Genomic DNA, 288,358 nt, shown 5'->3' on the forward strand with positions numbered 1-288,358 from the left:
TTCAGAATATTTTATTGTTTCTAAACTGACTGTTGTTCGAGTTTGTAGAGGTGAAGGGAAAGCTATTGTTAGCTAAGTCTAGGAGAGGACAAGAAGGAAGAAGGGTTGAAGGCATTCTTCTTATCCCGAAGGACCGCAAGTCAATCCTTGAAGCACAAGAGGTTTGTTGCAAAAGGTTGCTTGAATAAGCTCTTTGTTAATCTTGTTTGAATTTCTTTTGTTCATTCTGATAATGACAACTTCTACAAGTGAGTCCTCAAATTCTTCTTTCTTCATAAGAGTCTTTGATAAAGACAAGAAGCAAGACTTCTTCACCATGATGGATATGGTGAGAGAAATTTATGAGGATGGAAGGAAGAGCATCATACTTAGAGAGAAGTTGGATTCCATGAAGGAAGAGAAGAAGTTGCTTTCTGAAAAATTGCAGGAAATGGAGAGGAAACTTCATATTGAAAATATGGACCTGAAAAGGATGCATGAGTTCGAGACAAAGCTCCTTGTTGCCAAAGAAGCCTTAGTCAAGTATCAGCTTGAAGAAGAGGTAAACAATTCCTGTTTGTCTTCAAATTATTCTAAGAATATTTATGTTGGTTCTTTTGAAAAACATACCAGAGGCATAGGGTCCAAGTTAATGTCCAAGATGGGCTATGAAGGAAAAGGCTTGGGCAAACATACACAGGGTATTGTTGAGCCAATAATAGTTGAGGAAAGGCCTAAGTATTTGGGTATTGGCTATAGACAGTGTTATGGAGAAAGTTCCAAAGATGCCATGAAGACAATTGAAACAAGTCCAAGAAGGAGTTTCATCTTGAGTCTTCTACCTCAAGAGTGTGAAGGTTGTATTCTTGGGGAATGAAATAGTGTGAAGCATACTATGCAGAAATAAGGTGTATATCAGCATGCACTTGAACCAGAGAGTTGTGCAAACTCTGAAGCCATTGAAGAGGTTGATGGTGTTCCAAAGGGATCTACTTCTTCATTCAATTCACCTCCTCATGAAGATGATAAAGGCGAAAGAGAAAGGTATAAATCTAGTTCTAATCATATTCCTTTTGATTATGTAAAGCATGATAAATTTCCATACAAGTATGGGAAGAGGATTGCATGTTCCTTTTGTGGTTTGGTTAACCATAATGTTTCTAGCTGTTGGAAGAGGATGGCTACATGAAGGAAACTTTGGAAGGAAAGGAAGCAAGAAGCCAAAGGTCCACTGGACAAGGAAAATCATGCTGTCAAGAGGATGCACATGTGTTGCACTTACTGCCATAAGAAAGGACATATTGCTGAAAATTGTTGGATTCTGAATCCAACAATGCTTCCATGAAACTTGAAGAAGGTGGAAAGAGAAAATGGCAGGAATGGAAAGAAATATTCCATGAATGATGTGTTTCAAGATGATTCACATGTTGTTGTTGATGTGCAGACAAAGGAAGGACCTTTGAAATTGATTGGTAAGAAATGGTTAGAATTCTTATCCAATTAAGATTGCATATCTATTGATATAATGCATCTATTTGCATTTCTTTGTTAATGGAATGCAAGTTGCAGATTTTTACCAAGAAGGTGAATGAAAAAAGTTGAGTAGGAGACTCACTTTATTGCTGCAACATTATGTTCATTTTAGCTTTGAAAGTACAATGTACTTAAGCAAAAGTTGAAGGATGAAATGCATGCATGAAAATGATGTGCATGAACATAGGGATGCTAATGATTCCCTTGTATTTAAACATGTATGTGTGATTAACTTGAAGGGTTGATTACTTTATGGTAAACATGCATGTAATGTTAATGTTGACTTGGAAAAATTTGAATTGGTCTCCAAGATGGAGATAATGATGAAGTATTTCATCTTTGAAAAAGAATCCTAAAGTTCTTTTTCTACATGCTTGACTTGAAGGGTCAATTGTTTTAAAGGCATGTTTTGTTGGCTTTTTATCTAGTCAATCATTTGTATGTAGATGTAAAGACATGGAGGTGTTCATAAGATGTGAAATCTGTTTCTTTTGTTGAAGCAGGAGCTTAGGCCATCCAGTTGTTCTCTGTAATCCTGTTGTTGTTAACAGTTGTTGTTGACAGTACGTCAAACAGGTAAAAATGAAAATTTTGTGAAGAAAATGTAACTTCACATTGGTTTGAGCCACCTTGGATCAATGATCAAGGCAGAGAAATTCAAACTACCTTCTGTGACCTTCTCTGAGGAGTTCTGCAGGAAGTCAAGGAAGAAGACAATTCTTCCCAGGAGGACAAGCACATCTAGGAAGGATTTGGTTCAAAGGCACTATGCAAGGCAAGTGTATGGAGGCTAAAAGAAGAGGGTGAGGTACTCTCATTTAGTGTTTAGATCAATATATTAGTCTTTTGGATTCCAAAAGCTTTTTAGTGGGAAGGCGTGATCCAAAATGGATCTAACATAGACTTCTAAGTCTATGAATTTTCCTCACAGAGGAAAATGAAAGTCAAAGGGTGCTCTTGGAAATAGTCTCATTGCATAGATCTCTTCATTCTGAATCTAACGCAATTTGAATGGGTGAAAATGGACTTCGGATGAAGAATTTATTGTAAAAAGAAATTTGCCCAATGTCCTTAGAAAAGGAGGCAATTTCTCATTAAATGGGACTTAAGGGAAATACATGTTCCTTAGAGAAAATCGCATCGGAAAGGATCAAAGGGAGGACTTAAACGAAGGCGGAAGGACTCCCCGATAGCGATCTCTGATATATCGCATCGGAGGAAGGCCTTCGTGCGACATCGGAACCCTGGGTAAGCTGAATTGCGATGTGCCGATATTGCGATGCGCGATAAAGCGATCGACGATGGAGCGATATGGAAGTGGACCCGAAATATTATATTCCACAGCCTAAACCCTTATCGGATCCGTAAGATGTATCGGATCAGAGCTTTGAAGGGATGAAGGCTTGGCAGGAGGACATTGCGATATGCGATATGCGATGCGCCGATAGCGCGATCGGCGATTGGATCGCAACAATGCAAAGGGCCATTGACATATGCAATGTGCGATTGCGATTAGCGATCAAGGCACAGACCTGATGAGTTTATGAATGCGATTTCATATAATTTGAAATCCGGGTTATGCAGATTTCTTTGTATTTCGGTGTATTTGGGTTTTTCGACCTCCTGCCTGTGCGATTGCGATTTGCGATGACAGGACGGACCCGACGGGTTTATAAATGCGATTTTATAAATTTTGAAATCCGGATTTTTGGATTTTCAATGTATTTTCACATTATCTTTGTGTATTGGAATTTTGTTCTGTTTTCGGGAATTTGTCCGAAGAAAGGCTGCCTGTTTCTTTTCATTGTGAAACGGTCCCTATTCCCACAGCATTTGGTTCCACGTTGTAATGGGGCATTTCTGTAACAATGATGTGTTATGTAATACAGAGAGCCACAGAGATAGCGAGCCAGATGGCCAGTCGCAGAGCCACAGAGCCACAGGGCCAAAGGGCCAGTCGAAGAAATGCAGAGGCAGAGGAATGATTGCACACAGAGAAATGGACAGGAAGTCACAGAGCCGAAAGGATGCCTCACAGATCCCAGAGAGAAAAATTGACAGGGGGAGTTTTGGAGTTTCTTGTAGTTCGAGCAAAACCAGAGAGCTCAATCGACGGAGAGTCACTTGGAGGGCGATTGAACCCAGAAGCTCATGAGAGCCAGAGCTAAGAGCCAGAGCTAAGAGCCAGAGCCAAGATCTAGAACCGAGAGCAGAAGCAGAGGCTGCTAGAGGTTGGAGGCAGTTGTAGAGAATAGAGCCAAAATTCATTCTCAAGGTTCCAATAGTCGAGGTGACTATAGGGGACCACTGAATCCATTGGGATGGAGTTCAAAAAATCCTAAAGAATTTTAAGAGCCATGGAGCGATAATGATGTTTCAGAACAGGAAAGAGATCAAATGATCAAGCTATCGCTGATGTCCAAAGTGTGCTGAAGACAAAAGAAGGAATTCTAGAGACAGTAAAAGAATTCTGAGGGAGTTGGTGAAAGCTAGAGCTCAAGATAGCTCAGAGTGCCGGTTGAAGGAGTCTAGTCCAGAGAAGCCTAGATCTGTTTGTAGAGTAAGGACAGCCAGGGGTAAGATGGTATTCTAAGCCCATAGGTATAGTTGTAAAGCTATGGAGTTAAGTGTGGAACTTGTAAAAGAAGCATTACCATAATCCCAAAGAGCCTATTCGAGTTGATTAGTGCTCAAGGAGACATAGCCCAAGATATCAGGGTGAACTCCATATTACATTGTTGTCTTTTTTGTTTGCTTATTTGTTGCATTATTTACTGTTGCATGTATTTAAATATCAACATAAGAAAAGAACACAAAGCACATAAACAGTCTAAAAACAAACATAAGCATACACCTCTTTCAAGCACTTTTAATTCCGCAATTGTCAATTATAACCATAGATCTGGGAATATATAAGCTTTGGAGTGGGAGAGGTTCTTGTAAGCATGACAAGAAGCCTTTAGTTCCCCATTTTAGATCATGCTGGAACCAATTTTCCGCACCCAGAGATTAGTGTAATGTCATTTTATGCTCTAACTCTACCTTCGTGTAGATCGATAAGCCCTACAGGGCTTATCGATATACTTCTCTTAATCGACCTCTAAACCTTCGCGAAGGTCTATCTTTCATGGACCCTAAACAAGTGAATCATCCCCTTACGTGCCTCTGTGATTGTTCCTACTTCAGTGTTTACCCATATTGGCTTAAGTCTATGATAAATTCAACATGCATTAAGATATTCTTCGCGTAAATAGATATTATTACTTGTGTTCATATAACAATGTAAATCATGTAGAATCATGCATCAATACAATATTAAATCATACACCCATTATTCATCATAACATAATTACATTCATTCATAACAGAAGTAGAATAGATAAAACACAGATATTTCCAGAATAATCTCTTTATTGATGCTTCAGTTCTTCTTACAGAAACGATACTACCCTGTGCACTCAGCTGCAGACTCTACTCTAGGCCTCTATGCACTCAGCTGCAGAGCCTCCCTTCTACTCTAAGACTCTTCGTTCTTTACTTCTACTGACCCATTACATTTGTCTTCATCCAAAACTACTTAGTTGCCTTAGACTCTCTAAGACTCTCCTTGTTATACAATCCCATTGTCCATAGACCATGGGTAGATCTACTAAAGCTGACACAATTTACATAAACGAAGGGTAAAACCCTTTATGACACTTTACCATCTATGCGCTCCACAACCACAACTTGTAGAGACTTTACACTTTACATACAAAAACTTGGGCTTTATGCCCCCAAAACTGGGGCTCTTGCCCCCAAATTGACCCTAGGGGACCTTGTCCCAATAGTAGAACCTCAACTTGACTTCTATGCCCCTCAATGCCATTTTGGATCAGCTTTCCATGCCTTTCTCCCCTTTATATAACATCTTTTAGGCCTTGGACAAAAGCTAGAAAGAGATTAGAGACCCCTTGGAAAGCCTCTTCTCATCACTGCAAGTTGAGTTCTATTTTGATGGTGAATGCCTTCTTGCCTTTTGTTGTCTTCTTCTTCTCTTTTGTGGCCTAGATGATTACCTAATGGGCTTTGGATTTCTTTATTTTGATTAGGTCTCTCTTAAGCACTTCCATTTTGGTTTTTAGCACAATATGTTCATTTATTCCCTCTTGTAGCAACATTTTGCCTTCTTGTAGTAGTCATTCCTTCTCTTTTGGGGTCTTCTAACTATATGGGAGTGATGAGAAATGATGTAGAGGGTTTGGAGGATGATGCTAGGGCTCAAAGGGAGTAGTGTAGGTTTGTGAAAATTGAGAGGATGTGCTCTGTGTGTTTTTTTCAAGAAATGTTTAGGGTGAGATAGAGTGTAGGGTTTGTTCTTGAAAAATGTTAATTTTTTCATATAAAATGGGATGGATGGATGATGGATAGATAGTGGGTATGAAGTGGATGGAGGGCTTGGGGTACTCTGGTGACTTGGCCTTTGCAAAAATTTCCTCTTTTAACTGTTGTCCCCAATCCTCAAAATAATCACCCCTCCTAATTTGGATTTTCCACATTGCATGAGTGGGAGAGTTAATTGTAATTAACTAGTTGAGGGTGGTTGAGACCATTGACCCATCCTTAACTTTATAAAACCTCACCTCTCATGTATTAACAAAAAATTTCTAACTATAATATGCTCAAGAGAAAAGGTCAAGAATATTGCATAGCTGTACCTACCTGATGGTTGTTGGAGAGGCATTCATGATGCTGCCAATTTGATGATCAATCCATGCTTCCCTAGAGGTTCTAATTTTCTTTGCTTGCTTCTGCATAGGTCTCCATAGCTTGTTGATTATTTTACTAATAAGGTTGTTGTGTGCAATTTTCTTTTTAATGTTAAATTTTTTACTCATGGATTGGATGGATTACTTCCTAAGGAGGGTGTGCCCCTTTTTAATATTCAGAAATGGCTTCATGCTGCTCAAGGTGGCTAGATCTTCTGCTATGTGAGTGAAAAAATAATTGATGTTGAGTTCTGTTGTAACTGTGCAGGCTGCTTACAGGAGGAATCCTCTTCCTGTAGTAGTCATTTAATTCCTCTTTGAGACCTCATTGATGCGTGTGGTATTGATGGAAAGTAATAATAGGTATAAGGACAAGGTTAAAATCATCAAGAGGCGGTGTAGGTGGTGGAAAAGTTGATGACAAAGTTTTTTCTGATTTTCTTCATGTAAGGGAGAGTGGAATTTGAAGATGGATTTTGGTTATATGGAGTGGATGAGTGATGAAAGTGGTGTTGGGGGACCTATATCAACCTTACCTAAATAATACATTACCTTTTGACCCCTTTCTCCAATCAGATTTCCTTATGTAGCTTCTTCTCAGCCATCTTGTAGTACTATAGGATCTTCCTATAGTAATTCAGGACAACCTCCTGTAGTAGACTTGTTTTTTCCATATCTCCCAAACAATAGAATGGATTAACCTGAATTTTTCTAAGCATGTTTCCATCATTCTTATGCACCTCCCCATAAACAACCTTGGCCAATGGTTGCACGAATCTCGAGAAAAATAAAAAATGGTTGTAGGTGATGGAGGTCGATTTGTTGAAAACTGTGCACTGGAATTTGCTAACATTGCTTGGGCATGTTACCATCATCCATATGTATCTCCCTATGAAATAGATTTTCAAATGGATGCACGAATATCGAGAAAATTTAAAAATGGTTGTAGGTGATGGAGGTCAATTTCTCGAAAAGTGTGCACTAGAATTCACTGAAATTGCTTGGCCATGTTACTATCATCCATATGCATCTCCCCCTGAAACAACTTGGAAAACGAATGCATGGTTTTCAAGATATGATAGAAATAATTTTTTGCTTTATGTATTTTTGTTTCTTGTAGTAACTACAGGATATTCTTGTAGCATTTTAGGACAACACAGAACATTAGTGGTAAAGGCTTGGGAATGATGAGTGGATGGTGGAAATAGATGAGGGTGATGGATTGTCACGGCCTTGGTCTTTCTGGAGCATTGGAGCAAAGGAGGAGAAATTCCAAGTTTGACTAGGCTTTTGATCAACTTTTCTTTTGGTGGCTAGCTTGTTTTGTTTGCTTGCAGAGGTTGGAGAACATCTGCATTCATGAGAGAGAGATACATGGAGCAAAGATTTTTATTTTTTTCTTCTTTTTTTTCTTCTAGGCCTACTAGCTGCCTCAATGAGGTTTTCAACTAGTAGGTCTTCCTAGGTGCCTCAAAGGAGGTTTTCACCTAGGATATTTTCTTTTTCTCCTTTTTTCCCAGCCCATTGACTCCCTCATGGAGTTTTTTCAATCAATGAGCCAATATTAGGTGCCTCAAAGGAGGTTTTCACCTGAGATTTTATTTTTTCTCTTATTTTTCATTTTTATTTCTTTTCCTATCCTACTCTACTTGAAAAAACAAAATCATTTTCAAGTGTAGGAATACTTCCAATGGAGCCACTTGCATAACTAAATGACAGATAAAATCATGTGTAGGCTCGAAACGTATTCTTTGATATGTACCTGAATGTAAGAGATCAAATTCTTTGACTTTGATGATATCAAGCACAGTTGAAGAAGAGAGTATTGTTGCAACTTAGTGATTGCCTGGAACCATATTTCAATATAGTTTTGATGCCCCTAGTCCACTTGCTAATTTCGATCATCTTTGATGTCTTCTTCTTCCATGAAATTCAGATCTTCTTCTTTTTGCTGATTATTCTCTTGAACACATAGAGGATATGATGGTAAACATGAGGGCACTTTCCCAATCTATGATTCTGATGTCTTCTCTTCATCAAGCACAACCCATGATTCTTTGGTCTTCTCATTTGAATATTATTTTTCTGCATGTTGTCCTTCAATGATATCAAGAGAATCTATTTTTTGTGATACTCTTCATGAGATAATATGAATACCATTTAGATCAAGGGGAGATGTTTGGAAGTGTTGTACCTCAGCATTGTAAGTGGACTGAGCTACTTCTTTGTGTGGGTTCAGAAATGGTGGTACAGGTAGTTGAGTGGGAGTGGATATTTGAGATGGATGTGGTTGGGGTTGTGGTTGTGGTGGAGGTGAATGGTAGGGATAAAATGGACTTGGGTATGGAAGATATTGAGCATATTGTGGATGGCTCCGATAAGTTCCTTGCCAAACTTGTTGCCAAGATTGGTTTTGGGGTTGAGATGGCCAATGTTGCCAAGAAAAGGGTATGTTCCAATTACTTTGAGATGGATGTACATAAGCTTGAAATTTTGAATTAGGCTCTTGAATCATATAAGGTTGAATAGGCTTCCATGGTCCTCTTGGAGCTACATAACATAGTTGCATTGGAAATTTACTTGCTTCATTGTCCTCTTGGTAAAATTCCTTCAACCTTGGTAATGAGGGGCAATATTTAATAGCATGTGATTCTACATGGACAAAACAAATCAGCAGCTTCTTTTTCCTCATCTTACATTCTTAACATTTCTACTTGTTTGGTTAGATTGCTAAGCATTTATGTTTTAAAGTCATCAAACAAATTTCCAAGTTTAACTTGACTTACTGGTCTTGATGTTGATTTACTTACTCTTGTGCTTCCTCTTGATATGTGTTTGAATGTTTCACAAATTTCTTCAAATGATAATTTGTATACATCACCTCTACTCATGAGATCAAGGAGATCAATCCACTCATCCCTAATTGTTCCAAGTAAGAGGGTTTTTAGTGTGCCAGATCTTAAATGATGTAATTTTTCCCTCTTAACATTATACATGAACCTCTCTATTAGATCCTCAAGGCTCTCATATTCTTTTTTATTCATTCTAAATATTTCTTCTTTAATATCATGATCTTTATATTTTTCTATAAATATATCTTTTTCATATGATTTTGTGATCTTATTTAATTAGTCCCTAAACTCATGAACCATTTAAGAGCTCTATCCTTCAATGTTGCCGAAAATAATCTCAAATTTTGAGTGTTTACTAAGTAACCATAAGATCTACAAACAATTTCAAATTCAAAGAGAAAGGTTTCCAAATCATCTGACCTTAGACCATGAAATTTTGGAATAAAATACATAGGGATGTTTATCATGTGCACACTAACATCAGTATCTTGAATAGGAAATCCGAGAGAATCTTCCTCATTGTCATCATCTCCATCCATTTCTTCTTCCTTCTCTACCATCTCTTCTTCTTCTAGTGATGTGGCTCTTACTACACCACGTGATCAAATGGGGGGGGGGGGGTTGGTGTTGGAGAAGTTTTTTTTTTTTTTTTGGAATAAGAATGCTAATGCAATGCAATTTTTTGTTTTTGAAATGAAATATGTCTAATGCAAATTTTTTGTTTATGTAGACAGTAAAAAAAGTTAATCAACTAGGGAAGAAAACAATGCATACTTTGACACCTCCATAGCAACGACGCCAAAAAGTGATGAGCCTCACTATTGCAACAATAATGTTGCAACTCCCAAGACTACCAACTTTAATTATCAACCTGGGGATTGTACAAACTTAAGAGGTATCAACACTATCTGTGCAGCATAAAATGCATCCTTCCTTTGTTGTCATGATGTAATGGAGTGCATGTAATGAAATCAAATCCTAAACTAATTGTAGAAAATGAAATCATCGAAATGGAAAACTTAACCTATTGCAATAAAGAAAATACAAGGAAAGAAACATATTCTAATTTCATCAAGTAAAGACCATGAACTACATGTCAACCATTACATTTCAAATATTTTAGATCCATTAACAGAGTTCATTGGATGTGGAAATCAAGAAAATCATCATTGTATCATCCAATTCATAAATTTGTCCATTAACCCAAATCGTTGAGATGTTTTGCATGGGTAAAAAGGCAAGTCCTAAGTGGTGTTTATTATTCCTCAACCATTTATTTAGAGCCTATAGGTCATGATTCAACCCTAAGGGACCAAAACCAAGCTTCTTTAGTGAATCTGGGCAAATATATACATGTTGGAAGGTTGTTATAGGAGATCCTGTAGCTACAACAAGATGTTACAGATTTTCTACAAGAAGTTATAATTCACCGAATGACCAAGAAAATCAAATCCAAATTGGATGGGACAAATTGTTTTATTGAAAAGGATGTGTTATGTCTCCATTCCAAGTGGAATAACTCAAAAAGGCCTCTGTTAATCCATGCTAAAAAATAACAAAAAATTACTAGTCTAAAATATAGAAATTCGAGAACTATTGAGCTAGTAAATCTATCAAATGCCTAACCTAATCAAGTGTAAATGAAATGAGGTAAATTTTGTTATTAACTAGAATTTTTTTTTGATCTAATGCAAGTGGGATGAACTCGATTGGAGCTCATTAGAATGCTTTAAAAAATAGTATAAATTTATTGTTATTTCCCATAAGGGACTTCTAGAAAAATCTAGATTTGGGAATAAGAAAACTAATCCAAGTATATCAATGATTATTATCACCTTCCAAAGTTGTTCTAATGATGAAGTGATGCTTGTGATCCTGAAAAATAACTTACTTAAATAATTTTACCCAATCCTACAAAAAGAATTCATTAATACTAAATGCAGAAATAGAAAAAGACAAGAACAAGAGATGCATGTGAATAAGAAGTGAAAAGAAGAAAAGTAAAGGATACAAAAGGGCTCTAAGGCTTCTGGGTTGGCCAAGCCCAAGAAAAATCAGAGTCCTATGAAGGAGACCAAGATTTAGAAGCTGAACGTGGCACCAATCTTCATTATTTCCATCAATACAATTCCATCCTGCAAGAAATGATAGTGGAGCTACAAAAATATGAGTTCTCTCCACAAGAAGACTAAGAAAAATAAACCCCTAGTTGTAAATTCGACTTGGTACTTATACAAAATGATTAGGAAGCATTCCCCATTAAAAGAAGAAGATTTACCCACTAAAATCCCTCAAATAGTGGATCTGGTTCCCAATACTAGGAATCTGCATTAAATGACAGGGAACACATTCCTAGATTTTCTCAATCATTGGAGCGCCATAATCTATGCAATAATTTCATAATATATTCTTGATTTATTATTTTAAATTGATCCTCCTGTAGTAGGGAGCAAGTCCCTAAATTATCTCCTCCTCCAAATCTTCATAATCTGCCCAATATTCTAACATTATTCTACAAAAATAAATAATATTAGGCACAAATATGAAATTATTCATAAACCTTCATAATGAACTTATTAAAGTTAAAAATACATTATTTAATGCAAAAATAGAGGTTTAATGTGCTTAAGGATGGTGAGATGGGCCTTAATTTATGTCTAATTTGGATGCCCATCATCTGCCATGACATTAAACATGAGAATGGCCACCTGACTGTTTCTCCATACTGAGAATCAATTCTCAGTTTGACTGAACACTTCAACCAAGCACTGTCTTTTATGTGGAAAAATCTCCCATCACTAAGGCTCCCCATTCTTATTCATGGTTTCACATAGCTTGGTTGAACTTTGGCATGGATTCTCTGTGAACTGTTATCCTTGTTACCTTGTCTCAGTGCTTTCTGCAGATCCACCTGACTCCATAAACCAAATTCATTGATCTACATTTGTTCTTCAGATTCTGACCCATTCATCCATTTAACTCACTAAGGCGTGCATCATAGCACAAATATGGCTTGTCTCACCTCAAAGCAAACCCAACACTCTTTTCTGTAGATCATGTTCCTTGCTGCCTTGACCCAATGATATTTGACAATTGTTATTACTCCTTCTACCGACTCCTCTGCATGACTTTGTTCCTTGTGTCAACTCATCCATCTACCATACACCTTTGTACTTTCATATCAGAGCCATAAAATATCATAACTCATACAAGATGGATGTTATGATATCACTAAGTTCTCATACCCTTATCCCCTTGGCACTTAGCTCCTTTGGCATTTGCTTTCTCATAGGACCGAGACCAGTGAATATCGGATTAGAGCTATATTTGAGCCCCTCTATATCATAACTTCAACAAGAAATATGTTACAATATTACTCAATCTCGATATCCTTAGCTCCCTTTGTTCAGCCCTTAGTCCCTTTAAGCTCCATATGACCATGTGTTGGGTAATATCAGAGCCCCCTTTATCATAAATTCTCAACCATCATTTGCACAAGAGTCATAATGTTCTTATCCTCCGATATTCTAACCTTTGATATGTTGACGTCACTTCCACACTTGACGACTCTTGGGAGATGACACGTGTCATGCTGATTTGTCCCATTGGGCCACTGAAAATGCTAAAACAGGATGCCATGTGTCCACCATACTATCACGTCATGCTGACGCCACTAGCCACTTTAGTTTCTTGGTCCCACTTACATGCCACCATGTGTCCTATGGGAGGAGAGAGAAATAGTCTTGATTAGTCTTGGTTTTGCATCAATTCCTTTGTTAACTTGCTCGTCATTCCTCAACGCTTTTAGAAATATCGGTCCTATTGGATGACGTAACTTCTTAAAATACCATTGTTAAGAAGTTAAGATATTCTGATATCCCAGACCTCCAATTCCAATGTCCTTCATCCTCTGATATCCCAATATGTCATGCTCTAATGCTCCGATATTCTAGTCTCTAGGGTTCCAATATTGGGTCTCGAGGTGATCTGACCTATGATATAGCATGCTCTGATATGCTGACATCCAATATAGCCTACTCTGATGTGCTGAGCTCCGATACAGCCTTCTCCGATGTGCTGACCTCCGATATTTCAATCTTCTTAGGACTTCAAGTCCCTGAACTTCGAAATACCATAACTTTATATCTGAGATGCCATTTTTATACTTCCACACACTATTGGAAAGATCTTTCAGAGAAATTTCCAACCAAGAGGGTCTGATGTAGACTTTGATCCCATATACTACCTCTAAAATGGATGCAAAATCTTTGCCACTATTTTCTCCTTGACTCTTCTTCTTGTGCCTGGAATCCTCAACTCCCAACCACCATAATCATCATTTTATGGCTTCTCCAGTAATACTGCTACTATGATGATTCTCTATAGAGCACTGCAACAGTGGGGGATTCCTCCTGGGCCATCACTTTACTCATTATCTTATGGCTTTTCCAATAATCCTTCTACTGTGATGTTTTTCTACAGAGAACTGCAACAACCATGGGATTCCTCTTAGGTTATCACTACCAACATTTGTTGTGACAAGCATCCATGCTAGTCTGGTTGACATCAATGCCAACACTCCTGCAAATAGTTAGATAATTCCAACTTCCCAACACATCTCCCAGCATGATTTTTGACATCAATTCCAATATTTTCAACACATCTTTATTAAGTCACTAGCCATCTAGACAATGCCAACTGTCCAACAATACATATATGCACAATTGCTCAACCAACAAATCAAAGGATATGATGCCTACATTAGAAATGTTGTAAAAACACTGAGAGGGGGGGTGAATTACTATTTACAAATCAATAACCTTTTCATAGAAGGGAACTCGTTTGTGCATGCAACTGTTCTTAAGGAAATCAACGTATATCCAGTGAACTTATGATTCAGTTAATTCATCATATGTTGATCTTTAATCAATGCATCAATACTTCATTAAACATTAAACAGTGACCATGTGCAGTAATAACAGAATAAACCATCACACATAAGTAACACACATGAACACCAAGATTTAAGGTGGAAACCCAATGTGGGTGAAAACAACCTGTTGTTGTCGTCTCTGTCTTCTTTAAATAATAAGGAAATCTGTTTACAATATTGTACTGGTGCATACTCATACCAGTACGTAGGCACCCACCTGCAGAAGGCTACAACCTTCTCTCTTTCTCCAGCTTCTTCTGGAAGAGAGCTACAACCCCCTAATTCTTGTAATAGCCAATATATTTACTAGTACGTAGGCTCTGACCTATAGAAGGCTACAACCTTCACTCGTTCTCTAGCTGCTACTGGAAGGGAGCTCCAACCCCCTGATCAAATCACCAGCCACTACTGGTAGGAAGCTTTGACTTACTCACTGAATGCTCCAACCCTCAGTATCCTCCAGGGACCACATTTCATAAATTTTCAGACTGGATGCTCCTAGTACAAAACAATACACCTGAAGGTCTCGTTTCATCAAATTTTCATATTGGACCCATTAGTAACATTGAAGCTCACAATCAATACAACCATCAAATACATCTGCATCAACCAATCATTGAAACCCAATCAATCTCTGATATAACTGAAACAATCAATCGATGAAACCTCTGAACCTCTAACACAAATGAATCAAACAATCACTGAACCTCTAACACAACTGAATCAACCATTCATTCAAACTTAATCAAATTCAACCAATCAAATAGAACAGACAGATCACTGTAACCAGTACACTGATCTAAACCCAAAACACTGCATCAACAACCAAAACTAACTATAACATCAAAAGGCATGTGTCAGAATGTATACACTCCTTTAATGAGGCAAACCTACGTGTATATGCTACTTCCTTTTGCCCAACCTGCGTATACTTCTAAAAATACTGAATCATAAAAGCTCTGAACCACAAACTATACCAACCAGTGACATTCTAAAGATCTACTGTCATATTACAGAGTTCTAAATAGATAGCAATGAGGATCACCCTTCTTTCTCAATCAATTCTTCAATGAGACACAAACTCTTTATGCATTCAGTTTTACATACAGATCTAAGAAGACTTCATTGATAGACAACAGTAAAACAACAACACTGATCTGATAGATTAGTCATCCTTGAACATCAAGCTTTTCTTTTGCATACGCTACTTGGAAGAGCTGAACCAGTGTGTATACGCACCTTTACCAAAGAGAACCAGTGTATAGATCTGCAAATACTTACTTATAACTTCGCTGCAATTCCCAACTTCAGACATACCCAAATCATCACATATAAAGGATAAAACATGTGTTAGCAATCAGATCTAGCCCATCCATTATCAGATCACATAATGATAAGTCATTATGATCCTGATCCATCACTAGATCTCATCCATCATCAAATGCTCAAGTGCATATTTAGTCTAGATCAAGCAAAGCATCAGAAACCCATAACATGCATAGTTTCCTTTGATCTAACACTTCATAAGATATTCATTACTTGTGCACTTAGCCCTTTGATCTTCTCCTCCTTATATACTTAGATCCTTTTTCAATAACTCGGACCAAAACCACTTAGGACCAATACCTTGGACCAAATACCTAGGGTCAATACCTTGGACCAAATACCTTGGACCAAAATACCTTGGACCAAAACCTAGATTTTCCAACATGTACGCGCTCTTCCTCCTATGGGAGTGCGTATACTCTCTTTTTGTTTTGTGGACCAGCGTGTATACGTTGTTTTGAATAAGTGGATCTGCGTATACTTCTTAAACTACTTTACATCAACCTTTTCCTTTACCTTCTTTATTCTGATCAGTAGACCTTAGTTCCATCTTCCTGTTCTTCTATACCAGTGCCATGTTACCTTTCAATAGACCTGTTACACTGTAATTTTCCATATTACTTCTAAAATGATTCCTTTGAACTACCTTGCATTTTTTCACATCTGTAAACACAACTTCCATGCATTCTATCACATCTGATATCTCTCCTGTAGATTCACCTAGTTATGTAGATTCATCTAGTTACCATATACAAGTGAGTTGTTCTACTGAAAGTGGTTTGCCATCAAGTACAACACATGCATCATAATGCCAACAAGAAATAAGGGAATCTAGAGGCTAACACCTACACCCTCAAAAGTAGTACCAAGATTCACCTCCTTCTCAAGAAGTCCAGAATCCACTGCCAAAGTCAAACCTGCATGCAATATCTAGCACCACAATCCTGTGCCACTTTCCCTCTCAACAAACTATTACCGGCTCATTGTTCCAGGGCACACTTCCAATGTGCTTCTAATTCCATCTAGTAATGCTAATAACCAAAACAAATTCATCCCCCAACCTTCCCTTCTCTTCTATACATCCCCTCGGGAAATCTGGTCACCCCCTTCTATACAGACACATACCTTCCAAGTTTCACGGGCATCCCCTTCTCTAATACACAGTCCCTCAGGCGACCCCTCCCTTGGAAAGGTTTCCACACAACGGAAGGTCCAAAAACCAAGGCATATCCCAGTCTTACAACCATCATACCAGTCATATCATGCTCATGGAAATCAATGAACACTATTGGGTACCAGTGTCCCACAATTGCCTGGATCCCTAAGTTTTTTACCATCATACTGCTACCTATTCCAATTCCTTTCGCTAATGCTGATAATGCTTGTAGTCAGTTTCAACCAACCAACTCGAGCATTTTCCATGCTTTCCTATACCAAGCACATAATTTCCATTAAATTCAAATCATACCTCATTGGTGGCCCATTAATAAGGCACACTTGCAATTTTTTTTTACTTCCTGTCACAACAAGTCAAACTTGTAGTTTGATCAAAGCATCATGTAGAAACATATCACAACTGGTTAGCTCAAAACGAAACCATCATAATCAAAATTATAGATCACATGTCACCATCATAAATCATAGTCATAAATCACATGCAACCATCATAATTTAGATCCATAGATCATATACATAATAAAACTAAAATAAAATATTGATATTTATCCTTCAATTGGTCCTTTTCTTCTTCCTGTATGATTGTCCTTTTTGTACACACACTAAATCAATTGCCAAACCCGGAAAGCACCCAGTACCTTATCTTCTCTTCAATCATTCACATGTACATACAATGTAGATCACACACATACACCTACACATGACATACAACACCACACAATACATCCACCTACACCCAATGTACAACAAAACTAATACACCTAAACCCAGTGGAAAACACAACACATACACCTATACCTAGTGTACAACACAACACATACATCTAAACATGGCGTAAAACATTACACAATACATACACCTATACCTGGTGTACGACACTACACATATACGTATACAAAGTACAACACAATGAATACACATGTCATGATAAAACAACTGCATAATATACATAACACGATACCACATGTGCACAACACAACATGTATGATGGGTACACAATGTCACATGTACACAACACCACATGTACAACATGTACACAACACCACATGCACACACCACGACATGTACAATCATGCACACAAAACCATATGTACATAGCACCACAAGTACAACATGCATACAACACCATATGTACATAGAACAACATATACAACATGTACATAGCACAATATGTACACAAAACCACATATCCAATGTGCGCATAAAACCATATGTACACAACACCACATATCCAATATGTGCACAACACCATATGTACACAGCACCGCATATCCAACATGTGCACAACAACATATGTATACAACACCGCCTGTCCAACATATACATAGCACCTTATATTCACAGTATCACATATGCAACATGTATACAACATCAACACTGCACATCCAGATACCACACTATATTTACCAAGAAATCCTTCTTCTAGTGTCTTTCCACTATCCATGCTTGTCCCAGCATGTTGCAGATCACACCACTTTTATTCCGCTGATGTATCCCTCAGCATTACCTACCATGGCATAAACATAGACAGAGTATAATCACATAATATAAATTCATATCCACTTGATACTTACCTCATAGATCTATTAGGGCTACTCCTCCACTTGACTCCTCATAAAACATGAACCTCTTCATGTCATTCACCTGCATAAGAAATCATTCCTCCACAAGCATGATCCTTGACGACCCTGTCAAACAATGACATACATACATACATATATACACATAATTATCATAAAACAATCTCGATCCCTAACGACCTTGTCAGACAACAACATACATACATACATATATACATATATAGACATCAACATAAAGAAATGATGATCCCTAACGACCTTGTTAGATAACGACATATGTACATACATATATACATATAGTCATCAACATAAGCATGTCACAACATAATTACTAGATATTGTAAGATCAGGGTTAAGAGAACTCCCTTTATAAATGTAATGCATGCACAACATCAAGAATGTTGAGTCAAATTATAGCCTTATAATTTGATTAACATAAATCATCAACCTAGGTAGGTAAGCTTGTGAGATGCATGCAAAGTATATGTAGGCTTAACACTGTAAGTGCTGATTAATCTAACTAGCCAATCACAGAAAACCAATGACTCTTTCTTGCATCAATCACTTAGCAGCAAAGGCTATAGAGTGCGTCAAACTTCCCTCTACAGCTCTTAAGATTGTTGATGATGATTAGGAAAAGATATAGAAATCAACTTACACCAAATTCAGAAATTCAATCAACATTAGAAATCAAATCTTCATTAACTGAATTCCATACATGAAAATAAAACTAGTTCATTTAATCCAGTGCTGCCGATATGTTAGAAAGAGTGCATTAGCTATAAAAATAAACTATTGTTACCTAACAGAAATAAAATGCATAAATACTAAACTACGGGAGTTGTGAGCAAAGGGAGCCCTCCCTTACTCACAACCCCTTCAAATTAGAAGAGCTTGCTCACTGAAATGGAAAGAACATATATCTTTGTATTAACCTGAAAAAGATACAGTTGAGTACAATCTGATACACAGTCTGAGCTAAAAACCAACCCAACAATATAACAACCCCCTATCATAAAAACTAGGACATAATTTATACATTTACAAAGCCCACATATGGCTCGAAATAAAGGAGACTACTAATATAAGCTATTAGCTAACATAACTGTTACAAAATATCGATTTTAGCCATAGTGGGTCTAATCCATGACTGAAAGCATGGATTAGACAAAATTTGTTACATGGCTGTAGCTTTCCCCCAAACAGCCAATGAGAGAAGGCTTCTGAATATGGGCGGTGTTGTTGGCAGATCTGAAATGGCCAATAGGATAGAAACCATATGTGATATATTCCCCACAAAACCCATCTTTCCGTTTGACTTAGATATTTGTGGAACATGGCTAACCGCCAATGTTGCTACAGGAAATCGGGCAGTTACAGGAAATCTGCGACTGCAGGAAATCCGGAGTGTTTGTAGGAAATAGAATCGCACAGCTGTTTGCAGGAATTATGGGCCTATTTTTGAATCAAAACAAATATGCACAAGAACTCAAGATTAGTTGGCATGGTAATCAAATAAAGAATAGCTAGCTAAGGAATACTCAAAGTTAAGGTAAAAGACACTTTTTAGTGTTAATTTGCATACCTTCAGCCTGTGACACCCTTTTGGAAAAAACATAAGTATTATAATTGAAATAGGCATAGTAGGGGTTAAACATAGTTCAAAATGAGAGACGTAAAGTATGGAAAAAGGTGTAAATATCGAGAAAAACCAAGCCCCAACATCTCCCCCACACCTAGCTCCTTGCATGCCCCTTATGCAAGAAAAACTGTTGCATCTTCCCCAAAAAGAAAAAGGAAATCATTCCTTATCCTGAGTTGCAGCTACTGTAGCCAACTGATCTGCTACCTCTGCCAACTGGTCCAACTGGTTACCACTGGATTCTGTAGGAATTTGACCCTTGTATAGTTCATTCTTCTTTTTCAGATGGTTGATCCTAGCTTGCTTATTTTTCATAATTCAGGCTGCTTTCTAGACCCAATCTTCATGCTTTTTTTGTATACGCAGGTTGTTCTCCTTTAGTGTCTTGCTTTCCTTTCTTAAGGATCTCTCGGAAATGGTGAGCTCGGTGATTATTTCTTCCAATTCCTACAAAGACTGTCTCGTCTGAGGGGTTACTTCCCCTTCCTAATGTCCTTGGAGAGATTGAGGGGACCCAAGGTCCTCCTCTGGTTGTTGTTCCCCTTCTGTGTTATTCCCACTTCCATGCAGCAGGGAGTCCTAAAAGGGCATCGCTTCTTCACTGATAAACTCAGCTGACTCGATCTTCTCTTTACCTTTGGGTGGGTCATGGTGTTTATTCTTCTTCTAATCTGGTGTCTCGGGAAATACTTCTTCATCCACAGTATTTTTTATAGCCAGCTGAACAGCCTGGCTTCTGGTAAATCTTTTTGCAGAGGTGGAAGTGCCATTCTTCTACTTAGGTTGTTTACCCACAGCCTCCCTTGTCATTTTTCCTAGCAAGATTCAGTTGTTAATTTTCCTTTATTCACATAAACTTTTCGCCTGACCCACAAATAAAAGCAAGAAGCTCACTGACATGCTTATCGCCCATTGTCATTATTATTTTCCATTGTCATCTTCCATTTTCATTTTTCCTTTCCTATCCTTTTCCATTTCGCAAATAAACCCTGCTTCAATGCAAATTATTGAGTCAATAGTCCTTTGAGTCTAAAATCCTTGCAAAAATGATAGGATATTCCGGCACATAGGAAATAGTTAAGTATAACTTGGTCTAGTATAGAGTTAGGTAAAGTGTGTTTCTTTACTATGTACATTTTGTAACTTACAATCCGACGGTCACGATATGTAGTGATCCGACGTTTCATTCTCTCCTCGGTATTACTGACACTTGATCTGTGGCTTAACACCTGATTGGTCCATGATCTCTATTTAAAGAGCATGGAGAGTCATTTGTAGGTTAACCGTCCATGAGAGAAGCTTATGTAAATTTTCATTCTTTTATTAATAAATTGCCTAAAGTGGCTGCGTTGGCTCAGGCCGTGGACTGTTTCCCTCTTTGAGGGTTTTAACCACGTCAAAAGTACTGGTGTATTGATCTATGATCTGCTTGTGAGCGGTGTCCTTTGGTGTTCTGTCTGAGGAACTTACCCTGTAAATTCCTACATGGTATCAGAGCTATTTGAGGGCCACGTCCGTTGGTGATCCAAATCTGAAGCCGGTAGAACTACATCCGACTTTCGTTTCCTAGATCTACTATTTATGACTACTTTCGGGCCGAGAGGACTGCTCTATTGTGTTGGGAGCATCTGTTTCAGTGAGGAACCCCTTTCGTTTCATGCGAAAAGGTTTCCGGTAGCCCTAGCTACGTCATTTTTAAGTTCTGGAGGCATACAGTGTTTATTTGCAGTTTACAGTTATTTTCTCTCTGTTTATTTCGGTTTCGGTTTATTTAGCCTTTTTTATTATCGGATCTATACCTTTCATTTCTACGTATGCTCTTTTCCCCGTGACTCTATGCGATCTGGGCAAATCAGAAACATAAAGGAAGGATTTTTCTCATGCATATGCTCTTTTCCGCTGCGCCTTACTGTGATCTCGGAAAATCAGAAACATTGAGGAAAATATTTAGTTTCCGGCTAAAGCTAACTTCGAGCTATAAGGTTAATTTTTTTTTTTGTATGTCTGTATTGGGTTTTGTGTTTTTTCTTTTGTAGGGAAAAAGAGCTTTCTCAAAGCAAGCACGCAACCCAAAGCTTCAACCCCCCCTCTCTCTCTCAAACTTTTTGTATAGCTCACTTGGTCCAAAGCTAATTTATGAGAGTAGAGGTCTTGAGTTCAAGTCTCCTCTTTGTGGGGGCGGATTTTTCATTTCCGCACATTCCCGCACTTCGTCGGCATCTTCATCAAATTGTTTTCAAAAAGCCATAACTTCTTTATCCAGAAGCCGTTTTCAAAACCGTTTTTTTTGAAACAGCCTAACTTTTCGAGATATTTCCATTGGAACACTTAGTTTCAGCATCTATAGATTCAGTTTCTGTTAAAATGGAAAGTCCATGCCAAGTTATTCTTGACAGCACCAACTACTTCCAATGGTGGTCCTACATTGTGGATTTACTTAGAAGTAAAGGTCTCTACAGAATAGCCTAAGGTCAAGAAACCAAACCGAAAGATGAAGATAAGGCAGCTAAATGGGAAAATAGGCAAGATCAAGCATGTGGGTTGATAGGGATGTCTATTTCTCCAGATCTTAGATTCCATATTGCAGAACTTGATACTCCTGATGAAGCATTGAAACAGATTACTAAAGTTTTTGGAATAAAAAATGAACTTAGAGCCCATCAACTTGAAAATGAGTTGCTTACAATGGACCCCAATAATTTTTCTTGCATTGAAGCTTTTTTGTCCAAGTTCAAGACCCTTAGACTTCTCTTGGAAGGTGTTAAGGTTAAGAAAGAAAATAGTAACCTTATCTATTCCATTCTTACTAAGTTGGAACCAGCCTACTCTGTGTTTGTTTCCACCTTCCATTCTAGAAGAGAAGCCTTCATTTCTCAAGGACAAGACTACAAGTCCCCTTCCTTTGATTCTTTTTGTGATTCTTTAATAAGAGAACAAGAAAAGCTCTTACACCTTGGTCTTCTTAATCTTGGAAACTCTTCTAAGAAAGCGTTAGCCGTCCAGCAGCAACCAAATCCAAAGAATCCTAAGAAGTTGTATCCTAAAAGGAATGGTCCTAAACCAAACAAGGGTCCTAAGCAATTTCAGCCTCAAAATGAAAAATCATTTCAACAAAATGATAAGACAAATAAAAACAAAGGGAAGAAGACTGATAGACATTGCAACTTTTGTAATCGAGATGGGCCATGGCCACTTAGAATCCAAATGCTTTAAGAAGATGGAAGCCTTGGAAGCAACAATGAAGAAGCATAACATCCATTTGGAGCACTCTTCAACTTCAACTTCATATTCAGGAATGGCACTTTCTGCATGTGGTTGTCAAGCATCTCGGTCTGGCTATGCACTAAATGTATCTTCTTCTTCTCATTCTCATGAGTGGCTCATTGATTCTGGAGCTTCTTATCACATGGCCAAAAAAAAAGCCATGTTTTCTTCTTTAAATGATTATAACACCAAAAATATATATGTTGGTGATGATAGATCTCTTAGTGTTGTAGGGACTGGAACTGTTCATCTAGACAATGGTCAGTTTAATGATGTATTATGTGTTCCAACCTTATCCTGCAACCTTCTATCTGTATATCAGATAACTCATTCAGGTGAAGGTAAAATCGTTGAATTTTCAGCTCACGATGTTGTAATTAAGGACCTAAGAGATCCTAGACAGATTTTAGCTACTAGCATTGCTGATGATTCTACAAGGTTGTATAAGTTTCACAACTTTGGGTCATCAAATCTTCCCTCAGTATCTTTTGCTCATAATGATGAAGTGAGCAAACTTTGGCATGAGCGATTTGGTCACTTAAACTATCGCTCTCTTCAGAATCTATGTAAAGAAAATATGGTGACAGGTCTTCCAATGGTATCTTGCAGAGATGGTGTTTGCTCCAGATGTGTACTCGGAAAACATCATCGGGACATTTTTGAAAAACGTGCCTCTTGGCACACCTCAGCCCCTTTATAGCTCGTGCATAGTGATTTATGTGGTCCACTTCCAGTTGTTTCATTCTCTGGCTACAAGTATTTCTTAACTTTCATTGATGATTTCTCCAGACGCACTTGGGTATACTTCTTAAAACTCAAGAGTGAAGTATTTAACATGTTCTTGGCCTTTAAGGCCTTTGTTGAAAAACAATCTGGACATCAAATTCTTAAGCTAAGATCTGATAATGGCAGAGAATATGTTAACAACAAATTCATCAACTTTTGCACTGAGAATGGAATTCAAATGCAACATACTGTTCCATATACTCCACAACAAAATGGTGTAGCTGAAAGGAAGAATCGCACCTTAAAGGAAATGGCTAATTGTATGCTTCAATCTAAAGGACTCAGTCTTAATTATTGGGCAGAAGAAATTAACTGTGGAAATTACATAATAAATCGCACTCCTACTAAGGTTTTAAAGAATATCACTCCAGAAGAAGCATGGAGCTCAATTAAACCAGATGTAAGTCACTTTCGTGTTTTTGGAAGTGAAGCATGGGCCCATATTCCAGATGAGAAACATAAAGCTTTAGAACCTAAGAGTGAAAAATGTATTTTTGTTGGATATTCTAAAGATGTCAAAGGATATAGACTTATTCCACTTAAGTCCAAGAATGTTATCATTAGAAGAGATGTAAAGTTTGGTGAAAATATGTCGGCCTACGAGCCTAGTTCGGCGGATGTGCCACCTCTTCCTATCTCTTCTACTTTTGAAAATATTTCTTCTTCAGATGATGAAAGCGAGGATGACAATCCTCCCCCACCTTCTCAGGATCCTCCTTCGGCTCCTCAGCTTCCAAAATGGGTCCATGCTACTCCGGATGCAGCAGGTGATCTTGCCGGTGATCCTACAGATCAACGACGTACACGTTCTCAGTTTGATAGAGCCTTTTCTTTACTGGCTCAAGCTTCAGTGAATTATGATCCTGACACCTTTGCAGAAGCTTCAGGCCATCCAGATTAGGAAGCAGCTATGAATGAAGAATATCATTCATTATTGGCAAATGATACATGGGATCTTGTTCCTCTACCAAAGGGATGAAAACTTGTTAGATGCAAATGGGTTTACAGAACCAAGTATGGACCAGATGGGAAAGTTGATAAACATAAAGCTCGTCTTGTTGCTAAGGGTTTTTCACAAGTTGAAGGCATTGACTATACTGAAACCTTCTCCCCTGTTGCCAAAATGAACTCTATCCTCCTTGTTCTTTCCCTTGCTACCTCTTTCAAATGGGAAGTCCATGAGATGGATGTTAAATCCGCCTTCTTGCATGGGGACTTGCATGAAGAAATCTATATGGAGCAACCTATTGGCTTTATACAAACAGACTCCAGCCTTGTGTGTCAGCTTAAGAAATCCCTTTATGGTCTCAAGCAAGCTCCTCGAGCTTGGTATGCCAAAATGGATAACTTTCTTTTAGAATCTGGCTTTTCTAGGTGTCATTCTGACAATATTGTCTACACTAAGAAAGTGGGAAAGTCTCTTATCATTCTCATTCTTTATGTTGATGATCTTATCCTCACTGATAGTGATCCCAACCTTATCAACCATGTGAAGTCCAGCCTTAAAAAGAAGTTTGAAATGACAGACTTAGGACACTTACATTATTTTCTTGGTCTTCAAGTCTTGCAATCCAAAGAAGGTATTTCCCTTTCCCAGTCCAAGTATGCCTTTGATATTCTACGCCATTTTCACATGGAAGACTGTAAGCCAGCCCCTTCTCCCTTTCAGTCTGGAGTCAAACTTTCAGTCACTTGTACTTCTCCTGAATTTGATGCTACCTTATACCGTCAACTTGTAGGAAGACTTTTGTATCTAACCCATACTCGTCCTGACCTTTCCTTTGCTATTGGCCTTGTTGCTCGGTTTATGCAAAACCCACGTGAAAGTCATTGGAAAGCACCTAAAAGAATACTTCGTTATGTTCAAGGTACAGTTCAGTTTGGGATTCATTACAGTGTCGAAGCATCTCCTCTATTGGTTGGTTTCACTGATTCCGATTGGGCTGGTGACCCTGATGATCAGAAGTCTACTACAGGTTATGTGTTCACTCTTGGTTCAGGACCTGTTACATGGGATTGCAAGAAACAAGGTGCCATTTCTCTTTATTCAGTAGAAGCAGAGTATCGTGGTGCCGTAGAAGCTAGTAAGGAAGCCTTGTGGCTTCGTCAGATCCTGTCAGAGTTTGGCTTTCAGCAGCAACATCCGACTACACTTTGGTGTGATAATCAAAGTGCCATTCAACTATGCAAAGATCCAGTCCAACACCAGCGCAGCAAACACATTGAACTGCACATGCACTTCATCAGAAAGCTCATTCACGACCATGTTCTTTCAATTTGCAATATTGTTCAACAGATGATCAAGTTGTAGACATCTTTACAAAGCCTCTCACAGAGGCGAAGTTCACTAAACTTCGATTTATGGTTGGAGTTAAGGAAGTTGTCACTAAGGGGGGATAGGCTCTAGTGCCTCCTTCCTTCTCCTATTGTGTCATATTTGTAAATCCTTCAATCCTATCCAAAGTTGTTCTTAAGGGGGGATGTTAGGATATTCCGACACATAGGAAATAGTTAAGTATAACTTGGTCTAGTATAGAGTTAGGTAAAGTGTGTTTCTTTACTATGTACATTTTGTAACTTACAATCCGACGGTCACGATATGTAGTGATCTGATGGTTCATTCTCTCCTCGGTATTACCGACACTTGATCCGTGGCTTAACACCCGATTGGTCTATGATCTCTATTTAAAGAGCATGGAGGGTCATTTGTAGGTTAACCGTCCATGAGAGAAGCTTATGTAAATTTTCATTCTTTTATTAATAAATTTCCTGAAGTGGCCGCATTGGCTCAGGCCATGGACTGTTTCCCTCTTTGAGGGTTTTAACCACGTCAAAAGTACTGGTGTATTGATCTGTGATCTGCTTGTGATCGGTGTCCTTTGGTGTTCTTTCTGAGGAACTTACCCTGTAAATTCCTACAAAAAACACATTGAGGCTTGCATGCCTTAATGGCAAGTCCTCATGCTAAAGAATAATGGAAATACATCAATGTCCCTTGTTCATCGGATCTTCTAGGTACTCGACAACAACCAAATTATTCATACTTAGTAAGATGTGTTTGGGCATCTTGACTCTCATTGTCATCAATGGTGAGAGTTCTCGTGTTGAATAGTGGCATCCATTAATGGCCACTGAGTCAATGATTTCCTGCTATGATCGACATCAAAACATCTATTAACATAGCAGGAATTGTGCCAATGAGTTTTGAAGACATGAAGACTGTCATTTTCAGCATTTTGGAGCAAATGTAGAAGATATGCAGCTACAAAACTAGACGGTAACTGCAGAATCAGACAGTAGTTGCAGAACTAGATAGCAGCTGCAGAATCAGATGGTAGCTACAGAATCAGATGACAACTGCAGATTCAAATAACAGCTGCGGAATCAAATGGCAGCAGCATAATCAACACTATTCTGCAACAGATTCAACAAGTTTTAATAAAAGCAAATAAAAAGTCATCTTGACTCTTTTCTCCATGACTTGTCCAACGACTTGAAGAAGATTAGGATCAGAATTTTGCAGCCACCACACATGTAGCTCATCCATTTCTAAAGGGTAAGTTAAGGTATGTCATTTTCTGACATTTTATCATAAAATTCCTTGAAAAGCTAGAATGATAATTTTTGGAAAAAAACATTTCTCTTCCTCATCTCATAAAATTGTTAATATCATCAGTTGGGGGGGGGGATACATTCATATTCATATTTTTCAATATTCATATCACATTCAAAAGCCCACATACTTTCAAAAGATATTAACTATTACATTATTGTTATGAGCATACATAGGCTTGTCAAAAATACTAAAAAGATAATTGGATACAAACCAATCATGGTTGTCACACAAGAACCAACTATGATGCAATCCAATAAAGATATACTTTGCAACAATAATCAAATTATTATTATGCAAAGATCAAAGATAAAAATTGAATGCAACAACAAAATATGGTTGTAACACAAGAACCAACCATGTTGAAATTCAACTAAAAGATTTTGCAGAAGTATGAAGTTATCAAATAATATCATGCAAAGTTAAGCTAAAGCTCAATGATAAAAAATAATTAATGTAATAGATTGCATGAGGACATGCAGTAGCTTCACTTGGGGGGTATGTTGGGCCTTGAAATTGTCATTCACTTCCATTACATTTTCACTTATATTTCCATATTGTCACCTTCACTCCACCTCTATTTCATTACATTTACCTCCATTTCATTACATTTACCTTACCATTATCTTTATTGGGTCACATTTATGTTTTTCCAAGCTTTATTAATTCTTACCATTTTCAAGTGAATTTATGGTTAAAAATTAGAAAATAATGTGCATATGCTTATACCTAACAAGTGGGATGAGACTATGGACATGTCTAGGTCAGAAGGAAGCTTATAAAAGACCCTTATGTGGCCTCCCAAAACCAAATTCGAATTTGAGTGGAGAAGATCATGGGATCATGAGGATATGTGTTTTATCATTTCCTATTTGTATTGAAACTCTAAGAAGACATATGTCTTATCATTTCCTATTTTGATTGTAACTCTATAGATATAGGGAGAGATTCATGGACTCTCATTAATGAGATAACTTCTCATCTTTTTGTATGAATAGGGGAATTTTTCTCCTATCATTTTGGATGTGAAAGGCTAGGAAAATGCTCTTGTTTTGAATATAGAATTTGGATTTGGCACCATGCTCATGAGTGATGTTCACTTTGATTTGGTTATGCTTGCATTTGGAGCTTCTCAACTTTCCATCCCTCATGCTTTTGGATTGGCCACCTATAATGTGTGAGATTTATTGTTTTTCATAGATTAAGATTTATTGTTTTCATAGATTAAGAATTATTTCTTTCATATATTTTTCTGTGTGATAGGTTAAGAGTGATTCTTTTTATTTTCTTTCATATTTATAAATTAAGAGTGATTGTTTTTGCTTTCATTTCATATCATGTGATTTTGATTATTAATTTCATAGGGTCTTGATTTGATAATGCTCACATGATCCCTTAGAGTAGATTTCATTTCATGCAATTTCATTTCTGAAAGCATGGTAGATTAAGATGTCAATTCCTACAAGTGTGGTAGATTAACACTTCAATTCCTGCAAGTGTGGTAGATTAAGATTTCAATTCCTACAAGTGTGATAGATCGAGATTTCAATTTCTACAAGTGTGGTAGATCAAGATTTCAATTCCTGCAAGTGTGATAAATTAAGATTTTGTAGTTAGATTGTTTTAAATTGGAAGTTAATTTCTAGCATATATAGTGCACGCATGCTTCGCAAGTTTTACGAAACCCCTGGGTTGACAATTAAATGATAGGTAATTAATTTGCCTCAACATTTTGGCGCCGTTGTCGGAGAAGTGTGCATAGGAACTAGCTTTCAGTTTAGAGTGTATTTTATTTGTTTTTGTTTTTACTAACCATTTATGGAAAAAGGGTCTAGAATGCAGCCCAAAGATTACATTGAGGAATGGTAACAAAAAGCGGTTATGCCACAATATTCATCAATTCTTCAACAGATCCTTTCAGAAAATTGAAAGGTCAAGTCGATTTTGCATATCCTTACAAACAATCAAGTACATTTTTCAAGTCTGGATATGAGCATTTCAAAAATTCTAATCCAGAAATGGCTTCATTGGAAGCATGAATATACTTATATATATATATATATATATATTAGATAGATAGGAAAAATAAAAAGAAAATGATTGATAAAATCTTGACTATGCTAACAAAATAAAAATAAAAATAACTCAAGTATGCTCTCCTTCTGCACTTCGTGTGACCTGGAGGATCAGAAAAAAGAAATTGTTTTGTTAGTATATCATAAAATAATTTAGCTATAGAATGCAATTCTGCAACTAATTTCTGTTTTCATGATTTGATTTAATTCAATTTGATTTTTCAATAAACTTTAAAATTATATATATATATATATATATATATATATATATATATATATATATATATATATATATATATATATATATATATATATATATTAAAAAAAAATCCAAATGAATTTTCTTTATTAATAAATTGTTTTGTTTAAATGAAATATATATGTATATATTTTCAATTTAAAAAAAAATGTAACATATGTAATTATTAAAACAAAACATTTAGAAAAAATAAAAAGTAAAACAAATAAAACAAAAACAACCAAACGTAAACAACAACCATGCAGTTCTTCAAATCCTTCAATACCATTTGCATGTATGGTGACTGCAAATCTGCTGATAGACTCCAATTTAATTTGCGCCTAAAAAATGTTGTAGCAGCGTTAAACACCAAGAGTTCTGGGAAAGGCGGTCAATTGGGGGTTATGATTTGAAAGTCAAAACCTCTGAAGAATGCTGCAAGACTTGCAAATCCATGTGCAAAAATGATGATCCTTACCTCTGTAATGCATGAGTTTTCTGCGGGGATACAAAAATGATGCGGTTAGATTCCTTGGGCATATCTTTGGATCGGTAACTTCGTGATTAAGACTCACTGGTTCAATTTTTTTTCAAAAGCGTTGTCCCATCTTTTATCTCATTCCAGATTTCAAGTCCCCTAGAATTGTCCATAGGACGATTGATATAGTTAGATCTTCCATTTTCCTTTGCTGGAAGACATTCATGCAGCCACAAGCCCAACCATCAAAACTTGCAAAAAAAAAAAAAAAATCAAACCTCAACAATCGATTTTTGTTGCCGGAGCATCATAAAAAACGTAACTGTTTTGATACACAATTTTGAAATGCATTTTCTAAGAAAATCTAGTGGAATTATAAAAATCCAAGACATGGGTTTTTTCGAGAACAAGGTGAATTAGGTAACCCACAAATGGTTTTCCAAATTTTACAACTGTTTGAGCGAATTTTATGGTTCTTCGAAGCGTTAATTTCCAGATTACATGAGATTAATGCATAGTTGCGGCCATGATCCAATTTCTCTGATATTCAAGAGAAATATCTGCCCAAATCTGATTTCCCTGGCTAAATTCTAGCTTGAGACATTTGGAGAAAACACTTTGAGTTTGGTACGACAACAAAACGGCCTGAATAACGACGTTGGTATCTGTAAATTATGTTTGATAAAGCAGAGGCTGCATCAACTATCATGTCTTCCACAGACCTGACAAGAACAGAGCGTCTTCCTTTTCCCTTTTTTTTTATTGATTTCGGCCTCTTGCTTCTCACCTTCTCAAAAGCCTATTGATCACTCAACTCAGACAGGCAGACACCATAGACTCACAGGTCATCACGTGCACAAAAATCATTGCTGTAATTCTGGGTTGCAGGTTGAATATACAATTTGAATGAGCAATTTGTTCATTTATTTTGTATTGTGCTAATCATAGCTACTTTTACGCACTTGGTTTCTAAAATTTTGTGTTTGGTTCATCATATGTCACCCTAAATCTGACTTTATCATTGCAAAATCCGATTATATATTTTTCTTCTACTATTCCTAGAAAGAAGAGCTACTTTACCTCGTATATAAACATCATTGGACCATTTCTTTTCACATATAAACAGCCAATAGATGCACATATGATCTCTACATTTCTGCATGGCGTTTGATCCATGTTGCCTCAAATACCTCTTGATCAGCTCCCATTCAGATCAGATAGTTATGGTGCCACATAGTTACGAGTTTTTTCTAAAAGGTGCGAGTGGAGACAAGTTAAAGAAACTTAAATTTGTTGTTCAACATGTTATTTTTGCAGCACAGATGACGATTCAATAATGGCTTGCAGAATAATTGAAAAATTATTTAAATGATTTCTGAACATTTGGCATTAATATTGTTGTTGTGTGTTTTTTTTTATGAAGTTTTAACTTGCAAAACACAGTGAATCTTTGTGATGCCAATTATTTTACTAAGCATAGTGCACGAAGTCATCCGAAAATAGGGAGTTAATTTATTTTTCATGGTTATTTTTTAAAAATGGATTGTTATTGATATCATGAATTGAACTAAATATGACACTTTTGATTTTCCTTAGTCTGTTTCATTTGACATTTGGTGTAACAATCAGAAAGGAACTGATCATTTCTTTTTTAACACACTTATGTTCTTTATGTCAAGTTTTTTGCAGGTTTGGGATGATTGAGTGATCATTGAAAAAAAACTAATTGTGTGCACAATTGGTCTTCAAAGGACCGATTCCATGAGAAACATAAGAACAAGTCCATCTCCATATCCATCAAAACAATTACCTTTCCTCCCTTTTGAATTATAAATCCAACCAAGCAATTCAAAGCAATCCACAGTCATTTTTCCCTGTAAGAGTTAGTTGTTCATTTTCTTGTACTCACATACACTTTCCGCCTGACCCACAAATAAAAGCAAGAAGCTCACTGACATTCTTATTGCCCATTGTCATTATTATTTTCCATTGTCATCTTCCATTTTCATTTTTCCTTTCCTATCCTTTTTCATTTCACAAATAAACCCTACTTCAATGCAAATTATTGAGTCCATAGTCCTTTGAGTCTAAAATCCTTGCAAAAACACCTTGAGGCTTGCATGCCTTAATGGCAAGTCCTCATGCCGACAAACAATGGGAATACATCAATGTCCCTTGTTCATCAGATCTTCTAGGTACTCGACAACAACAAAATTATTTGTACTTAGCAAGATGTGTTTGGGCATCTTGACTCTCATTGTCATCAATGGTGAGAGTTCTCGTGTTGACTAGTGGCATCCATTAATGGCCACTAAGTCAACAATTTCCTGCTATGTTTGACATCAGAACATCTATTCACATAGCGGGGAATTGTGCCAATGAGTTTTGAAGACATGAAGGCTATCATTTTCAGCATTTTGTAGGAAATGTAGAAGATATGCAGCTACAAAACTAGATGGCAGCTACAGAATCAGACAGCAACTGCAGAAATAGATAGCAACTATGGAATCAGACAGCAACTACAAAATCAGATGACAGCTGCAGAATCAAATAACAGCTGTGGAATCAAATGGAAGTAGCAGAATCAGCACTATTCCGTAGCAGATTCAGTAAGTTTTAATAAAAGCAAATAAAAAGTCATCTTGACTCTTCTCTCCATGACTTGTCCAGCCACTTGAAGAATATTATGATTAGAATTTTGTAGTCACCACACATGCAGCTCATCTATTTCTAAAGGGTAATTTAAGGTATGTCATTTTCTAACTTTTTACCATAAAATTCCTTGAAAAGCTAGAACAGTAATTTTTGGAAAAAAACATTTCTCTTCCTCATCTCATAAAATTGCTAATATCATTAGTTGAGGGGGGATACATTCATATTCATATTTTTCCATATTCATATCACGTTCAAAAGCCCACATACTTTCAAAAGGTATTAACTATTACATTATTGTTATGATCATACAATGGCTTGTCAAAAGTACTAAAACGATAATTGGATACAAACACAATCATGGTTGTCACACAAGAACCAACTATGATGCAATCCAATAAAGATATACTTTGCAACAATAATCAAATTATCATTATGCAAAGTTCAAAGATAAAAAATGAATGCAACGACAAAATATGGTTGTAACACAAGAATTAACCATGTTGCAATTCAACTAAAAGGTTTTGCAGGAGTATGAAGTTATCAAATGATATCATGCAATGTTAAGCCAAAGCTCAAGGATAAAAAATAATTAATGTAATAGATTTCATGAGGACATGTAATAGCTTTAGTTGGGGGGTATGTTGGGCCTTGGGATTGTCATTCACTTCCATTACATTTTTACTTATATTTCCATATTGTCACATTCACTTCACTTCTATTCATTACATTTACCTTCATTTCATTACATTTACTTCACCATTATATTTATTGGGTCACAATTACGTTTTTCCAAACATTATTAATTCTTAGCATTTTTAAGTGAATTTATGGTTAAAAATTAGAAAATGATGTGCATATTTTTATACCTAACAAGTGGGATGAGATTGTTGACATGTGTAGGCCAAAAGGAAACTTCTAAAAGACCCTTATGTGGCCTCCCAAAACAAAATTCGAATTTGAGTGGAGAAGATCATGGGATCATGAGGATATGTGTCTTATCATTTCCTATTTGTATTGAAACTCTAAGAAGACATGTGCCTTATAATTTCTTATTTTGATTGTAACTCTATAGATATAGGGAGAGATTCATGGACTCTCATTAATGAGATATCTTCTCATATTTTTATATAAATAGGGGAAGTTTTCTCCTATTATTTTGGATGTGAAAATTTAGGGAAATGCTCTTGTTTTGAATATATAATTTGGATTTGGCACCATGCTCATGAGTGATGTTCACTTTGATTTGGTTATGCTTGCATTTGGAGCTTCTCTACTTTCCATCCCTCATGCTTTTGGATTTTCCACCTATAATGTGTGAGATTTATTGCTTTTCATAGATTAAGATTTATTGTTTTCATAGATTAAGATTTGTCGCTTTCATAGATTAAGATTTATTTCTTTCATATCTTTTCCTGTGTGAGAGGTTAAGAGTGATTATTTTTATTTGCTTTCATATCTAGAAATTAAGAGTGATTGTTTTTGCTTTCATTTCATATCATGTGGTTTTGATTATTCATTTCATAGGATCCTGATTTGATAGTGCACACATGATCCCTTAGAGTAGATTTCATTTCATGAAATTTTGTTAAACACACATGGACAGCAAAGACAATGTGAAAGATAAATCAGGAGAGTACAATTTTATTAACAATAGATTTATATTTATAGTATATTATGTGACTCTTGGGTTTCAGATCCCAAGGTCTCTTGGACTGCTTTTGTCCATTCGACTTCCACACTAACCCATTAGGATTAGGTGTCCAACATTCCCCCCCTTAATCCGAAGGGTTATGTATGAGTCCAAGAAGAGAGCTGTAATACAAAATGTGCAAAAAATGCATGGCAACACTAGGTTGAATGTGCTCTATGAAATGTTGGTATAAAGAGCAGTGGTTTAAGGATGACCACCAACACTGGAACGCTTAGTGCAGTTCCCGGAACTCTTCCAAAACTGGCAAGAAACTGAAGTTTTCTGCTAGAGGAAGTGATCCTATTGTTTTAAAGAGGGAAACCTTCAACCATAAAAGGGAGGTCTCACCCCGCATAAAAGGTAAAACTTCAACCTGAAAAGGGAAGTCTCAACCTGTGATGGTTTAAGGATGACCAACAACTCTGGAATGCTTAATGCAATTCCTGGAACTCTTCCAAAACTGGCAAGAAGCTGGTGTCTTCTGCTAGAGGAAGTGTTCTCAATCTGTTCACGGGCATCTTTGTCTCTGGCTACAACTCTAAAACTGGTGTGGCAGGTTGTGGCTCAGGCTCGCTTGATGTGACTTTGAAGCTTGTAGATGACCATCATTTCCCCCACTGTCAGATACAAGGTGAGAAGATGGAGAAAACTCAACTGCAAGACTGTTCAATACTTTGGAACAAGTTCTGACATGTGTTTGGAATATCTTCTTGGCTGTTGATGCCCATTGCCAAGAAGCGATCCATCCAAGATGAATCTTTGTTCTTGCAGGACGTTTGTTTTTGAAGCATCTATTTGAAGAATGGCTGGTTTTATGACAGTGCTTACATGGATGAAGATCAAAACAGTGATCTTTCAGATGGCCAACTCGGTCACAGTGTTGGCATTTCACGATCTGTTGTTGTTGTTGTTGTTGTTGCGGTGGAAGAGGGGCAGAATCTGGAACAGCTGGAGCTCGACTGTCATAAGGAGCAGGTGAACTGTCATGAATAAATCCAGCACTCTGAAACTGAATGGGCTTGGCATAGTCTGGAATATGAAAGGACAAGTCCTTGTCATATCCAAGACCAGTTTTGTGCTTGTTGTGGACAAGCTGTTCCCAAGGTCTGATGATGGGCTTGGGAAGTGCAGACTGAGTTTCTGCATCTGCATATACAACTGCTGCTTTATTTGAATGAACTGTACCATTATTAACATGCTGCTGATGGGTGGTTGTCTCAATGTTCTGAACAAAAACAGGTTCAGAATGGTGTCTATTTTGATGTAGCTCTTCTTGCTGTAGCTGTGATTCAAGCTGCAAAAAATCGATCTTTTCCTGTGCATTTTGTAAACATGTCTGAATTTCTGAGAGAGATCTTTTGCTGATTTGGAATGTTTCATGATTAGAGGAATATATCAGAGTTTTTAAGAACTCTAATATTTCAGTAATTCGAGGCATATTCTTCATTATCAAAATTACACCCCTTTAAAACACTGATTACAACTATGACCCAATGAGTAAAAATGACGCCCACTCACAGTACAAAGACACAGAAAAATGTGCAGCAAATGAATCAAGGAACAGAAACTATAATGAGTTTTAAATACAGTTCCACAACTGGGGCAGCAGCAACTGCAACATTTGCAACTGAGAAGAGAAGCCGGCTGCCTCAAGCTGGATCTTCAGAGAGTCTTCTTGCCCAATTAAGAGATATACAAAAGAGGCTCCTTGAGTTTATTAGAAAGAGGGTATCACTTCTAGAAAAAGCACTGAATGCTGAATACCATAAGGAGTCAATAATTGCAGAGCAGAAGGAATTTGAGTCTATCAATGAAGAACCTGAGCAAGAGGCTAGAGATGTACATCAACCACTGGCAGAAATTGGTAGCACTGCTTTTTCTGCTCTATCAGCTTGATTCCAGATCCAGAAGAGGTGTCAACACATGCTTTTGATAATGATTTATCTGAATGCCCAGTGTATATTCGTCTGTCACCAATATTGATGAATGGAAATGGAGGCTTAGCTGTCTAACACAACTAGACAAATCCCAGCGTGTTGAATATTCCAAATATAAAAAAACATCACTTGTAATGTAGAAACCAAACCGATATAGGGCACATATAATTCTCTGCTGGAATAATCTATGCTGTTTTATAAGTCCAGCATTCAAATACAGCGCACAATACACCACATGAATTCTTAAATAATGCCAAATTGCTGCAACTTTAAAGAATATAAACAGTCCCCATGACTGATCAAATAAAGATACAAGCAATGTTTTCTAAATGGCCAACAATGAATATTTACTGCATCAAAATTAGCTTTATCAAAAGCATCACTCTTTCAAGTCTTCTAGTATGGATCTTATTTCAGGTTCGTAACATCTACAAGTGTCGTTAACTGATGCCAATAATAGATGATGTCAAAGCCCATATGATCAAGATCCAAAGTTTCAGATATGTTGCTTTATTTCTGCAATGGTGTGTTGACAAATTGAGATGTGCCGCAGAGGGTAGACAATACGAATGCCTCAAGTATATGCTGGACTAAATTCTTGGATTGCACAAATCATTTAAGGTTGGCTCTCTTTTCTAGGCCGCAATTACACAAGATCTCCGCCTTATATCAATCCGGAAATAGACTAATGATCTACCCTTACATATATAGTGATAATGCCCTTCATGTAGGTTCTTTCTTATACCTTAAAAATTCGCAGAAATAAAGACCGTGAGGATGTAAGACAAACTTTGGTTCTTTGATGCTTGAGCCCAGACTTTAGGCCCCAAAAAGTTTCAACGTGGATTCTGTCACTGAGGTATGATGACACAAGCCTAAAACAGGTTCGAATTATTCACACGACCGCAGAGATTAAAGGGCTGCAAGACTCGGTGATATATGCTTAGAGGGGCCGCAAGCAATTTCAAATAGATGCTCCACAGAGATAATAAATGAAAATCAAGCAAAGAATGAATATCCTAAAGGTCTCTTACCATCGAACTGTGATATCTTCATTGCATTCCCAATAGAACTTCTTAAACACTCTTAACTCATCACAGTCTTAGGAGGCCGATTGTAAGCTTTCGAACGCACGATGCTGTGATATTTTTATATAATGCATGGCTTCCCACGTGGTGTCGACTTCATCTGGAGACGTTTCTGTTGCTGCACGAAGTCCTCGTTTTAATGGTGATGTTTCATGGAATTAGAGGCAATGACTAAAGGCATTGCTCACCGGAGCCATGAATTAGTAGGAGACTTGGGCAATGGCGGTGGCAGCATGCTCACAACGAGAGGACCGCCATTTTCTTCAGCAACAACATTATAATCACGGTGAGAGCCTTTTTCAATCGTTACAGAATCCAAATTCTCTGAAATCTCCGGCCAAGTAGAGCTGCTTCTCGAGTACCAATTGTCCTCTCGATTCTTCTGGAACAAGAGTGAACCAAAACCCCAGGTATAAGACTGAGAAAACGCGCGCAACAAGGCTCGACTTTTAAAACTCTAGGACTCTATTTACAGATAAAATAGTGAGCGTATTGTTGGTCTCTGATATAGCCAACAGGGGTCGGCCTTCCCCGAGATCCAAAACAATTTTACAACACAAAATTCCCAGCAGTTCGTATGCTTTCTTTTAGGGAAAATGGTAGCCTGTGGATGCCCAAAGCGGCCAGAACATAGGCTAAGAGGACTTGTTCTCAGGAACCTCTCTGCAAATCGAAGGAAGTCCAGGAGGGCTCTGCCCGAACAGAGGAGAGGCTGCGAGAGGAGCCACGCTACCCATACTGCATACGGCAACCCCTAACCACTACAAAACACCTTCATCAAATGCGATACAAGAAAACCATTTAAGGGATATATGGTTCGCTTGAGCTGCATGCGGACTTGAAAACTGTATCCACAATTCGGCAGGAGACCATGTCAGGGCAGCGCAGCGTTACATGCAGTTGATTATAAAAACCAGTCAGAGAAGAGCAGAGGGTGCAGTCTAGACAGAAGGCAGAGGTAGCGCTGGAAAAGGCAGCGCGTTATGGTCAGAGGTGAGCAGCGACTGTGGAGGGTCAGGTCGAATAGCTCTGAGCAGGTAAGGGGCGTTACAAACGCTCAATGCACCAGGATTATATAGCAGGCCCACCAAATTCAATCATTAATGCAAGAGTAACGACTTTCACAAACTCAACAATGCACAGTTAGGAATTTAAATTGTCAAGACAGCGCTTTTCAAAACGTTTATAAACAGTAAAGAGCGCAGTCATAATTTAAAGGACAGAGGGCGCAAGTAACACAGAAGAGAGAGAGCGCAGGTATGATTTCAAGGGTCAGACAGAGAGGCTTAAAATAGCCAGAGTCAGCAGATTTCTGGCAAACAATGAATTAATGGAGCTTTATAGGTAATGGGCAGAACTGGAAGGTCTTCACAAATGACATATACATAGAGACCACAAAACAAGTGGCTCAAATATGAGCAGGGCCAGAATTCGCTTGCTCTGATACCATGTTAAACACACATGGACAGCAAAGACAATGTGAAAGATAAATCAGGAGAGTACAATTTTATTAACAAGAGATTTATATTTATAGTACATTATATGACTCTTGGGTTTCAGATCCCAAGGTCTCTTGGACTGCTTTTGTCCATTCGACTTCCACACTAACCCATTAGGATTAGGTGTCCAACAAATTTCATTTCTGAAAGTGTGGTAGATCAAAATTTCAATTCCTGCAAGTGTGGTAGATTAACACTTCAATTCCTGCAAGTGTGGTAGATTAAGATTTCAATTCCTGCAAGTGTGATAGATCAAGATTTCAATTTTTGCAAATGTGGTAGATCAAAATTTCAATTCTTGCAAGTGTGATAGATTAATATTTCGTTGTTAGATTGATCTAAATTGGAAGTTAATTTATAGCATATATAGTGCACGCATGCTTCGCAATTTTTACGAAACCCCCAGGTTGACAATTAAATGATAGGTAATTAATTTGCCTCAACAGACATCTTCATCAGTGACATCCTCAAGTAATAGGGAAAATTTAACGGCTTGTCCTGAAAATGGGCAAGCACTCGAATATGAAACAAGAATGCAAGCCCAAAGCGACCTTCACACGTTACGTATTTCTGCAGGAAAAACAATAAGTTCCGGTAGTTACTCTTCAATAAATCTTGTGAAATTCCCTTACTCCAATCAGGGTCCAAATGCTCTTTACGGAGGAAGGATGCGCACAAGCCCTTGTTGAAACGTTGGTTCTTGAACTAGCATTCTCCCAACTGTGAAATCCCGCATGCTCGCACTACCAAACCCTCGGTCAACCTGAATTGAACATCCCCAACTTGAGCTTATCGTCGTTCAGGTTCAGGGTGAAAGATTTTGTCACTTCCAAGTTGTGGCCACTGAATCACTGGAAAAATGGAAGCCACCTGCTTTTTCCAATCTCGCCTTACTGCGAGGGTCGGCCTCCAGCAACTTAGGCCCTTGTGGCTCAAAGCAGATGGGGGCACATAATTTTGACATGGTGAAATACTAGAAGATGGGGTGTATGCACTTCTTTGGAAATATCGGCTTAAGCTTTGTAACGGACTCACACGACAAGGGAGGGATTATTATAGAAAGTTATCACAAAGCACGAGATTTTCGAAAGACAGGTCCTGATCATGATTGTCATCATGATCCGAATTGTAGGAAGATATGGGGAGTATGTTTACTGGTCCTGTCAGAATCATGGCGATCGGGCGAGGAGGTGGAGTCATAATGCACTGGATTACGGCCGCATTTTTCCACAAGGGTGACCATAGCTGAAAAATCATACAAATATATTAAAAATTAAAGCGTTAATTACCCTTTACCTCAAGTGTCCCATCACTGGTTGTACTTTACCTTTCTACCTTCCAACAGTCTAGTACTTGGGATGACGCGTGCATGTCCTTGAGATGATAACCCACCTAATAGTTAAATTAGATATATGATTTCATAATTCATGGCCTCGACTAGTAATTAAAATATGTCAATACTTTTTAAATAATTTTAAATTAATGCTCTATCTATGCTTTTTGTTTTTCAGAAAACCAGGGTGTCGCGGCAGGAAATGGAACTGGGACTATTGAGCTTTCTATAGGAAATGGAACTGTGACTACTAAGTCTTCTAGAAAATCGAACCATGACTTTCGAAACTTCTGCAAGAAATCAGACCATGACTTGCGGAACTTCTGTAGGAAATCGAACCATGACTTGCGAAGCTTCTGCAGGAAATCAAACCATCAATCAACACTTCTCCCTCATTTGTGTACAACTCACTGCACATGAATAAAGGTGTTGATGTCGAATGTGCAATGAGCTCATTGGATTACCAACCATTGAGGTCAGTTGTTAACCAATGCGAGGCCCATCACCTTTAATGAGAGCAAGGACCAAGGTACCCTGATGCATCCTATCAAGTGTGAATTAATGTGCTGATGTTGAACCCCCCTGTAGGATCTAGCAGCCAAGGAGCCATAGTGATTCCCCATTGTTTCTGGCGAGATAATCGATCATTAGGGCATATAAGCTTCAAGGAATCATAAGACTTTGATCTTGCACCCAGATAACTTGTTGATGTCGATGGACCAAGATTGTTGGAAGGAGAGCCTTGAGAAATCCCATATCAATCCAACACAAGCAATCCAGTTTTAACTAAAAATAAAATTTATTGAGAGAACCTACTGACCTATAATTTTAGTGAGCCCAGGGTAGTCCATGCTCACTAGATTTCATTTTTAGAGAGTCTAAAATACTTGGAAAAGAAGACTCCAAGGGGGGTCTTTTCCCGTAATTAGTCCATTGGGCCCAGAAAAAGGAATAAACCCATACCCAATAGACATTCCTCTCATGTTTTACCAAGCACAAGGAGGAACAGAGTGAGATCATTGTGTCAGCAGGAAATCAGGAAGAGATAGTGGAAAGAATGATCCCTTCTCTCACCATCTCCAACTCTCTTTTCTTCACAATTTCTTCCACAAATTCCTCCTTAGATTCAGGTTTTTGATATAACTTGAGTCTGTTCCCATTCACCAAGAAGGTAACATTCCCATCATCAATGGTTTTAACCCGAACAGATCCATTATCAAACACTTTCTTAATTTCATAGGGGCCCAGGCAATGTGTGTTAAATTTTCCTTTAAAATTTTTGAATTTTGAATCATAAAACAATGCCCAGTCTCCCTCTTTGAACTTATTATTTTTAATGTATCTGTCGTGCCATTTAGCCCATTGTTGTTGAATCAAGTCAGTATGATGAAAAGCTTCTTGCCTAATTTCATACAACTCATTGAGCTGCAGGATTCTTTGTTGTTGAAATTCATCAAGACCTATACCCAAATCTGTTGCCATTTTGAAAGTTTTGATATGAAATTCAATTTGCAATAAAACTTTCTTTCCATACACCAATTCATACGGACAAAAGCTAGTGGTATTTCTCCATGTAATCTTGTAGGCCCACAATGCTTCAAGAAGTTGGTCAGACCAATCCTTCTTATGTAATTGCACTGTCTTGGTAAGGATTGTCTCCAACACCTTATTTGTTGATTCCACCTACCCATTAGCCTGTGGATGATAAGGGGTGGACTTCCGGTGAGTAATATGATATTTCTGCACAATTCCCTGCATAAGATTTGGTACAAACTGAGTACCTTGATCAGTGACTATTTTCCTGGGTACCCCAAATCTTACAAAAATATTATAAAAAATAAATAAATAAAATAAAATAAATAAATCTACCACTATTTTCTCTGTTTCTCTAGGTAGTGCTCTTGCCTCCACCCACTTCGTAACATAATCAGTACAAACTAAAATATACTTCTTAACTTTGGACATAAGGTTGATGGGACCTACAAAATCAAGATCCCACCTCTCAAAAGGTTATATAAGCACTTGTGGCTGCAAAGGAATCTTTTCTGATTGTACAGGCCACCCCATTCTCTGGCAGCTATCACACTTCCGGACATATTCCCTTGCATATTTGAAAATACTTGGCCAATAGTAACCTGAGAAAAGGATCTTGTAAGCTGTCCGCTTGTCTGCAAAATGTCCTCCACACGATTCATGGTGACAGGCTCTCAAAATGTCATAGATCTTGTCTTCTTGGACACACCTACAGATAATCAAATCAGGTCTAGTGAAAAAAATATCTCCCCTAATCCAATAGTAATCAACACTTTTTCTAATAATTCTCTTTTTCTGATTAGATGAAAAATAAGGAGGAAACTTTCCTGTAGCAAGGTAATTGGCCATGTCTGCAAACCACAGTGTTTTAATAGAAATAGCAAAGAAATTTTCATCAGGAAAGCTATCATTAACAAGAACGTCCTCACCTGCATGGTTGAGTCTAGATAAGAAATCAACTACCTGGTTTTCCTTTCCAGTCCTATCCAATACCATGATGTGAAATTCCTGCAACAACAAAAGCCACCTAGTAATCCTACCATTAGTAATTGGTTTACTCATGAGATATCCAATGGCAGAGTGATCAGTGTGTACAAAAACTTCATAGCCTGAGATGTAATGTCTAAACTTATTAATAGAATAAATCACAAGAAGGAATTCTTTTTCAGTTACCGTGTAATTCAGTTTTGCAGGAGTTAAGTTTTTACTAACATAATAAATAGCATGGGTTACAGGATCCTCCTTTTGTCCCAATACTGCTCCTATGGATGAATCAGAGGCATCAGTGGAAATATGAAAAGGAAATTTCCAATCTAGGCCTCTCAAGACCGGTGCTGAAGAAATTTTTTCCTTGAGTGTATCAAATGCAGCTTGACACTCACCATCCCAATGAAGTCAGCTTCTTTAGCCAATAATTTAAATAATGGAGAGGCTACCTTTGTAAAATTTTCAAAAAACCTTCTATAGTAGCCTGCATGTCCAAGGAAACTTCAGACTCCCTTCTGATTGGTTGGTGGGGGTAGCTTTGCAATGACTTCAATCTTCGCAGGATCAACTTTAATTCCTGCAATAGAAGCATGATGACCCAAAACAATACCTTCATTCATAATCATAAAACATTTTTCATTACTTAATGAGAGGTTAATTTCTCTACATATCTACAAAACTTTCTCAAGATTATGTAAATCTTCTTCAAAAGTATCACCCATGACTGTAAAGTCATCGATATAAAGATGTACGCAATCATGCAAAATATCAAAGAAAATACAAGGACCGCCCATTGGAATGTGGCTGGTGCGTTGCATAGAACAAATGGTAACCCTATATGCATAGGTGCCCTAGGGACATGTGAATGTAGTATTTTCCTAGTCTTCCAAAGCTATCCTAATTTGATTGTACCTGGCTAAACCCATCTAGGAAGGAAAAATACTTTTTTCCTGCTAAAGTGTCCAACACTTGGTCTATAAAAGGCAAGGGAAAGTGATCTTTCAATGTAGCCTTGTTTAGTTCCCTGTAATCCACACACACTCACCATTTACCATTCTTTTTGGGGACAATAACCAACAAAGATACCCACTAGCTATCCAAGATAGGATAGATGAACCCTACATTTAACAATTTCTGCAATTCATCTTTCATAATTTCCCTTAAAGCGGGGTTCATCCTCCTTTGTGGCTTTCTCATGGGCCTAGCTTTCTCTTCTATATAAATATGATGAATACATGTGTCTACTTGAATGCCTCTCATATCTATATATTCCCAAGAAAAAGTATCTGAAAAGTTTTTCAATGCTTGAATTAACTACTTTTCTTATTCATGGGTTAAGGAAAAATTAATATTCAAAGGTTTTTCAAGAAAAATTTCAACCACCTTACTCCCCCATTCAGTCATGGAATATGCAAGAAATGCAAATAATAAGGCTGAATGTAGTTCGGTTGCTATACTATACTCATGAAAATCCTGCATATTAGTAATGAAATCTAAATTATCACTAGACTACCCTTCTTCTTGCTGCAAAAAATCAGGATTAGAAATACAACAATTTATCAAATTTTCTTCTGAATTTTCTTTAAGGCTCATGGCTTGGGCGATTGTCAAAACTAGTCGAGCACATTTTGAATCATACTCTTCTTCCTCAACCCAATGTGTATTTTCTAATCTTAAGAGAGGTTGAGCGGGGGGATACAAATTAATGTGCTTTATTTCAGTCCCATGAGTGATGGTCATATTTTTGGACCTACACCCTATATAACCATCTTCTGTGGCTAACCATGGTCTCCCCAAGATTAAAGGATGGCCTCCTAAGTTAGTTTTGGGTTGAAGAACATAAAAATCTGTAGGGTACTTCCAGGAATCTAATGAGATGACAGTGTCTTCTAATACCCCCTCTGGCTTTACCTTAGACTTGTCTGCTAATTCTAACATGGTAGGAGTAGGCAATAAGTCAAAGGTTCTTATTCTTGATAAGGCCTCCATAGTCATCACATTAATGGCTGCACCCAAATCAATTAAAGTATTTTTTATAGGCTATCCATTGATAAAGGTGGTAACCATAGGGATTCGAGGGTCTGCATATTTTTCAGTAACAAATCTAGTAGACATTAAACTTGCAAGCTTTCCACCTACTTAAATTGTAGAGAGTTCTCTATTTTGTCTTCCAGGTCTCTTGGTACATAGCTCCCTTACTATTTTAGCATAGATTGGGATATCTTTAATTTCTTGCAGCAATGGGATCTTAATGCGTACATTTCTCAATTCAGACACAAAATCAAACTCAGGTTGTTTTAGTCTCATTTCCAACCTATCTGGAAAAGGAGACTGGATTGTATGGGATGAGGAAGGTTCTTGTGGCCTTGAAGTAGGTTGTTCTACTGGTTCAGGTGCGGTTTCAACTTCAGGCATTTCTAGAGTATCTTCCTCTACAATCTCTTCAATTCTTCTGGGCTGATTCACCACTTTTCCTGACCTCAGCTAGATTTCTTGCAGCGATACAGGAACAAAAATTTCCCGTAGCGACTGTGGTTCAATACAGTAGGTAGGAAAAGTGGGATAGGTGACCAATCCAATGTTGTGAGTAGATTGGGTGGTTTTATTATTGGGGTTAGACATTGGCTGGGCAGGAATTTGTGTAGGACAAGGTTGATTTGGTGGGGCAGGCAATTGAAGCTGCTGCTGTGGAGGTTGAATCATTTTTTTTTGTGTGGGCTGCGAAGGATAAAATTTTTGAGAAGGAAAATTTTGAGTGGTAGGGTAAGAAAAGTTCCCCTGCCAAGGCTGTTGTGGAGGCCAAGTCTTCCAGGGCATTGGAATATTCCACATCTAATTTTGATTATAAGGAACTTGAAAATGCGATTGAGCCATCCTTACAGCACGTGGTTGCCATGGTCTTTGAGGTTCCATTGCATAAAGTGCATTGACAACTCCTTGATCTGCTAGATATGCTGCTTTGATTTCAGGAAGTGAAGGGCATTGATCAGTGGAGTGCTCTACTTCACAGATTCAGCATATCTCTATGTTATCTACAGGACATTCCCTCAAGGCATGCTTCTTCCTGCATTTCAAACAGAACATGGCCAGGGCTTTTTCCAGTTCCTCTTGTTTTTCTTGTTTCTTCTTAACCTACAAAACATCCAATTGAGAAGATAATGTGCTAAGAATATCAGTCTTAAAATTTTCAAATAAATTACCCATTTCATCTCTGGTTACTCCAACTCCAGCAACTAACTTGACAAGCTTGGAAGTAGTATCTCTTGCTCCTCCTCCAACTTTAGAATTTCCTCTTGAATATTGATGACATATCTCACATACTTCATCATAGCCCAACTTTGATATGTCACCTCCTCCCATCAGATTCAAAATCTCTAGAGATTCTGGTCTGATTTCTCTGAGAAAAATTGTTCTTTAGTATCCTTGCTCAGTTGATTCATTTTGGATCTCTGCAGATTATACTGAAATCTCTCCACCAAGTCCTCAAGACTCTCCCCTTCCTTCTGAGTCATGCCAAAAATTTATTCTCTGAGGTCCCTAGTCTTGCAATAATCTTGATACTTTCTTAAGAAAACCTTTTTCATTTCCTCCCAAGTTGTAATGGAGTTTGAAGCCAACACCATAAACCACCTAAGAGTTGCATCATTCAATGTTGTAGGAAACAAATTCAGCTTCTCAGTATTGGAAGAATATTCATAGATCCTACATAACACATCGAACTTGAATAGAAAGGCATTAGAATCTTCACTGGGAACCCCACGAAAGTTAGGCAAGGGTGAAGGAGGAATATTCTTCATTTGAGTAGCTCCACCAACCTCCCTGATAGGGAATTCAAATGTCACTAGTTCTCCTTCCTTCTTATCGTGTCCATCTGTGTTACTAGTCCCCTCTTCATGATCCATTCTGGACCAAAAGGAAGTGGGGCCTTTATAAACTACAGATTCTGCAGAATCAATGGTTTGGAATTCTGGTTCTTGAACATGATTGCCAAGGAATTCCTTTTCAAGATGACCACTAAGAAAAGATGTTGTTTTCCTTGTGATAGGAGATTCAAAGTGGGCAGCAACAGAAGATTTTCTTGCAGAAGCTACTACTGTAGAAGCAGGAATATGTTCTGGGCTCTTTTCAAGACCACAGATCTCCTGATCGGACTCTTGTTCTCTTGTTGCCTTATATCTTGCAGACTTATTTTTCCTTGCCAATGTATTAGTAAATGAAGTAGTGCTCACACCACCACAAAATAAATTTGCAGATGTTGGACCCAATCATCTACTATGAAAACAAATTGAAAAAAAACTACCACCCACAAAATCAAGCCACGACCTTCGCGAATTTCTGACCTCCTCCGGTGAGTGGGATTTTCCCTTTGTCTTAGCACTTTGACTCCCCCAGCCTTGAGAAATTCCAAACAATGCCTGTAATACAAAAACACTTTAGTATTATCACTTTAGCACCTCCTCGGCAATGGCGCCAAAATGTTGAGTCAATCTATAGCCTTATAATTTGATTAACATAAATCATCAACCCAGGCAGGTAAGCTTGTGAGATGCATGCAAAGTATATGCAGGCTTAACACTGTAAGTGTTGATTAATCTAACTAGCCAATCACACATAACCAATGACTATTTCCTACATCAATCACTTAGCAACAAAGGCTATAGAGTGGATCAAACTTCCCTCTACAGCTCTTAAGATTGTTGATGATGATTAGGAAAAGATATAGAAATAAACTTACAACAAATTCAAAAATTCAATCAACATTAGAAATCAAATCTTCATTAACTGAATTCCACACATCAACAAAAAACTAGTTCATTTAACCTAGTGCTGCTGATATATCAGAAAGAGTGCATTAGCTGTAAAAATAAACTATTTTTACATAACATAAATAAATTGCATAAATACTAAACTATGGCAGTTGTGAGCAAAGGGGGCCCTCCCTTACTCACAACCCCTTCGAATTAGAAGAGCTTGCTCATTGAAATGGATAGAACATATATCCTTGTATTAATCTAAAAAAGATACATTCGAGTACAATCTGATACGCAGTCTGTGCTGAAAACCAACCCAGCAATCTAACAACCCCCTATCATAAAAACTAGGACAGAATTTATACATTTACAAAGCCCACATATAGCTCGAAATAAAGGAGACTACTAATCTAAGCCATCAGCTAACAAAACTATTACAAAATATCGATTTTAGCCATACTGGGTCTAATCCATGACTAAAAGCATGGATAAGACGAAATTCGTTACATGGATGTAGCTTTCCCCTAAACGGCCAACGAGAGAAGGCTTCTGAATCTAAGCAATGTTGTTGGCAGATCTGAAACGACCAATAGGATAGAAACCATATGTGATATATTCCACACAAAACCCATGTTCCCATTTGACTTAGATATTTGTGGAACATGGCTAACCGTCGATGTTACTGTAGTAAATCCAGGTGATTACAGGAAATCCGTGACTACAGGAAATCTAGAGTGTTTGCAGGAAATAGAATTGTACAGTTGTCTGCAGGAATAATGGGCCTGTTTTCGAATCAAAACAAATATGCACAAGAACTCGAGATTAGTTGGCATGTTAATTGAATAAAGAACAACTAACTAAGAATACTCAAATTTAACATAAAAGATGCCTTTTGGTGTTAATTTTCATACCTTCAGCCTACGGCACCCTTCTAGCAAAAACATAAGTATCAAACTGAAATATGCATAGTAGGGGTTAAAGATAGTTCAAAATGGGAGAGGTAAAGTATGGAAAAAGGTGTCAAAATCGGGAAAAACCAAGCCCCAACAGAGAACAACAACTCCCATCATGGTCAAGGCATCTGATGCCTCAAATCCATTTACTTTACCTTTCTTATTACCTTTCTCATGACTATCCTGCCACTGTCCATTCATCCCAACAGACCCAACTAGTCCAACTGGTTGTCATATTCTTACCTTCAGTTACCCTTTACTCATGCATCGATCCTCATTCGAGTCTCATATTACCTGATGGGTTTTATTCATCTCCTCCCGAGCTCCATTAAATTTCCTCTTTCCCCAACCAATTACCAAGACCCTCAATGTTGAAAAATGCAGCAAAAAATTTCAATTTGATTTTTCCTTGATTAAATTGAGAAAAAATAAATTTCCACATCAACAAACAAATTGGAGGAGTTAACTGAGGTGACATGGCTCTTGTCACTTAGTTATCTCAGTTAATTCGAGTTAGTAGCATGAAGTTCAGTTGTGTGCAGTGATTCCTAAATTTTAGGAGACTAGGTTGAGTTAATTTTAGTTGTAGCAATTTAATTCAGTTAAATTGAGTTATGGTCAATTAAACTAGTTCTATCTATTGGAGGAACTAGTGGAAGGTCAAGTTGTGGAAGTGTGACTTCAGCCACATTCAGTAATCATCCAAGTAACTGATCAATCAACCTAAATTATCTCATGCATGCAGAGAATTTGAGTTACCCATTTGAGATGGAGATTCCAAGGTAGTGTACTATTAGTTTTTTACTATTCCAATGTGTATAGTTGGTGCATGAAGTCAAAGGAAGAACCTAAAGGAATTACACAATCCAATTGAGGGAATTTCCTAATTAATAGGGGCCTAATTCCTCAAGGAACAACACAAGGAAATAGGAGCTTGGAGGGCTTAAAAATTGGCTAATTTTTTTCCAGAGTCAGTCAGTCAGGTAGAGGGAGAGACTATACACTTGTAGGTTGTGCTCAAGCTTGAGAAGCCTATGTATTTCATCTCTATTCTTTTATTAATGTGATACAGATAGGAAGGGGTTTTGAGCAGTTGCTTTCCCCTAGATAAATCTTTGTGCATGTGTGAAAATTCTTCTTGCATGTTTATGATTTGTGTTCTTGATCGTGAATTGAATTTTTCATAATAGTAGAGTAGATTTGAGTCTTGTGTTTTAGTAAATTTTGAGAAGTTTCAGATCTACAACCTAATTTCTACATGGTATCAGAGCTAGATTCGCAATAGAAACTAGTCATTGAAGTCCTCATGTACATTGATCATTCAAGAACTAATGAGTTGTTAGGACGCAACATTATGGAGCTCTAATTCAGGGCAGATCTAGAAGAACCTATATGGAGACTTCTTAATGGAGTTAGAAGGCTACTAGTGGGAAGATCAGTGGGCCAAATTTTAGTGACCCAAAAAGGATTTGTGATCATTGATATTGGTAGATTGAGGAGACACGACATTTCTCACAGGGAGATCAAAACTTAGAGGGAGTCTAGTTTCAGAGGGAGAAGCCCTATGGAAGCTAGTACTTGAGGATTTGGGGAGATCAAACTCATTATTGCAATGGTTGTAGAAGTAGTGCGAAAGTAGTAGAAGAGAAGTAGCAACAACAGTATGAGTAGATAATATTTCTCCATGCATGCAACTATACCTCCAAGAGTGAGGTGGGGTGATGTAGATCCTTAGTCCCAGATTTGTAGAAATTTGGGTAGGGTCCATTGAGGCATTCTCCTCATGGATCATTACCTTTCTACGGGGGCCCACAATATACAGTAGCAGGAGGATTATTTTCAGTCAGATAATGAGAAGTACATAGGTGTGTTGATAGTAGAGCATGAGGCTCAGTATCAGAGTCAGCAACATCATAGTTTTCCTAGTACATAGTTGCAGACACATCTGATTCAGTTTTTTTTTATGCTTATCAGTTGCAGATGTTGCAGTAGCAACAACAAAAATGAGAGGTGTTTCATACAGTACATTCCATAGATGAAGGATTGGGGTAGTTGATAATCCCTTTCTTGCTGAGAGGGAGTGTTGAAAAATGTAGCAAGAAATTCCACATCAACAGACAACTTGGAGGAGTTAACTGAGGTGACATGGCTCTTGTCACTCGATTAGCTCAGTTAATTTGAGTTAGCAGAATGAATTTGAGGTGTGTGCAGTGATTCCTAAATTTTAGGAGCCTAGGTTGAGTTAATTTCAGTTGTAGTAATTTAATTCAGTTAAATTGAGTTATGGTCAATTAAACTAGTTCTAACTATTGGAGGAACTAGTGAAAGGTCAAGTTATTGAAGTGTGACTTCAACCACACTTAGTGATCATCTAGATAACTCATCAATCAGCCTAAATTAGCTCATGCGTGTAGAGAATTCGAGTTACCCAGTTGAGATGGAGATTCCAAGGCAATGTACTATCAGTTGTAGACTATTCCAATCTGTACAAGTGGTGCATGCAGTGAGAGGAAAACCCTAAAGGAATTGTGCAATCCAATTGAGGGAATTTCTTAATTAACAGGGTCCTAATTCCTTAAGGAATGGTGCAAGGAAATAAAAGTTGGGAAGGCTTGAAAATTGGATAAGTGTTTTCCAGAGTCAGTCAGTCAGGCAAAGGGATAGACTATACACTTGTAGGTTGTGCTCCAGCTTAAGCAACATATGTATTTCATCTCTATTCTCTGATTAATGCAATATAGATAGGAAGGGGTTTTGAGTAGTTGCTTTCACCTAGATACATCTCTGTGCATGTGTGAAAATTCTTCTTGCATGTTTATGATTTGTGTTCTTGATCGTGAATTGAAATTCGCGGAATAGTAGAGTAGATTTGAGTCTTGTGTTTTAGTAAATTTCATGAACAGTTTTAGATCTATGCATTAATTTCCACACTCAAAGTACAAAAAGGCAAGAAAAAAAGCAAGCAAGAATAAAAACCATGAACACCAATAACTATACGACAACACAAACAAAGTGGCATGGCCATGCACCAGACATAAAAAAAACTACAAATCAAGCACAAACAAATCACAAATGACTGAAAGCACAAAACTAGCAACAAACACCATGACTCAACCCAATGGGTTCCCAATTCTTCCAAGGGAAAGCTCAACTCAATCCTTCTTCAAGATTTCATGACAATCTCTTTTTCCATGCAATCCCCTGCATCATACTTCAATAAACAAACAATTGTGAGTGCATAAATAAACATAACAATATACAAGTTACCTTTCCTTCTTTTCCCAAGTGCATTGCCTTGTAACTGAAGAATTACACATATCATCTCTCAAGGGACTCCAATTCCCTTGATGAATCCAATTATAACTAGAAACTAGCTAATATACTTGTCAAATACATTTTCAGGAATATAGAATATATCCACATAATGTCAGATGAAATCAAGGTTAATAAGACTTCCTGTATTCATGTAAAGCACTCATTCATTTGGAATTGTAGTTTCCAAATAGCCAAATGAATTCTCATCCAATTCCTTTCTTTTAATTTTTACCTAGTTACAATCGAGTCTTGTTATGTTCAATCACATCACCCAACTATTGGTTATATAAACAAATCAACTATTACCTTGTCATGCTAATACCAAGCATATTGCCCTGCAATTGTGCACAAAAGTCAGTCACATGTTCCAAAGATCAAGACATAATGTATATTAATTTGAAACCAACCTTTACTAAGACTAACAATCATGACATAATCAACAATCAACTCACAATGATCAATCATAATACTACAAATACTACTTACTTGCACTCAAGTACATATCAGTTTTCTCAACACATATCATGTTAGTACAACCATCTTAAAACAATGCCATTCTTTATGCAATCTTATAGACACATAATCATATCATGTAATTAATCAAATATTCAAATAATATGTAATCATACCATGTTACATAAACCAAATAAATGATGTAATCAAACTCATACCTCAATGTAACTCAGGGGAGGTTATCACATATGCACAAGTCAGTCCAGATTTGTACAAAACAATATCACAAACACAAATATTCCTAACCTATACCCGATGTACAACACCACACATATACGTAGAAAAAGTACAACACAACGAATACTCATTTCATGATACAATTACTACATAATACACATAACACAGTACCACATGTGCACAACACAATGCGTATGTTGTGTACACAATACCACATGTACATAGCATCACCTACACAATGTGTACACAACACCACCTACACAAAATGTAAACAACACCACATGTACACAACACCACCTATACAAGGTGTACACAACACCACATGCACAACATGTACACAACACAACATGCACGATATATACACAACACCACCTGTACATAGCACCACATGTACACAACACCACATACACACAAAAACACATGTACAATCATGCACACAACACCATATCTACATAACACCACATGTACAACATGCACACAACAGCATATGTACATAGCACCACATATACATGTACATAGCACCATCTGTACACAACACCACATATCCAACATGTGCACAACACCATATGTACACAACACTGCATATCCAACATGCCTACAACACCATATGTACAAAGCACCACATATCCAACATGCGTACAACACCATATGTACACAACATTGAATATCCAACATATTCATAGCACCTTATGTTCACAGCATCGCATATGCAACATGTACACAACACCAGTGTTGCACATCCAGAGACCATAATGTCTTTACCAAGAAACCATGCTTCTAGTGTCTTTCCACTATCCATGCTTGTCCCATCATGTCGCAGATCACACTACTTCTATTCCGTTGATGTATCCCTCAGCATTACCTACCATAGCATAAACATAGACATAGCATAATCACATAATATCAATTCATATCCACATGATATTGAACTCATAGATCTGTTAGGGCTACTCCTCCACTTGATTCATCATAAACCATGAACCTCTTCATGTCATTCACTTGCATAATAAATCATTCCTCAACAAGCATGATCCTTGATGACCATGTCAGAAAATGACATACATACATACATATATACACATAAACATTATCATAAAACAATATTGATCCTTGATGACCCTGTCAGACAATGACATACATACATACATATATACATATATATGCATCAATATAATCATGATCACAACATAATTACCAGATATCATAAGATCAAGGTTAAGAGAACTCCCTTTATCCATGCACAACATCTAGAAAAGCAATTCCCAACATGGCCAAGGCATCTAATGCCTCAAATCCATTTACTTTACCTTTCATATTGCCTTTCTCATGACTATCCTGCCACCGTCCATTCATACCAATGGACCCAACCAGCCCAACAAGTTGTCATATTTTTACCTTCATCTTCCCTTTACTCATGCACCAACCTTCATCTGAGTCTCATATTACTTGATGGGTTTCATTCATCTCCTCCCGAGCTCCATTAACGCTCCTCTTTCCCCAACCAATTCTCAAGACCCAGAAATCACAAAAAGGTAATAACAAAAGAAAACAAGAAGAAAACTCCATGAAAACAAATAACAATACAACACCACAACCAAAGTGGCATGACCATGCACCAAACATAAAAAAAAATAAAAATAAAAAAAATTGAAAATCAAGCGTAAACAAGTCACAAAATACTGAAAGCACAAAACTAGCAATAAACACCATGACTCAACCCCATTGGTTCCTAATTCTTCCAAGGGAAAGCTCAACCCTACCCTCCTTCAAGATTTCATGGAAATCTCTTTTTCCATGCAATCCCCTACACTTATTACCATAAACACATAACTATCAGTGCATAAATAAGCATAACAATATACCAATTACCTTACCTTGTTGTGCCAAGCATGTTTCCTTGTAACTAAACACGTACATATATCATCTCTCAACAGAATCCAATTCCCTTGACAAATCTAGCTATAACTAGAAGCTAGCTAATATACCTATCAAATACTTGTTCAGGAATATAGAATATATCTGCATAATGTCAAACAAAATCAAGGTTAAGAAGACTTCCTCTATTCATGTAAAACACTCATTCGTTTGGAATTGCGGTTTCCAAACATAGCCAAATGAATTCTTACCAAAATCCTTTATTTTAACTTTTACATAGCTTCAATTGAGTCTTATTATGTGTTATCACATCACCTAACTATTAGTTATATAAACAAATCAACTATTACCTTGTCATGTTAATAACAAGCATGTTTCCCTGCAACTGTTCACACATGTTAATCACATGTTCCAAAGATCAAGACATCATGTCTATTAATTTTGAATCAACCTTTACTAGGACTAACAATCATGACATAATCAACAATCAACTCACATCCATCAATCATAATACTAGAACTAGCACCTACTTTCACTCAAGTACATATCAGTTATCTCTACACATATCATGTTAGTACAACCATCTTAAAACAAGACCATTCTTTACGCAATATTATAGACATGTACTCATATAATGAAATTATTCAAACATTCAAACAATATGTAAGCATACCATATTAGATAAACCAAATAGATGACATAATCAAACTCATACCTCAATGTCTCTCAGGGGAGGCTATCACATATGCACAAGTCAGTCCAAATTATTACGGCACAATATCACAAATATATCGACTCATACCTGAATATCATAACCATAACCATCTGCACAGGCCAATGCATATTAGAATGATACATATAACATCAAGACCTTAGCTTCAATGACCATAATCATCATGCATATGACCGCAATGCATATAAAAACAAGTTACTATCATTCATGATTATCTGACGCACATGCATATGACCTTGTTGATTAACTAGACTTTATCATGTATGTAACCACAAAAATAATAGAATGACAGGAATGTACATCACCATAATGCATATAACAAACATTAACCAACATACTTGCATGCTAAACATACAATATGTATATGATGATTTTATCTTACCTCGAGGTCTAGTGATGCAACCTCGCTCTAATAATATGCTCCTCCTGCTCTATCTCAGCCAACATATTAGCATCATGAATACACAAACTGCAACATTTACTATCACAATGCATGTATAACAATCACATAGATAACTAACATGCATGCATGAAAAACACATTCAGCCCATCCAGTCCAAGTGTTGAACCTGGGAGCTCTGATACCACTCTGTAACACCCACCTCCCAAATATACCCACTTTCACTAGCTTGCCGGGGTAAACATGAGAGGAGGAGATACTATGATATGAATCAAACTCCTAAGTACAATTAAGGAAGTGGAATCGACAAACCGAAACCTTACTGACCTTCCTCGGGAGATACAGGATCCACAGGAGCTAAACCACCCCTCTAGGTGCCCAAAATCTCACTTAACTTTCTTTTTCACTGACCTGAACTCCCAGTTGCATGCACAAGCCTACATCCATGTGAATTTATGCCTCATGTATCATGCATAAGCCTACAAGGGAGTGATTGCATAATTATTTTCCTAGTTATGTTCCTGCAATCGCAGAATCTGAGCCACCTTTTCAGGGCTAGTCTCTAGATCACTGCTTAGAACTTGATGAAACTTTCCAAAACAATAAATGACATAAATACAAATATTCTAACACAAAACTCGATCAAGGACTTGACCTCACCAAGCCTAACCATGACAAAAATTTCTTCAAACATATGTCATACATGTAATCTACAGGTCATGAATGCACATCTGAACATAGGGGTCTGAAACTTATCTGAGATTCAATAAGAAGGTCTAATGCTCTCTCATAATAGCTGAAATAACATTTTTTAGTCCATGCATTCATCAACCATTCATATATTCATAAAAAATGTCAAGATCCATAGACAATATACATCATATAATCAATATATAACCAACATATAAATCATCAATAACCAACATATAAACCATGGAAACTCAGCCATAATATCACCATCATAATCAATACATATGTTCATAGATCACAATAGAAAATTCCTATTATTAACATATGAAAATGCCAACCAAGTCAGGGACTTCCATGTACCACCTGACCATAGATTGGGTGGAACCAAATCTTTCTTTTAGCCAGTCACCCCCATGCCATATTGGAAGCATGAATGTGGGATCTCATGGAGTAACCAAAATAAAACCAAACCAGGGGTTCCATAGGCCAAACCACCTCAAACCTCAACTAGTGACTCCACCTCACAGTCGGACATCACTAACCATCACTAGATTGGTATCTACCCAAGTTTTCCAAGGATCTAGAGCATTTGTTCCAACCCAGCTCGAGGACTAGTAACTCAACCCATAAATTTCAAAGGGCTCCAGAGCGTTTTTCAAACCAAGGCTCTAGGACTAGTAACTAAACCCACCAAGGGATCTAGAGCATTTGTGCAACCAAGGCTTCCAGGACTAGTAACTCAACCCAAGCTGTTCTAAGGCTTCCAGAGCATTTGTCCAACCAAGGCTCCAGGAACTAATAACTCAATCCACATCCATAAGGAACATGATCCCCAATTAGAAAACAAATGGGAAAACTCACAACACCATGGCTATCTAGGAAATTGCAAGGCTAGGAAAAACCACTTTCAATCTAGGCAATCCTCCATGCCAATGACAACTCATAACCAAGAAACCCAATGCATGTACCATGCATGCCAAAACTAGCAAGGAAACCATACATGCAACTCAATATCTGCAAATCAATCCAACTGTAGCCATTGATCCACCTTTTCTCTTGCACTTTCCTACTTTCCTTTGCTTTCCTTCTCCAATCCAAGTGAATACTAGAGTGCTCCAAGCATGCTCCAAGAATACTCTAAGTGTGCAAGAGTATGAGAGAGAGAATAAAAAGAGAGAGCTCCACCATAGAGATGAAAAAATCCATGAACTGGTCCTCATAAGACTTTTATTATTGAGGCCTCTATTTTCTTCATTTTCCTTCAATTTCCTTCTCATGCAAATTTGTGACCTTTCACCTTCCTTTTCTCATATTTTCCTTTATTTTCATAAATAAATGCCAATTAATTCCTCTTCACCTTTGCCAATGACTTTTCCAATTTCCTTAGCCATAATAAACTAAAATTAACACCCACTAGGATGTTTTTTTCCCAACATTCATCTTGGAATACGTGTCCCATGACCTTGGTCTTATTTTTTTTACATGAAAATTCAACCAGGGGTTGTTACATTTATCATATGAAGATGATGGAATAGGGAAACAAGCATATCAGAAAGCTTATTTTCATCATATTTAATGGCAACTCAGAATCTTGTTATCAATCAGCCAACAATTATTATTATTCTTTAGGATTATGGGGTGGCTGAGATATGTGTTGGTGGCTCCATGTCTTCAACACAAAGTTGTCATCCTTATCAACATCGGTTTCTAGAATTGAAACTTTTTGGATCTGGAAGACTAGACCTTGAGAAAAAAGGATCAATACATGAGTTAATGTATATACTAGTTCAAGCACTTTCATGGATTGTATTTGGGGCAATAGTCTGACATGAGAAGAAGTTCAAAGCTACAACACATCCAAAGTTTCTATGACTGTGATAGATCATTTTTTTTTTCCAATATTTGTAATCACTAGGTTCATACTTACAACACCTTATCGGTATAGTGTTCTTTATTTCGATGGAATTTTTGCATTGATAATGCTCCCTACAAATGGATCTCTTTCGACATCAATCCTCAAAGGGGCTACAAACATCACCATTGTTGAAGAAATATAAGAAAAAATGTATAAACCTTTTTTGGATGACAGTAGTCCAAGTTTTGGTACTAAGAATAATCCCTCATGTTACATCATCTATTCTGTTAAGAAATATATGGTCATGGTTGAATCCTGTATTGAAAGAAACATTTTGCAATTGACATAGTGGAACTACACCTCCAAGCCTTGTTGAATTTGAGCATAAGCAATGAGCATGGAAGGTCAATTTTACGGATTAAGGAGAATTGGGTGACCTTTCTTCGACCTCCTTTGTTTTTCTAACAAGAAGGTTTTGGAATGATGGCACTAATCAGAAGTAGTGCATATAAGAATAAGTAAAACATTTTATTTATAGTTTCTCTCCTTTTTTTGTAAAATTGAAAGAGAGACTACTAAAGGTCTGAATTAGCTTTTTGTTGATTTGACATATTAAGGGTGCCTGCAATGAAATATTTTCTATGCATCTGATATGAGTATTGTGCATAAAATTTCCTGAAACCACTAGTGTTGAATACATTTACTGTTGGCGATAGAGGAGTTTGTTTCTCCCATGAGGCTTGCACATTTGGAAAATTGTTTACATGCTACATTGTTATTTTGTAAATGATTATAAGTAATAAAATGGAGATGTTATTGTTTGGTGTGTGTTATATTCTTTCCACAACTAGTCGCATGCGTGAGAGGGTCACAGGGGGGACATAGCCCCCCATGTTCGTTGCGTCAGGCGCAATAGGGGGGGAACAACCCCCATGTCGGGGGGTTTCAGGGAGGTGGTAGCCCCCCTACACGTGGTCCGGGGCAGCACCCCAGGAATTTCTTTTTAGACCCTATATTAGGTGGGCGGACCTACCTATGGTTTTGTGCATGGGTTTTTCACATGGTTTTGGGCATGATGGTTTTCTGCCCATGGTATTTTGTAGATATGGTTAAGGGAGATACGTTATGTTCTAATCCAGGGTTAATGGATTGGGGTTTACGAATGCCTCGGCATATATATATATATATATATATATATATATATATATATATATATATATATATATATATATATATATATATATATATATATATATATATATATATATATATATATATATATATATATATATATATTTATCATAACATTGAAAGAAACATAATGAAAAATCAATCTGGTAGTCCTGGTTTTTGGATCCAGGGAAAAATCTTTGTGTATTTTTTTTATATTCTCGTCATTGTTTATTTTTTTTTCTAGAATTCGTCTGCAGGTAATTTTTGTATAGGGTTAAAACCTACAGTTATGATCCTAATTTCAAACATGAAGACAAGTTTTTGTTCACATGTTATAGAAAAGGGATCCAGATATATTCATTAGCACTATGTGTGAATTTTATTGGCACAAATCGAAGGGTGTGTCACATTCTGTATTCATGTGGATGAAGGCTTCTCAGAATAATTCACAATAAGGGATTTTCAATTCATCTTGATCTTTACAACAATGAGCGTTGGTATATCGATTGGATTACTAGCGAGGTGCCACAAGGTTTGGGGTTGATTAGCGGATTCCACTTGTGTTCACCAGTGATGAGATATTATGTCCCCACAATTTGTCCTGTTAATGTGGATGCTATCAATGGCTTCATTCAACTATAAAATCTAAGAATATGGAGTGCCTTTGCCCAAATGAGGTGAGAATTGTTTTGCATCTAGTTTCGATTTTGAAATTGTATAAACATATGATCATATGTTATTGCATAAGCACCTGTAAAGAGATACTTTGTGCATATTGAACATATCATTTAATATGATTAGAAGTAGCAACACTACACCTAGATTTTTCAAATTTCTTTACCGTGCAAACTATAATTATGACTGATAAAAGATTTTAAGTGTGTGCCTTCCTTACTTGTGGCAATTTAAAAAAAAATCATGTAAGGCTGAGATTTTTGGAAGGACAAATGCATGAAGAGGGCATGTCTGCTTTCTATATTTTGTTTCCTTGCATCAGAGCTGAGTTGGGAAAAGCACCCTACCAAGGTGAGTAATGTGGAGGGGCATAGGTTATTTGCTATAAATACCATCATTTGTGTGAAAGATGACTTGTGTTATTTTAGAGCCTTTCCCATTAGAGAAAGAGTTGCTATAAGATAGATACAAATTGATGGTATATATATTCATTATTTTACATTTCCACTATAATTATAGTGAATGAATCACACATGGTTCCATACATCATTTTGTTGAAGATAATTGTAGAGATGAAGCATCAACCCTACATCAACAATTCTAATAATATTGCTCCAGGGATGATTGCATATGGAAGAAGCAGCAGATGTAACAATGTTCAGGTCTTATTGCCTGATAAAAAGTGGAATTGGATGAACTTTGTTTGACCACAACTAAAAACTTCACTTTCAACATTTTGGTACCTGTACAAGTACTAAAATTTTGTAGGTTACAAAATTATGCTAATTTGAATCCAACAATATCAATAATTGTTTCATTTGATAGTTTTGGAGGTCCAATGAGTGCAATCTTGTTGTGTATCAGTAAATAAAATTGAAATGAGGCTCTTTGCTCCCCAAGATGTGTAAATCCAAGGAAATTCATGCTTTTTCTATTCCACAGAAAGTAAAAAAAATCTTATGTTCATTGTAGGAAAGTAAATTGCGAAAAACATTTCCAACTATTTGAGAAATGTCAAGAGCACATATTTACCTATGCACAAATTTAATAAACAACAATGTTGCAGGACTATAGGATGAAGCATGAAAATGTGACTAGGGCTGGCACAAGTGTTGTTTCTGTTTAGGAAATTTTTGATTGGTTTGTTAGCATTGGTTGCCAAATGTTGCAAGGTTTGAAGGAAGATTTCTTTTTGCATGAGGACATGCATATGTCTTGGTGTGAGGGTGATGTAGGGATCTATAAACACACCACCTTACCCTTGGGGATGTGTTAAGTATGCTAACCCAACTTCCCAGGTACAGTTAGAGAAGTGGTGTTTTTTTATTTTCTATTTTTTTACTTTCTTCGGAGTTTCTAGAACTCAATTTTGATGACATTGTTGTACTCATCTTGATGAGACCTTTTGAGTGATATAAATTTTTCCAAACTTGGGCTTTAATATTCCAAATTATTATCTTTTAAATTTTAATGAATTTAAAAGTGTTCCCTCTCTTTTTTAGCCATGTGGCACCCATGTGGTTCCCACATGACATCTACTCTACCACGTGATGGCTAGGTTTTATGGGTCTAGTGGCACTTAGCCATGTGGAGTACCTTGATTCCCTGCAAAGGCATTACCCATCCCCCATATATATATATATATATATATATATATATATATTGATGGACCTCTACCATCTAATGGTTCGTTTTGGTTCAACTGATCCAACAATTAGCGAGACCTCCTCCTCCCTTCACTGACGTCACAAGGGAAAGGCCCTACTACATTGTCGATTGTCAATTTCCCATGATTCATTCGATGGCTAGGATTAAAGCGGGGGTTCCCTCATTGACATCATAGGGTGAAGGCCCCATCGTCTTGTCGACTATTGATCTTTTCCACCTCAATCAATGACAAATATTTAATCAGGGCTCTCGCCCCCCTTTGCCTACATCACAGGGGGGAGTTCCCGCTATCATCATGACCATTTATTGTGCAACAGATCCCCACCATCCATTGTGAGACCAACTTCCACCCTTAGTTATAATCTCTAGTTATATTTTTCATCGGCCTAGCCCAAAGGGTAACTCGCATAAAATCTTGTAATTTAACATTGTGGGTATACCACTACCTAGATAGTGATTTCAAGGGAAACTATAATTATACATCATATTTTCCTTCCTGGACTTATAAATAATGAATGAGACTTTAAGTTCCAATTCCTTATATGACACAACAATAGGACAAAGATTTTCCCATTCATTTTCACTAAGGCCAATTGGACATTTTTTTTTCCAAGCTCATAATAGCTCAAAGGTCTATAGGCCTCTTAGATTAATAATACTTGGCAATAATCAAGGCCATTTTAGCTCAGATATCGATCGGTCCCTTGGAATAAATATAAATATATAATAATCTCATGGAAGTAAACAAGATACCTTGAAAAAGCCCAAAATTCCTACATAAAATCTATGTTCCAAAAGTAGGCAAGAAATCTCATCCTATATATGATTCATAGGTATAAACCAACACATTGAAGCATTAAATCAATATCATTACAGGCCTGTAGCCAACACAGTGAATCCGCTTTAAACATTTAATACAAGGAATGGAAGTATCAGTTATCTTATAGTCTAAAGGGTTTGGCAACTGATATCATGAATATCACTCTCCACCTAACCATAGACAACTGCAACCAAGTCTTACTCGCAGCTGTCACCCCTGAGACAGATTCCAGTACCTGAGGTGGAGTGCTTTTGGAATGGAAAATAAATAGTGTCTTTAGTTGAAACATGATTTCACAAGGTCGCAATAGCTTCATCCACCAGCTACACAAGTTCCACCCAGTCTTCTAGACTTACAAATAGGACTAACATCCATTCCAGGATACCATACAACAAAGAATTCTCAGCTCACTTTCAAGAGAAGAGAATCCACACTAAATGAAGCTTTTTAGTGGATAAGCTACTTATAGGTGGAATAAATCACCCCTCAAATTGGTTCATTAGTGAGGCAAACACCAGAGCTTCACCCCCCAAGGCTACTCTTGGTGGTTCATCAACCTCACAAGCACCTAAGTGATTCTTCCTAATACAATAGGTTCTTCAATCCCAAACTTCTGGTGGGTTCTTCAAACCTCAGACAAGCCTTCACTCTCTACAATATTTCACCCAACAAGCCTCTCTCGGAGGATTCCTCAGCTAGTGTTCTTTTTCCAGAATTTGATTCTTATGTTGTTTTATGACACCTCCTACCCCTAGAAAAAATTTCAAAGTGATCCATTTTTTTTCTCTTCCACTGCACATATATTTGATAAGGAATCCATTGAATAATCAGAGTGTGTTCCTCTCCTTGTCAACTATTTTTTGTTCCCCCTAACATACCAACCATTTGTATTTTTCCAAGTCTCCACAGACTCAATTGTTGGACAACGCAACCCATTATTGTCTTTAAATTTGTTGTCCTTTTCTTGTTTATGGTTGGATCTGAAGGAAACATGGGTCTGTCCTTGTCTCTTTAGTTAAATTTAATTCACAATCAACTCATTTAATATTCTTAGCCAACCCATGGCTGATGTATTTAATTTTTCTAATTCCTCTAGCAATCTCCCTCCCCAAGCAACTGGAATCTATGTCCCTTCTCTTAGTCTTTGGAAAATTACAATTATTTACAGTAATGAGAAGTTCAAACATGGGTTATTAAATCCCCCCCCCCTGGTGGAACATCGTCCTTTATTTTCTATAACCATAATCAAATATAGCTTATATGGAGCTTTATACACCTAGATTTGTACACCATTTACAAGGTATTTACAATTTTCTTTACTCAAAAAATAAGGATATGTTATTGTCATTTGTTTATCCATTTACCACGTGGCTTCTTCTGGCCCAAAGTGTTTCCACTACACTTTGACTAACTCAATTGCTTGATTCCAGAGCATGAGCTTCCTCCACTCTAGGATGCATAGAGGTTCTGGTTGGAACTCTCCCTCTGGTTCCACCTGTAACAAAATCCAATAAATAACATGATTAGTGTCTTATGCATATATTTTAAGCAATGAAACAAGGAAAACATCATGGAATTTTACTGATGGAGGTAAGGCCAATCTATAGGCCACCAACCCTATTCTTTCAAGTATCTCAAAAGGCCCACAAAAATGTGGTGTCAACTTGGCACATGACCCGATCTTCAAGCAGCGGGGCTTCACTCAATGAACCTTTGACATAGCACGTGCATTCATGACCTACCAAACAATACCCTTAATTTGACTACATATTGAAAAATACCTCTAAAAATAACTTTATTTAACCCCCTACCAATACGAACCCAATACACATTCCCAATTTAAAAAACCTCTACATTCACTAGATATTGTAGGTATCCATCTTTTCATTAACATTTTTTATACCCCTTTATATTTTTTCAATAACTTTGAGCTCCATGTTTTATACACAACATATAAATACCCTTTACCCCCTATTATATGCTCAATATATTATGTCATTTTTTCCTCAATATATATCCCCCAATATGAATGCATGTGGTATGGTATTTCTCCCCCAATGAATCCCCCATGAGTTGAAGAGGTTGAATCCACTTTCTTAGTGGTTTATTATCTATCTTTTTATAGCAAGCACCATAGGGGTTTGTATTCCACTATCCAGGTGGTTTATCATCTCTCCAACAAGAACCACAAAGACTCAGACTGCCTTGTCCTAGTGGTTTATTAACTATATAACAAGCACCACCGTGATTCGATCATCTACTAAGCCTCCCACCAACTACGTAGACATATAAACACATTCCATTAGCCTCAAACAAAACATCATAGGGAATAACACCCAAAATCATAAAGCACAAGACTCAAAAACAAACTCCAACATTGCTCATTATTATTTTTTTTAGCTCGAGTAGCTCCTTGCACTCTATTTCCAGTAACTAGTAATCTCTCCATGTTCCCAAGAGAGATAAATGAAACAATGAGAAAGTAAAATAGAGAGCACACGATCCCTCTCATTGTGCACTCTTTCCTTTAGCAACATTCTTTTTCTTTGTTGCTTTCTCATCTGCATTAACTGTTTCTCTCCTCATCTCATCTTCCTCCCTTCATCCACTTCTGCCTCTTGGATTTTCACTCTATATTTTTCCTGAGGCTATGTTCCCTATTCTCAATCCTCAAGGGGGACTAGGATGGGCACGACCTTATGCCCACACTGCCCAATCCCATCTCATTACAACCTATCAATGAAGTTGGTTGATTTTAGTGCAACTGACCTCAAACATTAACTTGGTTGTTGTTGGATTTTCATGACAAGAAACAAGATTCCCCCCTAAAACAATAGATTTGTGGTATTTGTATCTTACATACCACACACACACATAGTATTCATGGTATCTTACACACACTTACATTTAAAATAGATATTTTTCACTAGAAAACCAAATCAAGAAAACAAAAAAAAATAGTATATTATATATTTACTACATTACAATATTATATATATATATATATATATATATATATATATATATATATATATATATATATATATATATATATATATATATATATATATATATATATATATATATATAGATATAGATATAGATATCATAGCATATTTAAACCCCCAATCCATTAACCTTGGATCAAACTACTATCATAGTTTCTTAACTAGAATTACATTTCCATAGACTATAAAATTGTGTGCCATAAAACTACCAAAGGAAAAAACCATACCTAGAGAAACCACTTAGTAAAAACATCTCATTGAAATCCTATAAATAAACCATAAATTTTCCAAAGTCCAAAATCATACCAAGAAAAACCACTTGATAAAAACCTCTCGATGAAATCTTATCGATAAAAAGATATCGATGATTTCCACTTTACAGGCACCTTTAGGGCCCTACACAAGGCCCTTTGGGCCTCTATATAGGGGATATTTCCCATTGGAAAGGGGGGCTCTATCCCCCCACTATGTATGGTGTAATATATTGCATGTGGGGCTAGTCATGGAAGGAATATAACACATACCCAACACATTCAACCTAGATTGTTTAGATAAGAATGAAAACCATGTTAGCAAGGAAGATGCTCACCCACCCACTTATGGGAACTTAATATAAGATAGAGAAATCCTTGGAAAATTTGAGGATGATTGTTAGGATGATCCAATGATTATGAGATCATTGGTTGAAGGTGATGAAAGAACTAGTGTATATGCGCCTTATTTAAGCAATAGGTATGGAATATTTTTGTTAACACATGTGACTTACAAGACTTTGGAACAATTATTGGAGCTGTTGAGGGTAGTCACTATGGTGTCCGCCTACCACCCTCTTCTTGGCTATAGAATTTAACATGATCTATTTCCTAGGATTTTTAATTTGAGCCTATTTGCAAAAAGAAAAGGGTCCAAGTTGAATGAAGAAGTTGGAGTGTTGGGTCGCAGGAGATGACTTGACAATTTATAGGTAAAGATGTCAACTTTGTTGTGGTCTAGTAGAGTTGTATAGACAAATTGAAGTAAAAAATTATGCAATCATCCTAGGCATGAATAAGTCCATTCCTATGGCTTGGGTATACACGATAGAATGGTTCAAGAGTACTAATGCATAGTAGGTATAAATGGTGAAACACATGGACATTTGTTTTTATATTTTGATGAAGGTTGGATTATAGCAGCAATTGAAGGTTGCAATAATGTTGGATTTAGATTTTAGCAGCAATAGAAGATAGTAGTAGCAACACATACATCCAAGAGGCATTGTTGGTAGAATTTGGGAAAATGAACTTTATTCAAGGGAAGAATTGGATGGGAATTGCATAACAGTTCTAACATTGATATTTTGGAGAAAATGAAGAACTCAATTGTAGATGAATGCATGGGTCTTGGTAGTAAACTTAGTAGACTTGGAGGATTGAAATTTCTTGATGATGTTGCCAAGGATGGAAATGAGTATCAGTGGGGGAGGATGTAAGGTCCTAACCTTGAATGGATTCTATGATACATGATCACTTTCATGGTCACTAAATAGAATTGATGGACATGATGGAAGGTTAATGGCTAAAGAGTCATTTTTTGTGTCATTACATGATGGTAAGGCATACCATGGACATGTCAAGCACCCTTATTCAAATTGAACACACCACAAACTTTCTTAGAAACTTGCACTAGTTGTATGCACCAAGAGAAGCTTAGAATATAACTTGGAAAGGAAATGTAAAGTAGGGTTATAACATATGACCCCATTAGATTTGAAAGTAGGATGCATGATAGGAGAGATTGGAATAGTGAACTTGATTGTATTTTATGGAATTAGGTGCTTATGCCACATGCAAACCTAAGGAGTTAGGTAGTCCATACTTAGGGGTCCTAATGGATTATAGAAGTGCCTTAGAGCACAAGCATTTTGAAAATTACAATTGTGGGATTCACTCATTAGGGACACATCCTTCAAATTCACTTGATGGGCACACTCTTTCCTCACAAACTTTGATGCATTTACTTTGGGTACATTCCACTTTGGGCACAACACCATTAGATGTTGGGTGGTCAATAAACAAGTCATAAAGGGGGCAAGGATTCATAGGGAATAGTGGAAGTTGGAAATGTGGGCAAATGGATTCACATAGGCTTGGAGGGGCTTGCTAGCACAAGACTAGTCTTGTATAAATATTGTACATATCAAATCTACCAAGGCATCAATCAATCATTCATTGCTATTCACCAAGTATGTAAAGGAGATTTATGGTTTATGTTAAGTTTAGGGTTAGCACAATAGGGTTAATTGCACTTACTAAGTGAGAGGAAGAAGAAGATAGGACTTGTAGGAGCTAGCTCTATGGTTGCTTCAAGGGTTGGATATGAAAGTCTATTAGGTATTAGGTAAAAGATAATATTACCTTAGACTCATTGCACATCTGTAATAGAGTTGTAGGTAGGAGGCTACAACTCGCTTGTTATATATTTGTAACATTATTCATATAATAAATCTATGAAATTCACCTTCTATGTCACCTATACATGTGTGTTGACCTTTCATATGTTGGATCTTACTATTTATTACTTTGTTTACATTGGTTAAGTATTGTAATTTAGGTAAGGGTTAAAGTATTTTTGGAAAGTTTTAAAGGCCACAAATGGCCATGTGCCTATTTTTGAATGAACTTGGTTGAGAATTAGTTGTATTTTGTAGAGAGTAACTTAAGATGAAGCTATGAGTTGAGCTAAAATGAGGAGGCATAGTCTAGTTCTAGTAGGTATTGGTTAGTCGAGCCCCTGAAGTGAAGGCAAGGGTGTGCTACATGACCTCATGTGCCAAAATAGACTTGGGAGCAATTCGTGTTTGCAAAGAAAAAAATACACAATCTATAGGTCTATGACATAGAGTTTTGATGTAATATGCATAGATTGGTGATGGCCCCGTGGCTAAGGAATTGTAGTACCACATAACCTAAGGTTCCTAAAGTGAAAAAAATTGGGCATGACTAGAGGTCTATGACACCTCTCCTTTGTTCATTTTGGCTTGTTCTAGAAGCACGCAACTCTTACTCTCATCATTGCTATAATTTTTTTACCTATTGAATATTGATATGTAGAAAAAGCAACCTCACCTACATGGATGGTGTGTAAAATTCAAGGATAATAAATTCCACTATATTCACTATAGAAGACTACGTTTTTCAACTCCATCTCACCCATTTTGCGAGTGAATTAAATACCTTTGGAAATTGACATATCAGAAATGTTTTAATCACGATTTCCAAAAGTGTCATGCCATGGTTGTACACATCTACTTTTGCATATATTATTTCTCCAATTATGAAAAACTATACCTACATTCACTAATAATCAAATAAATAAATACTAGGTTAAGTTGTTTAGATGCACTTGGAAAAACATATAATCATTTATAGTTATCAATTTTAGATTAATATGGAGAGATATAACCATTGGAACTGCTCAAGGTGGTGGATGGTGTAGCTATTCTAGTTATTTGTGAATCAATAGCCTTGCAATTACAATATCGCACACATGGTATCCATGTATTTATTAATGAGAACATTGGTGGGAGACCACTATGAACAACCTACCCCACCATTATGTCATTGTGCAAGTAGGAAATACTTGAGCTATGCTAGTAGCAATTTGTACTTTGCTTCCTATGTAAATTAACAAACTTGGTCAAAATAACAAAAATGGTTTTCAAGTCTACCATTGGGCATAAAATAGAGCAATAGAATTTTTGTTTTGGAATCAAAGAATGACCAAATTTCACTAGGTTATAATGTTGAAACTACCCAAAATCTTTTGTTCCTTCACAAAACTATGCAAACATCTATTATAAACCAATTAAAAGATTTTTATTGCAATCACTTTACCAAAAATTATTCCTTTCTTGTAAACTTTATCAATGTGAATTTACACATGATGGCAACTTTAATGTGCATGTTCTTATTCTATCCTAACAACATTCTAGTAGCATCTAGGCAAATTATGAAACCAAAAACCAATGAGCATCACCTTTCTACCAGACATCTTAGACCTTTGTAGTAGTTGGATTACTTTAAAGACTTCAGATAGTATTCATTAAATGCATCATTGCCACATGGTAGGTACCATTATTGAAATTTATTTTGAACAAAGAAACAAATAAAGAATATTATGAATTCTCAATAATTCAAATTCAAATGGAAGGAAAAGTTAATGAATGGATCAACCATGACAATTATCAATAAACTATTATTGGTCAATAACCCTTCTTGATTATACTTGGAATAATGGATGGCCCAGATGACCATAAGCATATGGATGGGTATAAAACTTTATGAAAAAAAATCAAAAAGTACAACTAAGGCATCTTGCCATTTTCAAGAAAGGATGCTAAACCATGACTTTACTCCTCCTAGTAAAGCACAAGTAACATTCCCTATGAAAACAATAATTTTATCATGACTAACGTCCTCTCTCATACTTTGCTTTTCACTTTATTACAAAAAAGTATGAAATAATGTAATATATTCTATTGTAATTAGACTTTATTAATCTCGAAGCGAGAAATTTTAGGACACTCGGTAGTTGGCTTGAACTTATCAAAGACTCTAGGAATGGCTCGTACATTTTATATTCAATTTAATTGACCCCACTTTTTTTCTTTTAATATTATATTCCCTACTTTAAAGTTAACATGGTGAAGGGACTTTTATAAAGGGAAATTAGTCCCATTTTTTCCAATTTGGACTGGACTGAGCAAACGCCTATGAAATGCAATATCTAAGATTTTATGTCCACTTCGAAAGATTTTAATTTCGTCGGTGTAAATATTTTTATTTTTATTTTACTTTATTTTCGAGAAAAAAAAAGTATATTCGTTATCTTATTAAAAAATTAAAATATACATAAAATACACTTGATAGATCCACAACTTGCATTTTATCAAGTGTATTTTATGTATATTTTAATTTTTAAGACTAACTTAATAACACTTTATCTGTAGTCGTTATTAATTTGACAAAGGATGCAGTTGTTAGGACCTTGCCAACCAGGCTTTTATCCATAGTTATAGATCAAAATTTTGTTTGCCAACATTAACCACATGAATATCTATATCTTCAAAGGGCATTTCCATTTCCAAACCAATGACCACCACTAATTGTTCTCACTTATCAAAATCCCAAGAGAAAGAGCTCTGTAACCTAACTTTGCTATGAGAGAAATGATAGCTTTGTTCCATGACCATACCAATTAATGCAATGTAAATATTAATTAATTATATATATATATATATATATATATATAATTAATTAATTAACTACATTTCTTCATATTATATTTTATTTTTATCCTTGTATCAATTTACTAATCTAAATTTCATTCTTCTCTAAAAGACTTCTCTTGATATTTATGATTCATGAATCCAAATTCAACTCTAACATTAGTTATGATCCAAGTAAAACCCAACTCATTATTCCCTTATTGTTGGATCCCAAAACTACCACATCAAATTTCCTAGAAACCATGTGATTAAATCTCTCTTCACCTATCTTGGTTATTTATAATAGAACCCTCAATGTTGCTCCTATAGATGTTTGTTTTAGTCTCAAGGTTCTTAAAGCCGTCTTGCCTCATGCTAGAGACCACAACACCTCACCAACACTTGTGGCCTCCTTCAATCCCATTGACTTTGCACATAACCATTCTTAGGCCTTATGTTTAAAACAAGTAGTTGTCCAATTTAATGAATCAACAACCTCCTATAATATGAATCATATACCAAGCCCCCCTCACATGCAAACTCCCTCACCTACTTTTAAAATTTTCTCCCTTAGAGTCTAACCCTTTCAACCTTAGTGCTTGTCTAATATAGAAGAATCACGAGTGTGGTTATAGGTAAGACAAATAGAACCCAAGATGATGACTAATGATGATGTAGGAGGAATAAAATATATAGTTCTTTAAAAACTTGTGATGGAGGAAAAATTGATGAACTATGTATGAGAAAAGGTTTCCTAGAGAACCAGTGGATATCATGGTGGGAAACCCATATATTCCAGTGGATGGTAATATTTTTATATGTACTTCAACAATATTTGTATTTGAAACTACAAGATGAAGAATATTGAGGACAAAGAAGGAAGAAGACCAAATATTACAAAAGACAAAAGATGTGAGAAAATACGAAGATGAAGGAACACGTTCCAAGGACCAATAAGAAAGAAAGGGGGAGTGTGAGAAATAATTCCTATCTATAATTATTAATGAATACTCATACTTTTAATGTTTAATGAATAAATCATATGGTTTATAATGAGGTAGACTCATTATAGAAAAATATGTATGAGTGGAAGATGAGGACAAGGAAGATATTAGGGATGAAGATCAGTTGAGAGATTCATGGAAATATTTTAGGAGATAGTTATGGTGATGTTTGAACAAATTTTCCAACTATGATATATTTGTTATTTTCATCTATGATTATATAAAGTGATTGTTTATACAATAGTGCAACACACGGGATAAAATAATTAATTAAAAAGTCCCCTACTAGGGATTATGAGCATATGCTTTGAATGCCCCTTGTTTCATGGATTTGTATTTATTTTATTTTGGATTTGATGCATCATTGTCCAAAATATTTATTCTTATGATCTAAGTAACTCATTCACACAAAATTTATAATCTCAACACCATTTAAATTTAGTGTTTTCCAACTCTTGTGATGTTTTAAATATTATACCAATTGAAATGCTACCTTTTGTACCCTCCTAAACTTCTCTCTTTCAAATCGACCCTTTTGTCCTTTATTTCTTCAATCATTACTAATTTATCTACCTTTGAGTTAGATACCCAAATGATTCATTTTCTAAATTATTAATTTATCTACCTTAGGATTAGACATCCAAATGATTCATTTTATCAAGGAAAGCTTTATTTATGTAATTTCCCCTCATCATATTCCTCCTACTGAAGAAATTTTTTTCTTGATTGAATTGAACACCTCTAAAATTCTCGTTCACAAAGTTGAAGAAATAAAAAAAGATTGCATCCAAATTCTTCATGATGTTAAAATTCCTTCTCCAAACCTCACTAATAATGGATTTCAATCCACTCAATTCTTGAATGATAACCTTGACATTGTCATCCATAAATACAATAAATGGATTATATTTATAATCAAGAATTCTAAATATGAAACTAAACTCCTTGACATTTTATCCATTTCTTCACATATACAAATATTTGAAGGAATCCTCTTAACCAAATTTATAACTCAATGACTAAATCCACTAATTTCTCCTCCATAGATCCTATCATAAAAAATCATCTCCTCCCTCACAACCCTCAAATTCATAGGATTTATGGACAACTAGAAATCCATAAAATAGATATCCCTCTTTGACCCATTGGTAATGCCATTAATGCCCCTACCCATGCCATTCTAAAGTATTTATATAAAAAGAATTCAACCATTGATAGGCCAAACCCCTTAATCTATAAAATATTCTTATGACTATCAAAAAATTCAAAGACTTTAACCTTGACCACCAAGACCTCTTGATAAATTTTGATATTCTCTCCTTTTCACCAATATCCCTATCCCTAGACCTCTTGACATCATTTTGAAACCTGTTGAATCTAATACCATAAAACTTATTACTATTTACCTTACCTCTACCTTATTTATATTTGAAGAAAAAATATTTGAACAGATAGAAGGCATTGTAATGGAATCCCCATTATCCTTTGTAGTGGCCAACATCTTCATGGAACACTTTGAAGCTTTAGACTTTAATAGATATCCTCTCAAGCCTAAGTATTGTTTCAGGTTTTGGATGACACCTTCATCATCTACCCCATCTCCATTCCACTCTAAACTTACTTCAAGTCCCTGTCAACAACATATTGCCTCATATCCAATATATGATGGAAATTGAATAAGACAATTATTTGGCCCGTTTAGATGTTCTAGTATCACATCCACATAACGATTCCATATCCCATCAACTTTTCTGAAAAAATACTAACATTGATAAATACATCTATGATGAATCCTCCTTACCATTCTAAAAAAATCATTATCATCAAGACTTTGATAACTAAAGCTAGTCAAATTTCTAACCCCCATCACGAAAGAATGTATATACTTCACTAAATCCCTTCAATCAAAGGGCTACTCTCTTTCCCAAATTATCCAATCCTTCTAATATATCCTTCATCCTAAAACCAAGAACACCCAATCCATGTTTCCTACCCTAGGTGAAATTTTCATCACTTCCATTCATGGAGTCATTGTCGAGTTATTCGAAATCATAGTTGGAAACAACTTTAAAACCTTCTTTCAACCTCATAAGACCCTCACAAACAACTATTGTGAAGTTTCAATGATTAGTATAACCATTTTTCTATTGCAAGGAGTGTATCAAATTCTCCAATCCTATGGTAAACCTTACATTAGTCAAATTATTCATTGCATTTACACTTGTCTCAAATAACATATCACTAACACCTTTCATAACCACATATACAAGTCTATCATTGTCAAGCACCCTCATAAATATAAGCACTTGATTTTCTTCGACCAAACTAAAATTTTAGCATCTACCACCCATTACTCAAATTTCACCATTAGAGAAGCCCTAACAATTAATAAAAACCCTAATAACTTTAATTGAGAAGATAGCTATGAACTAGCCAATATTGGACACCCATAATCCACCAAATTCATCAATAGGTTTTCTTTGTATCCTGTCATTTATCTTCACTCATTTTTTAAATTTTTATATGTGTTTGAATCTTTCTTATTTTTGCATATAAACCTTCTCTATTTTAAGCCCCGCCCCACATATCTGTTTGTGGGAAAATTCCCTAAGGCTAGGGTTGACATTCTCAACAGAGAAAAACATAAAATTCAAAAAACAAACTTAAACAAGAATGCATACAACTTGAATTGACAAAGTAGGTACGATGTACCCATAGGTCCTATGTTTTATGATGTTCCCACAGGGTCCAAACCATAACTTCTCCTACTGAAGTTGCAGACCTGCAAGATGAATGAGAAAACAGACACAAGTCATAATATTCAAAGCATATATGCATATAATCAAATTATTCTATAAAAACATCCACTATACATTCATATTCATAGGAAATAAACAATGCAAATAGGAACAAAATATGAATCTCTTTATTGAAATAGAAGCAACAAGAGGTAGTTAAGATACAACTTAATCTAAACTATTAGTACTGATAGAATGTTCCTCTAGATCTCTCCTACATGGGCCAACGAGAACCTCTTCTCCAATAGTGGCAATGAGATGTGAGATAAAGGAGTTGAAAGCCATTGCAAGGAAATTAGGGTTTCCTTGAGATAAGGGAGTGTAGAGAGCATAAGATAATGCATTCCTGGTCTAGGGGGAATTTGGCAAAGGAAAGATGTCAACCATTAGGATCCTTATGAGGCCAAACCCATAAGGTGTATGTATACCAACAAAAAAATAGTTGAATAGCTTATTCCATGAGCTCCTGTAGGTGGGTTTCTGGTCTAACCCATAAATCCTGCCTAAAATATAGCTAAATTATATATATTTTTCAAGTTTAAAAATATGTACAAAGGAATCTTACAAAGGAACCGCATACATATGCATTTTTACATGGGCAGAGTCAAGAGTATTTTATGAAAAATTATTTTTTGAGATAAAGACAAGTCTACAAGGGAAAAGGGATCTTCCCATGCCAATCATGAGCATATGATGGAAAGGAGTGGAAAAGGATGCCATAATATATGCCCCCTAATATATGAGGTCAAGAAGGGGTATGATGGCTGAAATACATAATATATAAAGGAGGGGTCGTCAAAATAACCCAAGTGGATATCACTAGATTCAAGCACCATCAATACCTATAGAAGGAGTCAGAAAGAAAACTCATATTTGAGGCAAGCATATCCATGTTCAATGGAAGAAAAGAATGGCCACAAGTTACGTAAAATTTGGATCCATGATTAATTATATAGAAGTATGATATTGATCATGAAAATACATAGTGGATTAGTATATCATAGCCATGAACAAGACACACAGGAGCTATGTCTCAATAACATATAGCAGGATATATGTACAAATTATGATGTAGAACTGATCCCCCTCTGAAGTACCAAAGAAATATATAAAGTAGTGCTAATGTGAAAAACTTGGGTGCCAACATATAAGATGTTTCTAATAATGAGTGCAACGTATAGGACTGGATTTCACTAGCAGAAAGCTAGAGGAATTGTCAAGTGATAATGAATGCTAACACATCCTGAGGTCTTCATTAATTATCGATGGTACATTTCTACACTATGGAAATAGACAAATTGAAGTCCACCATGTGAGAAATTATTTGATTACTGGTCATTGATGCATACCATTAACAAATGTGAGACAACCCACCGATAATGATAATGGGAATCAAGGTATTTAGTACAGTCTAATAAGTGTGAATAAATGAATTGAAGTCGAACACTTGAAAGAATGTATCAAGTAGGGGACATTGATGTATTCCCACTATCAATACCAAGAGAATCTACCACTAATGACCTCAAAATCCAAGGTACTAGAAAATAACTCTAGACCTTGAGTTGGAGTCAATGGGTAAAGATCCACTAGAAGGAAGAAATTAGGGCATCCCATATCAACCAGCACAAGTGTAACCCACAAGGCAATAATTTGGAAGAACTCAAATGAATAAGAATGAAGAAACCATCACCAAGTATGTCTCTTTCATGCACCAAATGGAATAATGCATGGAAGAAACCCTTTGTTGGGAACGGGATCCCCCAAGGATAGTTTTGGGGCTAAAAACCCATGTTTTGGATCATTTTTGTAATAAAATTGTAAAGTCTCCACATTTTGTGGTCGCGAAGCACAAAGGTGTCATGAGTCATAAAGGGTTGTCCACCCTTATTTTGTAAAGTGTAAAGTTGGTTGTAAAGATCCACCCATGGTCCGCAGACCATGGGATTCATAGAAAGGAGCTAATTAAGTAAGCTCTAGGTAGTCAGAAGTCTTAAGCGAAGTATGGAGTGAAGAGTCTTGGTAGCGAAGTCTAAGTGTTTCGGGTCTTAGCGTAGGTAGAGGCAATGTAGCTGAGTGCGCAGAAGCCTAGGGTAGAAGTCTGCAGCTGAGTGCGCAAACCCCTTCAGCTTTGTGCGCAGGGTGGATAGAGTCTATATCAAACCAAAGATATCAATAAAGAGAAGTATTCTACAAATTCTATGTATTTATTTCCTATTAATGCATCTGGTTATATTGCGTTTTGGGTTTAATCTACAATGTTTATGTGATGCGCGAATATGTGTGATTACATTGGTTAATTGAATGCAAGTAAGAATATCAGTTTACGTAGCGCTAATTTTGATTGTTTAATAAGATAAGTAAAACACATAAGATAACTTGGGAACCTATACAATACATTGCCATAGCAGCGTCAAAGTACCTGGATCGTAGGTTGAGGCTGCGCGAAGGTCAATCGTACTCCTTCGTGGAGGTACTGAAGGATGGAATAAAGGGCTAGACTGATAGAGCCCTAAAGCTAGTGACCTACGTGAAAGTAGGAAAAGAGGGTATAAACCGACATCACGACCATCTCAGGGTGTGGAAATGTGGTTCAAGCATCCCCCCATACTGCCTCGGGTGAGACTTCTGTCTGCACTCCGCGGGCTGATGCCAAAAAGGCCAGTAGTGTAGGGATTTGTTTGGCTAACTAACGCTAAACCTGGGTCAAGCTCCACACAGCCAACAAATGGTTCCATTGCCAGGATCAGAATCTGCATAAGAGATGTGTGATGTCATATCACTGGAATCCAACTAAGAAAGAGGTTGAAGACTAGTTGGATAGGAAGATCCACGAATTTGCGGCGTAGGAGAACAAAAATCCATGGCTGACAAAGGAACAATGGCTGGACAGGTACTTGTATACAGAAATCCATGAGATATTTTTATGTTCCTTTCCGGTTGAGCTATATGAGTGGATCACAAAGCTAGCGGATAGCCAAGGAAGGTGGAGACTTGATGGTCCTATTGTCTGACCTATGAGGATAAGATCGCTCATGCTGTCGATCATTGGCTCGATCGCATCATAGGAGGATTTGTGACTGAATTCGTGGTTGATACCTCAGTTAGTTACAACGAGGCGGAGTGATGCTTTTTCAAAGGTCCATGAGGTAAGTACTTGAAGTCCTTGAATACCTGGATTAAGATGTTATTGTGCGAAAAACGGGTTATGCAGCTACCTTGATGTTTGGAGCTACACGAAGTGGAAAGACTTACAAAAATAAAGGAAGAAAGGGTCCTGAATATAGTCCACTGATTTCACCTCCACTGGGTGATGAAGAGGGAGTAGCGCAAGCTTCTCCGCGAAGTGCAGTCCAGTTAATAAAACAGGGATTCCTGTGACTGCCACCTCTGCCTACACCACCTCCAACTTCACCACCGTCACCTGCGACTTCACCCATACCACCACCACCTCCACCGCAGTTCAACATGGCAAATTCAATGAAGCTACCTTTGTTTAAAGGCTTAGGAAATGAGGACCTAGACCAGTTTTGGTTCATTGTGAAAGCTGTGTGGGAAGCTCAAGGCGTCACAGATGACCACATGAAGAAGGCAACATTGGTTAGTGCTTTGCAGGATCACGCGCTAACCTGGTACATCAAGTACTCTAATGATAACCCAAATGTTGGAATGGTAGACATCCAAACTGCGCTGAACAAAGAGTTCAGTAGGCCTAAATCTGAGGCATAGATGATTGTGGGGTTCAAGGAAATCATGATGAAACTAGGCGAGACACCTTGGGAATTGGATCAGAGGTTGAAGTGTAAAATCTGTGAAGCTAATATGAACTTAACAGATGGAAAGCACTGCGAGTGGTTCGTGGCTTCACTCTTGCCACACCTAAGGGTTTCACTATCACAACAGAAGATTACAACTCAGGTAGAGGCCTTGGAGATTTCAATGAGACTGCATGAAACATCGATGCAAGATCTGAATCTGGGGGTTCAGTAGATCCATGCGCAATTGCAAAATCTTTGCCTTGAAATGCAAAGTTTGAAGCAAGAAAGAATAGTTCGACTGGAGGTGTGCGAAGAGATATGGTGCCTGAAATGTAAGGGTCAGGGGCACGACAAAGACCATTAATTGGTCTTTGCAAACTATATTACAGGAGGAGGATCAATGCCTTTAAGGCCAGAGGCCCAAGCAGGACCGAGCGCGGGGCCTGTGTTGTGGTGTGCTATATGTCAGGTAGCAGGAAAACATACGACAGATAACTTTCATTTACTGCAGAAGTTTGTACAAACATCGCAGCAACTATTCTACAACTTCTGCAGGTTGGTAGGGCATGATGAGCGCAACTGCAGAAGTTATGAATTGATGATGGACAGAACTCCCTCCTATAGGTTTTAGGAAGAAACGCGGCCCCCTGACCAGAGCACTGGGATGGTGCTAACAGGCTTTCAGGGGTGTGGACGAGGCTGAGGCAAAGGAGGACCTGACAGAGGTTGGGGACAGCTAATCTGCTACAACTATGGAGGACTAGGACACTATGCCCATGAATGCACTAACCCAACATGACCGTCGTGAAAATATTGTACTCAGTTTGATCATGAGATAGAAGACTGTCCTACACTAATAGCAAGGATACGCGACAAAGGGGCACTACCACCTCAGCCAAATCAAAACCTGCAGATGATGAGGTATGAGCCTCATGAGGAGGATCCGAATGTGAATATAGTGCTCTGAAGTGGAATTGCAATGGGTGATGATAAGGGGAAACAACCCGAAGATAGTGCATGGGTTCGCAAAGCTTCGACGAAGGAGGCTGAATTTGATTTGGAGCACGCACATGAAACGTTCATGGAAGCAAAGAAGAGCTTTGTTGAGGCCTCTACCTTGGGGAGCAAGGATAAGCCTGATCAAGAAATGGACCCTTCTATGCTTATGACCTTTCTAGAGACCTACATGAAGTTGGTGCGCAATAGCAAGGCTGTGAAGGGGTTACAGGAACTTATAAATAGATGCACTAGAAACACTCCAGGTGAACCGTGTGTTAGTGTTGGTATCTTCATCCCTCCGTCAGTGATCAAATTCTCTTGTTGCATTTCATGTTAGGTGTCTCGCTCGGTCAGCTGAATTCCATTAGGATCATGGATCACCTGATGGTAGTGGCTTATTGTACATTTTCCCTCATGTCCTTTACCTGCTGGCCCATTTTCATTCATCTAGATTGTCTGCAGTCAATTTTTGTCTTTAAATCGGTAAAAGTCATTTTTAGGGTTTTCAGTCCCATTAGGTCTAGGGTTTCGTCAATAAGGTCTTCAAAATGTTTAGTAACGGTCAGCAGGCACATGAGGAAGTCAAATAAAGTTCCAGTAACAATAAATTCCATAATGACATGCTCAGAGATGGATTTTTCCTCAAAACCCTGTTTTGAGGAAAAACAGAATTTTTTTATGTTTTTATGTATAAAGTTGATGTAATTTCAGTTTTTTCATATGTAATAGCTTCAGTGGCAACCCTGGTCACCTTGTCAAGCTTCAACATCTTCATCACCTGCAAGGCAAACAAAAAGTCAAATCATTCAGTTCATCAAAGGCAAAAATAAAGCAAACTGCTTAAAAACAGAGTTTGAAAAGCAATGTCAAAATGCAAACATTACAAAAGTGGGTTTTATGAGTGAAAAATTAAAATATTTTGTATATAAACCATTTCTTGTGTTTAAAGAGTCCATTTGCATCCAAAGGAGAAAGAGGAAATAAGAGAAAGGTCGTGTTGGAGAAAAGAAGGCAAATCGCAACAAACAGTGCAAGTTTCAGGGGCACAGCGCATTGGGTCATGGGTGCGGCGCATTGGGCCGCCCTCCACAGTGCAAAAAATACACTGGTGCAGCGCATAGAGCTGGCACGTTGCGTTGGGTTTGTGGCACGACGCATAGAGCTGCAAGCTTGATTTCACCCATGAAACTCATCCAATTGCACAAACTTTCTCGATTGCCACCTGTCCAAGTAAGTCAAACAATCTTCCACTACCATTGAATGTGTGCCTCTAGATGTTTATGGTGGTTTAGTGGGAAAATCTTGAAACCCTACCTCCTTGAAATTTTTGCTCAAAAAACAATTGCTTAGGGTTTACAGTTTGTGTTTTCGCTGCCAAATCCACTCCATCGCTCCCTCTCCCTTTGATTCCCTGATTTATTGTCCAGTTTCATCAACTCATTCCCTAATCCCCATATCCCTAAGTTCCCTAACCCCATATCCCTAATTCTCACTATCCCAAACCCTAGCTACAAATTCCTAAACCCTAATTGCTATCCCAAAGTCTAGTTACTATCCCTAAAACCCTTCTATTCCCCAAAATCCAGTCAGCAACATTCCCAAAACCCCTCTTACTCTCTCCCTTCACAGTCCCTCATACATTTTCATACATTTGGCAACAAATTTTAAGACACCTTAAATCTCTTCATACTCACCTAAGAGAACTCAAACATTTGGCAAACATGGAATATGATCCTTCCTATGACTAAGATGAGGATACACACAGTGACTCTCCTAGAGAAATTCATGCACCAAGGAGACCTCATAAGGGTGGTAAACATATACGAGAGGAGCCTACTTCACTTGCCGAGCTGCAGGCTTGCCCTCTTGCTATCACATGCTTTCAACACCAATCTTGTTATCAGTTCTGTGAGATGGTAGAGAGAGTCCAGTACCATCATGAGTTGGCTAGGTTGTTTGTGCTCCATCTTCATAATGCCCAAGTCACTCTAGCAGGTGTAACATTCACCTTGACACCGGAGTCTATTTCTCTAGCAACTGGCATTCCAAATGTCGATGAGAAGTGGAATAAAAGGCAGCAGATTGACAGAGAACAGTATGAGCCTTACATCAAGGCTGGTTATCAGAGACATTTCAGCGGAGTTTTTCCCTTCCAGTATCTGAAAGACTCATATGCTCCCTTGATGAAACTCATAATAAAGTATTTCAACTATGAGGGCCGGTTTTCTTGCCTATATGCTTATCACATTAGATTGTTGATGCACTTTACCAGGGTGAGAATGATGAATCTCCCCTACTTTATTTGCTGGAACATTGAGAAGATGACCACCTTAGCGCAAAGGAAGACTCCTCAGCAACAGTATAATAGCATATATCATTTTGCACTAATTAAAATTGTGGTCCTGCATCAAATTGGTTTACAGAACATCTCATGGGAGGATTTCATTTCGCATGAGGTCTTCACAGGTCCTCAAGTACCTCCAATAGTTTTTCATGAGATAGGTGGACCTTCACATCAGCAGGAGAGTCATGAGACACAGACCACTAGTGTGCCAGTGTTTGTCACCTATCAAAAGGGCACTAGAAGGTTGTTTGCAGCAGCAAAGCGAGTATTATCTCCACCTGGGGTGGAAGGGGTCTTGCTTCCTCCATCATCAGAGCAGGTTCAAGACAAGGGCAAGCGGGCATTACATGATGAGGGGCCTTCAGGAGAGCAGGAGACAGATTTCATTCTCATTCAGGATGATGACACTGAGTTGGGCCCACAAAGCTCAAAGCTCAAGGAGATCATTTAGGAGCAACAAGCAGACATTAATGATTCGTCTCTCAACCTAGAAAGAGTCAAGTGGATAATCAAATACCTAGAGCAAAGGAACAAATATCTATAGGATCAGCAAACTATTATGGAGCTACAAAACATACGAGAAAACTAAAAAGCTGCCAAGAGGAGGAAAGTGAAGCTCACACCACTTGAACAAGAAATCAATGCTGATCATGAGTATTGGCTTGAGAGAGCTAATATCCACTTGGAAAAGTTGCTAGAGAAGGCCAACAAGGAGAAAACTATGTTGAGGCAGATGGCATACCATTACTTGGCAAAAAACAAAAGTTGCAAGGCAAGAATCAGGAACTTGAAGGCCAAGTTGAAGAAGGCATCGAGGAAGTGAAAAGAGAAAGATAGACTTCAGATCTTAGCTAAGGCTTCCTTGGCGCAACATAGCACTTAATGGAGAAAACTCAGCCCAAATTTCAAAAAATTTGGGACACTTTTTGCAATTTTGGAATTTTTGGCACAAAAAATAGGTTTTTCTGCCTAATGCGCCGCGCCACCTGGCGCTCGCTTTTGATGGATACCTCCTTTTGAGGAAAACTCAACATTTTTGGATTTGTCATGGAAAAATATGCATGCCTACCAATGGCCAAGAAATTTTGACAGGTTTTGAGCTTCCAAAAAGGTCAAAAACACCTCAAAAATGACCTTTCTGCCCCTTTTTGGACACACAGGAAGTAGTGTTGGGAGAACACAGTTTTAGAGTGGCAAATGGAGACCAAATTCAAAAATGCCACTTGTTATAGAAAGTAGATAGGCAGGACTTTCCAACAAGCATGCTTGGAGTGAATTTGAACACCAAGAAGGCCTCCAAAAGCAGCTACAAAAAGGCGCTACAGATAGGGAAATCAGCGCGGCACATTGGAGGAATTTTGCTCAGTTTGACCAAAAATACTCTGTTTTTCGCCTAGTTTCTTGACAGTTTGACTTTTCTCCTTCTAATTTTTAAACTTATGATGTAATTTAATGTGACTTGGTGGATTTTGATATAATTATGCCAAATTTTCACTCATAGAGTTAGATTCATCCATGGAAAGGTAGTTTGCAACTGAATGAATCAGTTCCCTAGTTTTTAGAGGCATGTTGTTCCACTGCCTACTTTTTAGTTCTCAGTTTAGAATTTGTTAGAACAGCTCCTAAAATTATGAGCTCGACCCCTAGAGGCTAGGATGATCTATTGTTTGCCTATATCTTGTGATTTTTCAATCATTAGCATGGTTGGACTTTTGGGAAAGCTTGGAGCTTCATTGTATACACATTTCAGCAGTTTGGCTAAGGAATAGACCAGGGTTTGCAGCACTTTATGGGATTCATGTGGCATCTTGCTTTGGTATTGTGTTTCCTTCTGTAATTGTAAGTTTACATGTGTTTTATGTATTCCATCATCTCTCTTTGCTTCATCTTAACTAAATCAAACAAGGATAAAGGTAGAATCCATTGAAATTGCAGTGCTCTACCTAGGGTTTGCTTAGTTATTTATGTTTTTAGCTGTTTGAAGAGGATCCCTAAGAATTTCTTGCCCTCTTCAACTCCTCACCTGTCTAAAGCTCTCCATTTCATTCATTTCGAAGTACCAAATCAGTTGTCTACCTTTCCCCATAGAGATCTCTACAAAACTGAGCCTCATTCCCTAGACCCAAATCTACCTTTCCATTTGAGCCAACAAAACATCATCAAATTCAATCAATTTTTTTTTGCACACATACCTAGCCTAAGATCAGTATTCACATCAGTCATCTCAAGCCCTCTTGATTATATTTTGCTAAGATTGACAAGGAGAGAGCCCTCTCCCGACCTAGTAGGGCTAGCTACCAGGTTAAGCGTGGTTTGATGTTATCCTAGATCCTACCTTTCTCAGCCTGAGGTAGATTTAGGCCCTAACATAGTGGCGACCACACTAGGGAAGAAATTGTTTATCTTTTAGTGTTCTTCATTTTGTAAACTACAGACGGAGCCTGAAGATTAGCCAGGTAGCCTTCGAAACGCTTTGGCTTTGCATTAGCGAAAGTAGATAAACACTGCTCAGTCAATCTCTGGTCTATTCTTATAAATGGAACACCTGACTTACAAATTTCCCCAGTACATCTGATAATTATACACTTTGGATGATAAGTTTAGAATTTGACAGGCTGAACAAGTTGGTAATTTCCATTTGATTTCTTGGAAATAATAACACACTAGCTTCTAGAAGACACACCAGAGCAAATCCGGATCCTGATCCACCTCCTGTGTACTAAAATCCAAATCTCATTCCGAGAATTTTTCACCGAGAAATTTCTCTGATTCCTGTGTTCAAATCTCGTTCATGTCCTGTGGTTTTTGAGTATCTTGAAGATCTTGAGTTTGATGAACAGTTTGATCTGTCATTGTTTGAGACCAAATCCGAAAGTGCTGTTGGTTCTACTGTCCCAAATCCAGAGTTTGTCAAGATCTTGAAACTGAAAAGGCCAATAAATCAATTGATGATTATATATTGAAACTTCAAACTTCCATTGTGGCTACAAACATTCCCGAATTCTTAGAGTCTGCATCTGCAACTCTTGGGTCATCCGCAATTGCATCTAGTTTAGAAATTCCCACCGAACCTCCTTTCATTCCCACCATTCCCGTGCAGCCTTCTATCTCTGATAAAAAATCTGCAGTGGTGTCACCTCCATCTACTCCTTCTACCCCTCAAACATCAAAAATTTCGTCACCTCCATCCACACCACATACACCTCATACATCAGCTGCACCAACTCCCCCAACATCCCCAAGACCGGTTGTAAATCCACCTAGAGCAATGGCTGCCCGATTTGCACCCCTTGTGTTGCCTCAAAATTTGGATGACATGCCCACCGATTATCAAAGAAAAATTCCATTGTTTGATGGCACTCCTCAAGGTATTACAGCTTAGCAACATGTGGATAGGATGGCAGATTTCTTTGACCTTCATGAGATTGATGCTAAAAATGTGACTATGAGACTATTTATACAAACTTTTGGAGGTGAAGTGAGGAAGTGGTTCAGAGCTTTGCCAGCTCCAAGTATCACTACATTGCCTAATCTTCAAAGACAATTCTTGGATCGCTGGGAAGTGAAGAAAAACCCTCTTCAGATCCTTTTCGAATATGAGAACATCAAGTGGAATGTTGGTGAGTCTGTTCAAGACTATTGTATTAGATTCAATTCTGTTTACAATGCAATTCCTGCTGAGATAAAGCCACCTATGGGGCTAGCTTTGATTAAGTTTCTGGATGGTTTCGATCCTAATATGGCCTATCAATTAAGAGAAAGAGATCCGGCCACTTTGGAAGACATGCAGAAAATTGCAATCAGCGTTGAAGCAAATCTACTTTCTAAGAGAGCTAGAACAAAGGCTGAAAAGAAGGTAACAATCAAGGAAGAAGTTTCCACTTCAGATCAAGTGCTTCATAAGATAGAGAATATGTTTGATAGACTGAAAATTGACAAGCCTGAACCACAAGTCAGAAATCCAACTTCCGTGGTGAGCAGTAACCACAATTTAGAATCAAGCAAAGAGAGCAACGAGCACAAGACCAAGCAGCACAGCAGCAGGTGAAAACACCCTTACAGCAGAATTTTGTACATGGTCCGGAATCAAATGATGAGGAGAATGTAATTGGAGAGGAGAATCATTTCTTTACACCTGATGATATGCCAATTTTTATCATTGAAGATGAGGAGTATTCTGAGAACTCAGCTGTACAAAGGGATGAAAATTTCATCTTGGCAAATGAAACAGTTCTTGAAGAAGAGTCTGATGAATATCAGAGAGGGTACATGAATGCTTTGACAGCCTAGCAACAACAATATTCACTCAGAAGTAGAGATGTGCCCATAAATCCAATTCAGAAAAGGAAGGAGACGACATCGCCAAAGAATGATCCTCCCATTGTGCAGAAAAAGGGAAAAGAGACAGCTGATCCTACCACCAGCAAAACACCATCAGCAAATGAAAGATCAAATCAGCCAAGTATATCAAAGGAGAAAACTGAAAAGAAGGATGTTTCAGCTAAATAGGTAGAGAAAACTTCAGTTTTTAACTTAGAAAATGAAATTGCTAAGTTAAAAGTATCTATTCCTTTGACTAAGTTGATGAAGAACAACAACTATAAAGGTCAGGTGTCTAAGATTTTGGATTTAGATCCATTATCTGATATGGTAAACATGGAGGATGATCGACCTGAGTTGATTTTTGGTCCAGCATTAGAAGGTCAGTCTCAAGATAGTGATGTAGCTCCTTTTTATATTAGCCTTAGGGTGCATGACTATGTGTTACACAATGCTATGTTTGATTCCGGAGCCTCTCATAATCTCATGCCTAAGGCAATCATGGAGAAATTGGGATTGGATATCACCAAAAAGTATCATGACCTTTACTCTTTCGATTCTGGTAGAGTAAGATGCATTGGTCTTATCAAATATTTGGTGGTCAGTTTGGATTAGATTCCGGCTAAAAATGTTTTGATGGATGTGGTTGTGGCAGATATTCCTCCTAGATTTGGCATGCTTCTTTCCAAATCTTGGGGAGCAAAACTTAAAGGGACATTGCAGCTTGATTTCTCCTATGCTACTATTCCCGTGTTCGGTCAGATGAGGAAATTATACTGGGAGAAAAAGATGAAGTACATGATCACTAGCAAGGAGAAACTGGTAAATCATCCAATCAACTATGTACATATTGATTTAGAATCATTTGTTTTGTATTCAGATAGTTTTAATGATGTAAATAGCCAAGTAGTTGAAGTAGAAGACATTCCAGAGATCACTGAAAATTTCAGAGAGGTCTTAAAGCAAGAAAGACAAAGACTTGATAGTACCATTGAGAAATCAGCCTTTTGACAGCAGCAACATATTGATGGACAACAAGGAAAAGTAACAGAGCAAACAGAATTTTAGCATTTGGAAGAGGACGAAGCCGGCCTGTGGAGCATGGATTATGATGGCGCGGTAGGAAGGGAGGGTGCTGGAATTGACATTTGGATATGCAGCCCTGTTTTCACCCCAAACAAAGTGCCAAGTAATGTAAGGGTCTGTTCTTATAAATTAGCTTTTGGCTGTTCAAATAATGAGGCTGAATATGAGGCTTTAATTACTGGTTTGAAGATTCTTAGAAAGTTGAATGCTGAAAGGATTTCAGTATATGGCGACTCCGAGTTAGTTATCAAGCAAGTGAAAGGGGAATACCAAGATAAGCATCCTCGAATGTGGGCCTACCGCAATGTATTATTAGATATCTTGATATTGTTTTCAGATTACACTTTGACCTGTGTCCCACGTGTTCAGAATGTCATTGTAGATTCGCTTGCAACAACAGCAAGTAATTTGAAAATTCCAATGAGTTCAAACAACAAGTTTGAAATTCATGTGAAACATCTTCCGGCTATCCCTGACAATCGAAGTTCTTGGCAAGCGTTTCAAGATGATGAAGAGATTGATGAATTTCTGCAAAATGAAGGTAAATTCAAAGCCACTTCTATCGATGTGGAGTATGATGATGGTGAGGCAGATATAGAAGTCAATCAGATGGAAGTTTTGCAGCTGAAGGACAATGTCATTCCTAAAGCCCTAATACCTTTAGAGGAGCTGTTCGATCAGGTTGATGTGGCCCGAAAACTGAGCTTGCTGCCAACCGAGAAAGGATTTGAGGATGTAAACACTGGATCAACAGAAAATCCTAGAATGGTGAAGTTATCAAAGGCGTTGCCTCCACAGGTAAAAGCAAAGTATATCAGTTTATTATCTTCATTTACTGATGTATTTGCATGGGATTATTCAGATTTGAAGGCATATGACACAAGCATAATTCAGCATATCATTCTGATTAAACCAAATCAAAATCCTTTTCGTTAGAAGCTAAGAAGAATAAATCCAAAGCTGTTGACCTCAATAAAGAAGGAAGTGAATCGGTTGTACAAAGCTGGTATCATCGTCCCCATTATATTTTCAGATTGGATTTCTAATTTGGTGCCCATGCGTAAGAAAACATGTGAGATTCGGTTATGTATTGATTTTAGAAATCTGAATAAAGTATCTTTGAAAGATAACTATCCATTACCCAAGATGGATCACATACTTCAAAGAGTAGTTGGAGCATCCCACACGTTGCTACTTGATGGGTATTTGGGTTATAACTAAATTCTGGTCCATGAGGATGATAGAGATAAAACAGCTTTCACCACTCCGTGGGGAACTTTTCATTATGCAAAGATGCCTTTCGGATTGAAAAATGCTGGTGCAACCTTTCAGCGGGCAATGGATATTGCATTTGCTAATGAAAAAGATGTCTTTCTAGTTGTTTATCTTGATTATTTGACAATTTTCTCTAATTCAGATGAAGAGCACCTTTATCATTTGAAGATTGTATTTCAGCGGTGTAGAAAGTATGGTATATCTCTCAATCCAAAGAAAAGTTTGTTTGCCATGGATGAAGGAAAGCTTCTCGGACATATTATATCAAAGGAGGGCATCCACATCGATCCAGCTTGGGTGGAAGCCATTCAAAAGATTGATTTTCCATGAAGTAAGAAGGAGATCCAATCATTCAATGGTAAGATGAATTTCTTACGTCGCTTTGTGCCCAATCTTGCAGAACATTTAAGGGAAATCACAAACATGCTCAAGAAAGATAGTGTAGTGAGGTGGACCGAGGAAGCAATTAAGTCTTTCAATTTGGTGAAATTGGCCCTTTCTTCAGCTCCGATTTTGATCAGCCCAGACTATACTCAAGATTTCATTTTGTTTTCATTTGCCTCGGATCATACTATGGCAGCGGTCTTGATGTAGAAAAGAGACCAGCTCGAGAAACCAATTGCATTTTTCAACAGAACCATAAGAGATGCAGCTTTGAAGTATAATATTATTGAAAAACAGGCTCTTGCTTTGGTAAAGGCATTGAAATATTTTCAGGTTTATATTCTACATTCTCACATCCTTGCTTATGTCCCTAATGCTGCTGTCAAAGATGTCTTAGTGCAAACAGATCCAGAGGGGAGAAGAGGCAAATGGATTGCTGCCTTGTTGGAATATGACGTGGAGATCAAACCAACAAAGCTCATCAAAGGACAGGGGCTGGCCAAATTAATGGCTGAGTCAAATTTGCATGCCTTGGACATTAATCTCATTGCTGCTATGTCCGAGGAAGATGAAGAAAGTTTGCCCGCTCAGGTATCAGAAATTTTCCTTCTTTCTCCTTGGTATTCAGACATTGTTTATGTACTCCAAAATCTGTCACCACCACCTGGAATGGCTAAAAACAAAAGTAGTACACTAAAATTGAAGGCTACCAAGTTTTGTATCATGAATAATGCACTCTATTGGAAAGATCCCGGGGGTGTCTTGATTAATTTTTTGGTTGAAGAAGAGGCAAAACAGGTTATGGAAGACTTTCAGAAGGGAGATTGTGAAGGTCATCTTTTCTGGAAGACAACAACCAATAAAATTTTGAGAGTAGGATATTAATGGCCAACTCTTTTTGCTGATGTGTACAAAACTATTGAAAGCTGCCACGAATGTCAAATTTTTCATGGTAGGATAAAATTGCAGCCTTTACCGCTCAAGCCCATTGAAGTAAGTGCTCCATTTCAACAGTGTGGTTTGGACTTCATTGGCGAGATCCATCCTACTTCTTCAGCGCAGCACAAATGGATCCTCACAGCGATGGACTATTTCACTAAATGGATTGAGGTGATTCCCACGAGGCAGGCCACTGATTCGGTAATCATTTCATTTCTTGAAAACAATATTTTGTCTCGTTTTGGCTGTCCAAATAAGCTGATCACTGATAATGCAGTAGCTTTTAAATCTAAAAGAATGATTGACTTTTGTAATAAATATCAAATCACTTTGGGGCACTCAACTGCATATTACCCACAAGGTAATGGATTGGCAGAATCCTCAAATAAATCCTTGGTCAATATTATCAAAAAGCTGCTAGAAACGAACAAGAAAAGTTGGCACAAAAATCTTGTTAATGCACTTTGGGCAGACAGAGTAAGTCAAAAGAAATCTATAGGCATGTCCCCTTTCGAGCTCGTGTATGGTGTGGACACAATATTCCCAACCTCTCTCGCAGTCCCGGTGGTTAAACTTCTACAGGAAGCTGGCAGTGAAGACGATCATTTGCAGTGAAGAATCAATCAAATGATCCATTTACAGCAGACTAGAGAGGAGGTTTTTCAGAACACTTTCAGGCTGCAAGAGAGAATCAAGAAAATATATGATCGAAAGGCAAAGGCGGACAAGTTTCAAATAGAAGACATAGTGCTGAAATGGGATGCGAGAAACGAAGATAAAGGTAAGCATGGAAAGTTTGAGAATCTTTGGAAAGGACCTTTCAGGATTGCTGCATATCGGGGCCAAAATGCTTTCCTTTTGAAAGAAATGAATGGAGAAGACTATCCTGGTGGGCCGGTCAATGGTCGGTTACTCAAATGGTACTATTTTTGAAGTTTTCTCTACTGTCATATGTATCACTGTACGTACCAGTTTGTTTAAATTTCATTGCAAGTGTGTACTGTATCATTCTTTCAGTTTGGGGCCCAAGGTGAAGGCTATAAAACTGAGGTTTGATTTCAGTTTGGTCTGGTTTTTTTGAGTCAGGTCTTTCAGTCGATTTCAATCTTGAAATTGAGTCAGTTTTGAGTCAGATTTCAGTCCTGAAATTGAGTCAAGAGGTTGATTTTGGTTTGTCAAAGTTATTGACTCCATAACCCAATGGATGAAGGCACTGCTTTCTTTCCCAAAGATCTGTAGTTCTTGGCACCTCCAAGGAGCTACCATCCCCATTGGAGCCAATGTTAGTGTCGATATCTTCATCCCTCCGTCAGTGATCAAATTCTCTTGTTGCATTGCATGTTAGGTGTCTCGCTCGGTCAGCTGCATTCCATTAGGATCATGGATCATCTGACGATAGTGGCTTATTGTACATTTTCCCTCATGTCCTTTACCTGTTGGCCCATTTTCATTCATCTAGATTGTCTACAGTCAATTTTTGTCTTTAAATCGGTAAAAGTCATTTTTAGGGTTTTCAGTCCCATTAGGTCTATGGTTTCGTCAATAAGGTCTTCAAAATGTTTAGTAACGGTTAGTAGGCACATGAGGAAGTCAAATAAAGTTCCAGTAACAATAAATTCCATAATGACATGCTCAGAAACGGATTTTTCCTCAAAACCTTGTTTTGAGGAAAAACAGAGTTTTTTATGTTTTTATGTATAAAGTTGATGTAATTTCAGTTTTTTCATATGTAATAGCTTCAGTGGTAACCCTGGTCACCTTTCCAAGCTTCAACATCTTCATCACCTGCAAGGCAAACAAAAAGTCAAATCATTCGGTTCATCAAAGGCAAAAATAAAGCAAACTGCTTAAAAACAAAGTTTGAAAAGCAATGTCAAAATGCAAACATTACAAAAGTGGTTTTATGAGTGAAAAATTAAAATATTTTGTATATAAACCATTTCTTGTGTTTAAAGAGTCCATTTGCATCCAAAGGAGAAAGAGGAAATAAGAGAAAGGTCGTATTGGAGAAAGGAATACAAATCACAACAAGCAGTGCAAGTTTCAAGGGCGTGGAGCATTGGGTCGTGGGTGTGGTGCATACAGTTGGTGCGGAACATTGGGCCGCCCTCCACAGTGCAAAAAATACACTGGCATGACACATAGAGCTGGCGTGGCACGTTGGGTTTGTGGCGCAGCGCATAGAGCTGCAAGCCTGATTTCACCCACGAAACTCATCCAATTACCCAAATTTGCTCGATTGCCACCTGTCCAAGTAAGTCAAACATTCTTCCACTACCAATGAATGTGTGCCTCTAGATGTTTATGGTGATTTAGTGAGAAAATCTTGAAACCCTACCTCCTTGCAATTTTTGCTCAAAAAACAATTGCTTAGGGTTTACAGTTTGTGTTTTTGCTGCCAAATCCACTCCATCACTCCCTCTCCCTTTGATTCCCTGATTTATTGTCCAGTTTCATCAACTCATTCCCTAATCCCCATATCCCTAAGTTCCCTAACCCCATATCCCTAATTCTCACTATCCCAAACCCTAGCTACAAATTCCTAAACCCTAATTGCTATCCCAAAGTCTAGTTACTATCCCTAAAACCCTTCTATTCCCTAAAATCCAGTCAGCAACATTCCCAAAACCCCTCTTACTCTCTCCCTTCACAGTCCCTCATACATTTTCATACATTTGGCAGCAAAATTTAAGACACCTTAAATCTCTTCATACTCACCTAAGAGAACTCAAACATTTGGCAAACATGGAATCTGACCCTTCCTATGACCGAGATGAGGATACACACAGTGACTCTCCTAGAGAAATGCATGCACCAAGGAGACCTCATAAGGGTGGTAAACATATACAAGAGGAGCCTACTTCACTTTCCGAGCTACAGGCCTACCCTCTTGCTGTCACATGCTTTCAACACCAATCCTGTTATCAGTTCTGTGAGATGGTAGAGACAGTCCAGTACCATCATGAGTTGGCCAGGTTGTTTGTGCTCCATCTTCATAATGGCCAAGTTACTCTAGTAGGTGTGACATTCACCTTGACACTGGAGTCTATTTCTCTAGCAACTGGCATTCCAAATGTTGGTGAGCAGTGGAATAAAAGGCAGTAGATTGACAGAGAATAGTATGAGCCTTACATCAAGGCTGGTTATTAGAGACATCTCAGCAGAGTTTTTCCCTTCCGGTATCTGAAAGACTCATATGCTCCCTTGATGAAACTCATAATAAAGTATTTAAGCTGCGAGGGTCAGTTTTCTCGCCTATATGCTTATCACATCAGATTGTTGATGCACTTTACTAGGGTGAGAATGATGAATCTCCCCTACTTTATTTGCCGGAGCATTGAGAAGATGACCACCTTAGTGCAAAGGAAGACTCTTAGCAGCAGTATAACAACATATATCATTTTGCACCAATTAAAATTGTGGTCCTGCATCAACTTGGTTTACAGAACATCTCATGGGAGGATTTCATTTCACATGAGGTCTTCACATGTCCTCAAGTACCTCCAGCAGCTTTTCATGAGACAGGTGGACCTTCACATCAGCAAGAGAGTCATGAGACACAGACCGCTAGTGTGCCAGTGTTTGTCACCTATCAAAAGGGAACTAGAAGGTTGTTTGCAGTAGCAAAGCGACTATTATATCCACCCGAGGTGGAAGGGGTCTCACTTCCTCCATCAGTATAGTAGGTTCAAGACAAGGGCAAGTAGCCATTACATGATGAGGGGCCTTCAGGAGAGCAGGAGATAGATTTCATTCTCATTCAGGATGATGACACCGATTTGGGCCCACAAAGCTCAAAGCTCAAGGAGATCATTCAGGAGCAACAAGCGGACATTAATGATTTATCTCTCAACCGAGAAAGAGCCAAGTGGATAATCAAATACTTGGAGCAAAGGAACGAACAGCTAGAGGATCAACAAACTATTATGGAGCTACAAAACATACGAGAAAACCAGCAAGCTGCCAAGAGGAGGAAAGTGAAGCTCACACCACTTGAACAAGAAATCAATGCTGATCGTGAGTCTTGGCTTGAGAGAGCTAATATCCACTTGGAAAAGTTGCTAGAGAAGGCCAACAGGGAGAAAACTATGTTGAGGCACATGGCATACCATTACTTGGCGAAAAACAAAAGTTGCAAGGCAAGAATCAGGAACTTGAAGGCCAAGTTGAAGAAGGCATCGAGGAAGCGAAAAGAGCAAGATAGACTTCAGATCTTGGCTGAGGCTTCCTTGGCCCAACATAGCACTTAATGGAGAACACTCAGCCCAAATTTCAAAAATTTGGGACACTTTTTGCAATTTTGGAATTTTTGGCACAAAAAATAGGTTTTTCTGCCTAATGCGCCGCGCCACCTGGCGCTCGCTTTTGATGGAGACCTCCTTTTGAGGAAAACTCAACATTTTTGGATTTGTCATGGAAAAATATGCATGCCTACCAATGGCCAAGAAATTTTGATAGGTTTTGAGCTTCCAAAAAGGTCAAAAACACCTCAAAAATGACCTTTCTGCCCCTTTTTGGACACACAGGAAGTAGTGTTGGGAGAACCTAGTTTTGGAGAGTCAAATGGAGGCCAAATTCAAAAATTCCACTTGTTCTAGAAAGTAGACAGGTAGATATTTCCAAAAAGCACACTTAGATTGAATTTTGACACTAGGAAGGCCTCCAGAAGTAGATGCAAAAAGGAGCTACGCATAGGGAAATCAGCGTAGCGCATTGGAGGAATTTTGCTTAGTTTGACCAAAAATACTCTGTTTTTCGCCTAGTTTCTTGACAGTTTGACTTTTCTCCTTATAATTGTCAAACTTATGATGTAATTTAATTTGACTTGATGGATTTTGATGTAATTATGCCAAATTTTCACTCATATAGGTAGATTCATCCATGAAAAGGTAGTTTGCAACTGAATGAATCAATGCCCTAGTTTTTAGAGGCGTGTTGTTCCACTGCCTACTTTTTAGTTCTCAGTTTAGAATTTGTTGGAACAGATCCTAAACTTATGAGCTCGACCCCTAGAGGCTAGGATGAGCTATTGTTTTCCTATATCTTGTGATTTTTCTGTCATTAGCATGGTTGGAATTTTGGGAAAGCTTGGAGCTTCATTGTATACACATTTTAGTAGTTTGGCTAAGGAATAGACCAGGGTTTGCAGCACTTTATGAGATTCATGTGGCATCCTGCTTTGGTATTGTGTTTCCTTCTATAATTGTAAGTTTACATGTGTTTTATGTATTCCATCATCTCTCTTTGCTTCATCTTAACTAAATCAAACAAGGATAAAGGTAGAATCCATTGAAATTGCAGTGCTCTACCTAGGGTTTGCTTAGTTATTTATGTTTTCAGCTGTTTGAAGAGGATCCTTAGAATTTCTTGCCCTCTTCAACTCCTCACCTGTCTAAAGCTCTCCATTTCATTCATTTTGAAGTACCAAATCAGTTGTCTACCTTGCCCCATAGAGATCTCTGCAAAACTAAGCCTCATTCCCCAGACCCAAATCTGCCTTTCCATTTGAGCCAACAAAACATCATCAAGTTCAATCAAATTTTTTTTGCACACATACCTACCCTAAGATCAGTATTCACATCAGTCATCTCAAGCCCTCTTGATTATATTTTGCTGAGATTGACAAGGAGAGAGCCCTGTCCCAGCCTGGTAGGGCTAGCTACCAAGTTAAGCGTGGTTTGATGTTATCCTACATCCTACCTTTCTCAGCCTGAGGTAGATTTAGGCCCTAACACTGTGCATGGTATGGAAGATTGGTAAGCATAAAGCAAGGACAGGATGAGAGATGAGACTGACCACGCAGATAGAAGAATATGAAATGGATTAGGTTATTTTGGGTCTAGGGTCAGACGCAAACGTTTTACCAAAGCAGACTTGGGAGTAGATGGGAAGACCTGCACTGCAGTGGTCTCCAATTCGGTTAAGGATGGAAAATCAGCAAAAGATCATACCCATGGGACGCCTGCAAGGAGTAATTGTAGATATTGAAGGCACGAGCACGTTGGCGGACTTTGAAGTGATAGAAATTGTGGATGACAATAACCCCTACCCTGCGCTCCTTAGCATTGATTGGGCTACTGACATGAAAATGGTAATCAACCTAAAGGATCGAAAGATGATATTTGAGAAGAAATCGCTCCACGTAATAGTACCCCTAGATCCTGCTGAAGGATCGGGCTATACTGAACCAGTCTGGGATTACGAGAGCAATGACGATTTGGACTGGATATATAAGATAACCACGCGAGACCAAGGTTGGGTGAATCCAACAGCGGATGGATGAATTACATGGGATCACGAGAGTTCCTGCACCTTAGACTCTGATGAAGAATTAGAGCGCTGGCAGAATTGACTACATGAAGTAACCACGTTGAGCTGTAACATGATGACCCGATCGTTGCGCTGTGTATCATCAGAGGTAAGAAGTCTACCCACTTATGATGGCCTGAATGATGTAGATGTTTTTCTGGATGCATTTGAAAGGGAGGTACCAGAAAAGTAGCACTTCTAGGCTTTGGACTGGGCACTGTGCACTACGCCCACAAGATGGTGGGGTACGCACAAGGGTAGATTTGATGATTGGTGCGAGTGTAGGAGGATGATGAGGACACACTTTGGGAAGCCGAAGGTACGAATGACGGGAAGTATGACCCGTGCACACACTTGGCCAAGTGGGCTAAGGCTTATGAAGCGCAGCCCCAACCTGAATGGGTGCACTTGTTCTATCACACCTTGGATGTCATCTTGATGAACTGGTACTTGGAGATAGATCTCCGCCATGGTACAGGTGAATGGGATATTCTGCATGAAGGATTCATGATGACGTTCAGCTTCAAAGATGGGTTTGATTGTATTGACAAAGCGCTACAAGAAGTTAAAGAAACAATCTTTAGGATACCATAGGATCCTTTGGATCTGATCCAACCCGATTGGACTACTCAGCTGAGCCACGCGCTGGAATGCTATAACGTGACTGCTGAAGAAGAAGACAAGGATCCACGAAGATTAATATCCCTGAAATAGAGGGTCACCGCGAGGTTGAGGGATCGCAGATCGAGAACCCTGATATAATTGCGCCACTAAAAACGAAACAGGTAAATATTGGTACGGAGGCAGAGCCCAAATTCTTGAAGATTGGAGATTATTGGGATGATGCGACAGTAGATAAGGTCACCGAATTGCTCTGTGAATACCAGGATTTGTTCACTACCATGTTTACGAAGCTAAAGGGGATAATAGGAGACCTGAGTGTTATGAAGATCACATTAAAACCCGACGCGAAGCCGGTTAAGCAACGAACTTACCATCTCAATCCAAAGTATAAGGAGAAGGTCTGCTTAGAGCTAGACAAGATGCTCGTGGCAGGCATCATTCAGCCCATAGAAGAATCTAATTGGGTAAGCCCAATGGTGGTACATGAAAAGAAGCAGAAGGATGAAATAAGGATATGCGTAGATCTCAGGAAGTTGAATGATTCTTGCGTACATGATCCTTTCCCGACTCCGTTCACGATGAGGTATTGGATAATGTAGGTGGCCAGGAAGCATACTCCTTCACTGATGGGTTCTCTGAGTACCATCAGATCAAAATCGTGTTGGAGGATAGAAGCAAGACGACCTTTGCAACTGAATGGGTATGTTTTCAGTACACTGTAATGCCTTTCGGATTGAAGAATGCACCTGTGATTTTTTCGCGTGTAGTGATTGCTGCATTCAAAGAATTCATTCATAAGTTTTTGGAAGTGTACTTTGATGACTGGACTGTGTTTGAGCTGGTAAAATGCCATGTAACAAGTTTGTGCCTGATGCTAGATACTTGTCGAAGGTACCATATTGTGCTCAATTTGAAGAAATGCCTGTTTTGTGTTCCTTTTGGGACCCCGCTGGGTCATGTGGTTTGTAGACAGGGACTAATGGTAGATCCCGTGAAGATCGTAGTGATACTTAACTTGGAGGTGGCTAGGAGTGTGAAACAGCTACGCGCAACCTTAGGTCATACTGGGTATTACAGGAAGCTTATCAAGGGCTATGCCCAGATCATCATGCCTATGGAGAAGTTGTTGGAAAAGGATGTCATGTTCTATTGGAACGAGGACTGTAATAAAATCTTGGATGTATTGAAAGAAAAATGGTTACCGCACCGATTTTAGTATTCCCGGATTGGAAGAAGGAGTTTCATGTACATGTCAACGCATCATGTATAACACTGGGAACAGTATTGACAAGGGCTGATGGATAAGAATTGGACCATCCTATAGCTTTTGCAAGCAGAAGGTTATCCAAGGTTGAGAAGAACTATTCTACCACCAAGCATGAAGGGTTAGCCATGGTATACACGCTCCAGAAGTTTAGACACTATTTGTTGGGTGGACATTTTAAGATGTATACAGATCATTATGCATTGAAATACCTGGTCGATAAGCCTGTGTTGGGGGGCAGAATCTGTAGGTGGTTTTTATTGTTCCAGGAGTCTGTTTTTGACGTTATTGTGAAGCCTAGATGACTGAATGTGGGACCAGAACATCTGTCGTGCATCAAAACAGGGGAAGAGCCCACTAATTTGGAGGAGGGATTTCCTGACGCACAACTATTTGCAGTGCACGTCGTGGATGGTCACTTTGAAGACATCATACACTTCCTAATGACAGGAACTACCCCGGAAGGTTATATCGTCAAACAGAAGAAGGAGTTAGTGGTAAGCGTGACAAACTTTTCTGTCATTGCTGGACATCTGTACAAAATGGGGTCTGATGAAATATTGTGACGATATGTACCAGAGTTTGAAAGGAGAATTATCCTCATGGACGCTCATGGGGGTGCCGTGGGAGGCCATTATGCAGGAAGAGCGACCACACAAAAGATTCTACGTGCAGGGTTATGGTGGTAAACCCTCCATCAAGATTTGAAAGCTTACTGCAAGGCGTGTGATGTGTGTCAAAGGACTAGCAGGCCATTGATGAGCCCCAAAAATGTACAATTATTTGGGCTCATTCAACCTCCTAATTTGGCTTAGTCCACCATTCTCATTGGTTTATTGCATGTTTTTGATTATTTTTATGTTAATAGAGTGAATTTGGTTAGTCATTATGCCAACAAGTCTAATGGGTGCTTTGTGTAGCCTTTTTGGTCAACTTGGAGACAAAAATGAAGGTCTTAATGAGCACTTGGCAGCCAAATTCGTGGGAGAACAAGCTAGAGGATTTGTAGGAAGGTGTCCCCCTCATTTATGGGCCCTTACCTCGAATTCTCCACCATCAGCTCGGAGTTCAAAGGCCACCAAATCAATGAGCACAAGGGCAGCCAAGCAAGTCAAGTAGGACTGCTGTTAACTCCAAGTCTTGGGCAGCCAAGTCCCTAAATTTTAGGAGGACTGTTGGGTCCTCAAATTGTATAAATAAGAAGGCTTAGGGCCTCATTTGGGTTAGCTAGTTGGTAGTCATTTTTGTAGCTAGTGGTTAGTCATTTTGTAGCCAGTTAGTCATTTTGTTTTAGCCATTAGTTAGCTAGTTTGTAGTTCGATTTTTATGCAATAGATTAGCTTTGCTTTCAGCTCATTCTCAAGCTCTCCTTGTGGACAGTTTTGATGTAACTTTTCATTCTTGATTAATAAAGATGAATCCAGCTTTGCACCAGCTCTAAATCTTTCTTAGGAGGCTGTAGCTCTTGGGTTTGGGCCCATCTCAAGCGCCCAGTACCTCCTTTGTTTATCTTTATGTGTCTTTGCTGCATTCTCATAATAAAATCTGCTATTTAGATTTAAATGTTGTGTTGTTGTTTAGGTTGCTTTTGATGATTAGAAAAGGTTTTTAATGTTCAGATTTGCTTGATAGGTTAATCACAGGGAAGATCTTCAGAAAAAGGCTGCCAAACACCTTGGATCTCACCTCCCCCTTTGTGGAATCATGAGCTGGGACCAATGTGACTTTGCTGCCAACAAAAACGCTGTTTTGCTTTGCCATGCAATTCTTAGTGTTGGAATCCTCGTTTGTAGATGTTAATATTAGTAGTGTTAAATGCTTCAGTTGATGATTTCTTAGTGGCATAAGTTAGTTCATGCATTTCATTTTGAATAAGCTGCTGTCCATTCTTGTTACTGTTAGCTAGGTCATATTAGGGTAGCATAACTAGATCTTTGTTTTCTTGCATGTCTTTGTTTGTCCAGTTTGAAAAACCACTTGCAGAGTACCTGTTATCCTTCTCTATCTACCCATAATCCATCTGATAATCTGCTCCAACCCTTAGTCCATGATTCGTACCCTTCATTTGCCATACTTTCCCCACCTTGCCCTAATTACTACATTCTTGTGCATCATCGCTTCCTCCATCCTTGAACAAATCCAATCGCTCCTTAGCCTCATCCACCAAGTCCTAGGCCTCTTCACACCCCTATTTCACCTCCATACTCATTCGTCTACCTTTTTCCCTCCATCCATTCTCCAAAATCCTTGTTTCAGAACATCCTGTAGAAATCTCTGAACATCCTGTAGAAACCCCTGCAGACTTCCTGTAGAAGTTCATAAACACGGTTGCATGGCATCATGACTTTGTGAAACTCTCTGAAAGGATGTCAGGTATCCCTTAGACCCTCTCTGTACCATCCCAACCGTTCCCAAAGCATTTCATCCCTTGATCCATCCCTGCACAGTGGAAAACTAGTTAGAAGCACATGCATGATAATTTCAACAACTTAAGCAAAAATACAAAAAGATGTTTTCTTTAGATAATGATAACTTAGAAACATGCATTTTACCTTCTTAGAAGTAATGGCATCTCTTTCGGTAGTTTGCATGCTCTCCTTTGCATTGGTAGGACTAGCTGGTAGAATTAGGGTTTGCTAGGGTTTGTGTTTCTTTTCGGCTTTCAGTTTCTTTTCGCAAGTAGATTAGCTTCCTTTGAGTTAGCTTTCGTCCATTAGTTAAAAAGCTTCTTCTAAGAGCTCATAGAAGTTGGCTTGAGCCCCTAGCGGACTTGTGCTAGCTGACCAAGTGACAGCTGCGGCAAGAGCTAGTACTTGTGCATACAACACCGTCGCTTCCAAGTTTGTTACGAACTACCGGGTTGATAAAATTAAAGAAGGAAGCTCCAGGAGTTGTAGCATTATTGCTACAATACTGGAGCCCACCATCTTTTTGGCGCCGTTGCCGGGGAAGCGTCAGAGTATTAGTAATTGTTGCTTTTCTTCTATTTTCTACTACAACCTTCTGCTAAGTAGTTTATTTCATTTCCCTTATGCAATTTCATTTATGCAAAAGTAGATTAGCATTTCTTGCTTTCATAGATTAGCATTTCAATTCCGCAATTTCATTTCTGCAAGCGTAGATTAGCCTTTCAATTTCGCAAGCGTAGCCTAGCATTTCATTCCTGCAATTTCATTTGAGCAAAATAGATTAGTCCTTTCCTGCTTTCATTTCAATTCCGCATTTTCATTTCAGCAAGATAGTTAGTTGCAGTTCAATCTATTTTAGTTTTGCAGGTAGAAGTAGAAAAAAACAAAAAAATCAACCAAAAAGATTTCATTTCATGCTTTGTAGGAGTAGAGATAAGTTAGAAAAATGATTGCACAACACCCCCACTGCTTCACATAGCCAACGTTCTTCTTCGATGGCTGTGATGAAAGAACCCCTGGGTGGACATCAAGACATATCTGAAGAACCTCTAGGGGAGAAGAAGAAGAAACATTCCTCTGAAGCAAATGGCTACAAGCAGAAATGTTGGGAGCAGTCCCTTGTCCAAAGAAGAATTTGCAAATCAGATCGAAGATTTCAAGAGTGATATGAGGCAGTTTCTTGCCATGCAACTGGATACCTTGCGGATCCAAAAGAAGTAAGAAGAAGCCAAGAGGGCTTTGGCCATTTTTTGTCCTAGGTGCACTAGAAAGCATCCTAGGAACGAATGTCCAATGCACTCTCTAGAAGTGTGTTTCATCTGTGAAGAATACCATCTTACAGATCAGTGCCCTTCCTTGCCCAGAATCAAAGCTACATATCAAAGAGCCAAGGGAGCCACTGAATCACTCTGTTATATGAACCAAAGGAGGCCACATGGACCCATACCCTACCAGCAGGAACTACAAGGGACACCCGAGACCTATTATGACCCTTACCAAGCCACCTTCATGCCTTCTTGGGGTCCCCCTGCTCATCCTTCTTGGTTCACACCTCCTCCTTATTCCTTCACAGATCCATATTATGCCCAACCAGCTGCTCATTCGTTTCACTCTTATGCTCAGCCACAACCTCAGTGGAATGCACCTTATCAGGAGTGGAGGCCCCAGTACAACTCTCATCCCGCTCATTTTCCTCCACCACCTGCTCATCCACAACCATCGCCTCCTCCTCCACCAAGGCAACCCCAAATGCCTACCCAACCACAATGCCATCCATCTCCATCTCAATTTCACACCTCCACTCAGCTACCCGTACCTCCATTTCCAAAACCATGCAATGGAGCAGCTCAACCCAATTGCAAAGCTGAGGCACAACATGTGCAAATGAATCCTTTTGAGCTCAACGATGTTCACCAAAGCTCAGGAAGAGTGTTGCAAAAGAGAGAATCTATTGACAACATTGAAGGACCAAAAGCAAAAGAAGATTCCAAAGAGGAGATCAAAGAACCATGGGCTGCACTTAATGAAGAGAAGAGATCAGAATCAGAGATCGAGAGAGTTCCTTCATGGTTACCATCAGATCTTCCATGTGTCCAAGAGAAAGATCAACAAAAAGAGGAAGATGAGAAAGTCATGTTAGAAGGTGACATGAAGATTGATCCAGATCAGCAAAAGAACCAAGGATATCAAAGCTATATTGAGATATGGTTTCAGAAGGTCACTAAGTTGCAGCAGAACTTTCTTCCTCAGTTTTGTTTGATCCCTTCAACGCCAGATCATTTGGTCTCTGAGATCTGGATACTTGTCCAAGCATGCATTTCGAGCCTTCACATCATTTTTTCTCTAATCTCGATGTGCACATGGCTCCATTAGAAGTATTCTTATACTTGAAAATGATTTTGTTTTTCAAGTAGGGTAGGGTAGAAAAAAAAAAAGAAAAAAAAAAGAAAAAATGAAAATAAGAAGGAAAAAATAAAAATCTAAGGTGAAAACCTCCTCGGAGGCGCCTTAGATTGGCTCATTGATTGAAAACCTCCATGAGGCAGTCAATGGGTTGGAAAAAAGAGAAAAGAGAATAAGATCTCTGGGTGAAAACCTCCCTTGGAGGCGCCCAGGGCAGGCAATTAGGGTGAAAACCTCCATGAGGCGCCCTAGTTGTTTTTCAAAAAAAAAAAAAAAAGAGAAAAAAGAAAAAGAAAAATAAAGCTAATCTCCATTGAATAATTTCATCTTGCAGCAATGACATTGCAGGTTTCAAGAAGGACGTTTCATGACAGGAGGAGCACTCAAATCAAGGTCAAAGTAATTTTTCTTGTGCCTTCTACAGGAAGCTCTGTATTTCTACAGGAAACATCCTGTAGAACCTTTGGACGAGCCAAATCCAATTTCAAAAGTGAATCTAATGGTGGGAATATGTTGATTAGGCCTACAAGCACTTGTGTGTCCATCCCTTGCCTTTCTCCATCATTTTTCCACCTCCTTGTGCTTCTCATTGTGCTTCTACAAGAACTTCCTGTAGAAATTGTGGGAAACTAGGCATGCATTTCAAAAAGTGGTTTGGCGAGCATGGTAGCTTCCTCAAGGGTTCAGAAGCCCTCATGCAATCTTCCAACTCCTCCTCCATCATCTCCATACCTGCATCACAGCCAAAATTCATTTTGTCATACCATGCAACCAAAATGCAAAGTGCCTTGAAGCAAAAACACATAGAGCAGAATTTGTTTATGCCATAACTTGAAAACCATGCATCCATTTGACAAACCACTTTATGGGGAATTGTACAAGGTTGATGACAACATGCCTGAGCAGTTTCATGCAATTCCGATGCACGGTTTCCAAGAAATCAGCCTCCATCACCATCAACCATTTTTGCATTTTCTCCATAACCGTGCATCCATTTCAAAACATGTTTCATGGGGAGATGCACATGGGTGATAGTAACCTACCCAAGCAGTTTCAGCCGATTCCGATGCACGGTTTCCGAGAAATCGAGCTCTGAAATCTTCAGCCATTTTCCATTTTTCTCGAAATCCGTGCATCCATTGATCACGAATTTGCTATGGGAGATGCATAATGATGGTAGGAACATGCTCCCCAAGTTTCAGATCAATCCGATCTACCGTTTGGGAGAAATGGCAAAAAGAAGTTCTGGTTTTGTGACCATGCAACAGCAGCAGCTTGAACGGGCAGAGTTGAACGTGGAAACGATTGCATGCAGCTCAAATCCGGCCAGAGGACACCTGCACAAGGAAAAGCAATCAAAAATCATTAGCCAAGCCTCATGCAATCAAATCAGAGCATGCAGCAGCAAGAAGCTTCACAAGCAGCCGTTTGGCTTCAGGTACGTGACAAAACCTATTCCTCTATTGCATGAATCTAATTCAAGAACTGCATGAACGAATGGAGTGATGGAATTAAGCCACGAATTTAGGAAGGTTCACTTGATGTCCAGTTCTCTAGCAAGTCACGCAGCATGCATGGGTCAGCCATGCACGTGAAAGTCAAAAAACGGACAGTATGGGTAGTCTAACTCCAGTGCAACTGAATCGATGAGATTTCAAGCAGAGAACAAATAGTGACCACTGCAGTTCATAACATCACTTCAGTTCAAAAAATCCAGCGCTCATGTTTTTGCCACCTCACCACCAATCACGCAGTAATTTAAGGGACGCTCGGCTGAAACTCTCACCACTCTTTGTTCAACTGCGGTCAACTGAAGCGCATGTCCACCATTTCCAGATCAGTTAACCAATGGTGCTCTACCAATTTCTGTCTTTTATTCTCGAGATCTCTTCAGTTCCTTAAAAAATTCCCGCCTGTCGCACTCTACAGGCGTTTCTACAGGAAGTCGTCTACAAGAAAGGCAGAGAACAGCTCTGCGGAAGGAAAACCCAGAATTTTCGTTGAATTTGGAGCTCCAGACGAGATACTGTGATTGTCTGCATGAAAGCTTGGGTTGCAGAACCTTGTTATCAATCGGAGGATGACCTTGAGAAAGGGGTCTATCACCATATTGTTGGCTTGTTTCAGATGTTGTGACTAATTTCAGCAGGACCAACAAATACAAATGGCCTATTAACATTTTGGGAACTTTATCACTTCCTTTTCAAGAAAAATATCACAAGTTCAATTCCTTTACTTCCTATTTCATAAGAAGGCATTTTTGCACCTTTGATGCTGAAAATTCAAGGATGTCCAGTGTTTGGTCTTCTTTAAGTTCTTCGATGTTTCAAGTTTGAAGTGAAAAACCGGTTATCAAGCATCCAAAGTATTAGAAAGATGAGGGTTGATGATGAAAATTCAGTATATGTTCGTGGCCTTCCATATGATTCTACTGAAGATTCCATTCATAGGGCCTTTGAGATTTATGGCACTATTATTGCAGTAAAGGCTCTATCCAGATATTCATATTCCAGATTTGCCTCATCATGCATCCTTATCCGAGATAGTTGGGCTTCTACACATGTGAATTTGACATCAATACACATCTCTTCTCAAAACGATTATTGCTTATCAACGGGAGTTTTTTTTGCTCTAATATCGCTTTCAGTCCGGCAACATATGGCTTATCTTTATTTGAAACGTGGTACTTCTGGGCTTTCATCGATATATGTATACTTCATTACTGTTGTAATTGTGCATTATTGGGACTCTGTTCTTGGCTTGAAGAGTGCAGCGGTGTTATTGTTGGACCTAATCAGATATTGGTCAGGTCCACTGGTGGTCCCTGGTGCCAGACCTAATATCAGAGGCATCATACACTGCATTATAAGAAATTATCAGGGTGCCAATGTTTCATGAAAACTTGGGTAGCAGTCCTAATTGTCAAGCTTTATTGTTTATGATCATTACTGTCTGGATTGTGATAAATTCTATGCGGAGAGCCTGATGATTGTGAATGACCGAGAGTTTGGGGGTAAATGCTATGGATTTGCCACTTTTACTAATCCCAGAGCTGCAGTTAATGCAATCAATGACATGGATGGAAAGGAAATTGGTGGGAGGACTGTAAGAGTGAATGAAGTAAAGAGTAAGTCATCAAGGGCCACATTTGCTCGAGAAAATCACTTTAGGGACAGGATCAGAGAGGGAGACAGAGGATTGTTTCTACAGGAAGACAAAGATTGTTTCTACAGGAAGCCAGCGAACAGTTTCTACAGGAAAGTTTCAAAAGCGGGAAGCTAAAGGAGAAATCGGCCGAGATGCTAGCCAAGGAAGTCACCAGGGCCATCAAAGACAAGGGGAGAGATTTGGTTGCTCAGAGGATGAGCAACACTTTCAGTAGGGGGGTGATGATGAGCCCCAAAAATGTACAATTATTTGGGCTCATTCAACCTCCTAATTTGGCTTAGTCCACCATTCTCATTGGTTTATTGCATGTTTTTGATTATTTTTATGTTAATAGAGTGAATTTGGTTAGTCATTATGCCAACAAGTCTAATGGGTGCTTTGTGTAGCCTTTTTGGTCAACTTGGAGACAAAAATGAAGGTCCTAATGAGCACTTGGCAGCCAAATTCGTGGGAGAACAAGCTAGAGGATTTGTAGGAAGGTGTCCCCCTCATTTATGGGCCCTTACCTCGAATTCTCCACCATCAGCTCGGAGTTCAAAGGCCACCAAATCAATGAGCACAAGGGCAGCCAAGCAAGTCAAGTAGGACTGCTGTTAACTCCAAGTATTGGGCAGCCAAGTCCCTAAATTTTAGGAGGACTGTTGGGTCCTCAAATTGTATAAATAAGAAGGCTTAGGGCCTCATTTGGGTTAGCTAGTTGGTAGTCATTTTTGTAGCTAGTGGTTAGTCATTTTGTAGCCAGTTAGTCATTTTGTTTTAGCCATTAGTTAGCTAGTTTGTAGTTCGATTTTTATGCAATAGATTAGCTTTGCTTTCAGCTCATTCTCAAGCTCTCCGTGTGGATAGTTTTGATGTAACTTTTCATTCTTGATTAATAAAGATGAATCCAGCTTTGCACCAGCTCTAAATCTTTCTTAGGAGGCTGTAGCTCTTGGGTTTGGGCCCATCTCAAGCGCCCAGTACCTCCTTTGTTTATCTTTATGTGTCTTTGCTGCATTCTCATAATAAAATCTGCTATTTAGATTTAAATGTTGTGTTGTTGTTTAGGTTGCTTTTGATGATTAGAAAAGGTTTTTAATGTTCAGATTTGCTTGATAGGTTAATCACAGGGAAGATCTTCAGAAAAAGGCTGCCAAACACCTTGGATCTCACCTCCCCCTTTGTGGAATCATGAGCTGGGACCAATGTGACTTTGCTGCCAACAAAAACGTTGTTTTGCTTTGCCATGCAATTCTTAGTGTTGGAATCCTCGTTTGTAGATGTTAATATTAGTAGTGTTAAATGCTTCAGTTGATGATTTCTTAGTGGCATAAGTTAGTTCATGCATTTCATTTTGAATAAGCTGCTGTCCATTCTTGTTACTGTTAGCTAGGTCATATTAGGGTAGCATAACTAGATCTTTGTTTTCTTGCATGTCTTTGTTTGTCCAGTTTGAAAAACCACTTGCAGAGTACCTGTTATCCTTCTCTATCTACCCATAATCCATCTGATAATCTGCTCCAACCCTTAGTCCATGATTCGTACCCTTCATTTGCCATACTTTCCCCACCTTGCCCTAATTACTACATTCTTGTGCATCATCGCTTCCTCCATCCTTGAACAAATCCAATCGCTCCTTAGCCTCATCCACCAAGTCCTAGGCCTCTTCACACCCCTATTTCACCTCCATACTCATTCGTCCACCTTTTTCCCTCCATCCATTCTCCAAAATCCTCGTTTCAGAACATCCTGTAGAAATCTCTGAACATCCTGTAGAAACCCCTGCAGACTTCCTGTAGAAGTTCATAAACACGGTTGCATGGCATCCAGACTTTGTGAAACTCTCTAAAAGGATGTCAGGTATCCCTTAGACCCTCTCTGTACCATCCCAACCGTTCCCAAAGCATTTCATCCCTTGATCCATCCCTGCACAGTGGAAAACTAGTTAGAAGCACATGCATGATAATTTCAACAACTTAAGCAAAAATACAAAAAGATGTTTTCTTTAGATAATGATAACTTAGACACATGCATTTTACCTTCTTAGAAGTAATGGCATCTCTTTCGGTAGTTTGCATGCTCTCCTTTGCATCGGTAGGACTAGCTGGTAGAATTAGGGTTTGCTAGGGTTTGTGTTTCTTTTCGGCTTTCAGTTTCTTTTCGCAAGTAGATTAGCTTCCTTTGAGTTAGCTTTCGTTCATCAGTTAAAAAGCTTCTTCTAAGAGCTCATAGAAGTTGGCTTGAGCCCCTAGCGGACTTGTGCCAGCTGACCAAGTGACAGCTGCGGCAAGAGCTAGTACTTGTGCATATAGCACCGTCGCTTCCAAGTTTGTTACGAACTACCGGGTTGATAAAATTAAAGAAGGAAGCTCCAGGAGTTGTAGCATTATTGCTACAATACTAGAGCCCACCAGCCATCACGAAGGGAAGAGCTTCCTCTGAATCCACATATGACGTTACAACCCTTTGAGAAATGGGCGATAGATTTTGTGGGACCCATTCAGCCCTAAGGGAAGAAAACAGGAGCGTCGTACATTATCACCGTGACTGAGTATTTGACTCGATGGGCAGAGGCACATCCTATGAAGGACTGCATAGGCGCGGCTGTTGCAAAGTTTATCTTTAAGTATGTACTAATGCGATTTGGGTTTCCAAAGATTTTGATGAGTCATCGTGGTACGCACTTTATGAATGAGATGATCAGCGCGCTGACGGAGGAATTTTAGGTATATCTCTAGAAGAGCACGCCTTATCACCCACAGGCTAATGGGATGGTGGAAGCATTCAATAAGGTGCTGGAGAATGCGCTAACCAAGGTTTTTAATGCTCAACGAAGTGATTGGGACCTACGCATACCCGTAGTACTATGGGCCTATCAAACGACATGCAAAAATTTGATGGGACAGACAACCTTTAGGCTTGTATATGGTATTGAAGCAGTGATGCCCATGGAATACATTGTGCCTAGTCTACGCATAGTGGCACTCACGGGTATGACGGATCACGAAACCCTGGAAGAGAGGCTCACACAACTGGCTGAGCTTGAGGAAGAGAGATTTCTAGCTGGATTTCACCAACAGGTCCAAAAGCAGCGCAAAAAAGAATGGCATGATCAGCACATTAAGCTACACACCTTTAAGGTAAATGATATGGTTTTTTTATATGACAATAAGTTTGATAAATTTCCAGGGAAGTTCAGAATGCACTGGTTAGGGCCCTATGTCATTAAGGAGATTATCGACGGTGGAGCAGTTCAATTGGTTAAATTGAATGGAGATCCCTTCCCAGGAAAGGTGAATGACAGCCGATTGAAGCCATACACCGGTGGTTCGGCCATGTGACTATATGAGGGTAGCACAGTCTTAGCGCTCCAGGCAGCTGAAAGGAGGCGCGGGACTATAAACTACACTACCTGGGTTGGGGAGCTGCGCAATTGGAGGATTGTGCGAAGCGAGGAAATGTCACAGGGTTCACGACAACGCGAAGGGAGTTGCGCTACCCAGGGAGAAATCACGCAGGTCAGCTGGAAAGTGACCGTTAAAGTCATTGTTCATGATTTGACGGTAGAAATATGGCCAAATGGAGTAGGCAGCCGACATTTAAGATGGAATTTATGGATAATATCCTTAGAAATCTACTGCCAATCTAGCATTAATGAATTGAATGTGGGGGGAATGGTCGGATTTGAATTCAAAATGACCTATAAATTACAGGTGGCTGCCCAATGAAAAACACTTGGCATTTTAAGAATTGATTTGTTGAGCTCTCAGGGCACATGAACCGTAAGAACTTCGAAGCTTTGCTAGCCAGTTCAGTATTTGAGACACAGCCCAAGGAGACACATGAGTTGTTGCATAGCATCATGTTGACACCCACAGAAGCTATGGACACAGAAGCAGTGACAGTCGAGGAGGTTGTGTCGGAGGTTGTTAGGGAGGTAGAGGAAGCTACCTCAGAGGTTGCAGAAGTATTAGCTAAAGTTCCCAAATCACCATGGACACCTAGACCGAAGCTGACCCCAACCAAGGAGAGTGCGAAGGATAAAAAGGGCGAGCAACCTGCAATACCGGTGCATGCATCGCTGAGAAGAAACCCACCAAAGGAAAAGCCCACCGCACAAGAAAAGGGCAAAGCCATCAACCTAGAGCCAGAGGAGGAAGAAATTGAGGACATTCCGATGGATGATGAGGACTTGGGGGTAGAAGTGGAGGAAGTGGAAGTCTAGGGTGCTGACCCTATCACTCGGTTGCCTGAGTAAATCCCTTTGCACAAGGGCAAGACCAAGGTACCAAAGGACATTAACGAGAGAAAGGTCCCCTTTCAAACTCCTCTGCTGTCAGGTGAGATTGTCTTTGAAGGACCACACTTGGGGCGGGTTCCTCTATTAAAACTGGAAGATTGGGACTTAGCTGACCATGAAAAATTCCCACACTTAGCGACAGAGTAGCTTATGCTACGCATTATTGATACAACCACCAGGATGACTGCATTGGAACCGCGAAAGTGGCTTAGAGGAGTAGACAAGGCAGGTCTACTCAACCTGCTATGGGTTTCGCACTATAATCGCACCCCCATAACAGTATTGGTCATCAAGCAACTGTTATGCTTTGTGCACGATGGGTTTCTGTGGCTGGAGGAGCCAATACCCATCACCGACAGATTGATCCATAGGATCATGTGGCTGCCCTACACAGGGGAAAATCCAGCCATGATGTTTGGCGGAAAAGGTGGCGAGCAAGCCCTCACGGAGGCCATGAAGGAGAAATTCAAGCTCGTCAAGAAGTCGTGCGGCTATGCCATCTCAAGTATCAGTGACCCTTGAGTCAAGGTGGCCACGCAGATTTTGGTAGGAAAGGTTATTAGGAAGTGTCACACAGATGAAGTGTCGGCACTAGTCATTGCTCTTGCAGCCCAATGCACCGAAGGAGTCCAGTTCAATTGGGCACACTATCTCTGTGGTGAGTTCCTTGCGAACTGTCGTGAGGCAGAGGAGCTCAGCAATACTTTCCACTATGCATGGCTCTTGCTGTCTATTGGGTTGGTAGCATGGGAGTTGCTGGAAGATATTCAATTCCACTCAGTCACGCCAGAACTACCAGAAGTAGTGAACTATGGTTCATTGTGGGCGACAAAGGATGCGCAACGCATCAAGGACAGCAAGATCTTCTGGATCTTGATGGAGATGAACATCCGCATGGCTATCAATCACAAACCGCGATTGTCACCTACTTTGTTTGCCAACTTGAAGGGATATGAGGAGTTCAAGGAAGACTTTCACCATGTGTCTATTAGGGCATGGAAGGACCCTGTGCAAACATGGTATGACTTGCCTTACTTGGCAACGAATGACGCAATTGATGCAGTACTTGATTGCTGACCGACAGAGTGGTGCACTACCTCAGACTTGGTGGTGGGGGTGAGCAAGTCCGCTATGCAGCGCAAAAAGGAGGAGGCCAAGCTCAATATGGCACAGTTGGCCGAGAAGAGGAAGAAGGAGGCCGCTGACAAGGCCCAGGTAGAGCGTGATGCCGCCCAATAGACAGAAAAGTAGACAGGCGGAACAGAGCGGGGCTCTGACAAAGGTGCGAGGTCGCCTTTGCCCGACACAGAGGAGGAAATGGATGAGCAAAGAGAACATCATGGCGCAGACCCATAGGTGAAATCCACCTGCATCAAGTGTCCAAGGGAACAAGAGAAAGGAGGGGCGAGGAAGAAGTCAAGGCCACTAAGGCGTTGCTGGACGTAATCACCCTCACAGAGGGTGATTTACATGACATTGGAGACACAGTGCGGGATGTCACCACAGAGGCACTACAATAGTTTGAACAACAGCAACAACTACTATTGGGAGCCATCTAGACAGGTCTGTAGGAGCTGCAGACCTGCGCATCACAGGCTGGCATAGTGTCCACTAGCCTCACTATTGGCACTTTAGAAGCTGCTGAAATGCTGCATGCGAAGGTCTCCAGCGTGATAGTGCTACCTGATGGAGCACTGACCACAGAGAATGAAGATGACAAGCCCACTATCGCTCCCTCAAGGGAGTGGGGTTGAACTTGGTTGTGCTCCCTGGCAAGGCACTCCACCTATTGGAGGATGGAGTGATCGTGGAGCTGAGGGCTCGCGAACATCGCGCTCTATAGGTGATCAGTGAGTAGAGGATTAATAATGAACAGATGGCCCTATAGCGAGACTCTTCCATCGCCGCCATGACCGAGGTAACCAACCAAAACAAGCGTATAATTTAGGTCATGGAGGAGGCATGCTGAATGGTCTCGGAGTTGGCCATTCCTGAGGAAGAACTGGTCAAGGTGCACTCCTGCAAGCTTGCTACAGGGGTGTGCAATACTCGCACAGAGATGGCCAGGATTCAGCTAGAGCTGAACCTATAGATTACAGAATTATAGTTGAAGGCCCAGCCCTCAACTCTACCAGAAGTAAAGGAGAAACATGCAACCATTGTCACAGAGGCGATAACAGCGGTATACAGTGCAGTAGAAGACTACACACAACGTTTTGAATAGTCGTTCGAGGTCCTGACGAGCCTGCAGGAGGACCCTAATGTACAGCAGCTGGAGATAGAAGCGCGAGAGCTGCAGTAGCGCTATGATGAAGTAAAAGGTACAACGTGAACCGTCACTCTCACGCAGAGACTAGCGAAGCTACAGGAGGCCAAGCAGTTGAAAGAACAGGTAGATGTAGCGCAACACAAGGAGTAGTGCTAAAGGCGTGCTTGAAGCCCTGGTTGGATGAGGCTTATGTGGTCATGGACTCTATTGAAGGAAAGCTCACAGACCTGTAAGTAACTCAGTAGAAGCTTCAGGCTGACAGTTCAAGACCAGTAATCGAGTAGTTGGTTGAAGAAGCAAAGCAGGCGACCGCACAGTGCACTGTCGAGGTTGCGGTCATACAGGTCGAGTTGGGAGGTCTTCGCGCCAAGATATCCACACCTGCAGAGTGACTTGAGGATGATTCACCATGTTTGTGTTGGGGGCCTGTTGTGAACGGGATCCCCCAAGGACAGTTTTGGGGCTAAAAACCCATGTTTTGGGTCAATTTTGTAATAAAATTGTAAAGTCTCCACATTTTGTGGTCGCGGAGCATGAAGGTGTCATGAGTCATAAAGGGTTGTCCGCCCTAATTATGTAAAGTGTAAAGTCGGCTGTAAAGATCCACCCATGGTCCGTGGAGCATGGGATTGTATAAAAAGGAGCTAAGTAAGTAAGCTCTAGGTAGTCAGAAGTCTTAAGCGAAGTATGGAGTGAAGAGTCTTGGTAGCAAAGTCTAAGTGTTTCAGGTCTTAGCGTAGGTAGAGGTCCGTAGCTGAGTGCGCGGACCCCTGCAGCTGTGTGCGCAGGGTGGATAGAGTCTGTATCAAACCGAAGATATCAATAAAGAGAAGTATTCTACAAATTCTCTGTATTTATTTCATGTTAATGCATCTGGTTATATTGCGTTTTGGGTTTAATCTACAATGTTTATGTGATGCGCGAATATGTGTGATTATATTGGTTAATTGAACGCAAGTAAGAATATTAGTTTACGTGGCGCTAATTGTGATTGTTTAATAAGATAAGTAAAACACTTAAGATAACTTGGGAACCTATACAATATTCTGCCATAGCAAAGTGAAAGTACCTGGATCGCGGGTTGAGGTTACGCGAAGGTCAATTGTACTCCTTCGTGGAGGTACTGAAGGACGGAATAAAGGGCTAGACTGATAGAGCCCTAAAGCTAGTGACCTACGCGAAAGTAGGAACAGAGGGTATAAACCGACATCACAACCATATCAGGGTGAGGAAACGTGGTTCCAGCATCCCCCCATACTGCTTCAGGTGAGACTTCGGTCCGCGCTTCGCGGGCTGATGCCAAAAGGGCCAGTAGTGTAGGGACTTGTTTGCCTAACTAACGCTGAACTTGGATCAAGCCCCACACATCCAACACCCTTTGAACCAACCAATAATGAAAATTAATAACATAGGTGAGAAATCCACCATTGGCTTCAAATGGAAACCAATGTAATGCACAAATCCCTGTGTGTGATAATGTAGGTGTTGTAGCGGCTACAACCACCCTCCAAAATTTTTTCTTACCTTCGTTTTTGTAGGTTTTAACCCTGTACAGAAATTACCTACATACGAATTCTAAAACACAGAAAATAAACAATGCGAGAGCATAACACATAAAACACATATACACAGAGATTTTCCCCTGGATTCAAAAACCGGGACTACCAGCTTTATTTCTCATTCTGTTCCTTTCAATGTTACAATACATATTTATACATGCCGAAGCATCCAATACCATGGATCGAAAACCATCACATCCAAAACCATGGACCGAAAACCATTGCATCCAAAACCATGTGCGAAAATCATGCACAAAACCATAGGTAGGTCTACCCAACCTAATATAGGGTCCAAAACCAAAATTTTCCGGGGCAGCGCATAGAGGGGGGTTACCTGCACCCCTCAAACACCCTATGACCCCCCTGCTACGCAATCGGCACACCGAAGGGGGGGCTCCGCCCCCCCTCTAAACCCTCGATTAACTATGTGGGCTAGTCATGGAAAGAATATAACACAACCCAACAATTTTGGAGCCTCCCTACCAACCATCCTTAGCAGCATGTCTTGCACTATCCAAGTAGAAATGCTTTGGTTGAGTTTTAGTGGCTTACCAGCCTGTGCATGTCAACTTCTTTGCCTCCCACCCGCAGGCTAACACTACAGGACTTAGTAATTTTCTAGTTGTGATGCTCACATAGGAAATTGTGCAATTCTGGAGGGGAGCCAACCTTCCCTCTAGAAATTGCACAATCCATCTGGGCTGCCTCCTGGGCTCGAGAAATGCGCAATCCAGCCAGGCAACCTTCCTTCTAAAAACTACGCAATGTAGCCCAACATTGGGCTTCATCTAAAAAATTGTGCAATTCTGACTGACAACCAGGGCTTCAGTCTAGAAATTGTGTAATGCAAGAGGGACAACCAGAATTGCTTAGCCCAGAAACTGCACAATTGTTAATTCCAGGCTTGCAGATTGTTGCATATGCTCCAAGGTTGAGTGACCCCCACCAAGACTGAGCAATCTTGATTTGCATGCATAGGCTAATTTTTCCCAAAAAAGTAAAAAGCAAAAAGCAAAAAAAAAATCCCTAGATTTTAGGGATCCATTTTTAGCAGCTAGAGGTTACATGCAAAAGCCGTTTTAGAAACCTCCCGCCAAGTGTCGCCTTTTCCTAGATTTGTGGCATGCGCGTCATAAGCCTCATATATCAAAAATTATGTATTCGAAGCTGCAGAGCTCATTCCTCACATCGATCTTGGAGCTATGACATACCACATCACATCTAGGAGCATTCGGCACATTCAGCTCAGCATTTTCCGGGTAAGTCCGATTTTCATGTCTTTAGCTTCTTTTCTGTCACTTTTTGTATTTCTCTTTATGTGAGTTTCATTTGCTTGGTGATCTGAAATGATCATATGTTAAACTAAAGTAGAATTGATTATTGCCATTGGTGAACTGAATGTTAACTTAAAGTGCTTTAACCGTGAGAACTGCTTGAAAAGGAATGAATTGACGATAGAATTGAAACATAATCAATATGCAAACAAAAGTGAAAAGCAGAAAAAACACAGTGATACCAGACAACAAGATTGATTACGGAGTTCGTCCCTGATGGACTATGTCTCCGGGTCCGCTTTCAAGATGGGTGTCTGCTTTATTAGGATTGAAATCCGAAGAGGTCGATTACACAACAAATTAACCAGACTGATTGTGCACGCAGGAACTTCTGGTCACTATCACAAGAAAGCACTCTGAAATAGCTTTCCAATGCCTATCATGGTTCCCAATTCTGACTCCCGATTCTCCTATTACACTGAAAACAAAAACTGCCTATAACCTCTAGAATCTGCACACAAAACTCAAAGCCACTCTCCTCCCTTTTACATAAGAAAAATAATGTTCTTATAAGGCTGTAAGTACATTCAAAGCCTCCCAAGCCAAGATTGGCATGAACACTGAAAGTAGGGTTCGGTCTTATGACATAAAGCCACCTTAGGCATTAGTTACAAGGTCTTGCATTAAACTAGCAACATAATTTATTTCAAAACCCAAAAATGACTTTATAATAACAACAATCCATTGGCGATCAGGTTGACTACATGAAGTTGTTAGCCACCCATGTGAATAGTCCATGGTCAAGCCACAAAGGTAGACGATTGCAGTTTAGGCCCGACGGTTCTGGCTACCGGTGTGGTTTTCCATCCCTACATGTGACAGTTGTTCCGCGGTTAGTCTAACTGCCTCCCCACTGCGTGGTTCCGACGTGGTTAGCTGATGGCGGTTGAGTTTGCACTGTTCACATGGTGAGGTTATGTGGATTCTCTACGTAGTTAGGCTCTGTTGTTTGTAAACCCCGATGACTTATTCCCCAACTGATCACATGCCCCATTATCATGGTCCCACTACGGTTAACCCTGTGGTTAGGGATTGTGTTTTATATTGTTTTCATTTGTAATGTATTTATATGGCCCGAGAGGTCTTTAGACTTAGGATTTAGTGTTTGGTTAATGCATTTGATTTTTAATGCATAGATTTAGGTTCTAGGTTTAATGTGTTAGGGTTTTACATTAGGTTTTGTAGCATAGGTTTTAGTAATGATTTAGAGTTAGACTCACATCACTTTGATTTTAATTCTAAAACCCATGTACAACAAAATCCTATGAGAAGGATGACAAAACCATGTCAACGACCAAATCCTGGCAAAACTGACGACAACCACATGTCAAAAACCAGGTACAAAACCCTATCATCATGAAAACCATATCAACTATTGATTACCGGACAACCAGAACCATAAGCATCACTGTCAAAGCTAAAGGCGTTGCAATTGATCTGACAAGATCCTCCTAGATCAATCCTCTCCACTTGAAAGCTTTTGGACCACAAAAGTTTGACTAGACAGATAGTAAATGAGGGTAGAGCTCCCTCACTCTCCATCTTTCCCTGATGATGTACCAATACATTCGACCAACCACCTGAAAGTGATGACCCTGATGATGTTGATCATGGCACATTTTGAATCTATGAACTATTCCATCCATCTGCAGTATGCACAACTTGCGAAGATGGTCAAACAATCTATTATGAACATGGAAATTGACTTCTTTCCATGCAGTACCATGAATTAGTGATTCATAAACATCTTTGCAAACAGTCTCTGCAGAATATTGTTCAATACTATTGACATGTATTAACAATCTATATTGTGGAATGACAAAGACAATCAAAGACATTTTTGACATCAAACCAGCTACTTGATTTGCTATACTTGCTTGATTCCTGAGTACTACATGAACTTGCTGCAATAAACTCATCAAACTGTAAGGTGAAAACTAGTGCAACTTAGTTTGATTTTGAAAGTATTGAAATGTCGGATGATTTATTTGAATCATTGTTTCTTCATTCATTAAATGATGTTTCCATTGATTAGCACTTTCCCCTGATGCATAAGTTTCCCTTAGATGTATTGGATACTTTGACATTGCTTTAGAAAAGGCTCTGATATGAAAACAAAAGGGCTTCCTCTCCACTTGAAAAGAGGCTTCCAAACTGTTTGAAACATGAAATGGTGATACAATACAAGAGAAATTTAACATTGACTTCCCCAATACTAACCTGCATCCCTGTAACTGATAACTTCCAAACTTGGACTGAATTGATTCATTATGACATTAGGAAGAGGAACTTTAGGCATCAACTATAATTCATGTTGTATTCCCTGCTTATGAGTAAGATGTTTGGTTTCTTTAAATAGAACTGGAAAAGTTTCTACCTTCTTGATCAAACTATCTTTAAACTGAGACTCATAACTTGAACAAACATCATGTCGACTCTTATGTTGTTCTTTTACACACATGAGTACAAATCTCTTATTTGAACTTATTAATCGCTTCATCTGATTAGCAACAACTAAATTCAAGTGAGTTTTACTTTTATGTGCCTTGATAATAAATTCAACCCCATCTTTCTTAAGGTGATATTTATGCTCTCTCCTATAAAATACTGCATCACGATCATAAAGATAAGGACTTCCTAATACAACTCCACATATGTCTACTAGAACCACATCTAATTCCACTTCATCAATGTAATTAGATGTAATGGACAATCTTAACCGACACTGTTTTGTGAATTTTATCTGAGTTGATTTATTTAGCCATCCTAATGGGTAAGGTCTTGGATGATTTCGTGTCTCCAAACCCAAGCTCTTAACTAAATATTCAGATATTAAAGTTGCCTGTGATCCACGGTCAAACATTGTATCTATCTTTGTGTGCTTAGAAGTTATCATTATGTTAAATAATTCAACTCTTTTATCCTCATCTGAAGGATTTATGTTTGATGAAGATATAATAGTATTTGAACTTGAACCAGTGTCAAAAGTTTTACCTGTTGAAACTATGGCAGTTATCCTCCTTTCATCACCTGAATCGGAACCTAGATCTTGCTGGACTGCTGCAATTGCTTTCTTTTCATCCTTCTCTTTAAGAAACTTTTTGGGCTTAAGTTCGGGATGAAGTTTCCAACACCCAGATTCATCATGACTGATTCTCTGGCAATGAGAACAAGTAGGTCTTTCCTTCTGAGCTATCACTAATTTCTTTCTCTTCGAATTGTTCTTCCCCTTGCTATCATTGGAATCCTTTATTTCCAACTCTTTGGATGATTGTGGTGAAAACTTGAATGGTCTGCCACCTGATACAATATGTATGGCTTGAACACACACTTCATCAAAATCATCAGGATTAAACATCAATAATATATGTTCCAAATATGAATGTAAACTTCTAATGTATTTTAATCAAGTTTCATGTGCATGCAATGAAATACCAAGCACTAATGCTTTCTTTCTGAACTCCTGAGTAAACTCCTGAACACTCTGCCCTTTACGTTGCCTCAAGTGCATGTATCTTAAAGCATAGAGTTGTTTTCTAAGAAATTTTAAAAACTTAGACCATGAAGAGATGACTTTACCTTTTCGATTTACATCTATCTGAGTTTTACTTTCCCACCGGATTAAAGTTTTTCCCCCCATTCTAAGTGTATCTAACTGAATTTTCATATTGTCGTCAGAAATGTTCTGAATATGAAAATACACTTCTAATTTCTTAAACTAGTTATCTAGCTTTTCAGGATTCATTTCGCCATCATAAATAGGTAACTCAAATTTTACATCAAGTTTCAAAAGAGATGTTTTCTTAGGTTTATTTTCTGTTTCAGATTCTGCACTGGAATAAGAAGAAGAAGAAGATGATGATGGATATGATGGAGGTGAAGGAGGTTTATCAGCCTTGCCTTTACCTTTTTCCTTCTTTGATGTCTTTGAAGAAGAAGCTGCATCTCTCGCCTTCTTATCTTCGTATAGTTCTCCCAACATCTGCTGCATACTCAAGAATTCTTGTTGAAACTATTCCTCGCTCATCTTTGTTTCAGGATTTTCACCTGCATCAGATCCTGTCATGGTCGACTTATGAACGACTCTTTTCTTTACAATCTCTGGATCAATCTCCTCGAGGATTCCTTCTCCATGTTACGACTTTGACCTAGTTAACATTCACTAGAAAAATTCTACAAATGCAACCAGTTCTGTTACCAAATTATATGATCTGAAATGATCATATGTTAAACTGAAGTAGACTTGATTATTGCCATTGGTGAACTGAATGTTAACTTAAAGTGCTTTAACCGTGAGAACTACTTGACAAGGAATGAATTGACGACAGAATTGAAACATAAGAAAGATGCAAACATAAGTGAAAAGCATCAAAAACACAGTGATACCAAACAACAATATTGATTACGAAGTTCGTCCCTGATGGACTACATCTTTGGGTCCGCTTTCAAGATGGGTGTCCGCTTTATAAGGATTGAAATCTGAGGAGGTCGATTACACAGAAAATTAACTAGATTGATTGTGCATGCAGGCACTTCTGGTCACTTTCACAAGAAATCTCTCTAAAATAGCTTTCCAATGCCTGTCATGATTCCAATTCCAACTCTCGATGCTCCTGTTACACTGAAAACAAAAACTGCCTATAACCTCCAGAATCTGCACACAAAACTCAAAACCACTCTCCTCCCTTTTACATGAGAAAAATAATGTTCTTATAAGGCTGTAGGTACATTCGAAGCCTCCCAAGACAAGATTGGCATGAACACTGAAAGTAGGGTTCGGTCTTATGACATAAAGTCACCTTAGGCATTAGTTACAAGGTCTTGCATTAAACTAGCATCATAATTTATTTAAAAACCCAAAAATGACTTTATAATAACAACAATCCGTTGGTGGTCAGGTTGACTGCGTGGAGTTGTTAGCCACCCATGTGAATAGTCCACGGTCAATCCACAAAGGTACATGATTGTAGTTTAGGCCTGGCGGTTCTGGCTACCAGCGTGATTTTCCATCCCTACATGTGACAGTTGTTCCGCGGTTAGTCTAACTGCCTCCCCACTGCGCGGTTCAAACGTGGTTAGCCGACGGCGGTTGATTTTGCACCATTCACATGCCGAGGTTATGTGGATTCTCCGCACGGTTAGGCTCTATTGTTTGTAAACCCCGATGACTTATTCCCCAACTGATCACATGCCCCATTTTCATGGTCCCATTGTGGTTAACCCTGCGGTTAGGGACTGTGTTTTATATTGTTTTCATTGGTAATGCATTTATATGGCCCGAGAGGTCTTTATACTTAGAATTTAGTGTTTGGTTAATGTATTTGGTTTTTAATGCATAGATTTAGGTTCTAGGTTTAATGTGCTAGGGTTTTACATTAGGTTTTGTAGCATAGGTTTTAGTAATGATTTAGAGTTAGACTCACATCACTTTGATTTTAATTCTAAAACCCATGTACAACAAAATTCTACGAGAAGGACGACAACCACATGTCGAAAACTAGGTACAAAACCATATCAACTATTGACATTACCGGACAACCAGAACCATAAACATCACTGTCGAAGCTGAAGACACTGGAAATTGAATGCTGATGACGAAATTGAACCTATGCAACTGATCTGACAAGATCCTCCTAGATAACTTGGTTTTGTTGAACGCTTGTTGTTGTTTTAATTCATGTTATCTTGTAGAAGCAATGTTTCAATTTTTTCATTACATCTCACTGTTGTCGCATGCATGACATTGTTTCTGCACTAACGGTCACCGTTGCGGTGACTCGCATCACACACATGCTTATTTTCCCATTTTCTGAATCCTACACTCACTGTTTGCATGCATGATCAATCACTCTTGTTGCACTCAGCTTCGCCATGCATTCAGACTTTTCATGTTTTCAGTCGCCCGTCGACGAGTCTGGGATACCTTGTCCCAAACCTTGCCTTTCCCGTCTGGCAATGTGCATTTCTGAGAGTGAAGGCTCTGCCTTCCTCCCAGAAATTGTACAAAGCTAGCCCAACACTGACTGCCAGGCTTGCTCAGTGCAATTCTGGGAGGTAGTGCCTTACTGGCCCCATAAATTGTGCAAATGCAATTGCTGGTTTGTAGTCCTTGCTGACTAAAATTGCACATTATGATGTTTCAATCCTCACCAGGCCAAGATGGACTTTGCATTGCGCAGTTCCAATAGCCATTCAGCCTCCTGACAGCCCAGACTATGCTTTGCATAGTTTTGGCAGTCAGTCTCCCAGCCTCCCGGTGAAAATTGCGCAATCTTCCCAGTTAGTCACTCAAGTATGTTGCATGTCAGTCCTCAAGTTGTTTTGGTTTTCAACTAACAGATTGCTTTCCATGAGTGTTGATTTTTCTCCAGGTATCACAGGTGCTCGTCTGTCTCTTAGCAATACAAGTACAATGGCCTCCAAGAGAGTAGGGTCAAAGGACACCATTGAGAGTGCAACTGGAGATGCAGTTGAGCAAGTGTCTATGAGCTTGCCTATATATGAAGACACCAAGTTGTTCATAGACAATGATATCAAGATGAAATGGCAGGACATCAATAAAACCTTCTCAGGCACATTTGAGGAACATCTGGAAGACCATAAGGTCTATGTCAACATTCACAAGTCTGGCCTTTACCGGATTTCATGCAAGTATCCTGTGTTTCTATGCGTGAACATGATCCATTGGATTGTCTCGCATACTGATCCAGAGACAATGGTATTGAGCAGTATCAGTGGAACACAACTTTCTACCTTCAGGGAAAAGGAATTTCAAGAGATGTACCACTTTCAACTGCCGGTGATCACGATGGATAAACCCTTCAGCAGACCCAACAGTAGTGAAAACTCAAGAGATATCTTGAAGAGTTGGGTGAAAGAGCCAGCCAAGTTCAGGACAACACCCAACTAGGTCTACAAGAGGAATATACTGTGGAAGGCATATCAGCTCTTGGTCATCTTTTCATGCTGCTTATATGGCCAAGAGAGAACAAAAACCTTCCCATAGAGTCAGGTGATCATGTTGGATCAACTAGCCAGTGAAGGAAGACCTTGGTTCGACATGTTGGATCTCAAGTTGAAGGAACAGGTAACAGAAGCTCGGCATCTACCCAAGGGTTAACAAGCAAAGATATACATGTCCTCTTACATACTGGATGCAGTCTGTGCCCATGAGCAGTTCCCAAGCTTGGGTTGGGCATAGACACCTTCAAAAACCTCTATGCACACTTATTGCAAATTGTTCTCCGCATGCAGCTTCCGTGGAGTTATCATATAGTTGTCAGACCACTTCGTCACCTTGGTGTACAAGATGATCTTCGAGCAGGATCCACCTTGCATGTCACAGGCAGCGATGGAGGCATTGATCGACATAGCCAATTGGTATGCCTCACCCCTTGGCACCTCCATAGGGATGTACAATGTGGAGAAGGCTCCGCATTTTTTAGCGATGTTTGCCATGGACAAGCTCGTCATGCAAGAAGTGTCATATCACATCTCAACAGGGTTTTTAGCGAGACTGCACAGGAAGAAGAAGGCACCTTGGCCCACTCTTCCTTTGCGGATTGGGTTGTATGAGATTCAGAATCTCAAGCATGCTGAGGCCGATATGGAGGAATTCAAAATATTCTCCTTCAACACTAGAAGTTTCAATATGTATGACCCGCATTGGTTAGCGAAGGACCACTATGCGAGAGTGCAACATCCTTGGATCCATGGGTCATGTCATTGGCCTGAGGAAGACCCATGGAGATATTGTTATCACTTCTCAAGGCTCAATGAACTAGTCAGCATAGTTGTAGGGTGGTTAGCAAAGTAGAAGGAAGAAACATCTCAGAGAGAAGCATCATCAACAACAACAGAGGGTAGCAGACCTGCGCGCGAGAAAGGAAAGAGAAAGGTTGTTGACAACGCAAAGGCAGAGTAAAGCTGCAAGTACAAATCAGATCCACTTGTGTTGAAAGAAGCTTTGGAGATTGAGGCTAAGAGGCGACAGTGTGACAAAGAATCACGCAAAGGAAAAGAGAGAAATAGAGGATGGAGGAAATAGAAAAGGATTTGCAGGCGTTGAAGCGACAACTCATGGAAGAATAGGAGCTGCATAGAAGAGAGAAGGAAGCACAATAGGAACAGATACAACAGGAGGCACATCATGCACAGATTGATGAAATTGTGCCCATACAGGTTATAGACTCATCCGAGCAGCTGGCATAGAGCAGACAGGGTGAGCAGTTGCAGGAGCGGGACTTGGCTCAAGAGATTGAATAGATGCTAGAGCATATGGACACAGATATGGTTCAGCCAAAGTTAGATCAAGATATTGACCTCATGCCTCAGAACCAAGAGGTGTTGGCTTAATGGGTAATGACCCAGGTTCAGAGTTAGTTGCGCCAAAAAAAACCTACACTATTGGCCCTTTCGGCATCAATCCACATAGCGCGGACTGAAGTCTCACCCGAAGTAGTATGGGGGGATGTTGGAACCAAGTTTCCACATCAAGAGATCAGTGTGATGTCTTTTTATGCCCTAGATCTACCTCTGTGCAGATCTATAAGCCCTTAGGGCTTGGTACTGCAATTCCCTTCAAACGGACTTTAAACCTTTGCGAAGGTCTACGACTAGATTTTCAGACCCTGAACAGACGAATTAGCTACTTACATACACCTTAGATTACTCTTAGATCAGTATGTACTCATATCTAGCCAAGTGTTCAATAAACCTAACCGAAAGTGTTATGATCTTTGCGTAATCACTTAACATTAATTGCATTCATTTAATAAGATGGATCCAATAAATTCATGCATCAATACATCATTATTTCATAAAGACATTATTCATTACAGCATATATCGCAATCATAAATAACAGAAGTATGGAGGTGAAACACAGGAATTTCTGAAACAACCTTCTTTATTGATCTTCATTATAATTTTACAGACTCAAAACTTCCTTGTGCACTCAGCTGTAGGGGTCCGTGCACTCAGCTATGGACACTACTCTAGGCCTTTGTGCACTCAGCTACAGAGCCTTTTCCCCCTCTAAGACTTACTTCCCTGCACTAACTCTCTAGACTCCTTCCGTCGTACCGATAGACAAAGACATAGATCTGCCTTAGACTCTCTAAGACACACCTATTTATACAATCCCATGGTTTGCGGACCATGGGTAGATCTTCCAAAACTGACTCAAGTTTACATATATGAGGGTAAAAACCCTTTTTGACTCTTAACTAACTACGCGCTCCGCGTCCAAAATTCATGGAGACTTTACATCTTTTTACATCAAAACTTGGGCTTTTGCCCCAAAACTAACCCAGGGGAATCCATACCAATAAGAGGTCACCCCACCGGCTTCACTAGATACGGAACAAGAGCAAGTCCCAAGCGATCAAGGATACACATAAATCCTTGAAGACAATCCAGAAGCAGAGATGCACAACATATCTTTCGATGAGTCACAACACAGAGTTGTGCAGTCGCGCAGAGTGCCTACTCTGGATGTCCATGTATCTCCTACACAATTTGAAGAATGAGTGATCATGTCTGATGTGCGCAAGCATCCAGCTACATTGGTTGATGCTACCAAAGCATATGCTGAAGCCACCAGCTCGAGTGTTATATTCTTGATAGTGGAGAACGAGCACATGGCTAAGGAATTACAGGAGACCAAGCAGGGAGGAGAATAGGTTACAACATCCGCCAGAGCAGAGTTGAGGAGAGCGATACTGGATGAAGTATCGTCTCTCGAGATAGTCATGTGGAAGTTGTATTCTAGATTCGTCACCATGCATAAGTTAATTTCTTGGAATTGGGTAGGAGCATCATGAAGCCATGGGATCCATTAAAATATAAACATCATTGGTAGGGGGAGGAATATTTGTATGCTTTAAACAAATAAAATTGGAAACAAGTTGAGAATGCTTTGATGACTCCATTTTTTGTAGAATTTGTGACATCACTAAAGTCTTTTAAAGGAAAATGTTTCCCATTGGGAAAGGGAACAACATAAAAACAAATGTTTTATTCTTAGGAATAATAAATAATACATGGAGATTTATTCTTAGTAAGGATTATGTTTTCTTTTCCATGAGTTATTGGAAAGGTTGTGCATCCTAGAGTAGAAAGAATTAAAGAATCTTCTATACATAGAATGGTAATAGTGACTTAAAATTTTGATGGTGTGGAGTGAGCTTTTGAATTTGGGTAAATGTGGGAGGGGTGGCTACAGGGTGGTATAAGAGGTTCTAGGTTCAAACACTTGGACTGGATGGGCTAGATGTGAATTGTTATTCATGCATGTTAGTTTTCAATGTGTTTGTTGTGCATGCATTATGATTGTTATGGTTATCATTCATAATAGTTCAAACATGCATCATGGTGGTCATTATTGCAGTTTGTGTCATCATGATGGTGTTGGTGTGTTATGAGGTTGAGATGTTGATATGTTGGTGTCATTATGTATATATATTGTGCTAATCTGGAAGTTATTGTGTGTAGAAGAGATAGCCTCCCCTGAAAAAACTGAGGTATGATTTGATTATGTCTATGTTTGGTTTATCTAACATGACATGTTTTCATGAGATAGAATATCAGAGATGATGAGTATAATGGTGGATTATAGCTCACGTGACTCTCCTTATAGATTAGTTGAGCAGTAAGGAGATGAGTGTTCTCTTGATATAGAAGATACATTGAGAAGTTTTAAGGAAGCAATCAGAAGTTTCAAGGCAGACAATAACAAGTTGATTTAGTCACAGGAAATACTTTCCAACGATCAGGAAAAGAAAGAAGAAGTCAATGCAGCCATCCTTCAGAGTCTTTCATATTTGCAGAAGCAGGGACAGCTAAGGATCAGTCATGGATATGAAGAAATGACTAATTAGGCATATGGTAGCAGGTCTCGATCATGATATAGGTTGGACAAGGACGATATACTCAGAGGTGGAAGATACTTAGATACACCTAACAGGAGAGGTAGTGTTCATGGATTTTATTCTAGCTCTAGTTCCTAGAGATATCATCATCATTATTGCCAACATCCTTATTAGAGGAGTGAGAAGCAATACTTCTCGGAGAATTTCAAGAAGCCAAGCCTCCTACTTTTGATGGGGATGTGAAGAAACAAGAATATGTAGAATCATAGCTAGATGGGATGAAGAAGTTCTTCAAATTACATGATTATTCAGAGAATATGAAAGCTAGGATAGTGATATTTAGTCGTGAGGGAAAAGAAGATATTTGGTGGGAAGATGTGAAGCGTGTCATAGGAATCAAGGTAGAAGCGTTGAATTGGAATGAGTTTAAAAGACTCTTTAGGAAGAAGTACTTGTCTGGGAGGTATTATGATGGAAAGGCTAAGGAATTCTATGAGCTTAAGATGGGTTCTATGACAAATGAAGAGTACATGACCAAGTTTATGAAGCTATTGAGGTATGTGCCATATCTTAATGTTGAGAAGACAAAGGTCCAAAGGTTCATCAGTGGGTTTCCTTTAGAATTTAAATATCAGATTGATTATGATGAGCCTCAGTCATTGGAGGAAGTCATCGGGAAGTTGAAGCATTTTTATGAGAAGTCTAAGCGTAAGTCTGAGCCTAAGCGGGATTGGAAAGGTAATTATAAGAATAAAGGAAAGTGGGCTAAGAAGCGAGGAAGGCATTAGGATGTAGGTGACAAGGGGAATGTAGGGCCATATAAGAAGTTCAATGCAGTTAACATAGGACATGAATTCGAGTTTGAGGAGCAGAATAAGGGTGATGGCAGGAAGCTTTTGCAATGTTTAATTTGTGGTGGAGAGAATTAGAAGAGAGATCATCCATCACACTACGGTAGCAGACCTCAGATTTATAGTGCTCAAGAGGCACAAATAGTTGGAGATGTTAGAAAGAGTATTCCTCATATTTATGCAGTATTGGATAATAGGTAGGCTGATCATCAGGCATCCATTACCGAGATGGAAGATAAGCTTTTTGATCAAGTTGTTTCCATTTTGATTGATCCTGGATCTAACTATAGTTATATCAGTCTTGGCCTAGTGGATTAGTGTTGCTTGAATAAATAAGTGCATGTAGAATATTGGTTGGTTTAATTGGCTATAGGTACTAAGAGAAGAGTTCATCAATTGATTTGAATGGTATTCCTACATCAGCACAATTAAATTTGCTTCCTTTGATATCATATAGTATTATTTTGGGATTGGACTAGCTATTCATTCACAAGACTAAGGTACATTGCTATGACAAGGCTATTGAATGTCTTGATGATAATGGAGAAAGGATAATATTTTAGGGAAAGAAGAAGCCTACATCAGTGAGAATGGTTACAACTATGCACACAAAAATAGTTTCTAGAAGGGATGTGTATTGTTTGAGTGCATATTTCGAGTGACAAAGGGAAGGATGTTGAGGATGATGAAGTATTGAAGAAGTATCATGTTTTGCTCTAGTTTCAGGATGTGTTTCCTGCAAATATTTCAAAGTTTCCTCCTCATATAGAGGTGGAATTTTCTATTGAGTTGATGCTGGGAGCAACACCAACATCTAAGGCACCTTACAAGATGAGTACTTCGGAGTTGGTGGAATTGAATTTGTAACTTAAGGAAATGCTTGATAAGGGATACGTAAGTCCAAGTGTGTCATCTTGGGGTGCACCAGTATTGTTTGTAAACAATAAGGATGGTACTCTCATATTGTGCATTGACTACATGAAACTCAACATGGTGACTATCAAGAACAAGTATCCTTTGCTGAGGATTGATGATTTTTTTGATCAGATGAAGGGAGAAACAATGTTTTCAAAGATTTATCTAAGATTAAGATATCATCAAGTGTGCATCAAATAAGAATACATTTACAAGACCGCATTTCATACGAGGTATGGACATTATGAGTTTGTGGTGGTTCCTTTTGGTATTACTAATGCTCTAGCTACTTTCATGTGTTTGATGAACAATGTGTTGTGTCCTTACTTGGACAAGTTTGTGATAGTTTTTATTGATGATATATTGATATATTCCAAGAATGAGGAGGATCATGCAGAGCACTTGGAAGCAGTGTGAGATTTTTGAGAGAGCATCAGTTGTATGCCAAGCTCAACAAGTGCAGTTTCTTTCAAACTCAAATTCATTACTTGGGACATGTTTTCTCTAAAGAATGGATTGCAGTGGACTTAGAAAACATCAAGGTTATCATGGAGTGGCCAACTCCTAGGAATCTGGATGAGGTCATATCATTCATGGGACTAGTAGGTTATTATAGGTGGTTCATCAAGAACTTCTCACATATTGGTTGTCCTATTACATCCTTACAGAGAAAAGGGAAGAAATTTGAATTCACTGAGGAGTGTGCATCTAGCTTTGAGTAGTTGAAGCATTTTCTTACAAATGCTCCAGCCTTGAAGTTTGTGATCCTGATAAGGATTTTGTGGTTTTTACAGATGCTTGCAAGGAAGGACTTGGTGGAGTCTTGATGCAGGAAGGAAACATGGTATGCTATGAGTCAAGGAAGTTGAATGAGCACGAGAGGAACTATGTGACTCATGATCTTGATTTGGATGCTATCATTCATGCATTGAATATGTGGAGACATTATCTTCTTGGTAGGACATTCGTCTTGATGAGTGATCACAGTGAGATGAGATACTTGTTTGACCAACCCAATCCTAATACTGGGAAAGATAGATGGTTGGCTACCCTTAGTGAGTTTGACTTTGAGATCGGATACATCAAGGGCAAGGAGAACAGGGTTGTAGATGCTCTTAGTAGTAGAGTGCAAGTGAATCACATTTCAGATGTGAGCTCTTATGGGACATATTTACAGGAGAATATCTTACATGCAGGGCAGGATGAAGATAGGTACCAGCAGTTGAAGCAGAGATTGCAACAGTAGGGTAAAGGTGATAGGAATGAGAAGTATCAACTCATGGTAGATGTCTTGGTGAGATTCAGGAACAAAATTTATGTACTAGATAGCAGTGAGCTCAAGAATATTATCTTGAGGGAGTTTCATGTCAAGCCATATTCAAGTCACCCATGATATCAAAAGACTTTGACAATAGTTAAGAAGTTCTATCATTAGACATACTTGAAGAAAGATGTGGTTGTGTTTTTTGTGAGGTGTTTGGATTGTCAGAAGATGAAAGTAGAGTGTAAGCATCCAGTTGAGTTGTTGCAGCCTATTCCAATTCCAGAATGGAAATGGGAGGTAATTTCCATGGACTTAATTATAGGTTTGCCGAGGACATCAAGGCAGTATGATTCCATCATGGTTGTGGTTGAGTGGTTAAGGTAGCTCACTTCATTACAGTGAAGTCTACTAATTCAGCTAGTGAGGTAGCTTAGATATTCATCGGGGAGATAATGAAGTTGCATGGTGTTCCCAAGAATATGATATCAGACATAGATGCCAAGTTCAATTCCAATTTTCGGAAGGAGTTGTTTGTAGGCTTGGGGATAGAGTTATATTTTAATATAACTTATCATCCACAAACAAATGGAGATATAGAGAGGGTTAATAGGATTCTTGAGGATATGTTGAGGATGTATTTCATGCATCGACATAGGAAGTGGGAGGAGTATCTTCCATTAGCAAATTTTGCATATAACAATGGGTATCAGGAGTCCTTGAGGATGATTCAACTTGAGGCTCTCTATGGGAAGAGTTGTAATGTTCCTATCAGCTGGAGTGATCTACTGAGAATGGTACTGATTAGACCAAATATGTTGGCTGAGATGGAATAGGAAATGTAGGTTATTAAAATGAATTTGAAGGTAGCACAGGACATGTAGAAGAGTTATGCATATCAGCATAGAGCATTCAATGAGTTTCAGGTTGGGGTGCATGTATACTTACGCATCAAGCCCAAGAGGAGCTTATTGAGGATTAGATCATGTGCTAAGTTGGAACCTCGATATTGTGATCCCTTTGAGATACTTGAGAGGATTAGACCAATGGCCTACTTACTTTCACTGCCTCCAAAAGTGAAAGTCCATGATGTTTTCCATGTTTCATTGCTTAAGAGATATGTCTAGTATGTTGTTCATGTGATTGAATGGTTTGTATAGCATGTGCAACCAGAGGGATAATTCTAGTCAGAACCCAATGCATTTTGCATAAGAAATAACTCATGTTGTGGAACCAAGCAATCGAGCAAGTCAAAGTGTAGTGGAAGCACTTTGGTCTCAATGAAGCTACACTAGAGATGGTTGATCAGATGCAGGCTTTGTATCCTTCTTTATTTGTTGGTTTAGTGGATGTGTTAGTTTATGTGTTTTGGTTTATATTTATATACGCATATGTGTATTTTATATACTGCAATGAGTTGTACTATAAATCTCCAATAAGAGGCATGTTGTAAATACTATACCAAGCTATGTTATAAAGCTCAAATAAGCATAATGGTGTTTATGTTTCTAGCAATTTGGTATCACGTAAATGTTGCATTACATTGTGTTATAGAGCTCCATGGGTGGAATTTTTTGTTGGTTATAAGCTCCATTGAACACCAAGGATAGTGTTCCCCCATGGGGGAGGTGTTTGTAACAACCTCTGATTGATTTCCCATGTAAATAAAAATAAAACCAAGGTCATGGGACACATATTCCAATTGGAATGTTGGGAAAACACTTAAGTGGGAATCACTTGTGGATGGATATGGAAATTGGAAAAGGCATTAGAAAAGTAAAATTGGCAATAATTGGATTTTAATTATGGAAATAAAGGAAAATAGGAGAAAAGGAAGGTAAAGAGACACAAATTTGCATGCAAGGGAATATAGAGGAAAAATTAAGGAAAATGAAGGAAAAAGGAGACATCAGTAATAAAGGGGCATTAGAGTATCAATTGCTAGTCTTTTAACAATTTTGAGTTGAACTCTCTTTTCATTCTCTCTCTCATACACACTTCCACACTTAGATCATTCTTGTAGCATGCTTGGAGCACTCTAGCATTCACTTGGATTGGAGAAATAAAGTAAAGGAAAGCAAGGGAGCGCAAGGGAAAAGTTGGATCAGTAGCTACAATAGGGATACTTTCCTTACTAATTTTTGGATGGAAGGAATATGCATGTGGTTCCTTGGTTATGTGTTGTCATTGGCATGGATATTTTCCTGAATTGATAGTGGTTTCAGCCTTGCCTTGCCATTTGCTGAATAGCCATGCTATTGTGGGTTTTCCACTTGCTTTTTTATTGGTTCCTAGGTTCCCTATGGTTATGGGTTAGGACAAGCACTCTAGAGCCCTAGAATATCTTGCTTTAAGTTACTAGTTCTTGGAGCCCACAAGTTGGGACAAATTCTCTGGAGCCTTGTGGGTTGAGTTACTAGTCCTTGGAGCCACAGATTGGAACAAGTTCTCTGGAGCCTTGATTAGTTGTCGGTTGAGTTACTAGTTCCTGGAGCCTTGGAAATATTGGGTATATATCAATCTGGTTGATGTTAGTAATTTATGGACCATATAGGTGAGATCATTGTGCTTGAGGGTTAAGGTGGTTTGGCCTCTAGAATCCCTGGTTGTTTTTGTTTTGGTTTAACCCTTATGATCCCACATTCATGCTTGGAATATGGCACAGGAGTGATTGGTTGAAAGAAATATTTGGTTCAGCCCAATATATGGTGGAGTGGTTCGTGGAAGTCCCTGACTTGGTTGGAATTTTCATATGTTAATATGAGATATTTTCCTATTGTGATCTATGATAATTTGTAGTGATTATGCTGGTGATTTTATGGTTGATTTTCCATGGGTTACATTGTGTTTATATGTTCGTTATATGATGTATTCTATCTATGGATCTTGACATGTTTTGATAAGTCATTGAATGGTTGATGAATGCATGGTCTAAGAAGTGTTATTTTAGCTAGATAGAGAGGGCTTGGAGCCTTCTAGGTGATTCTCAGATGAAATTTGGAAGTCTATGATTATATATGCATTCATGACCTATATCTTTCATGTTTACTATATGTTTGACGAAATGCCTATCATGGATTAGGCATGTGTAGGTCAATTTCTTGCTTGAATTTTAATTGGCTGGTCTTGTCATTAGCTTGTTTATGTTTCTGGAAAGTTACAGGAAGTTATGAGTAGTGGTCTAGAAGCTAGTCTAAAAAAGTGGCTTAAATCTCAAAACCATTGGCACAAAACAAGAGTTTTTGGGTCATAACCACATGGAAGTAGGCTTATGTGTGTGGTTGGGACTTAATAATTGCACTAATGTTGTGTTGTGTGTGCGGTTGGGGAGTTTCTCTTGTGAAAAGAATTCCAGCCCAGGGATTGATCACCTCGGGTGGTTTGTAGGCTCATGAGTGGTTTGTAGTCCCTGAGGGATGTCTGTAAGTTGTTGGTATGTTGGCCCCACATCCAAAACTAGGGCTTAGAGGTTGGGTCATATCATAGTAAAACTCATCTTGTGATTACCCTTGCAAGCTTATGAATTTGGGTAAATGTTGAGGGGTGGTTACACCAAAACACCAAATTCAATATTTTTTAAATCATAGGAAGAAACAAAAAACTATCTAGTTACTATGTGACAAAGGTGGTTGTAAGGTTTGTGGATTTAATAATATATAAATCCTATGAGTAAATCACTTCAGAGAAAATATAAAATAAATATACCTTGTTGACATGGAGAAGTTATTGAAAATGGTGGGCCTTTTTTAAAATCTAGTTAAAGAATAGGAAAATGTTTCTCTTTATAGTCTCATATTTAGAGACGAGCTTATGTTTTTTATTGTCACTTTAAAAAAGGATAATTTTTACATCTCATTTTTTCACCATTACACAAATGACCACAAATAAATATCACTCGCTATCCAATGAACCCTTTTCAGTAATCCCCTACAAAGATGGAAGAAAAATCATTTTGAGAAGTACAAGAAACATAGATTACATTATGAAAAAACCCTAAGTTTAGTCAGTGTCACACTTTTCAATTTCATAAAATGTGACACCACATGTTTCTTGATTAATAATTGTGAACCCTGTTGCATTGTTCTTCACTAACAAGTCTGACACTCTTTCTACATGGGTAAAAACAAAAAGTAAATTCTAGAAGCATTATTGAGGAATCTCATCTCAACAACATGGACTTTAGCCCTTAACTATCTAGGCCTCATCCCAAGATTAATGGATTCAATCCCACTCATTATGGAATCCATTCCCCATTTTTGTGGATCTCATCCCATAGAAAATTGATCTCCAACCTCTTATCCTCTCAATGCAAATCAAAGGAGAAGAAGTTGGCTTTTGAAGTACCCTTATGCTATCCAATTGAAGTTGAAGTCTTGTATATAAAGGAGGGATTGGATATCTTTGAGTGGAGGCTTATGACATCAAGGCATGGGTTGTAACATCTCCCTCTTATTTTTTAATACAATATATATTGTTTTTCCCATATGATTGTCCTATTGCTTGCATTCAATGTATTAGAGCTTGCTGATATTCTAACTAGTGTTTTTTTTAAATTATTCATCCATAGTATGTTTTGATCCTTTTTTTGTCTCTTTCGTTGTAGGTTCCAGTATTCAGACATCAAAGTGGAGTGAGAAATAAAGTAGGAAAAGGATTGAAATGGAGACCTATTTTATTAAACAAGTAAGTCATGTTCAAACTTACTAGAGAAAGATAGTATGCATTGTCCTATTTGTTCTAGATTTGATCATTGACTTTAGGGGTATATCTCTTTTCCACAGGAGCCATTTGTGTGCCTAACAAACTTTTCACCTAACACTATGGAGTTTTCTTTTTATATACTTTTCAAACTCTAAATGTGAAAAAGAAGTCAAGTTACCCTTTCATTGGACTCGTAAAATGTAAATAGTGTAGGAATCATCAATTATGATGAGACTGAACCACACCTTCCCAGGTTTTGTTAAAAATACTTTGAAGGAATTATCTAAAGGATAAGCTTATATTACAAGCATATGTTATCCTCCTCAATCTTGCGTAAAAATAAAGAGGTACTTGACAGAAATGGTGGGAGAAAATTGGGAAAACAATGTATAAAGTCAGTACTTAGAAGTAAGTCACTCTTGAACATGACACTCCTTCACTTTCGTGTCTGATTGGGTTGGGAAATCCACTTACCTATTTGTTGATCACACCTCCCTAAAATTCTTCATACTGGTTTTTGATCCCATATTGAGTCAATGCTACCACCTTCATATAGTGTCACCAATATTTTCAAGAGAAGTTTAACCTCAGTTAAAGTTACTTTGCAAACTTCAAAGCATTCAATCTCATTGGTCATCCCTAAGTCAATCTTGAATGACTCCAAATTTGTTTCTCAAAACTTGACATGTGTTTCATGTTGTAGGCCCTCCTACAAAGGGTCACTTCCTATCAAATTCAGTTCATTATCTAGGAATTTGATTTAGAAACCTCTTTTAATACCTTTAAGCTTGCATGCCTCAATGGAAAGTTTCTCTCTTTCGACGATATGTTCTCATCATTGGCCCTCAATCAAATGACTCTATGGGTGTTCGAATTCAAGACATGTATTCACACCTTATATATTGTACTAGATTATTTTCAGGGTCATTGACATTATCGGTGGATCCTCTTGCATCTATTAATGGTCCTCATCATTGACTGATAATTAGATGGTGTCTTCCATGTTCAACTTCAACACATTCATTCACATGGTTAGACTCATACTATCGAGTGGTAGTGATGAAGACCCCGGATCTAGTTTCATCCATCCAAGATGTAAGGAGTTTTCATCACTGATATATTGATCCACATTGAGATAACGCCTATATTCATATTGAGTCTATCCAAGCATGGATACGCAATGTATGTCTAGTGGACATGACTTGATTTCTTCAAATGAATTTTTGCATATTTCAATACTTAGGTCTAAATTTATTGATATGCCATATTGAGTATGGGAATTCCCACCTCAGAGATGATTTCATGATTATATTGTACTATAACCCTTGATTGTTTATTTTCATGTCTCCAACCCATTATCTCTGATCCGAACATTCACATGATAAATTTCTTTAGTCCTCATACACAGTTTCTGACTTTGCACTTTAGGGGGGAAATTTGTTACATGTTATTTTTTCACCATTAGGAAAATTACCACAAATACGGATCACTCACTATATGATGAACCCTTTTCAGTAATCCCCTAAAAAACCAAAAGAAAAACCATTCTTATAAGTACAAGAATCCTGGATTACATTATCAAAATGTTTAAAAGTGTAACTAGGTTCAGTCTTCATAATGACATGTAATTATGATTTTATGTAATGAGATGTAAAGAGAAAAATAAAATTATTGTATAGACTTGCTTCATGGCTTTCATGAGCAAGATATTTTGTTTTTGAGTCAAGACTCCTATTGAGAGTCTTTAGATCTAGTCATATAATGATAGAGTCATTGTCATGTAATGAAGTCATATTACACTTTGTACAGAGTCCAACTTGTCTATGTAAAGTATCCTCCAAGACCTTGTCACTTATCCTCTTCAAGTTGGCCTACAACGATGGAAGAACATGCTAGAAGAAGTCGGTCTAACACTTGAGATCATGTCAGACTAAAGGACATGAGAAGAAGCATATGAATAGCCACACTCAGCCTCACTTAGAGGTAAGCAACTCAACATACATTCGGTGAAGAAGTGTGAAGAATAAGGGATACAAAGAGAAGTGTGATGAAGTGATAAAGAGAGTCTCTTCCAGGAAAGCAAAGGAAGTTTCTTTTGGGCAAGCGAAGGAGGATTTTTCTAGGTATAGTGAAGAAGGTTTCTTCTGGGGGAGCGAAGAGGAGGTTTCTTCTGGGGTAGTGAAGAGGAGGTTTCTTCTATGGTAGCAAAGGAAGTTTCTTCTGGGGCAGCAAAGGAAGGATCCTTCTGGATAGTTTTTCTAGGTAACCAAGATAGATATCTAGAGATCAATATTCTGTAGAGGAAGCCAGTGAGATTATAGAGACCAAGTTTCTCTAGGAGAATTCGAGAAGAAGCAGTGTGAGGTATAGAGACCAAGTTTCTGTTATATAAAAAATTAGTTAGTTTATAGTTTATTAGGCAAAGGGCATGATCAAAGATCATGCCCGTTCACCAAGAGGCACCCAAGGCAGTATATAGCCAGGGCCTCTCACAAAAATGTAAACATCATCTATCAATTATTAATAAAATATTTATGATGGCTTTCAATTATTAAACTTGTGTGTTTCATTTGGTATTAGAGCTAGATGCTCCTCTAATTCGGTTACTGTTTTACCCAGTGCACACACAATCGCTTGTTTCCCCACTTTTTTTTTTCGCTATCAAACCGCACCGGTTCCTTGCCCCTCTCTGCTGTCGAACCTTCTACTCAACCCCATTGCCACCGCTCCTGTGTGCTCATTGTTCCACCATCGTGTCGTTGCCGTCTCACTATCTGCCATTCTTGCCGACGATCGCCACCACCCTACCACAACCACATCTGCTTCTTGACCTCTATCTTCCAACTTTTGTTGTGTACCCTGTGCCACTCCTCGACCCTGCCATTTGCCATGCTGTGTCCCTTGTTCGCCTGCGGTTGCTATGCTACCTCTCGATAACCCTCACACACCCAACCACAGATTTTTTTGTTCCGCCGTAAATAGTATAATGAGATATATATATATATATATATAATGCGATATATATATATATATATATTAAACTTATTTGATAATTATATATATTATTTGGAAAAAAAAACTATATGTTATATAATTAAATTAATTAATTTAATTTAATTATTTCAAAAAAAAATTAAAAAAATTAAAGCTGGCGGACAAATATACACCCCCACAAACTCGTTCAATGTCGTCGATGTTAATGGTCGATTTCAGTAAAAAATTGATTGACTTGGAGAATAGGATTACTAGCCACTCTGATGATTTCAAAAAAAAATTAGTTGATCTCGAAAGTAAATTTATCGGGCATTCCAACGATATCAAGAAGCTTCAGGATACGACAAATCGGATAGAACTACAGCTTGGGCAGAACCAGATCCAATCCGAAATGAATCATAATCAGACATTAGCATTGCTGAACACCTTGTGTGGAAGGCCGAAGGGTACACCCGAACAACTATTCCAAGATGATGGAGGTAATCAAGAGCACAATTCATCAGATTTAAAAAAGTCAACAGATTCTCACAAAAAAGCAGAATCTCCAAAAAAATCAGCCACACCCCATCAAGGAAATAGTAATGCAACTTTTTCAAATAAGCAACTCTGGGATACATTCACCAATCAACACCCTCTTTTCACTCCACCGTTAGCAACATATCAGCGAAAGGCAAAAATCGAGAGGCCTAAATTCGATGGGAACGAAAAATGTAGCGTTGCGTGGTTGAATAAAGCAGAAGAATACTTCGATATTTACGACATCGACAATGATGACGAAAATATTAGGCATGCTTCCATGAAAATGGAAGGAGAAGCATATAATTGGTATATGTGGTGGAAGAAGACGACAATCGCCATCAGTTGGAGAAAATTTAAGGATGCATTCTTTAAAAGATTCCAAGGTGTAAAGGAAGAAGAGTTATTTTCAACACTCATCAGATTGCGACAAAAAGGAAGTGTGGATGAGTACACTCGAGGATGGGAGACCTTAGCAACATGAGTACCTTAGTTATCAGAATATCATCTAATTCAATCATACATCTCCAGACTTAAAACTCATCTACAGGTATAACTTGAGCTTCATGACATTACGTCAATAGAAGTAGCAAGACGAAAAGCAAAAACTACGGAAAAGAAATTTGAACATATACTGTGGTCAAAACGAGAAAAAGTATATTCGAGATGAATAATGCCCCAGTCTATGGATACAAATAAAACAAGATATGTTCCACCACATCGTCGTGAAGGCGAAAAATCTAACGTGGAAATACAAAGGATAAAAGAAGGCAAATGCAAATGTTGTGGCGAGAAGCAGGACCCTAAACATAGGTGTGCTAAAGGAAACAAATCAAAGAACCTATATAACTATGAAGCAACTAATGATTCAAACAGTGATGATTCCGACATAGAAGAAACAGAAGATGCCCCAGAATTCTCTCCAGTTGTAGATGATGGAACTATTCCACAAATGTCAGTATCAGCTATGACAGGTATATCACAACCTCAGACTCTAAAATTGAAAGTACATATAAAGAAGAACAACATAGTGGTTCTCATCGACTCTGGTAGCACCCACAATTTTTTATATGCAACCATGGCAAAAACATTTTCTCATTTCCCCTACCGAACATGAAGGTGATGGTAGCTGACGATAAGAATATTGAAAAGGTAGGGAAATGCCATAAGTTCAAATTGTATATTCAAGAAATTAATTTAGAAGCCCCGTTCTTCATTGTACCATTAGGTGGAGTAGATGTGGTCTTAGGTATCCAATGGCTACGAACTCTAGGCACTTATGCTGCCAACCATCAAGTACAATTCATAAAATTTAACTAGGGAGGGTAGAGGTACAAATTATATGGATTCCAAGCACCAGAGAATCAAATTGTATCGTCATATCAGGTGATGAAGATGATTCAAAAATGAACACCAGCTTATGTAGTACAATGTCACCAATTAGAAATGTTATCTGCAAATATGATCAGTGAAGAGTCACCAGAAGTACAAGATCTAATTCAGAAGCATGAAAAGGTATTTCAAGACCTGCCTATGAAAATGCCTCCTAACAGGGAAATTGAGCATACAAGAGAAGTCAAAGAAGGGTCAGACCCCATCAACATCAAGCCGTATCGATATCCACATCACCAAAATACAGAAATTGAGAGAATAATCCAAGACCTTTTAAAGTGTGGGATCATCTCGAAAAGTAAAAGTCTGTATGCTGCTCTAGTGGTATTGGTAAGGAAGAAGGATGGTTCATTCAAGCTATGCATTGACTATAGAGGATTAAACAAAATAACGATTAAAAACAAATTCCTAATCCCCTTTATCAATGAGATGTTGGATGAGCTACATGGCGCAAAATACCTCTCAAAATTGGACTTAAGGTCAGGCTATTACCAAATTAGAATCAAGTTGGAAGACATACCAAAAATGACATTCTGAACACACGAAGGTCACTATGAATTTAAAGTAATGTTGTTTGGGTTAACCAATGTGCCAGCAACGTTCCAAGCCACTATGAACAAATTATTTCATCCATATCTTAGGAAGTTTGTATTAGTATTCTTTGACTATATTTTAATTTACAGTAAAAATTGGAAGGAGCACTTACGAAATTCTGATAAAGTTCATACACTATTGAAAGAGCATCAGTTCTATGCAAAAAAATCCAAATGCACCTTTGGAAAGGAAGAATTAGAATACCTCAAACACATTATATCCCATGAAGGTGCAAAAGTGAACCCTAATAAAATCAAAACTATAAAGGAATGGACCAAACCAGTTAATATATCCAAGCTAAGAAGGTTCTTAGGATTAATTGGATATTACCGAAGATTTATTAAAAACTATGCACATATAACTGTACCTCTGACAAACCTTTTAAAGAAGAATTCATTTCAATGGGATGAGGAAGAAGGAAGATGTTTTGAAGAACTAAAGGAAGTTATGTCTAAAGCCCCGGTATTGGCAACTCCATATTTTTCTAAACCATTTACCATCGAGTGTGATGCTTCCGGATTTGGTATAGGTGCAGTGTTAATGCAAGAAGGGCATCCAATAGCTTTTGAAAGTAGGAAGCTCAATAAAAGAGAACGTCTTAAGTCCACATACAACAAGGAAATGCTCACTATTATGCACGCACTGGCTAAGTGGAGACAATATCTTTTGGGAAGTAAGTTCTCCATACGAACAGACCATAACACTCTCCAACACCTCCTTCAACAAAAAACACTTTCCGAAGAACAACAAAAATGGATTGAAAAAATTTCTGCCTTTGACATGGAAATACTACATAAAAGGGGAAAATACAATGTAGTAGCAGATGCCCTATCTAGGAAAGAAGAAGAACCAACACTACTTGCAGTCTCGGTTGTTGTTCCTTAATGGCTTAATGAGATTCGAAGTGAGTATGCCAAGGATCCAGAAATAACTGCAATAATAAATAACCTTCCAGACAACTCAAAATTTGAATGGAAGAATTATATTCTATGGTACAAAGGAAGAATCTATCTGCATGCAAACTCAAAGTTTAAATCCAAGATACTCAAGGAGTCACATGATTCACTGTCAGCTGGACATGTAGGATTCTTTAAAACTTACTACAATGCACATCAATCATTCTTTTGGAAGGGGATGAGTCGCGATATTCAAAAGTATGTAGCAGAATGTGACACGTGTCAAAGAAATAAAAGTGAAAATATTATGACACCTGGATTAATTCACCCCTTAAACATTCTGAATCAGAAATGGGAAGAAATATCAATGGACTTTATTGAGGGATTACCCATATCTGAAGGCAAGGACAAGATTTTCGTAGTGGTCGAAAGACTCACCAAATATGCTCACTTTATGGCAATAAATAAATCAGACTCAGCTAAACAAATCGCTGAAATATTTCGCAAAAATATATATAAATTACACGGTTTTCCGAAAGTCATTGTGAGTGATAGAGATGCCAAATTCAAGGGTGTTATAGACATTTTTGTGCCTTACAACATTGAGCATGAAATGTTGATAATCTAAGGGATCCAAAGTCCCTAAACATGTTGTTCCTACCCCTAGAGGAACAAGGCCAACAAACCACAGTAATTCAGAGAAGTTCTCCACCAAAAACTGATCAGAACAAGTCAATTCAGGATCATTTCAGTGGCTACACTAGCTGTCTGCGCTGAATGTCAAAGCCAACACTAGCTACCTGCCCTGAATGTCAACTGCTACACTGGCTACCTGCGCTGAGCGGGAAGGGACAAGTGGCAGGCTCATTTCTCAAGGTGTCAGAGTCCAGGAAGCTTCCAAAATGACACTTGCCTCAGGGAATTCGACTGGTGATGAGTAAGAGGTTCCAAATCTCCAAGTGGAAGCAAGAACCTCCAAGTGGAATCAAGAACTGAAAGAGGGAGAGGGCATTAGTCACATCTCAGGCTGACTCATCCTCTCTCCAAGCATCTATATATGGATCTCTCTCCCATGAGATATGGAGGCTGGAATGTTGTGAATGCAAAGAATTGCTGTTGGTTTGAGGTTAGAACTATTGGGTGATTTGCTTTGAAGGAGGAGAAGAGGAGATTCCTTTCTGCTGGGAAGGTGATGCTGGATTGGGCCTCTTATGGTTGTATCACTTCCTGAACTTTACTTCTTCCATCAATAAAGCCATTTGAGTTTCTTCTATATGCATGTATCTCAATGATGTTGTGTTGTATTTGCATATTTAGTTTATTCTAATCCTTAAACTAGTTATGAATGTATGCTTCTTGTAGTTTCCCTCTCTTGCCATTTTGCAGGAACTTGGTGTAGCTGGGCCAGTGAAAGAGCAAGGAGCTGGGAGCAAGCAGCAAGGAGTGAGATTGGATCAACAAACTAGCGGAAGACATCGGTTAGTTAACTCCTTCTCCTCTCTTTACATTTCATAAAGAAGAAATCTTAGATAGTTTTGTCTTGCTTGTTGCTGAGGTACTATCACCCTTAGAGTGGGATAGGGTCATTCTATATTGGATACTTTTCCCAACAACAAATTGGCGACTCCGCTGGGGATCGTATCTTGTTGGTTTGTTTGTGCTTTTGCTATTCATTTCATAAACTTAGGGAGTACCGAATCGAACTGCATTTGGATTTTTCAAATGCAAAGTAGAGGGCAGCTACTCTAGTCCAATAACTGGGCCTGTTTATGATCTGAAGAGCTGATCCACAAGTGCTCTAACAGCTCTTAGTGATAGATCTTCATCCTCCTTTGAATCATCCCTTAGTGTGTGCTTGATTGATAGCTTTGATTTGGCCAAAAACTGTGATTTTAACTGCAAACCGTAGCTCAAAACCCCGGAACAATTCTCGTTCTGGTTTCAGCGCAGACCCAGTGAAGAGGTTCTGCATTTCAACACAGGTCCCATGAAGGCTACCTGCGCTGAATGTCAAAAACTCTGTGTTAGACCTGCGCTGAAACAGTCTTTGCCTTGTGCAGTTGTGGTTCCCTGTGTCTTTTGCTCAATTTTCATCCCTGTTTTTGCAGCCTGTTATCAGTCAATGTACCTATCTGAAACCACCTTTCTTTGCCTCCATTCCGCCTCGGTTGTATAAAGAAATTGTATTTGTTCTTTGTGTATTTCTTACATCATTTGTAGTTTCCCGTTACGAAAGTGAACTAGTCTTGCTGTGACCTCTTAGATCTAGACCTGTCATAAGTGTCGTTTTGATCTTAGGAGTAAGTTTGTTTGTTGTTCACAGCTGATTGAGCTTTTACTTTCGTCATATGGTTTGAATTTATGTATTTCTAGTGTCGAAACAAGTAAATCTTAAGGTGTCTTTTGATTTTGGACAAAAAACTTGTTTGTGTGATCACTTGAAATCGAATTCAAATTTATACAACAACTTTCTTTATATAAACATCAATATTAAGAAAGAGAAAAGAAATACTTGCATTGTGCATTTGCATTTTGACAGCTTGCATGTTGATTTAGGAAAAAGTGCATTACTGTGTGCTCTATGCTCTGTGTGAAAAGATGATGTCTTTCTTTTCCCTCAGTAGTTAGGATTTTCATATGTTGAAAAGATAGAAAAAGCTTGCTTATCATCTTTAGACTGCATTTAGGAGTTGTACCATACATCTCGTGGTGATCCATAAAGGTAAACTGCTAAACAAGATCAACCTAAAATAAATTGAATGAACATAACAACGCTTTGAAACATAACGCAAACACATAGAGGTCCAGGCTAGAGACGTGTTCTGGCGTCGTTAAATGTGATATCTTACCGTTGAGTGGTTGGGTGATTCCTCCACGGTGAAGCGATAAGTATCAATACGGACTTGTGCTCCCACGTACCGTCGCGTATATATTGGGAGACCCCCATAGGAATAAAGCCTTTATCCATAGGAAGCCGTGTCGGCCGCCCTACTGATCACAATGCAGTGAACACAGCATTCACGAAGATCGACCGCCCGTACCTTAAAACGTATTCTGCGGTTTTGCGAAAAGTTTGGCACACCCTCTGCCTAGAACTCCAGAGCAGTTCCTTTTGGCCTTTTTCAGACTCTATAACAGAAAAAGTCCATCCGAGCATTTGTCACTTCGGGCTCGTTAAAACATCGAAGGAGACTAGAGTCATCTTTAGCTTTTTCTCGACTCTTTAAAAGTGAAAAAGCAAGTTGTGTCTAAAGCGTCGTTAAAAAATTTATTTTAAACGGAACATAATCACCTCCTATTCCTGCGTTGATCTTTAGGTTGAGAAAATGGAACACACCAGCCAAGGAATTCCCCATGATGGAAATCCTAGTCCTTTCTCCTCTTGGGGAGATGTTGGTGCACCCCACATGGCCACATTGTCGCTTCCAGGACTGACAATTGGCCTGCCAGTCTGGCTCTTCTCAACCAATGTAGTTCAGAACACCACGGTTCCTGAACAGTTGAGTCAACAGTTAGATCAGTCTAGAGTTGCCCACCAGCCTTCTACTTCCTATAACTCTTCCCCCCCTCCTTCCTCTTCGCAAGGTAGAGCCGGAAAAAGCCAAGCTCCCAAAGAGAAGAAGGAGAAGAAGAAGAGAGAGAAGAAGAAGAAGGAGCCAAAGGTGACTGGGGGCAAGCAAAAGGCATCTGACAAAAATCCACACACAGCACTGACTGGGCCTAAATTGCCATGTGTCATATGTAGAGGAGACCACTTCCATAGAGATTGTCCCTGTATTCCCCGGATACTAAGGGACTGGTCCCCTCGTTTGCACAATTCGAGAGCATCAACCTCTGATAGCCATGTTGAATGCTTACCGTCAACCAGCGAAAGTGAAGGTTCAAGACAAAGAGGGGGAGCAAGATCCCCCTGCAAACTGTGTGAAGGCAATCACGCCATCCACCGTTGTCCCTTCTTAGACGAGGCGAAGAGAGTTTTGGAAGATCGTCTGGTTTCACCGTTACGACTTACTCCTGGATATAATAAACTCGTGCCAAGTCCTTCGTTGGTTGAGAATACAGTTGGCCCGCTCAAGTGGTCAGCTGAAGCGTCAGTCATTGAAAATGAACCTACTGAATCCAGATCGGACGAAAGTCCAAAGGTCGAAACGGAAGTTGACCCGGTTCTGCCTTCAGAGGTTTCATCTTCCAATGACACCGTCACTGAGGATTCATCTTCAAATGACACCATCACTGGAGAGAATAAGGATGACACCGTCCAGATTCTTTTCATCAACACAGACTCTGACGAGCATCAGGGCAATGCGCCCATTCCTTTATCGCAGGAAGGAACTTCGTCAGGGTCATATCCGGCCGTGTATTCGGTCCCACCACCAAGCAACCTGGTTGTGTCCTTTGATTGGAACCAACTAGGCAGACCCCAGTTGCCAGCCAGTATACCATTCAGAATTATAGTCCAAATATACAGAATGGTAATGGCTGACACTATCATTGATGAAGGGGCATCTGTGAGTATCCTTTCCTCTATTGCTTGGAAAGCACTGGGTTCCCCAGCACTTTTGCCTGAGATAAGAAATATCTCGGGCTTTGATAAAGGAACCAGTTGACCATTAGGGATCCTCCCCAATGTGCCCATTACATTGAAAGGGAAGGCCGTTCAAATGAAGGTGATGGTCGTTCAAGGACCCTTGGATTATAACCTACTCCTTGGACGAGACTATATATATTGCATGGGAGCCATAGTCTCCTCACTCTTTAGAGTAATGTGTTTTCCACACGAAGGAAGGATGGTCAAGCTCGTAGACCAACTTTCATTTCTGGGATCACGCATCGCAAATAGTCACATACCAACCCTGAATGGTCTATTCAATCAAGAAATGTCTCCACCCCCAGTCCTTCTTCCCGATGAGTGCGAGTGATTCGGAAAGATAAGACTGGAACCCAGGGGGCATGCATCCTGGTCTGCTTCGGGCAGAGAAAAACTTGGGTATAAGGTAGGTTTCCGTGGGAGAATATGACTAGTCCGTACCCCGTCCGAAAGAAGGAAGAGGGGTTGTTCTGGAACAAGATTCTTTTGTCAAAGTTATGTGTTTGATGCAACGTGTCACTCACCTTTGTCTATTTCGGTAGACACCGCCAAGGAATGTTCTATTTAATCTGCTAATGGAACAATCTTTGGATAGCCTGAAAGAGGTAGGCCTCACCTCAGTAACACAAATGTGAGAAGCCGGAGGGGTAACCTTGAAATCGTACTTTATGCCTGGGGGCATGCAAACCTTTTGGAGTGCAAGCAAGGGCGGCTATTGATTTTTTTAAATTTTTAGGTCCTCCCTTTAAACCTGTAGGTCTAACCCTTTAAACTCGTAGGATTAGTCGTTACCAAACTTGCACAATGAAAGGATTTGAGCAAAGCTTTATGAGATCTAAGCTCCGTGAAAAAATAGATCTTTAAGGAGACATTCTTATCTTATGACTGGTATATCGAGCAGTTTTAGCACGAGTTCATGCTCGTTAAAAAATAAATGCAAAGATTGAGCAGTTTTAGCACAAGTTCATGCTCATTAAAAAATAAACGCAACTGTGAGCAAGCTTTCCCCTAGAGTTCAAGCTCATCCAGAAAAAATGAACCGGTAAATAACCATTGAGATCGTAAATTCATCAGCCATAAAAGCCTTGGTCGTGTTTGCACCGTCACCTCCACTTTTCATTTGGCCGATCGTTCACCTCCATATTGATTGTTTACCTATTTTGAGGAACAACTGCGAAGAGTGATTTCACCTAGCCATCCTTGTGACACTGCCGTGATTGGAAAATTCCAACCTGTACCTGGAATCTGCTGCTATCCCTGTTTATCACTCGTTCCTCAAAATACAAGTCTTCTTTGAGCTCTTTTCACTGACTCGTAAAATATGAAAAGTTTGCCGAGTTTTGGCCTTCCAGCTCGTTAAAGCGACCGGAAGAGCTATCCCTCCTCTAGATTTTAATCTTTTTGGACCTGAGGGATTATTGCACAAAAAGATCGAGCGCTTGTTTAGTTCGGCTCGATAAAACTATCGAACATTCATCCCTTCTGTATTATTTTATAATTTTTGGGACTTAAGGGATTAGATGACGAAAAAGGACTTTTGGAGTTAACTTTACGTACCTTTTCAGACTCTCTAAAAATGAAAAGGACCGAGTTGTCTTTGTCGCTAGACTCGTTAAATGCATTAAATAGCGACAAACTTGTCTTTAGACGAGAACGAGTTTCCCTATCGCTAGGCTCGTTAAAACATAGCGATGGGCTTGCCCGAAGGGCAGGTTATAGAACAAGCATATGTTATCCTCCTCAAGCTTGACAAAAATAAAGAGGTACTGGTCAGCAATGACTGGGGAAAAATTGGGAGAAACTCAAAGCTTTGATGGTAGCAAGTCGCTCTTGAACATGACACTTTTCCTCCGTACCACATCGGGTTGGGTTGTTTCATTCACCGGTCACATCACCATGGTCTCGCCATACCATCCATATTTGGGGTAATGCTACCGATCCATCGCATCAGTGTCGTTATATGTTCAAGAGATGTTGTTCAGAAAGAGTCAACCATGTCCCATCCACTGCCATACATTATCCTTCATCCTTTCATGACCACCACCCTGAATCATATGTCACAGATCGTTTTCACCTTCATCACAATCATTAGCTCCGTTCCGTGTCACTGATGTGGGATTCATTAAGGCCCTCCTTTGACGGATCGCTTCTTGTCGACATCAGCTCATTATCCAAGAAGTTGATCTAGGAACAACCCCCTCAGTACTTTGAAGCTTGCATGCCACAATGGCAAGTTTCTCACTTCCGGCGACAAGTATACATCAATGACCTTCGACCGAAAGATTTTGCGTGGTGTTCGACGCCAAATCCTTTATTCACACCACGTGAATTTTACTGCAGTACCTTGAGGGTCATCATCATTATCGGTGATTCCTCTCGCGCTTGTTAACAGTTTAGATCATTGACTGGTAATCAAGCGATGTCTTTCCATGTTCGACTCCAAAAAATTCTCACATGGATCGACTTGTACTTAGAGTGAAGATCGGACAAGATTGAAGACCCCGGATCTAGTTTCATCCATCCGGGCTGCAATATATATTCAGGAAATAAAGACATTGACATGTGCAGCAGATGATCATCCTACTCAAAGGATGATAATTTCATCAAAATTATCAGTCTACCATCAGACGATTGTCTGTTCTATGTACAGAAAAATGTATTTATAAAGCTGAGCATGGGAATGCCCGCCTCAGCTAGATCATGAAAGCAGTATGAAAAATAATGTATTGTATTGTATCTTATTACAGGTCACCTCCCAGCAGTGGATGAACTTCGGATCCTCCTGATAAAGCATTTCACCCGATAAACGGCCTCATACTTTAGGGGGCAACTGTTATAGACATTTTTGTGCCTTACAGCATTGAGCATGAAATGTCGATAATCTAAGGGATCCAAAGTCCCTAAACATGTTGTTCCTACCCCTAGAGGAACAAGGCCAACAAACCACAGCAATTCAGAGAAGTTCTCCACCAAAAACTGATCAAAAAAAGTCAATTCAGGATCATTTCAGTGGCTACACTAGCTGTCTACGCTGAATGTCAAAGCCAACACTAGCTACCTACGCTGAATGTCAATTGCTACACTGGCTACCTGCGCTGAGCAAGAAGGGACAAGTGGCAGGCTCATTTCTCAAGGTGTCAGAGTCCAGGAAGCTTCCAAAATGACACTTGCCTCAGGGAATTCGACTGGTGATGAGTAAGAGGTTCCAAATCTCCAAGTGGAAGCAAGAACCTCCAAGTGGAATCAAGAACTGAAAGAGGGAGAGGACACTAGTCACATCTCAGGCTGACTCATCCTCTCTCCAAGCATCTATATCTGGATCTCTCTCCCATGAGATCTGGAGGCTGGAATGTTGTGAATGCAAAGAATTGTTGTTGGTTTGAGGTTAGAACTATTGGGTGATTTGCTTTGAAGGAGGAGAAGAGGAGATTCCTTTCTGCTGGGAAGGTGATGCTGGATTGGGCCTCTTATGGTTGTATCACTTCCTGAACTTTACTTCTTCCATCAATAAAGCCATTTGAGTTTCTTCTATATGCATGTATCTCAATGATGTTGTGTTGTATTTGCATATTTAGTTTATTCTAATCCTTAAACTAGTTATGAATGTATGCTTCTTGTAGTTTCCCTCTCTTGCCATTTTGCAGGAACTTGGTGTAGCTGGGCCAGTGAAAGAGCAAGGAGCTGGGAGCAAGCAGCAAGGAGTGAGATTGGATCAACAAACTAGCGGAAGACATCGGTTAGTTAACTCCTTCTCCTCTCTTTACATTTCATAAAGAAGAAATCTTAGATAGTTTTGTCTTGCTTGTTGCTGAGGTACTATCACCCTTAGAGTGGGATAGGGTCATTCCGTATTGGATACTTTTCCCAACAACAAAGGGTAATTTCTGGAAGGAATTTTTCAACCACATAGGAACCTACCTAAATATGAGTTCCACTTATCACCCTCAAATATATGGACAAACAGAGGTTGTCAATAAATGTTTGGAAGCCTACCTACATTGTTACGCTACAAAAAAACAAAATAAGTGGGCTCAATGGTTGCATCTCATTGAGTGGTGGTATAATTCGACTTATCATATGTCAAAAAAATGATGTCATTCCAAGCTTTGTATGGATATGAACCCCCAAAATGGAAGGATCTAGCTACCGTCTAGAAAAATATACTTGCTATTAAAAACCAACTAGAAGAAACCCCAAAAAATTGTCCAAACCCTAAAAGAAAACTTGCGTAATGCAAGGAACCATATGAAGCAACAAGCAGACCAAAACAGAACCGAAAGAGAATTTGAAGTCCAAGAATGGTTATTTGTCAAGCTCTAGCCATACAAACAGTTGTCCTTGAAAGAAAAAGGAAAAAATAAATTGACACTGGAGTTCTATGGACCATATCAGATCAATAAAAAGATCAGCCAAGTTGCATATAGTTTAAGCCTTTGTTCACAACGTCTTCGATGTCTCCTACCTTAAAAGGGCACTAGGCGACCATCAATCAATGCAAACAATGCTTCCATCCCTAGATGATGAAGGAACGGTCATTTTAGAACCTGAAGGTATCTTATCTACCAGAGAAAGGAAGCTTCAATCTCGTGCAATCAACGAATACTTGATCAAGTGGAAGGACTTACCAGAAGAAGAAGCTTCTTGGGAGACTGAAGCATTTCGTCAGAAACATCCGTCATTACGTATGCTTTGTGGAAAAATCATTCTTTTGAGAGGAAGGCAATGTTATATAAAAAATTTAGTTAGTTTATAGTTTATTAGGCAAAGGGCATGATCAAAGATCATGCCCGTTCACCAAGAGGCACCCAAGGCAGTATATAGCCAGGGCCTCTCACCAAAATGTAAACATCATCTATTAATTATTAATAAAATATTTATCATGGCTTTCAATTATTAAACTCGTGTGTTTCAGTTTCTCTAGAAGGAGCCGAGGAGAGCAGTTCAAGATGAAGAAGAAATTCAAGAAAGGGAAGAGGAAGAGCATCAAGGTTAGTGACAAGGTTCTTGGGAGGATACTAGAGTCAAGGGTATTTGTCATGGTCTTGGTACTCATCAATTGAAGATCTAGAAGAATAATTTTGATTGGGTTTTCCTCTGAAGAGGTGAGAGCGTTTGGCCCTGGATGATAAGCCTACATACTGTGTCACTTGTATTTTATTGTGCGTATCGGTAATTGTCTTGATGAAAAGAACACAATAATACCAAAATGAAGAAAATACTATAAGCTAAGAAGTAAAAGTATATCACAAGAAATTATCAAGTAGAGAAATCTTTTAACTATTCATGCCCTAGATTTCTCAACATGGTATCAAAGCTTAGGTGTTGAAGTCAAGAAGGGGCATGCAAGCAAGTAGACACACAAGAATTGAGCTTCAAAGGAGGATCAAAGCAAATCAAAGAACACCAGCAAGAGTCTTGAAACCATCTTCAAGAAAGAAGGAAGACTAAATCATTCAAGAAGGATCGTAAATCATGCTCTCTCTTATCAATCTCTCAAGAAGGAAATCCTCTATCAACTTCAAGATTAAGGAGGAAGAAAGCATCAATCTCTCAAATAAGTCTATGAATATATCTGATAATATCAAAATGTTTTGTTGCAAGGAAAACAATAAATTGGTTGGGGCTGCAAATTTCCTTGCATGGAAGAAAAGGACAGACCTAAACGTTATTGAGAATGAGGTCATGGATCACATCAAGGCATCAATAACCCAACGTCCAAAGGAAGATACTAAAGCACATGCTAGATTCATGATGGGAGAAGTGATAGCCCATAGGATTCTTATAGAATCTATAAAGACTCTCTAATCCCATATGTATCAAAATTGGAGACGACAAAAGCTATATATGACAAATTGGTAGAGTTATTTTCCATAAGTAATCTCATTAAGGAAGGAAATCTACAAACTGAAGATATCCAAAGAAGATGGAATAGCCTCATACCTTACGAGGATATCAAAAATTCGAGATCAACTACTAGAGTTGGGAGAAGTCATGTCTGATAGAGAGATGACCATAGTGGTACTGAATGCACTACCAGAAGAATGGAGTAACTTCACTTAAATTTTATATGGTAAGAAAGAGACTACTGCATTTCAATATCTATGGTCACTCTATAATATCGAAGAAACCAGAAGGAAGGCAAAGGTTGATGTTGGACCAAATGAGCATAATTAAGCATATGCTTCTATGGCAAGAAGAAAACAGAAATTTGGAAAGTTTGGTCCTCAAAAGAAAAGGAAGAACATGGCTAAGGTAAGATGCTATGGATGTCAAGAACTTGGTCACTATAGAAGAGATTTTCATAAACATAATAAGGACAAGAGGGATAGCGAAGAGGCCCACATTACTGAAGAAGTGAAAGAGCCTGAGATAAAGAAGTTTAAGAATGAAGAAGTAAAGGATCTATACTATGAATGAGATGATATTCTTCACTAGAAGGTATTTTTCACTTGTAATTTATGGATAGGAAGAAATGTAAATAAAATAGGATGCATCAGATTAGAAAATAACATCGTGATAGAAGCATTAGAAGTAAGAGATCTTGACATGGGAAGTAGAAAGGATGTCTGGAACAAGTTCTATTAATTACAAATAATTGGAGCTTGTGGCAATCTCATTAAAACCTCAAGTAATACTTATAGAAATGAGTAGAGGTCATCATCGATTGGGATCATCATACAAAAGTCAATAAGGAAACATATATTGTGTGAGCATATGAAAGATCCTCAAGTTTCCCTGATAGAATCATCATCTAAGGATTCACCGATCTAAAAGGAAATCAAGAGTTTCATCAATAACTCCAACTCGTGGGATTCAAGGGATGATCGTATGATGACTTAATAGGAAAGCAGGTCTAAAGGATAAATTTCTTTCATTCAAATGAAGCTTCTACATGAAGTTTGGATGAACAAAAGGAAATATGAGCTATGTATGCTTACATAGATTATTATGAAAGTCATGTCATATGGTTGCAGATAATATGGATCACTATCCACCCGGGGAAAACATGATCAAAAGAAAAAAGGATCTCCTCCTCTAAAATATTGCAGAAAAGGATAAGTCGCACTAGATGAAATCAGCATAACATGTTCTCATATGAATCATGAGGAAGCTGACTACAATTGAGTAACTCTAATTAGAAGCTCCTAGGAATGGAGTGTCGAAAGAAAGGAAGAGATCATGAAAATATGAAACAAAGGTAGAAGGCATTCAACATCCAAAGTCCAAGAATATTTGACTAGAATATCTCCAGGAAAGATATGAAGACTCTGATGGAAGTCGGAAAAATATGGAGACCCTTGACAATGGATATCTTTAGGAGATGTGTCAATCTGCATGCAAGATGTTGATACCTACAAAAAGATGTCATGATGAAAGACCATCATAAAGGTAACTTTGATTTAAGTGTTCATCTCTTATTTGTGAACTAATATCTAGATGGGCTTATGTAGGACTGCCAAAGGGAAGATCTATGGATGACTTCCAAAAGGACCATATTGAAGGATGTAATATCCTTCCGAAAAATACGGCATGAAAGTAGAATGACATGAAGCAATGTCAGATGGAGAACTGATGGAGCACTTTCTGATTATATGAGAACATGACTAACACATGGATGGAAATGATGGATCATTTGTGACCTATGAAGAAGTCCCCGAAAGATGAAGACTCCATGACAAAATAAATTTATGACATCGAAGAAGAGAGGAGTTCTTCAACTAGTTGATTGTTCCACATGAGGAAATGTTGTAGGTCCCTAGTTAAGAGGGAGCCTAAAAAGAAGTTTCTTACTTGGAAGAAACTTGAAAATTCCTAAGCCAAGGGGGAGCTTAAGTACATTCCTTATGTATGAATGAGTAAATTCCTTTATTGGAATATCTCCTCCCTATTTGAGAGGGAGAGATAGACATCTCATTCTGGTCTTCACTTGGGAAGACAGAATGGAGGACTGGGTAATCATTTGGAATCTCATACTCTTTGAGGATGAGATAGGGAATCCAAAAGAAGAGTAGTCATGGAGGACCGATATTCTTTGAGGGTTGGGGAGTCCAATATAAGAATATTCATCATGGAACACACCCTAAGTACCTGGGTAGGGGATGTTTCGAGAGAGAGAATGATGAGAGTGTCTATAAATCATTGGTCTTGCCAACATTGAGCTCATATCTTGTGGAGATAAGGAGTTGTTAGTCAAGGCCTTTCTATATAAGAAGGTTGGTTGATATGATGCTATACAAATGAGTTACCAGCATGAATTTTTCTTATGAGAAATTATCCAGATTGAGAAAGTCCACGTAGCATTATGAATACCTCCCTAGCTAAGAGGGAGCGTTGAAAAGCGTCAGTAGGTTTGATCTTCATAATGACATGTAATTATGATTTTATGTAATGAGATGTAAAGAATAAAAATAAAATTATTGTATTGACTTGCTTCATGGGTTTCATGAGCAAGAGTGAATCAAGACTCCCATTGAGAGTCTTTAGGAATTATTTTTCATCTAGTCATAAAATGATAGAGTCATTTTCATGTAATTAAGTCATGTTACACTTTGTATAGAGTCTAACTTGTCTATGTAAAATATACTCCAAGACCTTGTCACTTATCCTCTTCAAGTCGGCCTACAACGATGGAAGAACATGCTAGAAGAAGTCAGCCTAAATCCTGATATCATGTCAGCCTAATGGACTTGAGAAGAAGCGTATATATAGCCACACTCAGCCTCACTTAGAGGCAAGAAAATCAACATACATTTGGTGAATAAGTGTGAAGAAGTGATAAGGAAAGTCAGTTCTAGGCAAGCAAAGGAAGTTTCTTCTGGGCAAGAGAAGGAGGATTCTTCTGGGTATACCGAAGAATTTTTCTTCTAGGGGAGCGAGGAGGAGGTTTCTTCTAGGGTAGCAAAGAGAAGGCATCCTTTGGGGCAGTGAAGGAAGTTTCTTCTAGGGCACTGAAGAGGAGGTTTCTTCTGGGGAAGTGAAGGAAGTTTCTTCTCAAGAAAAAAAGGAAGGATTCTTCTGGATATTTATTTTGGTTAACTGAGATAGAGATATAGGTACCAATATTCTCTAGAGGAAGCTAGTGAGATTATAGAGATCGAGTTTCTATAGGAGAAGTCGAGAAGAAGCAGTGTGGAGTATAGAGACCAAGTTTCTTTGGAAGGATCCGAGGAGAGCAATTCAAGACAAAGAAGAAAGTCTAGAAATGGAAGAGGCAGATCATCAAGGTTAGTGACAAGGTTATTTGGAGGATACTAGAGTCAAGGGTCTTTTTCATGGTCTTGGTACTCATCAATTAAAGATATAGAAGAATAATTTTGATTAGGTTTTCCTCTCAAGAGGTGAGAGGTTTCTGCCCTAGCTGACAAGCCTAAATACTGTGTCACTTTTCTTTTATTGTTCATATTGGTAATTGTTTTTATGAAAATAGCACAATAGCACAATAATAACATAACAAAGAAAATACTATAAACTAAGAAGTAAAATTATATCATAGGCAATTATCAAGCAGAGAAATATTTTAACTATTCATGACTTATATTTCTCAATAGAAAAAAACATAATTTTAGTTAGTGTCGCACTTGTCACGTTCATAAAGTGTGACACCACATGTTTCTTCATTATAAACTACAAACCCTATTGCATCATTCTCCACTAAAAAGTGCAACACTCTTTTTACATGGGTAAAAATAAAAATTAAACTCTAGAAGCATTATTGAGGAATCTCATCTCAAAAACATGGACTCGAGCCCCTAAATGTTTGGGCCTCATCCCAAGATTAATGAATTCAATCCCACTCATTATGGAACCCATTCCCCATTTTTGTGCATCTCATCCAATTGAAAATGGATCTGCAACCTATTGTCCTCTCCTTTAAATATAGTGCAAATCAAAGGAGAAGAGGTTGGATTTTGAAGTACGCTTATGTTGTCCAATTGAGGTTGAATTCTTGTATGCAAATGAAGTATTGGATATATTTAAGTGGAGGCTTATAACATCAAGGCATGGGTTGTAGTCTCTCCCTCTTATTTGTTAATACAATATATTGATTTTGTCACATGATTTTCCTATTTCTTGCATTCATTATATTAGAGATCCTTGATCTTCTAATTAGTATTTGTTTGAACTTATTCATCCACAGTATGCTTTGATCATTTTGTTTTTTTTTGTCGTTGTAGGCTCCAGTCTTCATAGATCGAAGTGGAGTAGGAAATAAAGTAGGAAAATGATTGAAGTGAAGACCTATTTCATTAAACAAGTAAGTATTGTTCAAACTTTACTAGAGAAAGATAGTATGCATTCTCCTGTTTGTTCTAGATTTGATCATTGAGTCTAGGGAGATCAATCTTTTCCACAAGAGTGATTTCATTGATGACATCATTATTCTTTGTTTCTACTATGAGTATGAGTGTCTTCAATATAAACAGGTCTTAGGTTTGTTTTGTATGCAATAGGAATATAGGAGACTTTAAATAAATATGCTATTATTTCCCCATGGTTGATGAGTAGCTTTGTGCCAACATAACTAACACCTTTTCATTTCCTACATTTGGTTTGAATGAAGGGTTCAATTTTTTTGGGTATAATTTGAAACTAGACAATTATGGGGTCGGGAATTGGAGGTGGATGGTGACTAAAATTGAAAAGAAAATAATTTCTAGTGGAGCCATTGGATTTCAAGAAGAGGTTATTCAGTTGTCATAAAATCAATCATAGAGGTTATTGTAATGTTTGGAACATGTTGGCTCATATATCTAAAGGTGTGCAAGATAAAATAAAAAATATTTATTTCAATTATATTTGTAAAGTTTCGCATGAATAGCTAGGCTCACATCTCCTCAGTTGGAAGGAGATTGTGAAATCGGATAATAAATGAGAACATGGCCTTAAAAATGTATTCTTTGTTGGCATTATGATACAGGTGTTGTCCTTGATGGAAACTCACATAGATGACAGTTCACAGTGCAACATGTTAACAACAAAGGATTACAGATCAGACTCCAGAGATTGAAGAAAGAGAGGTATATGCTAGTTCACTTTGTCAAAGTAGCGTATACACGCGGGAACACAGATAAAAAAGAGCGTATACGTATACACGCACTTTCATAGAAGGAAAAGTGTGTATGGGATGGAAAATCAAGGTTTTGGTCCAAGGTATTGGTCCAATGTATTTGGTCTGTGGTATTGACCCTAGGTATTTGGTCCAAGGTATTGGTCCTAAGTGGTTTTGGTCCAAGGTATTGACACAGGGCCTAAAGCTATATAAAGAGGAGAAGATCATAAGGCCAAGTGTGCAAGTAATAAGATTCTAAGGAATACTTCTATCTGAAGTATATTTTATGTTGCAGGGTTATGTTTGGGACTAGATCTGAAATATTCATGTGCACCTTGAGTTCAATATTGGATCAGGATCATGAGACCTGAAATGACTTATTCTTGAATGATCTGATATTGGTGGAGACTAGATCTGATTTTTTGCGCCTGTTTTATTCGTTATCTATCATGATGTAGGTTTGTCTAAAGTTTGGATTTGCATCAAAGTTCTGAGCAAATATTTGCAGATCTGTACGCAGGTTTGTCTCAGCCAAAGAGTGTATACATGCAGGTTTTGTTCTTTCAAGTAGAGTATACAAAAGAAAAGCTTCTTTTTAGATATGACTGATCTATCTGATCAAATTTTGTTATTTTACTACTGTCTGTCAATGAAGTCTTTTTAGATGTAAATGTAAAATTGAATGCATAAGGAGGTTGGCATTTGATTGATTGATTGTATAAGTGAGAAGAAGTGATCTTTGTCCCTGCCTGTGTAAAGCTCTATAAGTTGACAATAGATATTTAGTGTATTGCTGATTGGTACAGAATTGATTCAAAAGTTTATGTTTGTAGTAGTTTTGAAGCTATACGTAGGTTTGATTAACAGAAGTACTGTATACACACAGTTTGGGTTTAGCCAAGTAGCATATACACTCTAATGCATGGTTCTTGAGGTTACAGCTAGTTCTGAATGATGATGCAGGGTTTTGGGTTCAGCACAGTGTCTTGGTGTCAGTGATCTGATTGTTCAGATTAAGTGAATGTTGGTTGATGCAGTTAATGTTTAAAAAGTTTTTGATGGGTCCAGTATGAAAATTGGATGAAACGTGGCCTTCAGATTTTGGTGTTGTGATCCAGGAGTATCCAGTCTGAAAATTGATGAAACGTGATCTCTGGAAGAAGAAATAAGGTCGTAGCCTTCTGTAGGTCAGCGCCTATGTACTAGTAAACATATTAGATAGTACAAGAGCTAGAGGGTTGTAGCTCCCTTCTAGTAGAAGCTAGAAAATGAGAGAAGGTTGTAGCCTTTTGCAAGTGGGTGCCTACGTACTGGTATGAGTCTGCACTAGTGCAAGATTGTAAATAGATTTTCTTATTATTAAAAGAAGACATAGACGACCACAGCAGGTGGTTTTCACCCACATTGGGTTTCCACCTTAAATCTTGGTGTTTATGTGTTTTGCTTGTGTGTGATGCTTTATTCTTCTTTTACTGCACTTTCTAACAAGTTACTAATGTACTGATTTAAGATCAACACATGATAAATTGTCTAAATCACAAGTTCTCCATATATACGTTGGTTTCTTTAATCAAAGTTGCGTGTACACGCTAGTTCACTTCACTGAAGTAGCATATATCAATCTGTTTGGGAAATAAATTTATTGATCTAATAATACTGATTCACCCCCCTCTCAGTATTATTTCCAACAATTGGTATCAGAGCAGGTCCTTCAGAAGAAGCTTGATCGCTTGAAGGGAGATCCATCAAGATGAATAATCACAAAAGCATGGGATCCATCAGACCGCCAATATTCGATGGGAGAAACTTTGTTTATTGGAAAATAAGAACCACAACCTATCTACAATCTCTTGGAACAGATGTCTGGGAAATTGTGGAAGGAGAATATACATTTCCAACAACAATTCCTACAGACACGGCAGGTAAAAATCAATATGAAACCAATGCCAAAGCTGTCAATACTTTATTGGGAAGTTTGTCACAATCAGAGTTTGTCAAAGTCATGCAGCTCAAATTAGCCAAAGAGATATGGGACAAAATCATTCAGATCTACGAAGGAGATTCTCAAGTAAAACGTGCCAAGCTTCAAACTCGCATAATTCAGTATGAAACTCTTAAGATGCATAGTGATGAGAGTATAGCTAGTGACTTCTTACAAATAGATAAGGTTGTTAATTGTATGAAGAATCTGGGTGAAGAAATAAATGAAGTTACCTTAGTTGAGAAAATTTTGAGATCCTTGTCTGCTAAATTTGAATCAAAAGTGTCTGCCATAGAAGAAAAACAGGATCTGCAGAATATCACTGTGGCACAGCTTCACAGAATCCTAACCGCTTTTGAGATGAGAAAAGGAGGTCCATCAGATATGAGAGAAGCCGCATTTAAAGCTTTAGAAAAAGTAAAAGAAAAGGAAGAACACAATGAATCAGGAAACATTTCAGAAGAAGAAGATGAGGTAAATTTTGTCAAGAAGCTTCAACGGGGTTCTGGAAGTTTCAGAGGTAAGCTACCTTTCAAATGCTTTGCTTGTGGAAGAGTCAATCATTATGCTACCTGATGTCCTCATAAAGATAAATATGAAAAAGGAAAGGAATATGCAAAAGGGAATAAGAAACAAGTTGTGAATATAAGGAGTTACTATACTCATGAAGATAGGGATGGTTTATCTAATACTGATGAAGATGAAATTGGACAAGATTACAGACTTCTCATGGCTTATTATAACGATGATGATTTCTGGGATGCTTTAGAAGAGGAAAAATTTCATGAAGAAATCTCTAAACTCAAAATCTGTTTAGAAGAAAAGAATATGATCATAGATACCTTGACATACCAACTTGCTGAAAAAGAAAAACACAATGAAAAACTAGAATGTGAAATTGTGGGTCTAAGAAAAGATCTTAAGAAAACAAAATCTCTTAATCTTAGATTTGCTAAAGGATCAGAAACTTTAAATGAAATTATCAAAGTTCAACGTTCTCCTCTGATAAAGACAGGTCTTGGATATACTGAAGAAGCATCTCAATCACAGAAGTCGTCAACCTCCACCAAAAGCTATCTTGATGCAGCAAAGACCAGTGAACAGTATGAAAATCGTCAGCAAAGGCATAAGGCTGATCACCAGGTAAATCATACTCAATTTGCTCCAAGGACGAATATCAATAGAAGCCTCAACCAACCTCAGGAAAATCATACTCAATTTGCTCCAAATATGAATATCAATAGAAACTACAATCAACAGGTAAATAGATTCGATAGTTGTAGAAACTTCTTTAATGGGCAATGTTTTTCATGTCACAATTTTGGGCACAAAGCTGCTCAATGCATTGCTTACAAAACCATCATGACTAGAGAAGCATGAAATCAAAGGAATATAATAGGGATCAAGAGAAGTTCCTATAATAACTTTTTGCCTCTTGAAAATGAAATAGAATGCTCAATCTATAACAACATTGGTCATGAAGAATCTGAATGCAGGAGAAAATTTCGGAAAACGCCATTAAATCCCAAGATATGGAGAAGGAAAGAATCTCAAACAAAAAGATGTGGTATAGCCTTGTATGCAGAAGGACAAGAAAATCAGTGGTTAAAGCTATAAAGCTGGAAATCTTATGTATGTAGATGGTTTAAAGCATAACCTGTTGAGTGTCAGTCAAATGTGTGATCAAGGAAATGAAGTGGTGTTTCGATCAAATGGATGTGTTGTTCATGAGCTTGATACAAGAGAGACCGTGATCAAAGGTACAAGAAATCCAAACAACTTATACATACTCAAAGGAGGAAAACAACAGTACTATCTAAGCAAAAATGATGAAAACTAGCTATGGCATAGAAGATTGGGACATCTAAGCTTTTCTCAAATAAGAAAAGCATGCAAACTCAAGGTTGTTCGTGATCTTCCAGATATCAGCATCCTAGAAAATACAATATGCAAACCATGCCAAATCAGTAAGCAAACCAGATTTCACTTCATGGAAAAAGAAGGGTTAGATAGTAAGCCTCTTGAACTTGTCCATACTGATTTATGTGGACCAACAAGGAAAAAGTCACCTCGTGGAGAAGAGTACTTTATTTTGTTCATTAATGATTTTTCCACAATGTGTTGGATAGGTCTTCTAAAGCATAAAGATGAAGAATTTGAAAGTTCCAAGCCTTCAAAGCTTTGGTTGAAAATGAATCAGATCGAAAAAACAAATGCCTCAGATCTGATCGACGAGGGGAATTTATATCGGATGAATTCTTCGACTTTTGCGAACAACATGGAATAAAAAGGCAGTTCTCCACCGCAATAACTCCTCAGCAAAATGGTGTGGTAGAAAGGATGAATAGAATAGTTCAAAAAATGGCTCGAGCTATGCTAGATGAATCTGGAACTCTCGCAACCTTCTGGGGTGAAACTGCATTCGCTGCTGTGACTATTCTCAACAAAGCAAATGTTTGGGTAAATAGCACTCAAACTCCACATGAAATTTGGTATGGCAAGACTCCTATTGTAAAATACTCTAAAGTTTTTGGAAGCAATTGGTTTATCAAAAGGACTGATGAAAAACTTGGTAAGTTTGAACCCAGAGCAGATGAAGGTATTCTTCTTGGTTATTCTTCCAGAAGTAAAGGATATAAATGTTATAATAAAAGACTTGGGAAAATTGTTGAAAGCATTGATGTTGTAGTGGATGAAGCATGCAGAAATCCAAAACAGATAAAATCAACAGAAGATTATGACAATGAGGAAGATGGGGATTACTTTCCCACATCAAATCAAAATTATATTGAAGAAGAAACCAATGAAGCACCAGAAGAAGATATAATGGTGGAAGAAAAGACTCTGTCCAGGTATGTTCAGAAAAATCATCTAAAAACTCAAATTTTAGGGGAAAAGGAGGCAGGTGTATAGACAAGAAGAACTATTACAAGGACCTCAAGCTATCTAGCTCTACTATCCTCCACCAAACCTCAAAATGTAAATGAAGCATGCAAAGATGAATGCTGGATCAAGGCCATGGATGAAGAACTTGAGAAAATTGAAAAGAATGAACTTGGGAATTAGTTCCTAGACCTCATGATAAAAATATTATAGGAACTAAATGGATATTCAAAAACAAGCTAAATGAAAATGGAGAATTCATTAGAAACAAGGCCAGACTTGTTTGTAAAGGGTATGCTCAACAATAAGGTATAGATTTTGAAGAAAATTTTTCACTTGTTGCCAGACTTGAAGCCATAAGGATGTTTCTTGCTCTTTCCGCTTTCAGAAATTCAAAGTATACCAAATGGATGTAAATTCATCCTTCCTTAATGGAGATTTAGAAGAAGAAGTTTATATTGAACAGCCAGAAGGATTCATTCTTGGAAATGATGAAAAACTTGTATGCAGACTCAAAAAGGCTCTCTATGGTCTGAAATAGGATCCAGGGTCCTGGTATTAGCGCCTTGACAAATATCTACACCAACAAGGTTTTACAAAAGGTTATGCAGATAGCAATCTATATACAAAGATTGAAACTGATAAATTGCTAATTATTATTGTTTATGTTGATGATATCATTTTTGGTAGCAATGAAGAATCCATGAGTGAGAATTTTGCTTCAGTAATGCAACAAGAATTTGAAATGTCCTTGCTTGGTGAAATTACCTATTTTCTTGGTCTACAAGTTCAACAAACCAAATATCTCAAATAGATCTTGAAAATGTATGGAATGGAAGATTCTAAACCTGTATGTACCCCAATGGTAAGAGGATGCAGTCTCAGCTCAAATGATGAATCAGTAGCAGTACATCAACTAACTTACAGATCCATGATTGGCAGTCTGCTTTATCTAATAGGTACCTGACCTGACATCATGCATGCAGTAGGAATAGTTGGAAGATTCCAAGAAAATCCAAAGGAATCACACCTTCAGGCAGTCAAAAGAATTTTCAAATATCTTCAAGGAACTCAGGACTTTGGACTATGGTATCCTATATATGCAGATCTTACTCTTCATGCATATACATATGCAGATTGAGTAGGAAGTGTTGATGATATAAAAAGCACTAGTGGTGGTGCATTCTATATGGGTTCCAGGTTAGTGTCCTGGTTCAGCAAGGAACAAAGTTCAATTGCTTTATCTATAGCTAAAGCAGAATATGTGGCTGTTGCATCTTGCTACACACAACTACTTTGGATGATGCAAACTTTTCAAGACATTCAAATCACATGTACTCCACCCATATCCATTCTATGTGATAATACAAGTGCCATCGGTATTTCAAAGAATCCAGTCATGCACTCCAAGACCAAGCACATACCCATCAAGTACCATTTTCTACGAGAACAAGTGCTTGAACAAAAGGTTAAATTGGAGTATGTTCCCTCCAAAGAATAGGTTGCTGATATATTCACTAAACCACTGCCTAGAGAAACATTTGAATATCTCAGACAAAAGCTGGGAGTAGTTGCTGCATCATCCTACTGTTAAATCCAGTTTTTCAGAAGAAGGTTATTATACGTGTGTTTCATGAAGTATAGTCACGTATACATGCAGGTTTCAATGGCTGAAGAAGCGTATATGTTTTTCTGACAAGAAAAATAGTAGCATAGGTTCAGGGGGAGCATTAGCCTTCACTCGTATTCTGCATTGTTGGCATTATGGTTGTTGAGTCCAGCTATGGATTCGGATATTTATACCATTTGTTGCTTAAGTCATGTAAAAGTCTAGGGTGTGATATGACTTCTCATACATTTGAATGAGTCCTATTGGACAAATGATGTAATTTTTATCCCTACTTTGCATGGGATGGATGATGTAATATTTATTGTATTTTTGTCATGTACAAACAATTGGTATATCCCCACTTGGTTGGGTGGATGAGTCAAATTTGGTGTATCCCCACTTGGTTGGGAGGTTGATGTATGTATGAGTCATTGATGATTAGAAGGTCATACTTACTTAGTCGAGTTATAGAGTCAGGTTATTCTTTTGAAAAATAATTTTTTTGTAGACTCTGCATATGCTCAGGGGGGGCATGGACCTCGCATGGATGGTTTAGTGCATCTCAGCATGTACAAAGGGGGAGCTTAATTAGAGAATTTAGCATGTACTCAGGGGGAGCATGAATAGAATAATGTATATCAAAAAGGGAGAATATCTTGGTCCACCCTTTGCCCTTGATGTCAAAGTTGGAGAGTGTTATGAAACCAGCTCAAGAAAAGATAGATCAACGCCTTAGATTTCAGCCTCTTCGAGGGGGCAACCTCCTTTACATTACATAAATGAACAATTCTTGGATGATACAAATGAAAAAACCTCCTTTCTATATATAGGAGTCTAAGGGGTTATAACATAATCAGAGCCGACATAACAATAATAATGTAAGGGCACAATAATAACAATAGTGGGCTTCTATGGGCACAATAGTAACAATATGGGAACTACATGGGTACATCAATATAATAAGTGGGTTATACTAATAACAATAAGGGGTTACACTAGTAGTATAGGGGCCTAACATGCCCCTCTCCTTCAAAAAGCGTTTTCCTCAACGCTTGAGTAGTTCTTGATGCTTCTGTATAAAATTCTTGTCCTCCCATGTGGAATATTCAACGGGTAAGTTCTTCCACTTGATGAGATACTCTGAAATTGATCGATTTCGTAGCTGTCGGGTTCTTCTTTCTGTGACTGCTCCAGGTTCCAATATGATTTTTCCTTCCTCTTCAATTTCTGGCAATATTGCTTGAATTGGGATCTTTTGCAATTTTTGAATAAGTGTCCATACTTCTTCGTCCTTCTTCCATTCATCCCTTGCTTCGTTTATCCAATCTGGTTGGAAAATATAAATAGCACAAAACAATGCTTCCACTTCCTCATCCTTGAAGAGTCTTCCCATTCGGTTAGGTCGCCATTTTTTAAGTGCATGTAGTATTGCCAACATTTCTTTCTCATAAATAGCTTGCTTGAGATGTAGCAGTAAAAATACCCAATCACCTACATCAAAACATTTTTCACTACGATGTTGATCTCCCTGTTGTTTCGTTTGATTTTGAACCGAAGTGGCGTTATCCTTTAAAAGTTGGAGAACTTCTTGTTGATGCTCGATGTGATATTTCACTGCTTGAACCTTTTTCTTCTTGATATGTCCTTCTATCTTTTGAGGAGTGGTAATTTCTTCCAGTCCTTTACAAGATATGGTCGGATTCATTTCTTGATGCTCGATGTGATCTTTCACTTCTTGAACATTTTTCTTCTTGATGTGTCCTTCTATCTTGATAGTTTGAGGAGTGGTAATTCTTGCCAATGCTTTACAAGATATGGTTTGATTCATTTCTTCTTTCTCTGGGGTGGTGTCTTGGCGTATATCCTCTTCTTTTGATGTTTCTTGATCCTTTTCTTCCTCCTCTTCATATTCTATGTAAAATAATTTCTTCTCAGCACACTTATGACCTTTAGTGCATTTACTATCACAATTGTAACAAAGCCCTTTTTCTCTTTTTTCTTTCAATTGTTGTGGTGTAACCCTTGTAGGTTGTGGAAGGCTGGGAGAAACAACACTTCCATCTTTATAGTTTTGAGGGGTATGCTTCCTGGTTTCCATAATTTTTCTTTCCATTATGTCACAAAGCCCTTTTACTCTTTCCAATTGTTGTGGTGTTGCTCTAAAGAAGGTGTTGCTCTTTGTATCCTCATAATGTGCTATCATTTCCTCCGTGAAAATTGACCATGTAACAAGTTTTTTACGAGAACAAAGCCCTTCATACCATAAAAATTGATCTGGTTCTAAATATGAAGATGCAATACATACCTTTTTTCACTTTGTAGGAGCTCGATATTGCCTCTGATGTATCTCTGTACTTTCCAATCATATAGTTTTGAATTTGTGACCTGTAGTAGCTCTCTATGTCCTCTTTCCAATGCCACCAGTCTGATCCAAATTGGATTCTCCAAGAAAGAGTTATGCACAATCTCCCAACATGACCTCATGATAGACCTTTCCCGAAGAGCGAAGTTGTATGAAGTGCCACGTGTACAATTTTTGATATTTGATTCTGAAAATGATATACAAGAAACTAAAGTCCGTCCTATTTCTATACCTTCTTATGAAATTTCAATCTGATTCCCAGAGAGAAAGTTATGACAATTTTCCTCAGGTCACCTGTTTTGAATGTAATTCAGGAGTCTGCAAAAAGACCAACTTCCTCAGATCATATCTCCGAAAATATCGCGCTAAAAGCTCTGAAATTCGGACCCAAGGTTCAGCACGATTTCTTCTCAAATGGGTTTTTCTTGCGACTTCTGAAACGTCACAAAAAAAAGGTTATAGCGAAAATTCCATGATGACCTGTTTGGAGCAGCGAAACCCTAGAATCCAAAGCTCTGATACCAAATGTTATGAAACCAGCTCAAGAAAAGATAGAAAAGATAGATCAACGCCTTAGATTTCACCCTCTTCGAGGGGGAAACCTCCTTTACATTACATAAATGAACAATTCTTGGATGATACAAATGAAAAGAACTCCTTTCTATATATAGGAGTCTAAGGGGTTATAACATAATCAGAGCCGACATAACAATAATAATGTAAGGGCACAATAATAACAATAGTGGGCTTCTATGGGCACAATAGTAACAATATGGGCACTACATGGGTACATCAATATAATAAGTGGGTCTTGTTGCGTCTTGGTGTTTTTGTTGCCATCAAGTCCAAAGGGGGAGATTGTTGGCATTATGATACATGTGTTATCCTTAATGGAAACTCACACAAATGACAATTCACAGTGAAACATGTTAACGACAAAGGATTATAGATCAGACTCTAGAGATTGAAGAAAGAGAGGTATATGCTGGTTCACTTTGTCAAAGTAGCATATACACTCGGGAACACAGATCAAAAAGAGCGTATACTTATACACGCACTTTCATAGAAGGAAAAGCGTGTATGGGATGGAAAATCAAGGTTTTGGTCCAAGGTATTAGTCCAAGGTATTTGGTCCATGGTATTGACCCTAGGTATTTGGTCCATGGTATTGACCCTAGGTATTTGGTCCAAGATATTTGCCCTAAGTGGTTTTGGTCCAAGGTATTGGTCCTAAGTGGTTTTGGTCCAAGGTATTGACAAAGGGCCTAAAGCTATATAAAGAGGAGAAGATCATAAGACCAAGTGTGCAAGCAATAAGATTCTAAGGAATACTTCTATCTGAAGTATATTTTATGTTGCAAGGTTATGTTTGGGATTAGATATGAAATATTCATGTGCACCTTGAGTTCAATATTGGATCAGGATCATGAGACCTGAAATGACTTATTCTTGAATGATTTGATATTGGTGGAGACTAGATCTAATGTTTTGCACCTGTTTTATTCATAATATATCATGGTCTGGGTTTGTCTGAAGTCTAGATTTGCAGCAAAGTTCTGAGTAAATATTTGCAGATCCGTACACAGGTTCGTCTTAGCCAAAGAATGTATACATGCAGGTTCTGTTCTTTCAAGTAGCGTATACAAAAGAAAATCTTCTTTTTCAGATCTGACTGATCTATCTGATCAAATTCTATTGTTTTACTATTGTCTATCAATGAATTCTTCTTAGATCTGAATGTAAAACTGAATGCATAAGGAGGTTGGCATTTGATTGATTGATTGTATAAGTGAGAAGAAGTGATCTTTGTCCCTGCTTGTGTAAAGCTCTGTAAGTTGATAGTAGATATTCAGTATATTGCTAGTTGGTACAGACTTGATTCAAAAGTTTATGTTTGCAGTAGTTTTGAAGGTATACGTAGGTTTGATTAACGGAAGTAACGTATACATGCAGTTTGGGTTCAGCCAAGTAGCGTATACACTCTAATGCATGGTTTTTGAGGTTACAGTTGGTTCTGAATGATGATGCAGGGTTCTGGGTTCAGCACAGTGTTCTGGTGTTAGTGATCTAATTGTTCAGATTAACTGAATGTTGGTTGATGCAGTTTAAGTTTAAAAAGTTTTTGATGGGTCCAGTATGAAAATTGGATGAAACATGGCCTTCAGATTTTGGTGTTGTGATCCAGGAGTATCTAGTCTGAAAATTCATGAAACGTGGTCCCTGGAAGAAGAAAGAAGGTTGTAGCCTTCTGCAGGTCGGTGCCTATGTACTAGTAAACATATTAGCTAGTACAAGAGCTAGGGAGTTACAGCTCCCTTCCAGTAGAAGCTAGAAAACGAGAGAAGGTTGTAGCCTTCTGCAGGTGGGTGCCTGTGTACTGGTATGAGTTTGCACTAGTACAAGATTGTAAATAGATTTTCTTATTATTAAAAGAAGGCAAAGACGACAACAGCAGGTGGTTTTCACCCACATTGGGTTTCCACCTTAAATCTTGGTGTTCATGTGTGTTTCTTATGTGTGATGCTTTATTATGCTTTTACTACACTTTATAATAAGTTACTGATGTATTGATTTAAGATCAACACATGATAAATTGTCTAAATCACAAGTTCTCTAGATATACGCTAGTTTCTTTAATCTCAGTTATGTGTACATGCTAGTTCACTTCACTGAAGTAGCGTATATCAATTTGTTTGGGAAATAAATTTATTGATCTGATAATACTGATTCACCCCCCTCTCAGTATTATTTCCAACATTCTTAATCAATAAATCCTTGACAGTGAAGACTTCATGGATTTTCCAGACTTGAAACAACATTTGGAATTGAGTTCCCATCACAAAATATATAGCTCCCAACTTATCATAGAATGTATTCAGCAAGGTCAACAGAGTTTCCAAAATTCCTCAAAATCGTGGAAAACCCTCACATTTCCTACAATAGGTAATTGGTTGGATTGGAAGGTGGGCTCAAGAAGCCAAGTAAGAGTGGGTGTGAATGTTGAAAATGCAGCAAGAAAGTCTCAATTTTGATTTTGCCTCAATCAAATTGAGGAAATTCTAAATTCCACATCAACATACAACTTGGAGGCGTTAAATGAGGTGACATGGCTCTTGTCACTCAGTTAAGAACACTCAATTCGAGTTAATGAGTTGAAGTTCAGTTTACCTGAGTTGATTCCTAAAAAATAGGAGTCTATATCACTTATTTCGATTTAGGGACATGAAGTTCAGTTGTGTGTAGTGGTTCCTAAATTTTAGGAGCCTAGGTTGAGTTAATTTCAGTTGTAGCAATTTAATTCAGTTAAATTGAGTTATGGTTAGTTAAACTAGTTCTAACTAATGGAGGAACTAGTGGAAGGTCAAGTGGTGGAAATGGAAATTCAACCACACTCAGTGATCATCTAACTAACTAATCAATCAGCCTAAATTAGCTCATGCATGCAGATAATTTGAGTTACCTATTTGAGATGGAGTTTCCAAGGCACTGTACAATTAATTATATAATAGATTGAGTGTATAGCTATTGTACTAGTTAGGTAATCAACCTAGATGAATTGCGTAAGAAAATAGGGGGGAATTTCTAAAGAATAGGGTCCAATTTCCCAGAGGAACAATGCAAGGAATTAGAAGCTTAGATGGCTTGAAAATTGTCTAGGTGTTGGACAGAGTCGGCCAGCCAACCAGAGGGATAGACTATACACTTGCAGGGTGTGCTCAAGCTTGAGCAAGCACTGGATTTCCTCTCTATTCTTTGGTTAATGCAATGTAGATAGTAAGGGGTTTTTTTCAGTTTCTTTCCCCTAGATAAATATTTGTGCATGTGTGATGTTTCCTTTTGCATGTCTATGATGCTTATATTAGATGGTGAATTAACTTCTGCAGATGAGTAGAGTAGCCTCAAGTATTATGATTTAGTAAATTTCATGAGCAGTTTTGAATCTACACATTAATTTATACATGGTATCAAAGCTCGATTCACATTAGTAACCAATCATTGAAGTCCTCATGTATAGTGATAATTGAAGAAATAATGAGTCGTTAGGAGGTAGAGTTAATGAAGCCCTAGTTTAGGGTAGATTCAGAAGACCCTATGTGGAGACTTCTTAATGGAGCAAGGAGGCTACTATTGGGAAGATTGGTGAGACAATGTTTAGTGTCACAAAAAGGAGTTGTGATCATTGACATTAACAGATTGAGGGACAAAGATATTTCCCACAAGGAGATCGAGACTCAGAGGGAGTCTAGTTTCAGTGGGAGAAACCCTATGGAAGCTAATACTTTAGGATTTGGGAAGATTAGACTCATTATTGCAGTAGTTGCAGCATCAGTGTGAAAGCAACAACATAGTAGTAGTGGCAACAATATGAGTAGATTAGTTTTTTCCATGCATGCAACCATACCTCCAAGAGTCTGGTGGTGTGATGTAGATACTTAGTCCAAGAGTTGCAAAAATTTGGGTAGGGTCCATTGAGGAATTCTCCTCATGGATCATTACCTTACTACAGGGGCCTATAATATTCAGTAGCAGGAGAATCAATGTCAATTAGATACTGAGGAGTGCAGATGAGTGTTGAAAGCAGAGCAAGATGCTCAGTAGAAAATTCAACAGCAACACAATTTTCCCAGTAGACAATTGCAGACACACTCGATTCAGTATGTTTTGGATTCTTCTCAGTTGTAGATGTTGTAGTAGAAACAACCACAGAGAGAAGTGTTGCATGCAATACATTCCAAAGGTTTTGGATCAGGGTAGTTGAGAATCCCTTTCTTGCTTAGAGTGAGTGTTGAAAATGCAAGAATAAAGTCTCAATTTTGATTTTTCCTTAATCAAATTGAGGAAATTCGAAATTCCACATTAGCATACAACTTGGAGGAGTTAACTGAGGTGACATGGCTCAATGTTACTTAGTTAAGAACACTCAATTCGAGTTAATGAGTTGAAGTTCAATTTACCTGAGTTGATTCCTAAAAAAACAGGAGTCTATTTCAATTAATTCGATTTAGGGACATGAAGTTAAGTTGTGTGTAGTGGGTTCCTAAATTTTAAGAGCCTAGGTTGAGTTAATTTCAGTTGTAGCAATTTAATTTAGTTACATTGTGTTATGGTAACTTAAAATAGTTCTAACTGATGGAGGAACTAGTGGAAGGTCAAGTTATGGAAGTGGAACGTCAACCACACTCAGTGATCATCCAGATAGCTAATCAATCAACATAAATTATCTCATGCATGCAAAGAATTCGAGTTACCCAGTTGAGATGGAGTTTCCAAGGAACTATACAGTTAATTATATACTAGATTGAGTGTATAACTATTGTATTGGTTAGGTGATCAACCCAGAGGAATTGTGCAAGAAAATAAGGGGAAATTCATAAATAATAGGGGCCAATTTCTGAGAGGAACAACACAATGAATTAGGAGTTTGGAGGGATTGAAAATTGGCTAAGTGTTGGCCAGAGTCAGCCAGTCAGCTAGAGTGATAAACTATACACTTGTAGGGTGTGCTCAAGCTTGAGCAAGCACTGTATTTCTTCTTTATTTTCTAATTAATGTAATATAGATAGTAATGATTTTGAGCAGTTTCTTTCCCTTAGATAAATCTCTATGCATGTTTGATGTTTCCTTTTACACGTCTATGATTCTTGCTTTAGATGGTGAATTAACTTCCATAGATGAGTAGAGTCTTCAAGTGTTGTGATTTAGTAAATTTCGTGAGAAGTTTTGAATCTACACATTGATTTCTATTAGGGTCCTATAATTTATAGGATCTCAAGGTAATTGAGTATTGTATCTCAAGAATCTTATATTGTAAATACTTGTCAATTTGCCAATGATTTCCAAATAAAAGAAAAAATAGAATAAAAAATGAAAAGAAGGTATAAATAAGAGAAAGAGAAAAAACAAGAATATTGAAAAAAGAATGAAAAGATTGAACCCCACCAAAAGAAAGAAAAATAAAAAAAGGAATAATAATGAAAGTGTTGCAAGTCTAAATGCCACTACTAATAGTTAGTTTTCTTCATCATTGTTAAATAAAGATTGTGTGCAGCTTGTTCAAAATGCCACAATGTCTCGCTACTTGTTTAATCATACAGTGTAATCATGGTTAAACTTCTTTAAATTTCTGTAAGTTAGGTTAGAGAATAAAGATTTTCCCAACAATTTAATCTGGGTAAATCAGTAGTTAGGTAGAAAATGACATTGATTCAATTGTTTAATCTGAATCTAATTTAGATAGTTTTTTATTTTTGTATAAAATAAAATAATGTGGGTTTGCTAGTCTAAGTGCACCCTTTAGAAAAAATAAAATGTTAGTTTAGTTATGGGTAGGTAGATTAGATGGTTTGATAAATATTTGCCTATGTCATTTTTTATCCAAAGTTTTAATCATATGCTAAAGGGAAAATATGCGTGATGGGATAAAATTCTTTGCATGTCTTATTCCTAAACTTTTATCCTAAGTCCGAAAAGCAAAGAATAAAGCGCATGTGGACAAATCTTCTTTGTCATTTATGGTTAATCGACAACACTGTCAAGGCATCGGGATCAGTTCCCGCTCATCATCCACGACCTGTGTTGTTCTTCGGCCCCCCCTCTCCATCCGCCTTTACCACCGCAGGGGGTGTGGTGGGGGGGGGGGGGGGGGGGTGGTCTGAAAAGGTCGTTTCCCCACTGGGCCCCATCCCCTACATGTCACCCTCTCTACATTTAAAACCCCCTGGCCGAAACCACATACCACTCTCTACCCCCTTCGAAACCACCGTCCCCTCGCCCTCTTTACTGCGTCCCCACCACGACACCTTCGCCTCTCACCTTCCGTCACGTCACCTAACTGTTAACCAATTGAATGCTCTCCCAGAGAAATGATTGTTTCACATTAAATTCACTTCCCGGGTAACCGTTCAAATTTAACGGTCCTGCGCCACCTTCAATGATTTTCACTTCTAGGTCTTTAAAAATATTTTGAAGCATCTCCACTATCCTTTTCAATGCTAATTCTCTGATATTCACAGCTTGACACCACGATCGCTTTCACACTATTCTCTTGACCTCAACCTGATCCGAATTGTTAGTATTTTGTTCTATTCTCTTGACAATACATTCAACCTCAGCTAATTCTAGGTAATACATCCTCCTCTTACTGTTACTTTCAGTTGATACACTCATGCCTCCGAAGACCAAAGCTTAGGATAAAAATGTTAACCCTTTGATTCCCCCCTCCATAGATCTATATCACATCCCTTTAGCTGATAGGGATTATAGGATTAGTGAAAACCAATGTGACTGTGACTTTCTCGAACTATACTATTGGTTAGAAGACAAGTTCAATTTTGCAATGTAGAAGCTTGATGATGCAGGAAATCAGCAGCCACAGATCTTTTGGACCTAATTGGTCATGAAAGAATAGCAGGAGTTCTCTTACAAACAGTTCATTGAGGATTTTGTTCACCCAACCATGAACATTCTTAACAGTGCAATACAACCCAGAATCAGTGAATAAATCAAGAGAATTATGCATCTAACAGATTAGGCCAAGACTGGGGATTGGTATTTATACCAAAACTACACCGAGATTAGGGTTTATGGTTGTGAATTGGCACCCTACAAACTCCCTAAATACCTCCCTATGAGGATTTTTTCCCTGGAGTATATTAGACAGATGTTAAATTCTGATGACATCCATTTTGTAGTGGCCAAGAAGAAATCATAGTTCTGAATAAAGACACAGGTGGGCCCATTTGTATGTAATACCAGGACAGTAGGTGAATAAGAAGACAAGATGCTTAAAGAAATGAATTTTATTCTTAGTTTCACATGGTCTTATGATCATTGTGGCATTATTTCAAATCTTAGAGTAGAGAATAAAAGTACTCCTTACATCCATACTTGAAGGCTTGAAATTGAGAAGTATGCAAATCAGTTGGAAAGGACAGAAAACACCTTGCAGGAAGCTGAAGAACAACTCTTTTCTACTTCCAGTTTGCAGACTCCAACTCCTAAATAGAAATCAAGCAAAATACAGAGGGAGGAAGAATTTTCATCAACAACAAGAAGTGAATTCAAAGTGTTTAGGATCAGTTACAGGAAGAGGAAAAAATTGACTCCCAGGAAAGATGTGGACAAAGAGACAGAAGAGCAGGTTGCCATCATAATCATAGATTCACCACCTGCAACCAACAAATTTACAACATCTCATAATGGACCTTCATTATCACAAGGTCACAAGGAAATAGAACTAGAATCGTAGAATGTCCAAGGAGAGAAAGAGAAGACAATTTTTAATAGGTACAGGGAGATTAAGCTTAAAAATGAGATTCTTAAAAATAGTACCTATAACCATTTTTGCAAGCAGACCTCCAGCTCACAAAGTAGATTATTGTCAGTTTTTGACACATAGCATGGAAAGATGCAGATGGCCTTCCTTGAGGCCCAAATTCCATAGCCAAAAACAACAACAGACTACAAGAGCACTACATTTGAGTTCAACACCAAAGACATTCATCCCATTGATCAAATGGAGATGCACAAGAGAACCGATGAAATGATATCTTCTACTTTAACTAACATTGCTATGTCATTTTCCAAGTTGTAGGTTTCATTTGCCAAAGTTTAGTCATAGTTGAAAATGAAGAAGGTGTCCTCCTTAGCCAAGGATAATAGGATCAAGTCTTTGGAAGACTTGGTGCTAAAGATAGGATATGATCCAAAAGATGTCAATGTTGCAGAGGAGATTATCAAAAAGAAGAATCTGGACATTGCAGTGTTGAGAAAACATCTTAAGTTGCCATCCACAAAGGACCCCTTAACCAATGAAATTGAAGAAAATAAAGCACAGAAGGCTGACATGATGAAGACGATTATAGAGTAGAACATACAGATTAGACAAATTGAGGCAGAAATGGAGAAGATGATAAAGGAGGAAGTACAAAGTCAGAAGATGATCACTGTCCCCTTGGATGCCATTCCCATTTCTCAGTGTCCAGCAATAGGAACAACCATTGCAACCACTTCTTCCACTCATATTGCAAGTGCTGAACAAGTGACCAAGGCACTGGAGAACATGTCACTCTAGTCAAAAGAGATCAAGACTTTGTAGGATCAGCTCAAAGATTTAGAAGTACAAAAGGATAAAGATGAAGCCTCGCGTGTTACTAAAATGAAGAAATTATAGAGATTCTTGGAGAAGTTGTATAAGGTAGAAAGGCATACCTCAATTGGTCAGACCTTGGCCCAATCCAAGGAAACCATTTGTATGAATATTCTAGATTCTATGAATGATATTTGGCCTTCTATCCAAATAATCTTTGAGCAGAAGGATATGATAGAAAAATCTACAGAAACCATTATGTAGGGAAGGGAGAAGCTTGGAGAGATGCCCACAGAAGCCTCCAACATTATCATATTCCTGAATTCTAAGTCAAAATATGAGCTTGAAGAATTAGGAATCAGTCACAGAACTGCTACTATTTTAGAAGTGAAGAAAGTTTTGACTAAGAGGAACCTTATTGATCAGTTGGAAGAAAGATGTGAAACATTGGAGCTGCAAGTAAACAAGTTTACCAATAGAATTGAAGCATTGATCTAGAAAGGACTTCCTAGTGTTTATGTGATAAATGATAAATTGATCACTCAGGAAGACTGTGTCCTAAAGATGAAGGAAATGGCCAAGAGCAGTATCAAATTCAGTGGGATAAAGGGTAGTGTGACAGCCAGGGCATTTTACAAACCATGTCAAATGATTTCTACATACAAAATGAGGTAAAACACATTTTTACAATGAAGCCAACTTTTGCCAAATACATAGAGGTAGATGAAATTTACTAGAGGGTAATAAAATTGACTGTATCAGATGAAAAGAGATGGGAAGAACTGATCGATTTACTAGATTAAAAAGGTAATTTGGGAGTAGTAATACATCGGCCATCACGACAGTCAATTCATCAATGCATCACAATTTCAAGTTGACTCAGCAACCGAATCCATCGAAATAGAGCCACCTTTCTTTCCAGATGTCTACGTGGCCTATTTTTCTGCCAGGAATGAATCATATTGTTTGTAATTAGGCTAATAATATACTGTCGGTTTGACAGTTAGTTTGTAAATGATTTTGTAATAATCAGTATAAATACTTCACTGTTTGAAGTATTAAGGGTTGATCTATGAATGTAATTTCCTTCGCATATTGTAATTTTTCAAAGTGCTGGAGCATCAATAAAACAAGGACCTTTCACAGGATTCATGTGGTGTACCAAATGGTGATGTGTTCCTTCTGTTTATTTGTTTAAGAATTGTTTTTCTTTCTCTGTTATTCTGAATATCTGAATTACCTAACAGAAACTGTGATAAATAGGATTTGTTACTTAGAGCACCCTATTTTTTTGTTGGTAATTTTCATGTTTTCCACTGAAATCAAGTTAAGGAATTCTTAATTGCTCCTTAATTTCTATTGAACCTTACACTTCTGCTATTTCACAATTCATTAAATTTCTAGAAAGACCAAAATATTGCAACCTGAATTTCCCTATAAATCCTCTAAAAATTGATGCAAAATCCAGTTTAATTTATAGACTCCATGGCCCAATGGAATTATAACACTTAAAGAAACCAAACCTTTCAAACAAAACAATCATAACTAGCCTAAAATTCACAGATTACATAGCTAAATTTTACAAAGAGATCCCTCTCTGATGCTGGCAGGGCTATATCCCAGATTCCAAAGTGGTTTTGATGTTGTCCTATGTGTTTACACCCTCAACCTCAAAAAAATAGAATGAAAACATAGTGGTGACCATACTAGGGAATGAAAACTCTTTATATTGAAAAATCATTATTCCCTGGTATTCAATCGATATTTCTATAAATTGAAGCTTATATATCATAATGAAATACATGATCTGAGGTTGTTATTTTTTATATATTTTAGTTTGTTCTTGATTTTGATTTTATGAAGTTGTGTGATGAATTTTAATTGACTTGGCTCCAAAAAGAATTTTCACTAGAGCTCACACTAATCCCAACCTTGCTGAATTTGTAGATAATCCAAAGAAATTGTTGAGAAAGAAAAGTCTTACAAAAATTCAGAGTAGTAATAGTCCTTTGTCTAGTTTTAATTCACTTCCTGAGAATAGCCTTTTGTCTAGGTCTAACTCTCTTCCAAAGAAATTTGAAACTATTCAAGATATAGAGTTTGATTTGCCTTTCCAGCATAGTTTGTTTAGATCAAAATCTAAGACTTTTGTAGATCAGACTATCATTGATAAAGTTGTACTGCAACCATACATACCCCAAACCCAGCTTCTTGAAATAGATCCTGATCTTCAATCCCTACAGCAATTTGATAAATTACAAGGTCTAGTTTCAGTTTTGGACCAAGCTATTGAAGAAGCCTATATTCAACAATCTGTTGAATTTTTTTCTTTAACAGTTGCAGCAACCTCTTTGTCCACCCAATCTTCCCATTCTGTTCATCTACAACCTCCTAGTCCTACTCATTCTATAGTCTCTACATTTTCACCTATGATATCTCAAACTGTTATTCCTACTGTCCCTGTAGTTATCACAACTACACCTACCACAGGTCAATTTTATAGTCAATCTTCCAGACTAGTTATGGAAGGTAGGTATGCACCTTTGGTATTACCCGTCTAGATAAATGTTATGCCTAGAGCTTACCAATCTAAAATTGTCTTTGATAACACTGGTTCTCATACCTCTCAGCATCATGTGGATAGAATGAATGATGTGTTTGACCTTCAAGAAGTAGATGAAGCCAATGTAAAAATGAGATTGTTTGCTCAAAGTTTAGGAGGCGATGTCAAGAAATGGTTTAGGAAGTATAGCTAACCTTGATGCTTTCCATCAAACTTTCTTAGCTAGATGGGAAATCAAGAAAAATCCACTTCAACTCCTAAATGAATATAAAAGACTGAAAAGAAAGCCAAATGAAAGTGTGGAGGAATACTGTGAATGGTTTAACACTATTTACAATGCAATTCCACAAGACATCAAACCCTCCCCTGGTCTATCTTTGATTGATTTTCATGATGGTTTTGATGTAGACATGGAATATAAACTTAGATAAAGAGACTTGACAACTTTGGAAGAAATGCAAGCTAATTCTATCAAAGTTGAAGCTAACATCTTAGCCAAGAAGGCCAAACTAAAATATGAACGCAGGGTTACCATTAAAGAAGAGCCTTCCACTTCTGCCTCCGATCAAAAAATTTATAACCTAGTGAGGGTAATGGAAAAGATGATGCAAAGAGTAAACATAAATGATCAAGCTCAAATAAGAGAGAACCAAAATGCTCCTCAAAATAGAAACCAAAACTTTAGAAGGAATGTTCCCAAAATCAAACAATGAGAATAAAATGGTCCAGAGCAGTAGGTTCAACCTCCCTTTCATGAAAACTACACTGATGATAAGGGTAATATTATTGAATATTTGGATGATAGTCAAATAAATCTGATGGGAATCAATGATGATGAAACAATTTTTCTCACACAAGAGGAGTAAGAACTTTTTCTCTTAGCTCAAACTGAACTGGACTCTGAAGAATCAGATGAATATAAATAAGGTTTTGGAAATGCCATCATGGATGTACATAGACAGTATAACCTTAGGAACAAAAATATTTCAGACACTCTCAACACCAAAAAATCTAATAATCCTGCTAAAAAATCCTTTGAAATTGATCCTAGGAAAACCACAGACAATCTTCCTAAGAAAACTGTGGATAATTCTAGTAAAAAGAAAGTAAAAATTCTTGTCAAGAAGATAGTTGATAGTGTTTCTAAAACTACTCAAACATATATCCCAACCACCAGTCAACAAAAAGAGCCTATAACAAGACAAATCATAGATCAATCTGAACTTCCATCGTTCAACATTGAGAATGAATTAGAAAAACTAAAAATTCCTATTCCTCTAACAAAGTTAATGAACAAAAACATGTACAGGCCCCAAGTAATAAAAATATCTAAACATAAGGGAAAACACAGACTCTGTAAATTTGAATGATGACCAACCTGAACTCTTATTTGGACTGGAAGTTGAGGGAAAACCACAGGAAGGGGGTGCTCCTCCATTCTATGTTAGCCTAAATATTCTTGATAAGATCCTCCATAATGCTATGCCTAAAGTTGTTATGGAGAAATTAGGACTTGACATTACGAGACCCTATAAAGACCTATATTCCTTTGATTCCAGTAAAGTAATATGTCTAGGTCTCATCAAAGGTCTATGTGTTACTTTAGGTCAAATCCCTGCCAAAAGCCTGGTAATGGATACAGTGGTTACAGGTATTCCCCCTAAGTATGGCATGCTGTTGTCACGCTCATGGGGAGAAAAATTACAAGGAACCCTACAGATGGATATGACCTTTTCCACCATATCAGTTTTTGCACAGCAAAGAAGATTATTTAGGGAAACCTTGATGAAATTCATGATGAATAGTGAAGAGAAACCTCACAACGATCGTCTTTATTCTGTCGACTCAGATTTAGACTCTTTCATCCTTTATAATGATGGAGACATCAACACTCAGGTGATCAATACTGAAACTGAATTTCTAAAACAGACCCAACCCAAATACAAATGATTGAACCCAATACTCTTCCTAAACCTCTTTGGAACATGAGTTTTGATGGCTCTTGTAGCAAATATGGTTCTGGAGCAGGAATATGGGTGGTAAACATAGGAAACAATCATGTTGAGGGTCACTCATAGAGGCTAAATTTTCGATGTACCAATAACATAACAGAGTATGAAGCCCTTATATTAGGATTGCAGTTGTTGAAAAAATTAGGTGCCAAAAGAATATCCATTCAAGGGGGTGCTGAATTAATTATAAAACAAATTAAAGGAGAATATTCAGCTAAACATCCTAGAATGAGAGCATACAGAAATGATGTGCTTGATTTTCTAGAGAGTTTTTTTGAATATGACCTTTTTGCAATTCCTAGAAAATAAAATATCATTCCAAATAATTTGGCTTTTTCAGCCAACTCCTATAAAATGCCTTACCCTTATCGAGAACATACAGTGGAAGTAAAACATTGACCAACTGTATTAGATAATATGAGGTATTGGAAGGTGTTTGGAAATGATAAACAAATTGAAAGTTTTTTGCAATCTAAAGATGAATTTCAAGATGATAGTATTGATTTGGAATATGAAGTAGAAAATAAAATAGCTGTACATTCTAATATAGAAAGGAAAATAGAAAAATCAGATGTAAATACACCCATAGATAAAGTTGTAAATCAATTAGAATTGCTTGAAATAGATCCAAAAAAAGAAGAGTTTGAAACACTTCAGTTAAAAGATAGCGTTCTACCTAGAGGTCTAGTTCCACTAGAAGAATTATTTGATTTCAATGATGTGGAAAAAAAACCTAAGATTGAGCTCACAGGAACAATACTTGAAAAATGTAATTTAGGTACTCAAAAAGATCCGAAAATCATAAAACTCTCTAAATCACTCCCAGTTGCTGAAAAAATTTAGTGATGTTTTTACCTAGAGCTATGAAGATCTTAAAACATATGATATAGATATTATATAACACAAAATTCCAATTAAAGAGGATCAGAAACCATTTAAACAAAAACTTTGAAGAATAAATCCAATTATGATGCCTTTAATTGAGAAGGAAATTAAAAGAATGTATGACTCTAAAATCATAGTTCCTCTTAGGTACTCTAAATGGGTTTCCAATATTGTGCCAACTAGGAAGAAAATGGGTGAAATCATATTGTGCATATATTTTAGGAACCTTAATAAATTCTCCCTAATGGACAACTACCCTTTACCGAAAATGGATCATATTTTGCAAAAGGTAGTTGGGCTTCTCAAATTTCTTTATTAGATGGTTTCTCAGGTTATAATGAGGTTTTAGTTCACCCTCAAGATCAAGATAAAACAGTCTTTACTACTCCATGGGGTACCTTCATGTATGTAAAGGTTCCCTTTGGGTTAATGAACACTGAAGCCACATTTCAAAGAGAAATGGGTATTGCTTTTGCTGATGAAATTGGCAGGTTTATTGTGATCTATCTAGATGACATCATTGTTTATTCTAAAACTGATGAAGAACATTTGTTACATCTGAGAAGAGTATTTGAGAAATGTAGAAGGTTTGGGATTTCACTAAATCCTAAGAAAACAATGTTTGGCCTTGAAGAGGGAAAGCTTCTTGGTCATATCATATCTAAGGAAGGTATTAAAATTGATCCTAAAAGGATTGAAGCCATTCTGAAAATCAATCATCCAAGAAACATTAAGGAAATTCAATCATTTATTGGTAGAATAAAATTCCTAAGAAGATTTATCCCTAACCTTGCAGAACTTCTCAGAAACATAACAAACATGCTAAAAATAGATTAAGAAATTAGAAGGAACATTGAAGCTAGGCAATCATTTGATCAAGTTAAACAAGTGTTGAAAAAAGCACCAGTCCTAATCAATCCAGATTTTACTAAGGATTTTATAATTTTTTCATTTTCTTCTAAACATACTATTGCAGCTGTCCTTTTACAGAAAAATGATGATGGATTTGAACAACCCATTTCTTTCTTTAGCAAGGCTTTAAGGGATGTTGCACTCAAATATAATATAATGGAAAAATAGGCCTTTGCATTGATAAAAGAAACTAAAGATTTCAGAGTATATATCCTTCATCCTCACATAATTGATTATGTCCCAAATGTTGTAGTTAAGGATATTTTAACACAAAATGGACCAAATGGAAAAAGAGGCAAATGGATTGCCATCATTCTTGAGTATGAAATGGAAATCAAGCCAACCAAGCTTATCAAAGGACAAGGATTAGCCAAATTGATGGTTGAATCTAACTTTAATGCTTTGGATATTAACATTGTAGCTGCATTGGATGATCAAGAGGAACAGGCAACTCCACAATTAGATGAGGCTTTCATGACCTCACCCTGGTATGCAGACCTTATTTATGTTTTATTCAATTTAAATTCTCCTCTTGGTCTAACCGAGACAAAGGCTAGATTTTTCAAGTTAAAAGCAGTAAAATTTTGTATCATAGATAATGTTTTATATTAGAATGATGTTGGTGGTATTCTACTAAAGTTTTTGTTAAAAGATGATGCAGAAAGAAAAATGCAGGAATTCCATGAAGGTGACTGTGGTGGACATCTATACTAGAAAACCACTACTAATAAGATCCTTAGAGATGGTTTTTACTGGCCTACCCTTTTCCCCGATGTTCATAAGAAGGTAACCTCTTGCCATAAATGTCAAATATTTGAGGGAAAAAATAAAATTATTGCCTCTGCCTTTGAAGCCCATATCTGTTGAAAGTCCTTTCCAACAATGGGGATTGGATTCCATTGTAGAAATCCATCCACCATCATCTGCCCAACATAAATGGATCCTCACCGCTCCTGACTACTTCACCAAATGGATTGAGGCCACACCTTCCAGACTAGCCACAAATGTTGTTATCATCAAGTTCTTAGAAACCAATATCCTGTCTAGATTTGGTTGTCTAAACAAGATTATTACAGACAATGCTGTAGCTTTTAGATCTAAGAAAATGATAGATTTCTGCAAAAAATACCATATTAATTTGGGACATTCAAATGCTTATTACCCACAGTGTAATGGGTTGGTTGAATCTTCAAATAAAGTCTAGTAAAAATTATTAAGACGCTATTAGCAGACTACAAAAATTCATGGCACAACAAGCTGATAAATGCACTTTGGGCTGACAAAGTCACAACTAAGAAATCAATTGGCATGTCACCATACCAATTGGTTTATGGAATGGATTTTGTTTTTCCATCCTCTTTGGGAGTTCCAATCATGAAGATAATTCAAGAATTGCAAGTTGAGCCCAATGACATTCAAAGGAGAATTGATCAGACAATCCAATTGCAATAATCTAGGAAAGAAGTCTATAATAAGGCTCAGGCCATTTAGGATAATATCAAGAAGGTTTTTGATAAAAGAATAAAAGCAGATGATTTCACTTTGGGTGATAGAGTTTTAAAGTGGGATTCCAGAAGAGAGGACAAAGGAAAGCATGGAAAATTTGACAATCTATGGATGGGGCCTTATGTCATTTATGCTTTCAGAGAGCATAATGAATTATTTCTCAGAAATTTAGATGGGACAGAAATGCCTGGTGGACCTGTCAATGGTAGAATGATCAAACACTATTTCTCTGAGAAATAGAAATTTTTCTAGCATTTATCATTGTCTTTATTATTTGGATTGGGTGACCTATTAACAGAAGTTGAAGCCTGCAGAGAAGGCCCTAAGCTTCCATTGATATGTTACCATAAGTACTACAACAAAAGGAATCAGAGGTGGATATTGCTGAAATAGAACACTCAAGGCTATTGATCAAATGTTCTTGGCACCTCACAGGGAGAGTGCCATCCCCAGCTGGAGCCACTGTTAGGGTCCTATAATTTATAGGATCTCAAGGTAATTGAGTATTGTTTCTCTGGAATCTTATATTGTAAATACTTGTCAATCTGCCAAATATTTCCAAATAAAAGAAAAAATAGAATAAAAAATGAAAAGAGGGTATAAATAAGAAAAAAGAGAAAAAACAAGAATATTGAAAATAAAATGAAAAGATTGAACCCCACCAAAAGAAAGAAAAATTAAGAAAGGACTAATATTGAAAGTATTGCAAGTCTAATGCCACTACTGATAGTTAGTTTTCTGCATCATTATTAAATAAATATTGTGTGGAGCTTGTTCAAAATGCCACAATGCCTAGCTACTTGTTTAATCATATAGTGTAATCATCGTTAAACTTATTTAAATTTCTGTAAGTTAGGTTAGAGAATACATATTTGCCCAACAGTTTAATCTGGGTAAATTAGTAGTTAGGTAGAAAATGACATTGATTCAATTGTTTAATCTAAATCAATAGGAGAAATAAGGGATAAAATTTAGATAGTTTTTTATTTTTGTATAAAAGCAAATAATATGGGATTGCTAGTGTAAGTGCACCCTTTAGAAAAAATAAAATGGTAGTTTAGTTATGGGTTGGTAGATTAGATGGTTTGATAAATATTTTCCTGTCATTTTTTATCCAAATTTTTAATCATATGCTAAAGGGAAAATATGTGTGATGGGATAAAATGCTTTCCATGTCTTATTCCTAAAATTTTATCCTAAGTCTGAAAAGCAAAGAATAAAGTGCATGTGGAAAAATCTTCTTTGTCATTTATGGTTAATCAACATCATTGTCAAGGCATCAAGATCTATTCCCACCCATCATCCACGACCCATGTTATTCTTTGGCCCCCCTCTCCATCCTGCCTTTACCGCTGTGGCGGGGGGTCCGAAAAGGTTGTTTCCCCGCCGAGCCCCATCCCCTATGTGTCACCCTCTCCGCATTTAACACCCCCCCTAGACAAAAGCACATACCACTCTCTACCCCCTCCGAAACAACCGTCCCCTCGCCCTCTTTACCACGTCCCCACCATGACATCTTCACCTCTCACCTTCCACCACGTCACCTAGCCGTTAACCAATTGGATGCTCTCCCAGCGAAATGACCGTTTCACATTAAATTCACTTCCTAGGTAACTATTCAAAATTAATGATCCCACGCCACCTACAACGGTTTTCACTTCTCGATATTTAAAAATCATTTAAAGAATCTCCATTATCCTTTTCACTTCTAATTCTCTAATATTCACAGCTTGATACAACGATCTCTTTCACACTATTCTTTTGACCTGAATCTGATCTGAATTGTCAGAATTTTGTTCTATTCTCCTGACGATTCCGTCAACCTCAGCTAATTCGCATTAAGCCATCCTTCCTCTTACTGTTACTTTTGGTTGATACACTCATGCCTCTGAATACCAAATCTCGGGATAGACCTGTTAATCCTTTGATTCCCCCCTCCATAGATCTAGATCACATCCCTTTAGCCAATAGGGATTATCAGATTAGTGAAGCCCAATGTGACTGTGACTTTCTCGAACTATACTATTGGTTAGAAGACAAACATGTAGATAAAACTGATGAAATTGGGCTCTGGGAGTCCAATATTTCCCATTACATCTTCCCCTTAACCCTCCAAGCCCCTGAGTTTACCAGAAAATGTCAAGCATGTTATGTCCTTGCTCAAAGAGCAATCATGGCCCCAATCAGGTGACATCCTCTTTACCATAACTTCCCAATCCATTGACCAAATAATGTTGGCTCCCTTTGTGGAAAATAGTACTCCTTTCTCCTTAGAAGCCCTCACCCAGCTTTATCAGAAGTTGGATTTCGCTACTAGAGCCAAAATATTTGAGATCTTCTTGCCTGAGAATGCCCAGTTACCCAAGAAGAATCCTCCATATCCATCTTCCCTGAACAAGCCAAACAAATTATATCCATGATTTCCTATATTTTGGGTTATTATTCTAATCAGTGGGTAGATGAGCCCATTTTAGGATTCCTCTCCATATTTTCCACAGATAGTAAACCATCCATTGTGTTCAATTTCAGGCAATTCTTGGCTGACAACATTCATGAGAAATTTATAAAGTTTCCCATAGAACAGGTGTTTAATTACACCTCCATTTTAATCTATATGTTCCTTTACTATCAGGTAGATAAGTTCAATTTTGCAATGCAAAAGCTTGATGATGTAGAAAATCAGTAGCTAGTGATCTTTTGGACCTCATTGGTCATGAAAGAACAACAAGAGTTCTCTTATAAGCAGTTCATTGAGGATTTTGTTCACCCAGCCATGAACATTCTTAATAGTGCAATACAACCCAGAATCAATGAAGAAATCAAGAGAATTATGCATCTAACAGATCAGGCCAAGACTAGGGATTGGTATTTATAACAAAACTACACTGAGATCAGGGTTTATGGTTGTGAATTGGCACCCTACAAACTCCCTAAATACCTCCCTATGAGGATTTTTGCCTTGGAGTATATTAGAAAGATGTTAAATTTTGATGACATCCAGTTTGTAGTGGCCAAGAATAAATCACAGTTCCGAATAAAGACACACATGGGCCCAATTGTATGTAATACTAGGACAACAGGTGAAGAAGAAGACAAGATGCTTAAAGAAATGAAGTTCAGTCTTAGTTTTACATGGTCTTATGACTGTTGTGGAATTATTTCAAAGCTCAGAGTAGAGAATAAAAGTACTCCTTACATCCATACTTCAAGGCCTGAAATTGAGAAGTATGCAAATCAGTTGGAATGGACAGTAAACACCTTGCAGGAAGCTGAATAATAACTCTTTTCTACTTCCAGTTTGTAGACTCCAACTCCTCAATAGAAATCAAGAAAAAGAAAAAGGGAGGAAGGATTGTCATCTACAACAGGAAGTGAATCCAAAGAGTTCAGGATCAGTTACAGGAAGAGGACAAAATTGACTCCCAGGAAAGATGTGGACAAAGAGACAGAAGAACAAGCTACCATCATAATCATAGATTCACCACCTACAACCAACAAGTTTACAACATCTCCTACTGGACCTTCATCATCACATGGTCACAAGGAAACAAACTAGAATCCCAGAATGTCCAAGGAGAGAAAGAGAAGATAGTTTTTGATAGGTACAGGGAGATTAAGCTTAAAAATGAGATTCTTAAAAATAGTACCTATAACTAGTTTTGGAAGCAGACCTCCAACTCACAAAGTAGATCATTGTCAGTTTTTGACACTGAGCATGGAAAGATGCAGATGGCCTTCCTTGAGGCCCAAATTCCACAACCAAAACCAACAATAGACTACAAGAGCACTACATTTGAGTTCAGCACCAAAGACATTCATCCCATTAATCAAATGGAGATTCACAAGCAAACTGGTGAAATGATATCTTCTACTTTAACTAACACTACTATGTCATTGTCCAAGTTGCAGGTTTCATTTGCCAATGTTCAGTTGCGGTTGAAAATGGAGAAGGTGTCCTCCTTAGCCAAGGATAGTAGGATCAAGTCTTTGGAAGACTTGGTGCTAAAGATACGATATGATCCCAAAGATGTTAATGTTTCAGAGGAGATTATCAAAAAGAAGAATCTGGATATTGCAGCGTTGAGAAAACAGCTTAAGGTGCCAGCCACAAAGGACCCCTTAACCAAGGACATTGAAGAAAATGAAGCACAAAAGGCTGACATGATGAAGATGATTATAGAGTAGAACATACAAATTAGACAAATGGAGGCAGAGATGGAGAAGATGATAAAGGAGAAAGAGCAAAGTCAGAAGATGGCCATTGTCCCCATGGATGCCATTCCCATTTCTCAGCTTCCAGCAACAGGAACAACCACTGCAACAACTTCTTCCACTCATACTTCGAGCACTGAACAGGTGACCAAGACACTGGAGAACATGTCACTCTAGTCAAAAGAGATCAAGACTTTGCAGGATCAGCTCAAATCTTTAGAAGTACAAAAGGACAAATTTGAAGCCTCTCATGTTACTGAAATGCAAAAATCACAGAGACTATTGGAGAGGTTGCAGAAGGTAGAAAGGGACACCTCAATTTGTTAGACCTTGGCCCAAGCCAAGGAAACCATTTGGATGAATATTCTAGATTCTATGAATGAGATTTGGCCTTCTATCCAAATCATCTTTGAGTAGAAGGAGCTGATAGAAAAATCGACAAAAAGCATTGTGCAAGGAAGGGAGAAGCTTGGAGAGATGCCCACAAAAGCCTCCAATATTATCAGATTCCTAGATTCTAAGTCAAAATATGAGCTTGAAGAATTAGGAATCAGTGATAGAACTGCTACTATTTTAGAAGTGAAGAAAGTTTTGACTAGGAGGAACCTTGTTGATCAGTTGGAAGAAATATGTGAAACATTGGAGTTGCAAGTAAAGTGATCCAGAAAGGACTGCATGATATTTATGTGATAAATGATAAATTGATCACTTAGGAAGACTGTGTCTTGAAGATGAAGGAAATGGGCAAGAGTAGTATCAAATTCAGTGGGATAAAGGGTAGTATGACAGCCAAGGCATTTTTACAAACCTTGTCAAATTATTTCTACATATAGAATTAGGTAAAACACGTTTTTACAGTGAAGTCAACTTTTTCCAAATACACAGAGGTAGATGAAATTTACCAGAGGGTAATAAAATTGATCGTACCAGATGAAAAGAGATGCGAAGAACTGATCGATTTACTAGATTAAAAAGGTAATTCAGGAGTAGTAATACATCGGCCAGCACGATAGTCAAATCATCAATGCAACACAATTTCAAGTTGAAAAAGCAACCGAATCCATCAAAAGAGAGCCACCTTCCTTTCCAGATGTCTACGTGGCCTATTTTTCTGCCAGGAATGAATCGTATTGTTTGTAATTAGGCTAATAATATATTGTCAGTTTGACAGCAAGTTTGTAAATGATTTTGTAATAATCAGTATAAATACTTCACTGTTTGAAGTATTAAGGGTTGATTTATGAATGTAATTTCCTCTGCATATTGTAATTTTTCAAAGTGCTAGAGCATCAATAATATAAGGACCTTTCACAGGATTCATGTGGTGTACCAAATGGTGATGTGTTCCTTCTGTTTATTTGTTTAAGCATTGTTATTCTTTCTCTGTTATTCTAAATATCTGAATTACCTAACAGAAACTGTGATAAATAGGATTTGTTACTTAGAACACCCTATTTTGGTTATTGGTAATTTTCATGTTTTTCACTGAAGTCAAGTTAAGGAATTCTTAATTTCTCCTTAATTTCTACTGAACCTTACACTTCTGCTATTCACAATTCACTAAATTTCTGAAAAGATCCAAATAGTGTTGTTGGCATTATGTTTCAAGTGTTGTCCTTGATGGCAACTCACTCAGAGATTGGTACAGGTGCTCAGAGGTTGGTACAGGTGATGGCAACTTGATCAGAGAACAGATCTCAGTACAGCAGGACAAGAAAGAGATATACGCAGGTTCAGCAAGGAGAATCCGCGTGTACACGCATGTTGGCTTCAGTAAAAGCGCGTACATGTGAAAAGTACCTTTGGTCCGTGGTAGTTAGACCTTGGAAGTTGTGCCTATGGTTTTGGACCATAATGTCTCGACGGACGTGTTGATCCCTAGTTTCGAGGTTGATGGTATTGTGTTGCTATGGTTTTGGCTCTTGGTATTGAACAAGGCCTAAGGCTATATAAGGAGAAGATCATTAGGCAAAAGAAAAAGACAGAATGAGGGATGAAGATCTGAGGAAGTGTGAGATCCAAGTGCTGGTTATGGGTTGGTGATCTGAACCAAGGTTTCACTCATGTGGAGGATGATGAATGATGGAACGAGATCTCAAGGGTTGGAATGATTATCTTCATATGGTTTGACTCTGGATAGACTAGATCTACTGACGCATGTTTATTATTATGATCTGGGTATGTTTTGATGTCTGATATAGCTACAGAGTTTTAAGGTTGCATTTACAGATCTGTACGTGGGTTGGTTTTGGTAAAAGAGCGTATACACGCAGGTTGGGTTCATCCAAGTAGCGTATACAATGTGAAGTATGATATTTGAATATGGAGCTGGATCTGGTTATTGCTATGTTGTTTGGTTGTTGTTGACAGGGTTACAGTGATTCAGAATTGGGTGTTTCAGTGATTGATGATGCAGGTTGTACTACAATGATGATTGTCTTATGGATCCAGTATGAAAATGTATGAAACGTGGTCCCGGGTATATCGTAGGCCGGCACCTACGTACTGGTAAACATATCAGCCAGTACAAGAGCCAGGGGGTTGTAGCTCCCTTCCACTAGCAGCTGGAAAACGAGTAAAGAAGCATTCTGTAGGTAGGCACCTACGTACTAGTAAATGGATCGGCTAGTACAAAAGCTAAGAGGGTTGTAGCCCTCTGCAGCTTGTAGCCTGCGTGCTGGTAAAGGACTGCACCAGTACATTGTAAAAGAAGTTTCTCATTAAAGAAGAAAGAGACAAATTGCAGCAGGTGGTTTTCACCCACATTGGGTTTCCACCTTATATCATGGTGTTCATGTGTGTGGCTTTTGTGTGATGATCTGTTCTATTATACTGCACCTGTTTACTGTTAATATGCTTAATAATATCCTGATGCATTTACTGAAGATAAGATTAACTGAATCATAAGATCTCTGCATATACGCTAGTTTCTTTAGACACAGTCGTGTGTACACGCAGGTTCACTTAACTGAAGTCGCGTATATGTTTCTGAGCATGAAATTGAAAAGGTTTTACTGATCTGATAATACTGATTCACCCCCCCTCTCTGTATTATTTCCAACAATTGGTATCAGAGCAGGTCCTTCAGAGAAGCTTGATCGCTTGAAGGAGATTCGTAGAGCAATGGGGAAGAAAGCACGTCAGAAGAAGAAGAAGACAGCTCAAAGGAACAATGACAACCTGCCATTGAGTGGAAGCAAGTACTCAGATCCTGAATCACCTCAGATTGAAGATGGACAAGCAAATGAAGCACCAGATCAAATCATAGATCTACCTAGCAAAAGGGAGAATGCCCTCAAAGAAGAAATCATCATATTAAAAGATCAGTTGGAATGTGAATCCAGAATTCGACAAATGCTGCTAGCGCTGAATAAAGAGCAAGAGAATGAGATCCTTAAACTAAGGCATCAGTTGGATGAAGGAAGGAAAGCTGAAGAGACCTTGAAGAAGCAATGTCTGGAAAAAGAAGAACAACATCAAGTTGAGGTAAATATCTTGAAAAGTAAATTAGAAGAAAAGGATAAGCTTTTACGATTTCAAGATAGCTCTAAAGTCTTGGATGATATTCTTAGTAGTCAAAGGTCCCCTGCTATCAAAACTGGACTTGGTTTTCATGAGTCTATTGAAGGAGAATATGGTTCACAAAGTAAGACAAGAAACTCTAATGCAAAGTCTGAAAGGCTCATCAAGGAGATGAAAGGACAACTCCATCAACAAACAAGGAAAGAGGCTCCTCAAAGCAAATCTTTTACCCCTCCCATGAATAATGTTGAATGTTATGTATGTCATAATCTTGGACATGTTGCAGCCATATGTAGAAGAAGAAGGTTTCAAGACCATCATGCAGAAACATCATCACATTCAAGGTACTTTAATGGATATTGCTTTTCTTGCAATATGTTTGGCCACAAAGCTGCTGATTGCTACAGGAGGAATATGAAACATGTAAGATGCTATGCATGTAACAAGTTTGGACATAAAGCAAGAGATTGTAGGAACAAAGCTCATGATAAGAAGAAATCATCAACATGCTTGAAGATATGGAAGAAGAAGGAAGTTCAGTCAGAAAAATATGGCACAGCACAGGGTACTCAGCACAGCACAGACATAACAGACTCAGGGGGAGCTGAAGGTGTAAAACTTCAGTGTTCTAATTCTCATACGCAAGTTTCATGAAGGAAAGCCGCGTATATACGCGAGTTTCACACTGCAAAGTCGCGTATATGTCAGTTTGTGAAAAAGCAGTGGGGACAGACTCAGAAAAGGGGTCTGATATGATCCAGTCCTGTATATGCTCTATTGGTTAATAGTTCCAGTCTGCTGAGGATGTCTGGAAATGTCTTGATACTTATGGCATAGGTTCAGGGGGAGCATATAATTCAAATAATGCATTGTTGGCATTATGGTTAGAAGTTGTTGATAAAGTCTATGAAGCTAAATGATACATCTTACTATTTAGGAATGGTATTGCAGGCTGATGGTACAGATCATGATGCTGCTGGTGGCTTTCATAAGTCTTGGTCTAGATATTTCATCTCTATGTCATGTATCTCTTTTATGATGTCAAGGTCATGTAACGGCCTATGTTGGTTTCCCCACTATGCCTGGGATGAATGATGAAATGTTCATGTATTATCATGTATCTCCACATGGTTAGGTGGATGAGTCAATATTGGTATATCCCCACTAGTTTGGGTGATGAATGTATGTTGAGTCTTTTGGTGATAGGAAGGTCTTCTATGATGTATAAGTCTTTGTTCTTCTTGAAGAACATCTTTTGCAGATCTTGCCTACAGTCAAGGGGATCATGAACAACACAATTCAGCAAGAGCAGGATGGATAGATTGGTACACTTTGGCATACACAAAGGGGGAGCACATTTGGAGATTTCAGCAGGTACTCAGGGGGAGTATGGACAGCAGAAGGTATACCAAAGAAGAGAATATCTTGGTCCACCCTTTGCCCTTGATGTCAAAGGGGGAGAGTGACTTGGTGTGGTGGTTGCCATCAAGTCCAAAGGGGGAGATTGTTGGCATTATGTTTCAAGTGTTGTCCTTGATGGCAACTCACTCAGAGATTGGTACAGGTGCTCAGAGGTTGGTACAGGTGATGGCAACTTGATCAGAGAACAGATCTCAGTACAGCAGGACAAGAAAGAGATATACGCAGGTTCAGCAAGGAGAATCCGCGTGTACACGCATGTTGGCCTCAGTAAAAGCGCGTACATGTGAAAAGTACCTTTGGTCCATGGTAGTTAGACCTTGGAAGTTGTGCCTATGGTTTTGGACCATAATGTCTCGACGGACGTGTTGATCCCTAGTTTCGAGGTTGATGGTATTGTGTTGCTATGGTTTTGGCTCTTGGTATTGAACAAGGCCTAAGGCTATATAAGGAGAAGATCATTAGGCAAAAGAAAAAGACAGAATGAGGGATGAAGATCTGAGGAAGTGTGAGATCCAAGTGCTGGTTATGGGTTGGTGATCTGAACCAAGGTTTCACTCATGTGGAGGATGATGAATGATGGAACGAGATCTCAAGGGTTGGAATGATTATCTTCATATGGTTTGACTCTGGATAGACTAGATCTACTGACGCATGTTTATTATTATGATCTAGGTATGTTTTGATGTCTGATATAGCTACAGAGTTTTAAGGTTGCATTTACAGATCTGTACGCGGGTTGGTTTTGGTAAAAGAGCGTATACACGCAGGTTGGGTTCATCCAAGTAGCGTATATAATGTGAAGTATGATATTTGAATATGGAGCTGGATCTGGTTATTGCTGTGTTGTTTGGTTGTTGTTGACAGGGTTACAGTGATTCAGAATTGGGTGTTTCAGTGATTGATGATGCAGGTTGTACTACAATGATGATTGTCTTATGGATCCAGTATGAAAATGTATGAAACGTGGTCCCGGGTATATCGTAGGCCGGCACCTACGTACTGGTAAACATATCAGCCAGTACAAGAGCCAGGGGGTTGTAGCTCCCTTCCACTAGCAGCTGGAAAACGAGTAAAGAAGCATTCTGTAGGTAGGCACCTACGTACTAGTAAATGGATCGGCTAGTACAAAAGCTAAGAGGGTTGTAGCCCTCTGCAGGTTGTAGCCTGCGTGCTGGTAAAGGACTGCACCAGTACATTGTAAAAGAAGTTTCTCATTAAAGAAGAAAGAGACAAATTGCAGCAGGTGGTTTTCACCCACATTGGGTTTCCACCTTATATCATGGTGTTCATGTGTGTGGCTTTTGTGTGATGATCTGTTCTGTTATACTGCACCTGTTTACTGTTAATATGCTTAATAATATCCTGATGCATTTACTGAAGATAAGATTAACTGAATCATAAGATCTCTGCATATACGCTAGTTGCTTTAGACACAGTCGCGTGTACACGCAGGTTCACTTAACTGAAGTCGCGTATATGTTTCTGAGCATGAAATTGAAAAGGTTTTACTGATCTGATAATACTGATTCACCCCCCCTTCTCTGTATTATTTCCAACAAGTGCAACCTAGCTTGCCCTATGATAACTCCTCTAAAAATTGATACAAAATCTAGTTTAATTTATAGACTCCATGGCCCAATGGAATTATAACACTTAAATCAACAACCTTTCAAACAAAACAATCACTACAATCATAACTAGCCTAAAATTCACATAAAACATAGCTAAACTTTACAAAGAGATCCCTCTCTGAAGCTGGCAGGCCTAGATCCTAGCTTCCAAAGTCGTTTTGATGTTATCCTATGTGTTTAGTACCTCAACCTCAAAAACACCGAATGACAACAAATTCTACAGTGGATGCATGGGATTTGGAGGTAATTATTTCTCTCCTCTGGTTTTTTTCTAGCACCTTTGGGATATAGGGAGATGCACTCTTTAGTAAGATAGGAAATCCTTGTATTATTAATTTCTTTTTCCAAGGATGGTTCTAATCTCTTCATCTAGGGTTAAATGTTAAATGATTTTAGGCATGGAACCTTTTTATTATTGAGCTAACAAAGGCACATATCGATATCAGGGAGGCCAAGAATGAGGTGGTTTAGATCTATCAAAACTATGTTGGAAAATACATGGCCAAATTGGGCTACCAAGTAATTTAGGAGTAGGGAGATGATGTTAGGTGGTGGTTCTATAATATTTGGAAGATTAAGGTTCCACCTAGGAATTTGTTTTATTTTGGGTAGTTCTTAGAAAAAATGTTTTCACATGGGACGAGCTTCAACTATTGGGGAAATTAGGACCAATGATATTATTTTGTCTTGTGTATATGAAGAAACAAATTCTCACTTGTTTTTAGAGTTCCTATTCATAAATAAAGTCTGAATTAAATAGAAAACAAAATCCCTAAAGGATCTTCATGGCCACAACCAAGCTTGGAAAATTGTTTCTAGCTTTATTTTGACATAAGAAAGCTAAATGGTTTAGAATCTTATTATTTTGGTGGCATGGGGCATCTAGTTAGTAAGGAACACATATATTTTCAAGGATACTCTTTTTCTGCTCAAATAATATCTCAAAAAAATATTAAACCACTTGAAAAGAAAAAAGGCTTGGGTGCCAAGGGAAATGATTATTAATAAGAATTGAGCATGGGGATTTTATGATGGGGTGTGTTGGTTATTCTTTCCCTTAAGCATGTATGAAAAGGTGAAATAATCACTTTGTTAGATGGTAACATGCGACAGGATGATTGTTAGTATAAAAACTAGGTTAGATCCATAATCCATAAGACAACAAAAGCACACAGTTACTTTATGTAAAGAAAATAGACAAAGATATTATCTTATAAATGCAACCCAATTGAAAAGGCAAGTGCATTCAATACTCATCAAATTTACTATAACTTCACCTCATTATGTAAAAGGAAGAAAGGGGAGCATCTTGATCTCTCCCAAGGTGTTGTAGTGTTTTCTTCTCAAAGATGTACGAAAAGAACCCACTTAAAATTGTGGATGACAAACAATCTCAACAATATAAATGGCTGCTAAACATTGTAGATCTGCAACAACTGATAGAAACAAAAATTGCCAAAATTCTCATCTATGCCACAATCATAGTTAAACAGCAAAAAGAAAGAGTAATAACTCCAATCATCCAATGGAAACCAGATATACGAAAATTAGTTTTATTATAACACCTGCGAAGGGAACAAATAAATGTTACCAGTCCCTCTCTATGGGATGGGTTCTTGGATATCCTCAAACGTCTTGATCTTGTGTGAAGTCTCTCTCCTCTATAATGTGTAAACCCAAAAAAATTATGGTGTGCGACAATGAAAATAATCAGAATTACAACAGTGAGTGCAACAATGAAAATAATAAAAAGTGAATAATGAATGGAAAACCCTTCTATTTATAACAAAATATTGACTTATCCTCGAATAATGAACAATAATAAAATATTATTGATCACATTCTTGGAATAACCACTTGGAATATTTTATTATATCTAGTTAGGAGGGAAAAAGTATTTAAACTTTTATTTAGAAATAATAAATAAATCAATGATTTATTTATCATCTCAAGGAATTAGTTAAGGAATAATAAACAAATAAGGATTTATTTAATTATTCCTAAGGGATTTAGTCAAATTTGACAAAGAATAATAATTAATTATTGATTAATTAATTATTCTTAGAGAAAAATAAGATAATTAATGATTTATCTGTTTATTTTTCATGATTGGGTCAAATATGACAAGGAATAATAATTGAACAATGGTTTAATTAATTATTCCTAGAAGAAAATCAAATAAATAGTGATTTATTTAATTATTCTTCATGGGTTTAACTATAAATTACTTAACAAAGGTGGTTTATTAAGTAATTTCTCACTGTGAAAGCAATTTTACCATTGTAAAATTGGCTTTACATGGTGTACTTCAATCCATCTAGTAAATTAGGCTAGATGATCAATTTTTTGGTGATAACAGATTGCCCCCCAACGTACAAGTGTTAGGAGAAAAATGTATGACCGAAGTACGTTGTAAAGACACAATCACTAGACAACATAGGGTAGTCAGAGAGAGATAGAGAGAGAGACCAATAAAGCTGAATTAAAAGAGGATAGGGATAGAGGGGGTGAGACTAATGCAAGTCTCCTTTTATTTTGTGGTACCGGACCTCAATGAGGCAGGGGAGGCATACCCATACCCACTGAGATAACTTAGTACAAAAATAATGGTTCACCCAGAAATATAAAACTGAGTAATGAAGTACATGTTGAATGGTACATGACATGTTGGCATAATAGAGCCAAAAAATAATACAATGTGTCCCATATACATAATACACCTGGAAAAACATGAGCCAAGACTGAATACAATAATATATGAGTACATGAGATACAATGACCCTTCCCTCAAAAAATGGGTGGGAGGGAGGGTAGAACAACTAGAGAAGCCCTGCAGAACAGGGAAGGGATCTGCAAAATTGAATGGATCATCTAAAGGAGACATGCATGCTATGAACATTGCAATCAATAGGAACCGAAACCATCAAATATGTGGAAATGAATCTGAGGCTGTAGCATAATAGGAATGCATCTAGGCATGTGGGGGGCTACCTGAAGGGCCACCCCCTCATGAGGTCTGAAACATCTCACACACACCTTGGAATCACTGGTACAATCTGCTGCATCACTGGACCATCAAGTGTATGAATCACGAACATAAAATGACCAAGTCAAAGGGCAATAATGAGTCCCTCTGCTTGATCTAAGGCATCGAATAGGAATGGAATCTGGAACCAAGATACACCGCCCTCTAGGTCATTCTTCTGAAATAAATGAGTTGATGTTGACAGAATAGGGCCTACGATAGATGAGGCAATGAGGATCCTCAACTAAGGCACGAGGTAAAATAGTAATGTGACTGATGGACTGACACCAAGGATAATGGGAAATGTGGGACTGAGGGACAAACAGACAACTTCCCTTGTCAGAGAATAAAGTGCATGGTTGACCTGGTAGTGACTGACTCAACTCCGGAGGGGATGGGAACAGTATGGATGGAGGCCAAAATGGGCAACACAGGATAAACGATATGCAAATATGGATGGAATACTATGACATGATATAATGGGACATGAAATATACTCCAATAATGCAAGGGTGACTCATCGCGGATGCTCTGAACAGGCGTGACTCGATGAAGCTACCACACAGACTAGGCCCAATGGGGACCATCAAAACATGAGTAAATTATGGTTACTCATGACGAAAATAGACATACGGTGTGACAAGTATTGAGAGGAAGTGGACCTCAAAGTACAAGTGTCGCTTTATGATGAAATTCGATTTTGAAAGGCGACGAAGTGACCTTTCTTGAAAAGATGACTTCATGGTGAAGTGTCAAATCATCAAAAACTAAGGAAGACCCATTATAGATCTCGATGAGAGATTTTCAATGGTGCTGACAGTTTGTCAAATTAAGCTATGGTTGGGTCGCAATGTATGACATAAAAACTGTGGGTTTTCCTATACAAGGGCGTTTTCCCTCCAATTTGAGAGGAGGGGAAGGCCCTAAATCTCATGGAGATCGTAGCAGACAAACCAACCATTAGAATCAGGATCTACAAATTTCAGGAAAGTGGCCTGACTTGTCTAAAGATGGCTTTAATACTTCTTGGAGCGATGGTCCCTGGTGAAGAATTAAGGGAAGACGAAAACGAGAATGAACTACTAGAGGAGGTCTAGAATCATTCTCACCCACTAAGTCAAACATGGGGACTATGTGGACATAGAGAAGAATATTTGAATATATGGTATCAAACGTCTATGATATGTCATGTGCATATGGCTCGCCGGAGAGGCTGGTAGGACAAACTATCCAAGGAATGGGAGGATAATTGACCATACCTAGATCCAGTGTGATGTAGGTCGAGACTTATGCTAATCAATTGAGAAAATGGCCAGGGTAAAATCATCATGCCCCCAAGCATGGGATGTTGATTTGGTATGCAAAGGTGGGAATGATGCCCCCCTAGCAGGAGGGGTTTATGGAGTGCCATTGTGTTCCAAGTGCTCGAAAAAGGGATTCAAGTATCTCAGCCCAACTTGGCATGAGATCCTCCAAAGGAGATGTAGGGGCCTATGTGACCCCCAGTATGCTATAGGCGTACTAGATGTATTTAGAGTTATGGAACTTATATGTGTTATGTGATACATAATATGATTATGCATTTTTATATGACGATGATGGTTCGCCATTTGTTTTGTTTATGGTTGTCTTTTGTGGTATACATGTGATAAATGCCAATATAGAATGTTGTTTGCAATGGTATCTACAAAGGTATTTTGGGTTCTAGGAACATGACTGAATGTAATGGTTTCAAATTCACGTACCAACAGCTTAACTCATAGATATTTTTTAAATAAGACTTGGTTATGCACATGATACACACCATTCAATTGCATGACAAGTAGCAAGGAATCTAAACAAACATGAAGATGAAGGATGCGATGAGCAAGGGCATCGACTAACAAACCTATCATTGCATCATATTCGGCCTGGTTATTGGTGGCAGATCCAATGCACATGTCATTCGAAAGGACTAACGTATGAAAGGGGGTAAAAATGGCCCAAGCTCTTGAGGCTAGATTTTGGGAGAAGTGACTTGCACTGTCGGCTTGACTGGTATACGGTGTGGATGATGGATCCATCTAAAAGGTGAAAAAGACAATGGATGAGATGATGCAATCTACCTAAATTATGGCAGAAATAAAGACACGCAAATCAAAGGGATATGTTATGAGTGAAATTTCTTAAGGTAGAGTGCACTACGAGGATTAGGAAGGAAATTGCCTTCAGAATCCTCCAAAAATATGCCCCCTTGCCTAGGTGCAAGGGTAATCAGGGGTAGACATAGCTTCCATGGTATGTTCATTACATTGGAAGATTGGTGGACGGGAGGAAGACTGACTACATGATGCAACGGTATTACCTGGTGCATCAACATGAGAAAGAAGTTTCACATATGAATCATCTTGAATGGTAGAGGAAAAGTTGGTAGATGGAGGATCTACGGATGTTGAAGCCTAGGATTCAGTCAAAAGAGGTTCAATAGAAGCTCGCGCAGAAACCTCAGAAAGGTTTGCCTGTAAGGAACTCAAGGATGACGACAGGTAAAGGATATGTCCTGTGGTGTCCGTCATATCGACATCAGGGGGAGGGATCATGATGGCCGGACCAGAGTCCCCCTATTCTAGTTGACTAGGGGTACTAGAATCCACGGGTAGAGGAGTAGGGGTTCCACTACGAGTGGACTCGTATTCGCGAAGTGCTTCAAGGAAATCACAAAATTCATCGAGATGAGCGAAACAATGGGAATCATGACCATGATGATCACAAAGGGCACAAGGGTGATTTGTGTGCCACGTTTTGAGTTTCTTAGGTGGTCCCACAAGTTAAAATAGACTTCAGGGATATTTGACTCAGGGAACATTTCATGAACCAAAGGTTTAAGTTGAGGAAGCTCAGGACAATTATTGGTGGTGTGCCCAAGACCTTTACACAAAGTGGGCAAAGGTGATGACTTTGGGGCCTCAGGGGCTAGATTAGCTTAGGGAGACTTGTCCTTAGGTTATTTCCTCTTAGATTTTCCCCCCTATCTAGATTCTCTCACAACAAGAGTGGGTTCCTATTGAGATTGTGATGGAACTGAACCAATGGCAAAGGCTGTAGGGACTAGTTGAAATGGGGTCAAAGCATGATAAGGTCTTAGCTGACCAGGCGGAATGCTTGTAGGGGGGTCGATGTACCATACTGGGATCACCAGAGTCATGTGAGGAAGGACCAGTGAAGCCATGACAGGGACAAAAAACACTCCCAAAGGGGGGAATAAGAAAGCTATCTAGCCTGCAGGGTAATGTCCTAGTGGAATAGCTCTTGGATGGTTGAGACCCCGAGGAACACTTCCTGGTGGAAACATAGGAGAGGCACCCACAAACTGAGGAGGTCATGGGGGAGTGGATCCAGAGGGCTCAGTTGGGATTGCAATAGTAGGGTGCTGAGGAGCTGGTTGTTGATTGGATGTGACAGACTACTTAAGAGCAACCTGTGACGCTTGTAACATGAAAACAATCATAGATTTAGGCTCTAATATGGGAGAGGGAGGACTAGGGAAAGCACCCAAAAATGAGGAGTATTTATAGACTCTGAGTGAAACACCGGTGAGGGTAGGTGAAGACTACTTATCGAACATTGATGAGATAATGGACTCGGGGGAGGTCATGGATGCCAGTTCATAGTAATCAACTGATTGATGGTAACGATCTTCCCTTCATGGGGGAAGCACATCTTGCAAAACACCACAAATGCGATGAATGACATGGCATATGTGTAACTATGACCTAAGAGAATGTTGTAATCTAAAATGGCATCAATGAATTCAATGTTGACATGGACAGTCTTGCCCGTAAGGGTCACTGGATAGTTGTGGTACATGCCAAGGGGCTGGGAGGAGTGTCCATCCCAAGCACACAAAGTGATGGTGGACGAGGACAACTAAGGTTAGTTATGTTTTTTCCAAATAGCAGCGGACATGACATAGGTGGATGCACCTTTGTCAATAATGCATCGGGAGATTATAGCATTACAAACTCTAACTGGTATCTAGAAAGCAACAAATGAATGCAATGGGGGATGTTCTGATGTATCAACTACGAAGACAATCAGAAGGATATACTACACCCAAGGTAGTTAGTAGATCTTTCTTTTGAGATGGGCATGATTTGAGGACTTCCAGTGTCAACATGGAAGCGGGTGATTACGCCAAGTCATCTACTACACTGTATGTATGTGCAGCTCGATTAGAAACAACATTACAGTGTAATGGTCCTTTTGGGATCTTGGGAATGGCCTCAATTTTAGGTTGAGGGATCTGTAACAGACCATTTGGTGTCGTAAGAGGCTTATCAGATGCTTTGGTTTTGGACTCAGTGGCGGACAAAGTTTATGGCTTGTCATATTGATGCGACCGAGTTTGCAGGTTGATTTCGGAGGGATTAACCTCATCAAAATTCATCATAAGGATCTGGTAGTCACCAGGACCAGAAGGTTGGCAGGGATGGCTGCTTGACCTGGCTAAGGTTGAGCAGCAACAAATCCTTGCTGAGGGAAAGGATTTGTAAGCACTGTCGGTTGAGATGGTGTAGTATTCTGAGGCGATTGTTGACCTCTAGAAGCTGCTTGAGCTTCCCACATTTGGCACATCTGAGGTAAGAGAGGACACTCATGTGTATAATGGCCATGTACACCACAACATGCACAAGTCTTGTTCATATGAATATCCTTGTTTTACTTTTGGGCTAGGTGCTCTATTGTTGATTGTTGGTGTTAGGCTGGTTCCCATGGGGTTCACTAGGTTGATTACCCTAGTTACCCTTTTTACCCTTCCCCTTATTCTTTTTCTTGGAATTTTTGGGATTGGTCGCACTCTGCTATGAAAACACTTGACCCTGAAGGGGCGGTGGCTGTTGGGGCTGAGGATGCATGGGAGGTTGTGGCGCTAATGCTTGAAGGGCTGGAATGCTCGGCTGTGCATAAGGAGGAGCAATAGTTTGGTAGACAGGCTTGGGCCCTGAAAACATGTTGCTAGCAAGAGGGGCATAAGAGTTGGAGGAACTCATTCCCCCCTATGGATAGCCATAAATTTTTTGACTATATGGCGAAGGGTGTGAAAGGGTTCCAACGATATCTTTGGCGGCGTGAGATGCCCCCAGTGCATTGGCACTTCCAAGATGAGGGAGGTCTGGAATGACATTATAGACATAACCGGATTGCGCATAAATTAAGTCATATATTAGAGTAGTTTGGAGAGCTTCTTTCTCGGTCTAAGGAAAATGGGGCACGACATCTTTCCCAATGGGTAATAAAAGTCTCCTAAGAAACCAATCTAGGTAGACACAATCTTCGAAGGGTGGAGCACGGTATGTGCTCCTCCTTCGATGCCACTCTTGAACATGGTCGGATAGGCGAGTGGCGGAGGACTGACGGAATGAGGTCAATAGCTCCATACTAGTGCCATAATAGAGAGGGAACTGGAAATATGAGAGGAACGCTTTAGCAAGTGTCACGAAAATGGAATGAGATGCGACGGGCTGGTCTACATACCATATTGCAGCATCTCCAGTGAGCGTGCGTTGGAATAGTTGAAAACGAATGGAGTCATTGGTAATGGAGTTGGACAAACACCACATGTGGAAGGAGTGGACATGGTTGGTGGGATGATCTCCAGCATTACCCTCAAACTTTGGGATGTCTGAGGGAAGATTAGTCGGCATAGAAGGCCAACTAGAATTGTCATGTATGGGGTCATTTATCAACTGGTTAAAATACGGTAGACTTAACCCAACCATAAAGGGGAGCATGGGGGCCGTCAAAACATTTCTTGAGACTGTTCTGCTTGATGTGATCACTGGGATAGAACTGGATCCAACACCAAGTTGGGTTCCTGCACCAGCTGTGGGTCCAGACATGGTGATGATATGTGGTGAAGGAGGCTCGGAATCAGATGAGGAATCAGAAGAACCAGGACAAGATTTGGTATGGGGACTTGGAGGGCTATGAACTCGAACCCGACAGGGAGGGGTAATATGCCCAAGCGGAAACTAGGGGTGAAGGCCTAATAGTCTCCATGACAAATGCCTTGGTGGTGCAATGGTGGTAAGACACACATGACATGGAAATGGTGAAGGGAGATCAACAATATTCCTTTGTCTCGATGAGGGGAGATAGATTTATTATGTTAAGTCTTGTCTTAGTAATGTAAACCAAGCGCCCTTCACTTAAGGTGTGCTTTTTTGTGCAAGTGTATTTATTGATTAAGCCCAGATCATGTTTGTAAAAAAGAAAAATGCTTTCTGAAAAAATAAACTGAAATTAACAATAGAAAATGAACAGCAAAACAATTAACTAAACCCACCCAAACTGGGTTTGCAAACACTGTGCTGGTTGTTGGCTAAATCGACGGAAAATACACTAAAATAGTCAAGAGATCAAAATTTCAGTGTGACTGGGATCAAGTGACACTAGGCTGCTAGAAAGTGGTGCAGCAACAACAAAAAACCAAAGAGGAAGATTGCTATAAAAATATAGGGAGATGGGTGTAATACCTAGGGCAACCAATGGGACCCTAAGGCCAATGACCAAACAAGTTTTAATATGAAACTATGGATGGTGACAACCTATCTTTATAGATCTGAAACAGAAGGGTATAGATCTGGAAAATGTGGCTGAAAGTGCTGCAGAAACTTAGACTACTTACTCAGCTAAACTCCTCCTATAAAGGTGGAAGTGTACTAGAAGCCCTAGGGAGGATAAATTCGACTTCGACAAGTAAATCAGAGTAGATCAAGGACTAAGTGGGATGATACAGAGGTCAAAAAACCCAGTGGACAACTCTCCGCAAAACCCATAAACAAATCTGAGAAAAACCCTTAAACCCAGAAATCGCGGGTACTGACCTGTTTTTCAGGTGGGATCGCACTTTTTGGGCCAAAAAGTGTGATTTTTGCTCCAAGGATCTTGGTCGGCAAATTTTGGGAAAAAATGTCGTGTTTGTCGTGGTTGGTTCCTGTGACCTGCGGAAGAGACCAAAAAGTTTGCAGAAGTTAGAAATTTAACAGATGTAGGGTTAAAAAAACTAGGAAACATTTAGAGAATTGAAAAAATAAGAAACCCTAAGACGGATCTGAAGTATAAAACCCAGCGGAGTCGCCAATTTTGTGATTGGAAACAATCAAAAAATCCCCAGCAGAGTTGCCAATTTTGTTGTAATGTTTTCTTCTCAAAGATGTACGAAAAGAACCCACTTAAGATTGTGGATGACAAACAATCTCAAGAATATAAATGGCTTCTAAACATTGTAGATCTGCAACAACTGATAGAAGCAAAACCTGCCAAAATTATGATCTATGCCACAATCATAGTTAAATAGCAAAAAGAAAGAGTAATAACTCTAATCATCCAATGGAAACTATATATACGAAGAATATTTTTATTATAACACCTATGAAGGGAACAAATAAATGTTACCAGTCCCCCTCTATGGGATGGGTTCTTGGCTATCCTCAAACGTCTTCAACTTGTGTAGAGTCTCCCTCCTCTACAATGTGTAAACCCAACAAAAGTATGGTGTGCAACAATGAAAATAATCAGAGTTACAATAGTGAGTGCAACAATGAAAATAATCAAAAGTGAATAATGAATGGAAAACCCTTCTATTTATAACAAAATATTGAGTTATCCTCAAATAATGAGCAATAATAAAATATTATTGATCCCTTTCTCTGAATAACCGCTTGGAATATTTTATTATATTTGGTTAGGAGGGAAAAAGTATTTAAACTTTTATTTAGAAATAATAAATAAATAAATGATTTATTTACCATCTCAAGGAATTAGTTAAGGAATAATAAACAAATAAGGATTTATTTAATTATTCTTCATGGGTTTAATTATAAATTACTTAACAAAGGTGGTTTATTAAGTAATTTCTCACAACGAAAGCAATTTTACTATTGTAAAATTGGCTTTACATGGTGTACTTCAATCCATCTAGTAAATAAGGCTAGATGATCAATTTTTTGGTGATAACACAAGGGGTATGCCTTTGTCTCTTTCTCTCTCTCTCACTCCTCCTTTCTTCTACACAAGAATATCAACATAACCTTAGTCTGGATGTCTCCCTAAATTCCTTTTCCTAGCTATTCTTTTATAGAATTGAGTGGATAAGCTTTTCTGGAAAACCTTCCATAACCATTATAGATCATTCTAATGGAAAAAGCGGAGCTGGGGTCGTTTTTTCCTTGACCAAAAGGAGGGAATCTCGGTATGTGAGACTGAGCATCAGTAAATACATCGACTAGATAGCTAAAAATTTGGAAACAACTATCACATGGTTTTTTCTACGATATCTATGTAGCCATGTGACTTTATTGAAGAGCATACGTGTGGCCCCGTGCGATTAGTCAAAAGTTGTGCAGTGAAATTCCAATTTATTTATGTCTATTTTAATATCTCAGGAATTTATTTCACCGAGGGATATTTTACTTATGTTTGAATATTTTTTTGACATGTTACTATTCTGCTAATGTCTATACAAAAGGTGTATGATATTTTTGTATAATAGACTCTCCCTTATGTGTAAAGGGGGGTGCATGGAAACATACATCCAAATTGTATCAATTTTTTTTTTATCGTTGACTTTGTACCTATAAAGTTGTCAATGAGATAGAGAGTGAGGCTCATTCAAACCCAAGAGTTTGAGTGAGCTACCACCTATGTGAACCAATACAGACAATTGACATATATCGATATTTAATTTCTTGATACAAACGAGGTGGGCATGTCACATGCTCATGGTAAATTTTAACTTAAAGTAAAAATTACAATAATGGTCATGCAAGGCCATGTACAATGATGAATATTTGAATCTGATGAAATGGATGATGTTGTAATTATTGATTTGAGTAATCCCAAGGGGTGGAGGACTGGGATTACTAAAAAATCATGCTAATGGTGAAAAAGATCAGTAACCACAAGGGGCATGCCCATTGATGGGGGATATGAATGTAGTGGTTGTATTGAGGTCTTTAAATATTCATGGAATCAATCCAACTCATGGCCATGTGAACAAGTGTAGTTACAGTTGAGCATGGGTGGAGTTGATCGAATTAAGGAGCATTGATTTCTCTCCTAGGACGACCCAAGGCTTCTTGAACATTGAAGGTGCAAGGAGCCAGACAAAAAAGACCAATGGCAGGTGTGATGTATTTCCATGTCAATAAATTGAGTTGAGGTCAAACATTGGGTAATCAAGATGGATCCAGGGGCACTAATGTATCTCCTAGTCCACCCCAAGGAGAACCATGATAAGGGAATGACTAACCAAGACATAAACGATCTTCTACATATTATAACTTTCAGATAATGAAGGTTGACGACGATGAAATTTAACATCACATGAGGGATGTCCATAAATACAAGAGTAACAAGGACTTGTACTGACATGCTGAATTTGAGAAATTTTGGATGAGGTCATATTAATGAGAAGGGTGACTTCCCTTGAATGAAAAATATACAATGATGGCTAACGTTGATAGCAACAACAAGGACCATTTGGGTGATGAGAGAGGAATGGTGCCATAATTTAAACTAAGGAAACTGACGCAATGAAATGGAAAAAGGGTGTCATGGGGGTACTGGTGTGCCACGGATAATAATAGTCATACAAAGGGAGGCCATTATTAACGATGGTTGGTACTTGATCGTATGACAGATGACGCAAATGGAAAGTGACAAGGGGTACTAGGGAGGTTGAGGATAGTAAAAGTAAAACAACATGGAATAGTCTTAACAACAAGCTATAGTCTAACCTGCTGAGGTGACCTAACATAGATGCTCCAAACAAAGGCAACACAAGAGTTTTCTGGTATAGAATAGTGGTATCAAGCTATCAAGGTGTTACAAGGTGAAGAAGGTGTTATTTTTAGGGGCTTGAAGGTTTTTGAAAAGAAAGGAACAAGTAATACAACCAAAATATATAGGTGCGGGAATAGGCCCTTGGAGGTGTCTTCTAAGGAAGGTAGAGGAATCAAAGGAAAATGAAGGGCTCCTAATCACATGGGGACGGAAAGTTGTGTGAAACTTCATATTCGAATCCTGATAAAACTAATAGGAAGGGAGTCTAAGGTAGATAAGAAAAGGAACAACTAAGAAGGAATATGTTGTTGGAAGGAAGAAATAAGGACTATACAAATTCCCAAGCCTACAAAAAATGTTGGCATGGATTCCAAATAATCAAGGGGTTCTAATGGGAGATCCATGTTGGATAGGTAAATGTGGATCAATTTCTTGCAATCAGATAATGTTGTGGAGGAGCAGTTGCAGTGAACCAAAGTAAATATGAGTATTTAGTTCCAAGAGGATAAAAGGAAACAATGCAATGCATCTTAAGAGGGACACTAAGAACATTTATGCCAATTTTGATTCATTATTCCTGATGATACTATTGAATCCTCATTGATGGCGTGAGAGGTCATGCGGTGTCTATGTGCAAAATCTAGGTACAATTACGTGAGAGTACCACAAGTGAGAGTGCTCAATCATAATAAACTTGAAAAGGAAGATATGAAAGTGGTACACAAAGATGTGTGCACCTATATTGGCACATGCTGAAATATCTCATGAATGGAATCCATTAAAATATGGAAAGGAAGATATCGTGATGAACAGTTCAATACAAAGAATCCATTGGTGCAAACAGTTCTAGATTTGGACCAATGAATTGCTCAAATGGGTTAGTCAAAATTCAAGTCAAATTAATATAAAAAGATAGTTGGCTTCTTTTTTACTATTTAATTTTACCATTTTATTTTAGTGATTTTATGATCCCCTTGAGTGATTGTGAGAGTTTGGACAACTCAATTCGAATTGCATTTTTTCTAGGTAAGCCTTGGACTTGAATTATGTTTTTTCATCTAGGTAGCTTTTAGGATTAGGGGAATTCAAGCCCTAAAAATTCCATAACCCTTATTTTTAATAAACCATGTAGGAAAGGCACAATTACCTATGCAACACCACATGAAAAAAACCACGGAAAACTATGTCGTGCATGTATGAGTGAACGTAAGCTATGTGGTTAGGCCACACTTAAAATTCAATCAAATGCATGGTAACTATGCACTTGTGAGTCAAACAGGAGCACGGTGAGCATGAAACTATAAGTCAAATAGGTGAATAATGGTGCACAGCTATAGAGTGAATAGTTGCATGGTTGATCAAAGACAAACCATGCAACTTTTCAAGTATTTTCTGTGTGGTGACGCCACAAGGGCTTCACTCAATGAAGCTCTGACATAGCACGTGCATTCATGGCATACTAAAAGATATCCCTAATTTGAATACATATTGGAAAATACCTTTAAAAAACACTTTACTTAACCCCCTACCACTATAAACCCAATACACCTTCCCAATTTAAAAAAACCCTACCTTCACTAGATATTGTAGATATCCATTTTTTCATTAACAATTTTTATACCCCTTTATATTTTTTCATTAAATTTGAGATCCATTTTCTATACACAACATCTAAAAACCATTTACCCCCTATTATATGATCAATATATTATGTCATTTTTTCCTCAATATATATCCCCCAATCTGAATGTATGTGGTATGGTATTTCTCCCCAAGTGAACCCCACGTGGGTGACACATAGGAAAAGCGCAAACAAATGTGTGACGTGTAAGATTTTGAGAAAACTTCCGCAGTGGGGTGGGACTTAGTTTTAATAGTAGGCTATATTATTTTGATTCTAAACTAATGATATCATGTTGTTTTAAAAATATTGATTATGGTGATCATGTGGTGAGAGTGATCCTAGGATGATGAGAAAAATTTCATCTGGGCCAAGAGTTCAAAACATCAGGGACACATCCAACATAGTCTAGTGCATATGGGGATATTGAATTTTTTTTATTGTGGAATTCTACGAGCGGTGCCTATACTATCAAAGAAGATAGTGAGTAGATGGCACCTTCATGCTCATGTATTCCAGGTCATATGAGATGTCCTAGACCTCACTAGGACAAATATTTGCATCTTTATAGGGCTTCCGATTTAAGCGATTGTCACAAACTTGATGTTTGGTATATAGGGACATTTGGTGGATATAACTACCAAGTTATGTGGGGATCAACTTGATCCAATTCATGATGGGGTGATCCATATAAAGGTCATCATACTCTTGATGTTACAAGTTAAAATAATGAAGGTTGCGAGGATATATGGTTCAATGTCTCGTCGTTGTATTAATGGGGGATAGTTGGCCATGGTTCCATTAGTGTATGGTGATGTCCACCACAACTTGGTGGACATCATGCTTTGGAGTATCAGGAGTGAGCTTAGGAATCTCACGGCAGGGTGTCGATCCAAGATTTGTTTCATATCAATATTATAATCATTTTTCATGGAGAAAATTCCATTGTTTTAGTTGAATTTGTTACTATCGATTTTGGGGTAATCGGTTCTTAGGATACAATAGTAGGTAGGACTAATGTGAAAAGTAGGAGTTGGAATAGTAGGGAGGATCTATGATGCACGATTCATAGAGGTATAGTGTACAAATATTGGTTTGATTGAATTCTATCTATATGTCGACATGAATTTCCATTTTGATCCGGAGCTCTCGCTTATCCCAAGTATGTTATGAGGAGATAAAGGTATGTTTATCTATATTTAGTCTTAGTTAGTTTTATGTGTTTCATTTTTGTCACACATATTTATGTATATTATTGTGGACAGATTCCTCCATGTGTGCATGTGTAGATATAGGTCCCAAACCACTAGATCTAGTGTCAACAAGGCTATATGTACCACAAGATGTAGCCAATGAGATCAATAAAGCATCTACAGAGGGACAAAAGAAGGCATGTCATGACCATGAGGCTGGACCATCATAACACTCGTTGGCAGGGATGCCCACTATTATGCAACCAACTCACAAAATGAAAGAAAAGATAGATAAACAACTTAAAAATTATGCTCTTCAAGGGGGAAACCTCCTTTACATTACATAAATGAAAAAATCTTAGATGATACAAATGATAAGACCTCCTTGGTATACATTGAGGTTTAAGGGGTCACAATATAATCAGAGCCTACATATCAATAATAATGTAATGGCACAACAATAACAATAGTGGGCTTCTATGGGGCACAACAATAACAACATGGGGGATACATGGGCACAACAATAAAAATAGGGGGATACACTAACAATAACAATAAGTGGAATATACTAGTATTATAGGGACCTAACATGCCCCTATCTTTCAAAAAAGTGTTGTCCTCAACCCTTGCATATTTCCGGATGCTTCTACATAAAATTATCATCCTCCCATGTGGAATCTTCAATGGGTAAGTTCTTTCACTTAATGAGATACTCTGAAATTAATCGATTCCATAGATGTTGGGTTCTTGTTTACGTGACGACTTCAGGCTCAAATATGATTTTTCCTTCTTCATCAAGTTTTGGAAACACTGTTTGAACTGGGATCTTGTCACTGATAACCTTATTTAAGCATGAAACATGGAAGACTAGTTGTACTCAGGAAGATGCAGGCCACTGTAATTTGTATGCCATAGTACCAATATTTTGTAGCACCTTGTAAAGACCATAGTACTTCGGTGGTAATTTATTATGGTTATAGCCTTAAAAATACCAAGTCATCTACATCAAAAATTCTTTCACTGTGATGTTGATATGCCTGTTGTTCCATTCTATTATGTTTTAGAGAGAGGTTATCCTTTAAGAGTTGTAGAACTTGTTTTTGATGCTCGATGTGATCTTCCATTGCTTGAACCTTAGAATTTTCTCTTAAAGATGATGTGATGGATGCTGGATGATATCCTTAAAGTGCCATAAATGGGGTCATTTTGGCTATAGTATGGAAGGAAGTGGTATACCACCATTCAGCTAGAGGTAACCACTTGACCCATTGTGTTTGTTTATCAGATACAAAGAAACAATGATATCCTTCGAAACATTTGTTCACTATCTCAGTTTTCCTATCAGATTGAGGATTATAAGATGAGCTAAGAGTTAATTGAGTACCAAGACAAGAAAATAATTTAGTCCAAAAATTTCCAGTGAAAATGGGATCTCTGTCACTTAAAATAATCTTTGGGTTTCCGTGTAACTTTTGAACTATTTCGATAAATGCAGTAGCAATTGTATTAGCTCTAAAAGGATGAGATAATGCACAAAAGTATGCATACTTGGTAATTCTATCAACTACCACCATGATGACACTCTTTCCTTCATACTTGGGTAAATCTATGATAAAATCAATTGATACCTCCTCCCAATGCTGATTTGGAATGGCTAATGGTTCTAACATACCCGTGGTATTAATTGTATAAACTTTATTTTGTTGGAAAACCAAACATTCTTCTACAAACTACTGAATATCAAATTTAAGGCCATCCCAAAAAAATTCCTCGTTGATCCTATGGTAGGTTTTTTAAAATCTCGAGTGCCCTCCTAAGGGGGAGGTCTGAAATTCCAAAAGAACCTTTTGCTTGAGTTGTGAGTTATTATAAATATATAAGCGATCTTTGTACAATGATGAATCATTTTGCTAGCTAAATGTATTTGATGTATTGGGATCTTGCTGCAACTTTTGAATGAGTGTCCACACCTCTTTTTTATTCTTCCATTCACCCCTTTCTTTGGTTATCCAATTAGGTTGGATAATATAAATGGAACAAAGCAATGCTTCCATATCCTCATCATTTCTTGAGAGTGCATCTGCAACAACATTTTGCTTCATTTTTTTGTAGATGATTTCAAAGTCATAATCCAATATCTTTGTGACCCATTTTTGTTTCTCTTCTAAAGAGAATATTTGTTCCAAAAAGTATTTAAGACTATCATGATCTATTTTTACCTTGAAGTGTCTTCCCATTAGGTAAGTTCTGATGTCTGGAGGAACACTTCCTCGAATCAACTGAATAGCATGATCATGATCACAAATAGGTGGGAGCCCTTTGGGAGTCTAAAATACCTTAGAATGATTATCCAATAATTTTTGAAGATGTGGATAAATATATGATTTTGATTGTTGAACCTCTAGTGAGAATAATTATGCAATGACAACTTGTTGCTCTTTATTCAGAATATTTGTCACGCCGTTAGAGCTAATTATCTTTAATGGTTTCTATGTAATACCCTTAATTCTACTTCCTTTCCATCCCAAAAAAAATTCAAGAAAAGTTCTTGAAAATTAAAAGCTATCATCCCCAAATATTGTAACAATTGGACTCCTAGTACAACATTAGCACCACCCATTGGAATGGAAAGCATTGGAGTATTAAATAAATATTCCCCCATGGTTAGATTGATATTATGGCACTTTCTAGAGCAATTTATAGTTCCTCCATTTGCAACCATCACTTGAAACTCTGGTGCTGGATATAGGAAGCAATTAAATTCCTTGGTTATCTTACAATGAACAAAATTATGGGTACTACCTGAATCAATCAGAACTATTACCTTTTTCTTCTTGATATATCCTTCTATATTAAGAGTTTGGGGATTGGTAATTCCTTCCAATGCATTACAATATATGGTTGGATTCATTTCTTCTTTCTCTAGGGTTGGATTCTGGTGTATATATCCTCCTCTTTTGATGTTTCTTGTTCCTTTTCTTCCTCCTCTTCACAATTTATGTAAAATAATTTCTTCTCTACACACTTATGACCTTTAGTGTGTTTGCAATCACAACTATAAAAAATCCATTTTTCTCTTTTTTCCTCCAATTATTGTGGCGTCAAATGTGTAGGTTGTGGAAGGTTAGGAGAAAAAAAACTTCCATCTTTATAGTTGTGAGTGGTATACTTCCTTGCTGCCATAATTTTTCTTTCAAATTTTCTTGCGACCATGAATGCCTTGTCCAATGAATCAGGTTCCCAAAGGAGAACCTCATGTTGGATGTTATATTTTAAAGTCCCTATGAATACATCAACCCTATGCTCCTATGGAATACTAGCTACCCTAATATTCAATTTTTGGAAGTCTTCAGTTTGCTCTGCCATTGAACCCTTTTGTTATAGATTTACCAATTGGCTAAAGAAGGTGTTGTTCTTTGTATCTTCATAATGTGCTATCATTTCCTCCATAAAAATTGAATAGGTGACAAGTGTTTTATGAGAAAAAATACATATATATCATACAAACTAATTGGGTTCTAAATATAAAGATGCAAAACGTACCTTTTGTGAGGGTTGCATATCATGTAGATCAAAATATTTCTCCATCTATAATATCCATGTTACCGGATCCTTGCCATCAAACTTCCTCATATATATATTTTGAATTTGGTGGTTATTAAACCCCCCATTGGAGTCTCTAAAATCATAATTCATATTCGTTTTTTCCTTATCATCATTTTCATGGATTACCTTATCCCCATTGAGAAGCATTTCTTGCAACAACTTTGTCAACCCTTCCAACTTGACATTCATCGCATCCATGTCTACTTTGAAAACCTCCATGTTTCCTTTTACACCATCCATGTCCCCTTTTAAGCCATCTATTTCCCTTTTTAGTTCCTCTTTTGTTGCTCTTTGTGAGAGTGAAATTTGTTGCACTTGGTCCAGTAATTTTGATATATAATGTTGCAAGTATCCCTCTTCATGCATCATAGTAGAGCTTTCTGAGGGCTTAATGGGTGTATAGTTATTTTGTTTGGGAGGAATTTCAGAACCTAATACTGATATATATGCTTCAATATTCCCTTGGAATCACTTCAAACTAATTTTTCAAACAAAAGTTATGCAATTTAAAAAAAAATACACACTTTTTTCTTTCTTTTAGGAGCTCGATATTTAAATGGATGTAACTTTATAATTTCGGATCTCCAAGGTATGAAATTCCTTCATGTGTTAGCCCTCTGAAGTATTATTTCCAATGCCACAAGTCAGACCAAAATTGGATTCTTCAAGTTAATTTTATGTCAAATTTCCCACAATGACCTCATTATGGGCTGGTTCAGTAGAACTAAATTGTACGTAATGTCACGTGTCATTGTTTTATGCTTCAACACTGAAATTGATACAAAAGAAACTAAATTTCGTTCTCTTTTTGTCACTTTTTACTAAAATCCAATTTGATGCTTGAAGAGAGAGTTATGACGATTTTACCTTTGTCACGTGTTTAGGACTAAATTCTAGAGCATGAATAAACCCTAGCTTCTTCAGGCCATATCTCATAAAATATAGCGAACAAATATTTGAAACTCTGGAAAAATGTTCACCAAGATTTTGGCTCCATGTGGCTTCAATTTCAGCTTCTAAAGCTTCATAGAAAAAAAAAGGTATAGAGAAAATTCCACGATGACTTGTTTGAAGCAGCGAAACCCTAGAATCCAAAGCTTTGATACCAAATGTTATGCAGCCAACTCACAAAATAGAAGAAAAGATAGATCAATGACTTGAAAATTATCCTCTTCAAGGGGGAACCTCCTTTACACTACATAAATGAACAATTCTTGGATGATACAAATGTTAGGACATCCTTGGTATATATAGGGGTTTAAGGGGTCACAATATAACCAGAGCCTACATATCAATAATAATGTAAGGACATAACAGTAACAATAGTGGACATCTATGGGGCACAACAATAACAACATGGGGGATACATGGGAACAAAAATAACAGTAGGGGGCTACACTAATAATAAAAATAAGGGGAATATACTAGTATTATAGGGACCTAACACCCAGATGATTGGTTCGTTGAGATTTTGTGGAGACTATGGACTTTAGTAGAGGATGTGACCCCTAGGGCATGGAATCTATTGGGTGATAGATAGTTGGAATATTGTGCTTTTATGGCAACAGGGGTTCCACCGGTGTGGCAGGACATTCTTCGTCAGGTTGCAGTGGTGGTTGAGGCATGGTGGACACTCGAGCAAGATAGGGAGGAGTTGAGGCATGAGAGGTCATTGGTAGGATGACATGATATAGGGGCAGAGCACTACCTTTAATTTAGGTTAGAGACTCCCCCTCCTTCTCCATCAGAGTGAAGGATGTACTATATGTGTTTTAATATAGGGTGATAGTTCCTTCTATTTTTTGTACCAGTAATGGAGCTTCAATTGTGTGGAGTCTCCATCCTAGGATTATATATATATATATATATATATATAGAGAGAGAGAGAGAGAGAGAGAGAGAGAGAGAGAGAGAGAGAGAGAGAGAGAGAGAGAGAGAGAGAGAGAGAGAGTTGGAAAACCTGTAGATTTACGGTGTTACCCATGCAATAAATTAGAGATGCAACTCTATAACTATACTGGCCAGATAGTTGACATATTGATTAATCATTTGATAGATGTGGATGAAGGTAATGGTATCAAAGTGATGAAATAGGAATCAAACATGAAGGTATCGACTGAAGAAATGATGATTGCAGACACAATAGATGCCATTAAGATCGGGAAAAGTATTTGGGAATCCAATTGGATGATCAAATGACAAATACAGAATTGAATAGCATCGGCTAACAAATTGATGACAACATTGTACTCAATATAATTATTTGTAGCTGGTTTTAGACATATACCACCTTGATGCATAAGATAAATTTCCGATGTGTAGATGGCCCAGGTAGCCGAAGCTATATCAAAGAGCCCACAACAAAAAAATTTAGCAAATCCAAAATAGTAGGATGACATCTGTAGGAAACAAGAGAAAAAAGATAAGAGAAGATAAAACACTGGTAAAAAACATTGAAAAATAAAAGTGCAATGAAAGAAACTATATACGTATAGGGGTCAAATCTAGTGAGTTTCATGGGAAGAAACATTTCAAATACAACACGTTCAATGGGTGGGGATCAAACGTACCATCATGGTTGGATTGGACACATGACCCCTTGGGGAGACACATTTGGATGATGTAGGGGCCATGCCATTTATGTTCAAACTTATCAATCTCAACCTTTTAATTTGGTTTATGATAGGAAAGAACAAGGTTTCCTTCATAAAAAATGTGGGGAAAAACCTCTTGGTCATACTAAGCCTTGAAATGACACTTCATGGCTTCATTTTGTTGTAGAAAAGTGTGTCAATTTTCATCCAAATGTTCCAAGGTAAGTAATCATTTCTTAGTGGGGCACATGTTCGAAAGGAACTCAAATGTGAGGTGGAGTGGATGTATTCCGCATTTTATAGGCAAGTTGGATTCATTGCTATGAACCGAATGAAAAAGGTGAAACCCATAGCTATTTTAATGGTGGTTCAATAGTTCCATAGAATGAATAAAATCATATGATGCCAATTGGACTAGTATTTATCAAAATAACATTGGGGCATACTTTTGAGAATTTTGTTGACGTCCTCAACCAGCCCATTCGACTGTGTTGGAAGAATAATTTGTTATTGATGTCAAAGGATGAATTAATGAAGATAATAATTCCATAGACTCAAAGAGAAAATTAAACCCTTTCAATGAGCTATATCATGCCTCCTCAATCCTCTCCATTGAGGATAAATGAATTTTTAAAGTGGAGAAAACAATCCCCCCCCGCTTTAGATGAGCCTACCTTGAGATCAATAATAAATCATATATGTAGAGAAGAAGTATAAGGTTTTGATATCTCATGAACCTAGGAGCTGGATGCAGGAACAAGGCGTGGATTTTATCTCTATTTTTGGTTAAGGATTCTTTTTGTTTTTTTCTGTTGCAATTCGTTCTCCTTTATGGCATCTTCTTGGAAAAATAGGAACTATTTTTGGAGTATTACTTCAGCCTCCTTGTGGAACTAAATTCGTCCCAACACTCATCCTACTTCATGCCTATGACAAATTCCAAATTTGGCCTCCTTCTAGTCTGAGATTCGTCCTGTATTTTATCCCTATTACATACCTTAGATCTATGACTCAACCAATGATTTTTTTCCCTATGGAAAAGCATACCTCAACCCTGAAGTATAAGTAGATCTCAACCTTGTGAAAATACCAAACTTGACCCCTCTCTATGGATTTTGGTCCTGTGATAGTTGCAGACTTTAAACTTATTTAGAGACAACCTTATGAATCAATCCATGAGAAAGTTTGAAGCAAAGTTAGAGAAAATACTTGAAAATTTTTAATATACCTATGAAACAATTTTTTTGTATATTTTGGAATGGTCCTTAAAGACCTTCATTGAGCATGCCTGTAGGGTAATCTTGGAGTAGACCTTAGAGAATTTTTTGAGAAACCTTTCAAGTATCATTTGAAGTGATTTTTTAAGAATCCTTGGAGTAGTTTTTTTAATATTTTTGTAGTAGCATCTTTGGAGTAGTTTGTGAAGAATTTTATTGTAGTAGAGTTGGAGTTATTTGATGGTGTTTTGAAGTAGTGTTTGAAGTCATAGAACTAGTTGAAGGATGGAGCCTAGGAGGATTGGAGTCCTCATTTTGACCAAGATGATTCTTGGATTTGTGTTTGAGGATTTGCATCCTCATTCAAGGTTGGATCCTTGAAGAAGTTAGAGATTTTGTTGTATAGGTTGAGCCTAATTTTTTGCAAAATAGGATTGGATTCCTCACTATATTCATCAATAAAAATATTTTTTGTTTTATTTCTTCTATTCTAGTTTAATTTGTGATAAAAATATTAACTAGTATAATATAACCATTGAAATAAATATTGATTCCCCAACCCTCTCAATATTTATAACAATTGGTATCAGAGCCAACTTCTTCAAGTTCAACCTAACATCTAGAAGAAGGAATTTTGAATCACAATGGTCAGTAAAGATGGTAAGGTCCCCCAATTTGATGGAACAAACTTATCCTTCTGGAAGGTCATAATGGATCACTACTTAATGTATCTTGGATTTGAAGTTTGGAAAGTTGTCACAAATGGATACAAGGTCCCATCTCCTCTTGCAAAAGATCTAGACATAAAGAAAGCATACGTGGAAAATGCAAAGGCTTTGAACTCTATAGCAAGTGGTTTGTCTAATTCAAAATTCAATAAATTTATGGGTATTAAGATAGATAAAGATATGTGGGACAAGCTCATTCATATTTATGAAGGAGATGACAAGGTCAAAAAGACAAAGCTTCAAGCCTATAGAAGGCAGTTTGAAAGCCTCAGGATGAATGATGAAGAAGATATTGTTGCTTATTTTCCCCTAGTAGATGATATATTCAATTGTCTCAAAGGCCTAGGTGAAGATGTCAAAGAAAATATGATTTTCCAAAAGGTCCTAAGATCTCTTCTAGATCATTTTAATACCAAGTTTTGTTCCATAGAAGAACTAAAAGATTTAGACTCTCTATCATTGCATGAAATTCATGGAATTCTCACATCATACAAAATGAGGGCAAGAAATTCAACTCATAAAGAAGTTGCATTCAAGGCATCCAAGACATCAAGAAAGGGAAAGAATTATGATTACAACAACAATGATTCTGATACTAAAATGGTGCAATTTGTTAATAATATGGAGAAATGATCCAAACTCAAGGGTAAGTTACTTCCAATATGCTTTAGATGTGGTAAAATAAGACGCTATGCAGAAAATTTCCCTTTTAAATATGACAATAATGATAAAGATGAAACTAAGAGAAGAACCTTCAAGAGGAAAGGCTCAAAAAAAAATAATTTTTTCTCCAAACAAGACAATGATGACTTTGAAGAAGAAAAATAATATGGTGGAAATAGTGAAGTATTGTTCATGGCCTTCACAAATGACACAAATAATCCAAAAGAAGAAGAGAGTTTGGAAGAAGTAGAAGGAAATGTGGAGGGACTATTTATTAGTAGCATAGAATGAGAGTCTTATAAAGAAGAATGAAAATTTATCTCAGGAAATCAAAACTCTCAAAACCAAGAAGGAAGAAGCTAAAGGAATAGAAGAAGTGTTGAGAAATAAACTAAAGGAAAAGGAAGAAATCTGTGAAAATTGGCAGCATAAGTTGCATCTATAAAAGGAGAGTTGCATGGCTCAAATAATATTTTGAAGAGTTCCCATAGCTTGGATGTCATTCTTAGATTGCAAATGCCACTACATGAAAAATCTATACTTGGTTATACATGAAAATCCTCCAACTCCAAGGAAGAAACCAATGTTCATCATGAATAAAGGCCTAGAAGTTTTGTTAATGTCCTTAAAGGATTGTATTATTATAACCTTATAGGTAACAAAGTTCATCCAAGGAATGAGAATCATCGACCTCCTAAAAGGAATATCTCATCAAGGAAAACTTATCCTAATAGGTACCAAACTATTTTCCTTGGTCACTGTTTCTTTTGTAAAAAAATTGGTCATTACGAAAAATATTGCAAGGCTTATGGGGTCAATCATCAAAATAATATTGTTGATCCAAAGAGGCAAGGCCAAATCAGTACTTATAAGTCCTTTTCTCCTTTTTAAAAGTATAGTCCAAAATGTTACAAATGCAATAATCCAATCCATATAACAGAAAACTACTCTCTAGAGGAAGGAGATAAAGTTTGGATATAGAAAAATGGAGAATCTACCTCTAACAATTGTAGTCTAGCTTTATGTGCTCAAGAAAAGGAAAACAAATGGTTTGTGGATAGTGGATGTTCTAGGCACATGACAAGGGACTAGAAAAATTTCATCTCTTTAAACATAGAAAAGGATGGAAATGTAACCTCTGGAGACAATGGATTTGCTAAAATTGTTGTTGGAAATAATACTGAGAGGGGGGGGGGGTGAATCAGTATTATCAGATCATTAAAACTTTTCCAATTTCATACTCAGATACATATACGCTACTTCAAATGAGTGAACCCGCGTGTATACGCTACTGTGTCTAAAGAAACTAGCGTATATCCAGAATATTTATGATTCAGTTAATCCATTAAATGTGAGTCTTTAGTTAGGCATCAGATCTTCATTAACCATATGAACAGTAAGCAAGTGCAGTAAACAGAATAGATCATCACACACAAGAAGCACACATGAACACCATGATATAAGGTGGAAACCCAATGTGGGTGAAAACCACCTGCTGCAATTCGTCTCTTTCTTCTTTAATAAGAAACTTCTTTTACAATGTACTGGTGCAGTCCTTTACCAGCACGCAGGCTACAACCTACAGAGGGCTACAACCCTCTTAGCTCTTGTACTAGCCGATCCATTTACTAGTACGTAGGTGCCTACCTACAGAATGCTCCAATCTTTACTCCCCTTGCTCTTGTACTGGCTGATATGATTACCAGTACGTAGGTGCTGGCCTACGATCTACCAGGGACCACGTTTCATACATTTTCATACTGGATCCATAAGATAATCACCTTGTAGTACAACTTGCATTATTAATCACTGAAACACTGAAACACTGTCAACAACACAGTCACCAGAACACAGAGCAAACACAGAACTCTGCAATAACCATCAGACCCATCTGCAACTTCAAATATCAAGCTTTACAATGTACACGCTACTTGGATGAACCCAACTTGCGTGTATACGCCCTTTTTCCAAGGCAAACCCGCGTACAGATCTAAAAATATTTCCTTATAACTTTGTAGCTGTACCAGATATCAATCATACTATAACACTTATAGAACATTATTTGTGTCAGTATGCAGATCTAGAATAAGCATAATCAACCATATAAAGATAGTTCATTTCAAACCATTTGATCCCGATCTCTCCTTAGATCTTGTTCTCCATCAACCGGTGAGATCTCTCCTTATCTCAGATCAAGCAATGCATCATCAACCCATAACCTGCATACTGGATCTAATACTTCATCAGATATTCAAGACATTTCAGATGCATTTGCCTAATGATCTTCTTCTCCTTATATAGCCTTAGGCCTTGCTCAATACCACGGGCCAAAACCATAGAAATCCAAAACCATCAACTTCAAAACTAGGGATCGAGACGTCCGTCGAGACATCATGGTCCAAAACCATAGGCACAACTTCCAAGGAATAACCGCCACGGACCAAAGATCAGCTTTCCACATACACGCTCTTTTACTGAAGCCAACCTGCATGTACACGCGACTTGGTATATAGCGAACCAGCGTGTATATATTTTTCTTCATACTTGTAGACTGATCATCAATTCCTTGCTGCTATCCTTCTGTACTATGATTTGTCATCAGAGTGATTTGCCATCAAAGGACAACACTTGTCTCATAATGCCAACAATCTCCCCCTTTGGACTTGATGGCAAAGCTAACTTGTTACACTTAGAACTATCATCTGATTCCTTTGAGCTGTCCTCCATCAGTCACATCTGACATCTCTTCTGAAGATTCATCTAGTTATACATAAGTGAGATATTCTTCTATGAGAGGGTTGCCATCAAGTACAACACATGCATCATAATGCCAACAATCTCTCCCTTTGGACTTGATGGCAACAACATCAAATCACTCTCCCCCTTTGACATCAAGTGCAAAGGGTGGACCAAGATGTTCTCTTCCTTTGCTGAACATTTCGCTGTCCATACTCCCCCTGAGTATCTGTTAAAATCTCTGAATGATCTCCCCCTTTGTATATGCCAAAGTGTACCAATCTGTCAATGCTCCCCCTGAGTACATGCCGAGTCTCTGTACTGCTGAAGTGTGTTGTTCATGCTCTTCCTGACTGTAGGCAAGATCTGCAAAAGATGTTCTTTAAGAAGAACATGACTCTATTCATCATAAAAGACCTTCCTATCACCAAAGACTCATACATACATCCATCTCTCAACTAAGTGAGGATATACAAAAATTGACTCATCCACCCAACCAAGTGGGGATACATCAAAAGTTTACACATGATAAAGCAAGAACATTACATCTTCATCCCAGGCATAGTGGGGAAACCAAAATAGGCCGTTACATGACCTTGACACCATGAAAGAGATACCACATGAAATATCAAGACTAAGCAAATCATCAATAACTACTATCAGCAGCAACTGTCAATCACTGTATATATATCAGCAATCATGTTCTCCTTCTGTTCTCCTTCTGCCTGTGTTTCACCTGAAACCAACAGCAATTGTGAACCAAACGCTTCTAAGATAATGCCAACAATGCATCATTGGAAGATTATCTACTCCCCCTGAACCTGTGCCAGATGGTCTCTGTCAGACCCATATCAGACTTTCTGCACCCAACATCTATCCCTGCTGATTTCCTTCAAAACTCCATATACGTGTCTGCATCCACATAAACTAGCGCATATACGCGGATAGGCCTTATGAAACTCGCGTACAACCATTTTCATATCAGCAACCTGTAACTGTCCTGCAATAGGGTATGTCTGAACATAGATGTCAACTCCTCCTTTTAAACATCCTCATGAAATCATTCACATTATATGTGAAACCACCATAGCCATTACACCACTGTCAAGATCTACATGATCCAAGTATCATTACTTGGGAACATCTACATCAATCAACATATGTAAGTATCATCCTATCATATAGATAAGAATTTATCACCATGTCTCCAACAAAGCAACTTTGAGTAGTCATCCATGTATCAGCACTATATATCTTGAGCTCAAGCTCACTTGACAAAAACTTATTGATATCATCAACAACAACAATCCTTATTCACAAGAGTGCCTGCATCATAACTGTATGATGACAGCAGCATATGAGTGACTCATCATTAAGTGAAGAAGATGTGTATTCAAGCTTTGTACTTCTCCTTATCCTTATCACCATGTAAGCACCATATATGCATTATCAAGGAATCAACCATAAATCTGATCTGAACATCAACTATGTAACCTCAAGAATCATATGAGAGATTATCATAGACAACTCACAACCACATCATAGCAAGATATATCATTTAGCCATATAAGAATCATCACCAAGGACTATTAACCATAATGCCAACAATGAATTATTATTAAAGGCATATGCTCCCCCTCAACCTGTGCCATCTGTTAGATCTGATCATGCATATATCAGCAGTAAGCATCAAGACATCATCATCATCATCAAGTTAGGATCAAAACACTTCTAGACATCTTACAGGTAGCAAAACATTTTCACACATCCTCAGCAGACTATAACTATGGACTGAATCATATCAGATCCCTTTTCTGAGCCTGTCCCCACTGCTTTTCCTCAGACTGACATATACGCGACTTTGCAGTGTCTAACTCGCGTATATACGCGACTTCCATTTATGAAACTTGTGTATGAGTTTCAGGACACTGAAGTTTTACACTTTCAACTTCCTCTGAGTTTATTATGTCTGTGTTGTGCTGAACCTGAGTATTTTGTGCTGTGCCACATCTTTCTGTCTGTACTTCCTTCTTCTTCCATATCTTCAAGTGTGATGTTGTTTTCTCCTTTTGGTGTGATGTCCGTCCTTTGTTCCTGCATTGCTTTGCTATATGTCCAAGTTTGTTACATGCATAACATCTTACATGTTTCATATACCTCCTGTAGCAATCAACAGCTTTGTGACCAAACATATTGCAAGCAAAGCAATATCCATTAAAGTACCTTGAATGTGATGATCTTTCTGCATGATGGTCTTGAACTCTTTTTCTTTCACATCTGGCTGCAACATGTCCAAGATTATGACATACATAACATTCAACATTATTCATAGGAGGAGTAAAAGATTTTCTTTGAAGAATTTCTTTCCTTGGTTGATGATGAGATTGACCTTTCATCTCTCTTTTCTCCTTGTTGATCATTTTAGATTTCTCTTTAGAGTTCCTTGCCTCACCTTGTGAACTAAATTCACCTTCAACAGATTCATGAAAACCAAGACCAGTCTTGATAGCAGGGGACCTTTGACTACTAAGAATATCATCCAAGGCTTTAGTACTATCTTGAAATCTCAAAAGTTTATCCTTTTCTTCTAATTTACCTTTCAAGATATTTACCTCAACTTGAAGTTGTTCCTCCTTTTTTAGACATTGCTTCTTCGTGTCTTCTCCATCTTTCCTTCCTTCTTCCAACTGATGCCTTAGTTTGAGAATCTCCTTTTCTTGTTCTTCATTTAGATCCTGCTGCATTTGACGAACTCGGAAGGCACATTCTAGTTGAGATTTTAAGCTGGTGACTTCATTTTCTTGTTTTGTAATAGCTTGGAGTAGATCTGTATTCTGCTTCTTTGATTCTTCAAGATCTCCTTTTAGTGAGAGGATTGTAGCTTCAAGATTTTCATAGTAGCTGGATCTATCTTTGAGTTTCTTGATGGTTGTGCTTCTTTCGTTGACTTCTTTTCTTAATGATGTCACTTCATGCTGTAATTGGTCTTCCTTGTCCTTGAGTAGCTTTCTTACCTTGTTTCCTTCTTCTAATTGAGCTCTTAGTTTGGTAACTTCTTCTTTGAAAGCACATTCCCTTTTGTTCAAAATATCTTGTTGATCTTTAATTTTGTCTGCAAGCCTTCTAAATACTGCCTCTATTTGATACTTTTCTTGCTCACCCATAAAAGCATGTTCAGTAGTTTCACTATCACTTCCATCACTTTCACAAGGAAATATAGCTGGAACATCAGAGGATAACACATTCATACCTGATAATGATTCTGAATCGGATTCTAAATCTGAAGAGCTTCTTATACCTAATCCCCAATCGATTCTCCCACTGTCATAGTCCTTCTGAGATGTCTTCTTCTTCTTATGAGCTTTCTTCTTAAGCTTCTTTCCCATTGTTCCACGGATCTCCTTCAAGCGATCAAGCTTCTACCAAAGGACCTGCTCTGATACCAATTGTTGGAAATAATACTGAGAGGGGGGGGTGAATCAGTATTATCAGATCATTAAAACTTTTTCAATTTCATACTCAGATACATATACGCTACTTCAAATGAGTGAACCCGCGTGTATACGCTACTGTGTCTAAAGCAACTAGCGTATATCCAGAATATTTATGATTCAGTTAATCCATTAAATGTGAGTCTTTAGTTAGGCATCAGATCTTCATTAACCATATGAACAGTAAGCAAGTGCAGTAAACAGAATAGATCATCACACACAAGAAGCACACATGAACACCATAATATAAGGTGGAAACCCAATGTGGGTGAAAACCACCTGCTGCAATTCGTCTCTTTCTTCTTTAATAAGAAACTTCTTTTACAATGTACTGGTGCAGTCCTTTACCAGCACGCAGGCTACAACCTACAGAGGGCTACAACCCTCTTAGCTCTTGTACTAGCCGATCCATTTACTAGTACGTAGGTGCCTACCTACAGAATGCTCCAATCTTTACTCCCCTTGCTCTTGTACTGGCTGATATGATTACCAGTACGTAGGTGCTGGCCTACGATCTACCAGGGACCACGTTTCATACATTTTCATACTGGATCCATAAGATAATCACCTTGTAGTACAACCTGCATTATTAATCACTGAAACACTGAAACACTGAAACACTGTCAACAACACAGTCACCAGAACACAGAGTAGACACAGAACTCTGCAATAACCATCAGACCCATCTGCAACTTCAAATATCAAGCTTTACAATGTACACGCTACTTGGATGAACCCAACCTGCGTGTATACGCCCTTTTTCCAAGGCAAACCCGCGTACAGATCTAAAAATATTTCCTTATAACTTTGCAGCTGTACCGGATATCAATCATACTATAACACTTATAGAACATTATTTGCGTCAGTATGTAGATCTAGAATAAGCATAATCAACCATATAAAGATAGTTCATTTCAAACCATTTGATCCCGATCTCTCCTTAGATCTTGTTCTCCATCAACCGGTGAGATCTCTCCTTAGCTCAGATCAAGCAATGCATCATCAAACCATATCCTGCATACTGGATCTAATACTTCATCAGATATTCAAGACATTTCAGATGCATTTGCCTAATGATCTTCTTCTCCTTATATAGCCTTAGGCCTTGCTCAATACCACGGGCCAAAACCATAGAAATCCAAAACCATCAACTTCAAAACTAGGGATCGACACGTCCGTCGAGACATCATGGTCCAAAACCATAGGCAAAACTTCCAAGGAATAACCGCCACGGACCAAAGATCAGCTTTCCACATACACGCTCTTTTACTGAAGCCAACCTGCGTGTACACGCGACTTGGTATATAGCGAACCAGCGTGTATATATTTTTCTTCATACTTGTAGACTGATCATCAATTCCTTGCTGCTATCCTTCTGTACTATGATTTGTCATCAGAGTGATTTGCCATCAAAGGACAACACTTGTCTCATAATGCCAACAATTGTTGGGAAAGGCACAATGAGTCTCATCAATGGAAAGGGGAAGAAAAAAATGCTCTATACATTGAAGGTTTCAAGAATAATCTTCTAAGTTTTAGCCAGATATGTGATTGCGGACATGATATCATCTTTCATTCCAAGGACTGAGAGATAAGGAGATCATATTCAGTAAAACGGATAGGAAGAGGAGTAAGAACAATGGATAATGTATACATTCTCAATGAAATTCAAGATGAGAGACGTTACATGAGTTAAGAAAATGAAAGTTGGCTATGGAATAACCATTTGGGAAACCTAAGCTTTGATAACTTGGTGAATATAAAAAAAACTCAAGCAGTAAGAGATATCCCTAGAATCTTAAAGCTAGCAAATGATATTTGTGAACAATGTCAACGTGGAAAGAAAAACAGGACAAATGTCAAATCAAAGGAATGTTCGACATCAAAGCCTTTGAAAATCATTCATGCAGATCCGTGTGGTCCAACTATAACTTTAGTTATATAAGGAGGAAGGTACTTTATTTTATTTCTAGATGATTATACTAGAATGATGTGGGTATTTTTCATAATATATAAGTCAAATAATATATAAGGATTTATATAATATATAATATATAAGAATATCAAATGCTTAAGAACAAATAGAGGTGGAGAATTTTCATTAGGAGAATTCAATGATTTCTATGAAAAATATGGGATCAAGAGGGAATTTTTTAATGCTAGGTGTTCACAACAAAATCGAGTAGTAAGAAGAAACAATAAATCTATACAAGAGAATGTAAGAATAATATTTTTGGAAGCTTACTTCCAGGCTAATTTTGGAGGGAGGTATTTTGGGCATCTGTCTATATCATGAATAGAGTGCAACTATGAGTAAATAATGATAGAACTTCATATGATCTATGGAAAGGAATGCATGCCTCTATGAAACACTTCAAAATATTTGGAAGAAAATTATTTATGAAGACTAATGATGATTCGCTAGGAAAATTTGATTCTCGTGTTAATGAAGGATTTTTCCTTGGATATTCTTTAAGAAGCAAGGCCCACAAATGCTACAACAATCATTTGTGGAAGATAGTCAAAAGCGTTGATGTAAATATTGATGGGGCTCTTCTTGAAAAAGAAGTTGTTCAAATCAATGATGAAGACCCTATTCTTGTAAATCCAAAGGAAGGTGTTGCAACATAAGAGAAGGAGTCGGGAAATCAAAAGGAGGAACCATCTCAAACACCATAAAAGTTAAAATTTGTACAAAAACATCATCTAGAAGACCAAATCATTACATATTTTCATGGAGGAATACAAACTTGAATAAATATGAAAAACACACCAAAAAGAAGTGATATTGACTTACTATCTCTAGTTAAACCAAAATATTTCACCTAAGAACGTAACGGTCCACTTGGATAAAGGCAATGGACGAAGAGATGAATCAAATTGAAAAGAAAGGAACATGGGAACTAATATCTCATCTAAAGGATAAAAATGTCTTAGGAACCAAGTGGTTGTATAAGGAAAAAATGAATGAAGATGGACAAGTCATCATAAATAAGGCAAGATTGGTGTGCAAGGGATATAGTCAAATTGAAGGAATTGAATTTGAAGAGATTTTGCTCCTTTTTCCAATTAGAGGCTATAATAATGTCTTTAGCATTTTCTTGTTCTAAAGGATTCAAATTCTATCAGGTTAATGTGAATTCAACCTTTCTAAATGTAGATCTAAAATAAGAAGTATACATGGAACAACCAAAAGGATTTGACTTGTCAGAAAATAAATACTATGTTTGCAAAGTAAAGAAGGCCTTGTATGGATTAAAAGAAGCTCCAAGAGTTTGATATGCTAGACTGGATAAGTATCTCCAACAACAAGAATTCAAAAGAAGAGTTGCAGGAAGAAATATTTACATGAATATGGACAAATATAGTTTGTTGATCACACTAGAATACGTGGATGATCTTATTTTTGGCAGCAACAATGACAGGATGAGTCACAAATTTTCCCAAGAAATGTCAAAATAATTTGAAACGTAAATGATTGGAGAATTGTATTTCTCTCCTAGACTTCAAGTAATTCAAATTGATGTTGGAATGTTCATAACACAAATAAAGTACCTCAAGTAGATGCTTAAGCAATTTAGGATGGAAGAATGTGTTTTTGTTAGCACACACACGATTACAGGTTGCAAGTTGAGTGAGGATGATGAATCCACTACAATAGATGCAACTCTCTACAGATAAATGATTGGATGGGTTTTATATTTGACAACTTCATGACAAAACATCATGTAGGTTGTAGGAATGGTGGCAAAATTCCATTCAATCCCTATGGAATCACACATGCAAGCAGTGAAAAGAATATTCAGATATCTAAAGGGGACTCCTAATATTGACATATGGTGCCCTAAGAGTAAAAATATTACCTTCACAACATATACTAATGTAGATTGGAAAGAAAGCATTGATGATAGAAATAGCACTAGTGGGAATGCATTCTTCTTAGGAGATTGTCTTGTATCTTAGCTAAGAAAGAAAAAATCATTTATATCTCTCTCCACAATGAAATTTGAGTATATAGAAGCAACATATTGTTGTACACAAATAATATGGATGAAGGAAGAATTGAGCGATGTCAAAATAGAAAAAAAAAACAGCTTATTTCAATCTATTGTGACATACCAGTGTTATCAGTCTCTCAAAAACTATATTCATGCATTCAAGACAAATCATATTCCAATAAAAAATCACTTTATTCGAGAATAAGTTGCGAAGCAAAAAATCAAATTGGTGTATGTCAACACTGAGGAAAAAATTTCATATATCTTCATAAAATACCTAGCTCAAGAATAATTTGAATATCTTCATCAAAAGATGGGACTATTTTCTCTTTCATCCTAATATAGTACCGCTTTGTTATTGATTTCAAAGGGGGAGAACATGAAGATAGGTGGAGCAACATCATGACAAGGGGAGTAACATGATGATAGGGTGAGAAGCACCATGACAGGGGGGAAACATCATGATAGGGGGAGTAGCATGACGATAGGGGGAGTAGCATGATGATAGGGGGAGCAACACCATGATAGGGGGAGCAACATGATGACAAGGGGAGTAACATATGAGGATATTTTTTCCATCAATAACAAAGGGGGATATTGTTGGAAGAATAATTTGTTATTGATGTCAAACAATGAATTGATGAAGATAAGAATTCCATAGACTCAAAGATCACATTAAGTCCTTTCCAATGAGCTATAGCATGCCTCCTCAATCCTCTCCAATGAGGAGAAATGATTTTTTTTGGTAGAGAAACTAGTTTTTGTTCCCCTCTTTACATCGGCCTACCTTGAGATCAAGTTGGACCCCCTATAAACATGATAATTTAGTTTGGGATCAAATGTGTATAAATAAGAGCCAATACCCCTCATTTTCTCATCCAACTCAGCCAAGGAGACAAGAAGAATTCATATATGTGGAGAAGAAATATATGTTCATATCTCATGAACCTAGGAGTTAGTTGCAGGAATAAGATGTGGATTCTATCTCCATTTTTCATTAAGGATTATTGGTGGTTTTTCTATTGGAATTCATTCTCCTTTGTGGAATTTTGTGAGAAATATAGGAACAATTTTTGGAGTATCAATTTGGCCTCATTGTGGCACTAAATTCGGCCTAAAACTCATCCTACTTCAAACCTATGACAAAGACCAAATTCAGCCATTTAACAGTATGGGATTCATCCTATAGTTTAGCCATATTGCAAACCTAAAACCTGTGACTCAACCAATGAATTTTGGCCATATGGAGTAGCATACCTCAACCCTAAAGGAGAAGTATATCTCAAACCTATTCAAATATCAGACTTGGCTCCTCTCTATGGATTTTAGCCTTGTGATAGTTGCATACTTGAAACTTGTTTAGAGGCAACCTTATGAAGTAATCCAGGAGCTATTTTGAAGCAAACTTTGAGCAAATACTTGACAAGTTTTAAGAGAAAAATGAAGTAGTTTTTTTTGTATATTTTGGAGCAGTCCTTAAATACCTTCTTTGAGTAGACTTGTGGAGCAATTTTCGAGCAGACCTTAGAGATTTTTTGTTGAAACCTTTGAAGTATCATTTGAAGTGATTTTTTAAGAATCCTTAGAGTATTTTTTTGAATACTTTTATAGAAACATGTTTGGAGCACTCTGTGAAGAATTTTGTTGTAGTAGAGTTAAAGTTATTTTATGATATTCTGAAGCAATGTTTGAAGTATTAGAAGTACTTGAAGTGGATCCTAAGAGGATTGGAGTCTTCATTTTGACTAAGTTGGTGCTGAGATTTGTTAAGAGGATTGGAGTCCTCATTTTGACCAGGTTGGTGCTTGGATTTGTGTTTGAGTATTAGAGTCCTCATTCAGGGTTGGAGCCTTGAAGAAGTCAAAGAATCTATTGTATAGGTTTGTGCTTGAACTTTTGAAAAAGAGGATTGGATTCCTCACTATCTTCATCAAGAAATTTAGTTTTTGTTATATTTCTTGTGTTATAGTTTAACTTGTGATAAAAATATTAAGTGGCATAATATAATAATTTAAATTTCTCTTAGATTTTTTAAAGACCATGTAGACCCTAAAGACATTAAAGGGGTCTACTCGATTCGTTGTTCCTATGGGGTTCCCTCCATTGGAGAAATGCGTTGCTCCATTAAGCATAGAATCAAAGACCATGAAACAGATATTAGGCACAATCATTCCCTCTCATAAGGTCTAGCTAAACATGCGAAGAAATCAAAGCACCATGTCTGCATCTAGGATTCCAAAGTCATTGGTAGGGTTGATCACTTCCACCATAGGAAGCTCAAATAGGCTATCAATATTGAGAAGCATGCAAACAATATCAACAAGGATGATGGTTGGAAATTAAGTAAGAGTTGGATTCCGACCCTCTCTTCTTAATTTTAATCCCCTGCTTCTTCCTTCTTGTTTTTTAAGAATTATGGCTTATTTTAATGTTTTCTTATATTGGAATTATCTTTAATTAAAATATTATGATATTTTTAATATAATTATTAAACTTTTTCCTTTAAATATTCTAATTCTTGGCCCTTGCCATTTTATTATTTTATTTAATTCTTTTATTGATTTATTTTAATTTCTTTTAATGAATTAAGGTTTATATAATTATAAATAAATATCATTTTAATTAATCTAGTAATTTATTTACCAACGACTAATTCCGAATTGTGTACCCTTACAATTTTATTTCAATTATTTTTAATATATATTAAAATAAATAAAGAATAGCTAGTTTTTATTTATTTTAATAATTAATCCCTAACAACTAATTTATAAATAAATATTATTTTAATTAATTGTATAACTAATTAACTAATTTACTAACAACTAATTCCTAACGACTATCTCTGGACCCTTATGCATCGTTGTTATTTATTCCTTAAGATTGACTGATTTTTTCACCTTTGTCTTGAGGATGAACTACATTAGTTGGTTCAAAACGTCGACCAAATCCTAATGTTGTAATTAATCCGAAAGACACTCTTATTCACAATATGGATCACAAAAGTATAAGATATAATAATTTAAATAAATATTGATTCACCCCCCTCTTAGTATTTCCAACAAACTGTGGGTAAAAGGGAGTGAACTTATGCTTGAAGTTGAGTACTACTGAAATTTTCTCAAAGAATTCATTCTCAAGGTGTTTACTAGTTTTGGAAACAAGTACTTGAGGAACATCGAAACGTGCAATGACATGGTTGAAGAAATATTAGGTTTTTGTGTTACTGGAACAATTCAATGTGGGCATGGCTTCAACCCATCTAGTAAAGTAATCGACAAACATAATGATATACTCATGGCCGCCAATGGATGTGGGATTGCACTCCATAAAATCAATCCCCCATTTACAAATGGTCTAGTGGCAATAACAGGGTGGAGTGGTGAACACATTTTGCATGTAAGGGTTTGACTGCTTGCGTAATGTTTGACTACTTCGATGCAATATTTGAATATTGTAGGCCATAAGTAACTTGCATGAATAATTTTCTAGGTGGTGTCCATGCCAGATACATGGCCACCACAAGTGTCGCTATGAAAATTGGTAATAACTCGTTCAACCTCTTTATGGGAGGTCAACACTGTAATATGTTATACCCTCCTCGATGGTTTAAGGTATATCTAATAACATGAAATTTAGGGGGTGTGGGGCAATGAATTCTATGACAATCATTGCATGTAAGATGGGGTGCAAACTTCTAGGAGTGAAAATATGTCAAGATATCCCCATGTCGTGGATCATCTGATGATATTTGAAAAATATGTTCATCAGTAAATTGTTCATTTGATGAGGGGGACATACTACTACTTGGTAGTGTGGTGATGAGCTTAGCAATAATAAGAGATTTCTTACTCTTGGGGTTGTAAAATCTAAATCATACTCATGGAGGATAACAACCCATAGAGTGGACTTGCCACTAAGGATTCATCGTCTTAATATGTACTACATATGATTGGAATTAGCGACGACTTTTATGGTGTGTAGAAGCATATAGTGGTGTAGCTTTTGAATAGATAATACAAAAACCATGACAAGTTTCTCAACTTGGCTATATCGTAATTAAAGTATGGCTAATGCTCTAGTGATATAGTAAATGACATGTTCCTTCTTTTCATCATCATATTGAAGTAAAAATACTCACAATGGCCAAATCTGAGGCAAGCACATACAAAATGAAATTGTGATTTAAATTAGGAGGAGAGATTAAGGGAGAAAACACAAGGGCTTATTTAAGAGTGTCAAAATATCATTGGGAAATATCATCCCAATGGAAGGGGATGTTTTGGTGAAACAAACAAATAAATCCATGTGCTTTGGTTGCATAATTTGGAATAAATCGATGAAGGAAATTGGCCTTTCCCTGGAGGCCCTATAACTGTTGGCGAGTTTGATGTGGGGATCGTTCAAGAATGGCTTGAAATTTTAATGGGTAAACCTAAAATTTCAACCTTAATACCATGTTGGGAAATAGTAAATCCCAGTAAATGACTGGTAGGAACACAAAATATGCATTTAAGGGGATTTAAATGGATATTGTATTAGTGGCATTGGAGGAAGATAATTGGAAGATCTTCTAGATGAGCATAGTGATGCTTTTATTGAGTAGTAAGGTCATCAAGGAATCTAACATAATAATGGATATATCACGAAAGACATAAGACATAGAGTGTTGAAAAGTAGTGCCAATGGTTTTGAGCCCAAAGGGCATAATGCGATAGGCAAAGTTGTCGCAAGATGTGTTAAAGGCCATTTTATATTAGTCTCTAGAAGGGATATGAATTTCATTGTATTGAGAGTATTCGTCCATGAGGGAGAGAACTTCATTACATACACATGTATCAACAACTTGGTTGGTGAATGGTGTGGGGTAATTGTCTTTGGGATAGGCTACATTGAGATCCCAAAAATCAACATAGACATGTATAGTACCTTGTATTTTATTAACGAGGAGAGGATTACAATATCGCGAAATGTACTCATTGGGGTAAATAAAACTGGCTAAATACAACTTCTTGAATTCGCCTTTAATGGATGAATATTTTGTGAGGTGAATGTCTTATTTCTTTCAGAATATGAGTTCGGCATTTGTCGAAATATCAATGTGATTCTCCATTATGGATGGATTAAGTCCTAGAATCTCTAAATATTTCTAGGTGAGGATGTCACATAATTCCTAAAAGAGTGCTTTGTAATAACTCACCTCTTTGAGGGAGCAATATTCTCTCAAGAGAATGTTTTCCATGACACCCATATTTTATGAAATATCCACTTGAATAATAGGGGATATGTTAGCAAAATTACCCTCTTTAGAAGCATCAGGAGTTCGTATTGGATTTTTAAACCAATCAACATGACTGTGTGGAAGAAAATCCTTAGTTTCCATGGAAGGGTCTATAGGGGTGATTGGGTTTGGTTAAAACATGGAACGATAATGCACATCATCTCAAGGATAATCAAGTCCAGTAAGGGCCTCCAAAATATCTTTATTAGATGTGAATATCATTGTTTGTGGAGGTATTTCAAGAGGGCTATTTGGGACGATGAACTTTTCTAATAATAATTATGGAAAATCAACTGTTGATAAGAAAAAGATAGAGCGATCATCATCGTCACTTGAATATAATGGGTAAAATGTTCCATGGGAGCTTTCCCATGATCGAGTTTTGATGGTGTGGGATTTTCAATAAGTAAAGATGAAGAGGAAGTAATTGCATGCTCCCCAACATGGTCCAATATGGTGCAAAGAATGAGGGGGAGAGTCATCCTCGGGCGAGATATTAAGCTACTCAAAGTGGTATATTTATTTAGATCAATTAGAAGAGACATAAAAGAGATCATCATGGGGGGGGACTTCATCTTTGTCAGGCTCATCGTCAAAGAATTAAAGGTGTTGCATTCTTCCATGTCAAAACGGGTTAAAATATTGTAATTCATGATCTTGTTGAGTTAGAGGTTCACACATGAACATGGGATGGTGTAGGTAGTTGTAGATAAGGTAGGTTTGTCTACGAGGGCTTATAGGTGGCAAAGGTAGGTTGTGGTAGTTTCCTCAATTACATGGTATGGGTGAATGACCTTGTCGGGGACATGATGTATGTCCTCACCCTCATGGGGGGCATTAAAGAGGATGGAATCCTTGTGGTATCTCTAGATAAGGTGAGCAGGGATTGATGCTTATGGTGTGTTGTAAAGGGCACTGCTCTAGTGTATGTTCATCTTGATGGCATCTAGAACAAGGCGAGATAATACACTGAGGAAGGGTGCATGTATGCAGGGAATCCCTATGGTTGGTTTCTTCTGATTCTTCTTGGATCATGATTTTTCACTACTAGAGGGTGTGATCGTGATTCCAGTAGTATGGGAGGGAATCTAGGCTGAAATTGGTTATTTAGGTAGTTCTGACGATGGAAGAAGTGGAGTACTCAAAGGATGGAGGATGGAGGAGTATAATCCATCATTTTTAGGAACTAGTTCATCTTCCAAGCTAGAAGAAAGCTAAAGTATTTGATTAATAGGGTTTTTTTTCCTATAGACAAGTGTATCCTTGAGGAATGGACATTGTAGGTCAAGTGAGAGTGAGGAAAGTGTCTTAATAATGAGGTAAATCTAGACAGTGATTACTGTAGTGACCATAAACACCACATATGCTACATGGATGGCTAGTATGCAACCCAAAAAGTCATGAGCAACCTTTTGGGAGAGGACCAGATGGCGTGGGAGGTAAATTAAGGGTGTCCCATATTACTAGTAGCTCAGGGTAGAGATTTGTGTTGTGTTCAATAACACCACAAATGGTGCATGAATGAGGACTATTTATAGATGGGCATGATAATTCTTGGGTACTACCACTATTTATAAGTGGTTTTGGGTTTTGGGGAGCCTTTCCTCAAACCCTTCATCGAGTCACTGCAGGAGTTGGGGAAGGAGATTAAAGTGGGGAAGGACTCGAAGGTTGTTAAGTGGATGGTGGTATCTTGGTATAATTAAGAACCATATGCACATATGGTTTAAGAGGATTTTTCGATAGTGACACGTACCAATTGTGAATTCCAAGAGTGATACCAAGGAGTGGAAGACTAGCCACTACAGGGTGCTCATATCGACCTAGAATAGGACATAGAAAAGGAAGCTGATAGATGGGAGGATCACTAGTGCTGAAATAAGTACTCAATATGGGGGGGGTTGTAGAAGGCTTCAAAACAAATGGATCCCATTTGGTGCATGAAGGAACATTCATGGAAGTGGGAACCATCATAGGATATTCCAGAACCTAGGGAGTAACTTCAGTGTTTGAAGGATTGTCTGTGGTATCATATGAAGGACTTGTTGTAGGAGTAGGAATCATCATAGAAGGTTCTGAAATAGAGGGAATATATTCAACGTTTTCAGGATGATTAGATACCAAGACCCTATGCATAGACTTTGATCATTTGTTGGTATACAGGCAGGAGCATTAGGATGGACTCTGAGTAAAGCAGATTCTTTAAAAACTTGAGGTCCAACATCCCACATCGGAAAAGCAGTCGAGTGTTTCCCAACTATGGGTAATGTATTGTCAGCATTGATGGAGGAATGAGGCTAATAATAAGTGAGTTGATAAATAGTGATAACATGTCCATTAGGGGGAAGCATCACGATACAAAATATAAAAGAAGTCCCTACTTTCATTGCATACATGAAACTTCATCCTAGTAATATATTGTAATCTAAAGGGGCATCGATTACCTCAATGTCTACTAGGAATTTCTTCCCTACTAGTTCAACTAACACATTCTGGTATACCTCATAGGGTTTATATGGTCTTCCATTATATGCTCATAATGGAATGTTGGAAGAATTGAGTTTAGGAGAACCTAATTTCTTCCAAAAATGTGTGGACATGATGCATACAGATGCATCTTCATCTATGATGAAACAGTGGATGATAAGATTGTGAATAGTAACTGGCAACTAAAAAGTAATTTTGGATGGTAGTCATGGTTTGGAATTATCCATATCAAATTTCATAAGGCATGAATCATAGGGGTCAATCACGCCCAAAGTGTTCAACAATGCCTTGCACTAGGTGGGGCAAGATTGGAGAACTTCGAGGAAAGACATGGCCAAAGGCGACTGTGCCAAGTCATTGATGATGTTATATAGCTAAGCAAACCTGGCATGAGGGTAATGCAAATTTCATTGAATAAGAATTATAGGAATTTGAGGTGCAGGTTCTAGGAACAAGATTTGCAGTGGGACATTCATTTCACGAAAAAAAAAGCCTCTTTCTTAGGAAGAGGAGGTGAGGGCAGGTAATTCCAATTTTAGGTTTGTAAAAAAACCTAATCCAACCGCATTAAAATATTTTGGTAGGATGGATCCATATATTGATATACAAATGGTGCATATTTTTGTTGAACCACACCCTAAGAAGTAAATGGACTATGTAAAACAATAGTTGAGGGTTGTGGTTGACCCTGAGTGGGAGCAACTTGATGCTACTTGGCTTCTTGTTGTTGTCATATTTCCAGTAGTTGAGCGAAATGGTGAGTATAATGTTCCGTTGACCCACAAATGGCACAAGGAAAATTGGTCCTACATCATGACTAACAATTTCCTCATTCTTGTCCGCAACGATTGTTAATCACAAGAGGATCAGGGTCTTTTGTGGGTTGTTGGTTATCTGTGTTCGATTGGCACTGAAGACTTCCTTCTAGGGATGGAGTCTGATTGCCTCCTCAGTTTCTATTGTGATTGCACCCTTCATTCTAAGGGTTAGATGGGTTCACAAAATTAAGTTGCTCGAAGGATTGAACATGCTTGGGGATTTCATTGAACAAAATTAACCCCTATATGGGGTTGTTCAAGAGGTTGAGGAAGTCCTAACAAGGGATAATATGGGTTCGAAATGCTAGGGAAAGTTTGGCCAGTGCATGTCACTCCATGAGTATGCAGAGACGTTGTGGTGGAAGCAAAAGGAGGTTGTTGGGGTGGAGCACAAGATTGGAGTGCTACGAAATTCTATCTCTGTGGAACAACCTGAGCTACAGGGTTGGTGACTAGGCCAATGAGGCCATAAAATGCATGAGATGTTTTGAGTTTGGTTGATTCAAGGATATGATGTCGAGTTGCATCAAGAATAACAATATATAAATACCCTAACTAAGAGTAAATCATGTCATACTATTGGGCTTTGATGACAGAATCGTCTTTAGTAGTAGGTATGGTCGAAGTGACATATTTGGCAATCAGAGGGAGGAGGGATTTCAAAAACCAATCGAGGAAAAATGAGTCATTGAGTTTTATTTTACAAAGGTTACAACGTCTCTTAAATTTGTGAATGTGGTCCAAAATGTGGACAGTCGTATTCCAATGGAAATTCGAAAGATTTTTTATCCCAATATTATGGTGAATAGGTGATTGGTAGCAGTTCAGAAACTCTAATGCCAATGAATGGAAAGTGGAGTGTGTCACATTAGGTTGATCAACATACCATTTGGTTGAATCATCAATTAAGGTTCATTGAAATAAACGAAGTTGAATATAATATTCTATGTAGGTGTTGGATGAACACCACAGATGAAAGGACATCACATGATTTGTTGGGTCTTCCTGGTGTTTAGCCTCAAATTTTGGGATTTCCATGAGAATCTTAGTCAACATGGAGGGACAAGTTACATCATGATGTGTAGGATCATTGATGAGTTTTGTCAAGTATGAAAGGTTCAGAAGTGCCATAAAATGTAAAATGGTGGGACCAAGAGGGTTTTGTTGTTGTCCAATAATGTTGGTGAGTGGGGGTGCTCCTAAAGGAGTCGACGCTAAGGTAGAAGGTGACTAAGGGGGAGTCCCTTGGATCAAAGTAGTGACGCTGCTAGTAAAGAGGATTTGACTACCAATGCTCTATATGGCATTTCTTTTATTATTTTTTTATGGGTTGGAAGGGGAGAAAATCCCCCTTTAATACAAGGAAAAATTTGAAGTCTTCGAGACCAGCATTTTGGGCCAAGGTCTAAAATGGTGACAATTAAATTAAATGCATGGAGATTTCAAGAAGATGTAGTTCAGTTTCCAAATTAATACATGTGTCTATTTAAATGAAAAGAAAGCAAGAAATTCAATAAATATGTTATAAATAAGTGTGAGGTACTTCGAATTCAAACTTCTACGCAACAAGAAAATAAAGTGTTCATAGAAACCTACAGTTCCTATTCACTCAATATTGGTCACTGGAACTTTTCAGCAAGACACCACCTATGGGGGTCTCAAGTGTGTCATATGGATGGTACTCACATACTTTGTCCTATGCGATTAGTCAGAAAGTTGCATGATGAGTGAAATTCCATTCCTGTCTATTTTCGTATCTCTGGAAGTTCTTTCACTAAGGACTACTTTTATGATGTTTGAACATATTTTTGACATGCTATTGTTCTGCAATCATTTGTACAAAAGATGTACCAAATTTGGATACTAGTGTGTTAAGAAGATGATACTATTTGTAGCAAGAGATTCATTCACTACTTCTCACAAACTCATTTTGTTCCTCGTGAAACAGCATGGTTGGAACATCTAAAGTGAATTTAATTTTTTGTTTTCGTTTGAAGAATTCTTTGGAAAGAAATGTGGCTCAATTGAAAGTGTTCAATGAATTAACATTACCAATAGATTGGGTGAATGATAAGCCTAAGGCCGTGATCAATATAGATTTATTGTACATAACTTAGCAACGAAATGATACTCCACATCTATTCCATTAAATCACCTTTTTCCACATGTATTTCAAGAATCATATGTTTTTGGCAAATTCTCTCTCCAAAAAAGTGTTCCGATTCGAAACTATTGTATTTGTGTCTAATTTTCTTTTAAGGTGAGTCAATCTCTAAGATTGCAAACAATGTTTTTGTGTCTTTAAGTGTTGGTGAAACTAGCTTTAGCAATGTTTAATTCGAGGCATATTATTAGACTAGTTTTTATTGACCTTTCTTTAGGGTTGTTTAAGTAGTTATAATAGGATGTCAATATCTTGCTAGTTGAATATTTTTTATGTGTGCACTTGGCACCTAAATAATGTAATTTTATTTTTTACTAATATAGGATCTATGTTTTCTTCTTGGAAAAGAAATTATTATATTGGGTTAACAAACATTATAATTGGATAAAATGTTACAATATCTTTTAACACTAGAGTGTAAAATGCACGTAAGTTTTCTCAACACGATAAAACACTATAATATTGTTAATGTTTATGCGTGCATGCTTGTATGGATAGGTTATGGGTTAAAATAAATATAGTGATGATAGAATTGTGAAGGAAAGCACCAAAATTGTCTTATTTTTGGTTAAATTTGACTGTAAATTTAATTGCAACCAAGTTAGAAGTTAGAATTCCATTTATATGATGGGAAATTTGTTTATGGAACTGTTCTTAGAAAAGTTTTCACTAATTTTAAAATAACCTAGATCATCAATTTTTTAGGAAATTTATCAAAACATATGGAACTTGGAATCACCTAAACATAAGGGGTCACTACAAATGGAGTGATTTGTGTACTTTTTAGTCAATGCCTAAATGGATTAATTTAAGTGGTTAAATATTATAAATTTCAAGCTAAAAATCTCAAAATAAAAATTTTGAATTAGTTAAATTTTTGAAATGAGGAATTAAAAAAAAAAAAAAAAAAAAATTTAATAATAAATACTAGTAACATTTTGAATTAGTTTTCAGAATAATTTGTGTAATGAATTTGTAATCACTTTGATTTCTAGTCCTTGATGATGAGTGGAGTATATAATTATTTTTTTTAACACCAGAATTTCTAATAAATTTATAATAATTTTTTAACACTAAAGTGTTTAATAAATTAAATAAGAAATTAAAGAAAAAAAAAATAACACTTAAAAATAACTAAGATGCACTATAAGTTGAAAACACACACTTATGAGGTGGAGTGGGGGGAATATATGGTATATTATGAGGTTGGAGGACCTAATATTCGCCCACTCTATACAAAATATTCTAATTATGTAATTATAATTACGGGGAGGAAATATGGGGTAAATTATGGGGTTAGGGATCTAATATCCCTTCACTCTCATATTGAATATTGGGTAGATTTGATCTGGGCATTGCCTAGATTAGTCCAACAAGTTATTAATTCACTATGATTAAAAAAAAGGAAAAAAAAGGTGAAAAGAAAGGTTATATATAATATATAATTTAAGCAATACTCTCCTCCATCCCTGTTTTTATCATTTCAACATGGTTAAAAGAGAAATAGGTTATATATAATATAACCTAATGGTTAAGAGCATGTGTTTCCTCCTAAGTTTGTGGGACAAGGGACCCACCTCCGCGGAGGTGGGTCCCTTGTCCCACAAACAAGGGGGTCTCATACACCAATTTGGTGTCTGGCTTGGCTGTGACCTTAAAAATGGATATTATTATTATAATTTAAACAATATTCTCCTTCATTCTCACTTTCATATTATTGAATGGGAAAATATTTGGTGGGTCCCTTGTCCCACAACCAAGGGGGTCTCATACACCAATTTGGTGTCTGGCTTGGCTGTGACCTTAAAAATGGATATTATTATTATTATTATTATTTAAACAATATTCTCCTTCATTCTCACTTTCATATTATTGAATGGGAAAATATTTGGTAAATTATATATTAAATTATACCCGTAGAGATGAGAGAAATATTAATAGATTATATATAGGGAACCCAATATTCCCCTCTCATTCCTACTTAATTTACCCAATATACTAGCCCCTAGGGTACCCCAAAATATTGCTCATATGAAATGGAGGTGGGAAAAGATATTAGATAAATTATATATATAATTTACCCTAGATTTTAGTACCCACTCTTTTATAATAAAATAATAAATAAAACATGAAAATAAGAAAAGAAAAAATACCTAATAAAAAATTAAAATTTGAGAACATAAACCTTTAAATTATATTTCTTAATAAATAGATTATCAAATTTAGTCAAAATTTTAGATCATATATGAATATACTTATTATCAAAATTAATCAAATTTCATTTTTGTGAGTATACTTTTGATTCATATTTTGTTAGTTTTTATGTATATATTTTGTATTCATATTTTGTTGATTTAATAATTTATTTTGCATTTATGGTATTTAGATTACATAATTTCATTAATTTTAATAAAATTATTTAATTTTACTATAGATTTTTCCTTCATGTCTTGTTTATTTAATCTCCTCTTTATCTTGACGGTTATATTTTAATCCTGTATATATAGGAGACTAGCACTCTTCACATCAGTTAGCTTCAAACCCCTGAAAATAGATGAAAAGTTCACCCAAAAGGTTAAGCAAACATACACTTATGACACATAGTTCTCTAAAAATCCTTATCATAAAAAAATATTTAATTTAAAAATTTGAAAATATAATTTTAAATGATAAATAAAATATTAAATAATTAAAATTAAGTATATATAAATAACGAATAATTTTTTTAATATTAATTTCTATAAATAAACTACTATATTTAAATACGATAATATTTTTTTTAAAATGAAAAATATAAAATATTGAGAATATTTAATATTTTAAATCAACGTCATCATTATTAAAAATATAAAAAGTTTTATTATTAAAATATACATGTCATTTTAATTTATTTAAATATCAAAAATATTAAAATATTAAATATAAAATTTATAATAATCCAGAAATTAAAGAAGGGGTTAAAATAACTAGGTTGGACTTTTAGTCGAAAACACTATTAAGGGAAAAATTAAATGGGGGAATTAAATGTGTGTTACTTTAGCGTGACCATTCATTTTTAAAAATTTTCCTTTCGTTTGATTTTAAATAATCGCCCATGACGCCGAAATTACAACCTTTCTTTTTTAAAGTAAAATGAAAAGAAAGATTGACATGTAAAATCTTCCTTTTAAAAGTAATATAGGAAGATAAAAAAAATGATATGTTACTTTCGGGTGATGAAAATAAATAATTCATTTTCCCTTTCGCATTCTTCCACGCGTGGAAAATATATTTTTTTTCCAAAATTGGAATAAATATATAAGATTTATTCCCGGTAGAGGTGTATTTTATAGTTTAGTATGATTTTAATATGTAAGTACGCTTTTTAAAAAAATAATAAAATAAATTTTTATTAATGTTAGCTAAAACAATAATTTGAATCTTAATTTATATATAACTTGAATCTTTAGATTATATATAATTATGTATGATTATATATAATTTGAATAGAGAATAAATTATCTCATATACCTCAATTTGAATAGATCATAAATTCACCTTAAACAAAAAGATTTACCAAATTAAAATTCCAAATTAGAAAAATATTTAAACATCTTCACTCTTTACTAAAGCCAATACCATTTCTTAAATCAATAGAAAAAGGTTAATTCAGTAAAGGATCCAAAATCCCAGTCCAAAATCTTTTAATATTCTTTTTAATTAAATATTGTAAAATGAATCTTTAAAGGGAAAAATCATATCCTATGAAGATATTAAAATCTTTAAAGACATAAATATTTCCACGTCAAAGTTTTAATATTTGAAAATATTAATTTGATGTAGTTTTATTATAGATTTTGTTATCATGCCATGTAGAAAACATCATTAAAACTAATATTAATATTATTAAATTTAATAAATTTGGATTAATGTAATATTATATTTAATATGATATTCAATTTTTTACATTATAATATATATTAATATATCATGATATATATTAACTCTAGATATATATGGAGGGAAGAACAAAGACATAAAGTGATAGAGGTGGACAAATAGAGGGAGTGACAAGAGAGAGGTGGAGATGAAATGAAGGAGAGGAGAGAGGAGGAATGAAGAGAGAGAGAGAGAGAGAGAGAGAGAGAGAGAGAGAGAGAGATGGAGGGAGGGAGAGAGGGACAAGGTTGGGGCGTAGAGAGAGTGAGAGAGAGATGGGGGGGAGAGAGGGAGGTAGGAGAGAAAAGGAGATAAGGGAAGGACCAGAGAGAGGACTTGAGAGAGAGAGGGAGAGAGCTAAGGAAAGAGATGGAGTTGGAGGGGGGGAGAGGGAGTGAAGAAGAAAGACATAGAAAGAGAAAAGTGGAGAGAGAGAGAGAGAGAGAGAGAGAGAGAGAAAGAGAGTGACAAGGGAGTGATGGAGAGAGAGTGTGAATGTTATTGGGTGAGATAGAGAGACAAAGAAAGAGAGATGGAATGAATGGGGAAGAGAAGGAGAGAGGGAGGGAGATAGTGACATAGTTGGAAGGTGGAGAGAGAGGGGTGGGAGAGACAGAGGGAGGTGAGAGAGGAAGGAAGAGAGAGAGAATGTGTGAGAGAGAAGGAGAGAGGGATGGAGAGATAGATGGAGTTGGAGGGAAAAAGAGAGGGAGGTAAGAAGAAAGACATCGAGAGAGAAAGGTGGTGAGAAAGGGGGAGTGATAAGGGAGATAGAGAGAGAGGGAAAGAGGAGAGCAGGAGGGAAGAGAGATAGAAAGGGGAGAGAGGGAGTGAAGGGGAAGAGAGAAGGAGAGATATATAGATATGGAGAAAGAGGTTGTATGTTTTAGGGGTGATATAGAGAGATAAGGGAGAGGAAAAGGGAGATATGGATATAGATGGGAGGTGGAGAGAGAGATAGAGAGAGGGAGGGAGAGATAGATAGATATGGAGAGAGATTGTGTATGTGTATTTGCGGAGGCGAGGAGGTGAGATAGAGAGACAAAGAATAGATGGAGTGAGATATAGATATAGATGGAGGGGGGAGAGAGGGAAGAATATTTCTTGCACATATTTCTAATCCTATTTGATTGCTTGCACTAGATGCATTTATTTCATTGTAGATGTTGATTTCTAATTATATTTGACTGTTTGCACTAGATGCATTGATTTCAGTTTAGATGTTGATTTCTAATCTTATTTCAATGCATGCTCTAGTTGCATTTATTTCAACGTCGATGGTGATTTCTAAATCTATTTGATTGCTTGCACTAGATGCATTGGTTTTAATGTAGATGCTGATTTCTAATTATATTTGATTGCTTGCACTAGATGCATTGATTTAAGTGTAGATGTTGGTTTCTAATCTTATTTTATTGCTTGCATTATAAGCATTTATTTAATGTAGATGTTGTTTCTAATACTATTTGATTGCTTGCATTATATGGATTAGATGTTGTTAATCTTGAGACTGTAAATTATAAAAATATTTTTCAAGATTGGATGGAGGGGGAGAGAGGGAAAAATATTTATTGCACTAGATGCATTGATTTTAGTGTAGCTGATGATTTCTAATCCTATTTGATTGTTTGCACTAGATGCATTGATTTCAGTGTAGATTTGGATTTCTAATCCTATTTGATTGCTTGCACTAGATGCATGGATTTTAGTGATGTGGATTTCTAATCCTATTTGATGGCTTGCACTAGATGCATTGATTTCACTGTATATGTTTCTAATCTTATTTGATTGTTTGCATTAGATGCATTAGATGTTGTTAAACCCGAGGTTGTAGATTATTGAAAAAAATGTTTTTCAAGATATATTTAGTAATATGTAGAGGGACACTATTAAGAATTAATTAGTTTTCAAAAGTTGTGATTCTTAGAATTAAAATGAAAAAGATGTGTAGAATCAATCTTCCTACAAAGTGTAAATTAATCCTTGACAGGATTGTCTCCCTTTTTCATCACCAACTAATTACTAATAGACAATTACATATATTCAAAATTACTAATAAATAATTGCATATAGCAATGTATTAAAAATATTTATAAGAGGGAAATATATATTTATAGACATGAAAACAAATCAAAGTATTCTTGAAGGAGATGTGATAATTGTTTGGAGAAACAAATAATCTAAAGATTTTATAAATCTGGCCGCTCACTAAAAAAAATCAAAAATACATTATTTCTTGACTTTGCAAAATAAATTGTAGATAAAAAAAAAATCATCAAAATATTCTTGAAGGAAATAAATTATTTCAAACATTAGCAAAGAAATAAATTATTTGAAGAGTAATCTTACGTAGTAAATTATTAAAACTGCTCTTCAAGATATATTTTGTAATACTTGGAGCAACACTATTTAGAATAAATTGGTTGTCAAAAGTTGTGATGCCTAAAATTAATTGAAATAGATGTGTAGCATCAATCCTCCTACAAACTATTCACAAGATTGTCTCCCTTCTTCGTCACCAACTAATTACTAATAAACAATTACATACAAATAAAAATATAACACAACAACTGTAACATTCACAAACATACCATCCAAATCCAAACACATAAACACACAAACCACTCAATGCATCTAAGTACAAACATATAAACCATTCAAGGCAAGCAACACAAATTAAATTAAAGAAGAGAATGATATGGTCATGCCAAGCAAAGAAAACCTAATGTGAATTTTGAATTTTATCTCAAACATATACATAATAATGATAATCTGAAAATGTGGCATTGTTGCCCTCAACTCGAACCAACTTAGATCCATCTAACACTGGATCTATCATGCATCGAGAGGGATCAAATCCCTCGAGGTGCAAACATTTCCTCAGGTTGTACACACCGAAAAGAAGGTTTGCACCTCGAGGGATCAAATCCCTCGAGTTGCATGATAGATCCGGTGTTAGATGGATCTAAGTTGGTAAAACATAACCCAAAACACATACTATTATAAATTTGACTTATTATACGTATTGTTATAAACCATGGTAGTGAGTATAGGCCATGTTATGTAATAATGTGATGGAAAGCAGAGACCCTCGTTAGAGTGTGGGTGTACGATGAGATGTTTATTTCACGATTGTTTATTTAAATATTAGAACAATTGTTTAAATGTATTAAATTATAAACATTGTTGAATTGATATTAGGGTATAGTTTAAATTTGTGATTCTAGTTGATTGATTGTAATTAGGGATGCCCAAATTTTTTTGTTAGAATTTTGCATATAATTTACAAAGACATCATTATTTCATTGTAACCATAGTTTGGGTCATTGCATATATTTAAGTTATTAGTCCTTGTCAATTAGGTTGTAGGGACTCCATTAACTGGCTTTTCTCTTATTATCATTCAATTACACATAAATCGATCTGTGTGTTAATTATTTAAATAAAAAAATTAAAATAAGAATATAAGGAACTTTTATTAACTTTTTTATTTTAATTTTTAACATAAAATATAAATAATTTTGATGAATTTTTTATTTTAAGTTTTTGTGGATGTTAATCATCATCATTATCATCATATAAAGAATTTTAGATTTTATTTGACCTCATCCCAAAGCAAGGCATGTTCAAAAGTATTGAAATATTTAATGATATAAATATGAAGACAAGTAATACTAAAGCATTAATTAGATAGTATACAAATCGAGTATTATATACAACATTAGTAGGATTTTCGGTCCATAATTTTAATACGTGTATCATTGCATGTAGATGTCCTAATTAACATTGCACTATTATGAGTGCACATTTCCACTTTAGTTGACACTACACCACCTTGCATTGTCTTTGTTTGATTTTCTAGGGTGTTTTAATGTGCTTTCATTTTCATTTCCTTGCATCCCCTACTCTAGAATGTCTGTCAATGCCACCTACCAACACCACTATGATTAATATACTCTCAACTATGTAATTATAGCTTTATGTAAGTGAAAAAAAATTTATACTTGTATTTGTATTTGCTTCCAAGAATGGAGTGTGTCAATTCCACATAAAGTCGGCTAATGAACCTAATTTTATTGAAAATTTTGACCTTGTCTGCATTCACAAGAGGTTGGTGGAATAGAAATATTGTCTATGTCTTGAACTGAGAAATAATAACAAGAGTTTCCCCAAATAGTTCAAAAGAATTTACTCTAAATGGAAAACCACGAGACCTATACCAATGTTCGAGTTTAGGTACATTTATAGATCCATTAATGCATCTAATTGAGTGAAATTGTTTATCTATTTCAAAAAGCAATGTTTGAAAAAGTTGGAATATATAGATACATTTCATGTGTCAGTAAAGGCCAAGGAAATCAATCTTCTATTCATTATCAATGGTTGAATCAATATAACCTATTATTCTTTGTATCTAACCATGCATTTGCTTATTTGAACTAGTGGATATGGCTTATGTACCATTGGTAGATCCACCAACAACACCTAATTATTCATTTGATCCAATACCATTAACACCTACACTAGCAACTACTGGAGATCAATACCCATAACAACTTATGGATCCACCGTAGTGTCCATCTCTTTCAAGATTAAGTTGTAGGAGTGAAATATGGTTGCAAAAGAAGAGAAAATCCAACTTCTGGACCAAGTCTAGATAAATATCAAGCATCAATCATAGATTAAAGCCATCATAAGCAATATACATAGCTTGGAATGATACATAATCTCCAAATGATTACGCACAAGTAGAAGAAGAAAAGGTAGCTATGATTTATTTAGTAGATTCTAGTGCTTAGTTGAACCAAACATTAATCCATAAATATATCCTACAAAGGCATAAGTACCTAAATAAATCACATTTAGCTTTAGAATTATTTTACTTTCCCATTATCTTATTACTTACATAAAGACATTGATGCAATACTTGAAATGATTTATCTATTAATAGCTCTATGTAAATATCTAGAACTGGTTATTAATTCTCATGACTTAAATGCTTGTAGTTGGTTTTGTCTAGTAAATAAAAAGGTAAAAATTAATTAAGATCTTCACCTTAGCTAGTAGGATTCCTACCAATTTGAAAGCTTGTTGTCTTAGGAATTGTAACATCACCCCCTCCTAATTCCAGCCCACAACATAGGTTAGAAGGAGGTGGTTACTTTGATGGCCTGAGATCCAAGGTAGCGTTATGGAAATGGGGTCTAAAAAATTGATCTTTTTCAACTTCCTCAAAACTTCTATTGGACGAAATTGTTGTGCTCATATCATCGAGACGATTCTGGCAATATAATTTTTGTTCAATTTGGACTTTAGAATTACAAGTTGTGATCCATTAAAGCCTCATTAATTTAAATGAGTCACCTTTCCTTTTCTACCACACGAAGCTCACGTGGTCCCCATGTGACATATCTCTACCCTTCCATGTCTCCTAGCCATGTTGTTGGGTTGTGTTATATTCTTTCCATGACTAGTCCATGTGAGGGGCACTTCCAGGGGGTATGCAGGGGGGTGGTATTCCCCCTGCATGGGGTCTGGGGTAGCAGCCCGGGAAAATTTTCTTGGACCCTATATTAGGTGGATGGACCTGACTATGGTTTCGTGCATGGATTTTGCACATGGTTTTGGGCACAATGGTTTTTGGTCCATGGTATTTTGTAGATCCAATCAAGGGAACTACAGTTATGTTCTAATCCAGGGTTAATAGATTTGGGTTTATGGATGCTTCGGCATGTATATATATGTATTGTAACATTGAAAGGAACATAATGAAAAATAAATCTGGTAGTCCCGGTTTTGGGATCTAGAGGAAAATTTTTGTGTATATTTGTTTTATGTTTTATGCTCTCGCCATTGTTTAGTTTCTATTTTTAGAATTCGCATGCAGGTAATTTATGTATGGGGTTAAAACCTACACACGTGGTGTACTATGTGCCACCTGCTACTATTACATGTGGTATAGTCCATCAACAATTATTTATATAAATTGTTACACATACAACTATATATATATATATATATATATATGTGTGTGTGTGTGTGTGTGTGTGTGTGTATGGTCCACCGTCATCTGACTCTTAGAAAATTCTAAGTGGAAGCCTACTATATCAATTTTCCTTTACCTTAATACTTGCTTATGAACTTTGTTAATCTTCTTATGCTCTTTAGTTAGATATTTTCATCAAACAAATATCAAGAAAGAAATGGTAATAATAGAGGACACAGAAATAGGCTCTCATCCAGGGAAAAACCCCTCGAAGGGGAAAACCTAGAAAAATCTTCTCTTCTTGTAGAATCTGCTTCAAATGAGACACAAAGACCCAAACCCTAGATCAAGTCCTCCTCCAAGTACCAAGTCATTCATACAACAAGTTCTTCTCTGATTCTGAACCAACTAGCTTCAACCTACGATTTTGACCTGCCAGCTTCAATATTGCAACTCGATCTACAATTTTCATCCCGCAACTTTGACCCTTCTTGGAAGTTGCAAAAACCCTAATCCTTTGCACATGTGAGATAGATAGAGCCCAAAAACAATATTTTCATCCTTCCTTTCTTCTTCTATACCTTCGCTCTCTTATTCTTTTGTTCCCTAGTTATAGATCAAACTTACTTCTTGAGATCGAACTTCTATGAGGTTGAACTACTCCTTTATATAGCCTTTCCAAGGGGTTGAATTCCCTACTTTAGGCTGACTAGAAGCTGCTAGGGCTGAATTGTACTTTTGGAGTTTCGAAGACTTTATAGACTAAAAAAATATTCTTTTTCCAATTACATTTTTCCCCGGAAGGGTCATATAAACATGATGCTGACTCCTTTAACTCATGACAATGGATCCTAATATCTAAAAAACCCTAGAAGCACGAAGAACGTGATTTTAACTAGAAGACCATAAAAATGGTCATGAAACCCATGCTTTTAAAATAATAACATTTTCTTTTTTTCTTTTGTTTGTTACATATGATACATATTGAAATGAGTACAACAATTATGAAGAATGAAACTAGTTACATTTTCAACACACCCTCTTAACAAGGGAGGTATTCATAAGTGTACAACCAGTACAATGTCATTCTCAAATGGAAGGGTTCTCATAAGAAGAGTCAAATTGGTAATTTAAACTATAAGCATCATCATTATTACCAACATTGTCATTAAGGCCTAACTTGACAAGATCAACTTCATTCGAGAGAATTATTCTAGGAGGCTTTACTATGACACCACACTACCTCTACAAGGCACATACCCCATCAAGATGTCTACAAGTTATGTCCTTATAGGAATATTCTTATCTTGGATCTCCAATCTAAGCCCTCAAAGAATATCGGTCCTCTTCGACCACTCTTCTCTTGGATATATTTCCTATCCTCAAAGAGTGTAAATACCTTTCCTTTCTTGGATTATATATCCTCAAGGAAACCATAGATGCTTATCCAATCCTCCACCATTCTCTCTTCATTACCTAAATATTGGAATGCACATGTGATGTCCAACATCACTTCCTCTCAACTAGAGAGGATGACCCTACTCCCTCTTGTCCATTGAATAGATCCTTGCTCCTATTCAAGGAGACTCCTATACTCCCTCTCAAATGTAGAGGAGATTCCATACTTCCTTTCTATTTGGGAAGTCAACACCATAAGCCTTACAGTTTTCCTTCATAAGAGTATCAGCTACCATTTCCCCATAGTTTCCTAGCTCCATCTTTTCTCCACATCTCATTGTATAGAGCTTTCTTCCTTTCTATGTATCATGGAGCCATCTTCACTCTTCAATATTATGACATGATCTAGGTCATTTTTCTTAATCATCACTTTCATCTTCAACATCATCGATGAAGGAATTGTATTGAGACTTTGAAAACTTCAAGCTTATCAAAGCTTCCTTATGAAAGTGATCTCCTTTGACCTTCAGGTTATCTTGTTGCACTTCTACCTTTCAATCCCAAGGTGGATAAATCTTGACTTCACAGTTGTTAGGTACCATATATTGAGCTTCCCTAATCATTCTTCATACATTACATTCATACAATTGAACTTTCCTCAACTATCATCATGTATTCCTCCAACATTCTTCCAAGTAGAAAAATAATATGTTGACTAGATAACCAACAATAATTAAGATCAAAATTACTTCATCATGATGACCTTCTCATTTTTTCAACATCCTCATGATCCATCTCCATATGAATCTTCCTTCATGCATCAGAGTTCCTAAGGATTGAACTTGATTACCAAGTTTTTCTTCTGAAGATTATATTGGATGTTTAATCATTATTTTACATATTCTAGAGAAAGTCTTAATCTTTTATACATCCTTGAGTAAGTCAAATTCTTCTTTTTAAACATCATATAATTAAAATAAGCATGTTACAATATTCTATCTATATGAATCTTATTCAAGAGTCACTTCCAATGAATATCCTCATGCCTCTTAGTCCATCATCTAGCTATATGTCTCATAATGAGCTTGCATCCTGACCCATTTCATTCCTTAATCCCTTTAACAATATTGTTCCCAAGTCACATGGAATGTATACTAACCTTGTCATAATGCTTCTCCCAAGAACCATCCAAAATAATGGTCCTTCTAGGATCATGATGATCCATCTAAGCAAGATGATTGCCTTCTAACATAATGTTAGATAATGTCTGGATAAACAATATTCAAAATGGTCTATCCATCTTCTTAAAGACTAGATGATTCTTGAAAAACAACTTAACCAAGTAGACTCTACATATTCTACTATTACATACTTCTCTCTATGATTTTATGTAAAATCAAGACTCTTCTAAAGTAAACAAAAATTCATGTTATTTTAAAGGAAAGGCCAATTTTACCAAGAACTTGAAAAAGAAGATGCCTTCTTTAATAGTAAATATCTTTCACTTCTTCTTTCTTTGGCTTCTTCTAGGGTTCTCCTACTTCCTTAACTATGTGAGCCTCACTTCTTTCCTTTATTTTGTTGTTTTTTTCACTTGTACAATCCCTTTTATAATGTCCATATTAATTTCACTTAAAGAATTGAACCTTGGACATATCTTTCTTCTTGGACTTCCCAAACTTTCCTTAGTTCAACTTCTTGACTCAAGCTAGAAAGGCTTGAGACTTCTCATTCGATCCAATGTCATCTTTCACCTTGATCCTTGATTCTTCCAAAACAAATTTTTCCCATAACTCATCAAAGGGAGTTGAAACTTTCTTAGAATAGATTCTTGTTGCAAAGTTGCTCCATTTAGGTGGAAGTGCATTTAATACAAAGATGGTCATTTTCGAATAAGAAATTCTCTCTCCAAGACCCTATAAGTGATCTCTCAATTGAGAGATATTCATTAGAATGGATGCCATGTACTCATACTTTTATTTCTTCATCTTCTATAGTTAATTCATCAATGACATATTTTGTCTTGATGTACTTAGAGAGTACATTTCACTAGCTTTCCATACATAGCCTTCTAATTTTTCAAATTTGCAGCAAATGGAACAAGAATATCCATGATTTATTCAAATATGATCCTTTGTGCCTTTACTTCCCTTTTCATGTACTTTACTAGTTCTTGAGTCTTGTCTTTCATAGGTTCAGTAATTTCCCCAGTTACATATTCCATTACTTCATGTTCTATTAGTGCCAAGTCAATCCTTTTCTTCATTCAAGTTAATTTGATTCCTCGACTATCGTTTTGTCCTCCTTGTAAAAAGAACCCATATGACCTATAGATTAAAAAATTGAGTAATATTATATTACTCACTTGATAACTAATTCTCCTCTTCCTTGATGAATTCTTCAACCTTTCTTGATGCACTCAAGACCTTTGAAGAAACTTCAACAATGTCATTGAAAGATGTTTCCTAGGATACTTTCAACAACAAATTTCAATAGTGATGAATGATGCCAATATCTTTATGTTTCTTCCTTCAAATATGCCTTTCAATGAGCCTTTAAATAGATCTCTCTCTCAAGAGATAACCTTCCTTGTAGTCTTCCTCTCAAGCCTTCCTTTAATGAGAGCTTGATCTAGTCTTGATCTTCTTCAATGTAGAAACCCTCCTTCCAAATCAATAGGTATTCTACTTATTTCCTTCCACAAATGATTCCCCTTGACAAGAAAACCCTTATTTGTGTCCATGAGAAAATCCTTCCAACTGCCCACTTATTCACCTTAGCTCTGATAGCATGTTGGAAAATTCAAAGTGGCAACTTATTATATCAATTTTCCTTTACCTTAATGCTTTCTCATGAACTTTTTTAATCTTCTTATGTTTTTTAGTTAGATATTTTCATCAAACAAATATCAATAATGAAATAGTAATAATAGAGGACATAAAAAATAGGCTCTCATCAAGGGCAAAACCCCTCCATGGGGAAAACCCGAAAAATTATTCTCTTCTTATACAACATGCTTCAAATGAGACACAAAGACCCAAACCCTATATCAAGCCCTCCTCTAAGTACTAAGTCAAACCTCCAACAAGTTCTTCTCTAATTTTACACCAACCATCTTCAACCTGCAATTTTGACTTGCCAACTTTAATATTTCAACTCAATCTACAATTTTCGTCCTGCAACTTCGACCCTTCTTGGAAGCTATAGAAACCCTAATTATTCACATGTGTGAGAAATCTTGAGCCCAAAAAATATTTCCAACCTTCATTTCTTCTTCTATTCCTTCACTCTCTTATTCTTCTGCTTCCTAGCTATAGATCAAACTTCCTTCTTGGGATCAAACTTCTTTATGAGTGAGTGACAAATGAGGTTGAACTACTCCTTTATATAGCCTTTCCAAGGGGTTGAATTACCTCCTTAGTTTGACTTGAAGATGTCAGGGATGACTTGTACTTTTGGAGTTTCCAAAACATTCTAGACTAAAAAATAATTCTTTTCCAAATTACATTTTTGCCCAGAAGGGTACATTATAAACATGATGTTGACTCCTTTTACTCTTGAAAATAAATCCTAAGACCTAACAAACCCTAAAATCATGAAGAACATTATTTTACCTAGAATACTATAAAAAATGAGCATGAAACCCACGCTTTTAAAATAATAACTTTTTATTTTCTTCTTTTGTTTGTTACATAGGATGTTAGGCCCCTATGCTACTAGTGTAACCCCTTATTGTTATTAGCACAACCCCCTTATTATATTGTAGTACCCATGTAGTCCCCATATTGTTACTATTGTGCCCCATAGAAGCCCACTATTGTTATTATTGTGCCCTTACATTATTATTATTATGTCGGCTCTGATTATATTATGACCCCTTAGACTCCTATATATAGAAAGGAGGTCTTTTCATTTGTATCATCGAAGAATTGTTCATTTGTGTAATGTAAAGGAGGTTTCCCCCTCAAAGAGGCTGAATTATAAGGTGTTTATCTATCTTTTCTATCTTTTCTATCTTTTTGTGAGCTGGTACCATAACATTTGGTATCAGAGCTTTGGATTCTAGGGTTTCGCTACTCCAAATAGGTCATTGTGGAATTTTCACTATAAATTTTTTTTCTGCGATGTTTGAGACGCTAAAAAAAAACCCATTTGGGATGAAATCGTTCTGAACTTCAGGTCCAAATTTCAGAGCTTTTCGTGCTATATTTGTGGAGATATGATTTGAGTAAGTTGGCCTTTATGTAGACTCCCGAATTACATTCCAAATAGGTGACCTGGGGAAAATAGTCATAACTTGTGTTTTGTGCATCAGATTGAAATTTCGTAAGAAGTTATAGAAAGAAGACAGATTGTAGTTTCCTATGTATATTTTTAGATCCTAAGGTCAAAATAGTGACACGTGGCACTTCATACAAGTTCGCTCTTCTGAAAAGGTATATAATCAGGTCATCTTGGGAGATTGTGCATAACTCTTTCTTGGAGAATCTAAATTCAATCAGACTGGTGGCATTGGAAAGAGGATGCAGAGGGCTATTGTAGGTCGTAATGTCAAAAGCTAAAGATCCGAAAGTACATAGTTACAGTCGTTTCAAGATCGAGCTCTTAAAATCAAGAAAAAGCTAGATGAGGAAGTTTGATGGCAAGGATCCGGTAAATTGGATACTACAGATGGAGAAATATTTTGATCTACATGGTGTACCACTATTACAAAAGGTATGTATTGCATCGTCATATTTAGAACAAGATCAATTTTTATGGTATAAAGGGCTTTGTTCTCGTAAACAACTTGTTACATGGTCAATTTTCACAGAGGAAATTATAGCACATTATGAGAGTACAAAGAGCAACACCTTCTTTAGAGCAACACCACAAAAGTTGGAAGAAAAAAGAGAAAAAGGGCTTTGTTACAAAGTGGAAAGAAAAATTATGGCAACAAGGAATTCTACCCCTCACAACTATAAATATGGAAGTATTGTTTCTCCTAGCCTTCCACAACCTACAAGGGTTACACCACAACAATTGGAAGAAAAAAGAGAGAAAGGGCTTTGTTACAATTGTGATAGCAAAAGCACTAAAGGTCATAAGTGTGCTGAGAAGAAATTATTTTACATAGAGTATGAAGAGGAGAAAGAAAAGGATCAAGAAACATCAAAAGAAGAGGATATATTCCAAGACCCAACCCCAGAGAAAGAAGAAATGAATCCGGCCTTATCTTGTAAAGAATTAGCAAGAATGATGACTCCTCAAACTCTCAAGATAGAAGGACATATCAAGAAGAAAAATGTTCAAGAAGAGAAAGATCACATCGAGCATCAAGAAATGAATCTAACCATATCTTGTAAAGCATTGGAAGAAATTACCACTTCTCAAACACTCAAGATAGAAGGACATATTAAGAAGAAAAAGGTTCAAGCAGTGAAATATCACATCGAGCATCAACAACAAATTCTCCAACTTTTAAAGGATGACGCCACTTTGCTGCAAAATCGAATAAAACAACAGGTAGATCAACATCGTAGTGAAAAATGTTTTGATGTAGGTGATTGGGTATTTTTACTGCTACATCTCAAGCAAGCTATTTATGAGAAGGAAATGTTGGCAATACTACATGCACTTAAGAAAAGGCGACCTTACCAAATGGGAAGACACTTCAAGGTAAAAATGGATCATGATAGTCTTAAATACTTCTTAGACCAACTATTATCTTTAGAAGAACAGAAAAATGGGTCACAAATATGTTGGGTTATGACTTTGACATCATCTATAGAAAAGGGAAGAAAAATTTTGTTGTAGATGCACTCTCAAGAAAGGATGAGGATGTGGAAGCATTGTTTTGTGCTATTTCTATCATTCAACCAGATTGGATAAATGAAGCAAGAGATGAATAGAATAAGGACGAAGAAGTATGACCACTCATTCAAAAGTTGCAAAAGATCCCATTTCAAACAATATTGCCAGAACTTGAAGAGGAAGGAAAAATCATATTGGAACCTAGAGTAGTCACAGAAACAAGAACCCGACAGCTATGAAATCAATCAATTTCAGAGTATCTCATCAAGTGGAAGAACTTACCCACTGAAGATTCCACATGGGAGGAGTGAATTTTATACAGAAGCATCAAGAACTACTCAAGCATTGAGGACAACACTTTTTGAAGGAGAGGGGCATGTTAGGCCCCTATACTACTAGTGTAACCCCTTATTATTATTAGTAAAACCCCCTTATTATATTGTAGTACCCATGTAGTCCCCATATTGTTACTATTGTGCCCCACAGAAGCCCACTATTGTTATTATTCTTATGTTGGCTCTAATTATATTATGACCCCTTAGACTTCTATATATAGAAAGGAGGTCTTTTCATTTGTATCATCGAAGAATTATTCATTTGTGTAATGTAAAGGAGGTTTCCCCCTCGAAAAGGTTGAATTCTAAGGCGTTGATATGTCTTTTCTATCTTTTTGTGAGTTGATTCCATAACATAGGATACATATTGAAATGAGTACAACAATTATGAATACCAAAACTAATTACATTTTCAACATCGATAACCAAGACTAATCCATGAAATTAACAGTTAACAAGACCTCATCCCTTCCGCACTAAAATCACAAGGAAAAGGCCCTGGTAGCATCCTATCGATTTTTTCTTCACGACCTTATCAACGACTGAGATTAAAGCACGAGTTCCCCCTACATTTCTAACAACACTAAGAGGAAGCCCTTCTATGTATTGGATTCCGATCTCACAATTAGATCTCAAACATCCATTCAAGCCTATGCACATTCTAATGGGTAAACATGTGTGGGCCCCTTGAAGCCATGTCATTTAAAGATATACATATTATAACAATCTTCTCCTTGGGATGAACTCCAACCTTAGAGGAAAATTTTCTCAATAAGAACTTCATCTCGGAGGAAAAATTAACCTCGAAGAAAACTAAACCTCAGAGGAAACTTAAGTTCAAAGGAAACTAAACCTCAAAGGAAACTCCATCCTTGGTGAAAAGCTTTCTTCGTTAAAACCTTTTCTTGAAGAAAAATCATCTTGGAAATAACCCTTTCTTAGAGAAAACTCATCTTGACGATAATCATTTCTTGGAGAAACCTCATGTCAAACATTTCTTTTAGAGATCATGCTCCAGTTCATTGAGAATTCATCGAGAAGTTTGGAATTTTCTCTTGTTGGATAATGGGAAGTACTTTCTGTCCTAGAGATTCGACAAGTCAAGTGCAATGAAGCAATATGAAGTGAAATAGATGGTCGGAACCATTACCCATATTAGAATAAAACCTCAGAGAAAATAATCTCAGAAGATTGGTAGGAGCTACGTTGCATTAACTTGCAAGATCCAAGATTCTGAGATCTCAGCCACAAGCATAAGATCGTATGATTTGGACTTTTTTAAAAAGCGCTAAGGGTTGTTAAGAATAGGGGTGTGACTATACTTAGTTATACACTACATTTACAGTGAATTGGCCTACGCCTCGACTATGGTGGTCCTATGAATGTTTGAGCCTACTTTAAGGCTTGACTTGTTGCTCTTAAAGTTGTTATATGGCCCACAATAGAGCTATCTCTCCTGAGCTTGCAACAGTGCTTTGACTGACTTGTTGACCTTATATATTGTTAATCTATCCTTCGTGAGCTTTGAAACAATCAAACAAGAATAATTGACAATTCCTTTTGACGACATAATAAATAGGATAGGGACTTGTGCATTCAATTTCAATGAGACCATTAAACAATTATCAACCCATAAACACTTAGAGGTATATACCTACCTCTTAGGTTGATAATAATTGACAAATACCAAACACATATTATCTCAAAGATCTCCTGATCTCTTATGAAAATAAGTAACATGTAATAAACCCATGCAAGCACACGAGAATCTATACAGTACCCAAATTCCTACAAGAAATCGACATCCCATCCACATTGCATAGGTAAATAGTAAAACTCATTCTAGATTTGGCTTATGACATAACCACACATTTGAGAATCAAATTGACATCATCATAGGCCTAGATCCAACACAGTGAACACACTTTATACATTTCAAAAAAAGGGCTAGAGCAACACTTATCTTATGTTCCAAATGAGAGACATACTTCAACTCTCCACCCAACCATAGATAAGCTGCAACCAATTATTTCCTGTAGTTGTTACCCACAAGCCAGATTCCAATGATTGAGTTAGAGTACTTTCAGTAGAGTTTAAAACCAATATTATTAGTTGAAACATGGAGCCTCTATACTACCTCATATCCACCCACTAGATATCAAATAAAAATAAATATAATTAACCATGTCATTGACACATATACATCTTCTACTCAAGGGATTAAATAAGTATCATCAACTGAAACATGGTATCTCAAGGGCACACTACCTTCGCCAACTGGCTATTAAAATATTTCACACCAGGAAGGGAACACTTCCCTTTAGTCATATGGACTTATAAAACAACATCCCAACATCTCCAAGGATTTGGACACAGAGAGTCTCATTTCAGATGTGGTGACATGGAGGTTTTATCAGCTATGTTACCTTTGAAGAAATAAGAGTGCACATTCCATCAATTCAATGGTATCTTCCACTTGTGTTCCCAGCCCAAACCCTATGGAACTACCATCAAGTGTTATCAACCCCACTAGCCCTGTGTGTATCCACCTCTCATAGGTTTTCAACCAGCAAATTCTCCAATGGATTTATCATCCTTATAAGACACAACCATTACTTTGTGAGTATCAGTCAATAAAATTTTTGGGTTTCTTAGTTGGTTATCATTAGATTTATGCTCAGTGATTATCAATTAGCAAACCCATCGGTTTTTAAGTTGGCTATCATCAGAGTGTATCCCCAACATCTAACACCATCAATTTTATATGCTCCCTTCTTTGCATTCTTTCGTAGGGATTTCTATATGCTTCCTTTCTATGCTCTTCCACACCCTTTGTGTGCCTAGGAGTTCATTCCATTTGCATATTCACGTGTGTATGTGTCATTGAAAGAGAGATTGAGATGCAAATGTATTCATGGGTGTCTAATATCAAGGTCCTCCTCCCCCTTTTACAACAAACTGATTTTCCTCTTTCTCCATCATTTTGCAACAATCAGCCACGTAGAAAACACAACCCATGTTGCCTTAATGTTTTTTCCTATTATTTGCTCGATATTAGAGCCAAAGTGCTCCTTCCCTTGTCATTTTTTCTTTTAGTCAATTTATGGGTTGGTCAGCCCACTCAATGAACTAGGACCGATAATTAAAACAACAATTCCATCAAGTGTTCTCCCACCTCAAGAAATGCAATATGTGTCCTCTCTCAACCATTTTTTAAAACAATTAAAATTATTTACAAGAGAGAAATATTAACCAAGGGATGTCAAAATACCCTCCCTCTGGAGGGGGAACACCATCCTCGATGTTCAATAACCATATACAACAAAACATGCTTTAAATCAAGCATAACTAATTATGGATCTTTACATATGCAACTTTATATATTTACAATTCACATATACAATTTCTCACCCAACACGCGCGCACGCACACACACACACACACACACATATATAAAGAGTAGTCTACTGAGGCCACAAATTCACCCGAAAAATTGTGGAAATTATGGCATGATTTTTGCCAAAATTCGGTAGAAATTTTGGGAAACATGGGTTATAGCTATTAAACTTCAGGATTTTGGGTTCCCGAAGGGTTTTTCATGGTGCTAAATCCATTTCCATAATAAAAAAAATAGTTCAAACACTCCTATGATTATATTTTTTGAAAAAAAATAAAAAAAATCATTGGATTCTGGCGAAAAATAACTTTCCAGGCAAATTTGTGGCCTCAGTAGAAAATTCCACATCTATATATATATATATATATATATATATATATATATATATATATATATATATATATATATATATATATATATATATATATATATATATATATATATATATATATATATATATATATCCACCAACTCGGCCATCCTTCAATGGCTCTTTGCAATCTTCTTGGTGCCTTTACTATGCATTGGGATATCTTCAAGCTATTGTAGCCTTGTTTTTAGTTAGCTTCATTCACCCCTTCTATAAAATTCCCATGCTTTCTTACAACACAACATATAATATCTCATGATATTTATTATTAAAAAAAAAAAAATTCAAAAAATTAAATTATACCTCTTGACTTGTAATTTGAATGGTTTCTCAACTATTCACACCCATATCTTTAGCAAAGCCCACTTCTTAGGTGTTTTCAACAACTCCTTGTCATTAGACCACAATGGCCACAATTCAACACAAAGGTTCATGTCGAGCATATAGAGTATCAATTCAGCCTTGGAGTGAGAGATATAGTTAATACCAAGGAGGTTTTATTAGCATCATTACTCCCAAAGTAATGAAAGTGCACCTGTCTACACTTTTCAGTGGAACTACCACCTCTATTATCAATCGAAACTCCTTGAACTACCATAAGGTGTTATCAACCCACTAGTCCTAGGTGCATCATCCTCCTAGGATTTATTAACTAGCATAGTCTCTAGTGGATTTTTCAGCTTGTATGGAACAACCACTTCTTAATTTTTATCAACCAACAAGCCCTTTTGGTTTCTTAGTTGATCTATCATCTGAGCTTGCTCTATGATTGTCAGGTAATAAGCCTAATTGGTTTCTTAGTTGTGTTATCATCAGAGCTCCTCTGTTATTATCAGCCAACAAGCCTCTTAGGTTTCTCATCTATGTTATCATCATAATTATACTCCATGATTATCAACCAATAAGCCTCATGGGTTTATCAACTATGTTATCATCAAATTTACTCTACTCCAACAAACTCTCTTTTGGCATCAACACAGTGCATAGTGGAGTACATATCCAATCTTGTAATCAAGAATTTTGCTTATTAGTTAATATAAATGTTTCCATAACCATCATCATTTCCTTTTCATCCACATGACACAACATGAGCATATACAATCATGTTCTTGTTTAAAATCGTTGGTAAGCTTGGGCTTCCCTTCCCCATCAATTCCTCTTTCAACCAAGAATCTCGTTGGAAAACATATCATGTCATTCCATATATCCTTCTATGTTTATATGAATTAAATTTATACAATCATTCTTCCATAAGAATTACTCCTGACAAAACCTTGTTATACATAATTGTGTTTACACATATATATGTATATATTAGCATGACTATGAACACACAATTGTATATGTACTTATAGTTGGGTTTGAAAGAACCTCCTTTGAGCCATTCTCATGGTTGTCATTGTGCTTTCCATTATCCCCATGGACTAAACCAACCTTATTGACTATAATATTGGTGTCCACTCAGTTAACGACATATCATACATTAACACATATAAGATAAAACCATAGTTTTAGATAACTCCCTATATAGATGTTGTTATTCACACAACAATTTTGAGCCTGCACTTAACTTCCTTTCTGCCTGTTTTCATATTTAGGAGAAATGCCCCAACATACATTGGTGATGGTATTTCCTAATCCCTCGCCCAAACCAAACCTTTCTCATCACTATTTTTGGTCCATTCTCTTTAATTATTCACACGACCTCTTTCAGGTCATGTTTCTGTTGCTCCTACTTAGCTCTCTTACCAAATCTCCATGGATTTCCTTCCACCCCACCAATGTTCCAAAGGGCCAAAAATAATGAAGTACAAAAGGAAAAATTCAAATGAAAAGTGGGTAACTACAAAACATGATAACAATCATAAAATAACACAACAAAAATAGCATGGTCATGTGCAATCCAATAGTAAAAATGGAAATTGAAACATAATTCAATCGAGAGCACAAACATAAAATATTTAACAACATAACAACTCAATTATCATGAGTTCTAGTGTCCCTCAATACTTCAATAGTAAGGCCCAACTCACGCCCTTTGCATGATTTCATGAAGTATCTTCTACTATAACCAACCACAATAATTAACTCAACAACTGCACAATTTATTTACAATTAATTATATTGCTTCAATAACAACGAAATGGATAGATAATATGTATCTAATCATCCACCTCGACCCCTTGATTATAGTTGGATAGTGTGCCTATCTTCTACAATTGAGTAGGTCCCAAGCACGTTTCGAGCTACGCCCTCCACCATCTATGCTTCTTGCACAATATGAAATCTTGATTGATTTCTCTGTATCTAGGGGTATTCTCTACGCAGGTAGTTCTCCTTGGATTTCCATCATACTATGGGCTTCTTTTAGGACCCATCCTCTTATTTTGCCTAAGCACGTCGACCTTCATAAGCTATGTTGAACATCTGTTGGGTTTCACCTCTACTTGTGGCAGAATTTCTTTCCTTCTCCTTAGGCCTTTAACCAGAACTTCCCTGCATTTTTCCTCTAATTTTGAGACTTCCTTTTTCCTTCAAGTCAACCTTAAGCTCTAGCCTACATTTAGACTAGTTGTAGCAATGTTTCAATTTTTTAATGGCATCTTTTGATGTCTGAGGCTCATGGATATCAATTCAATCTCTAAAGGATAGGGTTAACCCACTAATTAACATTTTCCTTCACATCTTTAAGATATGGCACATATCTCAACAACTCCAGAAAATTAGTGGTGCAATCTTCATCCAACAATGGTCCCATTAAAAGCTCATATTTTTTTTTTCCTTGTTGTCATAGTAGTTGTCTAATAGATATTTTTTTCTAAAGTTCCTTTCAAATTCATTCAAATTCAATCTCTCTTCAGTTATTTCCTTGAAATTATTCAAATCTTCCCACCATATATCTGATTTTCCCTTTAGAATATAGTTGGCTACCTTTAATTTCATATTCTCATAATAAATATGGATTCAGAACTTTTTCATTCCATAAGCGTCTTCAAATGTATTAATCTCTTCATCAAATGTGGGTGGTTTTACCCTCTTAAATTCCTTTGGCATATGGTTCCTTTCTCTCCTTCTCTGATGATGATTATGATGATGATGCTTCACTGTAGTGGAAATAGAATGTCTACAAGAGTGATGCCCATAAGTCCTATATATTCTCTTTGGGGTACTTAATTGTGAATTCCCTCTCACATTGTCTTCACTTTCCCATCCATGCATTTTCCTAGACCTACTACCATCTACCCAATTTTTTCTCGCATATTTCTCTAAGGGACTCATATTTAGGAGAAATTCCCCAACATACACTGGTGATGGTATTTCCTAATCCCTCGCCCAAACCAAACCTTTCTCATCATTATTTTTGGTCCATTCTCTTTAATTATTCGCACGACCTCTTTCAGGTCATGTTTCTGTTGGTCCTACTTAGCTCTCTTACCAGATCTCCATAGATTTCCTTCCACCCCACCAATGTTCCAAAGGGCCAAAAATAATGAAGTACAAAATGAAAAATTCAAAGGAAAAGTGGGTAACTACAAAACATGATAACAATCATAAAATAACACAACAAAAATAGCATGGTCATGTGCAATCCAATAGTAAAAATGGAAATTGAAACATAATTCAATCGAGAGCACAAACATAAAATATTTAACAACATAACAACTCAATTATCATGAGTTCTAGTGTCCCTCAATACTTCAATAGTAAGGCCCAACTCACGCCCTTTGCATGATTTCATGAAGTATCTTCTACTATAACCAACCACAATAATTAACTCAACAACTACACAATTTATTTACAATTAATTATATTGCTTCAATAACAACGAAATGGATACATAATACGTATCTAATCATCCACCTCGACCCCTTGATTATAGTTGGATAGTGTGCCTATCTTCTACAATTGAGTAGGTCCCAAGCACGTTTCGAGCTACGCCCTCCACCATCTATGCTTCTTGCACAATATGAAATCTTGATTGATTTCTCTGTATCTAGGGGTAGTCTCTACGCAGGTAGCTCTCCTTGGATTTCCATCATACTATGGGCTTCTTTTAGGACCCATCCTCTTATTTTGCCTAAGCACGTCGACCTTCATAAGCTATGTTGAACATCTGTTGGGTTTCACCTCTACTTGTGGCAGAATTTCTTTCCTTCTCCTTAGGCCTTTAACCAGAACTTCCCTGCATTTTTCCTCTAATTTTGAGACTTCCTTTTAACTTCAAGTCAACCTTAAGCTCTAGCCTACATTTAGACTAGTTGTAGCAATGTTTCAATTTTTTAATGGCATCTTTTGATGTCTGAGGCTCATGGATATCAATTCAATCTCTAAAGGATAGGGTTAACCCACTAATTAACATTTTCCTTCACATCTTTAAGATATGGCACATATCTCAACAACTCCAGAAAATTAGTGGTGCAATCTTCATCCAACATTGGTCCCATTAAAGGCTCATAATTTTTTTTTCCTTGTTGTCATAGTAGTTGTCTAATAGATATTTTTCTCTAAAGTTCCTTTCAAATTCATTCAAATTCAATCTCTCTTTAGTTATTTCCTTGAAATTATTCAAATCTTCCCACCATATATATGCTTTTCCCTTTAGAATATAGTTGGCTACCTTTAATTTCATATTCTCATAATAAATATGGATTCAGAACTTTTTCATTCCATAAGCGTCTTCAAATGTATTAATCTCTTCATCAAATGTGGGTGGTTTTACCCTCTTAAATTCCTTTGGCATATGGTTCCTTTCTATCCTTCTCTGATGATGATTATGATGATGATGCTTCACTGTAGTGGAAATAGAATGTCTACAAGAGTGATGCCCATAAGTGCTATATATTCTCTTTGGGGTACTTAATTGTGAATTCCCTCTCACATTGTCTTCACTTTCCCATCCATGCATTTTCCTAGACCTACTACCATCTACCCAATTTTTTCTCGCATATTTCTCTAAGGGACTCATATTTAGGAGAAATGCCCCAACATACACTGGTGATGGTATTTCCTAATCCCTCGCCCAAACCAAACCTTTCTCATCATTATTTTTGGTCCATTCTCTTTAATTATTCGCATGACCTCTTTCAGGTCATGTTTCTGTTGGTCCTACTTAGCTCTCTTACCAGATCTCCATGGATTTCCTTCCACCCCACCAATGTTCCAAAGGGCCAAAAATAATGAAGTACAAAAGGAAAAATTCAAAGGAAAAGTGGGTAACTACAAAACATGATAACAATCATAAAATAACACAACAAAAATAGCATGGTCATGTGCAATCCAATAGTAAAAAGGGAAATTGAAACATAATTCAATCGAGAGCACAAACATAAAATATTTAACAACATAACAACTCAATTATCATGAGTTCTAGTGTCCCTCAATACTTCAATAGTAAGGCCCAACTCATGCCCTTTGCATGATTTCATGAAGTATCTTCTACTATAACCAACCACAATAATTAACTCAACAACTGCACAATTTATTTACAATTAATTATATTGCTTCAATAACAACGAAATGGATACATAATACGTATCTAATCATCCACCTCGACCCCTTGATTATAGTTGGATAGTGTGCCTATCTTCTACAATTGAGTAGGTCCCAAGCACGTTTCGAGCTATGCCCTCCACCATCTATGCTTCTTGCACAATATGAAATCTTGATTGATTTCTCTGTATCTAGGGGTAGTCTCTACGCAGGTAGTTCTCCTTGGATTTCCATCATACTATGGGCTTCTTTTAGGACCCATCCTCTTATTTTGCCTAAGCACGTCAACCTTCATAAGCTATGTTGAACATCTGTTGGGTTTCACCTCTACTTGTGGCAGAATTTCTTTCCTTCTCCTTAGGCCTTTAACCAGAACTTCCCTGCATTTTTCCTCTAATTTTGACACTTCCTTTTGCCTTCAAGTCAACCTTAAGCTCTAGCCTACATTTAGACTAGTTGTAGCAATGTTTCAATTTTTTAATGGCATCTTTTGATGTCTGAGGCTCATGGATATCAATTCAATCTCTAAAGGATAGGGTTAACCCACTAATTAACATTTTCCTTCGCATCTTTAAGATATGGCACATATCTCAACAACTCCAGAAAATTAGTGGTGCAATCTTCATCCAATAATGGTCCCATTAAAAGCTCATAATTTTTTTTTCCTTGTTTTCATAGTAGTTGTCTAATAGATATTTTTCTCTAAAGTTCCTTTCAAATTCATTCAAATTCAATCTCTCTTCAGTTATGTCCTTGAAATTATTCAAATCTTCCCACCATATATCTGCTTTTCCCTTTAGAATATAGTTGGTTACCTTTAATTTCATATTCTCATAATAAATATGGATTCAGAACTTTTTCATTCCATAAGCGTCTTCAAATGTATTAATCTCTTCATCAAATGTGGGTGGTTTTACCCTCTTAAATTCCTTTGGCATATGGTTCCTTTCTCTCCTTCTCTGATGATGATGCTTCACTGTAGTGGAAATAGAATGTCTACAAGAGTGATGCCCATAAGTCCTATATATTCTCTTTGGGGTACTTAATTGTGAATTCGATCTCACATTGTCTTCACTTTCCCATCCATGCATTTTCCTAGACCTACTACCATCTACCCAATTTTTTCTCGCATATTTCTCTAAGGGACTCATATTTAGGAGAAATTCCCCAACATACACTGGTGATGGTATTTCCTAATCCCTCGCCCAAACCAAACCTTTCTCATCATTATTTTTGGTCCATTCTCTTTAATTATTCGCACGACCTCTTTCAGGTCATGTTTCTGTTGGTCCTACTTAGCTCTCTTACCAGATCTCCATGGATTTCCTTCCACCCCACCAATGTTCCAAAGGGCCAAAAATAATGAAGTACAAAAGGAAAAATTCAAAGGAAAAGTGGGTAACTACAAAACATGATAACAATCATAAAATAACACAACAAGAATAGCATGGTCATGTGCAATCCAATAGTAAAAAGGGAAATTGAAACATAATTCAATCGAGAGCACAAACATAAAATATTTAACAACATAACAACTCAATTATCATGAGTTCTAGTGTCCCTCAATACTTCAATAGTAAGGCCCAAATCACGCCCTTTGCATGATTTCATGAAGTATCTTCTACTATAACCAACCACAATAATTAACTCAACAACTGCACAATTTATTTACAATTAATTATATTGCTTCAATAACAACGAAATGGATACATAATACGTATCTAATCATCCACCTCGACCCCTTGATTATAGTTGGATATTGTGCCTATCTTCTACAATTGAGTAGGTCCCAAGCACGTTTCGAGCTACGCCCTCCACCATCTATGCTTCTTGCACAATATGAAATCTTGATTGATTTCTCTGTATCTAGGGGTAGTCTCTACGCAGGTAGTTCTCCTTGGATTTCCATCATACTATGGGCTTCTTTTAGGACCCATCCTCTTATTTTTCCTAAGCACGTCGACCTTCATAAGCTATGTTGAACATCTGTTGGGTTTCACCTCTACTTGAGGCAGAATTCCTTTCCTTCTCCTTAGGCCTTTAACCAGAACTTCCCTGCATTTTTCCTCTAATTTTGAGACTTCCTTTTGCCTTCAAGTCAACCTTAAGCTCTAGCCTACATTTAGACTAGTTGTAGCAATGTTTCAATTTTTTAATGGCATCTTTTGATGTCTGAGGCTCATGGATATCAATTCAATCTCTAAAGGATAGGGTTAACCCACTAATTAACATTTTCCTTCGCATCTTTAAGATATGGCACATATCTCAACAACTCCAGAAAATTAGTGGTGCAATCTTTATCCAACATTGGTCCCATTAAAAGCTCATAATTTTTTTTTCCTTGTTGTCATAGTAGTTGTCTAATAGATATTTTTCTCTAAAGTTCCTTTCAAATTCATTCAAATTCAATCTCTCTTTAGTTATTTCCTTGAAATTATTCAAATCTTCCCACCATATATCTGCTTTTCCCTTTAGAATATAGTTCGCTACCTTTAATTTCATATTCTCATAATAAATATGGATTCAGAACTTTTTCATTCCATAAGCGTCTTCAAATTTATTAATCTCTTCATCAAATGTGGGTGGTTTTACCCTCTTAAATTCATTTGGCATATGGTTCCTTTCTCTCCTTCTCTGATGATGATTATGATGATGATGCTTCACTGTAGTGGAAATAGAATGTCTACAAGAGTGATGCCCATAAGTGCTATATATTCTCTTTGGGGTACTTAATTGTGAATTCCCTCACATTGTCTTCACTTTCCCATCCATGCATTTTCCTAGACCTACTACCATCTACCCAATTTTTTCTCGCATATTTCTCTAAGGGACTCATATTTAGGAGAAATGCCCCAACATACACTGGTGATGGTATTTCCTAATCCCTCGCCCAAACCAAACCTTTCTCATCATTATTTTTGGTCCATTCTCTTTAATTATTCGCACGACCTCTTTCAGGTCATGTTTCTGTTGGTCCTACTTAGCTCTCTTACCAGATCTCCATGGATTTCCTTCCACCCCACCAATGTTCCAAAGGGCCAAAAATAATGAAGTACAAAAGGAAAAATTCAAAGGAAAAGTGGGTAACTACAAAACATGATAACAATCATAAAATAACACAACAAAAATAGCATGGTCATGTGCAATCCAATAGTAAAAAGGGAAATTGAAACATAATTCAATCGAGAGCGCAAACATAAAATATTTAACAACATAACAACTCAATTATCATGAGTTCTAGTGTCCCTCAATACTTCAATAGTAAGGCCCAACTCACGCCCTTTGCATGATTTCATGAAGTATCTTCTACTATAGCCAACCACAATAATTAACTCAACAACTACACAATTTATTTACAATTAATTATATTGCTTCAATAACAATGAAATGGATACATAATACTTATCTAATCATCCACCTCGACCCCTTGATTATAGTTGGATAGTGTGCCTATCTTCTACAATTGAGTAGGTCCCAAGCACGTTTCGAGCTACGCCCTCCACCATCTATGCTTCTTGCACAATATGAAATCTTGATTGATTTCTCTGTATCTAGGGGTAGTCTCTACGCAGGTAGTTCTCCTTGGATTTCCATCATACTATGGGCTTCTTTCAGGACCCATCCTCTTATTTTGCCTAAGCACGTCGACCTTCATAAGCTATGTTGAACACCTGTTGGGTTTCACCTCTACTTGTGGCAGAATTTCTTTCCTTCTCCTTAGGCCTTTAACCAGAACTTCCCTGCATTTTTCCTCTAATTTTGAGACTTCCTTTTGCCTTCAAGTCAACCTTAAGCTCTAGCCTACATTTAGACTAGTTGTAGCAATGTTTCAATTTTTTAATCGCATCTTTTGATGTCTGAGGCTCATGGATATCAATTCAATCTCTAAAGGATAGGGTTAACCCACTAATTAACATTTTCCTTCACATCTTTAAGATATGGCACATATCTCAACAACTCCAGAAAATTAGTGGTGCAATCTTCATCCAACATTGGTCCCATTAAAAGCTCATAATTTTTTTTCCTTTATTATCATAGTAGTTGTCTAATAGATATTTTTCTTTAAAGTTCCTTTCAAATTCATTAAAATTCAATCTCTCTTCAGTTATTTCCTTGAAATTATTCAAATCTTCCCACCATATATCTGCTTTTCCCTTTAGAATATAGTTGGCTACCTTTAATTTCATATTCTCATAATAAATATGGATTCAGAACTTTTTCATTCCATAAGCGTCTTCAAATGTATTAATCTCTTCATCAAATGTGGGTGGTTTTACCCTCTTAAATTCCTTTGGCATATGGTTCCTTTCTCTCCTTCTCTGATGATGATTATGATGATGATGCTTCACTGTAGTGGAAATAGAATGTCTACAAGAGTGATGCCCATAAGTGCTATATATTCTCTTTGGGGTACTTAATTGTGAATTCCCTCTCACATTGTCTTCACTTTCCCATCCATGCATTTTCCTAGACCTACTACCATCTACCCAATTTTTTCTCACATATTTCTCTAAGGGACTCTTCTTGTCCCTATGACTAGCTCCAAACTCATGTTGTCTTTGCCTTTGTAGGTTTGTAGGACTCTACAATAAGACTACATTCACTTATGATTGCCTCTCTTGGGATTTAACCATCCTCTAATTTTCATCTTTACAACTTCTTATTGTTTCTTTTTGTCTTCTTAGTATGTCCATCCAATCAAGAGAGTATTTCATTATTTGTTGATCAATTGATCTTTCCTCCTCATCTATTCTTTCTTCTTCATATCCATGTTGTTATTGGTCAGATCTATATTCCATCATTCATGTCTTCGTCCTTTTAATCCTTATTGTCTTATTGTATTATGTGTTGTCACACACATGCGACTGTTAGAATTAAACAAAATTCTAGTACATAATAGATGTCTTCACCTTGACTTGATGTTGGAGATCGGTTGGTGCAAGGCTAGTTGAAAAATACATTGTAATTTAGTACATCAATAAAAATAAAGTCATATCAATAATTAGTACCATACTACATAATCTAATTACAAGGTAGGCATATCAACCATGCATGCAATCAATCAATTGTAAACTGATTTTTAACACCTAACATTTTCTTTCTCCATTTTCTAGAATTCAATATAAGACCCCTTTGTCATGTTAACTTTGTAACAGTGTACCAATTTATCCCAAGGGTTTAGAAGAAACTTGCCATTATCTTACCCATGATAGAGCCCATCCATTCCAAGTGTCGAACCTGGAAGCTCTGATACCATTCTATAACATCCCCCTACCTAATCCCAATCCACAATGCAAATTAGAAGGAGGTGGCTACTATGCTAGCTCAAGATCCAAGGTAACATTATGGAATTGGCGTCTAATTTTTTTTTACCTTTTTCAACTTCCTCAAAAATAAAATGGGATGAAATTGTTGCGTTATTCTCATTGAGGTGATTTTGGCGATATAAAACTGGTATAATTCTGTTTTCAAGATTACAAGTTATGATCGATTAAAGCCTCATTAATAAATGAGTCACCTTTCTTTTTCTACCACGTGGCATTCACATGGTCCCCACATGGTACCCATGTGGCATATCTCTACCCCACCATGTCACCCAACCATGTGGTGTACCACGTGCCATATGTTTCTATTACATGTGGTGTAGTTCATCAATAATTATATATATAAATGGTTACACACATGACTAGATAACACGGAGGTGCACCCATGTAACTATATATATATATATATATATATATATATATGGTCCACTGCCATCCAACAACCCACACTAATCCATGTAATCAAAAATTGATGGGACCTCATCCCTTCCACTCTAGCATCACAAGGAAAAGGCCCAGCTAGCATCTTGTTTGTTCATTATCCATGTCCCTATCAATTGTTGTGATTAAAGAGGGGGTTCCACCTCCCTTGTTGATGACACCATGGAGAGGCCTCGCTGACGTACTAACTGTCGATCTCACAATTAGATCTTGGAAATCCATTTGAGCCTATTCATGGTCTGACAGGTAAACATGTGTAGGCCCCTTGAAGACATGTCATCCTAGAGATATACATCTGGGAAGAATCTTCTTCTTGGAAGGAACTCCAACCTTAGAGGAAACTATTCTTGGCGAGGAATCCATCTTGGAGGAAAAATCAACCTCTAATAAAAATAAACTTCATAGGAAAATCAACCTCGAAAGAAGCTAAAGATTGGAGAAAACTCCATTATTTGTAGAAACATTTCTCTAAGAAAACTCATCTCAGTGATAACCCTTTCTCAGAGAAAAATAATCGTGGTGATAACCATTTCTCAAAGAAAAATCATCTCATACATTTCTTCGATAAGCAATGCTTTAGTTCTCCGAGACCAAGACTTTTTTAGAAAGTGACAGAAGATGCATTTGTTGGATAATAGTAAGTACTTGTTGTCCTAGAGGTTTGATAATTCAAGTGAAGCGACAAAATATGAGGCACAATAGATGACAGGAACCTTTTCTCGTCTCAGAACAAAATCTCAAAGAAAACAATCTCAGGAGATTGGGCTGAGTTGTGTTGCATTAACTTGTGAGATATAATATTCTGATATGTAATTCACAATCATAAAATCATATGAGTTGGAGTTTTTTTAAAAGAACCGAGGGATGTTAAGAATAGCGTTGCGACTAGACTCAATTATACATCATGCTTATAGTGACTTGGCCTACGCATCGACTATGGTGGTTCTATGAATGTTTGAGTCTACTCCAGGGTTCAACCCATCGCCCTTAAGGTTGTTATATGGCCCAAAACATAGCTATCACTTTTTAGATTGCAACAAGGTTCTGCTCAACCCATTTGAACATACATAAATACATACATACATACATACACACACACACAGATAGTTAAGCTATCCTTCTTGAGCTTCGAAACAATAAAATAGGCATAATAAAAAATTCCTTTTGATGAATAATAAATATGACAGTGACTTGCTCATTTAATTTCAATGAGACCATTGAATAATTATTAAACCATAGGCACTCAAAGGTTTACCAACCTCTTAGGTTGATAGTAATTGAGATAGATCAAACCCATCTTATCTCAAATATCTCTTGATTTCGTAGGAAAATAATAAAATGTAACAAATCCATGCAAGTAAGCAAGAATCCATATAGTACCCAAAGTCTTGTAGGAAACCAACAATCCATCCACATTTCATAGGTAAATAGGAAAAATAATTCCAAATTTGGCTTACAACATAAACACACATTTGAGCATCAAAGTAAAATCATCGTAGGCCTATAGCCAACATAATGAACACATTTTAGACATTTAAAAACAAGGGATAGAGAAACACTTATCTTATACTTGCAAGAGACTTCTTGAAAGGTAGTTGCTATGTCAAGGAAAAATATGTCAAGCATGGAGGGTGGGTAAGTTTAACGGGGAGAGATTCAAGCCCATAAAAGTCATTATGCCTAGATTGCATGATAAATATATTATTCTAAGCAAGAAACAACTCTTGAGGGGTTCTCGTTTTTTCCTAGAAGAATATTTAACTGTAAAACAACAGGAGGAAAGAAGGGAGGAAATTTTAAAGGTTAGGGCAGCAAGAGATGAAAGAAAGAGAGCATGGATTTATAAAAGCAAAGTTGTGATAGCGCAACTTGGACCTCCTTCCAAAACAGAGCAACAAGATGGTAATAAAGAAGAGGCAACAAACTCTTCAACAGGAAATCAGAAAGCAAGGTCGGTATGGGAAAACAGGGACAAAGACTCAAATGTGAGTCTTGCATGTCAAAATAAATAGCAATCAAGTCATACCCAAGTTTCCTTAAGATTATTTTGTTGGAACTGCAGAGGCTACCCATGGAGACAAGGACGTGAGTTAGGGCCTATTGTGGAAAATAGAGACATAATTTGCCTCATAGAAACACATGAGCATGAAGGGTGCAAGACACCTTTGTTTGAAGGATACTAGAAGATGGCAGTGTGGAACAAGGCAGCAAGGAATGGCAAAGGGCACGGGGGTGTCATGGCTTTAGTAAGAGAGGAATAAGGTCATCTTATTTAGTTAGAAAAAGAAGACTCAAATAAGCAATTCATTTGGTTTAAAATATCAGAAAATGGAAACCACATCAGAATTGCAGCATGCTATTTTGTGCCACAGGTTTCAAAAATCTACAAAGGTAGAGGGCTTGACCACAAAGATTCATTTGCAGCTTTAAAAGTGGATATTGCAACATATTCATAGATAGGTGAAGTCCTTATAGTGGGTGATTTCAATGCTAGGACTGCAAGTGAGCCAGCTAGCATTCTTTGTTGTAAAGATGATTGTGACCCTATTTGGCTTATAGAAGAATGTAATCATCAGTGGGAAAGAATTTCAGAGGACAACGGCTACAACATCTTTGGTGAACAATTGCTTACTCTATGTGGGGCCTTTGATTTAGTCATTTGTAATGGCTTGACTAGATGGGCAAAGTCCGTGTTATAGATCTGATATGAAAATATAAGACAATGAAAATAAACCCAAGAAATAACAAGATCTGAATATAGATAGAAATGATTCACTTTATTGATCAAACCCTTAAGGTAGGGAAACACCATACATTCACTCCTTAAGGAAGGAGAACACTCCACAAGCCATATGCCTGTTCATACAATAATCCTTCACATCCCTCAATGTGGAGTCTCTAGCCTCTTTATAGGCCTCATACATACAATACCATGGGTCATTACCATGGTTCCCTCAATACCATCTATCTAATACCATGTGCCCATTACATTATTACTAACTACTTGTGGTCCCTTACATGATATGGGTTAACCACCTTATTTATTACTATTGCCCATCCCATTATTACATTATTCCCTTGGATACCTCCCTTTGTACCCCATGTTATCCCCCCTAGGTATATAACATTCCACCCCCCTTAACATGTTTCGTCCCCGAAACATGAGAAGAACACAAATAATAAGATCTACTCAAAAGAGTAGTCCACTGGTACCATGCACGTGCATCTAGCCATCCAAGAGAAAGGTGAACCCTCGATCTTGCTGGTGCCTCGCTTGCTTGAGATGGAAGTTGACCATGGTAGCTCTTCTGTGTTGATGTGTAGTAGGTGGATCTTCGCTCCTCTCTATCTGTCATGCGGGGGTTGTTGTCCTTGTGGCTAATTGGTTGCCATTTTGTTGGTTGTTTTCTTGCGAGGTGATGTGGGTGATGATATGTTGAAGTTTTAACCCACGGTGTCTTTTTATTTAATTCACCCTGCTGTGGTGCCTGTTGTGGTGCCTGTTGTGGTGTCTTATCTTCCAATATTACTTCAACCACTGAGCCCTCATATGATGTATCAGCACCTGTATCCTTTTCTGCTTTAGCCTCTATTTGTGTTTGATTGTCGATCATCAATGGCTCATCATCTGATATGTCAGTCCCTGGAACATCTTCTGCGTCAACCTTCATGGACTCTACTTGTTTATTGATGGAAATATCTTGTAATTTAATTTTCTTCTTTTTATACCAGAGCTTCAGGAATTTATTCTGCACATTAATATTGATAATACCCATGGATTCCATCCAAGGATATCCTAAAACAACATCCATATTATCCATCTCTGAAGTATAAAAATCACCATGCCACACATACTTATCCATAGAAATCTTCAAATCTTTATACACTTGAACATCCTCATCATCCACTTGTGTGTTTTCAATGTGTTTTGCTGGAACCTGCAATTTTTTTACCAAATTAACATTCATAAAATTGTGCTTGCAACTAGGATTTATAGATACAACGATTTTCTCCTTCTGAATCAATCCATGAACCTGCAATAAGGAGACACCCGTAGAAAATAACCCTTTACGTGTCTCATTCTCCTTTTTCTAGTCCGAGACCATTTGTTTAAAAGGACACTTTCAAATTCTGCATCTGAATGTTTGGACAACTGCTTGTCGTCAAGTGAGAAATACCATTTGTAAACCTCATCCTTGAAATTATGCCACACTAAATCCTTCTAATTTTTTTCCCATACTGACTTAGTTTGTTTTATGTATTCTTCAATAGTAGGGCTATCATCCTTTCCAGTAAAATTTTCCATGAAGAGGGTTTGAGAAAGATTCACTTACTTGGCGAAGATTTGAAATGGTCACAATTTCGTCAATATTGCTCAGAATCCCTATTATGACATGTTTTTGGAAATGGAACAACCATTCTGCATCTACCCATGTGATAGAAATCCTAATCCAGGCACTGGAATTTCAAATCTGCACTACAACTCTCCCGTCGTCACCAAAATTTCTTCAAAAAGGAGCTGATTTTAAATCAGCGATATCTCCCTCATCTGGACTCCGATTCGACTGTTTTTTTTTTGAAATTGGGTAATTTTTCCCAAAAAAATCGGATCTGCAATTAGATTTTGTAGATCTTGCACTAGGACGTCCAGATCTGCGCCGCAAACTCGCTGCCCCAAAAAATTGTCTACAACACCACTGATTTTTAGATCAGCGATATCTCCTTCATCCGAACTCCGATTTGACCGATTTTTTTTTTTTTAAATCGAGTATTTTTTCACAAAGAATTCAGATATACAACTAGATTTTGTAGATCTTGCACCAAAACATACAGATCTAATCTGCAAACTCGCCGCCCCAAAAATTTCCTTCAAAACATAAGAAAATTTCTCCACTTTTTTGCCTAGGAAGGTGCTCTGATACAACTTGTTATAGATCTGATATGAAAATATAAGACAATGAAAATAAACCCAAGAAATAACAAGATCTGAATATAGATAGAAATGATTCACTTTATTGATCAAACCCTTAAGGTAGGGCAACACCATACATTCACTCCTTAAGGAAGGAGAACACTCCACAAGCCATATGCCTGTTCATACAATAATCCTTCACATCCCTCAATGTGGAGTCTCTAGCCTCTTTATAGACCTCATACATACAATACCATGGGTCATTACCATGGTTCCCTCAATACCATCTATCTAATACCATGGGCCCATTACATTATTACTAACTACTTGTGGTCCCTTACATGATATGGGTTAACCACCTTATTTATTACTATGGCCCATCCCATTATTACATTATTCCCTTGGATACCTCCCTTTGTACCCCATGTTATCTCCCCTAGGTATATAACAGTCCGGTAATTTCACTTGCAATACTTACAATGCAGCAAGTGTGGTAGATTATGTAATTTTCTCGTATGGTTTGTGTGAGAAAATGGAAGAAGTTTTGGTTGGAGATCAGCTATGGGATTTGAAATCAGATCACAAGCCAATTTATTTATGTTTCTCTTGGATTGGAAAAAAACAATTAGAGTAAAAAATTCAGCATGTCCAACAAAATCTACCACAGGGCAGAATTCTTTTCACGCCAGAAAAATGTAATACCTTCAAAATGACGCTAGAGAGGCTCTTTGAGAATGAGAAAATTAGAACTCACAGCCTTCATAGTCATGAATTAACACATTTAATTCAATGTGCACTTACAAAGTGAAAAAGAACAAAAATTAAGAAGTCTGAAACAAATTTCTTTCTGGTTAATGCTTAGTTTGACAAGGAATGCAAAAAGGCAAGGAGAATGTGGAAAGAGTCAAAGAAGGATAACATAAAGATCAAATCGTAAAAGCAGTTATTAAGCAAGAAAAAGGCCGATTTCATGGTTTCAAGGAGGGAAGAACTAATCTTCCTTGGGAAAAATAATCCCAAATTATTTTGGAAGGAGCTCCAACCGAAAAAGATACAAATCGGAAATAATATTACAACTTCTAAATGGTTTGATTATGCAAAAAAACTCTATGAGCAGGTTCCCAAGGTTGACCCTCCCCCCTTGGTCAACATTGATACTGAACTCTTCACGATACAAGAGGTAGATATGGGTATCAAGAAGTTGGGCGTTGGAAAAGAAAAAGACTTAGCTGAACTCCAAGCAGAATATCTAAAGTGGGGCTCAAAGATTCTTGCACCTCACATTACAAAAATCTTCAACAAAATCATACAACAAGGGCTCCCCATAGATTGGTCAACTAGTTTGGCAATACCTCTTTTCAAGAGCGGTGACATCAATAATCCCTCCAATTATAGGACCATCATGATAAACCCTTTGTTTGCAAAGCTATTTGGAAGCATGCTAGAAAACAAAATTATCAAGCGAGCAAAAGAAAGAGATAAGCGTGCTAAAGGGAAAGCAAGGTTTAGACCTAAACATTCCACAGTTGATCATTGCATAACTTTAAGGCACATCATTGAAAAGTTTGGGAGAAAAAGGAAGAAGCCTTTTGTTGCTTTGTTGATTTCAGAAAAGTGTTTGACTCGGTTCCTAGGGATAAACTTTGGCAGGGAATGGAGGAACTTGGGGTTCCTAAACATTTGAGAGCAGTTGTGCATAGGTTGTATGAAGATATGAAAGTCAAAATTAGAACTTCTGCAAGCATTTTTGAAAGGTTTAGAAGCAATATGGGGGTCAAGCAAGGTTGCCCAATGTCTCCTACCCTTTTTGGTTTATATATCGACAAGCTTGAGGAGTGGTTAAATTCGCAAGGGGGTGATGGTATATATTTTTGCAAGTTTGTTATAAGGCTTCTTTTGTATGTAGATGGCCTTATTATGATTGCTAAATTGTCTCTTGGTTTGCAAGAGCATTTACTATTCCTTGAGCATTTTTGTAGAAGTGCGGGGATGCAAGTCAATATCAGAAAAACGAAAGTAGTGGTCTTCTCTAAGAAAAGAAAACATAACCAGCATCAGTTCTACTTTGAAGGAAACATTCTGGAAGAAGTTGCGAATTACAAATACCTCGGGATTGACTTCAACAAAAATATAAGCTGGAATGGTTGTAGAAAGAAAATAAATTTGGGGGGTTGGAAAGCATTTTATGCTTTTCAAAATAGGTGTAGAGAGGCAGAGTTATGGGACTAGAAGACCACTCAAACTCTTTTTGGGCTTCTAGTGATTCCGATGATTCTCTATGGTTGTGAACTGTGGCTAGAAGTACCTTCGACATGTAGTGGAGACAAATTGAGAAAATTCAGAAGCGTTTGATTACAAACAAATTTAAGATGAAAAGTGCAGTTCCTTGTGATATCTTGTTAAGTGAAACAGGGACTGCGCCTATTGAAGCAAGTGCTATGGTGCAAGTCATAAGGTATTTAAATAAAATTGACCAAATGGAAGATGGTAGATGGCCTAAGGTTTTCTTTAATGATAGATTGCGCAAGAGCAAAAAAACTTGGATGCAGCAAAATAACAAATGGTTTAGTAAATGGGGTATTTGCTTGAAGGCGTGTCCCATAAACAGCAAAGAGATAAAAGCCTTTGTTATGGAAAAGTTCCACAAATGTACTTGGGATAAGGAGCTAGGAAGAAAGAAAAATTACTATATTGAAGTGTTTAATCCCACTCATAATCATCAACCAAAAGAATACATAGAGGCCAATATCTCTTGGAGAGCCAAAAATTCCTATTGCTCAGTTAAGGACTAATTCTCATCAACTCTGTTGTGAAACAGGATGTTGGAAAAGGCTAAAGGAAGTGTGGGAGGAAAGGGTATGAATTTTTTGTTCTTCCAGAAAAGTGGAAACAGAAAAACATTTCATTTTAGAATGTGAGGCCTTCAAAGACAACAGGGAAAGTTATGCAGATATGTTGGCAACGAACTCTTGGGATAATCTATTTAGCGAGGGGTTTTTGAGAAGCTGGGAGAATTTATTGTGAAGCTTCACAGAAAAAGGGCCGAATACATCAAGCAGATGAAGAACCAATCTATCCCATAGGCTATCTTTAGCCTTGTGGACGTTAAAATAATTTCTTCTTCTTCTTTTTCTTTTTACCTTGCTCAGCTTCGCATACACATTGAAAGCGACGACTCTCTGATCTTGTTGAGAACGGTTGGGGTTATAAAAGGGGAGGCCATTTTTCCTGGCCTTGTGAACCATCATGATTGTAGAATATGTCTCTGACAGCTCCACTAGGTGCATAATGTAGAGATGCGGGGTAGGATTTCTAATCTCCGTGGAGTCCTCTATCGGGTTTATCATCACTCATGCAACCATGTTGTTGACATGAGCTGTAGCCATGGCCAATTCTGCTACATCGGTGGTGAGAAGCTTGAACTCTGCAAGTATCCTAGCAAGCATCAAGAATGTGGTGTTAGACAACGATACATCCATGAAGATGAGGAACTATCCATAAACCACACCATTAGAAATCGTTGCTCTAAGAACATAAGCAACCCCGATCCCAGCTACAAAAGGTAAGCTAATTCCAGCTACTAGTTTTCACTTTGAAAAATGAATTCACATTATGTATGAGAACACTGAATTATAAAAAATGCCTTCCCATTCGAACATTCTAACAAATTCAGTTTAAAAATTTAATTTGAAGTATACAATAGAGTAATAAAATATATAAAAAATTGTTGTATGGATATACGTTTTAAAATGCCAATTATTTAAATAGATAATTGATTATAAATCAAGTATGATTATTTAAATGCCCATGGGGCTTTGGATTGATGGTGAATGGGTGCATTGTTAAGGCATTTCGTGAGATAGGTCACTTGTTCAAATCCCCATGGGTCTTATCTACCAAAAAAAAAAAAAAGAAAATATGATTATTTAAATAATTAATTAATTATCAATTATATTAAGTATGATTATTTAAATAAATAAATAATTATCATTTAGATTTATCAATTAAATTAATAATGAGTATGGAAAAAGAGCAAGATTATCTTTTAAGAAATTTATTTTATTATGATTTTTTTAAAATATATTTAATAAAGTTAAGATAGATGTGGAAAAAATGTATCATTTTCTTTTGTCTCTCTAATTGATTTTGAAATTTAACCTTTTGTTACAACACATTATTTCACTATAAAATCTAACTTTTGTTGTGATATTTATATTAAAATAAAAATATTTTATTAATAGATTAATTATGTTGATAAGTATTTCTATGTGGGGCTCTAGTACACATGAAGTGTTCATTCCAATTAATCATAGAGCCTTATTTTCATTTTTTTTTGTGGAATAAAAAATGGTACATGGAACTGAATTAGTTGGAATTTTCGCTAACCATTCAACAATATCTATAGAAACACGCGGGGAGAAAATTGTTCTTGCTTAGGCCAATGCCCGTGCATGTGTTTCCTGTCGCGTTTCTAAGAATTTGTGTCCATTCCTCTTTTATCTAATTGACCCAAGTATGATTCTTGTGACATCCTTTTGGGGTTTCCTTAATTCTTAATTTAGGATTTTTCTCTAAAAGATCCATCAGATTCATCGTGTCCCAATCTCAATGCAAAATTTGAGAGGCGGTGTTAACGACAAAATCACAGACAAGTGATCGGATTGTGAAAATGTTATATTGTTTCAATAAATGAGATTCAAATTTCTGTAGAGAATTATATAGGGAATTTAATTATTTATAGGAAAATGCATTGTAGGTTGAATGTCTTTGAATGGATATGAATGGCACTGGTTTGAGGACATAGGAGTTTGCTAAAGGACTTTGTCAATGAAAAATAATTTTAAGCTTATTGAGTCATTGATGTTAATTTTTCATAGGGCTACATTGTTCTTTGCTTTGATAATTGATTTCATCATTAATACATTAAGTTCACCCCATATCATCATTACATTATTGACGCAGGAATCAATTGTTTCAAAGAAATCTCAATAAAATCAGCCCTGCGTTTCTATTCCCTTTATAGCCCAACCTTTTCAACTCTGATCGGCTTTCCTTTGTAGAAGCACGAACACTAGTATTTCCCATTTTTAATAGAACCGCTTGCGATTCTCCATAGATCGTCTCACCTTCAATCTAACGGTCCAGATTATATCATAATCGGATATCGCTATGGGAAAGTGTTTAGGTCTTGGCACACACATATAGAATGTTGTGATGTGATATATCCAATGGTCCCACTGCTCATTGCATTTCGAAGTTTCCCAATGCTCCAAGCCCAATTCCTTTCCAAATGAAAGATTGCGATGCGATGGATCGCAATCGCACCTCACACTGCCTTACGGCCTAAGCTCCGATCACACACAAATGCTTTATTGCGACGTGATATTTAGGCGATCGCACATCGTAGTTCCTTAAGGCCTATGGTCCACCCCTTTGTAAACAAATATTGTGATGCGATATGGGATGATCCAACAATCAACGGGATTCCGCATCGTTGGTTGGAACTTAGATCAACGGCTGGGATTTAAGTGATCTTCAACACGATTAATAATACTGAAGGCTGCAATTCCATTGAACTCTGAGTTTTATATCATAAATCATAAAAATAGTGAAATATTCGACTCTGTCCTGAATACAAATAATCAAAAATGAAACGAGAGTTTCCACAACATCATTATATAAACACACACATGACATCAATTATTCATTATAAATAAATGGTTACAGAGTCTTTCCTTTGGCTCTATTACAGTGGTTAAAAGACCTCTATTTCAATCTGGAAATCCATGCTCTATTACTTGACTCTTTCTTCACTCCATCCTCTCTCTCTCTCTACCCATCCATCTACATTACATTTTTCCTCTTTTTATCAATCCAGTCCTACCTAACAACTCAATCTCTATTTTTAAACATTCTAATAGTCAATCTCTATTTTCAAGCTCTATCACACACCTATGCTAACAACTTATCTTTGAATCTAAAATAAGACAATTTCTACTTATTACAATAATGAAATACAACTCATTTCTTGAGAGATCCAACCCTCTCAGTAAAAACTGACTTTTGACCACTCAGGTCAATGAAATTCAACTTATTTAGCCACAACATGTGAACAGACTTTCACATTGCTGGCTAAGTCCAGAAGCTCCTGCATCAGACTCTCGGGGAATAAAAGAATCATACTTCAGACTTTCAGGGCTTACTCCAAACTTCTGCAACTCTGCTGTAGTCAACCAACTAGCATCCTCCACTGGCTGTCCTTTCCATTTGACTAGATATTGAAAATAAATCTGTCCTCTGGTTCTTTTGGATAATCTTTTCTCCAAAACAACTTCAACTTCTTTCTTAACGGCCTTTGGCATTTGTTCTTCCCAATTCAAGGTTTGAACTTCATCTTCTATAGTTTCCTCCTGTAGCTCCGTCTTTGTCCCTTTGTATGGATACAAATCTGCAATATTGAAAATAGGTGATATTCCAATTCCTTCTGGCAATTCAATTTCATATGCATTAGCTGAAAACTTTCTTACAATTTTACACAGTCCTATCTTTTTAATCTTTAGTTTATTGTAATTTTTAGTAGGAAATCTTTCTTTTCTTAAATATACCATCACCAAATCCCCCACTTGGAATTATTTCTCTCTTCTTTTCATATCCACTCTTTGTTTGTATTTACCACTGCTTTCCTGCAATTTGCCTTTAACATCTTCTTGAAGTCTTTACATCTGTTCTGCAAACTCTTCAGCTTTTGCACTTCTTGTCTCCTGTTTACCCAAATTTCTGAGCTCATACACACCTCTTGGATTCATTCCAAAAACAATCTAAAATGGACTCATTCCAGTACTTCGATTTGGAGTGTCATTATAAGCAAATTCAACCTGAGCTAGTGCTAAATCCCACTGTTTAGGATTTTGATACACTAAACTTCTCAATATGTTTCCCAAGCTCCTGTTTACTACTTCGGTCTATCCATCTGTTTGAGGGTGGTATGCTTAACTGAAATTGAGGTTAGCTCCTAGTTTCTTCCAAAGAGTTCTCTAGAAATGTCCTACAAAATTTGTATCCCTATGAGACACAATACTTATAGGCAATCCATGCAATGTTACAATTTCTAAAAAAAATAGATTAGCTATATGTGTTGCATCACTAGTCTTCCTACAGGCAATGAAATGTGCCATCTTGGAAAATCTATCTACCACAACATAAATGGAATCATTCCCTCTTTGAGTTTTAGGTAATCCCAAAACAAAATCCATGCTAACTGCATCCCATGGTCAGTCTGGTATTGGCAATGGATGATACAATCCTGTATTATGACTTCTCCCCTTAGCATGCTGACATATCCTGCACTTCTCAACAAATCTCTTAACATCAATTTGCATTTTTTTCCAATAATAAAAAGCATTCACCTGAGCAAAGGTTTTATCTTGTCCAAAATGACCAGATAATCCTCCATTATGTTTCTCCTTTATTATATTTTCCCTCATAGAACATTTGGGAATACACAAACTGTTGTCTTTAAACAATAAGCCTCCTTGGATGAGATAATTTGACCATTGAATTCTATTATGCACTATTGGATTTTGAACTGATGTATAGATATCTTTGAAATCTGCATCATCTTTATACATTTCAATCATTTCTTCAAATCCTACAACACCAACTTGGAATTCTTGCACAATAAAACTTACCCTTCTCAATGCATCAGTGACTTTATTCAACTTACCACTTGTGTGATTTATCACAAAAGTAAAGCTCTACAAAAATTCTACCCACTTGGCATGTTTTTGGTTCAATTTCGGCTGGTTATTTATGAACTGTAATGCATGATTGTCCGAATACAATATGAATTCCTTTGGCAGCAAATAATGTCTCCATTTTTTCAAGGCTTGTACAATAGTGTAAAACTCTTTATCATAAGAATAATACTTCTTCTTTTCTTCATTCAATTTCTCACTGAAGTACGCTATTGGTCTTTGTTCCTGACTCAGAACTGCACCAACCGCAACTCTGCTAGCATCTATTTCAACTTGAAATACTTTTTCAAAATTAGGCAAAGCTAAAATTGGTTCCTCTGTGATTTTCCTCTTCAACAATTTAAAATTCCTGTCTGCTACTTCTGTCCATTTGAATGGCTAATTGGTATCCTTAATTGTTTCAAGAATTAGCGCACAAATCTGACTAAACCCTCTGATAAACTTTCTGTAAAAACTTGCAAGACCATGAAAGCTTCTTACCTTAAATATATTTCTGGGAATAGGTCAGTTCCAAATTGCTTGAACTTTCTTTGGATCCATTTTCAGTCCTTCTTTAGAAACTACAAATCCCAAGTAAATTAATTCTTCCTTCATGAAACTATATTTCTTCAGATTTATCAGTAGTTTCTCTTTCTGCAGAGTTCTTAAAACCAATTTAAGATGCTCTAGATGTTCTTCCTTACTTTTACTAAAAACTAGAATATCATCAAGATAAACAATCACAAACTTGCCTGCATATTCCTTCAAGACTTCATTCATCAATCTCATGAGCATGCTAGGTGCATTAGTGAGTCCAAAAGGCATCACTAACCACTCATACAAACCACTGTTTGTTTTAAATGCAGTCTTCCACTCATCTCCTTCTCGAATTCTTATTTGATGAGATCCACTCTTCAGATCTATTTTAGTAAAATACTTTGATCCACTCAAACAATCCATTAAATCATCCATGCGTGGTGTTATCACCAAAATAGGCCCCTGATAGGCTGCTCATCAAGTCAATCTCAGTGTAACTATTTCAAACCAATCTTTTAGTTGAGGCTTAACCTCCCCAGCCTGAGAGGGCTCTCTCAAAGGTTAATGGTATTGATTAAAGATATAGATAGATGGCTAACTCTATGGTTTGTGATTTTATATGTTTATAGGTTGAAAGATGGAGACTTGCTACCATTGGGCTATGGAATTAGTGACAGAGATAAGGATAACAAATAGCTCTTCTTATAAAATTGAGGCTTGTATATACTTCAATGAAAGAGTAACACATTCAGGAAAGTCTCAATAACTTGAAGTTCATAGGAGTCAGAGCATGTGGGCATGAATTCTGAGTAATGATACATCAAGGTATTCAAAAGGAAAGTATTTAAAGTGATTCATCAGAGTTTAATACTTAAAGGAAGTCAAAGCATGAGTAACCATGAATTTTGAGTAATAAGTATTAAAACATTGAAGAAAAACATCCAAAGATAGGACCCAAGAACTCAATTCACCATAGTTTAACACTTAAAGGAAGTCAGAGCATGTTCCTCCATGAATTCTAAGTAATAAGAATTAAGACTATGGAAGTAAAACATATCAAAGATAAAAGATAAAGCTCACTGAAGTACACTAAGAATCTCAGCTTCAGAAAAGTCAAACTGCTTCTGTATATATCAGTCCCTGCACAACATTTACAAAAGTAGTCTTTTTCTATAACATTTTCCAACCCCCTCCTAATTCAACCTCTTGCTTCATATATAGATTTTACAATAAGGATTCCCTCATCCTTCATCAAGAGAATTTGAATTTCTATGATTGACACCTATTCTAACCATAAAACAGACTATTAATTACAAGTAACAGTTAACTGACTGTCTTAGAGTCCAAATACAATTAGGAGTAAAACTCCTTATTATGATAAAACAACCTTATCTAGGAATTAAACATTCTCTTTGACACCTATAACTCCATGAATTCGAATTTGATGAAGCCTTTAACCTTGTTAGATTCTGTTGACTCATCCCTTATCTGTCCTGAAAACTAGGAACCTGTTTCCTACAATTATGACTTTAAAGAAAGCCTTGTATCTCCCAATGGGTGACACTTATGAAAAACGTGAGATAGGTTATTGTATAATGGGATTTTATGAAGAGAAACCTCCTTCAAAATTCCAAAAAATTTTTCATGTGGCCAGAAACTGATCTTTAAAAAGACTACTAAAACCAGAAAATAGAGTTCCTCTCAGCAGTTTCATAGCGCAAGTTAAAGCATCAATTTCTCCCACCTCATACTGAATTTGAAGAAACTGAAAGAGGTTTTTGTAGTTCAGTATGTTAGCAACAAAAAAATCTTCCAATTTTCATAAATGAGTTCTCAATCACTCAGGAATCCCCTTGGAAGTTGACTGCTAAAAATAAGGAGACAGAGTTCCTCCTTTTAAGGGTTTCATCCTTATGCTCGTCTTCAAAAACTTCTGCTAACAAAGTGACCCTTTAAGACATGTGACATGTATTCTATCATCCTTGGAACCTTGCTCTTACACTTGTGAAAAAATAAAATTCCTTGAAGGTGCATGAAGAAGGTCAATCTAGATGTGTTACGAAATAAACTGTTGTTTTTGTAGCGCAAAACTTTGTTTTTACATATCTCCTTTATTCTTTGAGTTTTTCCCTTACTTGAGCTTTAAACATTCACAAGTGACCTCCTCACACTCTCCAACAACATCATTCTCCAAAAATAGCCACTTATTTCCTTTGAAGAGTGATCAAAACACCAAAACTGCACCTATAGCAGTTTCATAGCGTGCTACGAAACTACTGCGCATGTTGATTCATCAACTTCTCCCAGCTCATAATGAATTTGAAGAAACTGGAAGAGGTTTTTGTAGATAGATATGTTAGGAAGAAGAACTACTTTCAGTTTTCCAAAATATGCTTTCAGTTTCTCAATAAACCCCTTGGAAGTTGACTACTTAAAATAGAAAACAGAGTTTTTTCTGCTGAAAAAGGCTGCTTCAGTGATTTGGTAGTGCAAAACAGGCTTTTTACACTGTATTTGCTATGAAAACATGGATTCGTAGCTAATTTCAATTTTTTTTCAAAATTATTTGAGATATGACTTCTAAACACAAGGTGAGACTTCTAAGACATGGAATAAGGTTGTCAAACTTTGTTTGGAAATGAAATATGACCTTAAAGACTTCTAACCCTATGACCTAACCCTTTAAGCATGAAATGACCTAGAGACCCTTTAACACCATGACTAGAAGAAGGGTTTGTAAATTATAATGACACTATTGAGACTCTAATCCTATCACTTATCCCTTTAAGCATTCGATGACTCAAAACTTATTATAAGACCATGTCTAGAAACAAGGCAAACTTTCCAAAGTTAAAAAAAAAAAATTAGGGTGATAACATGTGGCAAAGGAAATCTATCCCTGATTGTGATCTTGTTTATGGCTCTGGAATCTGTGCACATACATCATTCACCTCCTTTCTTTGGACTGAGTACTGTTGGTACAACACATGGACTAAGACTCTCTCTGATTAGTCCCTTATCCATAAGTTCTTGCACTTGTCTTCCAACTTTTACATTCTCTTAAGGAGTTAATCTGTACGCTACTTTATTTGGCAAAATCGCTTTCGGTATTAGATCAATATGATGACTAATATTCCTGATCGGTGGCAATGCATTTGTAAACTCATCCACAATAATATCAGTAAAATCATTTAACAGAGTTTTGATTTCTTCAGGTAAATCATCTAAGTTTGTGGAAGTTAAAATTACCTTCAGTCTCCCTATGACAACAAAATGCATTTCTTCACCTTTTCCAACCTCTTGTAACAGCTCCTTTCTGCTCATCAGCATAACACTATTTCCAGGTGCTTCTTTGTTAGTGTCATCCTTCAATGGCAGCAATATATGTTTATTTCCATCTTTCTCCAGAGTATAAGTGTTTCTCCTCCCATCATGAATAGCTTTCCAATCAAACTGCCACAGTCTTCCCAACAATACATGGCATACATCCATTGGCATTACATCACATAATATTACATCCTTATACGTACCAATCTGTATTTCAACCTTGCATTATTCTATCATGATAATCTGATATCCCTTCTGCAACCATGACACTTTGTAAGGAGTAGGGTGCACTATCTTTGCTAATCCTAGCTTGTCCACAATATCTGTAGAAACAAGGTTATCAATGCTTCCACTATCAATTATTAATTTACAACACTTACCTTTTGATTTACAGGTAGTTCTGAATAAATTCTTCCTCTGCACTGGTTCTTTAATCTCTTTCTCTGTCTTAAGCAATGTCCTTCTCAAAAACAAGGATTCTCTTACTTCAAGGGGTTCTTCCTTCTCCATAAGTTGAGGTGTTTCTGGCTTTGCCTCAGTGACATTCGCATTCCTCTAACTTGCTGGTTTATTATGAGGACAGTCCCATGACACATGTCCCCATTCTCCACACGTGTAGCACTGAATATCTCTTCCTTGACCTCTTCCTCTTGGCACAAATCTTCCTCTATTAAAATCCCCTCTTTATGGTGGTCTGCTACTTGAATTGCCTGCTTCATGTTGATGTTGTTGTCCCCTTGGTCTGGTAGTTCCTCTACCTCTTACTGAGCTTCTTCCTCTATTCCTCTGATTTTGTTTTCTCAACATCTTCTCCTCTTCCTTCAAACTCTCTTGATAGGCATCCTCAATAGTCTTCAGATTTAACAAGCTAATCTCATCTTGTATGTCATATGCTAAGCCACTGATATATCTGGCTACCTTCTCCATGTCCTACTATAATACTTAATCTATAAAATATTTTTGTGTACTCTTTAACAGACATTCCTTTTTGCCTTAAATTCTGCAACTGTTTAAAAATATTTAACTGATAATCTTTAGGCATAAATTTGGCTTTCATCTTATGTACCATTTTGTCCCATTGCTTGATCTTGGACTTTCCTTTCCTCATTCTAGATGTCTGTAGCTCATCCCACCAAATAGCTGCATGACCCTTCAATCTGGTAACTACAAATTTCACCTTCTTCTTGTCGCCAACTTCCTCTTCATAGTCAAAATATTTGTCTAATGACCTGATCCAATCCATTAGCTCTTCTACATTGAGACTCCCTTCATATGTAGGAATTTCCACCTTTGGTTTTCCTCCTACTTTCGCCAACATCTTAACAACTCTGATAGTTTCATTTTCCTCCTCTTCTTCTTCCTCCTCAGAAAATTCTTCTTTAGCACTATCATCCCCTTCATCAATTGTTCTTCTCTG

Source organism: Pinus tabuliformis, chromosome 4_1 (genome assembly GCF_031772625.1).
Source record: "Pinus tabuliformis cultivar Carrire ecotype Pingquan chromosome 4_1, CPIR1, whole genome shotgun sequence".
In the NCBI taxonomy this organism is placed as follows: domain Eukaryota; kingdom Viridiplantae; phylum Streptophyta; class Pinopsida; order Pinales; family Pinaceae; genus Pinus; species Pinus tabuliformis.